This window comes from Aythya marila (assembly GCF_965140915.1).
Source record: "Aythya marila genome assembly, chromosome: 1".
NCBI classification, from domain to species: Eukaryota; Metazoa; Chordata; class Aves; order Anseriformes; family Anatidae; genus Aythya; species Aythya marila.
This window is the reverse complement of record NC_139042.1, coordinates 181,099,942-181,329,401: the sequence shown is the minus strand read 5'-3', so window position 1 is coordinate 181,329,401 and position 229,460 is coordinate 181,099,942. Positions and strand designations below refer to the sequence as shown.

At 43.1% G+C, this 229,460-nt stretch overlaps 3 protein-coding genes across 5 annotated transcripts; 2 read left to right on the top strand and 1 right to left on the bottom strand.

The window, feature by feature from the left end:
* Positions 1–22,375: 22,375 nt before the first annotated feature.
* Positions 22,376–60,576, top strand: ASZ1 (ankyrin repeat, SAM and basic leucine zipper domain containing 1; the record flags this gene model as incomplete). Its single annotated transcript, XM_082752152.1, has 13 exons — positions 22,376–22,489; positions 24,024–24,117; positions 28,926–29,048; positions 32,638–32,749; positions 43,240–43,351; positions 43,639–43,773; positions 46,225–46,337; positions 49,314–49,389; positions 49,739–49,795; positions 54,317–54,429; positions 57,945–58,050; positions 58,475–58,588; positions 60,430–60,576. The coding sequence occupies 13 exons, from the start codon at positions 22,376–22,378 to the stop codon at positions 60,574–60,576; spliced, it is 1,416 nt and encodes a 471-aa protein (XP_082608278.1).
* Positions 60,577–66,771: 6,195 nt separating this feature from the next.
* On the top strand, positions 66,772–81,099 carry WNT2 (Wnt family member 2). Its single transcript, XM_082751988.1, has 5 exons — positions 66,772–66,821; positions 67,090–67,313; positions 69,734–70,011; positions 73,047–73,311; positions 80,234–81,099. The coding sequence occupies exons 2-5, from the start codon at positions 67,094–67,096 to the stop codon at positions 80,461–80,463; spliced, it is 993 nt and encodes a 330-aa protein (XP_082608114.1). The 5' UTR covers positions 66,772–66,821; positions 67,090–67,093; the 3' UTR covers positions 80,464–81,099.
* Positions 81,100–87,340: 6,241 nt separating this feature from the next.
* ST7 (suppression of tumorigenicity 7) lies at positions 87,341–227,197 on the bottom strand. Of its 3 annotated transcripts, none has more exons than XM_082771660.1 (15): positions 226,743–227,197; positions 152,381–152,463; positions 144,251–144,410; positions 140,023–140,077; positions 139,360–139,475; positions 138,115–138,190; positions 136,654–136,808; positions 133,222–133,319; positions 122,680–122,794; positions 114,441–114,513; positions 112,735–112,837; positions 102,706–102,856; positions 96,893–96,985; positions 93,771–93,910; positions 87,341–87,664 (listed from the first exon to the last, which is right to left on the bottom strand). In XM_082771660.1, exons 1-15 carry the CDS (start codon positions 226,891–226,893, stop codon positions 87,569–87,571), a joined length of 1,665 nt encoding a protein of 554 aa, XP_082627786.1. In that variant the 5' UTR covers positions 226,894–227,197; the 3' UTR covers positions 87,341–87,568. The 3 variants fall into 3 exon arrangements, with proteins under 3 accessions (XP_082627786.1, XP_082627785.1, XP_082627787.1); XM_082771659.1 differs by lacking the exon at positions 226,743–227,197 and adding an exon at positions 189,435–189,705; XM_082771661.1 differs by lacking the exons at positions 144,251–144,410; positions 226,743–227,197 and adding an exon at positions 189,435–189,687.
* Between the last annotated feature and the right edge of the window lie 2,263 nt (positions 227,198–229,460).

Sequence of the window (229,460 nt, the reverse complement as noted above, 5' to 3'; positions counted from 1 at the left end):
CTCCTTCCCGCAGGCACCTCGGGACCCCCCTGCAGACACCCGGCACCCCCTGCCCGGCGCCCTGCAGCCAGCCCCGGCCCCAAAGCCACCCCCCGAAATCCCAAGGTGGGCGCCGGCAGCGGGCCGGGGGCAGGTGGGGAGCAGGGAGCGCTGCCGCCCGCTCCGGGACACACGTGCTGCGATGTTTTTTTTTCAGGTTTTCCTGCAGGCACAGCTACTCGAAGCTCAGGGGATGGGAAAAGCGCATCCCGCCGGGGCTCAGCCTGAAGACCCGGGTGCAGCCGGGGTTTTGCAGCGCTGTGTGCGCGCTGTGCAAACAACAGCCCGGCTCTCAGGGACAGCATGATGGAAAGCACGCTTAAAGGAGAACAAAGATGTCAAGAAGCAGGAACAAGAGCTCGTGATTTAATGCTGCAGGCCGGTTGATTTTATTTAATGCTTTAAAGTGCTATTTACACACTCGTTTTGTTTTTTTCTTTCACTTCTGTGACTTAAAAAATATCGCTGGAAAAAGGTCACGCTTTCCTAGGCACGCAGCTCTTCCCCGCCAAGCTGGTTCTTTAACAGGCAAACATGCTACCCCGTGGTCCTACAGCTTGCACCACAATTAAACCAAACTCTCGGCAAACTTTGCAGGAGTTTCCATTTCACCGCACCCCGCCGCGGTTTCACAGGGGATTCCTTTGTCTTGGCAATCCTTCCTCGGGGGCTGCGGGCAGCCAGGAGGTGTCCCCAGCCCCTGGCACAGCACCCGGGCTTCTTTTCGCCCCCACGGCCCCTTCCCGGCTGGGATTTCCCGGTGACAAAGCCGACAGGCAGCGGCACGGAGCAGGCAGGGCTCTAGGAGGCTGCCCGCACTTCGCCGTGTCTTCGGGCAGGGCGCGGAGGCAGGAGGAATAAATCCAGCCGGGTTTCGGGACGGGATCCCTTCGGCATCCTGCCACCTAGCGGAGCCGGCCCCCGGGCCCCTGGTGATGTGGGGACAGCCGGTCATCCTTCCAGTTCCTCCTGGGGTGCTGAGCTAGGAAGGAAGGCGAGGACACGCATCCCTCCTTTGTAGGGCACGGGGCGAGGCTGGGAGCCCCCTGCTCCTATCGCCTCGGAAGGTAACTCTTCAGTCGGACCCTAACAGACTGTGAAGTCCTCTCACTCGGTTAAAAAATGGAGGAATCAGAATTTAAAGGCATCCTGGACCACAGGTGGTCTGAGCAATATACAACCTGCCACGGACTCTTCCCTTTCTAGCCTTCAGATTTCTGGTGCACGTGAATAAGGCAGGGGGTTAGGCTTTTTTGTAATTTGCATCAGAAAGTGAGGCATGTTAATCATTTAAAACCTTTTGTGGATGAAGTCCAAACTGCTAAAAATGTCAGTGGCTAATGGAGTATTTTCCATAGAAGTATCTCCCCTGTTGCTATTACGACCAGAGACGACTTGAGCATTTGTAGTAAATGTGGGACTAACAGAAACACACCTTCAGTCATTGCTGATGATGCCATTTTTTTACATGAAGAATTACACCATCTTTCATATGACAAACTTTCTAGGTCCCTAAATTTGGCTATTTCTTCTTGAAACCTTGAATGGTTCCTAAAGTACCAGCTAGAGACCGATTCTGCACCATCCAGATCCCCAGGAGTGACTGCTTCCCTGCTCTGTGATCTGGCAAATAACTTGGCTAATTTTACCCCCGAACTCACAAGACCTTAAGAGGTTGCATTTTACAGGATTGTTTCTTGACATTTTTCTCTTGAACGCTTCTTCAAAATTTCTACCGATATGTTTCCTTGCCCCCCCCCCCGCCCCCCCCCCGCCACTCCCCCCTTATTTTTAACATTTTGTGGTTTTGTAAAAATGATTATTCATAACCCTCTCAGGGATGTTGAAGATACTCCTCTGATGTGAATGTGAAACTTGACATTAGCAATAGTGTGAGTAGGAATAAACTGTAATATTTCTGTTCTCTCCAGGGACTGACATACCTCCACGTTTAGTATTATCTATGAATTTCATTTACTTTATCCTCTTTCACTTCTACAGAAACACAACCTGCTATGACAACAGCTACTTCATCCTTCCATTGCATCCACAGCCACCATCTATCTGATTTTACCCTGTGGTTCTGAAGTCACGCATGTCGGAAGCAGACCAGCTGCTCAGTCCTTTCACGTTGAAAGAAACTAACTTCAAGCTGTAGCCCCGGCCTCTCCCCTGCCCTGGGATACACATTCTCATTCCCACCCAGGGCCACCAGACCTCATGTGATGCTGCTAACTCAAACATCAAGTTTTTCATTATCTTTTGATTAATGAGGAAATATTTTGTCTGCGATATTTCATTCAACTCAAAGCAGTCGAGTGTATTCACCAGATTTGTTTTTGTTGAAGCAGAGGACTAGATCCACAAACCTGACAATGGTCTTTCCCTCAGGCTTTCCTGTGCCCAGCTGGACTCCAGCATGCCCGGGTTCACTTCCTCATTCCATGTGACTAAAATAATGGCTGGAAGCCTTGGCTCGAAACCCCTTAGATGAATAGTATAAGCCATGGGTCAGGGATAGCTTCTCAATACCTCTCATGAGATGGCTCGGCCTCACCCGACATCCACCTGCTCTTGAGGACCTGTGGTCTATTTGACTTGTTGCAAGGTATGGTTTTACTTTACCCAATAGGTTTTGGTTACAAAAAAGAATAAATAAATAAATAACATTGTCTCTGAGCTGCTCATGTGTCGAGATAGAGATAACTTTATAAAGGCACAAAACAGTGAAGCAGTAACAATGAAAGAACTTTGTCAACTAGAATTGTAAGTATATATGTAACGTTCAATAAAAGCCTTCTACTTAATGGCTCACAAGGTTCTATTTTTAGTTGCTCAACTCCCCAGAGTAGTTTATTTGTGGATAAATTAGCAAGATAGTGCTTTTCATATTGCTTATCAGTTTTAGCTTATACTACTATGATTTCCAGAGACCTTCTTCATTCCCAGAAATTATAAAGAAAACTGACTCATAACCAAGATAAAAGCTACAGCAGCATTCCTTTTAAAAAGATATATATATATATTAACAGGAATTCACCAGGTAAAGAAAATACCTGTTAGTAATACATTTAGAATACAAATGGACAGAACATTTTATATTTAGATATAGAAGGTGCCAGACTGACAGTGTCTGGGTCCATTTGCATCATCAAAGCCTGTATCCCAATGTATAAACTTAATGCTGCTAGAATTACTTCAACCAATACTTTCTGTACTTGCAGATTAATATACTTAATCCAAGTGCACTGGATACTCTTGGCAAACTGAGTCATGTATGCTTTCCCACACTGCATCCTCAGTATCTGACTACGTCAGTTCAATGCATTGTCTCTCTAAGCCTTGAAAACAGTTTAATATTCGTGGTAAACTAAACAGGTCTTCTACCATGCATATATGTCTCTGATACAAGGTACAGAGCTGGGAGGTGAGGTACTGTGCAAATACCAGGCATCTTATTCTGGAAAGGCAAAATGGGCAGGAGATCACATTTTTGATAAGCTTACAAGGAAATTATGAAAGGAAAAACCCTGATGAGCACATCACAGACCCGACCGACATAAGAACAGAAGAATTACTGTTGGTGTTCCTCTAGTTTTTTTCAGGTCTGTTAGGATGCTGTACCTTTGTAGTCTATTTGTTAAAGGGGAAGAGTTTACATTATTACATGAAAAAGGAAAATTTACCCCAAGTTCTCTAAGTACAGTTAATAACTATTTCTGCATGAAAAAATAAATAAATAAATAAATAAAAGAATCAATAGTTGTCATCTTCAAGAAATCTGAAGCAGCAAAGGCTTCTTTAGAGGGTATCAAGTTACTAATAATGGTAACATAATAAGTTTTTCAGGGAATGATAACTCTGGGAATAAATACAATTTCTCTTTACAACTTTTGAGGAAAAATTACAAGTTAACTTTTCTTGTGTAGTACACACACTTCTTCATAAGATGAATTGGCATACTGACCAAAGTTTAGTGCCAGTGTTACTGAATTTACAGGTGCTGATACTGTAGATGCTTCATATTCCTTCTTCAAAGGATTTCAAGTTGCATGCAATTCTCAACCAAAATGCACTAGAGAGAACGAGCAGACAAAAATTAGACATGTTCAGAAGTTGCCATTTGGTCTATGAAGTTATTAACAACCATGAGATCTTTTTTTTTTAAAAAAAAAAAAAAATCTGGAAGGTTTCCTTAAGCATTTTGAATCTGTTAATGCAGAATAAGGGAAGTAAAAATGGATTATTTTATTCACTAGCACACGATTCTGAGACAATTCATTTCTGTTTGTACTGATGGATGAACCCCAGTACATCAAAACTAGTAAAACCTTAGATCTGCTGAAGTGTCATCTTGATCTGCCTTGCCACAAGGCAGTACCAAAGTACTCGCTGAGGTTTTGCTGACTAAACTTATGCTGAATGAAGTCCTGAAGGAACTAAAATCTGAGAAGAGAAAGTTTAGACTGTTGACTTGATTACACAGGAAAGTCACAATATTGATTTTTTAAGCATGAATTCTAAAAGATTTCTTAAAATGATGGAAGTCCTGCTGACAGTAACCCTCAGTAATACTAAGATCTATGCAGGGTTATCACAGAATCATCTAGGTTGGAAGAGACCTCCAAGATCACCAAGTCCAACCTCTGACCTAACACTAACAAGTCCTCCACTAAACCATATCACTAAGCTCTACATCTAAATGTTTTTTAAAGACCTCCAGGGATGGTGACTGGACCACTTCCCTGGGCAGCCCATTCCAATGCCTAACAACCCTTTCAGTAAATAAGTTCTTCCTAATATATGCCAGTTTGGACAGAGCTTAATCAGTAATGAGAATTATCCCAGCAGACAGAGCACCTGCATTTAAGAAAAATCAATCAATCAATCAATCAATCAATCAATCAAATGAGAAGTGGCAATTGTTGAAAAAAAGTGAAGCTAATGAAAAGGACAACTTTGAATTAAGCTGGTGCAATGATACAAAAAAAGTTACCAGATGCTGGGGACACACTTTTGCACTTCACACTTCATAAAATATATTTGGTTCTTTGGAAGCTGCGGTAGAAAATGAGCTGGAGGTTTTCTCAAGACTTCAGGGTTTGTTTGCTTTCAGTCTAGAATAAATGTGAGAGGAATTAAGAGCCTGAGAATCCAAGCCTGACAAGCTTGCAAGGTTTATGTTTCCAAAGATCTTCTTCCTCTTCATACTGTCATGTAATAATCCTAGAACAATGATATTATTGAGGTTAAAAGGGCAAAAATCCAAGACTGATACCTTCCTATGACTCAGTAAAAGGCACATGCCTGCTGTCTTAAACAGTTGAGCAACAAAGATTATTGAACTAGCGCATAACAAAAAGTGCTTAATTATTTACAAGTGTTTAAAAGAGCAAGAGCTTGAGTTCCTGACTGAGCTCTAAGACTGGCATCTTCTATACCAGAATCTTATAATATCAATAAAAATCATCAATAAAAATGATGCAGTATAGACTCTGCCATGTGAATCCACATGTGAAATGTATACTTAATCCATTGCTTTTTGAAAGTGAGTTGAGTTTGGTGTATGATATTTTTGCCTAAACTAATTCCTTATGGGTCCCAACATTTTCTGACCTTAATGGAAGAAGTTTGACATAAACAATGCCATTACTCAAGCAGAACTGTAAGACTTGATCTTTTTCTCTGGTCTTGAAAAAAAAATTTGCTTCTGCAAATTAGCACTGAAGGTCTGAGCAATCTGCCATTGCCCTTTTTCCACACATCTCTCTCAGCATTCTCAGTCCTTGCACAGGGTGGTCAGGAACCAGGACAGGCTCCCCAGGGCAGCGGTAATGGCACTGAACCTGCTGGAGTTTAAGGAGCATTTGGACAATGCTCTTAGACACATGGTCTGATTTTTGGGGTCTGACTCTCTCCCATCTCCATAGGAAAAGCTGACATTCAGGTTAGTAGGCTGAAGCCCCATGTTTAGCCAGGCTTCAGAAAACTTCTGTTTTCAAGTACAAAAGAACAAGGATCGGGCTTGCTGACTGACATTTTCACAAAGGATTTTCTGCTCGCCAGCATGAGGAGTGATGGCTTTTTTTTTTTAAACATGGCAGCTGACAGCAGAATATTGTGGATTACTGAGTTTAATTAAAAGCCTTTCACATTGGACACAATGGAAAATTTATATGAGGCGAAAACTGTTTCTCATCATGGGATCTTGCAGCCATTTGTGCTAAGCCAAACAGGTGCAGGTGTATTTTAAATAGACAGTTAAGGTTTCTGAGGCTACAGGCTAGACCTTTGAACTTGTGTCAATGAACTTATGTAAAGCTGGGATTCTTCTAGAAATAAAGTGACATTAAGAGAAAACCACCATTACCTACCTATGGAACAGACATTTCATTTTCTTTATCAAATAGTTTGTGACTTCCTTACAAGAAAACAAAAACAAAACAAAACAAAACAAAAACACACAAAACAAACAAACAAACAAAAAAAGCTTCCATTACAGGAAGGTAAGAATCGTATTAGATACAGTGATATCAATGGCAATAGAGTATCAGCCTTCAAATTCTCCACAGAACTTGCTGAAGTAAACATTCCTCCACTTAAGAATCCCTGAAATTTAAGAGTCCTTATTGTACTTTTAAATAAAAATTCCTAAACCACCAGTACTTAAGACTTGATTACCAAGCCCAGACTCCCACCACTGCAGAGCAATTCAGTACTGCACACCTCCAGATCCTGCATGCCAAAAAATACCTCCCAGAGCTCTAGGAAAATTAAAGTTTATTGTAAAATACTGGCTACCACAATTACGTTGCAAAAATAAGGGAGTAAGGGATATTAAGGGTATATAAAGCAACTCAGGCCTCTGGCTTTTCACTTAGTTGTTAAAGAAACCAAGGATATAATGGCTGATGTGTAATGGAATAATAAGGCGGTCAACCACAGATTAAGGAGTTTCACAAAGAAGTTACAAAAATAACGATGAAATTCATGCTCTGCTAAGTTCTGACCATGAACCTGGATCAAGATGTCCCGCCCTGGGAGAGACCTACCTGTGTGGTCATTCTGGGGTGAGTCTCCAGAGTTTGGTCTCCTAAAGCTGTTCCACTCAGTGATGACAACCAAGCACCCACAAATATGAGCTGCTTAATGGAACCCAAGTTCCAATCATTTATGTGAGCTGTACCTTTCAACTTGAAAATGATGCTTTTCTTCTGAAAGGGAAGGTGCTCTTGGCGGGAAGAGGAAAAATTAAAAAAAAAAAAAAAAAAAAAAAAAACTTGTCAGACATCTGTTTCTTCTCACAGTAGAATGGGAGAATGAGTAACCTTACTGTTTTCTTTGGTATGGGGCTGAAGAGAACTGGTGAGAATGGGTCTTGATAGAAAACAGGAAAAAATAAAAAATAAAAATAAATAAATTTAACAGCCCTGAACACTGAAACGACAGAGTCATGTAGTTCTAAAGATTTTATGGGAAAAAGCATTTTCAGATTACACTCTAAAATCTGCAAAGACTTTCTGAGTCATTTTTGTTTTCCTTCCCAAGCTTTTCTATAATTAGCTAGCTACAATAAGGACTATTTTGTTGGTTAATATTGGTTTAAATGGCCAAATGTTACCCAAATATGTTCATAATTACAAAAAGGGCAACACTTCCTCCCTCCTTTTTTTATGTAGAGTTTGAAAAAAACAAAAAACAGGTACACATCAAAATAATTACAACTCGCACATTGATTTTATTATTCAAGAAATTGAAAATATTTGCAGAAATAACAATTTTATCTCTAACTGCATTTATTGCAGAAATTAAAAATAGAAAATTATTGTTCTACCCTCGGATAGACTTCTCCCTTGGATAGACTTTTTCCCTTGCTGACATACAAAAACTTAATTTACACTTTTCTATGCCAGTATGAAAGGAACAATATGATCTGTTCATGTACTCTAATGGGTTATAAATTAGTAAAACCATTGAGGGGAAGGAACCAGCTGTGGCTTGAATTGTAGACAGCAAAATGAAACTGGAGTGGATAACATACTAGGTGCAAGTCTGTGTTACAAGACAGAAACTAAAAATTAAAATATTTAATGATATAGAGAAATGCAACAATTTCTCAACAAACTTGTTTCAATCTCAGCCATATTTTCTCAGAAACAATGCATCAATAGAGTACAAGTGAGATAACAATAAAAGAAAGATGTATTTGAAATACTGCATAGGAAAGGCAACAAATATCAAACACATATATTGTGCAAAAGTGTAAACATAAGTAAAAGGAAATGTTTTTTTTTTTATTCAACACATAACTAAACTGTGAAAGTCTATGGCCCAAGACTTCGCTGAGTTCCAGAAGACTCAGCACACAGATATTTACCCAGAAAGTGAAATATTTAATATATGTACACCAGCAAAATCTGAAAACACCTTTGTTTAAATAAATAAATAAATAAATAAATCTATATGGATTTGGGAGGCAACATCTTGTATATGCAGTCTATCAGAACATTATGTTACTGTAGTTTTACTTGTTCCTCTGTAGTAACCTTTACATTATCCTGGCTAGCATTGGCAACCACAGTGGATTGGTCTGTCATATGCACTGGGCTACATGAAACCAAACAAGTTTGTATTAACACAGTTAAGACAATCTTATTCTGATAGAAATACAGAACCGCATCAGGACCATCCTTTAGGCTAAAAATAAAGACCAGTGTATGAGTACCAGAAAGAAAACTAAATAAAGAACAGGCATACTTATGTATCCACTGGCCATATGATCATTTCATTCTTAAAATCAGAAATTAGAGATATTTTTCAGGTTATTTTCTCTGTCACCTTGTAGGTAGTTTTTGTTATTTTGCAGTACAATCTAAAGGCAAATAAATCTGGATTCTACTGAACTATCCAAGCGTATAGGAAAAGACATCGTCATTTGTCATACTTCTTCCAGTCTGAAGGCAAGGTACAACAAAATAAGTGAGACGAGCTTTCAGACTCTGAGAAAACCTGTAACAGAAGGCAGTAGCATTTGTATCGGAAGACACTTTTCCATCTCATCCTTTTGCCAGCCTCAGCCAGCTGATGTATTCTGCTCCCCTGACTAAAGCAGGCCAAGCATGCTTTTGACAGAGCAGGTCCACCCAGTTAGGACACAACGAGGGGGGTGGGAGGATACTGGGGGTGCATAAGAAGAGAGAAACCAGAAAGGGAAGTAGGGGTTTGTGATTTTTAGAAAGAAGAAGTTAAACAGAGATATAATTTCTTATCTCTTTCTTACTGGAAGAGATGAGATGATTAAGAAAAATCAGTAAAAAGATACAAACTAGAAAAATGAAGCTGAAGGTTGTGTTCGCTGAATCCTACATAGATCATGAGGGGACAGTAGAAACACTGAAGACTAGAAGAAAGGGAGTAACAAAAATGATTAACTTAGTTCATATTTTGTTTTTCAAAGATTATGTCAGCAAAGGCAATGAAAAGAATTTTTAAATAGATACTATGCTGAAAGATACAGCTAAAACTCTATTTGTATGGCTAAGATACTTGACTTCATGTATGTATCGAGGGGAAAAATACTATAAACAACAACGAACAACAACTAACAAACACCACAACCACAACCAGCAATAAAACAACCACCACAACCACCACCACAACCATGACAACCTGCCAACTACAAACCTGAAACCAGTACATCTTTCTGTACAAATGTCATAGGAATTCTGAGCATTGAAGAGATGAGGAGGCTTTCCTAAGAAGAGAGGCATCTCCTTACCTTTCAAGAACCTTCTTGTTTAACTACGACTGTCTGTATTCTACACACAAATGCCTGAGGAAAAGCTAATTCCCAAAACAGAGGCTAGAACATCAAGTGCCTAAGCCCAGCATAACATGTTCTCTATACCTAATGAACTTGAGATGGTAGTCTGTCGTAAATACTCTGCTTCAGTAGGCAAGAACGGCAAACAGATTCCATTGCAAAAAGGAGGCAGGCTTTTAAAACCAAACACAGGAAGTGTAACTTACCATTCTCCATACTTGATTCTCAGCAAGAGCCTCATTAACTCTAGGAGAAAAGTTGATCTAAAAAACACTGATGAAGGAATATCCACCATATAACAGAGCTCATGAGAAGGGAATAATGAAATTTTCTTTGTAGCCATATTCCCACTTAGGATATCCACTAGGAAAATAAACTACCTAACAGGTAAGGCTTAGTGCTTAAAAGTGCTTAGTGCCAAAGAAGAGCAACTGAGTGACATTTCACTGTCTGACCTGTGATTCTCAGGCAGAATTTCTATTAAAAAATATCTTTTATGTTCTTCTAGGAGGTTGACATTTTTTTCTGAATCATTCAGCCTACATGTAACTGAAGCCAGGATCCACACCCGTCAGAGGCTTGCAAAACTCAGAAGGCTTCAGATATCATTTATCTATTAAGGGCACTCAGATCTTACTTCCTGCATTTTTCTTTTTTTCTTTTTTTTTTTTTTTATTATTTTATTTTATTTTTTTTAAGTACTGAAAGCACGAAGGCAGAGAAAGGTAAACAATAGCCTATGTAACCAAAACAAATGGGATGTTTCTTAAGTTTCCACTGAAATTCAGTAACAGCTAAGGGCACGATGCTAAACCCAGCTTTCAATAGAAAATTGTTTTTAGTTTTAACGATGCTTGGAACAATTAGATTTATTACTGTCATACACCATGCCTTTGACTAAATTTATTTAGAAACAGCAATTTAGCACAGTTAACTTGACACAACATTACCAAATGGAAAATACTGCATTTTTTATACTTAATCCTCTGTTCTCATTGTACTTTTTCATTGCCATTTTGATCACTAACTGTATCACTGGAAGTGGCTTAATAATTACTTATTGCTTCTAGGAGCCTTGGTATAATATGCCTCCTTATTCCTCAGGTTTTATGGGGGGGGGAAAAAAAAAAAAAAAAGAAAAAAAAATTATACGACCACCTGCTGAAAACTTTTAATGTTATTTCAAGAGATAGTTGCTGTTTTAATACAGTCCCCCAAAAGTACTGGACTAACAATTCAGCAGAACAATCAGATGTTTATGTTGTTCAGTCATAGCACGACAACCAGTCTGTAATGAAAACCAGTTTCTTCACAGAGGTCCTCTCCAACATCAGAATAACAGGACAAACCCTAACGTTTCGTAGAAAAACCCCTCAAATCAAGATTTGTATTCAATGCCTTGTACTCAAATGTAATAGAGTTCTTCATTTGAACCTGTTGGTAATTTATTAGATGTTAAACTCTTTAGGTGATTAACATTTATGTTTCAGACACTCATGTCTAAAGATGTTCATTCTGCCATTTTGTAGAAGGTTTAAAATGTCTAACAAACCTTTTCTAAGCTTTTTATATTTATAGGAAGTTAGGCATTTCAAAGCCTACTGTAGTGTAGTAATCAAAATAGCTCTTTTGCACTTGTATAGCTATATGCATGTAAAATCAGTGTAATAAATTGAGGAATTGCATCTTTTATTAAGGAACAAACTAAGGTGTAACTGTTTATATGGTGTTGAATTATATGCATCCTCCACATTTACAAAACAGCCAGTATTGCAGCAAATCTTATATATCTAACAATTACAACCCCAAAATGTTACACAGAATACCTCACATTTGATCTTACATCACCAGTTGCCATTTAAATTGGTAGAGACAAATTCAAATTTTCAAGAATAAAGATTTAGTGTTATTTTTTCTCATTCTTTCCAGTTAAGATCTTCCTGTGACTAGGTGGGAAAACACAAATTAAAATAAACTGTGGCTTAAAAAGGAAATAGACAACAAAAAAGAAAATTAAATATCTGCTTATTTGTTCACTACTACTAACAAATACAGTGATAATCTTCAGTCATATGCCTAATATTTCAGAACCAACAGAATTGTAATTCAAGCAAAAGATGCTGTCAAGATGTTGAAAAACGGGAGAAAGTGTGTGAAATTACACACAACAAACACAGAAGACAAAATAAATGATGGAAGTGATGTGAAATAATACAATGGGAAATAATGCAAGACAAACACAAAATTGGAATGAAAAAAAAAAAGGCCGCAAATGGGAAGTATGGATACCTCACTAGGTAGTTCTGTGGAAAATATTCTGGGGATTCAGATTCAATAAGTCAACCAAGTAAGCAGGGCTAAAAATACAAATGGAGTTGTGACATATTAACAGAAGCAGAGTACATGTATATAGCCCATGCGAGGTAGTTATGCTGTTAATGTTTGGAATTAGCTTATAGCTCAGTTGGAGCACTGAATCCATTGTGGGGTAGAACTGTGTAACGAAAACAAAACAACAACAAAAATCCTGCAAAATGACCTAGAGTGGGTGTGTTTAATTTTTTTAGCCTATAAGACCTAAATCTTCAAATATGTATAAAATGACAGTTGATCCCCATACCTACCAATGAAAAGTAACTACAATAACTTGTAACAAAGAACACTGGGAAAGTCTTCCCCTTCTTAAGGTAGGGAAGTATTGTAAGTCTCCTTTTCAAGACAAGTTACACAAAATATTTGTCAAGAAAATTATAGGCATATTGTATTTTGTTTCAGTGCAAGGGTTGGGCTACTTGACTTCTTGAGGCCTATTAGGACAAGTTAGCACAGCCTTCTGAGAAGTTTTCCCAAGTCAGTTACGACATGGTTTCAAGTGTATGAGCCCAAGCTCATCCTCACACGTAGTTTTGTTACAAACATTAAGAAATGCAAATAAAAATATATGGTCCCATTCTTATCCTTAGCACAAATCCAAAATGTGCAAGTTTGGTGCATAACCAAGAAAACAGAAACAGATTTTGCACACCACATCTCAATTTACTGCTTTCATATAGTCCATTCATCATTTGAATGACATAATAACAGGAGTTTTCTCAAAAATGCCAGAACATGATTCCACAAGATGATGGGATTTTCAGGTACATATCACTTGAACTGTGTCCGTATTTTGTATGTGCTCTGCATGGAGCATAACATGGACATGGTGCATAGCTCAAGAAGCTTTTGTTCCCTCCCTGGCCTAGTTGCAGAAGGTACAAGAAAATGGGTACCAGTGTATGAGTGGGTGGGTAGTTATCCACCATCTCCTCAGATACACTAAAGCTTCTCTTTAAGTCCTCAGGTCATGAACTTTTTCATCAATAGCTTTAAGATTCAGAGACATCTAGAAAAAAGAATTTGTATAGGAACAAGGTGCCTCCGCATAAAATAGTTCACTCACTCTTGAGCAAGACAAGGCAAAAGACTCATTAGGTGGTAACATTTCAATAAACTAAATTATGTCTGTAAAAGCTAGAAATGAGAAAACTTTCTTTGATACAATAGAATTGTTTATTGCCTCTTCTCACATAAAAATGAAGAGTCTGAAATTAGGAAGTATGGATATTAGAGGCAAGCACTCCCACTAGAAACCATCTAGAAACTAGTTTCCCAGGGGTGCTGCCCTGAAGTACCATGTGCTGTGAAAGAGAAATTATTCGTTCTCACCCTGACACTGTATTCACATTGCTACCATTTGTCTCACAGGCCTGAAGAACTGTTAGAAGTGAAATATCTTGGTAGCAATCCAGGAAAGATAAGGGATTCTGACAGGTCTAGGCAGACAAGCATGCAAAAGAGGGAGTTTTAATGGAATATACTATGAATATATATGTATACTCAATACTGACTCTTATGCATTAAGTTCCCTGTGTTATTCAATGCTTTACCATTGTAAAACTGATATCTAATAGCCACGGCAAGACACAACGTGACATAAAATGTCTCTTTGCTGTTAACTCTGATATGTTTTTTTCCACACCAGTGAGTTGTGGCATTGTAACCTCAAAGCTATAATACAGAATGTGTTACCAAATGATCAGTGGATCTCAGGGGCAAGTAAAACAAAATCTTATTTTGTTAGTGCATGAAAAGGTCTGAAAAACAAGTAGATGTTGAATAGAAGTGGTATTTACATACCACAAGAAGAAGCAATGCGTGAAGGTAAACATGATAAATTAATTCTAAATTATTTGAAAGTATGAACATCTTTAACACTACCTGTTTCCAGATATAACAGAGAAGTCAAACTGTTTGTTTTTGGTTTTGTTTTTGTTTTTGTTTTTTTTCTAATTTAATTCTCCTTAAGCCTAAAAAATACATAAAAGATCATGCTGATTCTTTACAAAACTAATTTGGCAAAAAGTGCTGTCTGCTTACTCTTTAGGTAATGTAAGTATGAGATTTGAATGCCATACTAAAACACCTTTTTGAAAATGTGTTTTTCTAGCATGTACTCTTGGCATAAAACACGCAGAATATGACAAACCCTAGCTTAAAATGGTTACGTTCAAAGACTCCAAACATTATTTCTAGGTGGGTACAGAAATCCCAATGGAAAAAAATCAGTAACCACTGACCAGTGGTTTCTTACAGCACAGTAACCTCCTTATGCAACAATAAGCCCTCCTCATTGCTTTTGAGCTATCCCAGACCAGAACACTGATGTTCCTGGCGTTCAGTGCTGGCTGGGCAATCTGAAAGTGCTATCGTAGAGCTGCAGGGCAGGCCCAACTTCGGAGGTGGCTTTAGAGAAGCAGGTTTAAGCAAATAATCTGTACCAAAGAACTCATGGCATTTTCTCCTCCCGTATCTCACTTTGCTTGTGCCATTTAACCACAACAGTACTAAATACACAATGCTACAATTTCATCCCGAAATATACATATTTTCTAGAAAAATCTATCGTGGAGTGATGGAAACATCATTTTTCATTAGGTTTACCTGCAATGCAACTGGTTTTCTGCCAATAGTTACAGGACTAAAAGTATTTAAAATACAAAATAATTGTCAAATATGATGATCTCAATTCCTATTCTCTTCTATTCTAGATTGCAATACTATTTGTATATACTTTCAATACTGTACTTTTTTTCCCCTAGTTCTCTTAAAATACTCAGTGTATAAAGGCCTTCCCAATTCAATAAAAAAAAAAAAAAGCATAGTATATCATAAAAATTTCATTCTTAATGTACTGATTTGGCCTTATTTTAACCAAAGCAATGTCTGTCTTTTAAGTTATAATGCAGGGAAAAAATTCTGTAAACATGACTCTCTGTTTGTTTCCAAAATCTCTATCAAACTATCTTCTACAGCAGCCTCATCATAAGAAAAGAAATGAGACTGAAAAAAAGTGAATAAAAATAAACAAGGAAAGGAAATATATTTGAAGTTGTTTACATTTAATTTATCTTTCTTCAAAATTGTTGGTTACTGATGCAACAGAGGGCTCAAGGAAAAAAATCTCAAATCCTCTTCCAAACAGCCACTACAACTGGGCTGCACAGGAGTCTATTGGCATTATAAATACAAATGTCAATGAATTGCCATGCCATGGGAAATAGGAAGGATTTTGAATGTTGTGATATTAATGAGGTGTTCAGTAAATAGCTCCAATTGGAAGGGAATTTTGTTCCCCTCTCCAACATCAAATTCATTCCATTATATGAAAATATAAAACTTTTCTGAAGGAACAAGTAGTTGATCAAAAACATTATTAAAGTTTTTGTTGGTGGTGGTGGTGGTGGTTTTGGTTTGTTTCGTTGGTTGTTTTTTTCATTCTGTGGGAGAGGACAGTAAAGCATTTAGCTTACAAATGCAATTGCAAAATTTAGGAAAATAGTAGATTACAAAATTGGAAAAACACTACTACAGAGAGCCATTCCAACTGAGCAAAGGATTGTTCTTCTGTTAAAAATAAGGAGTGTGAAGTTATCGCAGAATAATATCCTGCTGACAGGACCAAATGGCACAGCAACAACATGAGAGAAACGGGACCTCACCACAGGAAATGCCCTCTTCTCCAACCTGTGACAGATCACTTGTCCTCTTGTGACAGGTACTATCTGTTGACTAACTTCATGGGAATAGTGTTAGGATCCTGCAAGTACAATATAAATGTTTATTTTGAAGCAATGCCAAGTGGTAACCAAAATAAAGCTTCTTAGCATATACTTTTGAGTAGAGATACTAACAAACAATGAAACAGCTTGGTGGATGGACAGTGCTCTTGTCTACTAGGCTATCTACCTGAAAGCAGCCCATTTCACAAAAGAACAATTGATACGAATTTTCCCTATTACAAAAAACAAAACAAAACAAAAAAAAAAACAAAAAAACAAAAAAAACTTTTTACTTGAAATGACAAGATCGAGCTCACTGCCCAAGGGTACTGGAGATTTTACAGTAAGTTAGACAAAAAGTTAGACAAAGGGTTAATCCTCGTGTTATTACAAGTGGCTGATGAGGATAGGGAAATCTATGATCCTGGATATTACTGCAAGCCACTTGGCCCCATTTTTCCCCATATACATTTGGTTTTCAGATACATTCCATGATAATTTGGATGATATGGTTGAAGGAATGGGTATTTCAAGGAGGAACATAGGAAAGAACTACATGTGACAGAAGTAAAGCTGTTCGTTGCAGAGCCTTGTCAGATAACTGGGATCCCAATTTAGTTTAGTGCAAGATAAGTCCTATAGAAAAGTTATGAAAGTGAATCTGGAGAAAGTAACTGTTTGGATAGCTTATACAGCTGCATTAAGAGAGAAGAAACCATGTATTTGATAACCTGAATAATTCCGATATATAGGACAGGACAGGACTCACAGTATTTTTACAACACCAAAGTGGATAGGAACTGCTGAGAATTTTAATGCTCAAATTAGAAAGGAGATGTTTTTTAATATACTGGTGCATGTTGATAACCCTGAGACTTCACGTACTGAAACTAATGGGACTAATAAAAGGTTTTTATAACACAAGAGCCATTATATCTATGGCAACAGCAACTTTGAATGAGAGAGCAATATCAATGGTTAGAGACTTGGGGAAAAAAGCTGCAAAGGTACATAAAGGATCTCATGTAACAACATGATTCAGTAAGGGCACACAAAAACAGCTTGACTTTGGCGATATCAGTATTAGGGACTTACTAGAGGGAAAGAACCTCACTCTGCAATCTCAGTACTCGTTACTTCAGAAAGCCAAACAGTCAGGGCATCCCCAGTGAATAATTGCTCCCATCTTATGGCTTCCTCTTACTGGGCCAGCTGTGACAGCACATGGAAGTGATCAGAAAACCCTCTTCAAAAGTTATGTACTTCATAAAAATGCAAATATAAGACACTTGGAAACCATTGCAATGTCTTTGGACAATTTTCCCACAGGGCATGTGGGCATTCTCATTTCCAAACACTGGAGTGTATAATAATTTTAATTCATACCATTAGGCACGGGGATAGTGATAATTACTCTTGAACAGAAGAGTGCATGTAGAAGAGATGCTAATTTTCCTGGAAGTGATGAGATTAAAAAAGAATCAGTAGCAAAGCCCAGTTAGCACATCCTCGAAATTCAGAACAGTTCCTCACAGCAGAGAAGCTGTGAGGCTGGAAGGCTGTGAATTACTGGTATCACTTTGGAGATCAGCATCACAGGCCTTTATGTAAAACACCATCCTGACTAAACAAGCTCAAGCAAACCATGTCCAAAAGGGTGGTATATGTGTGCGAGTTGTTGCTATGCTCAGAGACTACTGATAAGCAGCCCAGCACTCATAAAAATAAGAGAAAATAGGGGCTTCATATGTTTTGGTAAACTGATGATAGGCAGTCTAGTATGCAAAAATCACTATTAGATTGCATGTTTTGCTATGAAAAGGGAAAAAAAAATCAGAAAGTTTTTTTTTCAGTTCCTTTTCCAAGAAGCCATACTCCTACATTAGTCAAAGCGAAGTACGATTGTGGTGACTAACAAAAATAGTATATATGTAAATATGCTGCAATATCTGGATAAACTTCAATCTTGATAAAAGAGGTAAGATAAAGTGATACATCAGAAGAAAAGGTAAGTAGGGTAGAAAGTTTAAAACACCACTTGTTCCTATAAGCAGCCATTACTATGCACAAACATCTGAGTTTCTAAGAGACAGAAATTACTATTACAAATGGTTGCCTGAGGATCAGCAGAGAGTGAACAGGCAAAAACAGAGAAGCTACTCACCATTCAGCAACATGATAATGAAGTGGGAGTACAGCCAGTTAAGATTAAGGGGAAGAAATAGTGTAGAAAAGAGTAGAGATAGTGGAGGAATGAGGAATTTTTTTAACAGAGAGGTTGCATGCAGTAGCAACAGGAATCATTCTGACACAGACTTGCTATTCAGACCGAAGTTTCTATGTTACACAGAAAGAAGCTAAATATGTGTCCAACAGACATTAAAAATATATATGTCTTCAAGATTCTAATCCCTGTTCTAGTTTTTTTGAGCACTACTAAGGTAATAAGAGGTACTTTAATGACACTGGCATCAAGACAGTCCTGAAAAGTACTCAGGCTTACACTATACCTATGAATTCCCCACTGCTTACTACTTTATGTAGTCTCATTTTAACAATGGTTTAAGGCATCTACCTGAAAACAAACAGGTTTTACGAACAGGAAAACAGTTGGTATGCCATTTATAATCAAGCTTTTGGCAGCAGATTGAAAATTTTACCTCACATACCATCCAGAGAGATTTGGCAAAGTGGACACGATGAACACAGCTGTAAGAAAACAAATTATCTGCAGAAAAACAGCTGAAATTAAATGCTTTCCATCTATTTCCATCCATTATAAATCCATTAGAGCAATGACTTAAAAAAACATGAATAACTGCTGTAGTGCAGCAGCTCATAACAAAATTTCAGAATGAAAAAAAACAAAACAAAACAAAACAACTTGTAATGCAAAGAGTGACTTCACAGATCACAGGAGGGACACTTGAGTGCTTTTTACAGAACAAATGCCTTCCAGTTTAGAGAGTAAAAGAGAAAGTTTGTAATATTAGCCTTTCTTTATATTTGAAATACCTTAAAAAGAATAGATATTGCAGGTATTTACAAGTCTGCTGAAAAGGACAGGAACAACCTAAACTATTATGAAGTACTTTGCTTTCCATCTATTTGGTGAATGTGGCCTGTGAAGATACAATCAATTGTGTTACCTCATGGAACTTTTGGAACTTTTTGCAAATTATGTAAATTCCTGCCTTGAATTGTGGAACTAGGATAGGTGTCTCTCATAGCTGGTACTTCACAAACCCCATGCAGTTACTGGAAAATTAGTCAGTCCACTAGATCCAGAGCTAATAATCCTCTTTGGGAATGAGAATAATACAGTTAGTTACAAAGTCTTGTAATTTTTGGAGTGCACAAGGACTTCTCTCCTCCTCTGCATGAGTAAATTAGAGCACAAAAGGAATGGATTTAAGACCTTTTATCAGTTGTCCCACTGTACAGTTAGGTTTTGTCACAGTTATATCTAGCTAATCTTACTGTAAAAACTCGGTGATTCTGTATCTTAATGTTAGTACAGATGGAAATTTTACAAGAATAATAATACTGCAAGGGCATAGACTGTTAGACAAACTAGTAGCTGGGATTGAGAATATTACATAGAATGCCACATGTGTAAAATGCTGCTGCTGTTAAATCTCTAAATTATTGGCTGCTGCATTGCTAGTAGAACATTATTGCACTAGTTAAGGTTCACAGAGTCACTCTTTAAACATTTACCAGTTCTGATTCTCCTCCCAAGAACACTACTTTCCCAACATCAAAGTCCTTAGATGTTTGCTGATTTCAGACCTTTTGGTCTGAAAGACGGAATTTAACCGGTTTAAATATTTTGGTGACCATATTTGAATAAATAGATATACATACATAGGGCCCATGTGAGACAAAACATGAGGTATAGACAAAAAGATAGAAAAAAAATCTGTCAACAAATTAAATCTATTTAATAGTAGAAGTCACGAAAGAAGATAAATATTCAGCTGATCAATGAAAACAAGCTGAAGTACAGCCAGGAAAGAGGGTGGGTTCATGTGAAGGATGATAGAGTATATTAAATTCTTTTTTTTTTTTTTTTCTTTTTTTTTCAGAGAAAAGTATGTTCTTACAATGCTGGTATTTACTGAGTCCAGTGATTGCTATTCTAACTATCCACTGTAATTCTAACAGGTGTACTTAGTTATAGGCTGACATACAAGTACATGGAGGTAGACTACACCTAGATTAGATATTTATTTTACAGTTAGCTTTTAGAGCCTGTTCTCATGCCCCTTGTGATGCAGAAAATTATTCCGAGCCATTTTCCCAGCTTGAACCATTCTATAATTGCCTCCTGTGTGTAAAATGAGTACAGCATAGCAATGAGGAAAAGATGCTGGGAATTGTTCCCACCACAGTAAGTAAAAACATACTGATATTTGGTAAATACGGATGACAGCCAGAACTTACCATATTATCAACCAAAATGAAGAGTCTGCTTAGCTGAAAAATTAAGTCAGACTTCAAAGTCACAAATGAATTGGATTAAGAATAGTGTGAAGAAGAAGGAGCATCCACATCAATGTTTGTTTTACAGTCCCAAGCAGACACACAATGACAGATTACCTGCTATAAATTTCTGCATTATCAGACTGTGTACATTTGAAACAGCTGTCAGGTGCACTGGCTACACAGCTCTTCTGCATGGTGACATTTTGAAAGGGGTTATTTTTTGCAGTCCTAAAGACTACCAGGGCTGTTACTGAGGGAGACCTTTTAAGAGAGGTGGCCTTTGAACAAGGAAGCAGCATGTAGGCTGCGTTCAAAGTGTCAATTGTGATGTTTTAAATTGTGCATGAGATGGTACAAAGAAAAGGGGGAAAAACAATAGATTTCAAGCTTTGAAGCCTGAACAAGGACAAATAAACCATATGAAATACCCACACGTTAAATAATCAGCAGTACGTTAAAAGTAAGGAATCCATAGATAATATAACCAGCTAAAACCAACCCTCATCAGGACAACTGTAAAAGGCACCCTCAGTTGTCTTTAGTGTTCAGAAGCTCCAAATTCTGCTATCAGGGACAAGAATTCTACTAGCAAGCCCATGTTCTTTATCATAGCTGAGCCAAAGAGAGGAAGAATATTATGGAAGCTTCATTCATGGTCTGGAGACTATATTTGGGAAGACTGGTGGACCCATATAGATCCAAAGAAGTTAGATGACTAGGCCATAAATTTTACTGGCTACAAAAATATTTATTCCATTAAACGTTACCAATCACACCATGATTCTCTTTGAATACCTGTGATTTTATGGCACCGTGTGTGTTTTAAGCATGACCCTAACTAACCTGCAAATTCCCAAAACAGTGAAAGCCACCTTACATATTGCACTGCAGTTTACGAGAATGTAAAAGCGAAGAAATACCTACAGTACGAGTGACATTTTGGTTTAAAGGAATTTCCCCAAAATTACACTTGTACACTGTCATAGGTTCAAAGACTGTATTAAATACTCCACGCGAGCATCTGCCTCCTCACCAAGACTAGTCTTTTTCTTTTCTATTCTCTTTCATTAGGTGAAAGACCAAATTCATTTCAGACTCGGGCAAGGTCTGCACTGAGCTTGAAGTGCAGTTTTGCTTATGGATATATATATATATATATATATATACACGAAACATTGTTCCTCATCTGTTTTTCAAGCGGCTTCATGTGAACGTTGTAATGGAGGAGACATTATTATCTCTGATGATAAAGCAACATAACTGCAGATCTGAAACATGAATTATTGTACACAAGGGCAGGAGGGAGCGGGGTGCATGCTCATCACGGTGCATGTGGCCACTGCTCAGCCTTCCCCTCAGAACTGCCAAGCCATTGGTGACAGCGCCTGCACACACAGGGGCAATGGGACTGACTGCTGCTACATCACACGAGCTGGCTTTTTAGAAGTGTATAAATGATGACAGAAACAAGAGAAAGCTTTTATTATTTTTTTATTTCCTTCAGATTTAAAAACACTTCATAACCACGGACGCGGAAGGACATCACAGCCTGCCCTACCGTATCACCCAACAACCCTACAAAACCGCTGAAACACGGATCAACACGCTACACTCCCCCACCCTTATAACCGCGAGGTCAGCCCCCTCCCCTCCCCTCCCGCTGCCGCAGCTCCCCCCTTCCCCTCAGAGGCCACACGAGGGCCCCTCCGCCCCGCCTCGCCTCGCCTCGCGCGGGAAGGCGGCGCGGCCACGTGACACCCCCCCTCCCGCCTCTCTCCCGCCTTCCCCAGGCGACGCCGGCCGGGCGCGTGCCGCGCGAGGCAGCCTCGCGCCGCGGCCGCCATTTCGCGCGCGTGTGTGTGTGTGTGTGTGTGTGTGTGTGTGTGTGTGGTGAGGGGGCGCCGCCATTTCGTGACGGGGCGCCGCCATGTCGCGGGGCTCCGCCGCGTCGTGGGGCGCTCGCGTGGCGGCGGGGTGCGACGAGGACTGCGACAGCGACGACGACTGCTGGGATATCGGCGTCCCGCGGGATGAGGCGCAGGTGGGGCGAGGCCTCGCCACTGTCGGAGCCCTCGTCCAGCCGGGGCTGGGTGGCGGCTGAGGGGAGAGGGCTTGAGACCCACCCCCCGTCTCTGTTGTGGGTCTTTTTTTAGAAGCAATGGTGGAATATCCTTGGTCTAGGCATATAAAACCTGGTTTTTGAAGGATTGGCTTCTTATGTGAAATCTTTACATTTCTCATAAAGGATTTCTGCATTTATTGATGGCAGACCTATTACTCTTCCCATGTGAGAATGAATCTGAGAAAGACCTGAGGCCTAGAAAGCTGCTTTACGTTTTAAATCTCAGAATGTTTCATCCTCATATGAAGACGTAAGAGATTTATGGCATCTGATAATCGTGAGGCATTTGATAGTGCGAGGCAAAGGGAGGACCTGCATGGCTTTTTCTCGTGGCTGGAGCTAGAAAATGGAAGTAAGGTTAAAATTAGCAGTACTCTGCTAAAGGTTACAGTCAATTTTTCACTGGCCTTGATCTTTAAATCAAGGTTCCTACCCAAAGATATGCGTCATTTGGAAGTTGATGGTTGAGTATAAATAAGTCCAAATTAATTTATTGGCTGTTTCTTATCATTGACTGTCTATACATTAATTAGTTACTAAGAACTCTGCAAAAAATGTGGGAAAGACTACAATACCCTGGAGGAAATAGTATAATTCTGAGTCTTCGTGATACAACTTCCAAATTTACCACAAAATATGACTTCTGACTATACCCTCTTCTGTCAGCAAAGAAGCTAGTGAATATTCCTTGATTCATTGGTGTATGTAATCACTTATAGTTGGGATGATGCCAGCAGCAATCTGCATCTGCAGCTTTAATATAGAACAAATTTGTGATGCTTCTGTGAAAGGAACGTGAGTCAGGCAACGGCTTGAATCGTAAACCAGTCCTTTGGTCAAATCAGTTTTTAGCCAACTCATTTATGACACAGCAATTATAAGTCTTTTGCCATCACAGGAGTAGGAGGGAATAACAACATTAACCCTTCCAGCGATGAAATGCGGGGCTATGCCACACAGCTAGTCACTGGATTACGCTGCCCCACGTTGCAATTTTTGTTTCTAATTATATTCGTTTTATTTTTTTAACGCTTCACAGCATGTGAAATGTGCAAAAAAGGTAAAGAAATGTGTTGCAATATTGTTTTAGCAGCAGAATATGAAAAGGAGTCTTAACTGAAAGAACACACCACTAAGAAAATCTGCAAACACTGTAGGAGGATAGCACATCCATTGAGAAGGAAGATAGTTGCATTTTCAGAGAATGGAACCTTTCTGAGAAGGTCATCTTAAAATTTTTTTTTTTTACAGCTTTTTTTTTTACCTGCCCAAGCAGGTCCACAGAGGTGGAAGGTGGAAGAAGTAAAGTCTTAACAATGCCTTTCTCTTCCTCCACTTCTCTTTGTTGTCCTTACAGAGATCATTAGTGCTTTTATACTGAAATCAAGCTGTAGTTGCTAGCTTGAAACAGTTACCATGTTTTTAACTTTAGTTTTCTTTGTCTGTCTATCAGTTGGATCAAATGTTGGAGTTAGACAAGAAGGATGCATTCAAGAATGCTCTGGTTCATGGTGATGTGTCCTTGATAGAAGAACTCTTAAACTCAGGTAATTAAAGTTATTTATGAAGTTGAATACATTTGCTTGAACTTGGAAAGAATTCTAAAGCTTTGAAGTTTCTTGTTTCAAAGTAACATCTTGGGTCAATATAAGAATACGTGAATATGTCCAATATGGGATAAAAACTCTTGATATAAAGATGAAATTGCTTTTTTTCAGTGTCTCAGCATGATGTATTTCTGCAAGCTCCTTCTAATTGATATTTATTTTGTCAGTCAAAACTCAAGGAAACTGAGAAAGCTGTCATGTGGGAGCAATTACATAAGGTGTTTGTTTTCAGATGTATCTCTAACCTGAAAATATCTACCACAAACACTGAATTTGAGGTTGTTTAAATTGAGAGTGAGAGTTGAGTGGGTATTCTTTATTTTGTTGTTCTACTTTGGAGGTTGGGGAGAAGGAAGGACATCGGCTTTTTGTGTGTGTGTGTGTGCTCCCCCTGTGTGAAAATTCCATGTTTTTCTTGACCACAGCACTGTTAAATTTGTGGCATGTGCCATTTGTAATACCTTAATTTTCACAAGTGCCATGTTTAATAGTACAATATCTGGTACGTGCCAAGTGTCATGGCAACATCAGCTGGAGAAAGATTTTGTGATTCCAAAAGGTCTAATAGGGTTTATGTGGCATTTGTCACTAAAAAGTAGCTTGTCCTGACACTAAAAGCTTTTCTCCATGATCTGTTACTCAGTATTTCTCTGTAATGTGTTTCTGCTATTCAGTGTTCGGAGGATTGGACTTACTGAAGCATCCAGAGCAATCAGAAGCTGCATAGTTGATGTGACCTGCCTAGTGATGATTATCAGGAAGTTTTGCTTCAACAAGCAAGCAGAACAAGTAGCCATGAGCTTGTTCTCTGAGAAAATGTGTCTTGTGGCTGGAAGAAAGTATTTTTTTCAGCTAGCAATGGGTTTTTCTGAGTTTTAAATTGGTGACATTACTTGCCCTTCAAAGAGAAGACTTTCTCACCCCAGCAAGGAATAATTTTATTTTAAATCAGTATTAACTCAAAACCAATGCACAGGTTGAAACACGGTGTGTGAATACTGTGTGAAATGTATCTTCTGTCTTGCATTGAACGAATCTGTTCTCATGTTGAGTTTTTAGTAATACCTGTGCATTGGATTGCTTAGTTGTTCTGTTACAGTTAGCCATTCTAAACTGCTTATTCAGCAAAACAGTAATAGCTCAGATCAAATCTTTTTGTGTTGATGCTTGCCACGTAATGAGCTGTTCTAGCCATTTGGAAGGTGAAAATTCCTGTAGTCTGGCATCTTCTCTAAAATGCACAAGGCAGTGAGTGTCATGAGAGTGTCTATAAATTTCCTAAGATAATGATTAATTTTTAACACATCGATTATAGCCTCTGCAGAGCAGTGGAACGTAATGCCTCTCTGACGAAAGGCATTGTCCTTCAGAGGATTACTGCTTAGTCAGATGAAATCTTTGCCTCCAAAGTTGCCTTTAGTTTCTGTTCAGTAGAGCTTGCAGAAGGCGTGCTACCAGCTCTCCACCAAGCTCCAGGTTTGTGTTGGAAATGGATTTCCTAGCAACAGTTATGGACGTTCCCTCAGGTAGAACAAGAACATGCTGTCTCCTGGCTTGCGTTGCAATTGCTCCAAGAATCCGTGCTGCTGAGGCAATTTCACAGAGCTCCTTTAGGAAATGGACAAGTCTTCTCTAATCTCTACTATAAAATACTAACATACTAAGAACAGTTTCCTGAAGTGTGTGTCACAAAGTATTGCAAGCAAGTAGAAGGTGCGGAGGTGACTCTAACTGGCATTTTGGTCTGCTCTGGGAGCAAAATACTTACTACTGTATAATCTGTATGTTTTCCTCAAATGGGACTAAAAGTTAAGGCCTAGTGACAGTTCAGGCAGATCAGAGATACAAACACAGGCACTCCTTTCTTGTTCTCAGCAGTCTGTCTTTGCATGTTTGTCGGAGCTCATCTGGTCTTGTGCAGGTGGTTCAGACAACTGAAATAACAGTAAACTATGTATGGGAGGGTGGGGAATGAGTAATTTTTCAGCCATTTAGGACTTTGAACTGAGAACCATAGGTGGGCCAGCATTGGAGACAGCAGCAGTGCTATTTAACTTAGCTTTAAGGTGTTGTGGAACCACAGCAGTCACTGTTGACAGACTTAAATCAATACTTCTATTAGAAAAGAAGTCTTCCAGTATCAATCATTTTAGAAGTTGCCCCTCAAATAAATTGAGACTGAATGTGAATGGATTTTAAAAGTAGAAGCGGTTCTTAAAGTAAGAGTCTTTCAGCACCTTACATTTTTTTGTATCATCCCTGGAATTACTTATCGTGAAAAGGTATATGCAGAATTTGATTATAGTTCTTCCTTGTTAAACTTTCTGAGTTTGAGGTTGCATTTTTCTCTCTAAAAATAGCCTTCCTACCACTGCTGTTACTAGCCACAGTCAACAAAATACCTGAATGAGGTACCAGAGAAGCTGCACTAAGGTGTGCGAGTGAGTGTGTGATCACTAGCAAAGATCAAACCAGACTAGCCAGTGAGTGAAGTGGGAGGCAGGGGGGTGCACGTGTGGGCTGTGGAGCCCTCTGTTCGGACAGAGAGGGGAGCAGGGTGAGGCCATCGATGCTGTGTTGTGAGCGCTCTGTGTGTCTGTGGGGCTGGTGGTGTCTGTGGTGTCTGTGTTTGCCTGCTGGGAATACACACACAGCCTTGGTACTGGTTGGACCTGGGATCATGGAGCTGCAGCAGGCTGGCTGATCTGGCCTCATTTTTCCCTAAATCTTTTTTTTTTTTCCTGGGTTTCATTGTTGCCTTATCAGACTTTGTAAGGGCGTTTTTAATACCAAACGAGCACTTGAAAACAGCTCATGCAATGAGTTTGAGTAGTAACTAGCGGGAGATGCTCGGTCAACAGCTCCTATAACCATGCAGCCAAGCAGCCAGGTAAGTGTTGATGCTATTTTAGTTGTCCTTTCTCTATCTTCCCCTGAGGGTAACAATTTGCGTTGTGACTTCCACAGTGCAGAAATGCTTCACGGCACTCACTAGAAAGACAGCAGCAGACCACGTGTGACAGGCTGCAATGCAACTTTGACATTTCAAAGTTGCCTTGCAAAAGAAGACCATTCTACCTTTAAAACTTAGGAAAAGCACCAGCATTCTGGCCGATACTGTCCACTATATATGTAAAGAAAGCAGCAAGGAAAGCACATTATCAAGTGTTCCAGTAAATCTGAATGCATGCCTAGTAGGTCTTTTGCCATTATTATTCAAATATGTATTAAAAAGCTCTGGATGGGAGCTGTAGTCACTTGGACTGCTTTTCCTCTGAAGAGAGACAGTGACTTTGTAATGCTGAGAGTGCCAGCTTTCTCATCCTCCTTCCCTAGCGGTGTTAGTTCAGTGGGCTGTGGGATATCAAACTTTCTAGATACTTGAAGTGACTTGTCTACAAGGAAGTTCATATACAGCTGCTGAGGGACTGGCAGTCCTCACCCACAGTTACTGGGTCGCCTTGTGGAACTTGGCTGTGGGCCTCAGCGAAGCGTTTTGTAAACGGCAAACAGGAATGCTGTGGCATTAAGGATTGCAGCTAGTATGTATGCATTACTGAAAGGATTTGATCATAGCTTCTGTGGCTTGCAGGTGTTAGAATGCTTCAAAACCCGGCATTTGTTGAATGCTTCCTCTTTATTGATTACAACTCCTGATCCTGAACAGTTGAAGAATCAATTGCAGAGCGGTGACTTTCTACTCAGCTTTAATGGCTTCATGTTGCTACAGTGAGCAGATCTTTGACAAGCTGTCTAGGCAGAGAAGGTAGATACACATTCTGCATGAAAAGGTTTGTGTGTAGCTTGACTGTCACAAATTTCTTAGGACAGTGTTTTCCACAACTTCCTCTTGTAAAGAAATACATTTAGTAATCCACAATCACTGTTGGACTAACATGGAATCAACTGATGGCAACCAACTGCTATAGAGGAAATAATACGTGATGGATGAGTAAAGGGATGTTTTCTCTTACTGCAAAAATCTATAAAGATTTTTATTTGAAAGTTGTCACGTGAGTTGCTGGGTCTGGTACTCCATGTTTGGTGAATTTGGAAGGGCCGTCTGGCCAGTTTATTATTAGCCACAGGAGAGGCTGTGACTATTATACAGGCTAACAAAGCTGGTGGTGGTGACTGAATCTTGCATTATTTTATCTTAGAATTATAGAATGGTTTGGGTTGGAAGAGATCGTAAATTATATTTCTTTGGAGATAATATTTTCATAGTACTGAACACAAAACTAGTATCTGCAGCTTAGCTGCATTGGAAGGTAGCTAGTAAAAGGAGCCATGAAGCCAGAAAACCCTAGTCAGTATGGTCTTAATAGTATGACAGACACATTGCTTCCACAGCAGCCCATTTGGCTTGGTAAGAATAAAAATTTGGGGGTTTAGTTTGAGAAAAGCTGTAGCACTAAAGTGGAGAGAACAGATTATGTTCACTTCTCTGAAATTAATTTGCAGGGTTTTTTTTATTATTATTATTTAAATGCTTTTCTGTTGTGCTTACCTACTTGGATTGAGTACTGGGCTTCCTTGGGGTCAGTTCTAAAAGTTGTTTTCTTATATTCCAGAGAAGGATGTATTTAAAAAACAGCAATGGTATAAGAGGCTTTCCTTTCCCGAGGACTAAGTGGAAACTGTGTAACCTTCATGCTAATACATATTTGAATAAGATTTTATAAAATCTTTTTTATAAAAGATTCATTGATGTAATTTAAAGATTTTAGTATCTTAAATTTTGACAGGTGTAAGCATAGAATCTAGCTTTCAGTTTGGATGGACTCCCCTGATGTGTGCTGCCAGTGTGGCTGATTTTGCAGTGGTGCGTCTCCTTCTGGACAGAGGTGCCAATGCATGCTTTGAAATAGGTAAGATGTGAATAAAAATAGTGGCCAGTGCCTCTCCGTGCCAGACATTGTCCTACCTTTATTCTCTTTCTATGTAGAGAGAAAAAAATCAAATGATCACAATGGAACTGGGATATAGTCTAGATTTTTAAAGCAAAAGTAGTATTTCTGAAGTTATATATATATATATATATATATTCTTGGGTCTCATCTGGATTCAGCTGATGGATATCCTTATTCTGTCTCTCTCTTTCCTTCGCATTCTGTCTTCCATAACACCTCCTGATCCCCAGGTACATTTTTTAAAATAGTGTTTGAAAATACCTGTTTAAGAATCCTAGGGTGAAGTTGTAGAGTTAAAACTTCCTTTGTTTGATCCTGTTATGAATGCAGAAAACAGCTAGAATCCTGAATTTTGGGTGGTACCCACTGCTTTTAAATTCATGATAACGATGTTGTTTCATCCCTTCTAAATCTAACAGAAGTGCTTTTTTCCTATAAAATGTTACTCCTTTGTTCAGCTTTCCAGCTGGTTATGTGCAGTAGATTCATCTTTAAGGCCATAGATGACGCTTCTCCCACTGCAGTTGTTTGCTTTCTGCTCTCCAGTCACTCATTGTTAGCCTTCAAACGTGCCAGCTGACCTGCTCATGTGATCGCACTGTATCTCGTTTCAGACCAAAGTAATAAATAAGCACTAGGTTTTAGGTTAATGATGGGTTTTGATTTTTATATTTTAAATGACTACACCCTAACAATCAGAAGAGTAGGTCATATGTCAGGTCTGCAAGATGGTGACAAAGAGTAATTTCCTTCCTCTGGCATTAACTGAAGAAATAATGTGTTTGCAGGAGTAGCTGTCCAGTTAATGGGAAACTACTGTTGACTTCTCTAAAACTAGAGCAAAAGTTTTATATTAAGTGAAAATTACTCTTCAATGTGTTGCCAAATCTGGGTTTTTGGCAAGAGTTTAATGGAACTTATCAATACTACTAGTTCCTCTCTCAGTTTTTATAGCTCATTAATAATTCTCTCCTGCTTCAACTGTAGTGTTTTCCTTCTGCTTCGTTATGTTGGAAAACTTAGCCAAGCTCTAGAAAAGACATTGCAATACAGAAGAAACTGATGAAACGTGTTACTATGAAGTACATAAAAACGGTGCTCTTATTTTCCAGTAGACTGCCAGTATTTGTAGTAGAAGTAGTAGACTGCAGTGCAAGTGGTACAAATCAGGATTCTAAAATTTTCTTGAACTTCTTAGGAGCTGATCAGTCTGAGATAAGAGTAGATTGCCTGCACCAAGGACAGTTAAGCCTTCAAATTACTGTCCTTAGCCAGTGTCAGAGGACTTTCATGTGGCTGCTACAGTTCATGCGTGTTCCATGTTTATGGTTGTAGAGAGCTGTAGATTGGACAGAAACTTCTGTGGGCAGCATTTTCAGCCATCCAGTTAACCAACATGCATGGCATTTTTTCACCGTGTGACCAGTTGTGTTTGCCCAAAGTGGCACCTTGCTGGGATCAGGTTTCTCAGCTTGTTTCCTTGCTGGTTTGTATAGTGAAATAGTAGCTAGGGCACAGCTGAGCATTGTCCAGCCAGGAGCAGTCTTGCAAGCGATTGATTCAGGTCAAGCCAAATGTGTTCAGTACAGCTATGCCATCCCTAAGTGGCACTAAATGTCATCAGTCCTGGTTGTTCTGTATGAGCTGGCAACCACTCGAGTGATCCCATACTAGTAATGTTATAACCTTATAATCCTAACAACAGCTCTACTGTTAATCACCGTTTGTCACGTTTCAGTTATTCTTTGTAAGCTACTTGCTTAATTTTACCCTAATAGTGGAATGAACCTCGGTGGTGACGAAGAATGAGGTGCTAATGGTAGCATTTGCTGTGTGGTGGCATCAGAATGTAGCATCTTGAAGGAGTAAATACACTGTCTCTTCTGTGTGTGTTTTTTTTCAGCTAGCCTGACCACAGACTAATCTTTTACCAGTCTCTTACTATTTTTTTTCTGTGCAGAAGAGAAACCTGAGTGTTCTAAGGTGTTTCTTCTTCTCTTGCTTATGTATGACCTGTAGGTAGGCCAGCAGAAATCAACTTCCCACCCTTTATCACTGTTTTAACTAAGGAATATAAATATAACTACAGTTTCTTCTTAAATGTAATTCCCAGATTAATGATGTTTATTGCTATCTTTTGTTCAAAGTCCAGCCAGCTTTCAGTTCATGTTATTATTGATGACCAGTTTAAATGTTTAGAGCAAGAATCTGTTAGTGAATGAAATTATTTACTGGAAAGCTAATTACTTACCATTAAGGAGTTTAAGTGACTCTATGAAACTTATTTTTTCATTTAATACACCGATCTATGTGTTTTACAACTTCTGTATGAGAAGGTTGAAAGTTGCAGGTTGGTCTATAAAAACCTAGGTGAATTTAAACATAAACCTAAGGTCTTAAGTTGGAGAAGTCAAAGACAAGAAGTTGGGAGAAGCAAAGAAAGTGGAGCAGATTGGGGTGAAGTATATAAACTTCTCAAGTTTAAATGCAAAAATTATCTGATCTCTTTTGAAGAATAAAGGTACTAGTGCATACACGGTCCTAAGATTTCTATAAGAAAGGTAGAAAATATGTTGTAACGCTTCAAGGATTGGTCTGAAGTATGTACAGTTAAAATTATACTTGTTAAATTGCTGAAGGCATGTTTGAGCTTGTATGTAAGTTTGTGCAGTAAGCGAAGTGGGCAGTTGTTCAAATGATAGTCTTCTAAGCCAAAGAGCTTGCTAAGGTCCTTGAGGTGTGATGTTTTCCAAATACCTGTAGGAGAAAAATAAGAAAGATCTCCCCTGTTCTGTGGGCAAACAGCAGTGGTGTGCAGTTCTGATCCATGAGTAAAGGTGGCACGTAACACCCAGCTGCCTCTGGAGCTGGAGCAAAGAAATACACTGGTTCCTCATGATGATTTTTTTACGTATTGTGGATGTGGATTTAAGGAACATACCTCCTTTTGCCATCTTCTTCCTGCCAGTACTGCACAATAGTAGTCTAGGTTTGTAAACTGGTTTCCTTTTCCTTCATCCCTTTAATAAAGCCTTGTTACTTGAACTTTCTTTTGTATGGACCCCTGTTCTCCCTACAATTGATGTTGCTATGTGTTTTTTAAAAAATAGTTGCATGTACTTTTTTTCTGTTGCAGTTAACTTCAGTAAGATGTTACTTCATTTGGCTGTGTTTTGGGGAGAGGTAGGGAGGAACAGGGATTGAATCTCCTGGTGTGGACCAAGGTTTTAGAAACAGATACCTAAATTTAAGCTCCTGCAGGTTTTTTTTTCACTACCTAAGCAAGCATCCTCACCTTCAGTAGTGGTAAATGCTCTACTAGCATCATTCACTCCTGTCTTTGTCTTCTCGTTTTAGATGCCTTTATCTTACCTGACAAGTCTAGTGACTTTTAGTGGAAGAAAAACAAGTTTCTTACCTTTTGTTTTAAATCTTAGTTTATCAGCACCTGATAAACAAATCTAGCAAATGTAAAGGCTTTTAAAGGAACTTTTGGACTAGCATAGTATTGGTGTATGCAATTTTCTAACTGTAAGTTTCCAAATAGATAAGTACACAGTGCTGATGGCAGCGTGTGCTGCTCATGCTTCAGAGGAAAACATCTTGAAGACTGTGGAACTACTGCTGTCAAGGAATGTCGACCCTAACCTTACTTGCAGGTACAAAAAAAAGTCTGTGAACACTGTATTATGTAATATTACTGTAGAGACATTTTTAGGCTTAGTTGTTACCACTTAAGATGTCTACTTCATTAGCTTTTTGTAACTTTGCTGCTCTCTGTATGTACAGAAAGATTAGTGTGCAAGTGTTTTTTTCTTCTAGCATAGTCATTCACCTGACTAAGCATGTGATCAAATTTAAATGTGTGTGTGTGTGTTGTGTTTTTTGGTGGTTTTGTTTGTTCTTAATTTTGTTGTGCTTTATTTAAAGATAATTATTTTAATCCCTTTGGTTGACAATAGTGTAAGCACAGGAAATATACCCTATGATTTGGGAGAGGCATATTTCTTATTCTGTGTAAGGATGTGGGTTAACCCATCAGTTAATCGATTAATTCTTTATTTAAATTCAGGCTTTGCTTTTGAGCTTTTTGCGATTATCTAGCTATATTCCTTACAGAGATTCCTGTGGAAAAAGTAAACTTCTCTGTAAATAAAAGTTATTCTAATGCAAGCATGTTTTAATCTCCTTTTAAAAAAAGCAGATGACAGTTTGTTTCTCAAATTACCATGTCCTGTCTCAGCAGTCTGAAGCAACGCATTGCGAGCTGTCTGTACTTGCATAGTCTGCTGCAGTGATTTGTTTTAAATCATGAAGAAGGAAATTCTGGGCTGATCCATTACGAAGTATCCTCCCTCTGCTGGAAAAAAAAAAAAGCTTTTTGTTTAGTTCAAACTGAAACTGCTTGTTTTTCACTTGACTGAACTTACTTTTTTACACCACAGCTTTTTCACCTCTTTACCACATTACCTAAAATATGTGGACTGTGTAGTGATACAAAAAGAACAGAATTGGAGGCTTGTGGGTTCTTATTAAAATAGTTCAATTAATTTGCTGGGCCTGACCCTCACTGTAATCATAGTACTGATAGATAGGGAACAATAATAATAATTTATTTATAAAGTTGTGCTGAAGTGGCACTGATCTACAGCACTAAAATTAAGTGCCCCATTCATTCTTTATAAGCTAAAAATTGCTCATGAAAGAAAACTGCAAATTCTGAAATAATTACAACTTGTTGCCCTCGGATAGCTGGGTATTAAAATAAATGTCTTGCCTGAAAAAATAGGGGGAAATCTTTCCATTATACAGCTTTGCCCTGGATGTTTGAAAACAAGCTAAAGCTGGAAGTTTACACTTAAAAAGGCCTTTGGCTGAACTTTGAAGAAAAAAAGACTGGCTTCTGACACAAGAGTTGGGAATTTCAAGGGCAAAACCTTATTTATAAACTCAGTGTGTGTTTTGCATAGTTGATCTTACTTATTTACTATCTCTCTTTGTTCCCTAAGACCTTGTGCTAACATGCGAGTTAATTCTTGAGTAGTACCAGATCCCGTGTCCAGTTGTGGTAGTTCTTGCTTTCTCAAACGAAAAGGTAACTGACAATCCAAAATGTAGCATTTCAACCAAACAAAAGTAGAAGTTAGATGACAAGAGCTGGATTTTTTCTTTTTCAAAAATCTCCCTGCTGCCTTTTTTTCCCTTCCCAGTATTTGACTTCCATGCATACTGCTCCATTATTAGAATTGCTAATGGCAGTTTAGCTGCTGCTTTGTGGGGGCTTCTTCCAGTGTGTTCAGAAACACTGGGATGAAACCCATCAGAATTCTGTGAAGATCATGAAACTCAACAAATCCTCTGCATGGCACTCAAGTCCTGCTTCGCCTGTTCTTTTAGATCAAGCAGAGTGTTCCGTAAGAGGACATCTGAACTGTCAGTGAGTAGAGATTATCATGAGTCTTCACTATGTGATCAGTGCACTGCACGTTAAGAACTAAACTTTGCATTATTTGGTTATCTCAGTACTTAAAAAACAGTGATTTTAGGAGTCTTCCCTTGCATCCACCAGCAACTGAAATGTATGTGAATTCACAGCTGAAAATCTAACTGTGGTGTAAGACAGAGTTTGATACTTGTTCTTTGTTGATCTGGCAGTGAAGCCATATGGATTGTTCTTTGATTTCACATCATTTGGAGGTGATAAACAGGAATTCGAACATTTTTTTTGACTAATTCATGAAGTGTGCATGACGAGGCAGAAGAGTACTAAAAATAACCTGTTATTTGAAATGCAGTCTAAGAAAGAAGACAAGTTTAAGAGTGGATAGGTAAATGGTTTCTTTGCAATAGAATAGAATACTAAGGAGAAAGTATTAAGCAGAGTAACTTCTGTTATTTTTGCTGAATTAAAATCAGGAAGTAAAACTGGTTTTATAGCCACCAGTATTTATTGAGAAGGCAGTGTATGAAAGCAGAAGTGCCAACTGCAGAGTTTTGAAAGACAAACAAGGTATTGGATAGGTGAAATGAGAAAGCATTGTAAGACCTGCTCTTGTGTAGTCTTTGCAGAGCTACTGTACTCGGAGTGCTTCATCTAAGTGAATGCTAGCTTGAGAAATTAAATGTTTTTATCTTGTACGATTTACCTCCCCCTTGCTCTCAAATGTAAATGATATACTTAAGCCTTTTGTAAGGCCTGGAAATATTTAAGCAGACTCTTTGTTATTTGTTTGGTTTTGTTTTTTAAAAACTTATTTTTACCTGCAGTGCTTTCTAAAAGGTACACTGGTTTTATTAATATTAACCTGTGACTTCATTTTAGACAGAAGTAAAAGAGTATCACCAACTGACAACTAAATTACAGAACAATTCCTAGGATTGTATTTCATAGGTTGTTTAGTAGACTTGGATTTTAATGATGATACCCTCCAAATTCTTGTTTATTTAAGTACGATAAAAGAAACCTAATGGCTTTGCAGGTAAGGACAGTGTTTTGAGTTGATGTTTCATGCTAACAGATTTTTGTTGAAGGGCATACAAATAGGTGAATGACTGCAACTTCCTTTATTTTGAAATAAGCTCTTTGTTGCATGTTCTGTGGGATGTGTGTGTGGCGTTTTTTGCCTCAATCTTAAAATTTCTAGTATAGTTGAATCCTGGTCAATGACCAAGACTCTGTTTCTGTTTTAAAATGTTTATGAATTTTGTGACTGGAGAAAATCTTCAAAACAGTTGTTGTTTGCAAGTATTATAACACCAGAATCTTCTTCTGTCTTGTTATACTTGTGTTGTTGTGAAGATTAAAAATTGAGATGGAAGCGTACTGTTAAGTACAGCAATGCATGCACGTTAAAATACAGTCACCGTTCAGGTCTGGTGTTAAATTACCTACATTAACTCACTTCTGCTTACATTCGGAGTAGTTTTAAGGAGTATCAAGAAACTGTTTCACAATGGAAGTTTTAGGCTACTTTTGCTCTCAAGAAAATCGTAGAACCATTTAGTTTGGAAAAGACCTCTAAAATCATGAACTCCAACTGTAAATACAGATGATAGTGGGAGGGTAAAATTTTCACCTCAGTATTGCCCAGTTCACAAGGTAGGTCTCTCTTCAGGTTGCGTAGACAGAATAAAGCAATTGTGTAACACCTCAGTTTTAGCAAGATATTTATTGCTACTGATAAGATAGTGAGTCTGCATGGCTGCATAATAATTTTAAAGACCTTGATGTTATCGCGGTGTGATAGTTAACTACGCCAAATGACTAATAGTCCATCTCAGCAAAGGCAAATAGCTTGGGAAAAATTAATGCACTACAGTGTGGTTTATGGCCAGGGCATTTAATACTGGTTGAAAATCAGGGCATTTAGTACCGATTGAGTAAAGATCTTTGATCTTCTTCTGCAAGAAAAGGATCTTGTGATACCTCATATTAGACCTTGTTAGTTCGAGAGGGTGTCTCATTCTAGCACTATGAACTCACAAAGACATTTTATTATGTTGGTCAAACATCAGTACAAAGGGACTAAATATTAAAAAAAAAAAAAAAAAAAAAAAAAAAAACAGATGGAAAAAATTACTCTTAATAAAAGTACTGTGTTCATCTGGGCTACGGCCATGTGTGTCTTCCCTCCTTTTATTGAAGTTAGGAAAAAGTCAAAAGTGCAGTAAATGCGTGAGTTAAAAGCCATTCTTCTAACCTTAAGTGTTGAAGCTTGTTCATCACCCTTTTTCGTAGTAGAGGGGAGTCTAGACACAGAAATGGACGATTTGGATGACTGTACTATTTTCAGCTAGTATTGAATGCACAGTGGTACCACCAGGCTTGGTACTGTTAATCAGAGGCAGAGATACAAGATACTCTGGGACAGTACCAATGTTAGACACTGTTTGCAACAGGCTTTGTGAGAAGAACAATATATCCTCATGTCTCAGGATGTCCCCTGAGCAGCCTTTCTGTAGAACAGAAACAAAACCTGCACTGCGATCCATTAGCATTATACCAGCAAGGTTCTGTCTCAAGTATGTTTGGCTTCTTCTTTTGGTAGTAGTGTTCACTGTTCATGGTTATTTGCATAGAATTGGTGGTGGTGTTTTGTTTTGTTTTGTTTTTCCACATGATAATGTGGTTTACTTGTTTTTCTCTTTTAAATCAGAATATGCTGCGTCTTCAGCTAAACCACTTTGCTTGTAAAAATGGGACAGTGTGAGGAGGTAGAAGGACAGGGCAGGATGATTGAACATGTCATAGCATTTGCAGTCCCCACTGTTACCTTTTATGCTAATCACTTTTATAATCACCTCCTTTGTAGACTTCTAGCTGTGTGAAAATTACTTTGTCTATTTTTTCATCTCCTGTGTTATGTAGAACTTACGTATCTATTTTCTATCTGTTTTACCAGAATTATGCAAATGTTGAGAAACAGAAGCATAAAAGAACGGTGGTCTAAAATGAAGTCTGAAACTAAGCCTGACATATATTCTACCCCAGCCTTCTTACTAGAACTATACGCTTAATTCTCCTAACAAGCTCTCCTTCAAGATGGTAGAATGTTCTTCTGCCACCTTGCTTTTAAGAAAAGTGTTTTTTTAAAAAAAAAAAAATTAAAAAAGTATATTGCAGCTCACAAAAGTATATTGCAGCTCACAACCTGCTAAAGTAGGTTCCAATCCTGTTTGTTGTACAGAGTTTTCCACCTCGCTCCTTAAAATCCTAGTAAGCTTGCAAAGGGACAAACAGCTTCACTTCTGTTGCTATGGGCACACTGCTACTGTTTCATTTCTCAGTTATAAGCATAATGTACATCACTGGAGTTAATAAACTGGCTCCAAAAGCTTCTGAAGATGCTTCTTGGTTTCCTGAACCAATATTCAGTTTGCACATCAACTAATTAAAATACTGCTGTCTTGTAGCTTTTCTTCTCTTTGGGGTCTCAAGAAGAAAGTATTAGAGACTAAATTGATAAGGTTGTTTACTACCTGCTATGTTTTTTTTTCCCTAATGTTAGTGATATGTCGTTTTAGGAAATAAACCTTTCTGCAGTTGTGAGACTTTAAATACAACTTATCCTTCTCAAGATTACCAAGCTGCATTACTAAATTTTGTACAAATATCTCTTTGATGGAAAGAAACCTGCGTGTGGGTGGAAGACATCTCTTCCTTTCCTCCCTCATTGAGAATCTTCTAGAAAGGTGGACTTTGTTTCGCTTGAGAGTGATTCCAACCAGAAGAATGTGTATTTGTCAGACGTGGTGAATTCTGCACGACAGGTTCAACTTACATCATGTTTGATTAATAAGTTGCTTATGTGCACTTTAAGATTTGTATCTATTTTATATTGACTAACCCTTGAGTATCATGTCCAACATGGGCAAATGCCATGTGGCAAATTGTGCAACGCCAAAGGACTTCACAGGTTCTTGCAAAACAGGTGCACAGGTACTTTTATGAGCCAGGTTGCTGAATCTAGAGTGTCTGCAAGGTTCCTCAGAACGAAGAGAGGATTCTTCAGATCACTTACTTGGATTGTTATCACTATGCTTTATGTGTATGGCTTTTTTAGATTGTAGTAAGATGTACCGTGTCTTCAACAAGAAATGATGGATGTTTTGGATCTTAAACCTTGCAGTTCTATTTGCAGGGGTTTTTTTGTTTTTGTTTTTTACAGGGTTGGGATAGCAAAGTTGTTTATTTGCTTTATTCCCTAAAGCTCGTCTCCCACCCACTTTCAGACATACATGTAAATGGGCCTTGCTTTCCAAAGAAGTGGTTTTGTCAAAGACATAGCATGGTATCCCCTCATAGATTCTGCTGCATAAATGCAGTTGCATATTTAAGCAGTGCTGTAAATGTTTCTACCCTAAAACAGGCTGTAGCTTTTCAATTTAAAACATAAATGAAACTGGAATGCCTGAAGTCAGAATTGCCTATTCATGTTGGTGGACCTTTTAAACATCACATTTATTGGGTTTTACTTAGAAAGGGAGAAGTAGTTTCTCAGTGCCTCTCATGTCATCAAGTTGTTGCCTTTTGATTTCAGATGTTATCCCTGCAGTACTGTGCGGTTGTAGCCTCTACATGTTGTACTTTGGAGAAAAGAGTGTTCTGTTGGCTCTGGACTTTTGTTCAGTATTTTTTCTTTGAAAAAGCAGAAGATAATTGCGAGGTAGTAGCGGTGTGCAAGTTTCAAAAAAAAATAAAAATACTAGAAGCAGAATAAATGAAAATGGATGGGAATGTACTGTTCTTGTAGACAGAAACACTTCAAAGGTGGTAGCATGGAAAATCTGTCACAGGCTGCCTATCACCAAATGCAAATAAGTGTGGGAAGCAGTGTCTGCATTGGGCAAGTACCTTTTGATTCTGTTGCTACAAATTACTAGGTTGTAATCAACTTCTATTTATTCTTTAAAATGATGATATTGATGTTCATAGATCTCTGTCTCTATATAGACATTGTGTGTATATATAGCATTATTTAGTTAAGTTAGAGGGACTGACTATAGAGTGTTTTTCTCTGTTTTTTTGCAGTAATCTTGATAGGATCATAGAGTGATTGAGGTCAGAAGGGACATGAGGAGCTCTTTAATCAAGCATTTTCTTTAAGCTACATCAGCTATGACATCAGGCTAGGTTACTGTTTGGCTTCTAAAACTGCTGAAGAAAGAGACCAGGAAACTTTTTTATGCAACTAGTTCCACCAGTTGACCCTATTATAAGAATCCACCCAAGATCAGAATCCACCAATGCACCCTATTTATTATAAGAAAAGTATTTCCGTACATTCAGTCAGAACTTCTACTTTTGAAAAGGTTGATGGGCTAAAATAAATTAGTTAGAGACTGGTGCAATCTCTTCTTCATTTCATTTCCAGATTTTTCTCGTATTAAATGTGCATCTTGAGGAGGTGTAGTTACATTCCGTTTTCCATATTTCCAAGTAATAGATGGCTTCTTCACATTTATATGCCTGTTTTTTCAGTAGACTTTTACCTGTGCTTGTGTAAGACAAAATACTAACCTAACAGAACCTTTTGTGAATAAGAAAAAAAAAAAAGATGAGCAAAGCCATATTTCTATCAATATTCTTGAAGTAAGCAGAAAGTCAGCGTTTTAAGGCATCTGCTTTGATATACATATGCTTTTCGGGGTCCCTCTAGTGGTCAACATTGTACTTAAGAAACTGATAAAGTTTAGGAAAGTCCCTCAAATTGCATCCTCACAACATAAAGTTTTGACAGCAAATTTTTGTCGTGGAGCTGTACGTTAAAAATATATAACACTTTCAGGAAAAAAAAAAAAAAAACAAAAAACATTGCGTTTTAAGAAACAGTTAATTGTAATCAGACATCATTAGTAAAATATTTCAGTTTATAACTTCTTAATTCATAGCAACGAGAAAATCCAACTCTCTTCCAACCCTTTTAAGTTCTGTGGTTTTATTCCATCAAAGGGTAAGTGTCAGGACTCCCAAAAAATACTTTTCTAAATGGAAACATCTGAGGAATATCTTTTTTCTTTCAGAACATTCAAACCAACTCACTGTGGTTTCATTTTACAACCATAAAAACATCTGAGTAGAAGTATAAGATCAGTAGACTGTTGTCAACACAGTTTTGGGATATAAAAAAAAAAAATGGGAAAGATAGTGTCTGTAAGTCCTTACTACTTAGTCAATTGCAAGAAATAACTTTATATATATATATATATGTATATATTTTTACATAATATACCTGTGGATGTATAGGGAGAAAAAGTGTCAACACTTCAGGGAACAGAGAACAAAAATGAGGCAAAGGACAAAAATATTTTGATATGCATTTGTTCTTACCATTTAAGAACTTATTTTAAAAAATACCATTTAAAAAAAAACAACTTAGTGTGGTGTTTCTCTGTAATTTTCTGAAGACTTCACCTGAGTATACCCAGGTAACATTTTGAATGTGAATTGTGCTTGTGCACCCTGCACTCACACTGCAGCTTTGCACACTCACAGGAGTTGTGTGACCTGTGATTCTTGGCTTATATTGTTTTCACCAGAGATAATTTTGCAAATACATACATAGTTGTTATTTTTAACTGAATAGTTAAAACGAGAAGAGTATTACAATTTACAGTTTGCCTTCCACAAAACTGCAGTAAATCTTTTTGGAACTTTCAGTTTAAATTAAACCATGTATAGAATTAATCACTTAACTGTGTTTCTCTTTAAAAAAAAAAATATATATATATTTTTTTTTTTTTTTTGAAGTAAAAAGTGAAGGTGCTACTTGCCAGGAAAGCTCATGGAGCAGATCCTCCTGAGAGTCATCATGCAGCACTTGCAGGGCAAGCAGGCGATCAGGCCCAGTCAGCATGGCTTTATGAAAGGCAGGTCATGCCTGACGAACCTGATCTCCTTCTATGACAGAGTGACGCGCTGGGTGGATGAGGGAAAGGCTGTGGATGTGGTCTACCTTGACTTCAGCAAGGCTTTTGACACCGTCTCCCACAGCATTCTCCTCAAGAAACTGGCTGCTCTTGGCTTGGACTGGCGCACGCTTCGTTGGGTTAGAAACTGGCTGGATAGCCGGGCCCAAAGAGTCGTGGTGAATGGAGCCAAGTCCAGTTGGAGGCCAGTCACTAGTGGCGTCCCCCAGGGCTCGGTGCTGGGGCCGGTCCTCTTTAATATCTTCATCGATGATCTGGACGAGGGCATCGAGTGCACCCTCAGTAAGTTCGCAGATGACACCAAGTTAGGTGCGTGTGTCGATCTGCTTGAGGGTAGGAAAGCTCTGCAGGAGGATCTGGATAGGCTGCACCGATGGGCTGAGGTCAACTGCATGAAGTTCAACAAGGCCAAGTGCCGGGTCCTGCACCTGGGGTGCAGTAACCCCAAGAAGAGCTACAGGCTGGGAGAGGAATGGTTGGAGAGCTGCCAGGCAGAGAAGGACCTGGGAGTGATGGTGGACAGTCGGCTGAATATGAGCCAGCAGTGTGCTCAGGTGGCCAAGAAGGCCAACGGCATCCTGGCTTGTATCAGGAACAGTGTGACCGGCAGGGCTAGGGAGGTGATCGTCCCCCTGTACTCAGCTCTGGTGAGGCCACACCTCGAGTACTGTGTTCAGTTTTGGGCCCCTCGCTACAAGAAGGACATCGAGGTGCTTGAGCGGGTGCAGAGAAGGGCGACGAAGCTGGGGAGGGGCCTGGAGAACAAGTCCTACGAGGAGCGGCTGAGGGAGCTGGGCTTGTTCAGCCTGGAGAAGAGGAGGCTCAGGGGCGACCTTATCGCTCTTTTTAGGTACCTCAAGGGAGGCTGTAGCGAGGTGGGGGTTGGCCTGTTCTCCCACGTGCCTGGTGACAGGACGAGGGGGAATGGGTTTAAGTTGAGCCAGGGGAGTTTTAGGCTAGATGTTAGGAAGAACTTCTTCACTGAAAGGGTTGTGAGGCATTGGAACAGGCTGCCCAGGGAAGTGGTGGAGTCACCATCCTTGGAAGTCTTCAAAAGACGTTTAGATGTAGAGCTTAGGGATATGGTTTAGTGGAGGGCTGTTAGCGTTAGGTTGGAGGTTGGACTTGATGACCTTGAGGTCTCTTCCAACCTAGAAAATTCTGTGATTCCCTCCCTCCCCAGATACATGTAGATGAAAGGAATGGGCAAATTGATAATATTCTCTGCTTTTAATAAGGTGGCAACACTGATCTACACCTGTCCTTATTCCCTGATTAAACTGCTCCATGTACTGAATGAGAGGCCCACCACTGGGTCTCTGGTAGTATCAAGAGAGATGGTCTTTAAAGAGAAAAAAAAAAAAAAGTTTCACGTAGTTAAGAACCAAATCAGAATTGGTTTAGTCACCCAAGTTCCTGTGTTTCATATCTGGGAAGGGTTAAGGATATTTTTGTTTCAATGCACCGTTTTGACTTCACTTTGTTTCATTTAGAAAATAAATGCCAACTCTTAAAATGCTCTAAAAAATGCTAACTGATCGAAGTTGCTGAATCTCTGTTCTGTTAAATTGAACCTTGTGGTAAAGTGTGAATGTGGTGTCATGGGCTTTCTTCCTCTGAATTGCTCTACACATATTCAGTCTTCACTGAATTGAGGTGCCCTCCTTGATAATGCAGTGAGCTTTTAACATCTTGATGTTCTTGTCCCCATTCCTTTCAGGAGACAAATGACTCCGTTGATGTATGCAGCTAGAAAAGGCTATTCTCGTGTTGTTGGGCTTCTTGTTGCTCATGGATCACACATAAATGCCCAAGATGAAAATGGATATTCAGTAAGTGATCTACTTCCATGTATTTTAACTAAAGTTTAAAAAACAACGTACAAACAGGAGCCCATGAGCTTGTTTCTAGTGTACCTTCCTCAAAAATGCTCACTTACACTCCTTTACCACCACCTTGAGATTGTTTTGCACCGTCTTTGTCTCCGGATTCTGCCATGTAAGAAATTACACAGGTTGTATTATTGATTGAACCTCTATTCTTACTGTGTTTTTTTTTTTTGTTTTTTTTTTTTTTCTTCATATGTAAACTTGATAAAAACAAGACTGTTCTTATGCAGGCATTAATATGGGCAGCACACCATGGACACAAAAATGTCATTTTTAAGTTGCTGGAGCTTGGAGCTGACAAAAATCTACAGACTAAGAATGAGAAGACAGCAGCAGAGCTAGCAAAAATCAATAAGCATTTAGAGGTACTTCATTTCTTTTTGAGATGCAGATTCTGTGGGTTTGGGTTTATTTTGTTGTTTGTTTACTTGTTTGAGATTGCCTCAGAATTTTTCTGTAGAAGTGTTACTTTAATAACTAAACTGTAGCAGCTAGTTGCATACATTTTGTGTTCCATCTGTGCTGACTATTTTCTGTTACATCCCAACTTAGGACAGTGCTTTGAATGCTTTTAAGGGTTTGTTTTTGTGTGTTGTTGTTTTTGTTTTTTGTTTTGTTTTGTTTTTTTTTTGAAGTTTGGGGATAATTCCCTTTTTTCTGTAGAATCCTTGCCTTTGAAATACAGATTTGACAAGGGATTATTAATGTCGGTACTGTTGATATGAGAGGTAGTAAAAGAACACGTTTCCTTCTGTATGCCCAAGTGTGTGAGAGAATGTAGATATTAAACTATTTTGCAGTGTGTAGTTTGTGGTTGAATTTGGAAGGTAAAAGGCTAAAGCTAAAAGGGGGAAAAGGGGAGTAGCGGTATGTACTGGCTGCCTTCCAAATCTGTTCCCAGGAGAGAAGACAGTCTAAAACAATATAAATTGGTCATCAGATCATTGGAAGAGCAGCAACTCATTATCAGCATAAAGAGAGCTGCTGAAAACAGCATATATTTTCCTAAAATAAATCTGCTTACCGCTGTTGCTGGATGATGCATGGTGGATCAGACAAACCAGGCTTGTGTATTTTGCTTCGAGTTGTTCTTGCCAATGACATGGGTTTTTGCAGTGTCTCTTTAAGAATGTTACTCACGTTAGTGAATTGGGATTCACTGTAATTAGATTTTTTTTTCTTGTTATTATTTCTTGCAAGACTATAGGGCTAGGCAGGAGCAGAAGTGTTAACTATGCACAAAGTTGTCAGCGTAGGCTAGCAAGATCAGTGTACGAGGCTCAGTGATCTGTCAACTCAGGTTACTGAAAGGGGCTACAAATGCTTTCTGCCTTTGATAAATGACTTGTTCAGCAGTCTGTGGCCGTATAATCTTATAACATGACTTTGACAGAAGGGAAAACAGGCTCCTCCCGTTTCAGAGGTGGGTCTTGCCTCTTGACCTGTGAAGTGCTAGCTTTCGTACAGTTACTGCAGAGTCTTGCAGATGTTACAGGATATTTAATGGTCCTGAGCTCCAGATCAGGAGTCTGCTCTTTATCCTGTTGGCATCCCCATGGGTTGTCACATAGGCTGTGTCTGCAGAAACTAGCTCTGGGAGGACACATTTTTTTTCCTTGCATATTGTACAGGCTTTGGCTGGGATGGATTTTTTCTTTATAGCAGCTCATGTGGTGCTGTCCAGATTTGTGACCCGAATGGTGGTGGTGTCGCAGCGGTGGTTTGGCTGTTGCTGAGCGGTGCTTACGCAGCGTCACTTCACGCACGTGCACCTTGGCTGTTTGTCACTCTTCCCCTGCCAGTGAGTAGGCTGGTGGGAGCACAGCTGGGTGAGCTGAGCTGAACTGACCAGAGTTGTTACACACCGTGTGACATCATGCTCAGCCAGAAGAAAAAATGTGTGTGTGGGGGTTGCAAGGTTCTTAGAGACTGGCTGGGTGTCAGCCTACTACTGGGAGGTGGTGAGTGATTACCTTTGCATCACTTGCCTTTTTTTTCCTTATTTTATTTCACTAAAACTTTATCTTGACCCACAATTTTTTTCTTGCTTTTGGTCTTCCAATTCTACCCCATCACATCGTGGGGAGTGAGCAAGCAGCCACGTGGAGGCTTGTTTGCTAGTGAGAGTCAGCCTACCACGTATATATGTGTGTGTCTTTGCACAAAAAACTGGCTGGTCACCTGAATTTCAGAAGCTTGGTCTCACCATTCCTTTGGACTTTTGGGTGTTCCACTAGTTCTGCTAGATTCTCTAGTAACTTAACTCATGCAGGGGCAATTCAGTTTATGGAATTCATCACTGATGCATAATGATATTTGATGGAAGGCGTGCTTCTTAGTCAGTTGAAAGAGTCCTTGTCCATCAGGTACAGTTAACTTAGAATCATCAGTTATAAACTGCTAAATGTTGGGTCCATGTATGCGCTGGAAATGGAGATGTTAAAACAGCTTTATGCTTTAAGCTCTTCAGAGAACTTACTCCCTTGAGGGTGTAGAACTCTGGTCTACTAATAATTACATTGGTGTACTGCTGCTTCTGAAATGCAGGATGCTAGCTCTTCTAGGACTGCATTACATACATTCTTTTGCTTTGCATCAGTTCAGTGTTGAGCTTTGATTTTGATTAATTCAGAAATGCTCTTGATAAGCTCTGTGGGCTTAGTCTTAACTCCTCACTGTAGTTCTTTTAGAGAGAAGAGATGGCAGATGTTTGTTCTCTGTGTGTAGTAACTTCTGATAGATCTCTTTGTAGTCTTCTGTGTATTTCTTTACACGTTTTAAGTTAAATAACAATTATTTCATTTTGGCTCTTTCAGATTTATAGTTTACTCTCTTTGGCTGTAAATCACTCACAAGGGAAATACCATGAAACGATTAAGCAAGAGGCTATCTACAAATTTCTGACAGCTGTCCCTGACCACAGAGTTGGGTAAATAAAGTCATAGCATAACTTCAGTTTATAAACATTCCTGAGAGATTGTATTTGTTCATATCAATGTGATTAAGTTTTACTGATACGTGTTGCGTATATTTTGGAGCACTACCAAGAGGCCACAGTAAGTATATTAATATACTCTAAATTTTTCAAGACTGCATAGTTCCTTTGCATTATGAACAGTGAGCATGCTCTAGATCTTTCCTGCCTCTGACTTGATGTAAAGTAGAGGCAGAGTCCAGTGCCACTTCATTTTTTTTCAGTTTGATAGTACTGAACGTTTGATAGACTTCATTTGATAGTAAATTTCAAATACTTTCACTGAATGCTTGTTTTCAGTGTTAGTCCACCAGGACCAGCTGTGCCCCATTCTTTCTTCCATGTGTATGCAGACACTTGGGTGGCCTTGAGAAAGTCCAAGTGAAGTACATGTGACTCTGAAGCATGCAGGTGTTCTCTGGGTGAACTCAGCACCTGCTTCAGCAACCTTGAAGATGTCTGATACTGTTTTGTTCCAGAACATAAAGCTAAGAAGTCCTCAAGAAACCATCCACTTTTCCTCCTTGAGTGACGTAGTTTGCAGAAGACAATATCCAGAGCCCATAGTCTCTGTGCAGTCTGTTCTGGTTGGTCAGGTTGGTTTTCAGTGTTCCTGCTCAGCCAAGTCATGCTGAATTTGAAATGCCACAGTTCCGTACCATGGGGCTGGCTGTAGGTCACACGCTAGCAGTTCGGAGGTAGTGTCAGGGCACCTCGTTTCAGACAACCTCATCAGGTTTGGTCATTAGAGAAATGTTTACCTCAATAAGGTTTTTATATTCTGGGGCTTCAACTGCGGTCATCTCAGAGGTACTTCGTAGAGCTGCAGGGTGAAGGTTTGGCATTGTAGAGTCAGTTATCTGCACTGTCCTCTTTGTTCTTGCATGTTACCAATAAAATAAGTGAGTTAGCACCATGCAGCCATTATCCGAATTCTGTGCTGTTGAAACTTGATGGCGGCTAGAGGGCATTGAACCGGTGTCATGGTAATCTTGATAAGCTTTTAAAATAAGACACTTAAATCCTGTAGCCCACTTAAAAATAGTTTGTGGCAGCCAGATGTCTGACCATGCAGATCTAACTCTGTATTATGCAGTTTTGCACTTGTAGGATTTCACTGCGTTAGTAGGCTTTTTCTAAACTCTACCAGTTTTGTCTGTATCATTTCTGGTGATTACTGTGACTCCTGGTTTCAGAAAGCAGTCCCTCTGAGTCTAACGGATGTCTGGCTGTTAAGCTGTGTATGAGGGAATGGGTGTTTAATTTACACACACACATGCACAAAGAGTAAGTTTTTTTTGTCTGATGATTCAAGAAGTACGCTATACCTTTGTTTACTCCATCATATTTCCTCAGGCTGAGTGCTTCCTTCCTGCCGTTTGTCTGCATAATTTTCATCACAGGCGTTGCCAATTGGTTTCTAAGTTTCCATTTCCTCTCCAATCTGCTCCTCATGCATCATCTTGCGCTGGGTATCAGTTGTGCCCCACAGTGCGTGGTCAGTGAGCATAACCTGGCATCGATGCTGCTGTCATTCGTTTCCAATCATTAGGTAGTGAGGGTAGCTTCAGTCGTTGCCTTCTGCTGTCCTGAACGAGAATTGTCCTGGCTCCAGGTGCCTGTACTGTTCAAGGAGGCAAACACCTGTCAAGAATTTGCTCTCTCAAACTTCAGATTGCTCTTCTCTAAAGAGTCATCATCTTGTTGAGAGGCTTTCAAGTGAACATACAGATGCTGAATAAATGTCCTTTCCTTGTCCTACAAGCCTTGAGCTACCAAAGGACTCCCCAGACCTGTGCCAACTAGATGCTTTGAGTGCCTAAACAAAAAGCAAAGTTGATCACTGCAGGTTGTTTACCTCCTCGCCCCAGTTCGGAGGCATCAGCGGGGAGAGGGATAATAACACAATTCTGCTCAACTTCGTGGTAGGGGCAGTATCTTTAAACTCTTCCTATATTTTGTCTGCTGAAATTGACCCTGTATGCCCACAGAATTACTGAGAATTCTCAGTGTACAAACTTGAAATGTTTTCTTATGTATTCAGAAAAAAAAAAAAAAGAAAAAAAAACTTTTAACAAATTTTAACGGTAGGAACTTAATGACTTAGCCTTTGATGTGAAAAGGAGGCAAACCTTAATTTCAGGGCCAACAAGAAGACAGAGCAAACTATCTCTAAATTCAAGATGTTGGCGAAGGATTGCTATCGCAATTGTAGTGGTCCTTCTTGATTTTTGTATCATTTGCTTTTTAGTTCAATTCTGTTCATTACAATTGTTCATCTAATTGTTGAAAGCTGTTTAAACTTTTAAAATTTTTGTATCTTCTACTAATGTGGGGAATTCATGATTTATCTTCGTTTATAAATGTTAAACTGTGAACTTCCTATGAGTGACTCTGCTTCATCAGTCTAACTTCTGAACAGTAGCCTTCTGACAACAAATTTGTTACCGGACTGATTTCTGCTATCTTTAATACAGGCATTCCTGTTTTCTTGATAATGTTTTTTGGTTTAAATGGAGCTGGTTTAAAGGGGTAACAGCTGTGGGCTGAATCCAGTTTGTATGAAGATTAGCTGATAGGAACACACAGTTTATCTTAAACCGCACTTAGAAATTTTCCAGGCTTTTGTGAGCAACTTTAAAATTCATTCAGAACGTTTTGCTACTAAACAGTGACATTCATTTATGAAAGTAGTTTTCTTCAGGCTCAACTCTACTTTCTACCTAATAGACCAGAAACAAAATTATGAAGTTTTGATAGGTTAAGCTGTACTCCATGATGCTTTTGAGAGACTACTGTTATCAGTAGGTACGTGCAGGTTTAGATCTGACAGTGCTTTGTCTGGGATTTTTTTTTTGCAAAGTATTGTTGAGGATATCTTTTTGTTTTAATTTTCCAATGTTTTCACCTTGAATCTTACTATATTTACAGTTCCTATTCAGCTTTGGATGACATGGAAGTATTTTTACATGGTCTTGGTCTAGAACACCTAATAGGATTATTGAAGGTAAGATTGTGATTTATCTGCTATCTGTAAAGGAATTCTTGAAAACAGGTGCACCTTAAGCATCAGCAGAAGTTCTGTCGTTTCTAGAATATTAATTCAAATAAGTGTATTAATTTCAAGTTACGTTTGGAGTGTAAAGGTCCGCTGCAGTGGATTAGTTTTGGTTATTAGTCAGTCATAACACGTGATGTTTCTAAACTGGAGGACTCCTGTGTTTCGTTGGTAATGGTGTTGTGCAGTTGTTCTTGTATCTGAAAACTGCAGTAAAACGTAAGTGGGGAAAAAGGTTAAAGTCATTATTTTCTTTTAAAATTATTTTTGATGACAGAAAACCCTTTGCCTTATACAGGAAAGAGATGTATATTTAAGGCAACTTCTGATCATGCAAAAAGAAGAGTTAATACAGGTCAGTTCTGAAAACTTCCTCCTTTTTCTTAAATGGCTTTAGTATCTTTTCCTTATAAATATCTAACTTCCTAAGAATTCTTTAAAGGTCTGTTTTCACAATCTTGTACATCAACTTGAATTTATATATAGAGAGATGTTTTCTAAAGTATGTAATCCCATAGACCTCAAATACTGTGAGTTGAATTCTTGGATATTCTTTGCCTGAGTATGAATTGGAGGCCCCCAGTATTCTTGCTGTAATGATGTAGGAGTTGGGGTGAGCAGGAAATAGTTCAGTTCGGAATTTTAGTTGTTAGCATTGTTAGTATGTAAGCATGCTTTCCCTGAACGGAAATCAGTGCTAGTATTATCAGCAGATAATCCTAAATAACCGCTTTAAATGTGGTCCAGTTAGTGAGATGGTAGGATCTTTTGTATTGTGGCATCTCATATCCCACACAGACTTGTAAATCCTTAACCAAAAAAAAAGATTGGATTTCTTACGGTTTACTACATTTGGGAAGTTGAATATTTCACTGTTGTGTAGGAGAAACTGATAAGCAATTGTAAGGTTTCAGTTTGTAGTAGAAATAAGGTGATCGCATTTTCCTTAGGCTTATTGGAATTACTGCTCTGGGAAAAACTTCCTCCGCCTAAAGGAGGATGCCATAATGAAATCCAATCTTAGCAGTCTCCTTAAAATGCTGTAACTAGTTCAGGCTGCACTCTGTGCCTGAGCCAGGAGGCTGAAGAGGCCTTCTTAACCAAGCCGCCTGAGGCCTGCTTCACATATTAGCCACATACATCCTCAGTGTAAACTTTTTTCCCCTACTCTGCTCTGGTTTGTTGTTTTACCCTGGGATGGTACCAAAATGCGCATGGTTCCGTGGACGCATGTGTTGTAGCAGGCGGAATCGACAGCTACCTGCAGATGTTGCTGTTCTTTCAGTGCTGGTGTCATAAGGATGTTTTGCATGAAGATTTATCTTGTAACTGAGTAGACTTGGTGTTGTCAGTGTTTTGACAGAGCTCAGAAATACCTGTATTCTCAGAGGGGGTACCTGTGGGGAGTTCTGTCGATCAAGAGGTTTCTCTGAGAGTTCACGTAGACATAAATATTACAAGGCATGTCAGCATCTGCGCTTTTCTTGAAGCTTTGGGATTGTCTGCTGGGCAGCATCGCAGCGTGGGCTTCATCTGAATCTGTAAAGCCCCCCCCCCTTTATAGGAATTTCACTCTTAAGACATTTTTGTGGTTTTTCTTCTTGTGACTTGTGAGCTGGTTTGCAATCTTGTGATTGCATTAAACTGCAAACCTGAATGTGTTCAAATCAATCGCCTGTTTTGATGTTGTGGTCATTGTTATTTGTTTTTGTCATGGGGACTTTGGAGGAGGGGGAAAGGGTTATGGACTTCAGTGAATAGCTGAGCCTTATCATTACTGAAGAGATGTAATGTTTTTCATATAAACTGATAACTTCCGTTTCAGTGTTGTAACGTGTTGGGGGCTTCCTATTACAAAGAACTTTTGGGGACACACCAAAATAAATACCTGGATCAGCTGTTCTTGCACAGGAAGACCGTATCTGTAGGAGCAGAATTTCATTGCCTCTTGCCTCAGCAACAGCAGGAAGCAATACCTGGAAAACAAGTCATGCTTTGTGTATGGACATAAATTAATTAGTCTTCAATTCAGGATTTTTTTTTTAAGTGACATACATGTAATGCTCCTGGCTTCTTACCACTTCGTAAGTTACCCTAAATTCTTGATTCTAGTTTTCAAGCTCTAGTAAAAGTTTCCCCCCACTCCACTGATAGAAAAAATCTAATCTGTTTCCTCATAACTCTAGAGTTGAAAGGTTTTAGTGTGATGGCAGATCTTCCACTAACAGCCAGCTCTTTTAAAGAGCCTGGATCTTATTACTGCAAAGATTAATGATGACCTCTGATGGATGCCTCTGAACCATGCTGCTTTTTATCCAAAGAAGCGGAGAAAAAATCCTGTCACTAACATGAGACACTTTCCTCCATCAAACAATATCAGAAAGATATTTTCTCTGTAAATATCTTTATCTGTATTCTACAACAGAGCCTAAACAATGACTCTTTCAAGCTGAAATCCTTGCATTCCTCCAAGTTATAAACTGTTCCCTACTGAGACAAGTCTGTTCAACATACTGGGACATGGCTGTTTGGTTCTGTGCTTCTCATGACACTTAGATATTTGGAGAGGGGGGGCAGATGGGCATCTTTAAGTATTCATCTCAGAGGACAGTGGCACGAATAATTTTATTTCTTGATGCATTTTGGACTGAGAAGGCTCCGTTCTCACATGTCTGTTAGTTTAGAATAAGAGAAGCTGGCATGCTCTTCTGGATTTGAGAAAGCATAATAAAAATTTGACACATCAAAATATATAAGCCAAGGGTTTAACTTCATCATTAGAGAGTTATCTGGTCTGCATACTTCCATATCATAGTACCAGGACTCTCCTTACACCTTCCCCCACAAAAAAAAAAATTCTATTTGGCAGAATATTTTGAAGTTGTTTAAAAAAAAAAAAGTGACCATTTGGGCAATATGGCAAAGATGCAAGACTTAGCATAAAACCTTACGGGTGTTATCTGAGAAGTAAGCCATCTTTTTCTTGAGGTAATATTATTCACCTCTTCTTTTATTTCTGCCTAAAGATTGACAGAAAAGTCATGTTGATGCTGGCACGTGGGTTTTCATGGGTTTTCTGGTTTGCTTTTACTTGAGTGAAGTGTTGTTAGCTGATGTGCCTAAGATTGCATAGTCTGTTCAACAGACACAAGCAAGTCCTGGTGCAACACTTTTATGTTCTTAAATGTATGGTTACTTCAAAATAATATTTGGCATTAGTTGGTCTGCAGAGTGCAATTGAACTGACACCAGCTTAAAAGCTTGCTTATCCATAAAGAAGAAGAGGGGCTTTGTATACTTGGCATTCTGTGCCTTTCATCATCACACGAATGGTCAGATTCTTGGTAAACCCTCCTGTTCAGCATAGATGGGCTGGAAAGGGAAAACATGCCTGCTGTGGGGAAGCAGATTGCACTGGTATATCCGTTTTCTTAAATTCTGCGCCTAGGACTTGTAGATTCAGAAAGGACTGTGGTGACGGAGGACTTTATCGATAACGACTTTTATGACGCTCCTTACATAATAAGCCATATCTTCAAGGTGTGGTGGTGCTCAGTCAACTGATGTGCTCACAGAGCAAAGTTGTTTTATTTTCAGGGATACAAATTATATCATAGTCTTGATACACTGATCAGAAAGCAGTGTCCTGACTTGTTTGTTCCAGGAATGAGAAGGTTGCGTCAAAATCAATTCCAATTATCTTAATACCTCCTGCTTCAAGCCAGATATTTTTAATACTCAAGAATAATTGCCGCTCTGTCCTTGGAGGAGTTTATTTGATGTGTTAATCATAACTAAAAGTAAATTTGCTGCTTATAAATCAGGTTACTGCTGATAGATGTCACTTTGCTTTGTAAACATTAAGAAAACATCAGTTCGTACTAGATAGGGCTCCACAAGAAAAAGTTGAGAGCTAATAAATTTACAGCTCAGCATAAAAAGTTTATTTCTAGGAAATCCATTTTTTTCTCTCTTAAGGCTGCTAGTGATGTTTACCAAAGAGACTTGAGTACAATTTATTCAGGAACGTGTGAAAACCTAATGGAAATTGCTGAAAACCTTAGTTACTGTCTATAGATCTGTAACATCCGTTTGAAATGTCTAAAGACAACTTGTGATCTTGTAGTTCTGCGTGTTATCTGTCATTTCTGAACACCTGGCAGAGAACTTAAAGGACTGCTTTTATGGAGTCATGATGAACACTGACCATCAGAAACTCTAGGCTAGGGACAGCTCATGGTTTATGTGCGACATGAGTTTCAGACCTCAAGAACATGAGCGAGAGCCCCCTAGGTCCCAGCTTTGGAGCCTGTGGCATCCCTGCAGTCTGAAACTGTGGAGTGGCCCATTCCTGCTGAGCCTCGGTACTCAGCTGGAGAATGAGAAATGAAGTCATAGGGACTGTATAAGCCTATGTTGAGCAGCACTTAGGCTTATGATACCTGGTCTCAATTTGAGCTGAGAAACATATTCTGATCTTGTAAGTATGCTGTCTCTCAGATACATAAAAAGTTTGCTTTTGTAGAGTATTTCATGGTAGCGGAGTCCTTAACAGGATCACGTCTTAGATGATTCTGAAATACCTAAGCATAGCATCCTAACAACGTAAGAGTACTTAACAGCTAACAGTAGTTTCTTTTTTGTAATGAACAGATTTTTCAAAGTGCGATGTCAGTTTTGACTCCCACTGGGTTCTTGTCGTTTTTTTTTCCATCATTAAATAGTTTAAATTTTGTGTTATTGTCCTTTCAAAGTTACGGACTTTCGAAGTTACAAACGTTGTAGTTGACTGTTTGACTCAAATAGTACTGAGCTGTTTTATGTGTAATATATGTTAAAACTAAATTATAAATACAAAATAATTCTTTAAATTTAGATGGGCATTACAAATCCTGTAGATCAACAGAAACTCCTAGATGCTATTAAAGAGCTACAAGTGGAAGAAATAAGAATTGGAGATCTCCCTGAAGTAGTGAAGATGGAATTCAGGTAATAAATGTGTATCTAAGGAAAGTAAAGAGAAATACAAACTATTCGAGTAACTGCAGTGTTTTCTTCAGCACAGAGCAAAGATTTTCTCACCTTACCCCATGTATAAGCATTCATGAGAGTTAGTGGATTTTGAGAGATGGTAGTCTGCATTTTGTACAAGGAAAGTTAAAAGCCTAGATTACTGTTGTTAGGACTCTGGTTATGGGTTATATTGCCATTTTATGCCATTGCTTTGGTTGTCTCTGAGTGATAAATTCTTTCTCTGTACCCCAGGTAGGGTAACGTGGCCTTGCCATGCTGGGGTTTCACTAAGTGTGTTTGTATCACATGTGGCTTCTCTGACTCCAGCATTAACTCATTCTTTATTTTTTCTGATCAGCTTCAGTGAGCAGATTTTCATATGTCTTCAAGGAAGTGGAGTCTTGCCTTCTTCCCTTACCCATGCTTCAAGTGCATTTTTGACCCTTGCAGACTCTAATTGATGTGGTCTCTGTAATTCTCTGTTGTATCTGTAAACAAGACAGACTCTTCAGTACTTAAATTTGAGTTTAAAATGCAATAAAAAGATGTATAGAAAGAAAACTTCTTTATAGGGCTTTAGTACCAACTCTACAGTACCCGTTGTACTTGATTCTGGTATAGTCTTGTGCAGTCCCATTAAAGCCAGGCCTGAGCTGAGAGAAGCATCCTCCAGCAGCCTTATTAAACTTCATCAGTCCCCTAAGCACTGGTAGAACAGTTCCCATATCTGCCACTAAAAGAAGATTGAAGGCTGTAGGAAGTGTAAAGGTGTCAAGGTTTCTTAAACCTCTTATCCTCTATTTTGCTGTGTAATAGTTTTGCTAAAGGAGACCTAGACTTGAATTTAGGTTCACCCTTCTGGAGATACCTTCTTGTCGGCTAGTGTACTACTAGTTAAGAGGGTAATTCTTGCCTAGTAGCTGTACTGCTCCTCTGTTAGCTGCTTCTTTCTTCTCCACAACACAGGAGCCTTTGCAATTAAAATAAAGGCTGCTGAGCTGAGGAAGTAGGCCAGGCATCTGGGTGTCTCAGTGTCCAAGTTCAGCACTTTTATAAAAGGATTTTGATTCTTCGTAAAGGGAGCATTAGCTGCAGTGTGAAAGGACTTTGTCCAGTTCAAGCTTCATGCATTTTTTTTATGTTAAAAATTAATGCTTTTTCAAATTGGCCTGTAGTGAGCAGTGTTTGGTATATGCAGTCAAGCAGTACAGCTTAAATAAAAATAAATAAGCATAATAAGTGGAGAAATAATAAATTAAAAAAAAAAGTTACCAATAATTGCGTGCAAAGCCATCTATGGGGGGGAATTATGATACCTATAACATGAGGTACAGTCTCATACACCTGTAACATGGTCATCAAAAAGACTTATTTGTACAGTATGCATTTAGAACATACGTTGTTCTCAAAAACAGAAAATAATTGTTTGATTAAAGACAAAACAAAATATGGCAGCACTTGAGTTAAGGCAGGCACTGCGTGGTTTTATAGAAAATGTCTTGACACGTATTCTAGGCATCTGACCTTGAGACTAAAATCATAGGCTATGTTTACCTGCTGTTACATAAAGATTTTACTTGCCATTTGTTCAAAGTCATTCTGTGAGAAGGAAGATCAGTCATTAAGTCATAGAAAAACTAACATAGTAGAAAATGTTGAACTGATTGATTATAAACTCACAGAGTGTCTAGCACTGTTTAGCCACTGGTGTTTTGACAGCCATTAATTCTTTTTAAAAGCGATTATATTTTGAAAACGTTACTTCCATTTAGAAGTATTTGGAAATGGAAATAACATGTCACTGCGACAGATAGGAATTCCATGAAAATGTTTTTTAAGATCCATATTGGTATAACAAAGAAGTTTTGCGAATATCTTTCCCTCTTTTTCATGTCCATAAAATACTTAATGTAGGAATTCTGGAGGGATTCTCAAGAAAAATAACTTATTTTGTGACAGAAGGGGCTGCAACTGATCCTAGCTAGCTAAAATGATACCTTTCTAGGCGGAAAGAAGCAAATATGAAATGAAAACTAAAGGAAATAATTCCAGAACGGGTATAAAGCAGTATAATCCTGGTTGTGGATAACACCGAGTGAGAGCTGTGTTCTGCTTTTATTGTCACACTTTTCCTTCTCCCTTCCTGACAGACCATCTTGGTGGAACAAGTCCTAGGTGCAGAATGGTTCCCAAATAGTTGAGTCTGCAGACTCGCCTGTCCTCCCACATAGATGCAGCAGTAGATCAGGCCCCAGGCTCCCAGCTGTGTTTAGGAAGCAGTGTTCTGCCAGTAGGCAGCTTAATATTGCTTGTTTGGGAGGGGTGTTGTAGGGAAAACTTGAGAGCTGAATGCAAACAATCTGTGGGCTAAATGCAGCCTCTTCCCAGATGCAATGAAGTCCTGCAATAGGGAAATGCCAGCTTAATATTGTCTTTTGTTTTGGGCCTGATGTTACTCACCTGAATAGCTTACACGTAGCTGAAACTGTTCTACTGGTGACAAAGGCACTTCTCAGGAGAAGTTTCAGAAGTTTGGATGATCTTACCTAACCCCCCCCCATCCTCTTCTCTTGCCCAGTCAATGGCAGCAACTTTCTGGCTTGCACCGTGACTTGGAACTGACACTTTGGGTTCCTTCTGGCACATAAAGTAAAATGAATTGAGTCGCTCTCACATGGGAGAGCGACTCAAAATCTTGGCATTGAAATTAGCCTGTTAAATTTCTATATTCTTTCCTTCACTCTTCGGAGACTGATCAGACTGATTTTCAGTGATCTTCCTGTCTTTTGAGCACTAAGTCTGCTTCGAAGAAAAAAGTATATAACATAAGGTATTTTAGTCTTGAAGGAAAGTATTGTCAGATCCAGGTCCCAAGTCAGTAACAGATTCTTCATTCTTTCACTCTGCTGGAGACTAAATGACTCCACGAGAATACTACTATTCCCCCCCACACACACCCCCAAACCTTCTCAGAAATGTCATCTGTGGGTAATGAATATTGATAATTCAGCATAAAGTTGACTAAACTCTCTGCTCCTGGTGTGGGAAGACTGATCTGTATGCACACATGCACAGGAAGGCAGTGTTCTGGGGTTATTAGGCATAATCTCGTACAAAATTTCTTAAATTGATTAAAAACAGGATTGATGAGAGTGAGGAAATAGAAGTGGAGGTCAACAGAATTGTTTCACAAAAACTTTCGGATGACGCTTTTTCAGTTTTGTGTGTAGTTGAATATTCCAGGTAACTTCATGATTTGCTACCCTTTTGGGTCGGGGGAACAGACCATCAAAGTGTGTAACTTGCCAAACTTGCCAAGATGTTAAATGTAGTATTATGTGTTAAACAGGATAGATTTATTTTTTTTTTCAATGTAATGAAACTGCATGTCTGATTCATTTACTAGCCAATGCTGGAAATGCACAGATGATTTTAGCTTGCAAAAAGACATACCCTTCTACAAGTAATAGAATATGGTTTTGTTTTGGTAGTGGAGATGAATGCCTCAAGTTCCTTCAGAAGTTGAATAAAGAGTGTAGCAAGCTGACTGTTCCTCTGCAGACCATAAATAATCATTTCCTCAAAAATTCTCACAAGGTATTCAACTAAAGGGAAAAAAGAATTGATTTAGAGTTTGGGGAATAGCATTATTCTATGCCGTAAAATTAAAAATATGAATACTAATCAAATGTCTTTATCATTGTTAGTTTTCTAAAGCTGTCCAATGTTTTTTCTCTAAAGTAAAATTATTTTTAAAATCTTATTTCAAAGAGTTAAGCTGCCCTATTAAAGAACGTAAAGCTGTTACTCAGTGTTTCCCCTGATAGGGGAATTCAGGTGACAGGAGCTTCCCACGAAGGCTGAAAGAGTAGTAGATCAATGTCATGTGTAAATCATACATTGAAAACCTAGCATTAAAGAAGTTACATTTTTGTTCTGACACTACCTTTTATACTACATCAACTAATTAGCATTAAGTTATCATTTGCAGTAATTCTGGCAAATAACTGACTCTCAACAGATAGTACTGCAGTGGGCACCAACTGAAAGATACATTGAAGTCTGCAGAGACATGGTTTCCAACGTTGAAAGGTTGGGAGAAGAAGCTGCCAGACTGAAGGACCTTGTGGAGAAGGTGAGCGTGAGGCCGTTACATTGCACACAGAAACCTGGCTGCAGTATCTTGAACGTGACAGCCATCAGTGAAACGTTTTGTACCTTGGTCTATCTCAGCCTCTTCAGCTGTAGTTTGATCATTGCATCCACCACTCGTACACTTCTTTCCACCTCTCCATAATAGAACGTGAAATAATCTAGGATGTTACAGAACAGTGTGCGGAGTCTCCAAATGAAGGAGTGGTCAGTCTTATTCTTTCTGCCACAGTAAGGAATTGAGTGGGAAGTACTCCTGTGCATGTGGACAGCCACTGTGGCATAAACCACTCTGAATACTTCTTAATTAAGGAATCTTTTGTTTGGAATTATTGACTCCCAAGGAAGATAGTGCAGTTTTTATGGATTGAATAGGAGGCATCCCAGATAACTTCGCAGAGTGACAAAAGAAGAGGGTGGGAGAGGTCAAGGCTAGATGTTAGCACCACATCAGTCATTCTCAGACCAACACAATGATACGCTCTTGTCAAGTGGGGTCACGTTAAGTAATAGGCCAGTAAAATGAATGGCCGCTCTGGTAGAGTAAATGGAGCATCAGTGTCAGAAAGGAATCTGTTACTGAATGAAGCCATGTGGAACTCGGACCTTAAGTATAATGCTACTAATGCAATTTCCTGGAGTTCAAGTAAATTTAATGTAATATAACAGCTTTCTCCTAATAAATCACTTAGCACCAAATACATTTAAGAGGTCCTAACAAAGAACTTTTTAGCTCTTTATGTTCCTTTGTTTGCATATGCAGAAGTCAACTGCGTGTATATATCTGCCTCCTGCGTGTGCAGGCCAGTTGCGAGGGGTTGGGAGGACCTGAGTTAGGTGCTACTTGCACTTGCTGTCATCTGAATTTGAGGTTTTATAGCTGTTGAAGATGCAGCAGGGTGGCTCTATGCCCACTGCTAAACAGGCATTAAACGTTAGCCATCCGGTTATTTTGAAAAATGTAGTAATTCCTGTTCTACTAAAATAGCGTAGTGTGTTATGAACGTGACTGAGGAAGACTAATAGGAAACATTCTAATATTAAATTTTCAGCTTTCTAGAGCACTGAAACATTTATTATGAAAAGCGTCAATGTAAATGAACCAGAGAAACCCCTTAGATGCTAAGTTAGTACAAATTCCCTTAAAATCTGCAGTAGTATTTCCTAAGCTTCGTCATCACAAGATTTTGGTTGTCAGTATGCGTGAGGTATATGGCATTCAATTTTTGAAAGTATAGTAGTGAAAGAGGTAGCCTGCCAAGTGTTACATACAAAAAAGGGAGGGAAGCAGGACTTAACCAGTGTTTCACTTCATGACAAGGCTGCACTCAACTTCAGTGGGCATTAGAGCAGGCACTTGTATGGTACTTTCCACTCTCCCTTTGAGCTTTCAAAGACTCCTTGAAATTAATCAGATACGTGTTTAACTGTTGTTTTAATAAACAGTTCTTCTAGTTATTAAATAGCAGAAGTCCTGGTTAAAACATTTGATGATTGGAGTTTAAATGTTTTGGTGTTGATTTTTGTAGTGTCTACTAGTATGTTTTACTCCAGAGGAATTCAGTGTGTAAACAGTTTGTTTTCTAGTGTGTATTGCTTACAGAATCATTGCACGTGAGATAAGATAAAGGCTTGCACACAGTGATTTCTGTTGAAGTAGGGCACAGACACACAAATAATATCTCAGTCCTGAGAATCTAGGATTATGCTTTATCACAGACTTCAGAAGCTTTCACATTAACTCTTTTTCTTTGTTGTACCTTTTTCACACTAACTTTTTTTTCTTTGTTGTACTTTTCAACATGAACTGAACATCTGCTTCAGCATGAACAGAAGAATGACCCCAGTCGAGTGGTATTCCCAGAAAAAGCACCCACCTTGGAAAAAAGATTAGTAAAAATGGGAGCATTAACTGTGTTTGGGTTTGGTTTTTTCTTCTTTATAACTAAGTTAATGGCAAAGAAAGAGTGACTTTTTTTAGTGCTTTGAATACTTTTGGAAAATTTGGTCGCATTATGCTTCTATTCAGCATATGTAACTGAGCTGAATTCATATGAAAATTACTGGTTTCTCATCCATAATATTTGCATCCAGTACATACTTCAGTCTAGAATCAAAAATAAAATCTCCTTATTTAAAAGCATATTAAGCTTTTGTTTCTAGTATAGACAGTTTGTACAGAATCTCCTCAAAGTTGCTTTTTTGCCACAGGGTTTTAACTATTACTTACTGATTACTAGTTTTGTTTTCACCTGCTGTTCAGTTGCTGTCATAGCTGCTTCCTGTTGTTCACAAAGGTAAACATAAGCAAATAATACTGTATTGTTTATGTTGCATGCTTGTATTTAAAATGATCACGATGGTGTGTTTTGCCTTTTTAATATTAAGTATCATGATTTCTATGTTGAGAAAGATCTTTTGTAGTACAGATTCATATGAAAAACTTTCTGATAAGGTGTACCTGTTTTGTTGTTTTGTTTTGTAACAGCCACAGGACAGCAAATATCTTTTTACATATTGTCTGGAAAGTATTTTCCAGCTGAACTGTGCTATTCAATTTATGCCTGAGATCTGTTTCCTCAGGCATAATTACTTCTATTAACAGTTTCATCCCAAAAAGGATTATAAGGATGCTAAAAGGATTATAGGAATCCTTAGCTACGAGAATGCAGGCAACTTAGAAGGAGTATCAGCATGTTTCTTCTTGATCTGATGAGCTTTCACTACAGCAGCTTTGTGTTGAGTGATTCTCTCTTAAGGTTTTCTCCATTTAAAGAGTTGTTTGTAGTTCTGCAGCAAAATATTAGTATCTGTTTTTCGTCTGATTACCATGCTAGCTATGTTGCAAAAAAAGGAATTGGTGTAAGTCATCCAAATCACAGTTACATCTTTGTGGACTTGAATAAAGACATGTAAAAGTGCTGAAGGTTTGTAAAGGGACATTCTTCTGCTAAATCAGCTGAAGAACCAGTAGTCTCAATGGGGCGTCATACTTCAGCACTCTTTTTGGAGGTGTGTGCGGTCTTGGATGCTCCCTCCAGAGACTAGAAATGAGAAGATAAAAAAAGACTGATTGCTACTCTGGGCTGTTACTGTCACTGTCAGTTGTTTTCTGCTTTTTGTTTTAGAAATATACCTTGAGTGTTAGTATGTTTGCTTGTTATTGCAGTTGTCTTACCTCCTTTCCTCCCAGCTTTCTCATTCAATGCAAGGAACATCCTACAGAGTGATGAAGCTAGAAGCAAATGTAACTTTTTTTTTCCATTCTGTTCCCAACTTTGGATCAGAGAGGGTAAGTCATAATCCCCACCACCACCATCTACCAGCAGAAGTGTAGAAGTGCATAATCATATCAGCATCCTGACTTGAAGCAGCAAAGAAAAGGAAATACTTTAAAAATAGTTCTGTTTCTTTGTATTACCGTGTAATTAGTTCAGAACTAACAAAACACATCACAAAAGGAAAAATCCAAGAAATTGGAAAATAGAGAAATCTATAAAGTGTAGTTTTAACTGTTTGTCACACACAGTGGTGTACGAATAGCACTCCTCTGATTACCTCTAAATGCAGTTCAAAAATACTCAGATGCAGTTGTCCAGTGATGAGGTAGCTGGTAAATATTAGTAGAAGCTTGATGCATAACAACATCTTTTGGTTGTGTTTTTGTTTTTTTTCCAGTTGGGGGGGGCTGTTGTTGTTCATAGCTATTGTAAAATACCAATAAGGGAAATAAAAGTATGATACTTGCTGATAAATGGCTTCTAGTTTGAGAAGTAGAATAAAATATTCTTGGCTGAAATGAGTGAAAGGTTTGAACATTGTACTAAACTAATTTTGTATAGGTAAAGTCGTCAGAAAGGTGATACCTTAAATTCCAAATGTCTTTATTTTACTACTACACTTCCATTTTACCATTTCATTTACTACATTTTACTTAATTTACTGAATTTCTTTACTACTTCATTTACTATATTTTACTATGTATTTCATTTTGCTACTACAATTACTACTACTCCACTACTATTAGTACAGTGGGCAAACTTTTTTTTGTTTCTGTAGACCATGTTATGGATCTAATAAGAGAAACTGAATAAGCAGAGGACTGCTTTTTCCTAGTAATTTGTACAATAAAAGCAAAATACATTTCTATTTTAAATAATAGTGTCTATTTCATTGAATAGTTGCTTAAATCGACTGCCTCTAATGAAGTGGGTAGTGCTTTTCTACAATAAGCTGCTAGTTAGGCTGGCCTCCAAAATGCATTTGGGAGAAGCCCATCCTATTAAGTTGTCTTATGAATCACTTATTTCAAGTGTTTATAAAACCACAATTGCAAGCACTTGATTGTGGGCAGCATACAGGCTAAATACAGATTTTCTGCCATCAGCATCCTTAGTGTGTTGGAGCGTTCAAAAAGGCATAAACCATATGTGAGAAACAAGCATCTTAGACCTGATGTTGGACTCTAAATGTCTCATTTTATTGGTCAGTCATTAATTGTGCTGAGTAAGTAGGATATGATAAAAGCCAAATAAACAAAGGCTATTTTAACCTACCACATCATTTAAAAAAAAAAAAAACTCTTCAGATTCCAAATTCAGGCTTAAACAGTGAACTTCAAGGTCCTGTGTTCACTTTCATGTTGTTTCAGTGCCTTTTTCAAATTCCCTGCTTGAGAAGGTATCACAATATGGTTGTGATAGGGCAGGAAGCCAAGAGATTACTGCAAAATCTGGCCCCTGAGCCATGCAGTCAAAAATTCAAACCCCCCACCAGCACCTGGTGCTGGAGCCTTCAGATGAAAATCACCCTGCTGAGAGGCCTTCTTCTGTAAGTCACCACATTAAAGTCATTATCCTGGAATAGTAGTAATGCGATGATTAGCACATCTATGAGGGGATGGGAGGAAAATGCTAAAGAGCTTTGCATACATTAAGCAGGTAAGCCTCACAAGCCTGTGAGGTATTATTTTTCCTTTTACAGTAGTGCAAATCGGGGCGCAGGGGGTTGAGTGGCTTGGACCTGGGGCCAAATCCGACAGAGTTGCTTAAAGATGCAGCTAGGTTCCTACTTAGCCTTGCAATATCATTGGATACCTAACTTCTCTTGGTACTGATGAATATTCAGGCAGTGGCCTTTTCTGCATCTTGAGACTGCTGTGTCAAATGTAGGGCCTTGGATGATCCTGTAGAGATCTGAAGGAACCTGAAGGATTTCAGTTCTCACTTGTCCAGGATAAAATACAGGTTGTGAATGAGAGATTCTGTGTTCCATCTGTCTTCCTGGGATTTGGGTTTTGCCCCACTTTTCAAGTTTACTTGTGGAATACCTGTAGTAAGGCATTGCCTTTGTTTTCCTGTTTGGTTCCATCTGCAAATAGCAGACACTAATTTTAGCTGTGTGCTTTCTTAAACTGGGAAATAGTGGGCCTTTTTTTTATTACCACATTCTCTGTTGACATAGAGAAATGCTGTGTTCATGGCTTTTTGTTGGTTTTGTGTTGTTTTTTTTTTCCCCCTCTTCTTACCTTGTCCAACCCCCTTCTTGGGGACAAGACTTAAAACTTGAGCTATGTAGTTTGTTTCTCCTCTTCCTTTCTTTGAACCTCTTCTAACATTCCCCCCAAGCTGTAACTTTTGCTAATAGTTACAGGTACGTGCCTGCTTATGTTGGCTTTCTCCAGACTCAGTTCCAGTAATTGTGCAAAAGTTACAGGTGCTCTTGCCCAAATAAAGCTGTGCTGCTGGTATAGTACTACAAATGCTGCTTTGGACCTTACGCGATGGACAATTTTGAGTCTTCAGCCTTGCTAGACAAGTCTCTTGGGAATAAATCCATCTTACGCCATGTCATGAAAGGGGGACTGAGTGATCCACATCTCATCTGTGTTCACTGCCTGTTCCCTTGCAGCCTGTTCAGGTATTTGTAAGGGAGGTAATGTCTACACAGCCAAAAGCCTTGGAGGTCAAGTAGGTTTCATAGCTGCAGGTTTCTGCTTTTAAAGACAGTTGCTGCCATTTCTGTGTTCTGGAGGCACAGGGGGAAAGGTGTATTTGGAAAACTATTTCCTATTCTAGGGATAGGAATTCCCATCTACCAGAGCACTGGATTTTACAGACCAGAAATGACAAGCAGTGAGGTATGAAATCAGGTATCAGTGGCATTAAGTGAATGGTGTGTATCCTGAATAGCTTTAGTGACTTAAAATATTTCTTATCCTGATGCAGACAGTGCAGTTTCATGTCATACGGAGCCCAGGTCCCCATAACTGAGACTCAAAGGGCTCTCTGAAGGCTTTTGAGTTCCTCTAAACTGTGATACTGACTGCAGTACATCTAGGAAGATGTCTTCCATTTAAGGGTTTGGTTTTTGGTTTGGACTAAATATTCTTCCCAGATGAGCCTTCCTCTTCACCTGACTGCAGGAACACAGGTCCGACTACGTTATTTTCACTGTATTGAAAAGCCTCAGCTCAACTTCATGAGGTGTGCATGGAACGAGTCAGGCTCTCAGTGCTCCTAGCTCGTCTCTTGTCATCTGCGTAGTGCACGGCACGATCTCTTGACAAGAAATCGCATACACGTACTCACTGAAGGCAAACACGGCCCCGGGAGTGCAGTCTCTGGGGCTGCACGTGGAGCATCTTCTGGAGAGGAGGAGGAGGAGAAGGACAGTGTTCATCACTGCTGTGGGTTGCTGCAAGTGAAGGTGCTGCTGTTAATGGGGAAGGTTATTGGGGAAAAGCCCATGGGTCAGCTGCTTGCTGCACACCTGAGGAGGCTGGGGGGGAGCTGTGAGGGCTGTGGCCTCTGCTCAGAAAGGCCTCAACTGCTGGAGTTGGCTGTCCCCTCCCTGCCATGTCTTCTCTCCCCTATGAGCTGATCCAAGATCTATGTCCTGTACTCTTCTGAAACTGAAGCTGCCTTCTGCCTGAAAAGGGGATTTTTTTTTTCTTTCATGTCGATAGTATGTTACCAAACAGCTTGAGTGCCAAGCTGTTGTTTTTGGAGCTGTTGACAAAGGGTCGGTGACCAGAACCGAGGTTCCTACTGGCCAAGCAGTGCTGCTGTAGGACCAGCGGCGTGCTCCAGGCTTTATTCCCCTCTCCCGAAGTCTGCAGCCCAGAGCTTCTCTCCTGCGGGGCGTGGTTGCTTTGTCTCTGGTTTGGGTTTGGGTTGGTTTTCGGGGCGTAGTTTCCCAAGTTAGATCGAGAAGCAGGTGAACGGCACCGCCTCAGGCATCGCCACAACCCTGCTTCTTGCGTTTTCTTCCTCCAACGCTAGAGGCTGGCGGCTGTCACCTCAGCACCTCCCCGGCACCAGCCCCGGGCTGCTGCCTGCAGCGGCGGCCCCTCAGGGCGGTCCCACACCGCCGCCCTTTGCCTTATTGCCCGGCTTTTCCCCCTGGGCCGGCTCCTGCAGGCAGCGGGGCTGAGCGCTGTGCTCCGGGGGTTATTTGGGGACCTGGCCACAGGTGCCTGGGTTAGGACCGGGCCTTTCCCTGGGGGTCACGGTGTGCTGCGGGGTTGGGAGCGGCTGCGGTCCTGCTGTGGGGGGGGGGGGAAGTTGGTAAATGTGCTGATGTGCACCCACCAGCACACAGCTTCCCCCTGGAGGGGGGGTCCGTGCTGGCATCGCGATGGGCTTGGGGAGGGGATGGGGCAGTGCCGGTTCCCCCAGGTGGGGTGAGGTCCCCGGCCCTGAACTGGGGGGCCGCGGGGATCCCAGCACCGAGCCCCCGACCCCACCGCGGTGCCTGGGGCCGGCCGCTCGCCTGTAGGGTCAGCGGGAACCAACCGGCTCCTCGGGATTCCTGCCCGGGCGGAGGTGTTCCCTCCTCCTCCTCCTCTTCCCCCGAGTGTCTCTTGACATCATTTCATCCATCAGACTTACAGGAAAAAAAAAGAAAAAAAAAAAAAAAAACACCGCGCACACAGCGCGAACCCACCCAGCCCGCGGCAGCCCCTCATTGCGCCGCGCCTGCAGGGGAGGCTCGGCGGGGAGCGGGGACCCCCGGCCCCCCCCCCGGCCCCCCAAAGGGAGCCGCCTCCAGCCCTCGGGGCCCCCCGGGCGCCCCCTCCTTCCATGGGCTTTCCCCTCGGCCTGCCCCGATGCGGAGCGCCGCCGCCTTCCCACCATGAGCTGGCTCGCCGGGATGTGGGGGCCGCTCCCCCTGCTGCTGCTCTGCGCCGCGCCGCGGGTCGGCTCCTCGTGGTGGTGAGGGGCCGGGGGGGAGCGCTGCCGGGGGGCCCGGGGGACGGGACCCGCCGGGGGGCACCCGGGGCTTCACAGCGAGCATCTGGGAGCCGCTGGTGGTGCCGTTTAATCTTCACTCAGAGCTCCTGATTTGGTTCTTCAAGCGCCGCTTTGGGCTGCTGCGACCCCCGGAGCTCGGGGGGGATGTAATGGGGTGGGAGGGGGGTCCCTGTCCCTGCCCCTGTCCCTGTCCCTGCCGTGCCGCTGCCCTGCCGCTTGCCTCCCGCAGGTACATGGGGGCCGTGGGCTCGTCGCGGGTGATGTGCGACAACGTGCCGGGGCTGGTGAGCCGGCAGCGGCAGCTGTGCCGCCGGCACCCCGAGGCCATGCTCTCCATCGGCCGCGGCGTGGCCGCCTGGACGGCCGAGTGCCAGCACCAGTTCCGCCGGCACCGCTGGGACTGCAGCGCCCTGGAGCGGGGGCAGCGCCTGCTCGGCCGCGTCCTGCAGCGCAGTGAGTGCGGGGTCAGGGGACGGGGGGCGCGGGGTGGGGGTTTGGGGGGCACGGGGCGCACCCGCGGCACCCCCCGGGGGAGAAGCGAGGGGCGAGGCGAGGCGTGCCGGCATCGGAAGATGAGATGTGCCTCCCTCAGAGGGTGGCGAGGCGCTGGGGAAGGCTGCCTGGAGAAGCTGTGGGTGCCCCATCCCTGGAGGTGTCCAAGGCCGGGCTGGATGGGGCTTTGGGCAGCCTGGTCCGGTGGGAGGTGTCCCTGCACATGGCGGGGGGTTGGAGTTTGGCAGTCTTTAAGGTCACTTCCAACCCAAACTGTTCTGGGATCCTACGATAAGAAGCACTGCTTTGCTTAAAAACCACCATTAAATCATAAAGACCTGAGTTTCAGAAAGAGAATTTGGGTATTTTAGCGGTTGGCCATGCAGTTCCCGCATCTCCTTGTTTCAGCACGTACTGCACCCCAAAAAGGGCTCCAGAGAAACGGGGGCTCCAGAGCGCAGCCACCCAGCCCCAGCTGGGGACCCCAGCACCACGCCGTGGGCTGGAAGGGGCTGTTGGCATCCCAAGAGGATCCCAGCTCACCAGGACAGGGATGGCAGGTGACAACCCCTCCCATGTACCAGTCCCTCCTGGAGCATTTCCCCAGGAAGCACGGAGCAGCGTGCACCCTCCCAAAGGGCGCCTGTGTTCCTGCCACAGGGAGCCGAGCAGTGGGATCGCACCCCTGCAGCCCCGCCGAACGGTGACTGCCCATAACCAGCCTCGTGCTCCCGCAGCAATTATTTCTGAGTCACCACCGACGTCACCCGCAGTTTTCAGCTGAAGCTTTGGATGAGGTTTGTGTCTGGTGGAGCACGGCCCGGTTCCGAGGAGGCCGTGTCATAAACAAGTCAAAGCGCAGTTTGCCCAGAACTGGAATTTTCACTTGCAGGCTTATAGGAGAGAAGTCAGACACAAGGCATCTGCGCTGTACGCTGAGCTTGATTAGGCAGTGATTGCAATGGGAAGCGTTGCCTGATATTGCTCTAATTTGAAATGTTTTTGATTAACTTAATAAACTCAAATGAAACATTTTTCTTCCAACGACATCAAGTGTTTCTTTTTAATTAACGTGCTAAGAAGTTGCAAAGTTTCTGAGCATGTTTTCTCAGAAATGAAATTTTCCAAAGAGCGTGATTTGTAACAAGCCAAGATTTCTTTTGTGTGACTTTGAAGCCAGTGTAGGAAAGGCAGGGTTTGACCAGTGCTTTTGCAAATTTTTAGCTGCAGTTTGCTGAAGGTTTGCACAGCACACAGAACTCAAGGGGCCATTCGTATTTGAAACACCTAGATGCTGCTGGAATATAAAGACTCAACAATAAGCTATATGGTGTAATGCTGAAGTCATCCTGTTTTCCCTAAAATGAAATTACAGGTAACATCGTTGCCTCTTTGGGGTCCTGCTTACTGCGATGATATTATCTAAGGCTGATGACTGCTCAGAACGGGTATTGCTCGTTGCCAGTGGCCCCAGCTACTGCACAATTTGTGTGCTAAAAACCTTCCTGAGGCTGAAAATGTCCCGTTACCATAGAGAGAGTTGTGTCAATACAACAGCTCTGTATTGTACATTATTGCATCTTATAGAGATAGACTTAAAAAATAAACTTATGCAATTTTTGCATTGAAATAGGTACCCTGGAGTAGGCATACGCTAGAAATATTGACGGTCTTTGATAAAATAAATTAACTTCATTAAGAGGAAGGAAAACTGCCTGAGCAGTTGGGGTGTGGAAGTCACATCTGCGAGGCCAAATCCTGCCTGGAGTATTACACAAGCAGTGCCACTGATTTCACAGAACTTGTTTGCATGAACTAAGGCCACCAGGCTTGGCTCTAGACAGAAAAGTTAAATTTAACTTATCCTCAGGAAAAAGACCCCACAGATTTCTCACTACTGTCTTTGAAGCACGCAAGATTATTCCAAGTGCCTCAGAAGAGGAAAAGCTAGTTTCAAAAGTCGGTTGCAGGATTTTGCAACATACGTGTCGTTTCAGTGTCCCTGTTTAATGACTTCTTAAACTGCTCTCTGAAATAGCACTTCATATATTTTTGTAAATCGATGAAACAGGATAGAAACACCAGCTGTCCTGTTCATGTATCTGTGCAAAACAACTGATCCGTGAAAGTAAATTAATCAATATCAGGAACAAACTTATAATGTTTTCCAACTCCAACACTATATTGATGAGCTTTTACCAGGGAGGGGTCCAAGTTTAAGCCATGACTAATTCTGACTCCGGGGAACATGCATTTGTGCGATTTCAGCCCAGTTTTGTCTTTTGCTTAGCAAAAAGTCCAGCATAGCTGACTTTTAACTGTTAGGATAGCTGCTCAGAGCAGCTACCTCAATGATTTGTAAAGCAGCCTCTTTGTTTCAGGCAGTCGGGAATCTGCTTTTGTCCACGCCATCTCCTCCGCCGGGGTAGTTTTTGCTATCACGAGGGCATGTAGCCAAGGAGAGCTGAAATCCTGCTCCTGCGATCCCAAGAAGAAAGGCTCAGCAAAGGACAGCAAGGGCCATTTCGACTGGGGCGGCTGCAGCGATAACATTGACTACGGCATTAAATTCGCCAGGGCCTTCGTGGATGCCAAAGAGAGGAAAGGCAAAGATGCGAGAGCGCTGATGAACCTGCACAACAACAGGGCTGGAAGGAAGGTGGGTGTCCATCCCCCTGATGCCTGGAAATGCTCTCGGTGAGCTCTCACGGTGCTGGGCAGGTAACTGCTGGCTCTCGCTGGCCAGTCTCAACAGTTAGGAAAGAGTACGGGATGAGTGGAAGACCAAGATGCCGTTTCTGTCCCCCTTGAAGGTTCAGTGTGACGGGGGTTCCACATACAGAAAGAGCTATGGCTCATCAGTGCCCCCCTCCAAGTCCATTCAGTGATTCCTTCTGTAGGAAGATGAACAAAAGAACAATTCTTCGTAGGGTCATTGTGGGTGGAGGTTTTGTTTTGAGCCTAATCCTTACACCTGACCCTTATATATGGAGTTTTTACTTCTGATTAAGAAAAAATAGAAGTTCCTAAGGGAGGCTGAAGACCACACTGAAGAGCAGGCTGGATTATTAATGAGTAAATTCAAAATACCATTGGAGAAAAAAAAACATTACTATCTATTCCTCCGTATGTATGGTAAACCAACACACAGAATGGGCAGAGATGAAATAGAATTACTTCAATTTTTAAGAAAACAGTCATAACACATGTAACTCCAAAAGGCTTCAGCCTCAACCTGCTCTCAACAAAAACCCTTCTCTCAACGTTGTATGAAAATCCCATTCTTTAATTTCAACAAAAAGAATCCTCGCTTTGTTATTTATTGCAAGTGACTGGAGGGAGTAGTTGCCAGGCATATCGCCCACTGCTAGTGCAAGGGCTGAGGAAGTCATGCACCGATATTTGGCGGTGGTGATGATACGTAGTAAGAGTAGTGCACATAGCTGGAATATGCTGTTTCATTATTCAAAATGTGTTCAAAATTGCCTGCATCCATATCATCTGAAATAATACAGAAAGATATTTTTTATTGCTACACCTAGCGCTTCTAAGACGAAGAGCCTTCTTGGTTTTTGTGTCTTGTTCTTCTTAATTCAATACATTCAGTAGGAAGTAAATTGTTCATATTCTGATCTTTTTGTATTAAAAAGTTCCCTTAATATACTATTAAAATGTCTTACATTAACTAGCCTGTATTAGAAAAAAAATCTAATTGTCATGAATTGTACTGAAAACAAATGATTTTTCTTCAAGAACACCTTTGTTGCACCTGTTTGTTACCAGCAGGTACAACTAGTATATAACACAGCCAGATGAGGCTATTCAGATCAGTGATACACACGGCTGTGGTACACAACTGGGGGGGAGCCAAGCTAATATAGCTGCTGGTATGTTACTGCCCAAAAGAGGCTGCAGTCTACTGCACAAGCAAAGACTTCATGGGGGAGAATTAGCTCCATGCTGGGAAGTTCTTTCTGTGATGGTCAAATATTTTAGTAAATGTAAATATATATATATGCAAAATAGTACAACAGCACTGGTAAGCAGGTAGGCTTTTTGATTTATTAAAAATAATCAATGCATTCTCATATGCTTTAGGGCCTGCTTTACAGAAAGCACTGCTGATCTGCACCCACGGTTCAGTGGTGTAGGCTGAGTTTTGCAGGCACCTCAGTACCCCAGCCCACCCACAAGCCAAGGTTTTTTCACACCCACAAAAGGGGAGGCCCATGTTGGTAGGTTCCTCTTAAATCTAGACTGTTCAGATTTTACTAATTCAAAAATACACTGAATAAGTATTTGTAGTAATCTCATAGGAATCATGCAAAGTAATATGCTGTGTATCAGTACAGGGGCACCACCGGCAAAATAAGTGCTGCATCCTGATGTGCTTCAGGTATTCAAGGCCTCAGTCCAACAAGTTCTTTTAAACTTAGCTGTAGTTTCTCAGATAATTAAAACCAAGCATCTGCTTAAATCCCTTTCTGAGCAGAATCCCAGTCCTACTTTTTCTCTGAAGTTGTCACAAATACAACTTACCAGTTGGAAAGAAAAAGAAACGTACTTTGGCTAAGTAACACATTCTTACTTTATCACCAAGTGCTTGAATGGGAAGTGCTGTTCTGCTATGCAGCAGTGTCACTTCTGGTCACACACCTTTTCTCTCTGTTATCCTCTTCCTATGATGCTGTTCCTCTTGTACAAACTCTAAAACGTTCATATTTCATGAACCTTTAAGGCATAATATTTATAGATCAGACATCCATGTCTTCAGAATTAGGAATGAATGATTTATTGTATATGAACCCATCTCTTGTTCCCTAACATCATATAGATAGCTTAAATGTTTGAGATGAAGCTGAAATGGCTTTCATGCTATCCAGACATTGAATTAATGATGAAGGTGATCACTGCAAACTAATGAAGGTCGTACTCTAAAATGTTTGTTAAAAAGTTTTATAAACATTTTACAAATATCTTATTTCTGAATTGTATGTGGATCAAATGCCTAGCCCAGATATGGTGTTTTGTAGAGGCTCTGTAAAAACACTTCAATATGAAATGCTTATGATTTTCTAGGCAGTAATTAAAACACCATCTACATCTGCATAGGCATTTAGACACCATGCCTAAGAGCTGTTTGATGAGTCGGACTGTATCGTCAACTTTTTCACGGTAAATTTAGACCTGACTGCAATACAATTTCCATTAACAATTCAACACTGGAAATCTCACAGTGTTCTCTGGATTTTTTTTCCATACAACGTAAGTGTCCATGTCAAAGAGCAACTCCATGAAGCTGAGATAGGGACGCTCAGTATGGCGGTGCTTCAGCTTGAGCAATGGTGCAATGGGGTGCCTTCGCCTATCAAGGGGCTGAGTGATTCTGTTCATTACCCAGATTATTTCCTTCTGTCCGAGCTGTGATCTGGCATTATAGTGTGCTAGAGGTCTTTGGGGTGACTGGCGGGGGGGAGGCAAGGACACCCTTGGAGGATTGGTAGTATGGTTGAGTAAAGCAAGCAGAGCAGACCAACCATGCGAGGCTAACTTGATGCTACCAGTGGGTGTCACTACAGACCGTGGTTTCAAGACCCATTGCAAGCCTGGCATTACAGGATCAATGGAAAAGGATTGAGAAGCTTAAATGACAGTTTGTTTTACCTGTGTATATTTTACTGCGTTTCTAAACAGGCCGTGAAGCGGTTTTTGAAACAGGAGTGCAAATGTCACGGTGTGAGTGGATCATGCACTCTAAGGACCTGTTGGCTGGCCATGGCAGACTTTAGGAAAACAGGAGATTATCTGTGGAAGAAATACAATGGAGCGATTCAGGTGGTCATGAATCAAGATGGCACGGGTTTCACTGTGGCTAATAAGAGATTTAAGAAGCCAACTAAGAATGACCTGGTATACTTTGAAAGCTCTCCAGACTACTGTATCAGGGACAGGGATGTAGGTAAGCCTCTATCATTACACATGAATGGTTTTATTTCAGACATTTGTACTTTGAAGGTCAAAAAATATCATTATTAATGAGTGTATATATATAAATCCATGCATATAACCAGCAGGAAACAGGAAGGAAAATGTTCTGGAAGGATGGCTCTGCACAAGAATGATAGATCCGCAATGTCTCTAGATGTATGATAGCCAGTTCTAATACAATTCAGCAGTTTCTTCCAGATACTATGGAGCCATGGAGACTCTGCAAGGCAAAGGTTGCTTTTGGGACAAGTTTGAGCTATGCTCTGGAGGCTGCTCCATGCCATAATGCGGCCATGTGTATACTCATATTTCATAGCTCAGTGCAGAGCTGCCAGGTCCTGTGCAGAACCAAGTCCTGTGTTGTCCCCATGGTACCATCTTGGTTACACTGCTTCTCTTCTGTATTGTAAACTCCCAAGAGACAGGTGCCCTTTATCTGCACATTCCTCACAGCTCGTTGTGGACAGTCCCTAGCTGCAGACGCCCCTCTCCCCACAGGCATGAGATCTGGCAGCTCTGCTCTGGCACCAGTCAATGCACCATAGCATGGTGCAAAGAGGTCAGAGGATGTGCAGGTGGCTGCAGGAGCACAGGTCAGTGGGGCACAGCATCCTGCATCCAAAGACACAGTGCTTACTCCTCTCTGTAAGTGAGCCTTGGCTCGGTCCATGACTACTATCATGCTTTCTGTAGAGTCATGCCAGCCCCAGTGGGAAGAGGTGAAGTTTCAGGGCTGCTGTTAACACTGGATGTTTCTGCTTTCAGAGGTTTCAGTAGAGGCTTTCAGTAGAGGCACCCTTAACAAAGTTCCAGGGTTCAAGGCATTGCCAAGCAGCACTAAGCATGCTAACAGCTGTTGAGCAGCATGTAGCATTTCCTGATGTGCCAATTAAGAACTAAAAAACAACTAAAGAAAAAGCAGCAACAACAACAACAACAACAAACACATAAATTTGGAAAAGAGAGAGAGACTGAGTAATGTATGAAAGATGCTGTGGAACTAATTAATAGGTTGTATAACGTACCAGAGTGCACCCGGTATGACACATCCATAAGTATCTGGATAGCAATGCAGCTTAGCTCTTTTTGGCACCACTGTGTATTTACAATCCAAGTTTACTTGGAACAAGCATTGCAAAACAACTGTACTTAAATAAGAACAATATGTGAAATCCTGGTCATGTACGATTGACTTCAGTGAACCCAGAATTTCATCCAGTACACTTACATTGTGTAGTGTTCCTGGTTAGTTAAGTAGTCAAGGTAATTTTAAATGTTATTTATGGCGTTTGCAGGTGGTACTTATTACCTGCACAAGAGCACGTTGTTCCTTGAGTAGTGACCGACACCATAAAATCTAATACTTTAATCCAGGTGAATAAATGGGCATATTGTGGCATTGTGCAGAGACTAGGATTGATTCAAAACTTGAATTCTTTGCAGACTAGGTTTTATCCAGAACTCATTTCTTGAAGCTGCTTTTCTCACTATAAGATCTGTGATATTTTTCCCCTTAAAAGGAGAGTCAGTGCACGAGCCACTTCTGTGTCAAAAAGCCATTTAATCATCTCTGCAGTAAGCCTAGCCTAGCATGTCAGGCTTGTTATCGTGGAGGAGACTGGGCGTTTGTCACCGCGGTGTGCTCTGCTCGCTTGCCTGATGCTGTCAAGCCCGCCCGGAGATCGCAGCCTGACATATGCTTTTGCTCATCCCCAGATAACACTTCAGATGAGGCGTTTCTTTGCCGCTCAGAATCCTGAGAATGTGGTTGTTTTGAAGAGCACATTTTTGGAAAGCTGTAGTAAACCTTCAGTGGGAACAGGAACAATTCTGCGGGATTGCCTTCGCTTTCATGGAGCGAAGAAGGAATCAGATAAACACAAGCTGATCTGAGTTCAACAGAGATAATATCAGCAGCTGAGCAGCATTTTTTCTTGATTAGTTTTATTTTGCCCTGTTGAGCACTCCAGAGCATTAGCCCTGTTAGCTGATTGGAGGTTAAATGAAATGAGATTATAGAAGTTTGAGTTTGGAAATATGCGGACAGCATCTCAGTGTCAGCTAAATGTAATACCACAGTACTTTATCGTGCCCTTGAATATAGCTCTGCCTTTCATTCTCCAGGGAATTCAAGCAATTTAGTGCTTCAGAAAAACTGTGAATCTGGAGTTTGATTAGTATCAGGGCTGAACGAAGGATTCTCAGAGCACATTTTATGAAGCACTGCAGCTTGACCAGGAGACAGCTTCACAGACTGTGAAATGACAAAGCCAGTATCCTCTGTGGCTTGGGTGTGTTAATACACATAAACCAGTAAATTAAAGGTACTCGGGAGTTGTATCACCAGCGATCTATCCAAAAAACCCCGCATCTCGCCTCCTCCTGTTGGAGCTTGTAGCTTTGGCTTTTCTCTCTGGTGGCAGGCAGCCATCGGAGGGTGCTGTCACTGGATACACCCCAGTAGTCTGTCCGGGAGGGGCAGTTGGATGTACGTACATGAATCACCCCAGCAAAGTGAAAACTGCTGTTTTATTATTTTTTTCCTAGAAGGAAAAGAGGAGTCATTGCTTTGGGGAGAAAGATAATTTGTGGCAACCACTAATAGCAACTCGCTTAATAGCAAGAGTGCATAATAAGCCAACCACTTCTATCTAGCATTAAGATTGCACGACTTTTAGAAAAGGACCGAAGGAAGGTTTTCACAAGTGTTCAGAAGTCACTGGATTCTGCTCATGTGGAAGCCAAAATCATTTTTTCCCCACGTTTTTGTACTCATAGTTCAATAGAAGCAGAGGTTGAACATCCAAGAGGGCTTTTGAAAACCCTGTTGTGAACTTACAAATTTTGACATGCTTTGCATGGTGTTCCCTTATATTAACATGAATTGCCAGCTGCCAAAATCAGTAAAAGCATATCCAGCACTATACATAGAGAGATTGGTTAGAGATGATAATGCTGCAAAAAGAAATAAAGTGAAGGTTTCACTGGTGGCAGCCCAGGTGTAGGATGCACTAGTATATCCCTAATGTGCAACTTCACCTCAGAAATGCCCTAAACAAAAGCCCCCTTTGTCTGCCTGTAAACTTCTGGTAGAAACAGGTTAATTTTTTAAATGTTGCCCTTTTGCCATCCATGCAGGCTAGGTTGATTGAAAACTGTAGCAAGTTTATCACATTTTGAACATGGTGCAAAAGCGGAGAATGCTTTGGGAATAAGTGCATGAGCAGCCATAGCATGGACATCACCAGTTCACTGGTAGATCCTCTATTGTGGGCTGTTGTTTGTAGAGTCTGTTAAAGCAAAGTAATGTGTTCCAAAAAAAAATCAATCCAGCAGGTTTATTAAAAATTAGTTTGTGCAGAGCACCCATAAAACTTGGGCAGTGTTTGGGTGAAACCTCTTCCTGCAGGGAGACCCCCACCTAACTCACCCCAAGGTTTAGTGCAGGCTGAGCTCAGTTATGTGCTTGGGGTAGCTGGGATGGAGTTGCGAGAGCACCTCTCCAAGGTGGATGAGATAATGAAATCGCCTTGGCGAGCAAGGGTTGACTTTTTGCAATTGTTGTGGTAGCAGCAAGGCTTTGGCCCACTGAAGGTGGTGGTGGAGCGAAGAGATGGGCCCTGCCCATGTGCAGATGTTCTCAGGACCTGCTGATAACCCTTCTGAGATGTACCCCAAGCTGTTCTGAGTCATCCACAGGTTTCTCCCAGCGCTCGTTTGGTCCCTGTTTGGGTGCCATCAGAGCTGCCTCTGCCTAAATGTGAGCCGGGTGTGGCACATGTGGGTCGTGAACGTGTGGTACCAGTCTCCCGTGTCCCCGACAAGTGGGCACGTGGCTGTGTCTGTCTGAGAACTCCTTCACAGGAGTTCTCTTATTTTTTATCCCTTACCACCCCATCTAGGCCATTTGCTACATTTCAGAGATGAATAAGGAAGGCCAAATCTGGAGTGAAAGAAAAACATGAAATTAAATTACAGCCTGCAGAGTACTGGTGTTGGGCGAGACGTGTTAGCACTCGAAGCGTGCAACCTGTGGAGAGAAGCCCATGTCGATCTCTGTCAGAAACTTTTTGCTAGGTTGTTCCCTGTGTGAATACTTGGTCTACATCTCCCAGTATTTGCACTGGCAATGTGTTAGGCGAAGTCCCGGCCCTCAGTCAGGGCAGGCGCTCGTCCCTCAGGGGCTGAGGAGGTGCCCTCAGGAACAGGCCACACCAGCAACCAAGGATCCTCTGGGAGCTGGAGGACTGCAGCAGCCATTAGTAGCTATGGGAATTGGAGTCAGATGCATATTTACTGTTAACTGAATCTGGATAAGCTCTTCTTTAGTCAATATGTTTCTGTCTCTTCGTTGCTGCCCCACAAAACCCCAGCTCTTTCAGACAAGGCTGCTTCCCGAGGGCACTGCCTGTCCCCTCAGACTCTCCTGTACTTGCCTGGTGTGTGTAGGGCACTCGTGAATATTTCTTGATTTAAAAATTGTCTTCAGAGCCCCTTTTCTGTCAATACTTGCTTTTATTTATTTATTTGTTTTCCAAAATGCAGGTGTGGAAACTTGGTTATTGTTATTAGGGTTTTAACTTTTTTATTATTATCATTATTTAACGTGAATATTGAGTCGTGAACTTTATTGCTTGAAGCCAGTTTTTTAATCAATAGAAATCGAAGGGAAATGCTTATGTTATATAGGAATAAAGTCATCATAATGCTTTTGGAATGGAGAGAAAGTAGTTTTCAACTTTCCATATGTTTGCTCAAAAAATAACTGCAAACCAAGAAGAAAGGAAGGGTTTGATGTACAGGCCACGGAGTTGGCAGTATTCAAACCTGTGGATATCTTGGCAGGTACGATGTTGTGTGTCGGCATGGCAATTCTGAAACTTGAACTAAAAACAAAGAGGTTGCACGAAAATTTTCTGCGAGTTAGAACACAGTCCTGCCTCTTACGTGACGAGGAGGTGCGCTGCAGGTAGCGGGGCAGGAACAGCAAATCCTGCCCTTTTGCTCAGTTTCTGCTGGTGGCCTCGGCGCTGGAGCACCTCCAAGGAGTGCCGTGGTGTGCTTGGCTGCTCTGTCAGCTATTGCTCATCTTCCCTCTCATGAAAGGGAATGGGTTTTGTGTGTGCGTGTGTCGTAGCTGAGTTTGTTTTGGCAAGGGTTTTATGTTGAGGCAAGCTGAGTGTGTGTGTTGAATGCTGACAAAGAGTTGGAGGTGTCTGTCAGTCCCCAGTGGTGGAGCCCCAGCATGGGCTGCTCCATGTCCTGCTTTCCCTGGTGAGGGCAGGTGACCAGGGACTGTCCCCAGGCTCTGGCAGAGCCACAGAGATGCTGAAGGGGCTCTTTGAACTTCTCCAAAATGTTGGCTTTGCTTAGGAACCATGCCTTACTATGAGCCTTTCTCTTTCACCAGGTTCTGTGGATGATCTGGTTTTCTCCCCTAGTGGCACAGTGCTGCTGGTTGTGTGTGGTGGGTGACATCAGGTGATACTGGCTTTTGACTATCTGCTAGGGGATGAAATCATTTTCATTTTGAAGTCGGTGGCAAAACTCCCATAGAATGGGTGGGAGTTTCCCATTCAGGTTCTCTTGGCTGCTGTGTGATTTCCTCAAACATCTGGAAATCAGAACTCTGGGGCTGGGAAATAACCTGTGCTTGGCTGAGGAATGCTGCTGCTCCTTCCCGGGAAAGCTGCCGCACCTCATCGCAGCAGTTCCCGATGAATCCCCCTGACCTTATCGCAGAGGTTGGCGTGAGGTCTTCCTCCCATAGCAGTTTGAAACCTAACCTGAATCACTGTTATTACAGATTATTGTCCTCGACATAGCACATCACACAGCCTAGGCATCCCAGGACTTCGTTACTGGGCCCCATCAGTGTGGTAAACCCCCAGGACAAGCCCCTACAAATGTGGTTATTTGGTTGAAGGCATTTTGCACAGCCTGGGATGCGATAGATGTGTCTGTGGGCTGCACAAGCACAGCACCGTGCAGCTCTTCCAGCTCTTTGTGCTGCCTCATGGATCGAGGCGAGCATGGTAGCCTGCAAGCAGGGTTTGGTTTGCTTCTGCCACAGGCTTCCGATGTGACCATGGGCAAGTCACGCAGCTCTGCATCTTCCCAGGTCCTTCACTGGTTTCTACACCAACATCAGGTGTTCCCTCAAACAGATGCAGCTTCAGCCTGCCCCCGAGCTCCCCTCCTGCCCCGGTGCTGGGCTGAGCTGGGCAAACGGGACAGAGCTGAAATGGGGACGGCAGAGCTCAGCTAGGCAGAGCAGCCAGGCCTAAGGACCAGAGCGTGTCTCCGGCCACACCACACATTCAGCGTGCCCTCTTCTGCGCCATGCTGGCCAGCTAGCAAGGGAGCCAGGCATGTGGCCCTCCATTCGGGCCGCCTCCAGCCACTTTGTGCCCCCTGGGGATGGGCAGAGCTGTTCAAGTTGCTCTAGAGAGCTGCAGAGAGGTGCGGGATGTCTCCCTGCCCTCCTTCTGTCCCTAGCAGGCTGTAAATAGTTTAGTGCATTTTGTACCAGGAAAGAGCAGAAACCTTTGTACTTGCTCTGCGGGGATGTGTGGTGGCATGGATCATCAGCAACCCCCTGGGCTGGTGTGCACAGGGGCTGTTAACCACCCAAAATGCCTGCTGTGGTGTTGGGTTTGGCAGAGACTCCAACCTTCAGCAGGGGGCACTGCCCAGCGCGTCCCTTGCAGCCCTGGATGTAGTGGTTTGGGGTCTGGCAGCCCTCCCACAGCTCCTCTGCGGAGTGATGTGATGTTGCAGGATCAGATCCCTCACAAACGATGTCTCCTTTTCCTGTTGTCGTATGCTCTCTGTCCTCCCTTAAAACACACCCCCTGCTCTTTCGAGTGACCTCCGCTGCCTTCGCCTTGCAGGGTCCCCAGGGACGGCCGGCCGGGTTTGCAACCAGACGTCCCGCGGCATGGACAGCTGCGAGGTGATGTGCTGCGGCCGAGGCTACGACACCGCGCGCGTCAGCAGGATGACGAAGTGCGAGTGCAAGTTCCACTGGTGCTGCGCCGTGCGCTGCCAGGACTGCCTGGAGGTGGTGGATGTCCACACCTGCAAGGCGCCCAAGAGCGCCACCTGGACGTCCCGGACATGACGGTTGGGTACTGCTGCCCTGCCTGGTCCACGCAGGGAATGCTTCCGAGGCCTCTGCTGGATTTACGCTGGTTTTGCCTTCGCCTTTCGTTACACAGAAGCTGCTCAATGACTATTACAGACTCTGCAGTGTTCACTTCTTGTCTCCACATGACCGCGTTGTTGCACGGTTTGTGTAACAACCACTGCCGTGCTGGAAGGAGCTGCTTCTGTTGGGGCTGTCCCAACCAACACACAACTCTGAGCTCCTTGAGGGAAGTCCTTCCTGCTGCTGGACACACGGCGAGATGTCAGGATGAGCCATTTCGTACTGGATGCCACCAAACGTGGGGGCTGCGGGTTGCTACGACTTCCTGCTGAGGGCCTGGTGCTGCTCATAGCCATGCCCTGGGTGCTTGGCCTACTGGGCTGAGACCTGGGCCCTGAGCAGGGACTCCTCCTTGGAAAACTTTGTGGCCAGGATGATTTTGAGGCTTTACCAGAGGTGAATTTGCCCACCAATCTGCTGTGGGGTGGTGTGTGCGCTGTGGTGGCCCTTACAGCTCTGGGCTATGAGGTGCGCTGGGCAGAGCCTGGCCCGTAGGGGAAAGCAAAGAGCAGCAGGAAGCGTTCAACTGCAAGAGTCCCATCTGCTATTAAGGAGCCAAAGCAATTGTCTTAGGTATATATTTGTGAAAACTTGCCTTAAGGACTTATAAAAGGTTATTAATACTAACCACTGATGTTTGTTTTTTGTTTTTTCTTTTTGATCTGAAGGATCGAAGAAAAGTAATTCCAGCCCAATGACAGCTGGAGACAGGACACTAAACTACCTAAGGATAAGATTTCCTATTTTTCATGTACTGAATTTTACTGAAACGTTTGCAGAAATCTGATGGAGAAAGCAATACCTTGTCTTAATAACAATTGGGTTTCATTCTAAAGAATCTATCAACTCCTATGTTCTTTTAAATTTAATAAACCTAATATAAATGTGCTCAGAATGATACTTTCAGTTCCAATGGGGACTTCCAAATGAGCTTTTCTCGGAATGCATGCTGCACAAACTTGCAGCTGATTGTACATTGGCCTTTGATGGAGGCAGTTGTGAGCTGTGCCAGGTCTGTGTTCTGGGCTCAGATCAGCACAAAACAACAAAGTGCTGGAAATGTGCATAGGCTTATGAGGCCCTGAAGTTGTAGCCTCACAGGAGAGATGCTGGGGAGCTGTGTCAGACAGGGAACAGCCAGCTTGCTGAGGAGCAGGGGGAAGAAATGGGGCCAGTGCCACCAAGTCTAATAAGGTAGCCCTGGAAGGCTGTGGAAAAGCACCCATGAAGTGCAGGGACAGGCACAGTAATGAAAAAATAACTTCTGAAAGGGAGGTTGAATGGGTGACAGAAAATATTTCCATGTGAAAACGAAAAATGGAAAAGACTGGAGGAATCTTAGTGTGTACAAACAGTGAGTGAAAAAATAATAGACAAGAAGCACACCATGGCAATAAAGCAAGGTGAGTCGTCAGGTTAATGTGTTTTTTGTTTTGTTTTGTTTTCAAAGAATATTAAAACAGAATGTGTTTCCTTTTATTTTTTATTTTCATTCAAAGGTCTTGAGAGAGCAGTCATTTAAATCTGAAATTCATTTAGAAAAGCTTTAATCATTAAAATGGGCAAGGCATCTCCAGAAGGCACAGCTGGCATTAAAAGATTAGGAGGATCCAGAAAGCTATTTATCTGGACAAAATAATGTTCCTGTTAATGTGTACAGCACTAATGTAATGACCATGGTTAGAAATAAACAACAGTCATGCCACTGGGCATACACCCAGTGCTGGTGGGGATAGCCCTGCAGGTGTGCTAGTCACAGTGTGCACATTCCCCACGTGCATCCGCAGTGCACAAATGTATATATCTGTACACACTTAAAGTTCGGTGGTTATGCTGGAAAGTCTGGCTCTAGGCTGGATACGCAAAATTTCACATCTAATTGTCTTTAGAGGTGAGCTCTGATGAGAATTTTTATTAAAATTTCATTGTGAAATTAAATGGAGTTCACAGTCTGGGCAAGGCCACGTTCTAAGCCTTAAAGAACCTAAAAGCAGCATATTATTATTTTTTGGTGTGTGTCGGGTGTTTGGAACAATTCAGAGATCCTTTGAGTAATCTACAGATTCACCATTAGTAACACTGAAAATATTTCAGTGTTCTGAAAAAAAAAAACTCACTGCAAGAGAACTTCTTCTAGGAAGTTGAATAAAAGGTAATGAAATCAGCCTCAATCACTTCTTAAGTTCAGCAGCAGCAGACAAATACACCTGAATGCTACAGTCCCATGTAAAATGTTTTGAGGTCACTGTATTAAAGGTGCTGGAACTTTTATTTTGGCAGAACAAAATATCACAAAACCTGGAGCACTACTGGCAACAACCATCAAGCTTTACCTTACATGAAAATGTAACTAAGATGTAAGTCCTTTTACTTAAGGCTTCATTTTACCTGTGCAAGAAATGATGTAGAAATAACCAATATGCTGATAGAATGCCCTTTAAAAACTCAGTTTCTCTGGACTGGGGATTTTAGCTTACTTTCATTTTACAGGGTATCTCGACTTTGTAGGGAACAGCACTTTTTGAAAGCCTGAAACCCTGAGAGGTGGCTGGTGGTGTGTGTGTTGAGTTCTTACACCAAATTGATGTCTTTGCAATATCCATTGCAATCTAAGCAGAAAACGTACAAAAGGTACCACATAGGTATGTTTAGGAACAGTCCTTGCTGCAAGGGCACAGTGATGGCTTATGGTGCACCAGGACCACCGGGGCCTTCTCTGCAAAGCTCATTTTGAGAAAGTTGGCCCCAGGCTGTATGGGTACTCGTGGTTATTCCTCCCCAGCTGTGAGCCTGGACAGGTGCCCTTCTTTGAGACGCCTGCTTACTGGTTCCTCTGCCCTGCTGAGGTCCCTCTCAATGGCAGCGACCATCTGAAGGCCCAACCACGCCGCCCCGTTTTGCACAACCTGCAAGGCTGCGCTCCCTCCTGTTGTCCAGAGCATCCCAGGACCCCCCCTTGGGAAGCACCACGAGTGACTGGCCTCCGCCTGGGTGATGGCTGCCACTTGTCACAGCTCTGAGCTCAGTGCAGCCAATCTTCGAGCCGCCTCACACCCGCTCACCTCAGCCTGCACGGCATCGCTGTGCCTAGGAGTACGCTGTGGGTGATGGCATCAAGGTAAGGTCAAGGTAAGCAACAGCCACGTGATTTCTCTTTTCATACATCCCTGCTGACTGCTCCCAGTCACCTTCCTACCCTTAGCGTTTTCGGCGTGGCTTCCAGGAGGCCATGCTCCACTACTTTTCCCAGGTGAGGCTGGCTGGCCTCTGGCTCCCGAGGCCCTTCTGTCTTCCAGGCCTCAGCAGCCTCCCCTTGCTGCCGTGTCCTCCATGAGCAGATGCAGAGTGGCCCCACCGCGACCTCAGCCAGCTGCCTCAGCACACGTGGGTGCATCCCGACGGGTCCCAGGTGCTCCTGTCTGTCCTCTGTGTTTAAATGTTCCCCGTCCCAGTCCTGCACCGCAGTCAGCCTGCCTCCAGACAATCCCCTGCTCTCGAGGATCTGCAATTCCTGGGACTGGGCTCGCTATGAAGACCAAGAAGGTGGCTCTGGATGCTACTGGGACGCCTTTTCATTGTCCTTTGTCCCCAGATCCCCTGCCCCACGCAGGTGTGCGGCGGGTTGAAGTTCATATTCCATTTCAGTACCACGTCAATAAGCTGCAGCGCAGAAAAAGCCCCACCAAATCCATTTCAACAGAGACGAATCAGAATATTTTGCAGAGCAACCAGTGTGTAACAGCTGAATTGGACAATTATTTGCTTATATGTTTTGCTTTATTTGTATGAATAAAATAAAACAAACAATACGGGTCTTAATGCAGGCTTCTTGCATCTATAAGCATTTCTGCTGCCTCTTCCATGAAGAAAGCACTCCTGGGAGCGTTTGCCATTTCTTAGTGGAAGAAGAGATTGTGTAAATATTTCTCAGAAAAAGAAAGAACTTCTTTGACCTTCATCTAATTAAAAAAAAAAAAAAAAAAAAAAAAAAAAAAAAAAGGAAGAAACAAAGAAATCAAGCAAGGCAAATTAAATTAAGTAATCCTACTGGTTGTCCTATGGAAGAAATTTTCTCATCTATTTATTCATGAAGAAAAGTGCTTTCCCTAGGCAGACAATTCAGTGTCAGAAAAAAACGCTAGATGAGGCAAAATGTTGTAGAAATTATTATTTTTTTAATATACAGTCCAGTTCCTGTCACTTGTGGTGCATGAAATAAGACCCCAGCAATGTCTCTGCAATGCCGCTAGCCAGCCAAACACTTTGGGATCGGTCCCTCACCAGTGTTTTATTCTTCAGCAAACTTTACCAGTAAAAACTTGTTCATCTCTTTTAGGAGAAATCACACCCCAAAAATCTGACTTTATTTTACCTCTTGGACACTGGGAATGACTTTTAGGACTGGTACGTTGTCATGTTAGTACCACAGCTACAGAGATTGTTGGGCTGCTTTTGTGGTGTGTTGTGTTTTTGTGTTTTTTTTTTTTTCCCTGAAAAAATCTCCGCATGCAGTACGTGCAACCTCCTCACCTCCCAGCCCTGCAGAACCTTCTTCGCAGATTTTAATTAGGTTTTAATTAGAAATGCAGTCCCTCATTGTCCCTACTTCTGGTCCTGCAGAGCGGCTGGGGGCTGGCAGCCAGGCCGCAGGCTGGGGGCAATTCCCCCTGCCCAGCCCCAGGCCAGGCGCTCGATGGTGGCGAGGGGGAAAAGAGCTTTAGCCAGGCTGAGCGTGCAGCCAAACTGCATGGGGGTGTCCTTAAGGAAACAAACAAAAACCAAACCAGGAGCTGTGAACGTTGAGTTAAAAAGCCCCCCTCTCCGTAAGCCTTCAAACTACAGATGAGTTACTACCCGAACCAGATTTCGGAGCGCTCATCTCCGCACCGAGCCAGGGGCTTTCTATCAGGGTAATCACAGGCTGTGCTGGGCGTTTGATCTCAGCAGTGCTGAACTTCACAGGAAACATGTCAGAGGCACGAAACCCTGAGGCATCAGACTACGCCTGATGAAAAAGAAAATCCTTTGTCTGACTTGCCTGGTCTCTCAGATGCCTAGAAGAATAATTAAGGCAGAAAGATGCTTTCTAGATAAAAACCATAGCTCATTACTGCCTATAAAGGAGATGGATAGTAGAAATAATAATCGCATAAAGGTATTTTTGAGCTCCTCTAAGTTCCCCGGAGTTCAAGGGAAGGCTCTGGTTGTTCCAAGGAATTAAGCATTCTTTTTTTGTCACACAGATTGGTGCAGGTAATAATCCCCACACAGCTACTGTCACGTTAGCTCTTCCTCCAACAGCAGGCCAAGCTCGTACCTCAGCTGCTGATAGACATCTGCACACAGCTACACATACGCTGGCGTGCAAGCACATTTATATATTCAATCACAGCAATTTGTTCTTATGAAATGTATGGCATATTTAAATCAACTTTGAAAGGTGTTTAAGGTGGCTGGGAGTAAGCGACACAAAGCTACATGGGGCAACAAGAGCCAACAAGGGCAAAGCAACCAAAGGCTGGCCGAGCCTGATCTTTCTGATTTGACAGCACGGTTGTGAGTCAAATGAATAAAATTATCCTCAGTTTTACCCCTGGAGATGCCCAGGAGTGCCTGCTTTACAGGTATTCCCTTGTGGATGCTTTAGCAATTCAGGTGCAATGCTGAGAACATAAACATTGCTCCACTTCACATTTCCACTCCTTGTCCTCCACCTGTAATCATTTGCCACATCCCACACTGGGTGTAAGCCACACTATTTTCAACACGACCGTGAGCTGCTTTGCAGGACTAATGGCTTGAGATGAAAAACCTGCACGGAAGCCCCCAGGTGCCACAGGGCGCCAGCTCTGGGCTCTCTGCTCCTCTGCGTTCATCCCGGGTCTCATTCTTACAACCCATCGCTCCTGGCGCGGGGCTGGCGCTTTGCTCCTTGCACAGCAGCTGTTGCTTTAATGCAGCACCACTGCTCGCCTGCACAAAAACCTGCTCCTGCACAGAGCAGCCCACCTGCGGTCCAAAGGGCAAAAACTAAAGTAACTCACTTGTTCCTGATGATACTTTCCCCTAATAGCAACACCAGTAACGGGAGGTTTGTCTTTGCTCACTAATTTCCTCATTGATAAACGAATTTCTCTCCTGCTAATCACAGTCCCTGAAATAGCTCAGCATTTTTAAAGCCATAGCAGTGCCCCGTGCCATGTTGTACATTTCTAAGTTGGGCTGGCGAAGTTGCCTTTCTTTCCCCACTGCCTGAGATTAATGCTCCCTCATCTGGGAGGCGAGCTGAGAAGAAATCCTTGAGGCATCTCTAAGGGTGCACTTTCAGTTTCTGACAGCAGGGACTACCTCCTTCAACTTCCAGGCCAAGTTGTTCATTTTAGAGCTGGCCTCATGGCAGAGGTGTCTGCGGGACGTTCCCACCTCCAGCAGTAAGTTACACACAAATCCTTTGTCTGCAGGGATGGGAATCAGAAGCCCGATGCACCACTAAAACCACCCAGAGAGCTGACACTGTCTCAAGCAAGAGACGAAAGCTGCTCGAAGCAGGAGCTGTACATGCCGAGAAGCTTGGCCTAGGCCATCTGCAGTGGTGAGGGCTTCACCCCGGCTGAACTCTGCAACAAGAGGCAGCGATTCTGCTGCTTTCAGCTGTGGGGCTGCTCGTGTCTCTTCATTAACCGAGCGGGAAGCCAAGCCCTGGTTGTGGTGAGGCAGACACAGCACCCAGATGTGGAAGAACACAAAGTACAGTCTGAACTTTGAAGAATAAGCCAGAAGACAGCGATGCTGCAATACACAAAAAGTTTATTTTTAAGTTTGTCTTTTCTGAAGGCAAAATATAATAGAACCTAACATCAATGTATTTTGTACAACAAAACAGTTTTCATATGAGAACAGACAATCCATGAAGAGTTTTTAAGTCTTAGAACTGCTTCCCTTTTTATCATGCTTTCTTGTGGTCAACAAAAAGTTGGCACAGAAGACGTCATGGCAGTCAGTCCGCGGGTGTGCTCCCTCAGATCCTCGTCAGCTGGTGCCACAGGCTGGAGGGCAGGATGCTTTCCACTTTTTCCATCACGAAATTTAAAGGGGCAAAGAGGGTGCTGAGAAACTGCAAAAAAACAGATACATGTTCAGGGCAAAATCCAGGACATGATACGCATCAGGAGAAAGCTGTCTGACGTGACAAACTCTCGCTGCTTGCTTCTGTAAAACTCTCTGGCATCATAGAAATGAAGCAATTCTCGCATAAAGCCTTTCTGCCAAATTCTGAGCCTTACATGTGCACAGATTTCTGGATTTTGCAGTCAGGCAAGGAAGAGCCCCGTTTCTACAAAGATCAAAGTGATGAACTACAGAAGTTTCCACAAGTCTAACATCCTGGACCAAGGCACACACTGAAGCCACTAAAGGCTCAAACCAAATCCTACTGAAGTGAAATAGGCTTCATTGCACTGATTTTATTTACAACTACTTAATAATACAATTATTTATTTTATTTCATATTACACTTATTTCAAATTACACTAATTTTAACTCATCTTTGCACATCCCATGGAGGTATTCTGGAGCCCTACACGTGTGAGAGAATCCCACGATGTGCAGAGTCGGCTGCCTCAAGACTCTGAGCCCCGTGCCTTCTCACCGTTTTGGCTGATGCGACTTTGCCAGAAACAAACAGCTCTGCGTGGAACTGAGCAGCACGGAGCTGCACCAGATTTGTGTTTCAGTTACTGCTGCGCAGTCAGCACAAGGCACAAACTCTGCTTACTACCCCGGCGTGTCTATTCAGTCTCCTTCGGAGGTCAGTGTTAAAGCCGATCTGGTGCTGGATGTGTTCTCCTTTTGCCCGTAAGAAGTCTCTCTCCTGACAAAACGAGGGCATCAGACAATACATGACACACAAACACTCTTTTTAATGTTCTGAATTCAGTCCATGCATTTTAAAGGCAACAGGGAGCACTGAAACTCGTTTTTCCCTTCTTGGACACATTTGCATACAATGCACACCCTGTATCACCGTCAACTTGTGCCTCATGGAAGAATCAGGTAGGGCCATTGCTGGTATAGAGATTTTGTCACAAGCACAGGTCAGAGAAGAAGCCTTTCCTACCTGCAGCCGAACAGAGTGTTGCAGCTGTAGCGCTACATACCAGCTGTCAAGCTATTGGCATGAATCAAAGCTGGATGAACACAGCGCTGACCTCCCTCATCTCAGAGTTTGCCATTCCTGCTCCCAGTGGCTCGCCCAAGTGCAACCATTCCCCTGGTTAAGCTGGGAACTGTTCCAACACATCCCGTAAATTTTGAAGCATGCAAAAAGCTCATCAGAGGCCAACTTCTGCTCTTTGTGCAGCACTTCATCTAAGTGGTAGTCTTGCACCAGCACACGTACGTGGATAACACTCAGCTTTGTGACCAGTGCTAATTGCCTACTTGTTAAATCAATTAAGCCTCATTTGCCTGATGGTAAGTTTTATTGTAATTCACAGATTTTGTGTTCCTGAAGTAGTCGATTACATCCCGTAACAAAGATTCTGGAGCAGAGATGAGCTACGTCTTTTCCACCTGGCAAATCAGCTGGTTTACAAAGGATAACTGAATTCATGGCTACCAAAGCCTGGCTCCACTGAAGTCCGAGCAAAACCCTTGCTGACAGCAAGTGGTTCAGGATGCCACCTACTCTCTTCTTCGAGCCCACGTAAATGGGGTGCGCTGAGGCTGTCCCAGGGGCGATCTTAAAGTCTCCTCTCCTTCTAAAGTGCTGATGTTTGCCTCCTGCCTTCTCCTTGCTAACCCCTGCTCTGCCACGATATTCTCGCTCACCAGGCACAAGCAGCCCGTCTCTCACAGAGCCAGCTAAAACCCTGACCCCACAGCTCAGTTTCTCTTCTCACAGATAACAAAGAACCCATTTCCTGGCCCTGAAAGCTGCAGGACACAAAGGGCTCCTCTCAGCTGACAGCGTGGTTGGTGCAAGGCCTGGTAGCCAGCCACCAGGCTGCTGGAGCAGGGCATGGTGTGAGGCCCTTGGAAAACTGGTGCTCCTGTGCTCCTGCCCTCCAGCAGCTCTGGCAGCTGCCTATCCGGCTGGTTTGCCACCCAGGAGGGCTCAGTCTGCATCACACATTTTTGTTTTAATGTTTTTTGCTCTTCCCTTCGGTCCTACCTTTTCTTTCCCCACACAGAACAGAAAACCCAGGAATTTGAGGTGGCAGAGCTGGCGATGGGAGACCTGTAAAAGTTTGCTATCGTTGTTTTGTACTTTAAAGGACAGCAAATGGCCTGGCTATTTCAAAGCTGGCAGAAGTGGATTTCCAGGCCCACCTTCTGAATACTGTCTGATAAAACAGATGTGGAAAAGCATCTTTTTAAGCTTTTCCACGGCATAGCCAGTATCTGCATGAAGGAACTGACCCTGTGATCTGACCACACGTTCCCTACCTCAGCGGCTATAGGGGTCCAAGCAGATGAGAGATTTCCCTGTGCAAACCTGCTTGCTGAGCTGAGGTCTCATCCATCATACAAGAAATACTGAGACTGGCCAGGCCGGTGATCCCAGGCAAACAAAGGAATCAAATCAAAGACAAGTTAGTCCTGCTGAAGTTTCACTCATCTTAGCAATTCGGTGTGACGTAACTAGGCACTGCACTGCTAGACACTTGACTTGATGCATTACATACTGATTCCCTTGTTAATACTTCTCTCAGTTTTAAGACACGTTCTTATTGCTGCCATGTTATGAAGGAGCTGTATTTAGATATTGTTATATTTCTGCATGACGATGAAGACTTTCAAACGCATTTACACTGCGCAATTCCATCCAAGCCATGCAATCAGGAATTTGTTTTGCTTGTATTCATGTCCAAAATCATGTATTCAACCTCCAAAAGCCTCATTAGAAAGTCTAGCAAAAACTAAAAGCATAAGCTAGGAATGTGCTTCTCCTAACCAAGCAAAAATGCTCAGAGCTGTTGTCACTTTCAAGTTACTTATGCTCAGGCTGACAAAACACTCGAATGGGAGAACTGGATTCTTCTCATTTCTGCATGGGAAGAGCCAGGCCTACTTCCAGGTGCAACCTGACCAACTTGGCTGGATGCATTGGGAATATCTGCACTTGCTGCTCACCTGGCAGGCAGCACTCAGAGCAAGTTGTGGCTCCAAAACACGGGGTGCACTGATGGGGTTTGGTGAACTCCTGTGAGCCTTTGTCAACGTCCGAGAAGAGGAAAACAGCTTTAAAATGCCTTGGACTTCTGCATCCAGTGGTGTAACACAGGCTGCTCAAAGGCACTGCCACAGAGGCACAGCCTCACACAGGGAGGTCCTCAGCACTCAGGGGCTTTCTCTGCCTTGGGGAATCTGTCACTGCCGGATTCATACCTGTGGTCCTAGGACAGCCAGCTAGCTGACGTGGGGGTCTTTCCATGAGAAAATCAGTTTTCTCTAAGTACAGATGATCAAGACTTCTGTGCAAATTGAATTTTACCTTGAAATTGTATGGACATGCCTAGTACCACTGGATTTAGTTCCCATTGTAACCAGCATTTCTCCTTTAGCTCTGCAAACAACAGAATCCGTGAGGCCTGGTCTCACCATGCATGTGGACTCCCACCTTTAGTAATGCCTCAGAACTCAGGTGGCAACCCCTCCTGGTGGTACCACTCTTCCTCTTTCAGCCAGATGCCCATTTTCACAAAATTGTGCCAGAACACCACATCTTTGGGACCCCCACATGTCAGATTTGACCATAACTGACCAACTGGCCAGCAGTTAGTAGAATGGATGGAACAGATGGGGTTAGAAAATGTCACTTCTGTGATTTATTTCCTTTGCTCTCTCTCCTTCTTCCTTCCCTCTTGACATACAAGATTAAATGCTGTTATTAACACAGTTCGCACCTAGATTTGTTGCAGACTAATTCATGAAATGGAGTAGATATCCACATATGGGGTGGTCTCCACAGGTTTTTCACAAATCTGTATGTATGCCAAATCAGTCTGGAGTGCCAGGACAGTGAGAGCGTGTGGGTTAACGGGCTATGGGAGAAGTGCAACAAGATGCTTCCTGGAGAACAGGTCAAAGCCAATTCCCAACGCCCACTCATGCTAACTTAGTTAGTGTTTGTGAAATACAACAAATATCGACTTACAGTAACATAAGCCTGGGCTGTGATGATGATATTACATCTGTGAAACGCTTTTGGGACTGGGAGGCATGGAGAAAGAATAATCTTGTCCCATTAAACCACAGTTTCGTGCTGTTTGTAACAGAACACAAGGCAATGAGCACTGACCATGCAGGCGTAGGTAACTCAATGCATGTAGCTACAGCAACAGTCAACACATCCATCTTTGAGTTATTTATGAAACTATCTTCCCTAAAACTGAAAGGGACAAGCTATGGCTGGTCAACCTTTTCTTTTCTGTCCTGACACAGCCACATTTCAAAGAGATGGCTGCCGTGATTTTCTTCAGTCCCGTATACCTGAGCTACTTCTCCCAGAGGAGATACCAGAACGAGCCGTCTGAAGCAAAGCCTTTTTGTGAGTCACTGAGGGAACGTCACAGGCCTGGATTCTGCCCTTCCTATGTACAACACGAGCTGTGGTGTCTGTTCTATTAGTTTAACACCAACGGCAGCTGCACTTACACATCAAGGAAGCAGATCCTTCTAGAGAGACTCCGCTCCCCAAATGGCCTTGGAGCCTGGAGGCTCCACAAAACTGAGAAACAATTACTAACATCACCATTAAACTTCTGATGTTTCTGTCCGATTGCACTCAGTAACCACAGCCAGGTGAGTTAAGCTCACACAAACACGCTACCAATTTTCTCCAGCTCCAGCAGCTCACTGCCTGCAGTGGGCACACTCAGTGCAAAACCTCATCGTGCCGCATGCTTGACATCCGCCCTTTGTTGAGGATACAGGGCTGACGAGCACAGGGACAAGTCTAACAGGGACAGATTTCATCTCATTAACTGGCAGCATCAGAAAACTGAAGATGACACCGAAAGAGCCCCCAAACAAGGGTCACACATTGCAAAGACGGAATGGAAAAACAAACAAAAACGCTTAACAAAGAAGCTTCGGAACATATGCCTGAGCTGCACAATTACTGTCCACCAAATAGAAACAAGAGAAAAGAATAGCATTTCAGATAGTCTTCAGCACTTTTTACTGATAGAAGTGGTATCTTTTGCTACAGCTTAACTTATTGTCTGTCTTCTAGAACTAATGAAGCAAAATTATTGACGCTAGAGCCATTGCTGTACCAGACATCCATCACTCACAAGCCTTGTGGAAGACCTGGTTCACTTGCAAAGGGAGCTTGAGAAAGTATTTGCAGTCTGGAATTTGACAAAGCCATTCAGCCTAGTTTTCTTCACCCCTGACCCCTCAAAGTCAAAAGCAACAAAGCCACAACACCCACATCAGGTATAAATATATTTGAGAAAACATATTCTTACAGAGGATAGCCAGCATTTCCTGGAAGAGCACACAGTTTTTTGATCATCTTGGAACTGTTCTGGAATGTGTGTTTTGTTGTTGTTATTGTTGTTGTTTGTTTGTTTGTTTTCATATCCTAGAACACCAGAACAATGATGTTCTTGGCTTTGAAATGAAAAAAAAGTATGTGAACAGTTCGTGGCCTTTCCCCCTCAGCCTCCAACTCTTATTAATCCTTAGTGGGTTACAGAAGCAGAATTAGCACAGACTTCCCTGGATACAGTTAAGAGAAGTTATGAGGGAAACACTGATGATACTTGTTTCATGGGGAAAGAACAGAGAAATTTCCCCTCGTTAACAGCAGACTGCTTCTGCTCATTCTAAGAGTTTTCATTGCACTGGGAAGCATGGTGCAGTCATTAATGGCTCTACACTAAAAAGAGGAGTTCTGCAAACCATAATTAGTTTATTTTATTGGATTATGTACATGAACACAGATATTACGTTGTCCAACCGAGACCTTTTTTGGCAAAATCACAAGAGATGTAACCTAACCAAAGAGCCATGTAAACCCAAGAAGACAGTAGTGTGTTTCACTGATTAAAACCCTTAGGAGTTGTTCAATGTCCCTGCTCAGACATCTCGTGATGTTTTATTTATATTAGTGAATGTGTAGATGTTTAATGCTCAGCAATATTTCTCTCAGCTCTTCCTGTATCTGTGTCTTTAGTTACCAGAAGAGAGCAGCAGCAGGGAATACTCACAGCTTTTGCGAAGACCCCCATAAGCTCTGGGAACTGATGTGTCAAGAGGGCTAGCATGGCTGTGAAAGAACAGAGTCCAGCAGTGAAGAGGATGAAGAAGGGAAGCTCTTTCTTGGGGTAAACTGAAACTTCATGAAATGCTGTAGAAAAAAGAGGGAAGGAGAGGGCATTGAATGTAAAAACAAACAACATTCTTACGTGGTTTTAAACAGTCATAGACACCCAAAGACGCTTTTGAAGAAAGAAACATACAGAAGATCTGAAACATCTTAGGCCAATGCTATTGTTGTGTCAGCTGTCTTATTGCCAAGTAATTCTGATCTCAAGATCCTATCTACCTTACTCTGACCTACCTAGAAAAATACTTTTGCCTTCCTTGTGTCAGAGCTAGCTGTAATGCAACTATGCAACCACTAACCCCAGAAAAACTACCTACAAATAAAACGGCCATTTTTTTCTGCAGACCATTGACTAGCCATATGGCTGCATGTTTGCTAATGCTGATAAACACTGGGTGCAGAAACGTGCACCTGGGAGCAGCAGTGGGAGCAGTCTTTCAGCAGCCGCATGGTTGTGGATTGGTGTAAGCAGGTTGTAAAACTACCTTCATTGTAACAGTAAATTCTGGGGGTTACATGTGCAGAACCAAGAAATGCTATCCTAATCGTAGGACACACAAACACATATTTTCAATTCCCAATTTTCACAATTCTTTGTATCCTTGTAACAATGCAACAGCTTTTGAAAGTTTTGAAAAATGAACTTTAACAGTGAAATTTTAACCTATTTGTTAGTATATACTAAAAGGAATGCAAGAATTTCCTTGACTCTGGTTATTAAAAAATTGCTCACTGGGCTTTGGAGGAAGCAGCACAGACAATAATTACAGGGTCGGAGGAGGACAAGCAGCACTCTACTAGAAGATTATATTCCTTAAACCTTTATGGTGGCTCTGATTCAAGGTGAAAATCTGTCTGGGTTGGCAAAACGTTTGGTGAACTCTTGTCTGCCTGCTTCACTCATTCAGTCCATAGTTTGGAGTTACAACCAAGATACATGCAAACTTCGAAATATTTTTTTCTGATACAAGACCAACCTCAAAGCTTCCCGTATACCGAAATCCCCTGACTATTTATATGCACACAAGACATTACTCTTCCATTTTGCCTACTTTCTTCGCTTCAGTGATCAGGTCTCATCTCACCATATGTGCAGGCAACATAAGCTCAGGGCAATCCAGCAGCATGGCAGAGCAATATGACTGAGCTCCTCCAGGGTGGAGTGCTTTCCAATACAAACAGTAGGAATTCTTAAGATTTTAAATTTAAATATTATAAACCCAAAACATGTTTAATTTAGGGTTTTGTATTATTATTTAAAAAAAAAAAAAAAAAAAAACAAAGACATAATTTGCAATTTTTATGTCGACAATTTCTGGTGTGCAGTTGTTTGCATGTGCCTTTGACATGGCCTCAAACTTCTTTTTCTTGTGTGTTATCAAGTCATGGCTAAAGTTATGCGATCGGTATTTTTAATTGGAATAGCCTCTCAGATCTCAGTGCTCTGGTATCACTCCAGCTGACTCTCCTTTGAATCGCAAGCAATTAAAGGGTGTGGACAGGTACGACAAACCGCTTTAACCCATCTGTGTCTGTCACAGTACATTAAACCCTTCCCTACTCAAAACCAAGAGATTTTGCAGTGAAATGCATTTCCCATAACTGCAGGAACAACACATGACTATCTGAGTATGTTGTTAAGGAGTCCCTTGCTTCTAACATCTGACAGGAAAAAATCATTGTGCATCTAGAACGAGAGTGCTGAACTATTCTGCATGACTTTGTCATTCCTGCATCTCCTGACACTCCACCCTCCCCAGTTCAGTATCCCTCCGAGTAAAGCATGCAGAGCACTCGAAGAGGTGTTGTTATAATTAGGGTGATTCTAATGGGGTGGGGAGATACTGTCGGTTGCCAAGGATTTCTGTGTAATATCAGTGAGAATGCGCTGTGAAGGGGAGCCTCACAGTGAGCGTACTGTAGCCATCTTATTCTCACCTCATGTTTACCCAGGCTCATTAAAAGTGGTGATACATTTTTTAGCCCAGAGGAGAGAGGTCATGAATGAAAGACTACAAAGAGCACAAATGCCCTCAAAAGCAGCATTCCCTCAAAACCAGCATTCCCAGCAGAAGCAGGCTGAGTTTTACTTTTTTCAAAGATTTCTCTTTATTGCTTCATCCGAATAGAGACAGTGAGAGAGGGATCTCCTTCCTCGGATCAACCTGTGTTTGTCTCCTCTGCACTTGTGCGTGTCCCATGTGTGCTCACAGATCCCACTGCCTTTGGTGAGAAAACATGTGGGACTGAAGCCTAACTGTATACAAGGCTGGCTGCTTCAGCTCTTCCTCTGCATTCTTGTGCTCCCCTGCACGCACCGCAAGCAGTCCCGTTTGCTTGTTCTAAAACTCTTCCCCAGGGCTGGATCTGTCTTTATAGCTGTATCTTGCAGAGCACTGGGAACACTGCTGGCACTTAGCTAATACATACCATAAACATATATGATAAATGACTGAGATATTTTCACATCAATCTCTTTATAATAGCACACACATCATTACATGAAGAAAACCCTTTCTTGTTATTTTGGACGGCTTTTCAGAAAACGTCAAAATAACCTGTCAGAATAACAGCTGCATTAATGATCCAGCCGTCCTCAGGCAGGTTTGATCTTGCCTTGGAATTAAGTAGCTAGTGTGTCTGCACAAGACTAACACGGCTGTGCAACTGTGCTCTTGGTTTGATGTGTTGTTATCCTAGATAAAAGATCAGACATATTTTCCACTGTCTTGGCAAGAGAGAAGCAGCGAGATCTAACAGATTTATATCTCCTCAGTAATCTCACTCCCTATCTCCATGCTGTTGACAACAATAAAGATAGCTAATCATCATGAACTATGGCTAGGAACTGCCTTTTAAACAATCAAGTGAGCTCCAGAGACTTGCTGTCAACTGCTTACTCCAATCCAGCACATTCAATTTAAAGAGCATCAGTAGCAATCGGTATGGTGAGACTCACGTAAACACTTCTTTGATGCCAACAATAAGAAAAGTGCAACGTACATGGTAGTAGTTCTCTATCTGCAGTTTCTGTACAAATAGGGTAAGGGTAGAAAAGATGTCCTTTTTCCAGTGGATAGGGGATCATTCTGAAAGCTGGAAAGAAAACAACACCATGCATGAATTACCATGAGCGTGGCAGTCACCAAAGACTTTTAACTCCATTGACAATTTTGAAAAACAAACACAGAAAAAGTAAAATGTTTATATGTGGTTACAAACAGTTTATATATTGATAAATGAAATGCCAAAATATAAATCTACACTTAGCTTTTGTTACTGAAAACAGTTTACTTTTATTCTTGGGAGTGTCAAGTGAGACCATGTTGCAGCTATGTACACAAATGTTTGCACGATCATGGCCTGACATACTTTAACAATTCTATGGCCAAATTTACACATTTTGTCTTTGACTTTCATGCCCCAGAATTTTTAAATTTCAGGGAAAGAACTGTATCTGATATAACAGGTGTAGCCTGCAAAAACGACCAAACAAGCTTGTGAATTTTGGCCAATCCTTGCAATCTCTGTGCATCAGGCATACTAAAAGTTGCATGGAAAAAAGCCCACTACCAGCCGCAGTGATTTACCCATCACACTCCAGCAATACAGGTAACGTGGATGAGTCAAGCCCAGAGAACCAGTTTTCCATCACAGTCACGTTTTCATTTTGTATTTGGCAATCAAAGATTAATATCGAATTATTAAAACCAGGTTCCTCAAATACATTCTTTTTAAACGCACCAGATAACGTCAGGTTTCTGATACAAATCTTCAGGTCGTGGATAAAATAATACTTAATCCTACATGCTTTTAAATTTGAAAATAATAACACAGAGGGAGGGAGATGGATTACTAAATCTGGCCTGTGGTGATGTCATAGGCCATCTGAGTTATGCTCATGTGGTTTATGGAAACACCAGTGCACTTGACTGAATTATAGCTCTGCAATCAATGCCTCCTTTTCCATTATCCTATATATTATTCTCACTGTTAAAATGTCATCAACGTGTTATTCTCACTGTCCCTATGAACATCAGTCACTGAAGCAATATTTTCCTCACCAGATGTCCTAGAAGCACTGTGTATTTTAGATATTAGGTGCTGCCCACCCCCACGCAATAATATTCCATTATCTCTTGCTCTAAAGCAACTGAGGAATTGGTTTAAAATACACAATACCCCAACGTTTTCAGCTGTGCACACTGCATTTGAAATAATATTAGCTGTAATTTTTGTGCAATTGTGTGTTAATTTTTGATTACGTTTAAAGCAATAGTACAGGAGTCAGAAATCCTCAAAGCAGAATAACAATTAGCCAGTGTAACTTCAGCTACTGTGGTATTTCTTCTTGTATTTGAGAGTATTTGAATATTGTTTAAAAATAAAAACATTACACATTAAATTTCAAGACTTGGAATGCAGCCATTCTGTATTACAGGTGTATGACTATCTGCATCTACATAACACACTGCTTTTTGGGAGATTACTATGATAAATCATTATAAATTTTTCTCTGTTGTCAGAAACTTCTTAAACTGAGATAGAAAGAAAAGATATTCCGTGCCCCTGCTCTTTGTAAATCAAAGACTTGTGTTTCTAAGTGTTTCTGCAAAGTAAAACTACCTATCTAATAATTATTCTCTATATGAGGAAGTGCAAAAGACTGTTGAATTACCAAGACCCTTTTCAAAAGAACCTAGAAACCTCTTCATGCAATGTATCCTCTAGGAGAAGTCCTAGTATGATTTTCTTTAATGTCAGAACATGATCTGCATCAGGAGACAACGAATTTGAATCTCAACCTCAGTAGCACTATTAAGAAGAAATGCATTTGCATACAATCTTGGAATGATTCTCAGATTTTGTTGGACAGGTGGTATTCTTTCAAGGTCTTCTTAGTGTATAAAGAGTGTCTTTACGGACACAACCATACTTTTTACTTGCAAGCTGCTTTAAAAATATCGAATTAACTATATTCTGTGTAAGATTTTACAAGCACCACTGTTATGAAGTAACATGGCAATTCCATCTGTTAGGCTATAGAATATGCAGAGGCAGAGGGACAGCATTCTTTGTTCATATGAAGTGTCTGCACTAACAGACCCACAAGGAAGGTATCAAGCAATTGAGGCCACAGAGGTCAAAAAATGGCTTGCTAGTGAGTATTTGCTGAAGGGACCAGGAAATTCAAACATCTAGTCTTGGAAGCACACTTTCCGAAATCTTGCTGCTCCTCCTTTCCTCTGGAGATTTGCATCAGTCTAAAGCCGTGAATCTCTCATCCATCTGCTATCATCATGAACTTCAGGACATATTCTGTGTTTTCCACTGATCTGATACGTACGGTGCTTCCCGACAGAGCTATTGTCTTACCTCAGAGCCAGTTAGGAGGTGTTAGACAACTGTGAGAAGGATAGAGAAACTTACTTTGAGAAACAGCAAAAACTACCATCAAGATGTCTCCATTCAAACTCGTTGTCTACACTCAGTCGGTGGAAAGCATTGGGCAGTTGGAAGCATCTCACTCTAACCTAGATGTCTAAAGCAGGTTGGAGGAACCAGCATCTATTCCCTTCCATTGATGGCAAGGGAATCTAATGACAGAAAATTCAAGTTCATTCAACAAGCTTCTGCTCTAAAAATCTGTTTATACTCATTCTTGAAAAGAAACAAACAAACAAAAAGGTTCTCTGCTGGAAAATGACAAGTTGTAGTCATGCTTCTGCTCATTTCCTGCTCTGCTATCTATCTCTGGGGCACCGAAGATTGGAGGACACAAGTGGCCTTTTTTCCTCCTGGCTCTCTGCTTCAACATGACATTCATCTGCAGCCTTGGAGACAAGGCGAAACCCAGAGTTGAAGTGACCTGAATCAGGTACTGCTCGGAGGGAGAAGAAAACCAGAATTCTTGTTCTGACACTAACTAGGAGAATTTTGGGGAAGTTGTTTTTAACTCCATGAGCCTCAACTACATACTTGCGTAACAGTGCTCCTTAGGGCTTCATTAAAGCTACGGAAATACACGTGCTTACTGTTGACAAACATCACAAGAGCATCAAAGTCAGCACGTGGCAGAGGAGCATCAGAGCTTTCAGCCCCATGTTTGTTCCCTAACAGGCAGTCCCTTAATTTCCAGCAGTTTTAGACAACAGCCCAGGCTGTAAAGGTTTTCTAATATTAACCCTTCATACTCTTCACAGTGCCCCCAAAAAGCCAAGTAAAAATCCAATAAACCAAGCCTTGTGTGATCCTCACATGAAACAACCTTGAGTGTCTGTACAACAATGTATGTGGAGGGATGGATGTTCGATGCTTGTTACTTCAAAATCACTAACAGAAGCTTTTTCCTGAAATTCTGGCTTAATATTTAAACAGGTGATCAAGCCTCTTCTGTCTTACCCTAAATTGCAGTAGTGTTAAGACTCTAACTGAAATCAAAAGGGCCAGTAAAGCTAAAGATGGCAGAACAGATTGCATTGAATTTAAACAGTCTCCTTCACCATGTGACCTAATATTGAATATAGACTAAACAGTCTGTAGGCACTTCAGAGCTGAAAATACCACAAAGACAACTCTGGATAACTTTTGTCAGAGGCCACCTTGATTAGGAATGACCTTATTCTCCTCAGAAGCATTCAGAAGGTGCATCCAAGCAACTAACTCAGACACTGTACTTAGTTCTGCCCATTTGTCACAGGGTTACAGCTGAAGAGTACACGTGTCTGTGCGCTTTAGCTTCCTACACACAACCTGCTAAGCTGAGGCTCGTGGGTATTTTAAGCGCACTGACAGAATTGCACAATTTCAAGACGTGACAAACACATGAATGAAAGAAAGCGAGGGCAACTGACCCCATATGGCAGGCTGTTGGTACGAAATAGTATTTAATTAACTCTATTTTCTCTGTCATGTTTCCACTGGATTTAACTTACAATTAGGCAGAGATGCTAAGGAAGCCTTTATCAAATAAAGGATGTAACAGCAACATAAATAGCTTCCTATATCCTTAAAGAATGTTACCCATACTAAGATATGGACCAGAAGTTACAATGATCTTGAGGTCTCTTCCAACCTAGAAAATTCTGTGATTCTGTGATTATTAGACTAAATTCTGGTGAAACCATTAAATCCCATGACTATCCATGCTTAAGGAAAATCTGAAAAAAGTTCTTGAGGGCCACTGCACAGTTCATCTCTCTCTGAAGTTGCTGTGCAAAATGATTTAGAGATGTTTCTTTATAGGTTACACAACAACAGCCATTAACATCTTACAGGCTAAGGTACCAATATTTCCTAATGAATTCCATATTCAGCTTGCTGGGGGGGGTAATAAAGAGAGGAATCGATTCATGTAGCTAGATGGGAATGCCCCACATTGCCTTGAGGCACAGATGACTACATTTCCTAGTTGGCAGGATGACTGCAGTGCAACCAGCCTCCAGTGCCAAAAGCTGGTCTTGGAAACAGCCCCTTAAGGACTCCCCAGCCTGACAAAGCAAAAGAAGATCTATTTGGGATTCTCTCCAAAATGCTGCTCCATAATGATGGCATATAATGAGGCTTTGGGCTAAAGGACTTCTGCAAGCATCTGGAAAAGAAATACTACAGAAGGACAAACACTGAAAATAAACCACTGGGAAGAAAGCTATGACAGAGAAAGTAACAGAATGGAAGAAATCACAGGAAAAAAGCAAGCAGATAGGAGAGAGATCAACCCCCAAATGACTATGGTACAAATTACCAAACAAGGTGTTCTACACACCTAGAATTAAGGCCATTGTTTCCTCAGGAAACATATCCTGCAGATCAGGCAAGTTCAGGTCATTTAATACAGTGACTGAGACAGTAAGTCACTTTTAAGCTGTGTTTCAAGTGGTAAGTTCCTTTCTGTAGAAATTATCACAATGACAACCTCCACCTTCTCTAACAAGCCTAAGTGAGAAGAGCAAATGGAGGAAGGAAAAAACTGGTGGTATGATAACATATGAAAAGGCTGAAAGAAAGCAGAAGACAGCACTGCAGAAAAAAATGGATTGGATTACAGAAAGAAAAAATCATCATAAAAAAGGCCATGAAGGCTCTTTCTAAATGGTTGTTTTTAATTCCTTGGAACCTGAAAAGGAGACGTTAAAGACAGGATAAGATAATTTAGATGTGAAGGGGTAATATATGATCTTTGGAGATCATATACTCTAACCTCCTACTCAAAGCAAGGTCACCTTCCAAGTTAGATCCGACTGCTCAGGGCCACGTCCAGCTGAGCTCCGAGAACCTCCAGGGATGGTGATCTCACCACCTATCAGCAACCTGTTCCAATGCATCACCACTTTCATTCTGAAACTTTTTTTCTCATGTCTAGATTGAATTTCTCGTGCTGCAACTTGTGTTTATTGCCTCTCGTCTTTGTGTTGTGCCCTTCTGAGAGGACTCTGTCTCTATCTTCCATAATTTCTTTCTACTGGGTGTCCAAAGAGAGCAGCCAAATTCCCCTTACACCCACCAGAAGTCTTTCCCAAGCTGGATAAAACCAGCTCCCCCAGCGTCTTTTCCTACATCACATATTCCATCTCCCCAGGCATTCTAGTGGTCCTCCACTGGATCCACTCCAGCTTGTCAATGCAAAAAAATAAAAATAAAAATCATAAAATACTGTCTTGCTTTATACTACACATTTCAAGTATTTCAGTGCTAGTGAGGATATAACTGACCTCCAAAAATTCCGCATGCTATACTTCACAAAAATCTCTCATTTTCTCATGACATTCATTGAAAAATATTTGATTAGCTTCTTTGTAAGAAAAAGTATTACTTACTGCCTTCCCATGTACAGTGTAAGAGATTCAATGCTCCCTCTACCCTTTTCCAGTGTTGAAGATGAAAGAAAGCATATGCTATTGCTTCACTGTCCCCTCTCTTCAGAATATGTTCAGGGGGCAGAATTAAGCTTTTCATTTCTAGTAGATACTGCAATAAAAAAGCAGAGTACAATTATTTCAGGAGTAACAAAAAACACAGAAAGCTTCCTGCAATTCTACAATGCATACTGAAAGGTCTATTTCCCTAAAGCATTTTGTTTCATAAGTGTTTCATCAGATGTGTAACATCAGCAACTGCACTAGGAGATAATTACGAAATGATTCCCAAACACTAAGACACGCTGACAGATGGTTAATGTTTTGCTCTTCACTTGCAGCAGGAAGACCGTGGAGAATTTCAAACTGAGATGCCTCTCTTATCGGAGGGGAAGAAAAAAAAAAGCTCAAAGTAGAAGAGAGACTGTAATTACAAGAGCTTTTTAATTAGCAATGTTCATAACGAAATGAAGACGACATTAAGCAGTTGGATGCACATAGTCATAGGTTGCACACAGGTAGCTTTACTGCATTACCATCCACAGGGTGCTAGGTCTATAAACATGCAGGGCTGGCAGCCACCTAAGCGGCTACCAACAATTTACGAAGAAATAAGGTTTACAGAATGTAACAAATATCAGATTTCCACCCAAAAAAAAAAAAAAAAGTACTTGATATTTAAGATTGCTACTCAAAATACTTATTGAAAATGGCATGAAAATGAGAAACACTACTAGCCAAACCCACAAACAACTCGCCCAGTTAGTGGATCCCCTCATTCCCCTGCCCAAGAGTTAGACCACTACCAGATCAGCAGACATTGCCTCAGCATTGGCGTTACTTTGTCCCAGTCAGTGGAAGGGAAATTTTTTTTTTTTTGGAGTAGCAAAAATAGAGTTAAAGATGAGAAACAGACTGCAGATTTTAGATAGGGAGGACAACAGTTTGGTGAAATTAAAGAGGGTACAAAAGAAAGGTATGGACAATCACCAGCAAAGAGAGAGACAGTGTGCAGCCCCTCTACTTTAGATAGTCTCTGTGCCTATGCATTGGTTTCTGCTCTGGTTGGGAAGAAAGATGACTGCAGAATTAAGGACTGGCACGAACCGAGTGCAGGCACTTGCCAGAAGGTTGCTGTGACCCATCAAAGGTGACGGAGAGGTGTGGGTGATGGCACCCTTCTGGCTCCTGTCAAATACCAACCTCTGCAAATGGGAGACTTGCACGCTGGCTCAGTGATGCGTGAAAGAGGAACAAAAAGAGGGGGAAAGAAACAAATGACAATTCCAAATCATCCTTGGAGAAAGGAAGAGGAAAGGCCCAAGAGGAAGGAGAATCAACAAGCATGATGTCCTGGAGGGCATCCTAGAGCTAGTCATCCCTTCAGCCAGAGGACGCCTGAAAGGAGCTAGACAAACAGGTAAGGGATTGAAGAGGCCAAGGTCAAAGCAGAGAACTGACAACACCAGGAAACAGATAAGTAATTCAAAGGGAAAGAGAAATCACACGTGTTTCTGATGCAGGTCACTATTGAAGGAGAAAAAAATGAATTAGCACTGAGAGTAACATGGGATATTGGATTTTATCTAAAGCCATTCAGAAAAATTAGAGAGCTCTGTGGAGCAGGTGGATTAGTGCAGGAAGCTGCAGCCTAGTAGGCAGGGCAGTCTGATGGGGATTGAGTGGCAGAAAGAATGGAATAAAGACCTGACAAGGGAGCTGCCGAGCTTGCAGAGATACAGGGGATGTTCTTATTTACTGCTTACGTGAATTTGTCACCCCTTTAAAAGCTCAGGTCCTACCCATTAAACAGAATGGAATATGGCTGTGTGGGACGCAGACTGCTTGCTAACTGCTCTGTTCTTTTAGAACATAAATCTCGCTTCCTTATATTTTGCAAAAATAAGATATTTAAGTATTTAAATATTTAAATCAAAGGGAAAAAAAATGCCACTATTTGTAGGGAAAAAGAACAGGAAGGAATGTCCTATCTCTAGGAGCATTAAGACAGAAACATGCTCTTTTGATTCTTAGGTACTGCTTGTTAGCAGTGATTAAAAACAAATCAAGTGGAAATACCTGATGGTAGGATGTATCTTGAGACTTGCACATCAAGTTGTGTTGATACGTACAACTACCTTTTCAGCCTGCGTTTTTCTCAGTTTCAGAAAGACAAAACTATTTCTAAAAGTTTCTTGGGTCAAAAACGGGAGACACTCCTCCCCCACTGCTCTGTGACAGCGCCTTTCCCAAACAAGATGCCTGTAGTATGGCTTGGTGACATTCAGGACAGCCCACATGAAGTCGATGGATGGCTCGAGTCTCATTCAGGCCCTGTAATCGTTTCTGTTCTATGCACAGAGGCCAGGCCCACCTTTGGGGCATAAAAGCTATCAAGTAATTTACTCTGGAGGGATTGCTGGCAGGAATGCTGCCTGTAGGCAGCCCCAGGCAGACCTCAGCTGGAACACTGCACATCAGGCACATCCAGAAACATAAAGATCAAATTCTACAGGAACACAACAGAGCCAAGCAAGAACATGGCAAGCCTGCTGCGTGAGAACATTTCAAAGCTTCCGTTTGTTTAACCTACCTATAGAGCAGAAATGAGTACCAAAAGGTACCCAGCTGAAGGCTGAGCTCGATCATCTGAAGGAGGGATATGGCAGTCCATGACAACGAATGAATTTGATATCCTAGAATGACATCCATCCCTGTGTTGCTGTATTCTCAAGGAGAATTCAAGGGCCCTGAGAGCCCTTCCACCTTCCTGGAGGTCTGGCTGAGAGGGCTCAGGGTATGCTTGCAGTTAGCACAGCCAAGGCAGACCCCATTTTTGGGTGACTGCAGGCTACTGCCACCCAGGTACCTGACAGACAGGACTGAGTCTCAGATATCTGCTGGGTTTCTAGCAGATTGTCACTGTGATGAACACAGTCCCCACAACCATTTTGTACTGGAGAAAAAGGCAAATTCCAGTCAAATGAAATGAAATTAAATAAATCTTTCTTCCAAATCTGCTCAATCAGCTGCCAATTTATCATGGCAAAGGCAAGCCTGATGAACTTCAACGCGCAACAAAAATCTGCAGCTCTTGGCAAACCAAAGACGTTTGATTTTGGTTCCCAAGTTGCTGCTATTGCACTTAAATCAAAGATGCTACATGAGACAGGCACAGTCTTCTTTCTCTTTAACATCAAAGACTACAGGGTGGGAAATTGGCTGTTTATACCTAATTTCCAAAGGCCTCAGTCCAGAGCACAGACTTGTCTTACAGGACTAACGTAGACGTAAGATCCTAGCATACCAGCAAAATTCATAGCACTGTGAACTCCAGCTGGCTTTCTACGAGAACAACCAGCACCTGACAGATCCCTTATTCACCTGTGCCTCTCGATATATGGCCTGCCATGTGTGCACAGCCATGATCCTACATTTAAAGCAATAAAACTTCATCACCTTTTCAAAACTTTGAATACTGAGGGAAGACAGGGAGGGGCTTTCAGTCATCCTGACAGGGCTCTGAACCCAAGCACGGTTCCTGTGCAAGGGAAGCCAAGTTAACAGGCTAAATAACCACAGTGAGCAAAGAGTTGGCCATCAGGGAGGAAATGGAGGTGGCAAGCCCTGCACATCTCCACCTGCACTTGTTTTTCAATGACAAATGAAGAGGTTTAACTAGAACAGGAAACAATACACACCACCACCACCATTATGGGGTTACCTTTTTTCTTTAAAAAAAGGACCAATGTGGGGAAGACGATCTAGAAAATTCCAGCCAGAATGATCTAGCTGTGATCAAGGTATGAGTGAATGCTCAAGTTGCCCAACCATTACTGTCACCAACAGATGGCTCACCCAGCCTTTCTCCACTGCATTGTGTTGGTTTGAATTTTGTGTTGGTTTCTGTTTGTTTGCTTGCTTGTTTGTTTGTTTCCTGGACTTCCTCTTCCCTCATCCCATACTTCTTCCTGACAAAAAGCTATCTTTTAGGATTTACAAGGGGAACAGCATGTACTTCCACATAAGGCTTCTGGGCTGGCTACTTGACACTGTAATAGCAAAAACCACCAGCTACAGCCACTCTGGCCACATGTGGGAATGCACCTTTTAATGAGCACTTGGAGGATGACTGTGGAAACTTGCAAGGGTGTTACTGTTGTTATAATGCCTATAGGTGCAAACATTGTGGTAAGTGCTGTACAAGCACTTCGTTGTGTACACGTGGTGTAATATGGTGGAGTTCATAGTTCTCTTACTTGAATTGATTGAATACTCATTATCTCCTCCGTAATATTGACAGCACTCTGCCTACCACTTCTCTGCTGGGAGTGCTTGCAACATTCCAAATTAATGAGCTACTTCAGTACCCCGTTAGAAAATACATCAACCTATCTCAGGAAGGTTTTCCCTCAGTTCTGCGTCTTACCTCTGAAATTACAGCTCAGGCTGCTCACAGGCAACACTCACTGCACCTGTGACAGCATCGCCTCCAGGCCAGAACATCAGAATTTAACACTGTTTGGACAGGAACTCTTCCTCCCAGTGGGATGAGCAGCACAAGCTTAAAGCAAAGTTCCAAAATACTGGATTCTACATGCCCAGAGAAGCCAACTGTAGGTCACACTACAAGTCCTCATTGGATTGATGGTAATTAACAAGGTTGGCCTTTTTGGTGGAGATACAAAACAAATCACTGTCTCACTGAGCAGCTAAGAGCTCTCTTCAACATGTCTGGAACAGTTTCTCTGTAATATCATGGGGTGTGCGGGATGGATTCCTTTCCCATCTGGTATATAAATTTGTTTGCATTATTTGTTTCTATTAGCAACTACAACTTACGAGAAACCACGGGTGTGTTCAGAGACACAGTTCTCATTATAAAATAAATTACAGTAAAGGAGATAAGAAAGAAATGAGAAAGAATGAAAGGGAGAACAGGTAAATCTTTAAAAGTGTTCAAGTTAATAGTTGGTTATAACCTTTTAAGAAACAGTTTACTCACAAAACTGACATTTCTTAAAGTATCATCAATATTTGCACTGAATAGATTGCAGTGAAGTTCAGCAGGTACCCCCTTTGCATCAGTTCAGCCCCCGGCCTACATAGCCACCCCAGACAACTGTGTGCAGGGCACACCTCTGCCTAAATTTTAACGATTAGATATAGATGGACCACCATCTGACCCGCTGACTTTACTGAACTTAAAAATGATTGTGCCTTATGAATTGCAGAAAAGATTTGGGGGAGGGAGGGGTGCGCTTTTCAGGATGAGTTTGAGAGGAGGAAGCCTTGCAAATCGATTCAGAAAGGGTGTTCCGCAACTGAGGAACATCTCAGACACAGCTGTGGTATTTTATCAGCATTAACTCGAGATAGTTACATTGCAAAGAAGCGGGGAAGCTCCAACAATAACATATAAATAATATTGATGAAGTCTTCCGTGCATACATACATAGTTTTTCATATGCTCCATGACCTGTGTACTCCCCATGACCGAGGAGGTACTCCTCTCTTTTCCATATAAACCCCTCAGGAATACAGTGATACCCCAACTATGGCAATAAAAACTTTTTCCTGTTGTTTAACTCTTAAATTTTGGAGCAGCACGCTGCCAGTGTCAGCACATTTCCTTGGGACAAACACTCCACAGTGCCTGATGCTATACTAACACAGAGGTATGCCAGAGCATACAATCTCATTTAAGAAAGAGATGGCTTGAAAAAAAATCAGGCAAGTGGCCACAAACAAGCAATACAACTTGGTGTTATTCTTCTCTTAGTGGAACTCACAGCTCTTTGCTTTGCTCTCTTTCCTGCTGTACTGCTGACTTACATCTGCTACTGGTATGTTTTTCTTCTACTAAAAAGGAGCCTGAAAATATGCTGCCTGGTCACCTGCTTTCTCTTTACAAAGGCAATCTCTGCCAAGGTACAGAACTGCAGTTTGCTGTAGCTGAGCTGTCTCAGCAACATAAACAAGACAAACTCTGTAGACAGAGGTAATATCTTCTATCAGATATTTTTCTGGTACAGCTTAAAAAATTAAGTGGCTTTCAAGCACAGAAACCTTTTGATTACAGGTAAGATGTCTTCAGAATGAGAAACCACAATCAGTTGGACAGTGGTTCAGTTTTCACTGCAGTTAAGAAAGAAATCTCTGCTGACACACCTCAGCTGGCCTTCCACTACACAGCTGAGCTTCCAGAAACAGCACAGCCAGCTCTGCTGCCCAGCTTTCTGGATAGATTTGGCAAAATGCACGGAGCTCTGTATTGCCCTTGTTCACTAAAACCTAGTTCTGGTACCTCCACGTGTCACATCTTGTCTCCAGTGTAACTGAAAAGCAATGACAATTTATCACCTGTAGCTGAGGAAAACTGTCATCGAAACATACTAAAAGAAATGGAAGAAGAGCCCTGTGTCAAAAGAAGATTAATTGCTGGAAAGGGAGCTGCCTGAAGAAAGATTGCCAGCCTTACTAGGTCTCCGTAAGAGGCATTTTTGTGTGGACACAAAATAAATGTGGAGTCATCCAGGATCAGTGGAGTTGGGTGCACACCACAGAAACCAGCCAGTGTTTGAATGTTTACTTTTCACCATCAGTGCTCAGAGAATTCCCCTATCTTCTAGAGAAGAATTCGGATTTTGTCCATTTGCTTACACTAAGCAAATTCAATTAATAACTAGAAACTTGGTGAACAAAATTCCAAAGCCAGGTTGCTTACTAGGCTTTTTTGTTTCCCTTCTCCTTTACGCAGGATGATCAGCCCCTTTGCATTCAAAAATGCTTGTGATGGGTAAGCAATCTATTTACTTATTAGAAATCCTTTTCGATGTAAGAGTAACTGCATTTTCGTTTTCTTTTGCCTACATCTTCACATGACAAACACAAAGGGAATGCCCAGAGCACGCTGGCTCCCAAGTGGAAGACCGGTGCTTTTGCAGGGTTTCTCACCTCTTTGTAATGATGGGAATCTGGGACTTTCAAAATGTTTCTTAAAGTGTTCCTAGGTCTTCAAGCTACGCTTGAAATAAAGTGTAAGAAGGAAAATCTGACCATCTGACATGATGGCACACTGGGCTGGAATCTGGCCATACATTTCCAGCAGTACTGTAGTAGGAGTCTAATGATTGTTTTACACCAACCTGTAACGGATCAAAGGCAGACCCGTTCTCCCTTTGTTTCCAAGTCTAGCTCAGCAACATCTCCCGAACTGTGTTCCCTGCTCTCTCCTCATCTCAGAATCTCATTAATGAAAATTCGCTGCTTCCCGTTAAACGTCTCAAAAATGCATTTCCAGTAATAATCTTTTTTATGTGATGAATGTTAATGATTACACTGAAAATGGAAAATCTCCTTTTGAGAGAAACCGTAAATATATTGAACCATTTAATTTTTTTCCTCCTTTGTAATGTAGGTCCTTTCAAGGCTTCTGCTGAGAACTTTGCAAATGCTTTCAGTAATATGTCAACTTCATAATTTATTTCTTCCTCGGTCAGAACAAGAGACTCATTAGTGTTAAAATGCTAAAGAAGCTTTGAAGACGTATTAGCGTTGTGGCACTGTTCAATTTCTGGTGATTCCTTTTTAGCTGCTTGCTACAGCTTATCTCTGTTTCTAGAGACTTCAATCATAATTGAGCAGAAACTGAGGTGCAATATCCACACTCTGCATAAATTTATAATCACGGATATTTTATTGCTACCTTTATAGCATTTAGCTAATAGCAAAGAGAATATAAGTGCAAAATCAGGAGCGCTGTATATTAGTCTGTATTACAACTGGTTATGCTGTTTTAATGTCAAAATATAAACTTTAAAAAAAAACAACAACAAAGTCTGCTCCCATTAGTACCTCCTTATCCTGGTAATTCATCCCTTTCACAATGATTTTTAATCTCAGAATGACAGCCTGTGAAATTCAAACTGAAGGAATCAATTAACAATGTCAACTAGACTGAGGAACTTAAATGAGGACTGGACTTTTGTTAAAAGTACAGAAAATAACACAAAATTTGCATTTTGCACATGGGGGATGCTTGTTGGAAAGGGAATTTCAGCCTTTTATTGAACAGTCACCTATACAGGAGTTGGTGAGTGAGACAAGGGTCACAAGCAATGAATAAAAGCAACGACCTGCAAGCAAAGCAGCATCTTGAAGGTCTGGAAGTGCAGAGATTACAGGGGCAACTGCCACAACTTACACTAAATTAGATTTTGCAATGGAAATCAAGCCAAATAAAAGAAGGCTCTTGGTAGTGTTGAGCATGGGGGCAATAGCAGGATGGACATTAAAAGAGTATTCGGAAGTGGAAACCGTTGCAGCCAATAGTCTCCCCATCCCTGAGCAATGAAAGAACTGGATCCAGAAACTGCCAGACTTGCACTACAAACTTAAAAGAGGAAGATCCCCATTCAAAATCAAGTGATCTGGTAATGAGAATGGTAAATGGAGTACCACGTATTTAAAGGAGGGAAATAAGGTATGTTAATGTGGATTTATTAGTACACAATCTGTTAAAAAAGATTTTGAAGGAAAAAAAATACTCAAAAGCATGAAGGCAAGTAGGCTTCCAAGGACAGCTCATGACAAGACTAAATTGACATCTTTGCTTGGCAAGTGATCTATTTTTTTTTAAATAAGGGTATGTTTTAACTGGGTAAGTAAGAATTTGAAAAAAATTATCCAGAACAAGACTGGAATAGACAGGCAAACAGACAACCAGGTAGAAGAGAGCATCAATGGCTGTATTGGTGTAAAAATCATTGGGATGGAAGAGATAAACAGAATTCCATAGGATATCCAAGAGCAGTCTTGGAACCAAATTTGACTGTTTTCATTGTACACCTTGCCACAAAAGTAGAAGATCAGTTAATAACACAAATGGACTCACCTAAATCTAGTCTAAAAATCAGGCTTTTAATGGAAAGTAGTTGCTCCTTTCATAGTCAACGTAGAAACGTAGACAATTTCATTAAACAGTCTATCTTTCTGATAGCTAAACCATGCCATTTAGTGGATGGCATAACAGATATATCTCACAGAAAGAATACTTAATTCCTGAAATGAATGGGAACAAATTTTCTGAAATACATGCATATACAAGGAAGAAATTTTGAGTGTACTTTGACCAGACTTGGTGTTCAGTTCTAACTAATGAATAGGCTCCCTACATTAACACACGAGCCTTCTGCTCTCCAGCAAAGGCCGCTTGCTTTCACAGTGCAACACTGGTCCAAAGGAGGTTTGCACGGTGAGGTTCAGAGGCAGATCTGGGGCCAAAAAGCATCTGTCTTCTAATTTGCCTTTACAGTGAACTTACAGACTGCAGGTGAGAAAATTATAAATTAGCCTTCAGTAGCCACAGGCAAGATTCTCACTGCTGAGATACACATCTAGGGCGAGGATTAGGGAATTAAAGCATAAATCCCTTTTTTTACTGATCTTTGTAGTCCTCAGTGATTCTTCATCTCTGAGCTATGTGTTCTCCGAGCTTAATGACAGAGTGCTGCATAAGGATTACTAATGCAACTTGTCTGAAGCATAGCATGAACTCAAAATCTAAGTTTCTTTATATGGCATATCAAAACCATGTTCTTATATGTAGTCATCAAAACAAAGAGAATATGCTACTTTAAACTAGAAGATATTTTATGGCTATTGGGCAAAGAATAATCTGTCCCTATATATAGTTCTGTCCTGCAGCATAGCATTTGGTGGTATCTACTACCACAACACAGTATGCAATTGTTGGTCACACAGAAGACTCACTTTAGCTAAAATTTCAAGCTTCAAGTGTCACACTTTATGTGAAATACCTGAAGAAAAAAAAATTGCAGATTATCAGTCTCTTTGCCCTCCTATTGCTTAGTCCCTTTTCTACAAAATCATGTGATAACTGAATATAAAAAACAAACAAACAAACAACAAACAGGAGTTAGGACCTCAGCAATTTTACAACTAGAACAATATTTTCTCCATACTCACTTTTGGCACATGTGGATTAAATTCTACTGCTCTGTGAATAGCTTCTACTGCATTCATCTCTGCAGTACTCAGCCCTCGCCTTGAGGCAGCCTCTGGAGAAAATCTAGAAAAGCAAAGGAACAAACACATTAGGTCAGAAACGCTAGTAAGAAGAAGGCAGAAAAAGAATCTAGATCATGGGCCCATGTAACCAAACTGCGTCAGTTTCCTATGCTCTCCAAACTTCCATAGTAAGTGGAAACTCTAAGTGATCTATTACATGAAGGCCAATGAAAATCCCAGCAGAAGTGGAAAGCATGTTTGCATCTAGTCAAGGCAGGAAGTCAGTTCAGTCAGATCTTTCTCTGTCACTAATCTAAATTTGCTCTAGATACCTTTCTAAGGGGCATATTCAAGGCTGAAGTTGCAGGAAAAAAAATAAAAGTAAAAAAACCCAATGCCAAATAATCGTTGGAGGGTTTCTACTAAAAAGAGGTTTGGGGAGGTTTGAGGGAGGTTCCCAACCCAATGCCCCTGGGCCAGGTTGGGATGGAAGCACGATGCAGCAGCAGTAGCGGGTGGTCTACTGGCCGCAGCACCATTGAGGGTAGCATGCCCAAACTGCGGGCAATTCATCTGCCCCAGTGAATGAAAAACCAGACCATGCAATCTCTTTCTCACCTCACACCCCACGGCTAACTCCAGAGCTGTACTTGGCAGGCAGACACCACAGGGAAAGCTGTGACAACCTTAGCCCTGCCCTCCCAAGCTGGAGTCGCTGTGTAGGGAGGAAAGATGTTGCAGTAGGTACTGGCGATCTACAGGATAAAAAGAATGAAAGAAAATTACTTAGATCTTGATGTGTACATACACTTTAAAAGCAAAAACTGTCAGGATGTCAGTCAAGAGAACGGCTTTCCACTCTACTTGCTTTCCAACTTTAGGGAGGCATTTGGCCCTCAGGTGCACGGACACAACTCCTGCCTGGGATTTGTGTAAAGGCATCTGAGAGCAGAACTGGGATCTTTGGGCTCCATCTCACAAGGAGCTGAGCACCTTTTTGGAGTGGGCCAGCGCCCTCAAGTCCACAGGTATCGAGTAGATGTGCTCAGCACCTTGGAAGGTTGAGACCCAAGAGATAGCCATAACAGGAATGAGCAGATATTTGTGTGTCTAAAAATATGAAAATTATCTACCTCTCAGAATCCCTGACATGGTAACGCTATATCCACCTGCCACTATTTAAGCAGTCTTCTCACAGCATTTGTAAATGACATTGTTACCAGTGTATCCACATGCATTTATTACCTTTTTGAGGTCAGGTTTATATAAAGTTGAAGAGGTTGAGCCACACAGCACCTTTCAGTTGAATCTTCTTTATACTACCCAGGAAGCCAAGGCTCCCCCAGATAGTACACATTACAGGATCTTTTGGTTACATCTTCATTATACTATCTAGGAAGCCAAAGCTCACCCAGATAGTATACATAAATTTGAAATAAGAATTGATTTTGGGCTATTTCTCTTTTCTTCTTCTTTAATATTTGAACTGCAATGTTTGATCACTGCATTTTTTCTTCTTAGATATAAATTAATTTTGTGAATTTACTGCAGGACTGAATTCTGCTAACCCAGCAGATTGTTAGGGTGTGGGCTCAGCAGATCACCTAAGAGAAATCTTGAGTTAAATCAGGAATTTTGTTGGAGAGAGGTTGTTATGCACTTACTTGTCAGAGACAGCTCTGGCTTTGAGCAATGCAGCTGTGTAACATATTGTTGCTGATTTTGGTAAGCTTATATCTGTTGAAAAGAGAGAAAAAAGTGAACATCTGAGCCCTTAAGAGTCTGCAGAAAGAAGTGTTTGATCAATATTTCATCAAAGTATGCATAGGATGCGCAAAATTATTAAGTGAATGCAGAGTACATTCTGATCTCAGAACTTGCACTCTCATGTTACATGGATTTTAAATTTCCACTCAAGTAAAATATACAGGCTTTAAAACCTGTGTTAATGACCACAGGAACTGCCATTCAGTCATCAACTGGTTCATTAAAGAACTAATTCACAGAGTGATATTACAGAGACAGTGAAAAAAATCATTACTTTGTACATAAAGGTAACCTGGAAAATGTGATTTTTTTCCAGTTTATGAAACATTTAAGAAATAGCTGAGAGCTATCTTATCCCTTCCTCTTGTTTTCACTAAGAAGCAGTTTAATATGAATACAAGGCAGCTACACAAGTTAAGACAGATATTTAAGTAATAATGGATTTGACATGCAAGCAAACAACTCTTAGATTCACTGCAGCTAAAGATCAAGAGTACAATTAAGGTGTTTGGCCTCTTAAGGAAATCTTGAACCAAAATGTTCACCAGACAGCCTTGGGCCGTTTTATGCTGTCCCAGATATGCAAAGCAGCCATACACCTGACTTAACCCATTAGTTCCACTTCATACCTGTTCTCTACCAGCAGATTGGCACCAAGCACCCGAAGGGTAGAGATAAACGCTGCTTAACAGATTTCATCTAGAGATTTGTTCCCACTCGATAAAGAATTGACTTCCACACTAGTAATCTGCCTAGCAGACATATTACCTAGTGACTGAAATATTCCAGCATTACAGTGTAAAGATTACAGTTAAATAAAAAAAAAAAAACAAAAAACAACAAAACCAAGAACCTAAGGGCTGGATTCTGCACACAGCACACTGGCTACTACTGTAAGTAAATCCCAATGAAGGAGTAAGATATAAAAAGCACTGTGGCCCAGAAATAATACACAGCTTCCACCAGTAAATATCAAAAATAAATAGTGTAGTAAATAAAAGGCACTGGACCAGGCCCACTGCAAGAGTGGGGAGTTAATGATTAGACTACTGTTCTCAGAAACTATCTGTCCCTCAGTTTGTCATTGAGAGTGAGATGTAGTGAGTATGTTGAATACTCCCCTATAAAATATTCCAGCTCTGATTTCATTGGATTGTGTAATTGTAGCAATGAAAGTAATTAAAGTCAACAGCATGCAGAACAGTCTAGGTGATGCATATCTTAATTGCTACAATAACAGAAGCTAGCTACAAACACACACTTGAGCACACCTTCAGTGACAGGAAGAGAAAATATTTATAAGCACCTCCAGTAACCCTGCTTACACCAGGTTCTCCTTAGCATTAGGAGTTAAAAGCCATTTCCAGTAAACAGAAGTGGTGTTTTGCAGAACATACTAGGCTCTGTTCTCTAGTTAAAGGCTTGTTTTCAATCATAAATGGATTGGAAGGTAGAGTTTCTTTCTGAATGCAAAAGAAAAACAACAACAACAACAAAACAATGACCTGCAGTCATTTGTGGGGGCTTGATTTGGTCAGTAGAACACCATATTTTCCCCTGATCTGTACAGCGTTTTTCTGGGCCACCAGGTCATCTTTGTCTCACAGGAAATATTTTCCCTTCCCTCAGTTCAAATCTAGCCATGTGTGTTGAGGATTGGACAGTTACAAAATTTTGCATGAATGATGCAGAGCAAGGGGTAGATCTGCTGCTAGTCAGAAATCCCTAGAAATTTTCCCATGCAAGCTAAAAAAAAAAAAAAAAAAAGAAGCGAGAATCCTTGTCCTTCTTCAAATAATGGATGCAGCAGAGGAAAACCAGTTGTGATACTGATGAAAGCTGCCTGCTCTATTTCAACACAGGACGCAGGTATGCCAGCCAAACAGAATGACAGGAAGAACATGGCAATTCTGTCACTGATACACAATCCATGAGGTGAAGCAATGAGACTGCTCCACATAACCTGAATGGCAAATGTTCAGTGGAAGTGACATGGACCAAGCTGTGAGGAGTACAATTAATTCTAGGATAAGAGCTTAAGGTATCATGGAGTAGGAACTGAGCTTGATGTGAGGTTAAATATACTAAAACAAAACACTAGATCACAAAACAAGAAGCAGGTGCTCCTAGGCTGGAAACAGCTGAGGAAAATCTGTGCATATAGATTTCAGGATGATGCACTGTAAGGTGCTGGCATCTGCACAGGAGGGAAATGCGGTGAGGTGAGGTAAGGCTTAGGTACACCACCTGAGTCATTCCTGCAGAAGCAATGGGATTTTTCAAGGGAATGTTGTGTTCAAATCTCATCACCCATGTTCAAGATCAAGAAAAGTAAACAAAAAGACTGTGAATTGGTTGTGTACCAATCCAAATGAAACATGGCCTGAGCAATGATACAACTATTGCCTATGCACACCCGCAGAGAACACCAGGGAAGGAGAAGGGCTGTTTAGTTGAAGGACAATGTTGGCACAAGAATAAACAGTCCAACATCAAATGTAGGCTGGGGGTTAAAAGAAAGTTTTAAGACATCAAGTTTGGAGACAGATTTCCAGGTAGAATAACTGGGCAAACAAAATAGCTAATTTTGTTTAATAGCTTGCTCAGCTCACAGAAAGGGTAATCTGCAGTAAATACATCGGCAGGGAACCTGCCTTACCCAGGAGGGCTCTTCACTACTAGGCTCCTAATAAGCAAGCAGCAATTATTTGAGGGTAATACCTACAGTCCCTTGGCAGTGGAAGAAATGCACACAAATGTTGGTGTTTATGTTGCTGTGGAGATAGTGATCACCCTCAGTAGATCCATGCTGCTCCCCTCCTCTTTTTTGCTTGCCCCATATTAGACTGTAAGGATTCAGCTCTTCTATATCCTAGCCTGATCACTACAATACTTTAAAACCTTCATATAATTTAGGCTTCGTTTCCTAAACTGGACCTTCGTATTTTATAAAACAGCATAAAACAATTATGGCTGGCTATAACTTGACTTTAGCAAGCGAATCAAGTCTAAACTTGCTGTAGGAGATAAGTCCTCTGTCAGGAACCAAAGTGAAGGTTTTCATAGATGAGTGTGTCCAGCTCGCTGAGCCATCTGGCAAAGTATCTTCACATATACAGTTTCCCACCCTCCTGTGATTACTTGTGGAGTTCCCACAATGTGTGAAAATATGCAACTGCTATTCTGTTCTCAAAACTGTCAGGATATTTTTGCTTAGTAAGAACTGACATGACAGTCTAAAAAAGGCTCTCCCTTCTTTATTGCTTGTATCTTCAAACAGAATACAAAATAGCTGAAATTTAATTAACAGTCATTTTCTTTGGAGTAGCCCCAGAGAGCTATTGGGAGGGCTGGGAAAGCCAATTCTTACTGGTTATTTGCGTTGTAAGTGATTGCATTTGAGAATGAATTAATGGAAGATGCTATGCATAGGGATTTGCAACCAGAGTATCACTAATTCTGTGATTCGTGGTATCCAGAATATGCCATACATCATCTAAATAGATCATGGGATTTCTTACTCTCATAAAATAGCAACTAAACCAAGAAATGATGAATCTGCGTGCAGGCTGGTGCAACATCCCCTATCCAAGTCATCAGAAAGCCCTACATGTGAAAACATGGGCATGCTGCAATCCCTTTAGGTATTAATAAATGGGAAATCTAAGTGACTGGTCAGAAACTACTCCCTTTTTTGACCCAAAAGGACATGTCATTTCCAAGTCAGCAGTGAAGATTCCTACAGGTTTAACTTTAGATAGGTGACTAGTCTTATCAACATTAATAGGATCGAAAGTATTTGCTGAAATAAGCTGTAGATCCGGGGCCACAATTTGTACAGTAAGATCTTCTCAGTCAAACTCTTAGCTCTTCTCCATACAGCATTGAAGAGAGGCTACACTTAAGGTACCAGATGAACTCACATATTTCTAAACATGCAACCTTTAAGTATGCCAACAAACTGGAAAAAAATATGTGAAGATATAAGAAAAAAGCGATGGACTACAGGACACACATTGTGCTGTGGTTTGGTCTGATTTTCTCTCCCTCAGCCTGTGTTTTTCTCCCTCTGCAGTGTTTCAGGGATAGGCCAACACTTGCCTTGTCAGCACAGAGCTCCCCCAGTTCTCTGCACCTGCAGACTAGATTATCAACTCGTGCACAGGTGGAAGGAGGAACTGCTTACAGGAAAGACTGAAAGTGGTCTAATGCATAAATATGTGCTGGCTGGATCAGTGGTGACAGAAGAGAGATGCAGTCATCTATAAAGATACAAACATTGTGGAAGAAAAAGAATTAAGCTGATACAAATGGTTAAAGCGAGAGTAAAGGGATGGAATTCAATAACGGAAAATATGAACTGAACATCAGGGGAGAAACACTTTGTCAGAAAGATCTACTGTCCTGTGGTATCATCTCCCACAAGAACAGTCATTGCCTGAGCCCTTTTTCCACAAGACATGGTAGAAAGTATGTTGGAGGGAGCAAAACTATGAACACGATGACCTAAGGCTTACTTTGTGCTTGTAACACAAAGCAGTTTGGATTTTCTGTAGTTTTGACATTTCTTCCTCACTGGTGGAAGACCCCAAAATCACACACATGTGTCAACCCCTTTGATTTGACTGAGTTTAATCCTAAATGCATCTAAAGGGGAAGCAACCTTTTCTCCTATAGAAGATTAGAAAGAGCAAGATCAGTACCATTAGTTTAGACAATTAGTTTAGACTTTTTGTGTTGTTGCACAAGCTGGAGAAACAAACAAAACAAAGCAAAACACAGAATCATATGGCAAAAAAAAAAAAGAAAAAAAAAAAGAGAGAGAGAGACCAGATGGTATGAACAGACACAGGATTGAGGCAAATATCCACAAAAGCACCAGAGACCATAGCTGAAGACTCCATGTGATTAGTTGATCAATCTACAACTACCTACGAACTACCTACGGAAGGAATGCCTTGAAGTTAGATTAGAGGTTAGGAGGAAATTCTTCACTCTGAGGGTGGTGAGGCACTGGCCCAGGCTGCCCAGAGAAGCTGTGGGTGCCCCATCCCTGGAGGTGCTCAAGGCCAGGCTGGATGGGACCCTGGGCAACCTGATCTAGTGGGTGGCATCCCTGCCTATGGCAGGAGGGTTGGAACTAGATGATCTCTGAGGTCCCTTCCAACCCAAGCCATTCTGTGATATGATTCTAAGTTCAATGTAAGTAAAACCCACATACATGTATTTCATATGTTGTAAGGACAAGAAGTTGGACAGAGGGAGACTGAAGAACGGAGAGTAACTCTGAATGGGATACATTTTAGAAAACTGGTTTCTCTACATTAACTGTTAACAAATAAGAATATGATCAATACCCATTCACCGTGCACGTTCCAAGATAAAGATGATTGTTTCTAATTGTGTTTTTTTTTTTTAAAAAAAGGTTTACATTTTGATTTGACACTAATTTAGAGTAGGATTCTTTGAAGTAAGCAGTTACCAAATAAAAGTGTAACAGCCTAGAGCAGAATGAGACATTTTGCATTAAAAAAAAAAATCAAACAAAACCAACCAAACAAAAACCACCAAGCATTTTATTTCTATGTATCATATAGTATAAATTCTCTTCTCAAGTTAACTCTGAATTCAGGCCTGTCTACATGGTAACACGGTCCTTCTCCTTCTTTGCAAGTGGTAAGTGAAAGGAGAATCTGTACAAAGTGTTCCTCCTGCAAACCAGAAAGTTTACAGTCTCACAAGAAAGTAAGACAGTGACATTTACTACAAAAAAAAGAAAAAAAAAAGAAAAAAAAGAAAAAAAAGAAAAAAGAAGCCAAGGAGATCTTCAGGGAGGGATCACTGCATCACTACAACTAAACTAACAGGCCTCCAACCTTTTTTAATTTGATTTTCAATTACCAGAAAGGTCTGAGTTTTCACATAGTACCCAGGTTACCAGAGAATAACAATCAAAGGGACGGGCTGCCTAGGGAAGTTAATAACTCATTTGCTCTGAGCATCACAACAAGCAGACCTACTCCACTGAAAAACGATCAATTTAAAAAATAAGGAAATAGGAGCAGATAAACTTTATCTGTTATGAATACCAGAAGCTTATTCCATTAAGAACAGTCTTTTCAGCAGCCATAACTATTTCTGCTGTAAATAACATGGATCCATATCAAATCGGAGCCAAAACTCCTTTCAGAATTCAACAGTATTTAGGTCATCTGCACTCTATTGACAGGCACTGAACTCTGAAACCATAATGATGTAGCTCAGCAACAGTGCATGACTTCCCACTAATGAGGCCCTTTTTCCATGAATAATGAGTATAGACATCAGCTCTGTTGCCAGGTACATAATATAAACACTATTTAACACACAGCTTTTAGTAAAGCAGTGTGTCTGCTTGCAGAGGCTGAGGTTTTGCACAGTGCAATCCAACTTTTTAGCCCAGGGTGGGGGCAGGCTGCTCAAGGAAATAATTTGTTCATATGTTATCAAAATACAATAAATCAGGTTTGGGCTCAGTCAAAAAAAAGGCAGTGGAGTGGAACCAACAGAAACTGCAGATAGGAAAGTATAAATGAGTTCATTGTTTTATAATCCAATAAATCTTACAACACATGAAGCTGATGAGTTCTAAAATGAGCTGAGACTCCCTGAGATGAGCCTTCTGAGACTCATGAGCTGTAAGAGTCATACTGGTTAAGCCTGTGCTTGTGGAGTCCTTGTGCATACCTAGCATATACACACACCTTTCTTTATATATGGCAAAAAAATGAGTTGAAAATGCATAGGCTCAAACAGATGAAGTAAAAAGAGTTTCAATTTTGAAAAGCCACATCTGTTATACTTCTGACCTCAGTTTTGATTATATCAGACGCTTTTGAGAAAACAAAACGCACCTTCAAGTTTTAGCATCTTCAAAGTGCCACCATAGTATTGTTTAAACCTAGAGATCAGTGCTTCACCATGCAAAAGCAGCGTTGGCACAGGAGTTTAATCTGAGATTTGGGAGGGCTTGATTTAATTTCCTGTTCCGCCACAGGTCTGCTATTTCCCAGAGTTATTAGTAGATAACTACATTAAAGACAAGGATGTGCTGAAGTCCCATGGTGCCTGAAGCCACAGTGAGAAGCTCCTGTCTCCATGGGCTGTTACACTTTTCTGCTTTTTGGTGTCCAGGCAAAGAGAACAAAGCTGATCAAAACCAAGACAGAAGCCACAGAGAAAAGTGTAGATGGAAAAGATGCAAGTGGTAAAAGAGGAGTTGTAAAGTGGGTGAGGAGATGTATAATGACCATCACTGCCCTGAAAACCAGACTGGGACAGCTAGTTAGGTGAGGTAGGAAAATGGCTTTGGGAGTGAATGGTACTGGCTGAAACAGGAGCCTCTGGTAGGAACTGGAAGCAAAAGAAAGCTGAAATTGACTGTGCAAAGCAGAAGTAGAAGGGAGTTCAGTAGACAAATGGGACAGAAGATCAACTAGGGATAGGCTGGAAAGGACGTGAAGTCTATTCAAAGAATCAAAGAGAGAGTGGCCAAAGCTCTGTGGTTACGGGTTCCAGTGCCCATACTGGTAGCCACGTATGCAACAGCACCTCAAATAGCCTCCATTCACCTCTTCAAAAACTTTTGAAGTTACAAGCCTTAAAATCTCTGCTTAAGTAACACTGGAAAAGCCATAAAATCTAGTAATTAAGGACATTTTAAAGGCAACAAGATAAAGCTAGAGAAAGAGTTAAGAAATATCAAAATGTAGGCTTTTGCACTTAATTCAGCCATTTGGTTCATGCATACACCAATCCTTTCTTCAGACAAGGTTTGAATAACATGCAATAAGAGTCTACAGAACCAAAACAGTCATTCTTTAAGCATCAACAGAAAGCAAAGAAAGTGCTGAAGAGCTACGAGTAAGTGAATTCCACTACTCTGCACAGAGAATGAAGCAGGGTTTGCAGAAAAAAAACACAACACACAGTATGTAATCTCTGGATCAAGGACTGTGTAAGGGGACGTATGAAGCTTGTGCAAGTCACTTTACTTACAATATTTCTGAAATTTTAAAGTTTGACTTTCTAAAACTTGACCAAAACATTGTTTTTCTGAGTACTGTATAGAAAAAATATAAATACATACGGACTTACCATCATACTTTGCTAAGACTGCCTGGACATCTGCATATGCTTGCAGTTCCAACAAAGCTTCTAGCAGGTTTTCATGGATGTTGAACATGCTGAGCAGAGGAAACTCCTTCATCAACTAAAATCAATAACGTATGAAAGGGTTAGATTATTGACATGGAAAATGGTTTCATGTTCAAAACGCACCAAGTTAAAACCCTTCAGTTCCCCACATTCCTGACTCTTTCCCAGAGTTCACTATTACCTCAGAAATTTCTGAGCTCTAAACAGACAGTGGAGCAGGTTTCTTGACAAAATATGCTTAGCATAGGATGCATTTAATCCTTGAATCAGGTGTACAGGAACAGGAATACTCTAACAAGCCATGTAAAGAAAATAGTTCCAGGTCAGCCTTGGTCTTTATGACAATATTAAGTTGGATATGAAAACTGTCAATTAATAAACATACTTCTGAAGATACAGAGAAACTGATGAGAACCACCAAATCTTAATCTCGCAAACAGAGAACAGGATGGAAACAAGAATGGTGAAGATTCACCAGGAATTTTAGAAAATAAGAAACAGGTAATGTCTGTAGCTTCTTCCCTCTTTAAGGAAGATTATCAGATGTGCAACGTGCAGAGAAATTCTTCCTTGTACATTAAATTCTTGCCTGGCACATGTTAATGTAAGAAATAATCTGTCCTTATGGGCTAAGTCTGTCTAAATTTGGCTCTTTGGGTAGCACTGACTCTGTTGCACTTTGAGGATTACTAAAGTATCAAAAATGCAAGGACAGGAGTGTTTTGTATAATGGATTATACAAATTTCTGGTGCGAACCATGATCACTGAGACAGAAGCTGATTCACTGAATTTGTGATTCCAGTGGGATAGGGATGGGCATAAAGTTCCCAGCTGAAATGGATGGAGCTGAACCTGTGAGGAACACACACACACAAAAGAAACTGTGTAGTTTACAGGCTTTCCTTCTTCTCCAGTGTTCCGAAAAAAAATGGACCACAGGTCTTGGTGCTTATCTAGATAAAAAAAAATGACCATAAAAATAAGAAGTTTAAGTCTTTGCTCACGAAGAAAAATAACTGCAGGTGAAAATTCACACAGCTGGCTCCATCAGTTATGGATCCAGCATGGCACCTACTACTTCTCAGTCTTGTCCTTACTGACTGCTGCATATTTAACGGTCGAAGCTACTACTTGGAAGGAAAAAGCATGACAGAATCTAGCCCTACGTAAAAAGTGATTTAAAGCTCAGAATGAGCATATTGCAAACAACCCCTTCAAGGGATTAAGAAAGATTATCCCTCTTCATTGCAGATGAATAATGGCTGGCAGAAAAACCTTCCCTCCACGAGTGAAGAAAAGGGAAGAGCTGCAGCCAGTTACAGATGTGCCGTGGCCAGTAAAAGTTCCTACTCTGGTTCTGTTTCTCACTGACATCACTCACTGGTTTTTATTTTTTTTCAGCTTTAATTAGGTTCTGTCAGAGTGATAAACCTCGCCTGAGACAGCAGCAGAAGAAAGGTCACTGTCCGGCCTACCAGGCCTCCAGACTGACACGTGTTAATGAAGGTTTAATCTGGGAAGGGCTCAATGTTAGCAAGTCCAACTGAGTCAAAACGAACTCGGTTGATGCTGTGGTTACAAAAATAAAACACCTCTAACCAGCCACTCAGCTGTGCTAACGCTGACTTTGCACAAATGACAGCACGTTTGCTATAAATAAAAAAATAAGAGGAGAGGACATGAGCTCAGTTTTCTGCCATCTCAGGATGGACAACACACAGCTTTTACTGCGAATACTCTTCACAGTACAAATGTGGTTTTTGAGAAGCGTCCCAGAAAGTAACGCCACTTAGATGCAAGTGTATTACCACAGGTCATCTTTTAGGCCCCAGAGTGCGGGGAAACACTGGGGAAGAAAAAAAAAACGCCTCAGAGGTTACAACATTGGCCTGCTGGACGTTGAGGGCAGGCCAAACCCTGTGCCGTGCTGAGGAGCAGCAGAGAGCCAAGGGTCAGCTCCCATCTCCTCCCCAGCAGGCCTCATGCCCCACACCGAGGGGTGAAGACGGGCACCCCGTCCGTGAGCAGGGCAAGGAGAAGGCACCCTCGAGTTCCCCAGGCCATTACAGCACGGGGTTCTTCTCTGGCCTCCGGTTTAAGGAGACACACGGCTCCCTTTGCACCTAACTGTGAATTTTCTGTGATGTTAGAGACTAACATTGGCCAAGGTGTCCAATGATCAATTTTCATTCTCTTTTCATCTTTACTGTAACAGACACTTTTATATTAGTGCCAACCACTGCACTTAGAGACGAGACGAAAGCTCTACTGTCATCCTTCTCCATGACTTAAGACCTCAAGAGACAGCCATCAGATTCAGCACTTGACGTTTCTCACAAAAGCAACTGTACCTTCTTACCTCAATACTGCTTAGGACTACAGATTTCATTATAAAATGCTAATTATTAGACTCTCAGCCAGTATAAAGAGCTGTACTCCTCTGAGCTAAGCTTGCTTTCGTACCATATCAAAGCCAACACAACATGGCCACGCATGTATTACCGTACAACACGAGATGTTCAAGTAGATATCAAATGCATCATACCAAGTACATGCTCGCAAGGATTTTATTTTGAACTTGTCAAAATAATTTCTAGTGGCTCCATTAGCCCTTATTCTGTTCCAACTGCTCTGCACATTTGGGGAGGAACACATACACACACAGCAAGTGGAACTGCTTCTGTTGAAAGATTCATTAGCTGTACTGCAGATACACAGGAATGGCAGCTTTTGCAGGTAATTAGTAATTTTTAATTTTCACGATATTTTGGGAGTACAAGTTTGCAGAAGAAATCTGGAACTAAGTCTGACACAATCAGATATCTTATCGCTAGTCCTGGGAGGGCCGTAATTCCAGACTCACCCCAATCCATATTGCAGGGTGTAGTTTCAATGACTTTTTGATGGATACGAAAGAGTGATGATCACAAAATATGCTTTATGGTACAAGGAAATCCCCGTCTGATTTATTGGATGAGGAACAAGTTATACCTCCCAAAGAACAGTTAAATGAAGAGAACTCCCCTTCCTGAGAAAATTTCCATCATCAGTATTTTGTCATTTAGATGTAATTTTGAAACATTTTCAAGGAATGTAGTTTTAGCTGGTATATCTGTTTTCCTCCTGTGATGACATTAACCTCATGCATCAATTAGCAATGATACATCATTTGTGTAGGGAACAGCCTTGAGTTACAGTTTATGACTACGACTAGACCATGGGGCTCAAGTGAATACAGAGGTGGATAAATGAATGATCTTATACATCACCTGGTGTTGACACATTTATTCTTTATTTGCATTGTGGCTGTACAAATGGCCACGTATTTTATGGGCAATGCACACAACCATTCACTGCTGCTTATATTCATATATTCTCTACAAGCATTTTAAAATCCATGTATTCAACTGAATGCATTTGTAGATATGAGTAAGTGAGTTCAGCTTACAAAAAAGAAACAACAACAAATAAATGAGAAATTCAGTGGGAATTTACAACCTTAACTTCGAGTCTATCTCTTCCCACTGTGGCTATGTGAAATGGTAAAATCTGCCTCCTAGAAGAGAAATGACTGAAGCTGCCATCTTCCAGGTGTGACTGTCAGCCACCAGCAAAGAACCAAGAGCGCACTGTGGATCGCACTGTTACGTTCACCAGCACTTTGCATAAGCTGCTTTCTGGTACATGACTGTCATCTGTAAGCACTGTTAACTGAACAAAGTAAAAAGGCAAAATATCACGCCATTTCTGAGCAGAAATATAGAAGACCCCACTTCTTAGGACTTCGTTATCTACAGCTAGATTTTCAGATGTCTTAAACTCTGTCTGAAGTTTGCCTTGGGCTGGAGGCACTTGAAACATCATTCCACATTGACTCTCTGATGTCTAATAAAATTAACTTATGGCTAAGTTTTTCTTTAGTCTAATATGACTAATATGATCTTTTCCTTGTATTCAGCTACTTTTCCCATAAAAGCTGCAGAAATTGGATGTCTTTAATATTTCCTTTCCTTTGACAAATTTTGTTGAATCTGAATGATGGATCAAATATTCCTTGTACTGAGAGAAACAGTTGAGACTTGATTTCGTAAGCTTTATTTTCCCAGAAAACCAGGCTAAAAACGATCTAGTAAAGAGTATTGTTGTAAACTCCCTAATATTGAAGCTAGATTACTAGCTGTAAAGAAGCTATCTGTCAGCCAACTTAATACAATGGAGCTGATTTGCAAAACCTGAGAACAGATATCACAAACCCCTGGCCAGCTCACCTGGCAAGGAGAGAAGAAATGTTGTCAGCAAACACAGGCTAGCACACAGATAGGCTCCACTTTACACTGTGGGATGGGACAGGTATAGAATTTAGCTGACATTCCATTTTTATTTGGCAAATGCAAGTTTAGCTCTAGTGTTCCAAAATATTTACAGATAATGTGTCTTTAATTCAAGGTAGGATTAGCAATTAGACAGTAAAGGAATAAATATCTTACTGACTACGCAAACTCTAAGGAAATATGCTAGAACATGCAGCATTGGAGGATGAAAGCCTTTGGAGTAAGACTTGAGTTCTTTAAGGAATATAATTATGAAAATGCTGTTATTTGGACTGTGTTGTAAAAATGCACATTCCAGGAATAAAAAGGATCTTGAAGGAAGACATGGCATGAAACCAGAAGAACACAAGTTGTTCCAGATGTACACTTACTACTAAATAATTGCATCACATAAAAGCAGTAAGAGAAATTATATAATTTTTGATATATCAAAGATCAGCAACTTTATAAAGCATGAAAATAAAGCGATTACTCATAGCCCTCTTCAGGAGAAAATCCTTTATTTATATTATCATGAAGTACTTTGCAGAAACCTTGCCATAGTTTTAGACTTTTAAATGCAATTAAAAGAAGGAAATGATCTAGTAACTCAAAAATGTGCTAGGGGTTTCCAAAGAGGTGGAGGAACACAATTAAAAGACATACAATGCCTCTGAACGAGGATTGATACAAGAGGATTGACAAAAAAGGAACCCAAGTTACCAGGGTCCCTGTAAGACCACATGACTACATTCCGTTTTCTGTCTTAATGGAATCAGAGTGCTGGAAACCCTTGGGTAAATACACTGAGTACGACACAAAATCAGATGCAATTGTCTGTGCTACACAGGATTTGATAACACGCAGTATATGCTCAGCAGGCTGAATATATGTTTCAACAAATTGTAAGGCAAACAAAACCTGACAGTGTAGTGTAGCTTTAGTACAGGAAGCAAGTACGCTGCTGTACAGGACACGTGCCCAGCACAGCCATTTTGCTCCAGCTGGGTGTAAGTTGTCGTTAAATATGTTCGACAAATCTTTTGAGAAGGCCCACATGTTCTGCAAGAAAAACGCCTGTTTTCAACACATGCCTAAAAGGCAATCTTTCATTGTAGTCACCTGCCTATTACAATTTTAAGCACAATTCATATGAGAAACATTACCATCAGTTTCAGGTTACAGACACCGAATTTCTAGTTTTGAGGGTTTTGCACAGGATGACAGGCATGACAGAAAGTGAGGGCTCTGACTCGCAGGTGGAGTGAAAGGACCAACAGCACTGGGGCAGTCACGGGAGTCTCCATTTTGTGTAAGATCCCATCCAGATGAAGGATGTCCTCATCTTCCCTCCCCCCAGTTTATCCACACTGTGCACAGCTGTTACAGAAGAAAATATGTTTGAATACAGAGGCATGTGGAAGTGTTTTCACTGTTAGAAATCAGTGTTTATCACTTGCTGTTACTGCAGCATTTGTGTGTCAGAACAGGAGTTAACCAAAGATCCTTCCCTGTGGGGGAGACTGGCAAACGTCGCTGCTCACATGAGCAGCGCTCCCCTGAAATTCATGAGGTAGCTCTTGGTCTTCTTGAACTCAGAAGAATTTTTGCTTCAAATTGTAATAAATGGCACGTTGAATGGATGCTACAGATTTTCACAAAGCTAGCATTCCACTCAAGGCAAAGGAAGCCTGCTTCACTTGACCTGTGTAACGCGCGCCAAAGACTGACTCACTAATCCTTGCCTAAAGCGCAGAAGTATTTGGAAGAGACAGACAGTAGCTGTGGGTGCAAACAGCTGCAGAAGCTGCATTGTTGAGTTGCTAGGGATCAGAACATCTCTATTAGCAGTCAGGACTCTTTCCTTTCACACTGCCTGATGACACAAAGTACAGAAAATCGTTCTAGTTATATCTTACCCAAGAGCACTCAGCAATGCACACAGAAACAGAAAATTCAAGATAATGTTGAATAAAAAACAGCATTCAAAGTCCAGTAAAAGAGGTTGCCAAGGAAGTACGCTAGATCTGAAGAAGTGGCACACAAACAAAAATCACTAGTGCTGCTGGTGATACAAAGATAAATAACCCAACCTCCCCTTATCATTAAAATAGATTCAGCGTGGCTGAGTATCATTTTGATGCTTCCAAATGGCATAACCTTTTAAACCACTTGAAAAGTTCAGGGCAGCCTCAGTGTTTAAACAGCTTATCAAGCGGCACATTGATATTCAAGCAGCTCTCTAGCAGTGCAAGCTGCTTAGACACTGACAGCCCCTTGGGATCTTCTCCGGCAAAAAAAAAAAAAAAAAATAGCTATTGCAGTTGGGCACCGAGATGAACACAAACACATCCAGCTTGAAATATCCTCAGCGAGATTCTCAGAGCTAGGTCCATAACAGTAAACTTCTAGGCCCTTTAAAAATGAACTGAAGAGTAATTTCTCAGCAGACATCACTGATCCCAGAAAGAAAGTGTGCATTTCTGACCCTGCAATGAGGTGACTCCGCATCGGGACGCAGTGCTCCAGGTGGGGCCTGGCAGGGGCAGAGCAGAGGGGGGCAATCACCTCCCTTGACCTGCTGGCCATGCCTCTCTGGTCCTTCTCTGCAGGGCTGCTCTTGATGAGCAGGTAGTAACTATACTTGTTAAGACCAGAAAGCAGTTATCACAGAAGTGCAGGGCTGTGGTGTAGGAGATATAAACGCTCCAGAGAGCAAGTTTGTTTCATCTCCCTGTTCAGTTCATCCCCTAGCACGCTTTCTGCCCGCCTCCCTTCTCTTTCATAAGCACACATCGCCCTTCAGTGACAGCCTGCTCATTCCACAGCCCAAATCTTCCCCAGAGCAATCCTAAGAAGCTAGACCCAGGGAAATTCAGCAGCGCAGCCATCCGCGAAGTACAGAAAGAAGGGCCTCTGCGTACCCTCCACACCCCCTCTGCTTTCATTCGATGGAAAACACAAACCACAAGCCCAGCACACTGATTTTCATCCACTGTGAAGGTGAGGGAACGAGCAGACAGACAGCAGCTGGTACAGAAAGCTATCCTTGCTCCTCGGCACCCGGTTTGTCTTTCAGCATTATCCCCAGTGAAGATGTAACGTGACGGGATAGCGAAGGCTCCTCCCAGCCACCACCACGGCCTTTCACCTCTGCACACCCCAGGTTCTCCAACCCCCTTTGGAACACGCTGCTTTAAAATCGTCCTGACATCATCAGCACAAGAAATAAACCAACCAGCACCGCAGGCTTTTTCCTCCGGGACAGGACGAGAGATCTGGTTCCCCCGCACACCGCACCGTGCTCTGCGTAAGGAGGAATAAAAGCGGGGTAACTCTGGTGACGGGGCTGGAGTTACTCCAGCCGTACGCTAATCAAAATGAGGTCACGAGTTAACTCCGTCCATACAAATAGTGACAACTGCTGGTTTCTATAGCGAAGCGTAGTAAATAGTTATCATCACAAACACAAACAAAGGCAGAGCACCTATGTGTGCCTCAGCTACACATCGCCATGGCAATTACAGCTTACTGACTCTGAGCAATTCAGCTCAGCTAAATGAATGAGATCAAAGCAGCGAAGCCAACACCACAATGCTTCCTCAAAATTGATTACAGAAGCGACAAATTCCTAACAAATCACTGTTTTTGAGTATCTTTAAAAAAATGCCAAAGAATAGGATTTTCCTAACAGCAGCATGTATAACCAATAACCCCAAATCTTATTAAAGCCACCACCAACTCATTTTCTTTCCATTAAGGTGTTTTAAGCAGGATCTCCCTCTTTTCTGACATAAAATTGAAATAAGACAATGTAATCCATCAGTAATGTCCTCAAGATGGCCTTATATATGCAACGAATTAAAACACTCTCAAATATTTTATTTTTTCAAAGTGGCAAAGACTCACTACATCCCAATCATATTTCCCAGATGGTGTCATGAACCTCTTAACACTTCATTTCCATCATGTTCCATGTCTTGAGAAATCTGTTTTCAATCTCTCAAACACAAACAAGGCCTCCACCCTCTGTCCCCTGATGCTGGATCCAGCAGTCCCCGGCCAACTTATTCTTCATATTCTTCTTAGGGTGAATAAATCCATCTCCTCCCTCATCAATCACGCAGAAACCACCAATGACACATTCATGTTCAAACTGCTTCATAAATGCATTATTTATGTCATCCATGAAAAAATGGTGGCTATGCATTCATCAGAAATAAATGGCTCCATGTCAGTCTAAGAAAAGCGTCTGCAAAGCTGGTGTGACCCTACTCGTGCTTTTAATGGACTGGAGATGTGACCCTGAGGTACTGTTGCTTTTATATTTCACCTAGGGACCTGCTAATTCTCAGCTCTGCTCAATCACAACAAAGGTCTCTAGAGGAGTTTAAATGTGGTTCTGAGGATTTGGCTAAGTGTCTTTATGTGGAAAAATACCGAATGCATTGATCTGAGATGAAGCTCTAGAAGCTGACATTCTGTCTTTCTACCTCCTTTGTCTTGCATCCAGTCCTTTTGTTTCAGCATGGTGTTAGAATCACAGAATGATCCATTTTATGTTCCTACTGAGGAAAGTGTTTTCAGTCCTTCCAGTGCCTAACAAATGATGACTTTGGGTTTCCCTGTCATTGTCACTTGCCACGTTATACTTAACTTCAAAACCACCCGATTTTCTCTCTAGTAACAGAATAACCCATTTCTTATAACCAAAGTGTTCTGGGTCTCACTTTCCGTAAGAAACCTAGGACTGGATGGACCTGAGTCCCCAAATCCAGTACTCTGCATGCTGCTAGCCATATATATTGACATCAGCTGCAGAAGGGTTCACAAAAGGGTTCACTGTTTGACATAGCCCTATCTACAAATCACCAAACACATTCAGCAGCCCCTAGTAAGCTCCAGAAGTTGCCATAATTACGACGTGTGACATTTGAATGTGAAATTTAAGATCATATCTTTCTTTTATATTAGTGCCAGAACTGAGAATTCCAATGCTTTTCCACCTACATTTCGTACAGCATTGATTCCAGTGTGCCTGTGTAACAAAATTCATAAATAATCGTGGAGCTGACTGGACTGAAAACAACATTTTCTCCCAGCTGACTGCCTTGACCGCAAGGCTGCAAACCCAGGTCTTTCCTCCACATTCCTCTTTCTAGTTACACAACAGTTCGGTTTCGACAAGTTCTTTTTCAACACCTCTAACTGGGAGCCTGGTGATTCTGGGGGAGTGACAGCTGTGAGCTGTGTGTCCGAAAAACCTCGGCAAGAGACATGAAGTGAAAGTTGCTTCCCACTTGCCATCTGGCAGATTATTTAGGATGAGGACTAGCATCACGAACTCTGCTCAGTGGTTTCAAAAACCATCACCGAAGCAGACTTGCTGCCGTGGGTGAGGCAAGTCACCTCCTCAGAGAACTGTGTTCCTAATCTGCATGCAGGATGCCCCACCTGAAGAAACGCTGAGCACTCCTAGCTAACTCTAACGCTGAGCCTTTTACACACTTGGAACATGTACAGTGCCTCCTGGAGTCTGCTGCCCTTCCTGCCATCCCCCACATTGCCACTGTTTGAGGTTTCAAATTTATAGCCTACAAATTTGGCATACATCTTCCTCCATCTCAGGGGGGAAGTCAGTTTGTTACAGATTGTAACAAACAAGAATGGTTACTTGTTCTTGACATCTCAGTAATAGGTTTTGCATGAATAAAGAACGCTGTCCTCAGGTCTGTGTAGTGTGACAAACAATGACAGAGCCAAACTGCAGCTTTGTAAGAGAAAACAGAATACTTAAGACATATTTATTAAGTTTGCTGCATTCATTACATGTCCTAGTGGAAGAGGGAGAATTCAGGGGAAAAAAAAAAGTTACGTAACTTTATGATCAAATAATTAAAGACTGCACTCTAATGCACACATACCAGGACGGGAAATTCAGTCTGTATGGGCAACCATCCCTCTGGCATTGTGATTTCATAGTATTGCTTTTGCAATCTTATAAATGATCTGTTAACTTAGTCTTTATGTACATTACACATACAAAATGATCTTCAGCAGTACTGCCTGCTGCAGGAGTGGATGCTAACTTGTAAGCAAGTGCATATCATCTCTGTGCTGCTATTACCTACATATCAAAGCAGAACAAACAAACAAAAAATCCAAACTCACATCTCTCATCATTTTCACTGCTTCTCTGGTCCTTCCCAGCTTTCTTGCACACATTGCCAGCCTCCTCTTAATATAAACTAACACATTAGTGTCCCTTCCTGCAAAAAAGTAAAGAGACATAATTGACACAATTAATAACAACATAATTAAGATTAAAAAAATATTTTTAAAACTAAGTTCTTTTGATATTCTAACACAAAAGGAACAGTTTTCTAAACATTTTTGTTATTTGCTATCATGTAATAAGAAGTTACCAAATTCAGCTGACTTAAATGTGACATAACCACTGAAATCAGTGGAATTACTCTGGATATATGGTGGTTTAAATAAGGATCCACACGCTGGCTGTACACCTATGAAATATAAGTGGATCTGAAGGTAGAGAGCACTGTAGGATATTAGACAGACCATCAAGTAATCAGGCAGGGGAGCGGAACCCCTACGAAGCTAACACTGACACAAAAACTCTGTGGTTATACAGACAGCATTGAATTACTTACCAACTCACATATTTGGTTTAAACAACAGCATCCATGAAACTACGTGTGTCTTATCTGCCTTTTTTTGTAAGTTTTACACGTGTTAATAGGAGATGCAGCAAATCAGATCCTCGGTTTCACTCCACCAGTCTTTTTGCCTACTGATTATAAGTACACCCTGACCCTCCCTTTTGCTGAGCCTTTACTTGTTATCCTGTCACCATCTTCAAATTCCTCATGCAGCTAATTATGGATTGCAAACTAGTGTCTTTCAGATACGACAATCCAATATGCTGGAAGGTGCCCTGACAACAAAGAAGACAGACACTAACCAGCTACAGGAATTGGTCTCTTGGAGAATCCTTACTCTTTTGGTGATCCTTGGTTTCTCATCCTCTCCCTGTAATTTCAATGTGAACTTTTAACGTGCTTCTGGACCAACAGGAAATGTGCAGACAGGTAATCAGCTATAGAATTACCATATCCAGAAAATATAGGACACCTGCTACAAATTATCTTCATGTACACTACGCAGTCTATAAAGATTCGTTTGTTCCTAACATTTTGAAGTCTTTCATAATAAGAACAAGATGTGTGCTGAACGCATTCCAAGTGCCTACAAATTGTTTTAAAGCTGTGATTACAATTTTCAGATAGATCAAGCAGCAGGCTGAACGGTCTGACTTGAGAAGAGAAAATAAATAAGGGAGGGAAGGAATTTCATTAGCTATATTTTATATTATGTAATTCCTTATCTCTGTATTGTTTTCTATATATTTAATAAACAATTTATTAGTTACATCTGTTTCGATATGTTTATATAGTGTAACCAAGAGTTATAAATTTCAGGCCACGCTCCCTTCCAGACATTTCAGAAGGAATGGTCAAAACACATTTACTTGTGAAATCAAGACAACCTTTCAGGCCAAAGTTTTCAGAGGTGACTAATGATTTGGGGTGACTAACGTAAGCCACCTTAAAAAGAAGACTGTCTGCACCTTCTATAAACCAGCATCTTTTGAAAGAGGTTAAATTGGGTACCCAAAGTCTGCATCTACTCTTAAAATTCATTGTCTAACGTAAGATACTGTATGAAAGATATGTGAGTATAGAGAAATATGGGACAATATGCTGTTGTTCAAAAATTACAGTGTTTTTCACTCCTTACAGATGAAACACCCTCTTTTTGTCCCAAGGTCAACCTGAAGGACTAGAGATGGCACAACAGATATTTCAGAACCATGTTGCAACTGCAAGATGAGGAAAGGAACTGTGGTCTCCTTACAGACATATTTATCCATGGTCCTCGTTTTCCTGAAGAAATGTGAGCTGCCCACCTTTTTAGCCATGCAAGTCCAGCATATAATGTAAGGAATCCTACACGAAGCTCTTGTGTGTAAGGCACTGTTTGAGACTGGAACTTCTCTAACTTCTGTAGGTGCTCACTGAGGTTATTGGTGGAAGAGGAGAGGAGTGGGACAGTCTAGCCCCTCTACCAAGCAATGGTCAGAGCTGGCCATCACTTTTCAGCCCCTCCTGCTCTGTGGCAGCGTACTTAATTCTGTGATTCAGCTTTTTGCTTACTCTGCTGTAATGCTGGAGGTTCGGGGTGTCAAACTGGATGCTGATGGTAGTGATACGTACCATCTAGCACACACAGGTTACAAAGGCACCATACTTACGTTTGCCTGCACAAACTTTATCAGGATATCTTGGACATCTTGCTCACCAGGATAAGCATCACGACAGTCTTTAATCACTTTTATTGTGTATTTTTCATAGAACTGCTGTCATTTTCTGTGCTTAGGATGGATTGAGGGCACAAATCAAGGTTTTGTGGACAACCATAGGCCTGCTAGAACCTGAAAACTGCTTCAAGGGCTCAGCTGCTCTCCATTTGTTTTTCTCCAAAAATAAATGAATCATCATAAATGTATCATCCAAAATATCATTTGATATCCAACAAACGTTTAAAATACTGCCCCCAAGATTTATAAAAACTCAGGCTTTCAGGTATAAACTTGTGTGCACTTCTGAGACCAGAGATGACAGACAATTTCACTACGCACAGTTTTTATCAGCAATCTTTGACTTATGTGGAATAGCTAGAGGCTGTGAATTCAGGTCCTGAGAAACTTACAGATACCCCAAATATGTCCGTGCTTGTACTTATGCAATTCATTGGTATTATGTTTGTCTGAGGTAGCCATTGTAGATTAAAAATAATCTAGATCTGTTTGCTTTATTTATCTTTTTGTTCATTTACCGGCACTGAACACTCATCTATTTTCTTGGAATTAAGAAACACCCAGTAAATATCATTACAGCACCTACATCTCCGCACTCAGAACTTTAAAAAACTAGACTTTTAATTACAGCACTAAATTATTCCAGTTGTTAATTTTTATGTTTCTGTGACCTTTCTTAACAAATGCACCTAGCTTTTCAAATGCCACCCTGGTGAATGGGTCTCATTAGCTTTCACACAACAACGTGTGGTACGTGTTTATCCTTACAACTGATGGACATCGCTGGCAAAGCACTTTGGCCCCGTTTGCATCATTCTTTACTGTTTTTACTGCATGAGCTTATGTTTTCAAAACAGCTAAAGGCATTTCGGTGCAACTTCCTAAATCAGTCTCCATCATTTTCTGAGTATCAAACCTCTTTTGGCTCTGCAGCCTTCTCCTTTCTATTAAGTAAATGCTACATATTTTCTGCCACGACAGAAAAGATGCATCTGTAATCTCAGTATTGCCAACTCAGTAACAGAATCAGGCAAAAACACTGAAACAGGATATTCTGTTGGCTCTAGGAACATGGCTCTAGGACCACATTCCAGACAATGTACTGAGTGCACAGTTCTGAGAGGGGAAAAAACAAAAACAAAAACAAAACAAACCCCTAGACTTCTCCCTTTTTAGAAATAGCTATTCCCTCCAATGAAACTTACTGTGTTGGGCTTCGTACTGGGCACCGTGATGCTGCAATTGCTGGCTGCGCCTGTAACAGCCCTCTCCAGCTTTCAGAGCCTGCTTGAACAGCTTCTCTGCTTCTACAATTGTTGTAGCTTCCTCTTCAGCCAAGAGAATGTAGGCAGTGGCACATCTGTAAAAAATGTCAGAGGAAGAACTGTGAAAAAGGTACTTGAAGTAAAAACAATAAAAAGCCATGCAGACTTTAAAGGATGTACCAATTACAGAGGCAAAGGAGTTTTGTCGATATACTGTTCTCACAAACCTTTTTAAATACTCTGACAATTTAGAATTTATAATTATCTGTGCTCCTTGTCTATTAAGGAGTAAAACCACAAAGCCATTCATTTCACCTCTTTAAATCTCTCTTTACGAATAGGGTGAGCTGCTGAATTGAGATGTCTCTCTCATTGACTATAGAGGGAGCCTAGGTAACTACTTGAGACTCGATGGCCACAGCTTTAACAGCTGAAATTAGATAGGATATAGGCTGTTGACTTCTGTCTGATACAAGTAGCTCATTACTGATGAGACTCTGCTTTATACAGAAACAGAATCAGGCTGCCGCTGCCACCTCTAATCGTGTTTCACACAGTCATCACTTGAGGAATAGGAAACAACAGGTCTGGGTAAAAAAGAGACTCTGTATGTGAGGAGAATGGAATAGGTGTATAGCTCACTGCAAGCAATAGCCTCTTCTGCTATATGCTCCTTCGATTAAACTGCTGTCCAGGAACAAACAGCTGTGTTTGTTGTTTTTGTTTTTGTTTTTTTTTTCCTTCTAATGAAACAAGTGAAGGGCAATCTGTAAGGCATCAGTTTATAAAACTCTAGAATGTGGTAATCTCAGACAGCAACCTAAGGGAGTCTCTCTGCCTGATGCACTCTGGCAGCATTTGTATAGTTTGCCATGCCAGTAAAGCTTCAGAGCACTGAGTTTACTGTGGGATCCCAGAATGCTACATTTCTGATTGAGAAAATAAATAACAGACTCAAAGAAAGTAAGTCCTCAAATATTACATCGTGTTCCCTCACACTATCAAATGAATATTTCAAAAGGTGTTTATGAGGCCCCTCCTTGTTGCTTCTGTTCAGGACAACTGAGAAATCCAAAAGGGAACTCTCTTGTCCCCATCCCACAAATAAACATATCATAAACTCATCAGGAGGCAACTTAATTAACACTTTGCTATGCTAACACAGGGCCCAAAGCCCACTGCCATCAGTGGGAAGACTCCCCATTGTCACCAGTGCCCTAAGGATCTTCTGTGTGGCTAGCACAACATGCAGCTGTGCTTTTTTTTCCTCCCATTGTTGGGCTTCCTGTGACAGGCCTATAATCATGGTTAAAAATTACTGTAGCAACCCCCCTGCCTTAAGCTATCATCAAGTGGATTTTTAAATGACAGAAAATAAATGCAAGTTTTGTTGTCACTCACTCATTCAATTCCAAAGCTTCATGTGCTGCAGAAATTCGGGCTTGAGGGTTTCTCTCTCTCCAGGCTTTTTGCATTACTATTCAACAAACCAAGCAGACAAGGGGTATATCAATCATTACAGCAGTAACAAGGAGAATCTATTGCATTATAACAACAGAATTTACTGTTTTCAGCCTGACTCACTCCAGAGCATTTGAAAGAGCTCAGTGACCACTCAAAAGATATATAATCAATGCGAGCTTCTGCCCCAGATGCTCAGCCTTATTCTTTCATTTAATTCACCTTTTTTCCATGAAAAAGTCTGACTGAGGAATCATGCTATCTGCATTGTTACATGCAGAGAGGGCAAGCAGCTTTTTCATCTGGGGGAGGTAGATTCCACGGGGCACAACAGAAAACAAGGACAGATGAGTTTCTTAGTCCAGTTCCTTAATGTGCTGTTGCTTTAGTAGCATGTTAAATGGAAACAACATCCAGGCTAATTGGACCACCTTGTAATTAGCCCACAGTGTTCAGAAAGTAGGATTCATGTTTCTCCTGTGTCAAAAAAAACACACCGTGTTCTCCTTTGTAATTATGCCCTCAGAATACTGCGCCCAACTGCCAGTGTGTCTCCTTTCTTAAGAGATCCTAAGATTTGTCTCTTCAGATGCAAATTCTGATGATAAAAATCATTGTTGTGCACTTTAGCTGAACCAAAATCTGCACGTGGACATAACAGTAAAGGCTTAATGCCACTAAATCTGCTTATATCAAATTCAGCTCTAAGCGTGTTGTTCCTTTTATTTATTTAATTATCATTTTACAGCGTTTCTAACTGCGGCAGGGTATGAAACACAGGACTCAGGTTTTACACAAGCTCTCCTCTGTCAGCAGAGACTAAATGGGGCCTGGATAATGTAACTCAGAATACTACACTGCAGCTGGAGGCAAATTAAGCTCTATCTGTTTGAAGCCACTGCAAGAACCAGGAGGAAAACATAAGCCTTTACACTTGTAAGTGGTACCTTGCATGACTTCAGCAAGAAACTAGAACAAAATAGTGACACAAATTTGATAGCTTATTCCTATATAGATACTTGTACAGATCTAGCATATTACCACAGCAACAGCTTTCCAGGCATGATCAAACTTTACCTTTCTTAATCTACCTGTGAGAACTGATGGCTGACTGCATTTTTTCTGCAGCAGTTCAAAATAATCATTAACCTACTAGCAAAAATGGTTGCTCACAACATCTCTTACTAGCATCTGCAGGCCGTAAATGATCCGTGTCACATGTGAAGAATGTCTGATGGTCCTGTGCTGAAAGATTCATATCGTAGTAAGTCAAGGGTTCTCTCCCTGTTACCCACGTATACCTGCAAACATGTCAACAGAGAGACAGTTTGGTTAATGAGGTCACATTCAGCAAAACCTACAGAAAAGTAGAGTCCGAGATGTTAGAAATGAAATGCTAGCCAATCTTCTAACCAACTGCATTTCACTGTACTGTGATGGAGCAACAGCAGTTGAACATGAGATAATGAGGATGTTGGAAAGTACTTACTGGCAATCTATAACACACGTGTTCAAGCATCAAGACTATGGGAAACCTAGATATTATTCATTAGGTTGTTTACTAAAACTGATTTGAACAGAGTTACTATATTAGCACACCAGCTACACTGCACTTAGGTGTTCCGGTTTTTCTAAGGACACCAAAAAAATGACAGAAATACCAAGTGCATGAATTTAAATTCCTTTTCATTGAGAAACATTTCACTAATGACAGAAAAAAAACCTGGTATGAGCACAGGTGTCCACAGTTGTGTCTCTTTTTGCATCCCTGAGTTGGATTAATGGAAATGTACGATTAAGGCCCTTAACCAGGTACCATACCTGAAGCTGTAACATCACAGCACTTACCGATTATATTCAGCTCCTCTGAACAGATTTAAAGGATTTCGCCAGACTTTGCATTCTGTCATAAACAGAAACAGACAATAATGAATCTCTCCCAAATTAAAATGCAACTTGAGGTTTAATAGAAACATCAGTTACCTTCTAATGAGCTTTAATTAACTTTTACTTTCTATAGGTGTGAAATGAAAAAATAAAGAGCATAAGAGATGCAGGTAAGCAGATTGTTCTTCCCTTTTTAAATAATAATTTCACTATAAATTAGTGTTAATAAATGATGTAATTCCAGACAAATAACCCCAACAACGCTCCAAATGCCAGGTGAAAAAGACAATACCAATTAGTGCTGGGACTCACATTTACCATATGGCAGATCTGAGAAGTAACACTGGGTTACTGCACTGAAAAACAGCAATTAACTCCATCCCTATGGACTTGTTATTTCTACAGAAAAACCGTGCTGCCTGGTTGATACTGTAAATCACTGAGAATCTCAGCTGCAACTGCCAGTTTTAATTCTTCCTTAGCTTATCCATCGCAACATCTGCTGACCTTACTTAAATTCCTTCAGAATCCCAGGGCTGACAAAGTAGTATCAAGTTGATTGGCAGAGAAAAGTTAATTGCAAAGGTTTGGGAACACCATAAACATTTCATCTACTTCTGTCAGGGAAAAAGAAATAAAATTCTTCATGGTACAGGTAGGAAGAGATAAAAAAAAAAAATCCACAACAACATCATTTAGAACAGAAGTAAAAAAAAAAAAAATCGGTTTCTATAGCTTTTGAAAAGCTGAGGTCTTAATTATAGCTTTTCTTGCTTTAATTTAACACCAGATCTGTTCTCTTGAGTTCACCAAAGACAATTCACTCCTGTGAAAGTGAAACCAGGATCAAACCCAGTATTTGCAGCACAGACTCGTTGTTTCACCACAAATCTGTTCCTGGATGACCCTCGTTCAGTGCTGTGCAAAAGCCAATCAGCAGCATTGGACTTGCAGTATTTTACCGTCTGCTTTCCATCACCAAAAACCAACCAGCACGTTTTTCCCAGTGAGGTTCAGTAACATCATTTCTAAAGAGATCTGCATCGGTTTTCAGGCAGGGTATCCACCCTGCTTCATACAATGCTGGTAAGTTTCTGTCTGGTCCATTAAAGTAAGGGACAAACTCAAAATGATAAGTGAAGCCTTTGTCTGTGTTCATGGACCTAGCTCTCACTTCTGAGCATGAAGCTCAAGCGGCAAGGAGGGAAAGCATTTTACATAAAGGATTTGTAGGAAAATAACAATTGCAACTCCACAAAAACTAGTCAAATGGCAGAGGTGGTGGTGGGCTCTCGGCTTGGGCCCTGCACAGCATAACATGAGCATCAAACACCGACACAGGAAAGGGAAGGTGGCTGGGACAAATACAGGCAGTGACTGCACACCTTCATCTTTCAGCTAACCACTTCATCGGGTAGCCAGTATCGGAAAGTTCCACTGGTTTGCTCACAGAAGCACTCGATCAATGTTCAGCTGCTGGCCTGTGCAGCCCGAGGGCACGGCTGTTTGTCAAGCTTCAATCTGACAGCTCTCACATACTGTGACTTGCAATCCATAGTAAATATTAAACTAATATCAGCCTCCTCAGAGGTTTAATAGTTCCAGAGGTACCATTCAAAGGCTTGGCTTACTCTGTTTGCAATAAATAAGATTTGCCAACACCTATTTGATGGCAGTGATACCATTCATCGCGCTAATCTTACTCAAATTTTTGCTTTGTGTGGGCACGGCACTTCCACACTGTAGCAAGGGAAGGGGGGCTGGGGAAAACAAAGGAGAGGTGAAGAAGGCATTTTTATTACCACCTCCTCCTGTCCTGGGGGTAGTTTGGCATCTGTCCGGGTAGTTAAACACGATGAGCTCTTTGTTGCTTTTGTCTTGGGATCTGCTGATACCATGGTTTCAGTGCAATAATCTTCCAAATAATTCTTCCAGACTTTCTGAGGATGAACTTATCTACTGTGATATTCTACAACAGTCAAACATCTACGCAGGAAAACATGGTGAACCAAGTGAAAAAGCCATCTTCAACTTGTTGAATAGTGAAAGAAATATCCCAGGATGGATGCGTGACAGACTCAAAAGGTTGCCTTTTCTGTTACATTACAAACTAGTAACACACTATAACTATGTCCTTATTTTGTATAGGCAATACAGACTTCTTGAATATTACTCTTTCAGGCCCTTACTCAATGGTCACGTTTTGAGCACTGGTATCTTTCTGGAAGCATGAATAGCAGGCTTTCTGTACAGACACACTGTACAAAGACACTGTTGGAGGAATTTGTAGAAGCAAGAGCCTGTGCACTGAAAGCAAACCCACTCCCTGACTGCTTCTTTGTATCAGGAAAGTCAAGATGCTTGGGTGAACCTCATTAGTCAAAATACTGTGCCTTCTGCTTTAAAATGATGGGAGTTATTTCGGAGTTGCTGAAGTGTGACAGCACACGCTGATGAGTGCACACAGGTGTTTCCACGCCACCCTGTTCACCCAAATCTAATATCCTGCACCACGCAGTGCTGCTATTCATGGCCTCTCCTCAGATGGGAATGACAGCAGCCGAATCTGCAGTGCTATATGAAGGCTTCCCCAAGTGGGAATATCCAGCACAGAGCAAGGGTTTTTGAGGCCACTTACTTTATTTAACTTGTGAGTTCAAAGCCAATTTTTGTTTGCTTGTTTTCATGAGCACTGACAAGCAGAAGTTGCCAGGTACAGACAAAGGTACCTCAGTTGCTAAACAATGTGTTGTTTTTAACTGAATTCGTTCTTTTTTTCTTTTCCTCATTTGTCAATTCTGATATATTTTAAAAGCCTGTAGAGGAAACAAATTTAAGTGTAGCCTAATTGACTCTGGGGTCACATCCCCAGTGAAAGCCGAATTAATTTCCAATATTACGATCTCTGTGCCCAGCTTAGGCTGAAACAGTTAAACCTCATTTTACAGATGAGGAAAGCAAGCAGTGAGACCCCTGCCCTGACTCCTGAAGCAGTATCTACAGCTCGAGCCAGACGCCCGAGTCTGTCACAGCTTCCTCACCCCTCATGGTCCTCAGTCCATGGCCCCAGGCAGCAGAGGCAGCCAAGCAGGGCCGTCAGCTCGCCGGGATCCCCGGCCAGCCCTGGTGGATCAGTGCTCTAGGGGCTGATGCACCTCAGGAGGGCTGTTCCTCAGCGGTCCCGGCTCTGTAAGGGGGACCAGGAGACCTGCAGAGATGGCTGGTCTGTGGGAGAGCTGGGGCAGGACACAGCTGGCTCAGTTCAACACTGCGAGGTGTCAGAGCTCACTACTTCTGGTTTAATATTGTCTTTTTCACCGGAGCAAATATATGCGTGTTCATTATAATTAAACAGAAGTCTACAGCAAAAAATACAGCTCATAATGTTTATACCCTTCATGTAAGGCTGTCGACACACCTCGTAAACCCTATGTTCATTCAGAATTATTAGGTGCATTAGAAATGAGGCCCCAGCACGTCATGGACAGCTTTTAAGACTTGAACAGCCCAGACTCAGACTCCATCAGCCTGGTTGGCAGCACCCACTGAATTTCGTAGGAGCTGTGAAAGCTCAGGAAAATCTATCCCAAATACCTGAAATCAGGCACCCTGAACTGGAGGCCTCTGTTTCAAACCCGGCTGCGTTAGGACTTGCCCAAAGCCACCAAGCAACTCAGCAGCAGAGCCGGGAATGGAACAAGCCCTTAGGCTAGTAAGAGCCACTGTGCTTCTGCTTGCTGAAGGGAAATCCGAATGCTGCTCGCTTACTGCTCACATTATCTAAAAAATGAAGCAAAGTAGCAGGTGGGCAATCAGTTTTTCTGATCATTTCTGACAATGTGCTTCCCATATTTTTATATGTGCTTTTAATTCCTGGGAAGAACTACAAGGAAAAGCCTTTAGAAACGATATGGCAGAAAGAGCAAGCGTAAGGCATGCGGGGGGGGCTTCAGGAGGGGAGCAAGTCGCCACCTCAGCACCTCAGCCTGGGCAAGTGGTGTCGGTCAGGGCAAGGGATTAATGGGGCAGCCCTGTGCAGGAGGCACGTGGCTGGCCCTTGGCTCCTCAGGGCTGACCCCTGGCTCCTCAGGGCTGGCTCCTGGCTGCTGGGGGCCGGCCCCTGGCTCCCCACGGGCAGCGCCGAGGGCCGGGGACCCGCGGGGGGTGACACCAGCACAGCGCCCCTCACCTGAGACGCTCTGGCGGCTGGAGTCCGCCTCGCCGCCGGCGGCGTTGGCCGTGCTGGGCGCGCTGTTGTCCACCCCGCCCAGCAGAGGTCGCAGGTGGCTCACCGAGACCTGCTCGATGAAGGACGTGCCGTACTTGCGGAAGTACCACCACTCGAAGATCTGCAACACAGCCGTCACTGGCACCGCGGCCCCCGCCGCAGCCCCCCGCCGCCGCCGCCGCCGCCGCCCCCGGGGGTGCCGGGGGCTCGCAGCCCGCCCGCCTCCCCTGCTGCCACGAGGCCGCCTTCCCCCGGCAGCAACAGCGAAAAATCCCATCCCTTACACCAAATCACGTCCTTCGGAGGCTTTTAACATTGCGAGGAACGTTGTTTTGAGGTGACTCCTAACGGGAGCCCCGCTCCGTCCATCCCAGGCGAGGCTGCACGCAGGGCTGGGCTCCTGCCGCAGCTGCCTCCCTCCACGGGCAGTGGAAAAAAAGGTGAGGAAAGGCAGCTTTGCTCCTCTTCCTGGCAATGCCTCCGAAGGATCCCACCACATTTCATTTAAAGAACGTTTAAAGTACCAAACAACACCCCAAAACCCAATCTTACACCTTTTAAAGGATTATTTTTTTTTCCCCCAACAGAGCCAGCTGTGTTTCGTTTTGTATTCCTGACTTAGCATGATTCTGAATTAAATTTCAGGCTTTTGGTTCAGCTAGAAAATCAGAAATATATATATATATATATGTATATATATATTTACATAGCTCTGCTTAACAAATTCCACAGCCTGAAAGAACCCCTGGAAATTGAAATTATGCACATAAATACACGTTTGCTGTATTTTCACAGAGAAATTATATTTTTGGGGTAAGAACAGACATTTTAGGAAACCACATAAACCTGGAAATGAAGACTATTTCACATAAACAGGAAAAAGATTTTGAGTGCAGCACACGCTTCTCATGAGTATATCCTGAAGGGTTTACAAGGCTTCGGGCTGTGGGACACCCAGAGTCTGCAGCGAGGTTCACGTTGGGCTCCACGCCTTCCCTGAATCGCTCCTGAGTCACCAAAAACGGTCTCTGTATTTCTGTATTTTTTGCTTTTTTAAAGTCCTCTTGGGCTCTTTATATAATTGAACCGACTTCTCTCAGTCTCCATAGGATTGTCTGTAAAGTTTACTTCCTTTTTCTTTTTTTCTTCAAACCATTCCATAGGGGAGAAACTCCACAGGGGCACAGCAAGAAAGAATTCCTCTCCAAAGGTTACTGTGGCTTCCCCTAAGTCCAGCTTCCCCAGCACTGGGGCTTCCCCTAAGTCCAGCTGTGTTGTTAAAGTATCCAAGAGCATTCACATGGAAGAAGCTGATGCTAACTGTGCTGGATGGAGTGGGAACGTAGCTGGTGGCCATAGATCAACTTCACACAAGCATGTGTGGCAGCCCTGGAGACCACTTGGTCCCCAAAACAAGCTAATGGCTCTTCTTGGAGACATGAACAAGGAAGAATAAAGCAGTTTTATGAGGAGAAGACAGAACGGCTACTAACGTGAACAGATAAAGGTCACAGGCACTGGGGAAGATAAACAGATGCTCACAGGGAAACCAGAACATAAACACATCTGGATCTTTGTGAACTCTGCATTCCTGGCAAGTCACTGAAATCCCTCACAGCATGTAGAGCTCCTACCTGGGTTTGTCACTCTGTGTGTTCCCTTGGGATGGACCCAGGTGGGAAGACCTGCGAGGAAGTATCACTGCATGCTGTTCTGCACTGATGTACTTCCCAGGCATCCACCACCTCCTGTGCTTCTCCAAATGCTAGGGATGATGGACAGGGAGCTGGCACAGGCGAGTTTTTGGGTTTAGCTCTTCTCATGTTCTTACACAATGCTTTCTGAAGGGTTGAGAATCTAAATCTTACGATACAAGAGTGCATCATAACCTAAGCAGCCAAGATATGGCCGACCATCAGAGAAAGACTGTGCTGTAAGATACAGTCACAGCTCTGCCATGAGTGTATGTTTTTGTACTGTCTTTGGCAACTCTGAAGCTCGAACACAACTCAAGCCACAGTTGTGCCTATCCAAGGCCTCAAAGGACATGGTTTTAAGGAATCAAGGATTATAGTTTTGTACTGAGACACAGGACACTGAGTATCACTGTAACAGAGTCAGGGACTGAAGTACAGCTTGCCAGACTGGCCTCTCAAAACTCTTGGTAGTTAGATTGCCATCTAACTGGCTTTGTACTTTCTTTAAGGAAAAAAAATAAATCAAAACATGTTAATGATTCCCTGCTTATTATTTCAACTACAAACAGCTTTTACATAAAAAGAAAAAAAAAAAAAAAGAGCACTTGTGACCTCATTTGCCCTGCATAACTGTACACAAATCGGGAAACCGTCACACTGAATTTCAGTGAAACTGAGGATACAAGCAGAAAGAATGCAAGCATGCTGTCACTACTACGGTTCAGCTGAGTGACAGGAGCTTGTCAAAACATGTGGTACAGCTGTAAGTTCCTCCTTAGCCTTACAAATACATTAATTACTTTTTAAAGGGGGATTAAAGCTCCTCAATCTTCTAAGACATCTTTGAGAAATATTTGCAATGTTGAGTGAATCCAGTGCCAGGGAACACAAACCAGATCTCAGTGCATACCAGCTCCTAGAAAATGAAGCCATAAATCATCACCACAATATGCCTTTGCTTAGAGTGATTTGTTCAGGGTGTATGAGAAGGTAATATGTAATCTGGTTTTGAAGTCGAAACAATAAATTGCCTTCACAGTATTTCTGCACCTTTCTCAGACAGCGTCAGCCGTTTTGAAACCTGATTTTTTATAACCAAGTTTGATTTCTAACTGTACCAGCCAGTTTGAAGGCAATGTGAAGTCAACAAGCTTTTGATAGTTCAGCAGAAATCATCAGGCAGAATAATAGTGAACTACAAGGATTAATTACCTGTAGAAAGAGATCTGGATCAGAGAGGAAATTAGGGAGAAAAGTCATTTCTGCACCACCTCTGAAAGTAAAGCCACCTCACTTAGTGGTATTTACCTTTAGGAGAAGGTGTCTCTGCCCATGGCAGGGGGTTGGAACTGGGTGATCTTTAAGGTCCCTTCCCACACAAACCATTCTGTGACTGAATGATTCATTTCTCTCATACACATAGGGTGGAAGGGAAGCTCATCTTCACACCAGTAGCAAATTTCTCTGGGTTCTCTCTAGCTGATGCCTGTTCTTTCATATCCGATCAGGGTCACACAACTCCAGACTCTCAAAGGATCTTTAAACCTTCACAAAGGCCAAGTTAAAAACCTGTTCTGAACATTTTCAGCTTTGTGTTTTGAAGTCCAAATCTAGAAATCTTATTTTTCAGTCTGGTAGGGGTCATGCTTAATGTAAGAATATTTGATTTTGGAAAACCCTTAAGGATGACTTCTACGAGTGCGTGGCTATGAACAAAAAAAACAGCTCATAAGCAGCAAAGATATTTGGGTCAAATAAAAGCTGGTTAATCACTCATAAATCTGAAAGCATTTCAGATACTTGTTTTGGACCTTTTTTGTCTTTGCTTCTCTATGCAGGTACTTCCCCTGTGTGATGAAAACATCACAGTTCCTCTCTTTCTTATCTCTGCTCTCACATACGAGATCTCACAATCCCAGATTGTTTTATTTCTCTGTGCAACAACAAATCCATTCTGCATCCCTTGGATTATCTGATCTTCCCTCTTCGTTTTTCAGAACAGATACTCCACCAGAAATGCATCAGTCCACAAGGGACGGTTTTGATGGCTGTTCTCACTGGACCAAATACATCTATCAGCGATCTGAATTATGCTTTCCTGTTTATCATATCCCAGACAGGCATCCTCTCTTGCAGTGACTACTCTCCGTAGTCCTCTCCCAGTGTGCGTATTGAGTCTTCAGCAGAAAGAGTAAAGAATTTCATTTGCAGGCAACTTCCACAGCTCAGGGCTCTCATTCAGACTTCTAATTAGGCATCCAGGTCTCTGAGGAGTAAGATTTGGAATGCTCTTCTAATATGAGGGGCGGTAACAACCAATCTAATGGATCTAAATGAGGCTTACTCCCTTGAGGAGCAGGATGATGACAGCAGAGCATTCAATGGTTAAGCCCCTGCGATAAATAAAACAGGAGCAGAGCACGTGTTGGACTGGCTCTGTCATCCACGCTGTTTATTTGTCAGCACACTGCCCGGCCTGCGCCAACTCTCCCTGACAATGACTGGACGTGTTCAAGGGATATCACAGCCCAGGGGCTGTTCCCAGTAGAAAGTATGGGGAAGATCAGCCTGCTTTGGGAAGCAAGAGTGTTTATCCATACAGCTGTGATGATACAATGCTACTTGTTCTTGAACAGAGAAAGCCCCTTTGTCTGCGATGCTAGCAACCACCTTATGCAAAATAGCTCTTTACCTACACTTTACCTGCCTCTGAAAACACAGAAAGGGAAAAGAAAGTAATATATTGCCTGGCCTAACTGCAGGACTTCTCTCAGTGCTTGGTAGGTGCCAGTTGTTATGCCTTCAGCGGGTTACAGGCTGCCATCCTGCAGACCCCTCCTCTCTCATCAGCTACCTGGCAAATGCTTCCAGTTTCTCAGGACCTCCCTACAAGGCCTCTGCCCTCCCCGACCTGCCAGCCTCCACCGAGCAGAGCAGAAGCTTTGAACAATTACCACGTATCAGTCTTCAGCTGCCAAAGATTGTCCCTGTGCAAACGTCAGACTTCCACAGAATCTGTGGGAACACCCAGAATTCGGGCACCTCTCTGCCCCTCTGCAGCAGACTACACAAAGGTAGCAGAACAAGTAAATAAATAAACACAGAATAACAGTTAATATCGACAAGAAAAAATTCGTGTCCTCTTTGAGACTTCCTGCACTAGCACCATCAGCTGCAAAAAAGCAGAAAACTTGTTATTTTCCCCAAGCTCTGACAGGGAATAATAAGGCATTCTTGGTGGAGCTTCGAGACTGGGGCTCACTGCTGCCCGAGGTTTGTTAACCCAGACTCTATCAGCTTGCAGTCCAAATGCCACAACAACTTTCACTCTGGGGGTAACATATTCAATATGCAGCCTTGCTGAGAAACCTCGGTGGCATTTAGGAACACAGCTGCAGTTCACAGCCTTTGCCTGACATCAGTCGTGTTCCGTGTTACCCTACCTGTGGCAAACTTCAGCCTCTTGACACCAACTACAACACAGCTCCACTGGATTCTCTGAGTCAGAGCCCTGTTTTTCACTGAATCGAAAGTAACTCTTGTGGAACCAAGTTTCCAATATAATATTTTTATGTAGTTTGGGACTTAATTTAGTTCCTATTCTTAATGTCAAAAATAGGTGCTGGGGTGAATTCAAAGGATGCTATGTTGTTCATTTTAAACTACGTGCTGTAAAGTAATTGTTAAGGAGAATGGCTGAGACAGAAAAGACTTTTCTGTACTGTTCTGAGCTACCCAGAAAAGAAAAAGGGTTTGATATCCTTGCTTCAAATCGCGTCATCTACAGTGAGGCCAGAATTTTACCTAAAGAATGAAAACAAAGTAAGAGACAAAATAAGACAGGAGAGCACTGTTCTGCAAAGGAGTCACGTAGCATGCAATTCCCCAGAGCTGAACTCTGCAAAGTCATTGTTTCATGATCCAAACATGAAACAGAAAAAGCACTCACTTTCCCATTGGTCACCACACTTCTGAAATGATGGAATTTTCCTTCATTTCATAACCTGCTGTGCTGTGATTTCTCCTTCTGATTGGGAATCGCAGCCCACCAGTAGTGGAAACAAATCTGCCAGACCATATGGTGGAAAATTCCAAGAGCTATCAGTACATCTATTCTGACAGATACCCTAGTGATGTAGATTTGAGAGGAGAATGCTTGTTTTGTGAAAGGGTTTCATTTAATACCACCAGCAGGTCTAAGAACCCTTCAGAACTGCAATGCTGCATGACAGGTTAGTGGGTGGCATTGTAAGCAATTCAGCATGTTACAGGGCCATTGGTAAACAGCAATCTTGTTACGAAATAATAAATCTGAAGCATAATTGGGATAGGGACTGGCTAGCACTACCTCAGTGGAATTTGCCCAGTTGTCTTTCCTGATGATGATCCTGATGATGATGATCCTGATGATGACCATCCTCCATGGTCTACTTAAGCTGCAGTTTCTTCTTTCCATGGCCATCCCTGCTGAGTTCTTTTTCCATCATCCAGTTTACAGATCACATGTTCCTCTCAGCACATACACTTTCCCTACAGCCTAGGGTTCCTGACTGTCACCTGCCTGGCCTATGTGTCTTTTGCACGTTTAGGATGGTGGCGTATAAGCAGCAAAAACTGACAGCAGAAGTGAAGGTCCACAAAAAAGGCTTTCAACACAAAACAGGCTTTCAGTCTTCTTTCAGTCTTTGTCTACACCTCCATCACCGCACTGTTCCTTTGATTTATTCATAAAGGACTCTATCATGCACCATTTAGTGAAATTTCTCTGGCTAAGGCTCACTTGGTCTCATCTCTTCTTAGAAGACTTCTGTAGGTGCCCTTTTCCCCTTTACCATACCGCAGCCATGAATGCAACTTGCCACCTGCTTCTTGCACTTTCCATCCAAGCACCGCACTTAGCAATTGCTTGCTCACAAGTCTACTACTGAGCTCATTCCTCAGAAATTGCCTTCCTGACTACAGTACAAAATGTAACTTACATTTGCTATCATGCTATACACAAACACTTTAGTTACAAATAATCTAGCCTCTCTCTCGGGTTTTTGTTCCTGTTTGATTCTGTAACATATTTCCATAGATACATACTATTTTTTTCCTTGCCACTTCCTCCAGCTGTCTTCGATGTCCAGCAACAAATATGGGATTGTGCCTGTGGAACCCATGTATTTCCCTCACTCCTCATCTTGTTCGTGGGGCCTGGCCTTTTGACACTTCTCCTTTCTGAGCGAGATTACTGAGATTACTGAATTTAACATTCCTCCTGTGCGTTTTGTTGCACCAAGTCTTGCAGGTCTGGCTGCTGCACCACAGCATTCATGTTCTGAAAGAACTGCTCATGTCTCCAGAGCTCCGTCCTGTGCTTTGGGGCTTGATCCATGCAGTCATGCTGAATGCCCAAGGTGCAGGCATTAAGTAATTGCTTTCTGCCACAAGCAAACCCCAGAGCAAGGCAGAGCAGCAGTGCACCTGATGCTTTATACCTGAAATCATCCAAGTGATGAGAGTCTCACAGGCATTTAGGAGTGAAGGGTGGCATTTCTTTGTCTACAACAAGCAGTGTGCAAGTGAGAGCTCCTCTGAGGTCAGCAGATACACGGTGACATGAACCAGCCCCCGATGTTGACCTTCATTTGTGTCAGCAGAAAGCCACTCTCAGCTTTACTCAGCGTAAGCATAATACCCGAAGAACATCTTGCAGATTGTTGGACTTTTTCACCTCAGTTTGTTTCTGTGAAGACACTGAATAAAATCCAGAGCAAATGCTCTGTTTTCGACTCCTGCGCTGTGATGGCATTGTGATTCAGTCCCCTGCATCGATTTGCACGATGAAGCCCTCAGGGATTATACATGGGAGGAGTTTGTTGTTTTTTTTTTTAAGTGGTTTGAAAATATTCTTTAGACCTTTAAACAAATAGGCAGACATGCATTGAGAAAGATTTTTAAAGTGAAGATGTGAAATAATCTGCCTTTGGAATTGTGGTAGTAGAACTAGGCATGTTGCTGATATTCTAGTCACTGTTTCTCTAGGAAATCCTGCTGCAACTGTCTAAACTGAGCAAGCGAAGCTGAGAGAGTTGGTGCCTCTCCTCCTCTTCTTTTCACCAGTCCTGTTATTTCTGTAGTACTTGTCAATGGAAGCACTTAATGTGCAAGCACTTGTTCTGATGTATTATAGGGTTGTTTGTTAGCGGGGCACACTGTCCTTCAAGATTTTTTTCTTCAAAGAAATATAGTGCTGAAGCATTTCCTCTCTTTTTTAAACAGAAATAGAAGGGCAAAATTTACGTGCTGCAAAATGTAGGCTTAGAAAACAAAAATGACATCTCATCAAAGCTTAAAATCCCATTCTGCATGAATCAATTTGTAAAGTGATATTAATATATCTGGTACTTACCAAAATAAGTCCCGAGATTAATGAGGAGGTGCCTGTCAGGGCAACATAGAACTTGGGGGTTAACGTGTTCAAAAACATACTCACTGCAAAAGAGAAAAAAAAAGAGAGGAAACCATGAGTACAAGAGCAGGACATGTTCACCCCATGCGTCCCCTCCTCCTCCCAGCTGCTCTCCAACTTCAAGCAAGTTATTAGCTTAATTCTGATAAAAAACTTCCAAGAGCGTCCTGTTTCACCTGCCTCACATGACAAAGTAGAAGATGAGACTGCTACATGCAGAGTTTTGTTTTCACCAGAGTCAATCACAAGGCAATGTAAACCAGTCACACACATGTACGGATGGGTCTCTCCTACTGCAGCCAGCATTCTGCTGCCTCTGACTTCAGGATTCCCCGTGATCTATGAAGATATCTGGTTATCTGCCTCCGCTACTCCATCATGGTTAGAAATCTTATGTCTCGATGTGTTGCGTCCAACTTTGTCTCAACATCCTGCATCATCTTTGTCGAAACAATTTCTTAAAGCCTGTTACTTTTCATTGCCTTCCTTCTTTTCTCACTTACCAAGTAGGAGATAAAAGCCTTTCCCTAACTCGTTCCTCTGCATTACAGTTAGCGAAGCACACAGATAGTACGGCAATAGCGAATAAATGTGTAACACAGATTAGGAAAAGACCTAACAGGCTTTCTGATAGATTTTATTAAAACCACAGCAACAACACCACCACTGTCTAGATCATCTACGATATAATCTGCCCTATCCAGGGCAGAAGCAAAGCCAGACAAGCTGCAAGCACAACAAAACCATTTGTACGCACTCCTGGAAATTCAAAGGGCTTTTCTAGTCCTATCACATTGTGGAAGCTGCTGAGAGAATCAACAGGCAGTCTTGCTCAGCCCCCCCCAGAAAATCCCTACGGACTTGAGAAAATTAAATAACCTTTTAGTAGTTTTTGGATACTCCACAGAAGCTATTAGAGAGAACTGGAGCTCTTAATGCTAAATCCCAGATGTTTAAAGAGAAAACATCAACTACCCATCACCTCCATCTTGTATGAATGGAGCTGCTGTCCATTAAACTTAGAATATCGTCTGTAAAAAACCTTCCTGGTCCCATCCTGAACTGGTGCCAAAGTATTTCTCACACATACACACACACGTGTACATTCGTGCATATGGATCAAAACGCTCTAGTCATCTCCATCCGTGTCTGAAGAAGGAGCTGACAGTAGTTAGCAGGTAAATTTAACAGGCTTGTAGCAGCCTACCTACTGAACAGCCATTTAAAAACACTGATAAAAGACCTGTAGATGTAGGCGGGAGGCCCCCTGCTCATGCTGTTCCCTTTAGAAATGACACTTGCTGAAGTTAAAGAACGTAGAGCCGAGAAATGAAGGGAAGACAACGACAGCGGGATACAAATCATCAAACATTTGATTAATTTTCCATAACCAGTAAAATAGAAAATTGTTTTCCAGAAATGCATTGCTAAAAGTGATTGAAACATTGCAAATTAGCTGCTTTGTTTGGATTTTAGCTGTATAGTTAGTCACTGTTGTGTGTTTTTTTTTTTTTTTTCTCGAAAAAGCCATAAATTATTAAAATGTGTCATTTTCTGCTCCACTGGAATAGCATCAAGCATCAAGCTGATATTGTAAAGAACTAGTCTGTGGCTTTTAATTCCATCTCCCATTATTTTTCACAGATGAGTTGGGTGCCAAATTCTCAGTTACTGTGAATCAGCCCAACATCCCCCACCTTACCGTGTGCAGTGTAATCACCCTTACACTGATTTATACCAGCTCCGGCTCAACAGCTGGGATTTTCCCACATCTCATTGCTTTTTTTTTTTTTTCCTGTTTCCTTCCTTTTTTTTTTTTAATGTCTAATACAAACTGACTTTGAAATAGTAGTCCCTGCTTACTCCAGTCCCAGTACCTACTAAGAAAGAAGAGGAAGACAGACACCAAAATAGCTTTAGCTTCTACAAACCACCCATGAGTCCTGTAGAAGAAACATTCCTCATCCTGGAATGCAAATGTAAACCAGAGACATAATCAAACAGAGTCACTGGGGATATTTCAGCCTGCCAGTGAAATTGCTTCCTCTGCTGAGGTCAGGATATTCCTGGGAGAAAATACTCTGTCGTGGGGTATAGCCGTGCATGTCTCCCGTGCAGCCCAGGGCTGCTGCAGTGCCAACAATAACACCAAGAGCCAAGCAGCAGGAGAGCTTTACAGAGGTGCCTTCTCTTCTCCTCCTCTGCCGTAGCTTCACAGCTCATGGAATGCCACAACTTTTCCCATTAAATTAGAAACATTACCCTGGAGGAAATTTGAATTTCAAAGGCATTCAATTAAAAAAAAAAAAAACTTAAAATTTACCAAATTTACCATCTGAGCCTCCTGCGTTTCAGAAGATTCCATGCAAAGGCAGCCATCTGAACACGGATAGAGTCTATTTGCTTTAAATTCCCACCGCCTCTTTAATTAAAAAATGCTGCTAAGAGCACAAAATTCCTGAAGTGGTAACAGCACTCTCACCTACCATCACTGCCTGCTATCAGTACGCACCACCCTGGGAAAAGCATCCCCCCTTGGAAGAGCCCTCCCCACAAAGCAGACTGCAAGCTGCTCACCAGCAGAGCAGAAGGAGCGAGCGCCGTAAGACCTGATGTTGGCTTTGGTCTGTCACCACCTCTGTTAGGAGCAATTCGTTCTGATTTACAGGCAATCAGATCCGAACGGAGATAGGCTTTTATTTATCTGTCATCTGCACCACTGTGGCTGGTTTATTCCTCACTGGCGCGTATGCTGGTGCTCGTCCGTGCTCTTTGCTAGAGGCTGCTACAGTCGTCCGCTTTTACAGCCTCACCGTGGGGACTGGCGAGGCGAGCCGGTGCGATGCTGGATGCTCTCAGGCTGTGGGGTCCTGACTCCCAGCTGACCAGCACGGCTCTGCTGCTTCATTTGCAGTCGCACGCAATTAGCAGAGCTACTTAGCTGGCCTGCTTCTCTCTAATCCCTCTGCTGCTCTTCTTCCCACTGATTAATAAAAGAATCTTCTGTTCCGTTATGAAAACTATCAACTTCTGCCAATTATTAACCACCTCCCCAGTCCCTTTGTCTCTGTAAATATTATTAACTAAAGCAAACACTTTCTAATAAGAAACATATTTCCAAAACAATAAAACCAAGCACTGGAGGAGCTGCGGTCAGACTGTTTTCATGCTGAAGTCGATGAGAATTCAGTCTCTGTTTCAGTGGAAACTACTTCAAGGGCCAGTTCTCATGATGTTAATCCCCAAAGTAAAAATCAATCCTCTTTTGAGTTATCTTATATGCATTAAAGGCATCTAATGGATGTCCAGAGAGAGAAGCGTGCCTACATTTAACACCAATTGCCCAATGTCCCTACAGTGGCAACTCACTTGAAATCATGGTTACATCCCAATTATTTACAGAGGCTTTTGATAGTGAGTGATTTATTTTAGGTGTGTTAGTGGAGCCGATGGAATACAGCACAGCCTGTTTTTGTAAAGAAAACCAGCACGACCTATAAATGCTGTCCAAACAAGCCACGCATGTCTGCTTATGAGACATTTCTGGCCCTAAAAATAAGCCCCCTGCCTTTCCTCCCTTCTCTTTATTGCTTTCGTTTTAATCATGCTTGAGTCATCCACAGAAAGGTACTATTGACATTTCCAAAGTTGCTGGCATTACACTGGTAAATCATTCCGTCCTACTGTATAACAAGGATTCCTGTGTCACTGCTAACCCTGCATGCCCAGAGATGAATTTACGGCCAATTTACAACCAATTCAATTCACGGCGGACAAGGCAAAAAAGCGCACAAGCCCCAGTCTGCTGAGGCTAATCGAAAGAGGTGATTGAAATGTTCTGAAAAGCTAACACCATTTCATTCCTGTTGGACATGTTTATTGCCACTGCCCATGATTCTTTCTGAACACGGGGATAAAGAATAAAGGGAGACCATCCAGCTTTTTTTTTCAAGCAACAACATCCTCAAATCGTGCACAATGCCTTGCTCACGGTGGCACTGACATACGTTGCTTTACCAATCTCCTCAAACACTTTGAGGCATTCACATTTCAAGCATGTGAGGAACCACCGCAGGAGGGAAATACTGGGCTTAAACTGGTGAAATTATCACCATCATGGTGTTGTACCAGATAATTACGCTATGCAAGGTATGCAAAACAATGTGAGGTCTTGTGACCCCAGAGCCCAAGTCCCGGAGACTGGCGAGAAGTGAAGAAGGTCCTGTTGTTGAGGATCCTTGACACGGCACCTCAGCTTCTTTTCGCTACAAAACCCCTTCGAGCTGGTGTTCAGACATGGTGTAGAGGATGCAGCAGGGACTGGCTTATTGCACAGGGGCCTCACCATGGATTAACGTAGCCCCAACTCAAAGCTGTCACATGAACTCCTCTACCACAGTGGCAGCCAAAATGCTGAAATAAAGCTGTTCAATAAACTTCTTTTAATAAACTTATGAAATTCTCTCTGAGTAGGATGCACTGCGTACTCTGGCCTTTAACTGAACTATTTACATGTAACCTTTCTGAACTCTCGAATCATCCTTCAGAAGAGGCCCAGCAATACACTTGGGAAGCCCTGCTAGGGTCACTCTGAATTACACATCCTTTCCTGCAATGGCCTCCATCTCGGTATAAATACAAACCCCACCAGATTTAAGAGCAGCATGTGATACTGCCTCAGGAAAGACAAACAAACAAAGCCTCACCATTCACCAGGGTTTCCCTTGGGAAGCTACCAAGATTTTTTTTGTACTTCTTCAGGCTTCTTGAAGAAATTGCCAAAGAAGAAGTGGACATCCAACAGTTCAGGAACGCTCCAGAGTGAGTTTCATTTTTACGTGAGTTGTTGCAAACTCCGTGCAACTTCCTTCTCCAAGGCCCTCTGTGCGGCTCTGTTTTCAAAACCTGAAAACTTCTGACTCTCAGAAGCAGACCCGTGGCCGCTCCCGGCAGGAACAATCGGTGTCTGTGCTGCACACAAGGAAATCCAGATGCCCACTCACTTTGCTCAACCACCTCCGCTTGTCCCGAAGGCACGAGGCGGAACGGGAGTCACATTCAGACACTCGGAGCCGGGTCTAATGGCCAGGGAAGTCATCTCCTGCTCTGTGCAGGCTGGATCAGAGCCCAGGTGGCGTGCCAACAGGTAGCTGTTACTTCAGATAAATACCAGACTCGGGTAACTACCAAGGCCTGCACAGAGTGCTGCTGTTACCGGTACCTCTCGGTAGGCTTTCCAGGCTGAAGCACCACCACCACTCTCTCTCTTCCACGTTTCCTCACCTTACATGTAAACGTTTGCCCTTTCCACACAATGCCTTCGCCACATGAAGAAGGGGCAGTGCCTGTCAATGGTCTGTCCTGGAAGGAAGTTTTGGCAGCATGGGGGAGGCCTTCAGCCACAAACCACAGCCCAACGAGCAGAACCAGCAGAAGGCAATAATGCAGTACCAGTTCCAGGTCAAAATCATCCAACTTTATTCATAACTGGAAAAAAAATCAGAATTTTGACGGTTGCAGATGACGGCAATAATTTTCTCACCACTTTGTGACCCAGTGGCCCACTGAGCTCATTATGCCCAGCACAGAAAACCGAAACAAAGCTTAACCAAACTCAGTGCATTTTCCCCAACCACTCCTGCCTGAGATTTGCTAACAAATCCAACATGATCATTCTCCTCAACATTTTAATGCATTAAATATCTGAAAGCTGATGTGACACGATGATCAGTACTGGCCTGCTTCTCAACACCAGGTCTACATTCATGCTATAATGTCCAGAAGTGATCAGATCAGTTTTGGCTCAGTCCTAACAAGAATTTGTGCTGGTTCGTGAGCCTGTGGGACTTGCATGAGTACACTGTGTCCTTCTGAGTGCATTAACCACTCAGGCTGTTAGACATGAGGCTTGCTTGTCCCCACTGAGAATAAGATGCAGGGAAACATAACTGGTAAGAGATGGGAGCCATCACGGAGCTGAGGGCAGAAGGACAGAGGTACAGAGGGGAAGGCAAAGCAAGGCCAGAGAGAGAGGGAAAAAATGGTTGAAAAAGTTAGAGAAAAATCTGCTCTGGGAGGAGAAACCTTGAAGTACAGGTGAATGAAAAAATCCAGGACTGGAAGACAAAAAAAAAACAACACATAGACTCTAGCATGACTTCATAGTGTGTGGTATCAAAGGGAAAGGGGGAAGAGAAAAGAAAACCAACTCGGATAGACAAGGAGAATATACAGATAAATTAAAAGAAAATGAAAAATGGGATGACAATAAAAATGAGCCCGTAGAAAGGAGGACAAATCACAGAGACAGAGGCAAAAAAAGCCCACAAGAAACATCCCATGCAAGGTGAAGGTAAACAGAGGCTATTTTTATTCTAGCAGAAGACGGTGTGAGATCCAGGGGCATCTTTCACTGGGAGAAATGCTAAAGGCAACGCTAACTGCTTTGGTCGTCTGGGGAAGCAATACTGCCAGCAAGCTATTCCACGGCCTCAAACACACCCAGTGCCTTGTCTCACAAACTGAGATCCTTAACACAAGGTGATGCTTAAGGTTGCTGCCCCCACCTGTGCATTTTCTCCCTATTTCCTCTTCCCATGGATGAGGCAGGGCAATCGCTGCGCAGCCACAGCCTACAGCCCAGGGCATCGAGGTACCCCCGCACCTTTGTAACCGAGCTGCCTGCAAACTCTGGCCTTTCAGCAGCTGCTAAGCTTTCCCCCAGGAACAGACAGGCTGCACACGCAGGTACAGGATCCACTGTATCCCACCCCAAGAAAAGCACCCGTGAATTTACCAGAACCAATGTAGGACAGCCACACTCCAGCACACATTTTGCTATCCCATTTGAGTGAGATCATGAGCTCCCTGCCTAGTGGATTTGGGGAGAATAAAAGTATGGAGAAAAAAAGATCGATTTTCCTCCATGAAAGCAGCTACTGTAATGCAAATTTGCTGCCACATTTGCTGCCCCCTGCCAAAGGATGGGGAACATTTCCTCTTGCTTTCACAATGCAGCGGTGACATGAATTAATTACACGGCTCCCGTTAATTGTAGGGCATGCTGACTGAACACCAGGATTTGCTAATATATTGGCAGCAAAAGCCCTGCTTAAAAAAAAAAACAAACTACCACTGGCAACAAACCCCAGCACTTCCATTTAAAGAAAGGTAAATGAGGGAGAAACCATTTCCTGGGACCTCAGAGCCCTCGGCTGTCAGGGATTAAACTCCTGTGCCTTTCTTCATGGCCAGCACAGTGCCCCACTGCTAAAAGCAGAGTCCTGGCATTAATAATCCAGAAGTGGGAGGGAAGAACTGGGACAAATAAGAATGACACATGAAGGATGAGCAGCGACGTACTGAGTAAAGATACTTCCAGTTGGGTTTTTAGAGACGTGCATGTGTAAGGTCCGGCTGTTGCTTGGTTCTTGGCTAAATTCTCTTGCAGCACTTTCAACCTCAACTCTTCTACAATCAGTTTGCTCGCCAGGCGATTTGAAACGCTGTCAGTACACACGTCTCCCCTGCAGATTTTAACGTTTCAAGTAACATACGGGTCCTTGTCTTAATTTGTACTTAAGCGCTGTGCTTACTGCAAGAGGAGGTGCTCTCTCAGGCTTGTGATGGGGAATATCCTTCACGGTGCAATGCTACAGGGGAGCTGTGGGCAGAACCAGGCCAGATGCTGGAGGAGGCACCTTCACAGTCAGCTTGCGGCTCCGTACTCCAGCCACCAACATATCTGCACATGCACCTAACAGCAATTTCCCCAGCACAAAACCAGGGGAAATTCTGCTGTGATGCTCCCGTCAGGTGAGGCTGCGCTCCCTGATGGTCTCTTGTGATTTCGGAGCATCGCTGTGCACAGACTTCTACATTCTTTCAGACGTGTGGCCAGCACCTCACTCGTACAGCAGAGAGCAGTACACCGAGCTCTTCAGAGTACAGCCGTGGCACATTTATTAGCTGGATGGTTTTAGGACTTAAGGCAGACAGCGGTTGGGCTCCACTGAAAATCAACAGTGATGTACTTCACTGCAAAAATGTACCTAAGTACTGCGACAAAATCCCCTGATTTTTCACAGAAGCAGTCTGCACCCCAAAGTGTTCAAACAAATCCCTAATGTGCTTTAAAATTATTAGCATCAGCTCCACCGGTGTAACTGAGATGCTCGGGCCTTATCCAGCGAGGCCAGGCACTGCCTGTGAAGTCAAACCTACCTGTTACCTCGGCTGTCCCTCGTCCCGAGGCATTACACAGATTTACGTGGGTTAGCCTTTCAAAGCTGTATTAAAACAGAAGCCAATTACTAAACGTCATTATCTGGAGTCATTTAAGACAATTAATGGCTTTTGCTTCAAGTGCTGGCTCAGCACAGCTCTCTCACAGCCCAAGTTTTGCCCCCTTCTCTCGTGTAACAACGCTCAGGGAGGCACCAGCCCCACTGACTCTTTGATTTGGGGCCATTAGCTGTCTAAGAACACCCTCAGCTAAAAGTTTGCCACAGTGATTAATTCCAATGCATAGCTAACAAAGGCCAATCTACTTTAGAGAGACAAATCAGGCAAAGCGTGTTCACAACCAGCTACTGGCCTTCCACAAAAGCCAAAACATCCCATGGGTTCCTATTATCCAGAAGCCTCTCTCTGAGCAGCTGTTCCCATGCTGAGACAAAAAGAGGCACAAGAACAGGACACCCTCTGCTGCCCTGCAGCCTCCCTTCGTGCCTCCTTTTGTTCGGGAAGGATTTGCTACGAGCACCAAGCCTGCGGGTACGGGCAGTGGCACATCTGTCCTTGCGCGTTGCGTTCAACAAAGATGGGGATCGCCGTGTTCAGTGCGTTCAAAAAATTGCCTCGGCAAGGAAAAACTGCAATTTGCATCCTGACTGACATTTCGACTGTTTTTCAGATGCATTTTTTTTAAGTTCTGGAAAATTATTCCGTTCCTGACATTCCTATCCTAACCTTGATAGCTTCCCTATATAGCACATCTATTTTAAGAGTCTCTCCGATGCTGATCTCCGCATGCAAGAACTAGCAAGGTGCTTCTTGGAATAGAGGTGACGGGAAAACATCTTTGTAATTAGAGGCAGCAACCTCATGAGAATTCCCTGGAGATCCGCAGTGGCTAATATCACTATCCTGGCACGGAAAACTCAGCTCTGCTTCCTCCCTACAAAATCAATAGGGCGTTCATGCCATTTTTCTCTGCGCTGCCCATTTTAAATTTCTGTATGCAGCCGGGACGTTTTTTCCAGTAATTGATGGTCTGGGTGATGTAGCACAAAAGGAAGGGAGAAATGAATTTTCTAGCAAGTGTGATTCATTAGGCTTATGTATGGAATAATCAACCTTCCCCTTCACAGCACTCCTAAAGCCGAGTGACTCACACAGTAATTGTACCAAATGGAGAAGAAGACAAGTTAAGTAGAAAACTTTTACCTCTTTGCCTCCCTTTTGGGGATTTTCACAGAAAGCACAGCACCAGACTTGACAAGTGCAGGACAATTTCCATTGTCTAGCAATCCCTTGGGACACCCGAAACTTAATAAAATGGAAAAGGCTCAGTGGCAACGCTGTAGACAAAGCTGAAATCTGCATTCAGGTCCCAGCTGATAAGGAGACCAACTCTGGTGGAGAATTTTGCATAACAATGATGTTCAACAGAGCGAGCTACACAGAGAGAATTTCCAAATAAATGCACAGCAAATGGCACAGTGAGGGCAGGCACAACCCTAAGCAAGACCCTTAAAGCACCACCAGCCTGTGGCCAGGTGGTGCTGTGCCACTGCACGCAGCGAGTCCCTCTCAACCATTTCCTCCAGATGTCTTGGGACACCAGACAGAACCGGGCTCTCCGTGGTTTTAAAGCTTCTTTCATTTCATGAGAAGGCAAATGCTACTTAGACCACATCACTAGCATGAACAATAAAGATAAAATCCCAGGAGAGAAGGCAGCTCAATACACCCACTGTGTTTCTTACTGAATATTTGATGTTTTTAATTCCAAACATGAGCTGAGCTGCTCTGGCTAAGAACAATTGTGCAACAGCATTATGTACAATAGCGTCTTTAATGTTCCTTTCTTCTGCTTAAAATTACTGCAGCCTTTCAGAGGTGGGCCTCCTCACGCATGGCAGAGAGGGCACACACCAGGAGCGAGGCAGGACCCAGCAGGGCTGTTTGGCACCGTGCACGACGGGCACCAAATCCAAAATCCGGCTGCTCAGCAGCACCCCGCGAACATGCTAATCCCAGCCCTCTCTGGTACCCAGCAGCTGCTCCGTCAGATCCCTTTTCCTCTTGAGCCCAAGTGGAGACAGAAGTGAAAAATGCAAGGCTAAATTAGCTGAACAAGATGCACCTGATAACCGAGAAGCTTGTGTGAGATATAAAACCAGCCCAGGTCTTAGTGTAACCTCTGGTCTCAGCCCTGCTGTTGGCTCTGTCCCACACTGCATTGGCTCCAAATTGAAAATTCAAAGTCTGTGTGAAATATTCAGCAGTGTTTGGAAGCACCCACATCTCGGTCCAGCCTGGGACCTGGGAAAGTAAATGTGCATTCACCTGCCTGAGTTGTGCAGGGGAGTACCAAGCAGGTGACCGCTGCATCCCCACATTTCAGCAAATGACCCTACAGAAGTACCCAGCATGTCATGCCACATCAAGCTGCAGGCAACTGACAGCAGCTGGACTGCAGATGCCATGATAGAGAAAGCAGATTAAGAAGAAAAAAAAAAGTGTTTGTGATGAGCAGGCTACATTCTCATTTTTGCACTGTTTTTTACGTGCTGCCCTGTGAGAAAGATGCTGAACCAAAAGGAGCGCATGCCTGGAGCATGGCTGGTCCAACAGCACCTTGCACTTCCATAGCCGTGCACATCGGGGTCTCAAGCACATGCAGGGAGTGGCTGGAGTCTTTGCAAGTTCCCCCCTCAGCTCTGCCTTGAGCTATGGGAACTCCAAGTTCCTCAAACATCAGGCTAACATGGCCCAAATCAAGCTCCTGCAGTCAGAAAATGGTTTTGAAAGCTGGGTCGGGCCGGCGGTGAGTCACAGCGGTGAGACCACCTCGGGAGCTTCCCGTTCTCTGTGGGTTGGCAGGATCTGAGCACGGAGCAAGGGCCTGCTGCCTGTCCTCATTTTTGAATGCAGCAGGACACTGCATAACCTCTGAGCACTGCACTCAGCAACTAGAGAAGGCCATGCTGTAAAAATAGGCAGTAAAAATGCTTTGTTTTTTTTACATCCACTTGTTCTTCTTCTGTCCACATTAGTGCACCTCGGATCAATAACCATGGCCACGGTCATCCTCAGATTGCGGTGGTAAATTATGATAATCATTGTATTGGACTTTTTTCAGCTCCCCTTTAATTTGACCTACTCAGATCACCCTCGAAAAGCTGTATTTGAAGCTACACCTTGCCGTGTTTTTTCCTAACGCAATAGTAAATTTCTGTATCCCTTTTTGGTTTTGTTTTTGGAGTGGGGGGACCTCAGCAAAAAGATTGAACAGCTCTGGGACCTCACACCTGCTCGCTCCCCGGTTTTCCCCACACCTGTAGCTGGGAACCAGCTCCCTGCCTAGCCCTTGAAAGAGAGCAACAGGAAAGTGATCTCCGAGCATGCAGCACTTGGACCAGACTCCCATCTGAACACACACACCTGAATGAGCAACAGCATTGGCAGAAAAATCCAGAAGAAGAAAACTTTGAGAATGGCAGGATGCCAAAATCAATACAGCAATATATCCAAAGCAGGGTCTCATATAGAAAGCTCAAGGAGGGAACACAAAATTATTGTGGGAGAATACTTGACTTAATGCTTTCCAAAAGGCCACCTGGCTCAGAAACAGAGGGATTTGGGACCTGCTAAGTGTGTTTAAGCACTCGGAGTTGTGGCATTTAAATGACCAACAAAACCCTCATTGCTCATTATTCGGAGCACGAAATACTGCCAAGGACTGCCAACTTTCTGGCTGGAAGTACCCATCAGAGAGATGTACATCGGGATAGATAATACCAGAGCAACACACAATTTGCAATGAAGTTTGGGTTCTGCTTCCAGCTCCACGGCTGCCTTGCCTGTGAGTCTTTGAATGCAGTGCTTTGGGGTGCAGTTTCTGTGCCTTAGGAAGACACCCCGATAACATTTTGAACCAGCAGCTGCCTTTGCACTCATTTACAGCCATTGATTTCTTCACTTCCACAGCATAACTTCCTAAAACACTGGCAAAGTGAATTTCTCAGGCCTTCTCCACGGACTGGGGCTGGTACTACCTTTCTCCAAACCCAGATGGCATTATGGAAAACAGCTGATTACATCCAAGGAAAGGTATTTCATTTAGTGCCTTCCAGCAGAGCTGATCCCGACCCATGCTGTCCCAGCACAGCACGGCAGTCAGCACTATGGTAGTCTGTAAAGCTGACGTGCCAGCTGGCACCATGCACAGGGACCAGAAGATGAAGTAGGGCATGAGAGGGTATGCAGAGGTGATTGAAACAAAAAACTAACACAACTTTGCAGCCTTAAAAACTCCCTTGAGCAGAAAGAGTGAATGCTACAGATAACCTGCTGTGTTGGGTTTGGATCTCCCTGTATTTGCTTACCACCTCTTTATTTTTTTTTGTTACTTTTTAAAAATGGAAGTAGCTCCCACAGGAGATTACTGAGTTCCAGCCACATTAGCACTGTCAAGGAATGGGTCCCCTGAAGAGCTCTTTTTTCATGTTACCCAATTAATATTTTACTAAATGGTGAAAAGCTGCCTCCGAGCAGAAAGATCCCAGTTCAAACTTTGAAAACAGGAAACCTCATCAGCCAGGGGAGGTAGGGCAAACCACCTGAGCTTGTTAAGGAACTGCTGCCTGAAGGAAACCTCAGCTGAGGGAGTCAACGGGAAGGAGCGTGATGCCTGAATACGTGCTACAGCTCACCAGCAAAGCCAAGCACAGAGGCAATGCTGGCAGCAGAGGCGCCAATAGGTCTGCAAGCTTGAAATAGGATCAAGAGATATTACATTTTGTAGCCGTATTAAAAATGCATTCGGTTAATATTCAGCGGGGAAAGATTTGTTGACTTCTGTGGGAGTATATCAATAAAGAAATATTACATTAACCCTTTCCCAAAGGCACTCACAACTTTCTCAGCGAAGCATAACACTAAAAAAAAAAAAAACAAAAAAAAACGTTTTTCAAAACCCAGATTTTTTTTTCCCATTCACAAGGCCTTTGCCCTGAGGATGTTTAATTTCTGGATGAAATAAATTAATCCAGTCTTCTTTTATCTGTGAATTATGAACATGGCTTTGTGGGAAAAATGCATCTCTTGAGCTGGGGATCTTATGACAGATTTTTAGGCTTCTCTAGAGTGGTGGTTTTCTTCCGCTGAGGACTAAGATTCCTAAAGAAACTACTCCAGGTTTGCTGCTCATGAAGCACATTGGTAATTTGGATAATCAACTAAATGCCACAGAGCCATTATCTTTTCCCTAAAGCTGCTTGTTGTTTTGGAATTGCAGGAGTTTTCCCAAGTCAATTAAATAGTCACAGAAGTAGATCACTCAGGGATCAGTTAGTCTCAAGCCACAGCTAGAAACCCATGACAAAAAAGACTTATAAAGATCTTCAAAATATTTTTGATACTATGCTTTATGGACAGAAAATGGTCCTGTGAGGAAAAAGAAAAAAGGGAAGGCAACAGGATCCTGTCTAGAGGAATGAAGCCCTCTTGTCCCCGCCTGCCCATCCCACCGCTGTCAGTGCTGTGAGAGAAAACCAAATATATCGATACACGTCAGGAGACCCAAAACACCACAAAACGAAAACACAGCACACATCTTCCATATAGTGCCGTTTTTGGAAACACAGGTGAATTACAGAGGAAGCCAGGCTGGATGAGTGTTGATGAGGCAACACCTGACAGACTCAGCGGCACGGAAAGGCACGCAGTAATTACAGCGGGCCTGTCCCCGCTGCCGCCATGTTGCACTCTGGCCCTGCTGTGGCGCACGGTGCCCTCATGGCCGAGGGCCGCACACCATCCCCCAGCACACCTCCTTCCTCCACCACGGGGTGCCGGGCACGTACCGCTCCTACCCTGAGGTCTCACTTCACGGGGAGCCAAGGGATTTCTTCCCAAGCCTTGGCGACTGAATGAGCAGAAAAAAAGGAAGCAAAATCATGAAATGAAATGAAACAAGCCTGGGATTCTCCAATAACAGCCATAACCTCATGTTTTTCTCCCTGTGTGGACCACTGTTTCCTCCTCTGTTTTGCCCTGAGGAGAAGAATATTTTTCCCCACTGTTGTTCTCCTTTCTTTGAAAGGTTTATCTCCAGAAGCAGCTCACTCAGCTGACAGGGATAGCACAGAGGCTTTGCTAGCTGAGGGGCTATTTCAGATTCCTTGCTGAAGGCCAGCATTAGTGGGCTCTGAAGTGCTCCAAGCACCCCCAAATCACTCAGGTGCCCTCATGGACAGTGCAGAGGTGCCCTCTGGGGTGCATCAAGCACAGCATCGCTAGTAGGTCAAGGGAGGTGATTGTCCCGCTCTACTCTGCGCTGGTGCGGCCTCACCTCGAGTACTGTGTGCAGTTCTGGGCACCACAGTATAAAAAGGACGTGAAACTGTTGGAAAGTGTCCAGAGGAGGGCTACGAAGATGGTGAAAGGCCTGGAGGGGAAGACGTACGAGGAACGGCTGAGGTCACTGGGCCTGTTCAGCCTGGAGAAGAGGAGGCTGAGGGGGGACCTCATCACAGTCTACAACTTCCTCGTAAGGGGGTGTCAAGAGGCAGGAGACCTTTTCTCCATTAACACTAGTGACAGGACCCGTGGGAACGGGGTTAAGCTGAGGCAGGGGAAATTTAGGCTGGACGTCAGGAGGGGGTTCTTCACAGAGAGGGTGGTTGCACACTGGAACAGGCTCCCCAGGGAAGTGGTCACTGCACCGAGCCTGTCTGAATTTAAGAAGCTATTGGACTGTGAACTTAGGCACATGGTCTGAACTTTTGGGTAGACCTGTGCGGTGTCAAGAGTTGGACTTGATGATCCTTAAGGGTCCCTTCCAACTCAGGATATTCTATGATTCTATGATTCTATGGACACCAAGGACTGTATTCTGTGTGCCTGCATGTCTTTGGGGTGCACCTGGAGTTTGAGAGGTGTGCAAGTTCACTCCCCAGCGCACAAGCTACCAGCACACAAGCCCATTCTCACCTTCCTTCATGCTGCAGCAGCTTTAAAGCTTCCTCTTGCCTTCATTTCTGTGACGTACATCCACTTGCTCGCCTTCACGGCAGCTCCTTCCTATTCTTCGAGCTCTAAATTATTCATCCCAGCTGCCATCTGGTTCAATTTAATTTCCATTTGCAATGTCATTTGAAAAACGCAGAGCAGATATATCCTCCTATCCTATCTGCATGCATTGGAAATGGCCTCAGACAGGAGAAGAAACCAGAGTGCAAAACTTCTGTTTATGTCTTTTCTGCCAGGAACAGATGACAACACCTATTTCTGAAGAAATCAGCATAAATTGCTACTTTTCTGCATACAATCGAGTCAAACAGTGATGCGCCAAACGTGTATCTAATGCTGATGGGCAAAATCTCCACTCAAAGTCCCCACTGACAAAGAACAATTTATTTTTCTCAGTAAATCATTTTCCAAAGCTTTTTGTAGAATCAGATTTCCTTACATGTACACTTCAGCTGAAAAGTCAGGAAACGGATTGTAAGAAAGTGGCTGATGAGCAAACAGATTTGAAGGAGAAGAGAGGATGACCAGGAAATACAGTGGCTTATTTTATTTAAAGGAAGAATGAAATAATTCCTTTACCCTTGAAGGAAAATAATCTTGTTCAATAAAAGGAAATTGCTTCACTGCAACTGCTGTATTGCAAGAACAAAATCCACAACCGGTTTCTGCACTGCCTGGCAGGGTTCGCACACCGGGGTGCAATGCCCAGGTGAGGGACAACACTGCCTTCCCTGCACAAGGGCCATCAACCAGGGCTGACGGCATCCAGAAAGCAGCAAGAAGAGTGCTTCAATCCTGCCTCGTGGCCTTGGGTTACATTGTCCTGACCCCAAACCATGCAGACACAGGCACTGGAGTCCTGTCCAAGCACGGGCATTCCAGCTTTCAGCACACGTTTTAAAAGGCACGTGCCTTAGAAAGAGAAACTGGGAGAAAAGTTAAAAACAATTCAGTGCTGAAGGGCTTGAGGTCTAACTCTGCTCCCTTGCCTTTCATCCAGCACACAGCACCTTTCATCCAGGAGGTGGCTGGGATGGAGATGCTCTGCGCTGCGATGGCAGTAACAAAATTCACCGCTCCAGTTCAAATGATAGATTACACATGCTGCACCTTACCTAACAATTTCTGACCCACAATTCAAGAAGTAAAACAGTAGAGGTTCATCAGAATCCATTTTCTAATGCCAAAAAAAGGGTACCTGGCAGAATGTACATTACGAAAAGAAAAACCAAAATTCACCTCTATTTTTTTCTTCTTCCTCCAGTTCACCTTCCCCTTCCCCCACCTCTTTATTTCATGTGATACTGAACCATAGACTCAAGATGGTTTCCTTGCTAACCCTTGTTTAAAATGGTCTCCCCAGGGGGAGGATTTTCAGCCCTGGGATTTAGCTTCCCACCCGCAATTAACAGGAATGGCAGCTAAGCAGCTAAACCCTTGTGCGAGCACTTACCCACACTGTTACTTAAGCTGGTGGTTTTCATCTCGTTTTATTTGTTTGACCCAGCCCAAGAACTGTCCCAGGGCTGTGTGCTGCAGGAGCGACGTTTTCAGGGCAGTCCTGCACCCAGACGTGCACTTAGGTTCTTTTGTGTAGATGCTCACTTGTTTTTAGGCTCATGACCTGGGGTGGGAAGGGGCCTTTCTTCCCCTCTCCCCTTCTTCTGAACCATAAAAATGGGATAAATCACCGCCCCGTTTCAAGGTACAGGGACATTATCAGCCTGAAGTCACTTAACAGGCTGTTTTTTTGTCTCCTGGTGAACAGGAAAAGGTTGTGCTGAGAACGACAGATGCTGCATGAAGAAGATAACTGATATTACTGATGCTATTTTTTATCCCAGTCTGTTTGCCTGGAATCTCTTCTGGATGAATGTTTTCAGCCAGCCAATTTCTCTGTTTTGACCTTTCCTGCAGAAATAAATGAAAAAATCTTCCAATAAATTAGACTTCTGCTATCCATTTTCACATAAATACTGTTTTCCCTTTATAAGGTATAACACTGTGAAAAGAAGCAGCAAATGAAGACAGTCATCATTTTGGATTTTATAAAATGATCAGAACTACGGGAGCAAACTGAGAGATGCACCCCAAGATCTGGTTCTCCCTCCTTTGTGCTCATCTATACGTCCTGTTTTTACATTTCTAGTCTAGTCTGAAGCCTACAAGCTGGGATTCACTGCAGCTGCTGGAGTGTGTAGCACAGCAGTGGTGCCTTCTGATGTAAAATTAATGGAAGAATGACTTCTGAGTACCTAATAAAAATGACTTTATTAACAAAGTCTTATGTGCAGAAACATGCACCTTGCAAGGACATCTGGGTCTCTTGTGCCACCACCCTTCCATGAGATTACAGATTCTTCCAAATCTCACGTCATTTCTGTCTTCAGGCCATCAGAGCCACAAAAGCTCTGCTAGCACAACACAGAAGTCAGACTTGGCAGTGCTACATTAACGTCTGGACTTGACCTCAGAGGTCTTTTCCAACCTAAATGATTATATGATTCTAAAACTCAGTGGACAAAGTAAAGCCTCCATAAGCAAAAAACCTCAGAGCAAAAAGGAAACAGACTGAGTGACATGGCTTCTGCTTCAGAAGAGATCGCATGCCTCTAGGTTCATTTCTGTTGTTGTTTTGTTTTGTTTTCAACTATAACAACTGCTATAAGGAGATTATCCCTTCTAATACATTTTGCATAGCACTTCAGTGTCCTTTCCATTGTAGATCTCAGCATACACTGCTAAACATAATGTGCATCAAATTCACATTTTAGAAGGGGAAACTTAGATACAGAAATGGCTTGTAAACACTGAGTCTGATCTCATGTAAGAATCATAGGAAAAATCCACCTACGCACTTCAAAGCCAGGGGAATTTTTGCTACTGCCATTGGCAGGACCAGGATTTCACCCTAGTAATGTGATGCCTCTGCCATTTGTGTGAAGTCACAGAACCGTAGGTTATATGGCTATCGACTCGCCTAAAATCTCATCCAGGTGAAGTCATTTTGGTGTTCCTGTTTCCAGAACGCTGCCATCCCTACAGCACCAATTAAGCAGTTCCAGCAGAACACATGGTTCCTGGGTGATACCCTTTACCTTGCACATCAGCCACATCCACTCACCAGAAGAAAGCATCATCCGTGCCCTGATGCCAGGCCAAAATGATCTTACAGCTCCCAGAAAGACAGGCCTGGTACACACAAACACCTGCTTCAGAACTGAGTCCATTGTTTTTTTCATCTGCTCATTTCACTTCCTGTGTTGTCAATAGACTTCACATCACAAGAATCTTTTACCAGTAAAAAAGCAGGAATTTCCCCATTTCCTGGTGCATCTGGAGAGCTGTACAGGTCCAAACCCAGCACCCTGGAGGGATGTCTCAGGGCACACAGTGCAGCCCAGGAACCGCGCAGCCCTGGGATGAAGCTCCCAAGGAAATGTCCTTCTTCACCCGCTAGGACATCAGAAAGTCCTTGGGAGACACTCACACAGTTGCCTTCTGCCTAAGTTTACAATCAGGCTTTTGAGATCCCTTAGATATCGCCTACCTGAACAAAGAAACTCAGAAACGTGGTCCTCCCATACTTGATAATTAATGGGCAGCCAGGAGCCTTTCTCTATGTCACCGAAAGCTTGAGATGCATTTATTTATGTAGCTAGCTGTTGCTTTCTGAAGAAAATGCTGAAAAACAATACATGAAGATGACACCTTCAAAAAAAAAGCTTGAAAAGGAAATTTGTTTTACTGCGACCTGCAACTGCAGCACTCTGACCACATCTGATGGATTTACCTCCCAGTATTTTCCTCCAGTCTTCCCCTTACTGCAAGCCTTCCCATCAGTCTCCATGGGGATCTCAGTACTACACAGTTTGGAGCTGTACCTTTTATTTTCCCAGGCTGTTTTTCACCTCCAGAACTTAATTTCATGTCTTCTCGCATCTTCCTCGAGACCAGCCTAGCTGACCAAACAGCGAACACCCTCACTCAATCCTCAAACAGATGCTGGTAAAATAAAACAATGCTTCTCCGGGCTGATGACAATTTCTGGCTTTGGTAAAGCAACTTTATTCTAGAAAAATTTCCTCCTACGAAGGAACAGTCTGATTTTCCAGGTGTTTTGTTTTTTTTTTTAAACCTGGAAAATCAGAGGGGCTCTAAAATATACAAATAAAATAAACTGGAGACTCTCTGCCCTAACTGAAACATTTGCAGGTTATACCCCTTATAATTAAAAATAATGGCTTTATCTATATGGCTTTCTCTATATACCAATGAAAAGTATTTTAAGGTTGCATAAACTACAAGTACGAGCAATAACAGCAACCAAAAATACAAAATGTTCAGTATTTTGTTTCCCATGGAAGAAACGATAAAATAGCTTTTCCCAATCCTTTTAAATGCTTATTCTATGTGTAAGTGTGGTGTGCGGCAATCTGAACTTATGTAACTTAGATGAAAACATATCATTAATTAAGCAAATTATCAGCACCTTTTGATGAGAATATATTTCTCAGGACAGTGAGAAGCAAACATAGATCAAGATTTTTGAAAATACTTTAAAATTTTAGAGACTTACATTAAGACACTTTAAAAACTTGAAATTTGAGGAACAGAGGAAAATTTGAGGAACTCATCTCCATTAGGCTCCTTTGTGGAGTCAAAGAAAAGCACCCAATAAAATAAGATTTAAAATAAAATAATCACTGTGAGTTAGTTTTGAAGAAAACCTTTTTTTGTTGTTCATGGTAGAGCATTTACTGGTAGAAAAGGGAAAGTAAAAAGAAAACCCAACAGCTAACAACCATCACTCAACCCCTCTAAGAAGATTTTTTCAGCCTACATTTAACATGGATCTGAAAACCTGACACTCCAAAAGATGCAGCAAACACCTAACCCTGTAACAAGGTGCAGTGCAGAGCACCCTAAATGACTGCTTACTGTGAGGTGCCATGCCTTGTGAAGACACTCATCTCCACCCAAGACAGCAGCAAATCCCTATTAAACAACTGGAAAGACTAATTAGCTCAGTGTTGACGAACAATATTGCTTTGGTATTACTCAGCCAGCTCACTTGAAGCTCTCTCCACTGCACAATATAGACAAGGCCTATATCCAGATCATAAAAGAACTCAAAAACAAGTCACATCCATATTTATATGAAATGTTAACAACTTTCAGTCTTCGTAGGCATAATTAAAACTTGTGTCCTGTATATGCTTTTTTTCCTCTGGAAAGAAATAATGATCTATCATTTTAAGGGAATCAAAGCATGTTTTTGTGATTAGCATCTGACAGATTTCATTAAAGTCGGGTTTCTTTGGAAATGCTATCTATAATTCTGTTTAATGTAGAACTCCCTCTGTGCATTTTATATGTGTTGACAGTGAGCATGCTTTTATTTTCCCTCTCTAACTTTTCTAACAGTAAATCTGTTTCTAGTATTAAAGAGCGACGCGCTGACGCGAGCAGAAATGGCATGAATTCTGTATGTAAACTTAATGTTTGCAATACCTTATACAATATATGCACGTGAATTTAGGGATTTGGAATTTGGCACTATCTTTTGGCTCCTTTCACTAGAGCTGTCCTCATAGCCAAAAGGGTGCCGTGCTCCTCAGAAGCTGCCCCAGACCTACACCCTCGTGGCCCTTCTGCTTCCCATGGGGACACGCAGCCACCGCCACCTGCTCACACCATCCCTGGAGCAGCACATCTGGCCATGGACAGCCCGGATTTCCCACCACGATGCCAAGTGCCGAGCTAAGAGTGATGAACTGTTTTTTTTTCCCCACTGCTAGGAGAAGATTCGAGGTGGTGCCCCACTCAAATTTGCACGTCTTGTTCACCGAGCATGTTGCAGCCACTGGCTAACCACAACTCTACTAATTCCCATCTCTGAGTGCTCTTTCATTTAGCAATTCCTGCGGTTATTGTAATTACTTTTCAGGGCTCATTGGCTGGGAACGTCAAATGATGTGACAGAAAGGGAGTAACGCTCAAGCAAAACTTCTCATCTCTAAATGTCAAATACAGAAGAGTGTGCCACGAGTTTGCACCAAACGAGACTGCCATTTGTAATTCTGTAGCTCGCTGTGCATAGCAATTGTTCCTTCCATTCTCTTCCTTTTTCTCATCACTACTGGCTAATTTGTTATGCTCTGGTTCTTTACTATACTGGACAGTAAGAAAATGGCACATCGAGACAAAGCATGCCAGAATTTTAAGTAATTTCTACAGACTTAAACTCAGATCTTCAAGAGACCTTTCTTCCAAGGGTCCTGGGGTAAACCATGCTCAGCATCTGGAATCTCTTACTTGTATTTTATCAGCATTATTCAGAACTATTATCAGTAGCAATATCTATTATGATTGATTAATCACCATCCTTATTTTGATAGCAGGAATACAGCTGTCTGCTTGGGACCAAACTTGCACTTGCAGCCTTCAGGGAGCTGTCAGGGCTTTCCACGTGGCTGACCCTACTTTTACCACTGGACAGCCCCAGAAATATAACCTGATATGGAAACTGATGTTCTCCCCGACAGGAGCTCGTTCTGTTTTTCCCCACCAGTGAGGAGGCAGAGTGATGCTTGAGTCCATGTAGGGTCGAGAGAGAAGAATTTGTTTTGGATCAGGCGAAATGAATGATGGAGGAAGCTGTTTGTGCCAGCACAGTAATAGATGACTTTGAATACCTACGTGGAAGGCACAGGCTGTTGCTGTGCCCGGTGCTTCCCCTTCTCCCAGAGTTGAGAGTAATTACAGACAGCAGCAGCAGATGCTGCCAATAAACTTAAAAGGAGAAAACGGAAATGGTAGGAACAGAAATGCGGTGTCACATAGAAAAAAAAAACAACGAAACAACAGGAGGAGCACCTGAAAACACAGCACCTTTCCTTCCAGAGAAGGCAGCCGTGTGGCTGCAGTGCCCCCCTCCCTGCACAGAGGGCTGCAGCCGCTGTAAGGGTGCAAAGCTCACAGCACATCCCACAAAGCCATAGAAGGAAGGAAACCAGTAGCATTGCTTAACAGCCTGCTTGTTTTACAGTCCCGTGGATTGCCAAGCAACTAGGCGAGAGCAAGTCCCATATTTAGGGGGAGAAATGTTTGTCTTCTGTCTGTCCCTGCTTGCAAATGGCAAATGGAGGCAGCTCCTGAGGCAGACGATCCGAGGACAGCATGTTCCTCCAGCCCGGCGCCCGTGCTGCCCAGCAGCCGGTGTTAATGACTGCACCAGTTGACACGTGTGCTTCACCAGAGCCTGAGTTTGTCATCGTCACTGCGACTTCTACTCTCAAAACAAAGGAAAAAGACCAGAAATGTGCACCGAAGCCCCTGTGGTTACTCAGCTACCTGAGATTGCCACATTACTTAACGTAAGCGGATCCTTTTAGGACTGCACCAACTACAACCCCTCATGGCAAAGAGCTGCCCAGGCACGTGCATGCCAAGCTGTTCGGGATGACACAGGGTATCTGGAACACCGGCACACTACAGGAACAGAATGCCCCCAGGAGAACAGCCGGAGGCCAGGGGAACAATCCTAGGGCATGTGAAATGGCTCTGGATGCCTCGTTTAGGCAACTGACCTCAGTCCCAAATGTTCCCTTCATGTCTTGCATTCTTCAGCCACATGAGCTATCAATAGGAAGGGGTTAGCACTGCAGTTAAAAAGCACTGACATGAAAGTGTTACAATATACAGTGGGTTCGTTTGGGAGTCCATCCTAAATCATTTCTGAAGACTAAAAATGCAATATGCATTTCTTCTGAATACAAGCAGCTACTGAAGCCTCTCACCCAAGATAACTGTCTGTAAGCACAGTGCTCAAGCCCAAAATAAGGTGTGGTGAGGGCAAATGGCAGGACGGATAACACTTCAAGGCTTCACGTAGTTGCGTCCCAAACCCAAGGCATCCTACTGCTGAAGGATGATGGTGCAGCACCAAATCAAGCCTGAAGCCACACAGGTGCAAGGGGCAAAATGACCCCAGCCTGGGCCATGGAGCCCTGAAGCATCATTTCAGGGATAAATCTAGCTGCTCCATCTCAGCACTCACAGTCCTTAAGAGACATCTTATTATCTGGATGCTTTGACAGACGTTTGTTATCTCCTTTAGTGGCTTTTCAGGAAGCAACTGACGTTACACCGAATATATGCCTTTTTCCATGGCTCAGCTCCCTGACATTGATGTTTTCCAGGATTCTGCCTAATGGTAAAAGAATAAAACTTAAGGCATGATGAGAAAATATAATCTAAATGTACAAGCAGTACCTCAGCTTAGACTGATTTCACTTCAATGCCTAGCTGAAATATTGACTAATGAAAGGAATGAGAAATAATTGTTGAAATAAAAGTTGCTGAAACCAATTTTAAGACTGATTCTTTTTGTAATTCACTGTTTTACTCTATGAAACTGGATCAAATTAATGACAAAAAAAAAAAAACAAACAACAGTATTTTCCTTGAATTTGAAGTGATACTGACAATCAAAGTAGAACCCAGCACCAAAAGCATCCGCCGGCTGCTCAGAGCTAAATTTTGATTGGGATAATACTAAAGTGCCTCCGTTTGGGAAATGACTACCTTTAAAGCCACTATTTTTACTTTCAGATTTACTAAATTTCACATCCTTGACTCAGTTCCTCTCTGTATATCCCAACATTAAAAAAGTTGAGAACAGAAACCCCCAAGCCCCCCCACCTGATGATGACTCTCAGCGGGGACTCGCTGCCAAGCAGCTCCTGCAGCTCGCCCAGAGGAGATGTGATCAGCGACAGGAATTGGCCAAAACACTGCACTGTGCAGAGATGTATGTGGATGAAACGTGGGTGAAACTGCCCCTTACCTGTTAGAGATGACCTCTGCCTGTCCACCCAGAAAGCCCCACTGAGCAGAAGGCAGCACACCTCCAGCAACAAATAAAAAAGAGATGGGTTCAAGATAAAAATATGAGAGACCACTCCGGGCCAAATAACTGAAGAGCATGTCATAGATAACAATAGCTGTTTTCTCTCCTTGTCTGTTTGCTTCCCTTCTCCAGCAGGACAGGCTGGTTTTAGCAGCTTACTGATCTTTCTTACCTTTCCAGGGATTCTATCAGAAAAAAAATCTTTTATTTTCAAAACATATTCCTGCCCACTTTGCCACTGCTCAATGCCTCTCCATTAACTGAAAATGAATGGAGAGGTTTTGTCTACCAGTACCCAGGACACTGACATTCTCATGCCAAAGACCTCTCTGTAGCAGACTGAGCTTTCTAGACCCGGGCTGTCCACCAGAGACTGAAAAGTGGCCTTTGCAGATTTACTGAATTAATTCAGTGTACTTTTTTGTGCTCAGGTAACCTTATCTGGCCTGCTGTACGGGCTGCAGCAGAAAGGATGACACCAGGCTTCCTGCAGCTGAGGAGGAGGCAGAGTATATCAACTTCCAGAGTGAACGCTAGGCCTCCAGGGAGAATCTCAAACACTGACTGCCAGTCCAGTGTTGGACGTGACCACAAAGCACATGAAGCAGCAAAATGTTCAGTGGCACTTGTAAAACCACAGAATGGTTTGGGTTGGAAGGGACCTCAAAGCCCACCCAGCTCCACCCCCCTGCCATGGGCAGGGACACCTCCCACCAGCCCAGGCTGCCCAAAGCCCCATCCAGCCTGGCCTTGAGCACCTCCAGGGATGGGGCATCCACAGCTTCTCTGGGCAGCCTGTGCCAGGGCCTCACTACCATCTTTACTAAGAATTTCTTCCTCATGTCTAATCTAAATCTGCCCTCTTTCAGTTTAAAGCCATTCCCCCTTGTCCTATCACCACACCCCCTGACACAGAGTCCCTCCCCAGCTTTCCTGTAGCCTTTAGGCACTGGAAGGCCGCTGTAAGGTCTCCCAGAGCCTTCTCTCCTCCAGGCTGAACAACCCCAGCTCCCTCAGCCTGTCTTTGTAGGAGAGGTGCTCCAGCCTCTGACCATCTTTATGGCCCTTCTCTGGACTAGTATTTCCATGTCCTTCTTGTGCTGCAGGCCCCAGAGCTGAACGCAGTGCTCCAGGTGGGGTCTCCACTGTCACCTCAGAGTTGTGTTGTTTGCTGGGAAAACAGGGGAGAAAGCCTCGGCAGCTCTGCCAGTAACCTCTCAATACATATTCTGAAAATACGAGATTTTCAGAGTGTAAGGAAACCTACCTAGCAGGAAAACCTCAGCAGGGCCACGCTGCTGATGCTGAATGGGTGATAGGGCTCGGCTCAGAAACCTGAGCCTTGACCACAAGTGCCCCCGGAGCAGCTGGGAGCTGCAGGAGATGGCCTCAACCAGCAGAGACCTCCGGCGCTTCGCTCCTAGCTCCAAGACGCCAGAAGGCCTGGAGCAGGCAGCCGGCTGAAAGGGATCTTACAGCTGGGAGGGGAGGCATCGCTAAGGAGGACACAAGTGCATTTGCTGGACTTGTTCATTAAAGAAGGGAGAGAAAAAAAAAAAAGAAAAAAAAGATGCAAATTAAATGGAAATGCCTCATTCTGACAGGAGCTGCGAATAACACAGCAGCACATGGGGAGGCACAGCTGGTGCTCGGGCTCATTGCTACCACCCGGGCTGAATGGCGAGCAGGATTAGGAGCAAACCAGGCTAACACAAAGCAGCACCGGGCAGCTTCTACCCTCCCACCCTCCCTCCCCAGCCCTGCTCTTTCTTGCTAACTGCACAGCTCCCGTCCCGCTGTTAATTCGGTGTACCACGGCAGGCTGCACCGAGCCGTGCGCAAGGTTAGGGGTTGGGCTCGTGCCCATTTTGTTACGGCACAGATTGCTGCCAGTGCTGCGGCGGGAGCCATCTGGGAGGAAGAGCAAATGCTCGGCTACTTAATTGGTGCTTTCAGTAAAATAGAGCACGGCCGGGATTGACAGACCCAGAGAAAATAACAAAAGCGGCCCTCGTGAAGGGAGGGAAGGAGAAAGGAGCCTGCCTACACTCCAGCCTCTGAAAAGATCTGGAAATAAATAGGATTTGTGACAGCCCCCTGCACAGTGCTTAGCCTTTGGTGTTGCTGCTTCTCCAGCCCACTCTGAGAGACACTGCCCGATTTTCCCAACCCAAGCAGGAGCAGGGGGCCTGGCTTCATGGCACGATTCGTGGCACGTTCATGGCATGAACAAGCTCTTGTTCACCCAGCAGGCTGGTAGCACACACTACAGCAGATCGACTATGCACCTCTTTGGATATTGGAGTAACGGGAGACTGATACCTTGACTGGAATTTCTAAAATGGCCTCATTTACTAAAATTACTCCAATGGTATTTCCAGATTCTCTCTTTCAGTTTCCCAATTCACAGATGTCTCCTGATTTCTCCACGGGAATCGCAGCAGGTCTTCGTTCATGAAGGGTGGGCAGGATTGAATACCTCTTCGTATCTGCCCTCCCTACTGCTTCTCTCATCCCCCACCCCCTCAAGTATAGGTGCTCCAGCTGCCTGTTTGGCAGATCGGATTTTAGCTCTCACATTTCCTAAATCCCCCTAATTTGAGAATTTCAGGATCTTCCATGTTGCAGCCTTCCTTCTCTCCTCTGTTAGCTCATCACACCTCCCCAGTTTCCTTGTTGCTCAGGAAAGAAGTTGACCTGGCCTCCTCCTTCAGGTTCCCAACTGTTCTGCAGCTTATTTCAGTCTCCACACACAGATCAGCCAACACCTGATTTTGCAACAGTTTACATAATACATTTTGTGCTCTATTCCTGTTTTTGTAAAAATCTCAGAAGTTATTAAACCAGCTCAAGTTCAGGAATTAGATCCAGAGCAGAACACAGCTGGCAGGGTGTCTGGTATAAAGACTAACTTTTATACCACCTCGGACAATGATTAAGTGCTGAACTGTTACTGGTAATGCCTGCATAAATCTGAAAAGACTCTTCTCACCTCCTGCTCTCCAAACTGTTAATGCTCTGCCACCGTGGATCAATAAAATGTAGCTGGGCCTCCCCACAAGCCAGCATTTTAGAGAAGTGTGGCCGTATCTACCAGTAGGGCAATTAACACCACCTAATATCCATTTTCTTGGCATCTTCCCAATATACAACATGAGCTTTGCAGAAACTTCACCAAAGGGCTGGCTGCATGGACACGAGATCAAAGAAAACAAAGTTACCCCTTTGTTATGCTTGGAAACTGTAGTTCGTCTTCGGCAGATGTGAACTTCAAACCCTTTATCAAAGGTCGTTCATGCATGTTAAGAAACCTGAGAGTGTAACAAACAAGCCCATATTTCATTTGGAGTTCTAAAAGCTACAAGAAATGTTAGGGAAGATACTAAAAACAAAACCAAGAAACCGTGCCATCATTTTTACAGAAATGTTACTTTTAAGCACTTTGACCTGTCTGCACCCACATTTTTATGCAATATAGTTCACAGCCATTCTTATTTCAGCTAAGAAAGCTTGTTCTATTAACCTTAAACCTACACCTTGTTAACTCAATCTAGTCCTAATTGAGAATCCACATAGGTTTTTTTTTTGTATCAGCATAATTAACCTTGTTTAAAAAAATCACACTTTTACTTAAACCTAAGGAAGGACAGTTACAGACAAACCTTCTCAGGGCTCACCTACAATTGCTGAGAAGAGGAATCGCAGAAAAGACTGATCACATCAATCACCCTGAGCTCTTAAGAGCCCAGCACAAAGGGTTTTGACACCCATTTAGGACAAGTCTTTCATTGCTCGATACCATATTGACGTGGTGTTCCAGAGAAAAGGGGGCCAACAGCAAATGGACAATGCCGAGACGTGACTGCAGTGACTCCAACCATACGCCAACTGCTGCTGCTCGCTTATTTTGGGGCATTAGCCTCCTGCACTAGCTGGTGTGCAATCACTTCCAGAGAAGCAATCAGATACAACATCGGTCCCTGAAGGCCATGTTTGGCCTTGGGCTCAGCTACGAGGCCCTGGAAAAAAAGCAACTTTATAAAGAAAAAGGAAGCCAACTCTACTTTCGCTCACCACTAGTGCCCCATTCTCCTTGCAAAGAATGAAAGCAAATGCCACGTTGGAAAATAAATTATTTTATTATGGTCATTTTTTATTATGTTGAATTATGGTAATTTTTTGAAAGTGTTCGAAACTATTTCTTGCAACAGAATTGTCGTATCATGGTTATCTCGTTCACCAATTATTTTAAAGTTTAGTTTCTCACATTGCTAACAACAAGTTTATTTTCATTAAATATCAGTCTGAATATGTCCACCAATAACTTTTGCTATTATTTGACTGTTCATCCTCATTTTCTTCTACTAAATCATTTAATCTGACCAATTCTGTGAGCTTGGATGCTAGAACACAGAGGCACAGCCCAATAACTACTTCCCTTCGCCAGCTACTTCTAGACTGAACTGACACAAAGATGGGACTACGGGCCAGATTTTGGCCAACTTCATAAAAACAAACAAACAAACGAAGACTCAAAGCAATCAATAAGCTCTAGCAGCTGATTCGCAGAGACTAAGCCCTCATTTCTGGAAGGCAGCTTGGCAGCATGCCCCTGAGATACCTCCAGCCCTCTCCTGTCGCTCCATCTGCATTGCTGCTGGAGATGTGAGGCTGCTTCAGCTTCCAGGCACGCTTAGACTTCTGGGCTCCACACAGGTAGGAACAAGGAGAGCAGCTACCTGCTGCTGGGCTGCTGTGGGACTGGGCTTCCAGCTCCTGGAGAGAAGCTGTGAGATCACGGCTTCATGTCGGCAGTCGCAGACTGAGTGGGGAGGTGGTTTCAGGCTCTTCATTTTTTTCTGAAAAAATAATATTCTGAAATAACTGGAAATGTGCAGCTACCGTTAGGCTGCGCCTCGCCCTGCTTCCAGACACACGTTGCTTTGTTCCCCTGGGAAGTGTTTATGTTCGAGGGGACATTATTAAGGATGGCAAGTCCCAACCTGAGCCTTTTCTTCTCATCTTTTTACATAGCTGTGTGTGGCCATATACACAGTCTTTATTTTGTGGAGGAAACAACCGAATGTCACTACAGACACACAAACTGGGCCCAGCCCAGCTAAATGCCAGACACGTAGCTCGGCGAGCTTCTGGGCACTGCAAGAACCCCACATGTTTATACTTACAAGGACAACTCTAGAAAAATGTCTTGTGTAAAGACCTTTGGAAACCCGTTCTTTCTGCGTCTCTCTGCATGGACAGATCGGCAGTGCTTTGTCCTGGGTAGGCTTAATTAATTCATTAATTGAATCTTCTGGTCATTGTAGCTCTTGTATCCTTATGGGCTGGGGCGAAACCCACTAGTCCCACGACAGCACGGCAGCTGTACATCTGTACGGATGATAAGCTGTACACTGTAAAGACGGTGCTATCCGTGTCTTATTTTATGCACTTGAGGATTCCTTCATCCCGGAGCCATCTCCTTGTGCAGTCATTACATTCGTGAAGCCTCAGAACGAAGGCACTGGCAAGTCAGAGATCTTGCAGGGATACGCTCCCGTTCGTAGTGCTGCAGAAACCCTCCTGCTGCTGACAGAAAGGGACACCGCCGTATCCCCCTGTACAATCTGAATGCACGAGGCCTCTCACATTTGGGTGGTTTCCTGGGGGAACTTCCACTCTTGAATAAGACGCTTTCAGCTCAGCTCTTGCTGCTTTTTTATCTGTCTGCTCATTTCCACCGTTCGGGGCTTTTTTCCATCCATCTGCGCAGGCAGCCTGATTATCACCCTCTCCGCTCTGCACATAATAATAACAGCTTATCTGGAGTTATCGCTGTGGACCACGCAAGCAGAGAATAACCAGGCTGATAAATGCTGCCGAGCTGCAGGAACACTCTCCCCGGCTTACTTAACCCTCTCGCAGACCTCCACCTCCGCTCACTGCCTGTAAAATTTCCAGGGCTTCTTAGCTGAAGTGCTTGGTTTCGTTTCCTTCTGGACCACAAGGAACAGCATGGGATCTTCACACATGACTCGACACGTCTCTTTGCCCAATAATTCTGTATTTCTGATGTATTCTCTTCGATAATCTAAATCAAAGCTTGAATGTATTTTAGCATCCAACTGCTGATTTGGGTGACTCTTTATGACACCTGTGCAAATAGAGCAGCACAGCTTACTGCTGCTGAGACAGCCTTGGGTACCTTGCTACTGCCAGTACTGAAGGCAATTAAATATTTCTTTCTGTCATGTTTCAGTAGTACTAATTATAACACCTTTTTGTTTGTTTGTTTTTACATTCGTGACCAGCAGCTTTTTCCTCGTGCTCAGCTTGCTGAGAATCAGTGTGACTCATGGTAAGTACTGGCAAGCCAGGGATTTCTGCAGTTCGGGTTCTGCTTGGGATGCTGTCTCCTTGCAGCAGTTTTCCCTGTTCTTGCAGCAGAGATAGGTTCAGCTGCCATTTCCCGTGCTCCACGGAGCTGTAATACCTGCTCTTCTCCTTGTAATTCTCCTTCTAGTGGTGTCCTCATCATATGATCCCTTGCTACCCTTCAAAAATGCAGAGAACATGTAAAGTGAAGAATATGCGATCCCCTTTTTCTACTGCCATCTGTAACTGAGTACATTTTCCTTTTGCTGCACTTGCATAAAACCATACCCTCTTAGAAGTCCTCGATGCACCACAGGACAGGTACTTCCACGTTCAGATGAGTACAGAGGGAAATCCACACTCGCAGCAGCTTTCCAAGACTCAGTCCTAGCAACAAAATCTAAGCCAGCATTTGCTGGCATGATGACATGCATGAAATCGTATTCTCATCGTAAATGTAAAATCACTGGGCTAATGAGTGGCATGTTAAATGTAAGAGCAGAAGCAAAGGGAGATGGACAATCTTTCCACTGGCATCTTCAAAACCTTCTCAGGGCATCTTAAGCTACAGACCTTTTAAGCACAAATCACGTTCTTCCAGAGCTCATTCCTACCACTCTCTTATCCTTCTTCCCTGTTCCGTCAATCCTTTATAAAAGCTGTTTAAGGGTTATACAAACGGGAAAAGCCCCCACTGTAACTACGTAATTCCTCTGAAAAGCTCACCAGCTTTGTACAGCTTCATTCTTGGCTCCTGCTTTAGGCTGAGCCACTGTCTGGCACACCTTGAGGGTCACCTCAGCATCCTTCATTTCAGTGCACTGAGGAAAGATCTTCCCAGCCACTGGATTTCTTGAAGGAGGTCATATATATCTGAATTTAATTTTGTACCACTGCCTTCGAGTCCCACAAGAATTTCCCTTCTAATTCCCATGTACTGATCAAAACACTTGATATACCTCAAGATGTTGATTCAAGATGAATCCACAAGGAGTCTCAGGACTCCCAAAATACTTTCCACATAATGCTGGGAAGCAATGGCACATTTCTTAGTCTAGATATAACGTGGGTCCACTCACATTCCTGGTTTCTAAGCATCATAATTTCATCTCTTAGCATAAGCTTCCTCTTGGCCTGAAACAGCAAAGCCAGCCAATTTTCCACTGAGCTACACTGGTAGCAAGTGTTTTTCTCTAGTTTTACAGCTTAATTCCCTGTTACAGAGGCTCAGTGCCCTGTCCTTTGCAATAAGGAACATAAAGGCATTTCTAAGGTTCTTTCAGCTCTTGTTACAGATAGCGACCTTCAGATGAAAGGTTCTAACCGGAGGCGTTGCATTGGTGTTTCACCGAAGAAGAAAGATACCTGCTCATCCCGAAACCTGCAATACTCTGTCTCCCTGAATCTCCAGTGCTCTCTTCATAGCACTTCCTAGACCTTTTCCTGGTGCTTCAGTGATGAGTAGGCTCTTCCAGCTAAGATGACAATAAAGGGCTTAATTGTTCTCCAAGTCATTTTTTTAGCTGGGCATTGACACTAATTACCCCCCAAATACATAAAACTCCAGTGTTTCTACACCAGCTCAAATTACAGGCCATGTACTGTACTTCCCATCTGGGTCATGTGGCCCAAAGGGACTCCAATAACCTTTTCAACTGACCTTGGGCTGAAAGATTTATGCCCATTTCTGGTTCTGTGAATCAAACTGGTCAAAGCTGAAGCTTGTTTTGATCTCCCATCATTTTGCAAACAAGCAGATGGACTGAGCTGGTATCTGTCTTTGGATGTAGACTGGAAGTCAGTCCTGCTTTGAAGGAGGTGCTGGTCCCTTCAACATAAATTCTTCTGTGATTTTTGTCTTTAATTTGAAAAATCTTTTGTCACCTTTAACCATCAAGGGCCTCTCTACTAATTATAGCTTATGATTTTAGTTATGGCAAGGACTGACTGTAATTAAACAATCTGGGGAAAAAAGTGGGGGGGAGGGCGTACCCCATTCACTGCCTGAACCTTCAGATTTCTTCCCTGTTGCAGAAACTCACGTGTTAACTGCACTGGAGATTAGACTTGTGTTCAGTAACTTTCCATCAGACCCGTGCAACCTCCAAACCAACAGGACAGGAAAGGGGACTGAGGGCTTCAGGAGCCAGATGGTCTGAGACTGTCAGGTACACGAGTCAAATCCAGCCTGCAAGATGTCTCCATTCGCCCCAGCACTTTTCTTGGGAAGGAAGAAAGGGCAATGCACACCTAAACTTTCCAAACAGCTGCATGCTTGAGGACAGCTCTGCGCAGTGAATTCAAGCTGCCATTAGCTCCCTTGCAGGTCGGGATGATGAGAGGAGGCAAGCACGGTGGCCCAGGACAGCAGCACCCACATCCACCATCCCATGCAGCTGTGGAGCTGGGTCCTGGGCATCCCACCCTCTAATGAACGGAGGACATCACCTTTGGTCCAGCACTTGGCCATTCACTTCACAGAGATTGTCTCTTTTGAGCTAGTGGAAATTGCTCTTAATATCCAGCACTGCGGTCTCTCAGTTCTCAGTGTTGATGGCTGCTCTTATGCCGGGTTTCATAGGACTGCTCTCCTGATGCTGTAAAATCACTTATCTGCGACCGTTCCCTGTTAATGCGTTCTGGCTGGGAGTTTGGAAAAAGAATAAAAAAAGCCCAGGGACAAAAGCACTTTGTGAAAATACAGACTACAAGATAGTGCAAGCGGGCAGGGTTTCCATTTCCCTACACAGATCACAGAATCACAGCACGGCTGAGGTTGGCAGGGACCTCTGGAGGTCACCCAGTCCAACCCTGCTCAGGCAGGGACACCCAGAGCTGGCTACCCAGGCCCACGTCTGTGTGGCATTTGAAGATCTCCAAGGAGGAGACTCCACGACCTCTCTGGGCAGCCTGTGCCAGTGCTCAGTCACCCAGACACAGCACAGAGGTGCTGCCTGGTGCTCAGGAGGAACCTCCTGTGTGCCACTTTGTGCCCACTGCCTCTTGTCCTGGCTCCATCCTCTCTGTACCCTCCCCCGAGGTATTTATAGACACTGACGAGATCCCCCTGAGCCTTCTCCTCCCCAGGCTGACCGGCCCCAGCTTTCTGAGCCTCCCACCCCAAGAGAGGTGCTTCCACCCCCTGACCACCCTGATGGCTGTCCCATGGTCTCTTTCCAGCCCGTTCACTGCAGCCCCCAGCCTCCGTGCAGCGCTAGGTTAAGATACTACAGCAGGAATAAGCCCAGCAGTAGGAAATCACCTCAGTGTCTCACAGCACACTCGCAGCCCGCCAGCAGCGCTGGGGCGTGTAATTCCCTCCCTGCTGCGTCACTCTGCCTGCGCTACCTGAAGCACACGCGGCAGGTATGAAACCAGCAATTTTAGCACCTCTTCGCCAGCTCTGCGGGCTCCAAACGCACCCTGCCAAGCTCCTTGGCAGCACAGGGAGAGATTTTGCAGAGCCACATTGCCCCAACCTCCCCTGGGACTGCCAAGCCCCTCCAGATGTGCTGCTTCTCCCGTGTCGCTTTAATTTGTGCTGTGGTGTCTCTCCTGTAGGCCTAAAGGTGGGAGTCAGAGCAGGGAGGTGTGCTGGCCCTGGCAATGTCACCCTCTTCTCCCTGGCCTCCTTCTCTCAGGGCCCAGCTCCTCCCAGCCCAAGGCCCCGCTGCGTTGTTCGTGCTCCCCGGGCTTGGTGAGGCGCTGACACAGTGCCACGACATTTCATGTTCAAAGAGATCTCACTCTCAACTCCATTTTTCATCAAAGTTTTCCCTTCTACGGACTCTGAAACGACCTGAGCAAGCGGATCCACCTGTCAGCTCAGTGGGAAAGGTGACACGGGGCGGCCAGCTCAGCCCCTGCCACGTGCACCTCACAGCCCGGCACCTCACGGGGTGGGGACGGATGGGAACAGAGGCACCGAGGATGAATGACCTCCACCCCACAGGCCTCCCATGGGGCTTATCGAAAGGGTACGCGATCGATGGAAAAGACTGAGCGTGACCACACGGGAGCTGCCACACCAGGGCCCGGCTCCCTGCACGGACATTTTCCTTCACTCCTCCCCAGCTCGCAGCGTGCCGCGGGGTTAGCATCTGCTCGTACATCGCGTCCCGGCCCCGTCACGTCGGCGCTGCCCCATGTTTGTCTTTCCCAGCAGCCCGGAGGAGATAAGCACACGGCTGTGTCTCTGCGCGGCCCTGCGCTATCTCCCGCTGCCCTCCTCGCTGCCGTTAGAAGGAAAAAGCAAAAACAGAGCTGCTGGGGTGGGGGGGGGGGGTGTTTGGCCTTTGAAGTATTTGTGTTAATGAGTGACAGGAGGAAGGATCTAACCCAGGATCTGCTCCACGCTGAAGCCGAAGGATGAAGCGATGGTTTTTCTCGCTTGCTGTTTGGTTTTGGTTTTTAATCAGAGAAAAGAGTAAGAAAATGTGAACGCCTCAGCCCCTAAATGCCAAGGGTAACCAGCAGGATGAAGGAGCTGCAATCTGCTCATTTTGTGCTTTTTGGGCAGCTGCAGCAATGGCTTCTGTAGTTGTTTCAAGGACCCGACGAGGCTGACTTTTATTAATTTACTTCAGCATTATGCAGGTCTGCCCAGTGGACCCAGCAGGGCACTGGCAGGACAGAAATATTATTAACCCTCAGATGGCCGCACCTGCCACCCCACAGCTCAGCAGCACGAAGGCAGGAGCAGAGGGGAGGCCAAAAAGCCCTCATTTTGACTCTGTTCTGCCCAAATTAGTTCCCATTCAATTCTCTTGCCCTAAAAGCAAACCCTCTGGTTCCTGGTGCAGCAGAGGCACTGGGCGTGCAGCCTGCCCCAGCCAGAGCACCCACTGGTGCTGCTTTTAAGTCCTTTTGAGGGTGAATAAACACTGCTGGACCCTCCTGGGGGGCTGTAGGGGCTGTTACATCCCCTGTTACCTCGGTTTTCTAAATTCGCTTAGGTGGGAGCCATGGGAACAGAAGCAGCCCCTGCTGCTGTCGGTACCGACCAGGCAGCGCGCTGCGGCCGCCCCTCCGAGCTCGGCACGCCATTTATCAGGGCACTTGGTACTGCGGGAGGGGAGCCGGGAAATGAACACCGACCGCTTTCAGCTTCCCAGTGCCCGCAGGAGGCAGGTGCAGGGCTGATTTTATCTCACAGTGTGCTAACAAGCACTCTGCACGGGCACACACCCAGACACACACGCAGGCTGCTCATAAATTTGGCGGCGGCACCAGCTGCAAACGCCACACCGGGCATTTCTGCTCCTATTCTGCCGACCGAGGGCTTCAGAGGGGTTGGCAGCAACGCGTTGAGAGACGATTCTCAGAACAAAAGCAACCCCGGAGTGAATTTTGCTTCCAGTCTGCCTGACCTTGGCCGGGCTTTGTGCGGGAGGAGGTGGGGAGCTGCCACCCGGCACAGGGAGCGGTCAGCCCTCGGGGAGCAGGCTGTGACAGGCGGCAGGAGGTGATCCCGAGGTGTCCCCGGGCTCCCAGCGCTGCTCAGCAGCAGCCGAGCTGCAGAGCGGGTCCCAGCCCCACGGCGCGGGGCCGTGCCAGCTCCCTGCCCGCTGTACCGCTGGGAGCAAGCCGCTGCTTCGCATTCGGCTCAGAAATGCCTGCAGCACGCAGTGTTATGTCTGCAAAAAGCACCGTGGAAGGCAAACATTCGGCGTTTTCCAGGCGGCAGATAATCACTGGATAAGGCAGGTCGCCCCACACAGCCGCACTGAAAACATAATTTATCCAAAAACCCTGTCTTCATCCTCGAGCAGCTTAGCCAGGAGCTAATTGCTGTTCCTGTTGAAGCAAACCCTGCCTGCTTCCCATGGCATGTGCCTACATCGCTTCTACACAGCAGCCTCAGCTACAGTTCTCCCGCACAAAGACCAGGAAGAAACCAATAAACAGTGCTGCTATTTCGGATTTGTCACATTTAGAAACTGAGGAATACTCCCAATATTTAGAATCCGACTTAACTCATTTAATTCTCCAGCCACGGGAAGGATCCCAGGAGAGCCTCCCTTCTCCCAGAAGCAAAACCGAAGCGATTGAGATTGTTTTTCCCTTCAGATTAAACCATCCTTCCTCGGCTCTAGCCCATCTAACGCTGCAGCAATCTCATCCCCTCAGCATCTCATCTGAGCACTGCATTCATCTGTGCGGCTGCGACTACGGAGCATCGACAGATGTGATCTTATCAATACCATGTCCGAATAAAACTGCCTTTATCCCCACATCCTTTGGCAGCCCGAACCCAACGATGCCAGCAGGGAGGACACAGCCGCAGCAAAAAGGGAGATGCCTCCCTCCAGCACCTCTCGCCCCTTGGTAAACAGGCTGGCACCGCAGCTCTCGGCACGGGGAACGCAAGCGCCAGGATACAACAATGAGATCGCCAGCTCTGCTGAAAGAGAAAAAGGATGCGAGCGGGATGCATTTACTTACGTGAAGATTCAGTGCCAAACATGGCTGGCCCCCGATGCTGCTATTTTAAAAAGGAGAGAATAAAAAAGAGAGGAAGACGGAGGGAGTGTACGAGAGCAGGGATGAGACTGCTACACAGCAGGGGTCATGAAGCCAGACAATGCAGTCCAAGCTATCCAAGCTGCCAGGCTCTCCTCTCCTCTCTTCTCTTCTCCCCTCGTCTGCTCCACGCTGCAGACAGCTTTTCCTTGCCACCAAAGGTCCTTCTTCGGGCAGCCACAGGCAGGAGCTTCTGTTTTAAATCCAAGAGATAAGGGAAGGCCGGCGTCCCTCCCGTGATAGCGGGAGGCAGAAATAGGTAGCAGCCACCAGATACTGCAATCCCCAGCCCCTGCTCTCAGTAAGACAATAGCATAGCTCATGCATACACTGGATGACGTCAGGACACTGCAAAGACTGACTGCTGCTAACCAGAGGCTCGCAGGGGGCTCGGATGGAGCACGGCGATTCAAATGGGAATGCCTTTGTCACCAAATGCAGAAGACAAAGAAGCCGACGTATATTTCCCTCCCTGATGATAAGCCCCCCCGCCCCGTGCTTTTAATGCCAGCACGGAAATATCTGCCGTGAATTCGCCCTTCTCTACTCGGCTGCACAAGATGCGAAGTGTTTCTTTGCAAACGCATCATGCAGAATAAATTTCCAGGACAAATGTCCTAGTAAATGCCATTTATGGCATATGCAATAAAGAATAATCACGAGTTTCCACCACTAACTCTCTTCATTATTCTTCCCTCAAAGGAAAATTAAATTCCTGGGCCGATCTACACTTCAAACATATTTTTCACGTGGCGCTGGCCAACTGTCTAATTTACTTAAATCTATTGTCAAAATACACTGTGGCAACGCTCTAACCATAATAAGTCACACATTTAAATAAAAAGAAAAATCCCAAACCACATTGATCCCAGCGATAAAAAAAGCATCCTAGCAACCAAAGAAATATTTTATTTTTCATTCTTTTAAACCATCTAGATTTAGCATTTCTTAGCCTCTGTAAGTGCATTTTTGAGTGCATTGGGCATATCTTTCCTGACACTCAGTAATTTGAAAATGTTCAAATGTAGAAACAAAGACCTAAGCTGACTCCTTCCAGTCCTACTGCAGACAAAAGGCATTTCCATGCCTTGTACTGGCAAGAGCAGTGAAGCAGTAAGCTGACGTTTGGAAGCCTGCAGACATTGGGGGTCATCTGTAAGAAAGGCACTCCGGAGGGGGTAAAAATTAGAAGGTTTCTAATAAATCTCCCTGAGCAAGTATCTGCAGCTACTAACATGGCAAGCGCCGGTAAGCGCTGCTAGCGGCCAAGAAGAAAGGGAACACGCACAAATCCATTAAGCAAAGCACTTAAAGGAAAGCAACCCCCCCATTTCTGATCTTCTGCAGATTAACTGTTACCAAACACTCCCACTGCTCTGCCTGCCGGGGGGGTGTGCATTTTGTGAAATGCGCCGTGTCACTGTGGCCGCCAGGGTGGGAAATCGGGTAATGTCTGATGCTTGTAGCACCTTACACCTGAGCATCTCAACAGCTTAAATCATTGGGGGGCCTGCCAGCCATTGACTGGGGACACTGCTGCCCTAAGAGGAGACTGGAAAGCAAGGTATGAGTTGGAGTTGCAGCTGCCCACTGCCACACCAAGTCCTCTGCTCCTGGGGACAGGGGGAGCAGCCCCAAGCTCACACAACCCCAAGCTCACACAACCCTAAACTCATGCAACCCCAACCTCACACAACGTGTGTGCCCAACGATGCCAATATGGACCCTCTACAACACAGGGCTGTACTGAGCCCCATCTCCTTGTCCTCATACAGAGGGCTGGGGGCACCTCCAAGGCACACCGAGCTCCTCTGGTGGCCGCCTCCGTTGGCACAAAATGCTCCTCAGCAGCTTCACGGCTCTCCACCCAGTTTGTCAAACAGACTCTTTGTATCCAGCACACACCCTGAGAACACTTAGTCCCACCAGGCTCTTGGGAGCGTTTTGCTGTGTTTCATCCCTGGAACAGGGCCATGGGAGAGGCCATACCCTGGAGTGAGACATCTCACAACACGCTCCGCAACAGGCAGCTTCTGATCTCTCCGCTGACAGACGGGACACTGGAGCAGGCTGACTCAGACAACCCTGAGGCAGTGACAAACCAGGTGTCCTCCATCTGTTCTTCAGCACCTGAAGTAATGACCTGCCTGTTCAGTCCCAAGTAAGACTTCCACGCATGTGCATGGGTGCTCAGCACCATGAAGACCTGTCCAAACTACTTCTGGCCACAGAGCTGTAAGGGCTGTGGCACAGATCCTCAGACGAGGCCCACAGTGTGGCTATTCCCAGAAATGAAGTTGTTTTGGCTATTTACAGCCGGTAACACCTCCTTCAGCTGTACCAGCTTGACAAAAAGCTGCTGTGTGTGGAGTGAAGCAAGCCTTCTGGATCAGCTTTCAAGTGACCCAGGCGAGCTCACAAAGGAAACGTGGCCATTCTGTACCTACGCCTCCCAGCACCTTCAAACACCGACCTCTGGAACAAAGCCCCTTGTGTTATCGTGCACTGGCCTAAGAATAAGTTGTGCTCAGATGAGCGAATCCGAACTCCCCACAGCATTGTTTCCAGGGAAGGTGACAAAGCTCAGGGCCTTCCAATGACATTCTTGAAGGTGTCAGGGAGCCCAGGCCGGCGGCCAAGTCCTCATGACACTGACGCACGTACCTCGTCGAAAAGCCCAAACAATCCCCGCGGTACTGTGGAGGATTTCATAACACTCCCCGTTACGTTTGCCAGGTCAGTGCTTTAGGTTGTGGGGAAAGTGACACTTGACAGACTACTGAAAGACCTTCACTGAAATTCTGTATCGACTCTATCTAAAACTCACAGCAAAATGCCTCTGAGGAAGTATCAAAACCTGTATCCTCCCTTCTGCTTTGGTGTGGCCATAACCTCGCAGTTCGGTGAGCTGGCTAGCAAAACACGGGATTTCTGTTTCCTAACCCGAGTTTTGCTACCGGTTTATTCTACAAAGAAGGGTTAACCAATTTAATATCTGCCTATATGAAGTCTATCTATCTCGTACAGCTGTTCAGATTATGTAAATTAGCAGACAGAGAATGTCACAGGAAATCTGTAAGAATTATCATTGTCACGATCTGCTCACAATGTGCACAAGACACTGTTCAAGCATTAAATTCATTTACAACATAACTTCCATATATTCCTCCACAAGCCAGCATGAAATATTTAAAGCAGCAAATATATACGCTATTCAAAGCTCTCTGCTCTATGCTCATGTCTTCCAGAGAAAAGGATGTGGTCCTCAACCTTTACCACTCTTTGAGCAGGTATATTTTATTTCTTGATTTACTACTACAGAAAAAGAATACATATATATTAGTTTATTTTGTCAGGGTGTGAGTCTAGACATTAAAGAATAGTTTGATTTTTAATAAAGCTAAAAAGGGAAACGTTAAATTTCTATACGGATGTAAATTTCTGCTTTAGAATAATTTCTCTCAAAAATGGTGCAGGCAGGAAGGTGTGAGCTACTAACAGCAGCAGATTTGCATACACGCTTTACTCCTGATCCATTCCTATGGAAATCTTTCTTCTCTCTTGTTTACAAGAGACAATTCGTTTTGAGTTTAATTCCCTTTTCCAGAGGAGAAACTCTAGAAAAGGAAAGGGAACCCATCACACCTGTGAGGTGCTCCTGTGGCATCAGATCAGGAGGCTGCTTTCAGCAGGGGAGGGCTCGCCCATCTCCACCACAAAGAGGCAACTGATCTTACATATCCCAGTCTGCAGAGCAACCTCCATCGCCCTCAAAGACGGGTAAGGTTTTTGTTTAGTTCTTTAAACTCTGCCTTACTGTCCAAGTACGCTGCTCTGTCACGATACTGAAAGGTTTTTTAAGGAGTTTATAAAGTTTAAAGCAGTTAAGGCTCTACTGGAAACCTCTGAGTGACTATGCAGTTAATCTGCACAATTCTACAGCTACCAAAAGGAATTTATTTTGCCTCTAGAAACATCAGCTCCCTCCTAAAACCACAGGCAGGCTACCCATCACCTCTGCTGTGAAGACCTCCAGCTTCTATAGGTTTTGTTAACTCCAGCAGCAACTGACACACCACTTATTGATCCATGTGACACCAGCTGCAGTGGTTTCACATCAGTAGGCAGCTCACCTCCAACACATTTGCTCTCTCACTCCCCCTTCTTAGAACAACTGGGAGAAAACATGATGGAAAAAGCTCAAAGGTTGAGATAAGGACAGGGAGATAACTCAGCAACTATCATCATGGGCAAAACACACTCAGCATAGCGAGACTAATCTATTTTATTACCTATTACTAACAGACTAGAGCAGTGAGAAACTAAATGCAAACTAAAAACACTGTCCCCCATCCACACTCTTCTATGTCCTCCCCACAGGCAGCGCAGGGGAACAGGGAATGGGGGCTGCGGTCAGTCCCTGACACTTTGTCTCCGCTGCTCCTTCACGGTCCCTCTCTTCCCCTGCTCCCCGTGGGGTCCCTCCCACGGGATGCCGTCCTTCCCGAACTGAGCCAGTGAGGGTTGCCCACAGGCAGCAGCTCTTCAAGCACTGCTCCCACATGGCTCCGTACCACAGGGTCCATCCCCCAGGAGCAAACTGCTCCAGCACGGGTCCCCCACGGGCAGCAGCTCCCCCCAAACCCCTGCTCCTGCGTGGGCTCCTCTCCACGGGCTGCAGCTCTGGCCCGGGGCCTGCTCCTGCGGGGGCTCTCCGTGGGCCGCAGCCTCCTCCAGGCCACAGCCACCTGCTCCACCGGGGGCTCCTCCACCCATGGGAGGCTGCAGCGTGGAGATCTGCTCCATGTGGGACCCATGGGCTGCAGGGGGACAGCCTGCTCCACCAGGGGCCTCTCCATGGGCCGCAGGGGAACTGCTGCTGTGTGCCTGGAGCACCTCCTGCCCTCCTGCTGCACTGAGCTTGGGGGCTGCAGGGCTGGTTCTCTCACATTTTCTCACTCCTCTCTCCCAGCTGCTGTTGTGCAGCAGATTTTTTCCCCCCTTTCTTAAATCTGCTCTCCCAGAGGCCCACCCAGCGTCACTCACTGGCTCAGCTCTGGCCAGCAGCAGGTCCCTTTTGGAGCCATCTGGAGCTGGCTCTGCTCTGACATGGGGCAGCTGCTGGGCTCTGCTCACAGAGGCCACCCCTGCAGACCACCTGCTACCAAACCTTGCCATGTAAACCCAATACACCAACAAAACACTGCAAGGCCTTCTTTCAGGCTCTGGAGCACAACAGAGCGGAATGGCAGCACACAGCACTGAGCCGCAGCTCCATGTACACTTTCTCAGGTCGTATTTTACTCAACTTCACTGGCACTTAAATTAACTTCAATCAACATTTCTGGTGAAAAAAATTGAAACCGTGATTATACCAGTTTCAGAATCTCCAGTGCTGGTACAACTTCACCACAAGGAAATGTCTGAAATGCTTCATTTTTGGAAACACAGGATCTTTCCCACTGCCCAGGCCAGCAAGTGGGAGCTGAGGTGCCTGGTTCCCATGAGCAGGACCACAACAGGAGCCAGGCCACCCAGAAGCTGGGCACGGGGACTGGAAAATATCCCTGGATATCTGAGCCATTCCCCCTTTGCAAGTCACAGTTCCCTTATTTCATTGGCACAGAAAGGAAGGAGTCAGCTGGCAGAAAAAAAAAGTCAAGGTCTCTATCCTGATCAACATACAAAGCGGAATTTAGCCCGGACTGGTTTACTGACTGCAGGAATTGATTTTTCTTATTTTCTCTTGCACTGATTTTTTAGATGTTTCTGTACAGCCTATATTGCACTTACGTAACTCCATTTCATGAAAAAAAAAAAAAAAAGAAAAAAAAAAAGCATTAATTTTAGCCAACTAATGCCTCAAACAACTAAGTTTTCTAAGGAAAACATACACATGCACACACACACACACACACAAATGACAAGAGAGAATATGTACTTTGTTTTGTCACCAAAAATCTTTTTATGTCTGTCGGTCATAATCTGAGAGACGAAGTCTAAATGACAGATTGCATTTTTGCAAAGAGATACAATGAGCCATAATAGCCAATTAGTATATTATTGCAGTATCTTTCAACTTCAATTTCAAAAAAGAGCTTCAGCACTGCTCTGTAGGCAATTACTGCAAGCCGTTCGTTATGGGCAGAATTGATGCTCAGCAATCAGCAGAGAAGCTCCTTGTCTTCTGCATCCCGCAGGACACCCCTCTGGGACACACCTAATGGCCATGAAGCTCTGGCAGTTACGAAATGGTAGAGCACTGTGCACAGAAAGCTTTATGAAATAAAGCTTTGTTACGTACAAGAAATGACAAAAGAAAAAAAAAAAAAAAAGGATTAGCCCAGTGTAGGCACTAAATGCTAGGGGAAGGCTGAGGTTGTGGATGCCAGGCAGGTGTCTTGCTCTATTCAGTGGGGCTCAGTGTTTGCTCCTCATTAGCATCATGATCTTGAGGAAATCCCAAACCTCAGGCCTCTGTCTTTTCATGGGAACTAGGAACTTCTGTAGGTGACAAAGCCTTGAAATTGTAAGCAATACAACCTACTTCTCCCCTGGTAGCCGCTGGACTCTACTTGAATTCCTGGGGTCCATTAACAGAGAGCAACAGAGCCAGACGGTACTCCCATTCCCTACAACAAATGGTACAGAGTAAGTCTGCCATTTTCTACAACCACTTCCCTTCCTAGACTCAGCGTGGGACTGAAGTATAATGCAATATTATTTTATAAATGTCAGAGTATCGCTCACCTTCTGTACAGTCAAAAGACCAGGATGATGACTCAAATCTTTGCTTATTTCATTTTTGTTGGGTTGTTTTTATGTTTAAAACAAAATCAGCCAAACTGAAAACTGCTTATCCATAAATATGTAGACAGTTACCAACACAGTGGGACTGTCTACTCACTGTGTGCAAATGAAGTTTCAAATCCAAATTACATGCATTATTTTTTTCAATAGTAGCAAGTTCCGTGCCCCAACAGAGCATATATAATGACTTCATTAAATTCTGAGAGCAGATTTTGTCCCAAATACATTAAATTGTGATGAAATGGGGCCAGTACTGTATGTGAAAAATGTACCAGCAGAACACACTACCTTTTGATATGAGCCAGGAGAATGTGAAAATAAAAGCAAACAATGAGCACTGTGGTTAAACCAAATACATTCAAGTAACAAGCTATTTAAATGCATTTTTAAATAATAAAATAGTAGAAGAAGAGTGCATATTTCCTACACTGAAGGAAATGCCTGAAATAGTTAGTTGGATTTTTTTTGCATGCTAAAATCTGGGTCATTTCCACAGATCTATGCCAAAGGACTGCACATATGGTACACATGAAAGCCTCAAATTTAAGAGTGAAAAGAGGTGGATAACAAATTTAAAAAAGAGTATAAACAAACTATCATTTCTTATGTAACACTGAGGGATGACAGATTAGGATTAAGGCCTACTTGTACCAAACCACATACAAATGGTATCAGAGAGAACATGTGTGCCCCAGGAAAAAAAAATAAATCCAATTTATATGCCTAAAAAGTAAGATGGAGAGAAGACTGAGAACAGCAGTAAACATTGCCAACACAGCATTATGATCCACATTAATAATGCTGTCTGATCTAATGCCAAAACTTCACAGTTGAGAGTCAGATTAAATTTAAATTACTTCTCAGTCGGAATAAACACAGTAAGAACGTTAAATTTGATATTACAAATAGCAATGATTTCATCATTATGTACAGAAAAAAATTAAGGAGGATTTCTAAGCCTACAAAGGAATACCCACAAGGCAATACAGGGAAGTGTCCAAGGTATTTAGCTCAGCTTTCCAGAGGAAATAAGATTCACATGGATACACTCGGTGTGTGCATGAGTCCCTGCTTAATAACTGGAAGTGGTCAGCCACGGCAACCTAGCTTAGCGGAGGGGCCGGGGAAACCATGGCATCCTGCGTGCTCCGTGACAGCAAGTAATTAGACAGGGAGGAGGTGACTTACAAAGGTGCCTCCTGCATGAGCCGGTGCTGTGTTGAACACACTGGTATAAAAGAGCCCATGGTATAACCATGGGAAAACTTCAGAGGTTTATTTTTATTTTCCTATGTGAATAATTGTGTGCATAACATGGGATACGCTGACACTGCAGCAATAAATACAAAACAGTTGCAGAGTCAGTCAAGAAAACAAATCCACTGGAAACTAAGCTTCACTAGTTCCACTGGACAAATCTTCAGTTATTTAAGGATTTCAGGTTTCTCAAGGCTTAGGATTTTTGTTGTGTCCCAGCCTCTGGGCTCCAACCAGCTTCCATGCTGTGCCAGCCCAGCAGAGTGGAGATGTAAAGTATTTCCCTTGAAATAAAAGAAAGAAAAATTCTCAACCATCAAATCTGGTAAATGCTTGGATACCTTGATTAACACAGCTTTTCTTGAGAAAGAAACGCCACTTTAAAAGTCAATAAAACAATGCAAGCAGCAGCTTGAGCAGTGCTAGAAATCCCGTCTACGCACACTGCTACACGCTGACGGCCATCAGTGAGGCTCAGACTGCAGGCTCCGGGCAGCGAGCCTGGACACAGCAGTCCCATCTGCTACACTCTCAACAGTGGGAACAGTAAAACCCCTCCTGGAAAGGCAGCGTTCCCCAGATTTAAAAAGACTTATCTGGATAGGGGCCAACCTGAGGAACACACGTCTCAGATGAGGAAACTTCCACCACAGCACTGAAGCACAGTCCCACTGGCTTTTATGGGAAGTAGGCTCTGAAACCTGATGGACACCTTGGAAATGTTCTCCTAAACAAAGCACTAGAGAAAATGTCAGGCGTTTTAGTCACGGTCACACAAGGCTTCCTGACACGGTTAGAGGAAAATGAGGTTGGAAGGGGTGGTGGTGTTTGGCCTCCTCATGGCAGATTCAGCTGCACCAACATCCTCCGTGCCAGACGTCAGTCCCAGAGAAAAGCTGCGGGAAGTCCAGCCTCGTGTGGGAACTCAGCTTTGGAAGGTCTGTCTCCACGAGGAGCTCACAGCACCTACTGGCTCACAGGCTTCCTCTCAGAGCAAATTGCCCTGCTGCCAAAACACAGAGGTGACTATCGCTTATGCCTTCTGTGCCATGATGGATGAACACCATGGCTCAACCATGACTCTAAATGGGCTCGATCCTAAGTGGCACAGTAATTAAGCAGCAACTAAATGACCAGACATTAACCTTAGTCAAGTTTCTTGGAAACTATGACAGGAATTGGGGGTCTCCCCATGAGCAGACCACACTGCACAGGTCCCGTGGCCTGCAGCTCCCTTCCAGGCCCTCCTCCTGGTGGTACCCGCGGAGCCGCTGTCTTCCAGCAGCACAAGGAGAGGATGGAGACATGGGGGCTGCAATTCCCAACCTCCATAGCACAGCACTCATCTCGGGAAAGTGCTGTTCAGCACAATTAGAGCACTGATTTGAAGTAATTACCCTTCTTGTCGCTTCAGCAGTCGCCAACCCTAGCAGTGCCTGTTTCTCTCCACCGACTACACACAGGGTACACAGGGAGCCAGGCTTGAGCAGCTCAGACGCAGACATCTACTGATGCGTAGATGAAGCATATCCTTTGTGTCTTGGAAATTTGGGGGAAATATAGGAAAAGGAGCTGGGGTCAGGAGCCTCCTACTTCAGGGAAGGAAAGGACTCGAAGGAAAGGACAGGTTAGGACCCTGCACTCCTAACCCCACCTTGCATGGTGCCCTATGCTACGGGTGCGAGGTCCCCTGAAGCAGGTCCCAGCCCTCAGCACGACCAAGTCACCCAAAGAGCAGACGTTTAGCTGTGATAGACACCTTTTTCCCTGTTCAGCTGCATAAATATCCATTACACCGCTGATTTAAGAGTATCTCGATACTTGGAAGCGCCGTGCCAAGTATATTCTCTGGCTTCAGCATCATGAAAGATTCACGAACCTGTGTCCGGTACTAGACAGCAAGGAGTTTATCGGCTTTATCAGCCCCGGCAGGAAGTTCGTGCTGAGCACGGCATTTGCAGGTACACAATGAAGATAAAATTGCACGTCGCTTCACTGAAGAGAAAGTCTCCCTTGCAATCAGAGACGTTCCTCCTTCTAGCAAAATAAAGCACGGAGACACATCCCTTGCAGGTCGAAGATTGTGTGGCCCTTTGGCACACTGGATTTATTCACTCAAAGCTACCCAAATCAGCCATCAGCCAGCCAGAAGAGCTTCAGTTTGGAGCAGAGCACATGCATACGGCGCATCCCCACCACCAGCTGCAGGGCAAGCACATCTCCTCCGAGCGTCCCTCCTTGATTCTCCACAAAACACATCCATCTCGAGGCGACTGCAGGCTCCGCTCAGCGCTGTGTGCTGTCAGTCAGTGCTATTTACCCACTTCAGCCTCTGGCCCTGTTTACACTACAGGCAAGTAGTGTTTGACACCACTTATCCTTAGCGGAACATGGCTTGGTTGTTGGCCAAAAGGAAACCTCAGGCACAAGGAAGGGCTCGTCCCCCGCGTAGGGCTGGTAGGGCTGGCTCCCTGCACCGTGACTGCTCCACGGGACCTCTGCAGCACCTGCAGGGCAGAGGCTCACGTGTCCTCCGCTCTTAAATTTAAGTGAAACAGCATGAGAAATGTATCCTGTACGCATGGTTTCTGAGAACTCTCAAGAGGACTGGAAGAAGATATAATCTGAACTATTTTACATGGACTTGTACCTTTCTGCAGCTCATACCAACCATCACTAGGAACACTACACTGGATGAATGGGGTCAGGCATATTCCCTGATCTCAACCATCACATCTGTTTATAAAGTGGTAAAAACAGGCTTTCAGGCTTCATTACTTTTCTTGGTGCCAACCATGTGTTTGATTGAAATTGGAACCAAAAAATAACTTTCTGAACACGTTATAGATAGGGAAAAGCAAAGGGTTAAGCACTTTAATAAGAAAAGGATATGTGGTATCAAGTGTCCAGCTATGAACACAGAGCTTCCCCTGGCATGTGGTGTCAGGTCCCAGGGAAAAGACCTCAGTGGAAAGTCCAACTATGTCTTAATCATGTGCTCAGCATGCCCCTTATTCCAAATACCTTTCGCATGTCTGTGCAGAGGGAGTTAAGGCTCTACTGGAACATTGCTCTCATTGTATACAATAATTGCTTCTTGCCAGAGCAATTATTTTCGCAGAATATATTCTATGAAAAATAGCTCACTTAGTTCAACTTCTGCCCTGCATTACAGAAGCAAATGAAAGCAACACAGATGTGAATTTATATTTCATCAGCAAACTAACCCTTCACCAAACTTTCCATTGTCATTTACTAGCTTGAATTAACATCAATTTAAATGCAGTTCATCAGATAACAGCTGCTTCAAGAAATGCCAGTAACTTGCTTTAAAATAGCAGAGAAGATGAAAAAAAACAAGCAGCACTGCATAGCAGCACTGGCTGAAATGTGCCCTGTGTGTCCTTTGATAACCGCCTGTGCTGACGCACGGCAGGCTGCTCCGGACAGACACATGCTGCACACTCACTGTGGAAGCCAAAAGGGAATTGGAATATTTTAATTGCAAGAACCACAGCAACAGCTCAGCTCTGCAGCAGTGCGGTAGATTTACATGCAATAAGCTGCAGAGCCAGAAGTCTTCAGGGCAGGAGCTTTCTGAAGGGGTAATTTCCTGGTTAACAACATGCATTTTCTTTGAAATCTGCCTTTTTAATTGCTCTTGTTTTCCTTTGTTATTGTCTGCTTAGAACAGAGTGATTCACTAGTTTCTACCAGACAATGACTGTTATGTCTCCAGCAGTAAACACAAAGCAAAACCAAATCAAATAAAAAGCAGGTGATGGACAGTGTGGACAGCCCTCCTGCAAAGTCATGGTGAAATGGTAAATCTACATCTCTAGGGATGTTTAAAACAAGAGCAAGACAGTCATATTCACGGATCTTTATTCAAGCCAAAACCCAAGCCAGGTGACAGGGGTATAGCAAGGTGGCCACTTATCCACCCACCCGGCCAGAGCCAAGCTCAGGTCCCCCCCAGGTGCTCACGCAGGGTGCTCAGGGTCACATCACCATGGGTTTTGAGTGGCTCCAAGGATGGAGGCTCCATAATGTGTCTGGGCAACCTGTGTCTGACCATCCTCAGGGTCAAAAAGTGTTTTCTTATGTTTCATGTGTTTCGGATTGCGCTTGTTGCTCCTTGCCCTGTCACTGGCCCCACTGGGAATCCCACCTGTATTTGCATCTCCACCTCAAAGGCTGCAGCCCCTGAAACTCTGAAAGGTTTAAGAGTCTAGCACAAAAAGATTTTAGTACAGTAAGAAGTACTATTATAAGCATTGGAATAAATGTTTTTGCCTTTCACCATCATAAAAAAATACTTAGAAATTACAATATTAACAGGATTGCTTTACCGACCCATTAGTACAGAAGTAACTCTTTCAATTGCAGGCTAAGGAAAAAAAAAACATGCTGTGATGACATGGCTAAACATTTCCATGTCATCAAGCCCAATGAAACAGGTTGTTTTATGCAACTTGGATGCTTCTGCAGATTAAAAAAAAAAAAAAAAAGGCAATTAGAAGCTTTAATTGCATATCCTCCCAAATCAAGGACTTTTCTACAACGTATTTTGGGGAATTACACAGCACAAGGGGCAGACAGTAGTGCAGAAACAAATAATGTTTTATATTTTTAAAAGTTACAATGCTCCTTACTGGTTCTTGAAAATAATCACACAACAGATTTACTTATTTGACTTTGTTGCAAAACAACTGAAAGAGAGGTTCTGAATTTCCTTGATTTGAGGCATGAATGACCTCAGAGGAAAATATGACCTCCTCACTGAAGTCTTTGTGTTGTTTTTTTTCCTTCCAATTGACAGACGAATTATATACTGTTGGCAACAAACAAAACTTTTCCATCCTCTTAAGACGCATCAATTTTAGCTCAGGCTGTACATTGAAAACCCCATTGTTTAATTTTCTCTCACAAGCAAGTAAATCCCTCCTTGTGCTGGCAGTACTCAGCCACGGCTTTGCTGCTTCTGCAGCACCCACCTACAGTTCTCTGTTACAGGTCTCTGCCACCTTTACCAACCCAGGAGATCAGCAGGTTCCCACTCATTCCAAAAAGTGCAGGAACACCTCTTTTTAGGAGGTTCACCCTGACCTTTTGCTGCAGCAAATGGTGTGGTCATGACCTAGCTAGCTAAACATACAGCCTTTGGTCACTTTCGTACCCCTGCATACCAGGTCAAGGAGTCTGACCAGAGCTCAGACTTTGGGCAAGGTAGCCTTTAGATACCAGACATTGATGAGGTATTCCTTTAAAACAGCTCCTATAAGAACTGTCAAATGCAGAACATCACTTTTTCATTTCAAAGATGGTTGAAGTAATTTCCAAGCAAAGCTTGAAAACAAACTGAAGATTCCCTAGTGTCAGAGACACTGTTTAAATGGGAACGGAGTAGTCAATCCCAAATGACAAGACTTGATCTCAAGGCACGAGTAGTTTAGCGAAATGAAACACAGTCCCACAAAGGTGGCAGTCTTTGAACTCCCACCACAGCGGGATTTCACAAGGCACCTTTCAGTCAGGCTAACTCTCTTGCCTTTTTATTGCTGTATTTATTTTGCATTGTGTGTGCTGGCTTCAAGCCGTCCCTGTGGCTTTTACCCTTTCAAAGTCTCACCTTTGTGAGCTCCTATACTTGCAAAGAAAACGTTTCTCTTTCCGCTTCCATCCCACAACTCTCACATCCTCTTTCTACATCCTGCACAGCCGACCAGAAAACGCGGACAGCAGAGCACAGCAAGCCCCCAGCACCTCCTGTACTCCTGGTAACAGCTTCCCAAGAGCTCCAGCATGGTTTCTGCCTAAAAGCTCCACATTTTAAGCCTGTGCTGGCTGCACAGTGCCCTTCTGCGACAGTAAGTATCGACTCCCCCACATGGCGAGCACTGGCCCTTTCCACAGGCATGACACCTTGCAGGAGCTCTTGCTCCTCACTAACTTTGAGTCCAGACACAGATCATTCGAGGAACATGTTCACCCTGCCAAGGTCCAGAGATTCTCCATCAGCCCCCTGCCAGCCCCATCAGCAGAAGGAAGCTGAGGATAGCATCAGCAGTGAACCCCTCTGAGCCAGCGTGGCCTTCAGAGGAATTTTCCCACAGCGAGGATCACATTCATCACCCCACGCCGGGAACAATATTGCATTGTAATGTCTCCGGGATCCTAGCAGACGTAAGAAGAAACATTTAACCTCAGTAAGGAAGCTCTGAGAAGCATCTGAGCAATGCAGAGCACGGCTCTTTCGGCTGCAGTACTGCATGGGAGGCTTTTTACATGTCAACCACACAGCTAAACACAGCGATGTGAACTCAAGTGAGGGATGAAGCCAGAAAGCCCAGGTTGTAATAAATCCTGAAAGGCTGATGATCACGCACCCCTTCCACCAGCACCCTGCTACCCCCAGGCAGATAAAAGCAGTTGTCTGATCCTACAGACATACCTGGCCAAAAAAAAAAAAAAAAAAAAAAAAAAAAAAAAAAAAGCAAACAAAAAAAGACAGAAAAAGAAACACTGAAGATGAACTCGAAGTGCTTTTCTTACCTGTACAATCTTACAGAAGTGTCAATAGGAAGCAAACATGGTGATGTCTACATCAACACCACTGCTGGCTTCACTTCTTTTTCAAAAATTAATTGTTCCAATCCTTTGTCTTTTGTTTTTGGTTTTGTTGTTGTTGTTTGTTTTAAGTTTCTCTACCACGGTGAGGTCTATGCCCTCTTAAGAATTGGACTCATCTTATCTTTAATGGTCACTTATTATTCTTCTTAAAGTTATCTTTCTTAGCATTGTGACCAGAGCAGGATTTCACAGCCACTCTGTTTTTCTTTTGGCTAGGGAGCACTCTGAGCTTTCTCACAATCATTACAGCAGGAAAGCCGTAGCCTACACAAAGAGGAAAACATAAATTATGCTATGACAGCTTTATAAGGCTAATTCCAATAAATATCCCCCAGTAGGCTCCTATTCACTGTGTCTTTACAACAGCTAATAGGGATTTTTCTGCTGGAAGCGCATGCACTTCGATGGTATTTTATCAGGAAAATCCAGACAGGACAGGAGGACGAGGACCTCTGGAGCTGACCGGTTCGAGCCCTGCCCTGGGGCAGGACAGACCATTTAATGAACAGACGGATGCCATTCTCTTTTCCCACCTCGGATCACTTACATCTGCTCAGGGCAGAGGTCTGACGACGGGTGGCCTGTGCTGGAGGACCAGGGCTGCCACACAGTCACCAGCACGGTCGGGGGCCAGCCCAGCACAGCCTCTGAATGAGGCTTTGCTTTTTCCAGCATCGCTTCAGTGTGTTGTTTGGGTGTGCAGGAAGTCTACAAACGCCACTCAAAGCTCTTTTTACTGCCGTAGGATCTTTATATGCATATAACATTTATATGCATTTACACTCATCCTAGGTACTGCCACTGGATCTTTACTGAAAACACCAGCAGAGAAGCCCATCTTGCAGACAGAAACAAGTCACAGCTGTTTAAACCATGCTGAGGTTATGAGGGCTGAGGATTAAAATCGGAGGCTGAAGGATGGGGTCCAAAAACTAGAAGTGCCTAGTACTGAGGCATCATCACAGTACAGAAAACAACACTGGCAGATTAATTCCATCCTATGTTACCCTTGGCATGGGACTATCAAATTAGTGATTTCTATCCTCAGACTAACTCCTTTCTCATAACCTCAGTACACAAAAGAACCAAGACTCAAAGCAGCAGCACTCAAGACCTTAAAACACCTCATCTGCTCTCCCAGTTCTTGCCACCTTCATGTGCCAGCTCTCCCCTTCTGACTATTAAAATATAGCTGCACCACCTTTCAAAACGACTGGGAAAGACTTTTACGCTTTCCCATTGTGGCATGCCCAGCCAGCTAAGGACTTCTCTCTTAGCCAATCTCCCTGCGCTTTTCCTTTTCAGCTCAAGCACAGAGCACTTGACCCCACCCTTGCATTTTGTTGTGAAATTGGAGCATGCCCAACATTTTTCCTCAGCAGACAATTTATTTTTAAATCAATGGCTAAGAATGCGGCATAATATGTCTTGAAACAAATGTTCTTAGTCATCATTTCCATAATATTTCAACTCATTCGCAGGAAATATGATTCAGAAGAGAACAGCACCAGAATAAAAACCCAAACTTTTCTATTAGGTAACGTCCACTGCTCTTCATTTCAGAGCTGAGCAATAATAAAAAAACTGCAGTAATGAAACCTTGGATGAACAGGGACTCTTTGGAACAGCACTACTAAACTACTGGGGAGATGTCTCAAAGGTGCACCATGTTTCAGTGGCACACGGTTGGTCTGCTACTGAACGCTAAAATACCACGTTAGAGACATGACAGACCTTCGACAGCTCCAAATAAATTTAATATTTAATAGGAGATAGCATAGGTCTAAAACTGACTGACCTCTTCATGAACAAATTCACACTGATCCCAACCGGCCTGTTGTCCTAAGGGAGGTTTTCTAACCCATGGGAGGAGAGAAAAGGTCTCCTACACTAAAATCCACTGATGCTTCCTAAAAGCCCTTCAGGCTTGCACAAACAGTGATGTTAAACCTGACCTTCCCGATACTTCTAACACATCCATTTGCTCCCACTTCTTCTCCCACAGCACTGGTAAATAAAGGCATCTCTGCTTGGGCTCAGTGGCAAGAAGTGTAGATGCAATGTCTGAAGTGTCAGGTTCAAACGTTAAGGTTTTGTAAATGAAATTTTTATAAATCCCAAGGCCATGCTAGGTACCCTGTGAATCTGGGCAGGCAGTTTCAGTCACGGCCAACCTCCTGCTCCCCCCACTGCACTACACTGTTACCAAGGTGCTCCTGCCACGTAACGTAGAAGGAGATGAATCTGCCACTGCACCTGGAGATCTTGTAGGTAGTAAGATAGTGAGTGTATTGACTAAGTGTATCTCACTAGGTGCAACCAGGGGAAAAAAATAGGAAATATTGCTGCAAATAAATTTCCATTAAATGGTTTCATTTCTACTTTCCTGTAACTGAATTATAACTTTGCCTTTGTTCACTGCCATGTTTGTGGTGTTTGTTTTTTTTTTTAGGTGTTTGGTTTTTTTTTTACTTTTATTTTTAAATTCTTTCTACTAAAACAAGTAGGAATTGACTATATGTGAAATAATGCAGATCACACTGCTATTTTCCATATGGACTTATTCAAAAACACACACAACTTAAGTTCAAACCATCATGACCAACTATAAAAGCACACTTACATTCACCTTGCCATGATCCTTTTAGCCTATTGAAGCCAGTGAGAAATCAGCTATTGATGCTACCATGAGCTGGTTAGACCATTCAAAAAAAATACAGGATTTTTTCAAAACAGATATAGTATAGGAAAATGGCATTAAGAACAGCCAACTGAATTACCTAACAGGAATTAAACAAACTACGTGTAAGAAAAAAAAAAAAAAAAGTAGTAATCAAAACACAAGGTAGTCCATAGCCTGACCTGTGGTAGTGCTTTCTCTCAAGTCCATTGTAAGGTTAAAGAGAATTTTAAACATCTGTTTTCTAAAGTCAGCTTAACAAAGGCAACATGGGCAGGACTGGACCACGTCTGAAGTTCATGAGCTATAGAAATAATCCCATTACAATTGCCACCTGGCTGACCTCAGAGTTCTCTTCTCTGAACACAAAGGTGAGGAAGCTCCAGGCTTCTTCTGCTCCCAAGAGGAAAAAGCTCTTTGCAATGTGCCCCAGTCCCCACTGGGACAAACACCAGTCTGAGAAGAACAGCGCAAACACTGACTCCCACCCGCTTCTAAGCCCTGGGGATTTGGGTCATTTTGTGCTACAGACCTGCGAGGTACAAACTCTCCATGTGCAAGCTTCCACCTCATGTTCCTAAAGAGCCCAGTGGTCTCGAACCCAGGTACAAAAGGCAAGCTTCTCCTGGAGAACGGATACGGACATTCCCATCTCAAATTCTTAAGGGACAATCCATCCAAAGAAACAAAACAAGCTTTCTAGTCATGAATGTGTTACCCTAAAAGGCACTGAAGCAATGTGAGGCCAAGGCACCCTACCAGTTGGACCTTATCCCACCTTAAAGCCCTGGGATTATTCAAAGCCCCTCTCCCAACCATCCTGCTCTCCTCTTCTGACTTTCGGCTGTAAAAAGGCCTCTGCTCCTATAGGATTTACTTTTATAAAGGCTTTTTCTCTTGCTGCCCATTCACTTCAGATCTAGCTCATCTCAGCAGCGTGGCCAGCTCTGCCTAACCACATGGGGAGACCTTCTGAAGTCGGGGCCGTGCAGGCAGAAGCGGCTGCCGCAGTTGTGTGGTGAAGCTGCTGAGCTCAGACTGTCCCAGGGAATCTCCTCTGGCCCCGACTGCCCATGAAGCATCGCATCTGTGCTGAAATAAGTGTTGTAACCCAGAGTAAAAGTTACAACTGTGATGGTTTTCATACACCAGAATGGGATCTGTGACTTTACAGGGGGATGATCCACGTGGTTACACACACATCTGAGAGCTCCCCACCTCACACCTGCTGGTAGTAAACAGAATTAAGTTTCTGTTTCTGGTTAGTGCTGACCAGATGAAAAGCTGTTTACACACCAGTGTTAGAAAGAAGATAAATACCTGGTTAAAAGCCTGCTAAGCTAAAACACAACCCTATGCACTGAGTCAGGCAGAAGCAGGATGTTTTCAAACACACCCCCTGGTTTGATATCTTACCGCTTACTCTTCCAAGTCCCCAAAAGAAGCAGCAATCCATGCATAAAAGGTCTTTAATCTTGCCTGAAGAGAAAATTAGTAATGGAAAAATTCATTGAATCGCCACATCACGCAAATTAAACAGTCAGAACCACAACACACTGTCAAGACCTTGTCACGGGTGAAATACTCCCCTATTTGACTTCACAACGTCAAACTTCCAACATCTGCAGTTATCTGTAGTGTCCTAGCACTGCAACACACTTTGGCACTTTATAGGAAAGGTCTTCCAAAGATTTTAGGATGAGGGATCAGAGTTGACAGCCCAACAGGCACTTTGTGCTTAATGGCCAGACACCAGCAGGGGATCCTTTTCCATCTCCCAAGTGTGAGACTCATTGAACGAGAAAGAGGTGCCACAAGGCACCCAAGGAGAGCAAGCACGAAACCTCTGAGAGGGCAAAAATACAGGCCAGGGCATGAAACAGCCTGTAAAGGGATTCAGCACAGCTAAAGTGGCAGTGAACAGGTTTGTTGGTTTTCTGTTTTTCAGGCTGCCCAAAGCCCCATCCAGCCTGGCCTTGAGCACCTCCAGGGATGGGGCATCCACAGCTTCCCTGGGCAGCCTGTGCCAGGGCCTCACCACCCTCACAGTGAAGAATTTTTTCCTCATGCCTAATCTAGGTAATTAGGCTTCAGCCACCTCAAGACCTTGAGAAAAGCCTCCAAAGCAAGACAAACAACCAAACCTGACAGCATCATTAGTAAATAATGTTTTTTATTAGGTCCAGGAGCAATAAAATCAAAACTTCTGGTCAGTCAATGCCCTTCTGTTTCCATTTACGGTTAAGAATGTGAAAAACTTGACCATAATTTCTTTCCCAAACTTGCTTCAGCCTGTTCCAATTTGGGGACAGAATTCAGTCTAGTCAAACATATTTTTAAGCAATGTGGTTTATTTATAATCGGAAAAGTGATCTTAGTAGTCATTGAAATTACTAGAAGTTACTAAATTTAAAACACAACGACTGCATTTTCTTCTCTCCTCATACAGAGCAGGGACTCAGCGCTGTGTACCCGGCTGCACAGAATGCCCCCCCTCTGCCACCAGCTGCACTTGGAGCCAGGGAGAAACGAAAAAACTACCAAAAAACATGCCAATAAATAAATAAATAAATCCCAAACCAGACAAACAAACTCCAAAAATATATATAAATAAAACAACCCAACCCAAACCAGGGCTAGAAATGCCCCCAGTGAACCTATTACTGCGATTCGTGTTCTGCGTAGTTCCAGGAGCACTGCCCGCTGTCGTGCACAGAAGCCCCAAACTGCTCCAAAATATCAGGACCACGTTAAAAACTGGTTTAGAAATAACAAGAAACTGTGTGATGATTCCCAGGCCGAGCTGAGAAGCTTTCAACACACATTACGCTGCGTTTGAACAGGAGACTGTCCTTTCCCCCCCAGTTAGCACGGTGATCCATCATGTGTGCTCGGCATCTAACGCCACAGGAGCACGGCTGTGCTCTGGCAGGTGCTTCTGGCTGCAGGTCAGCTGCTAGTGATTCCCCTCCCCAAATGCCTGCCCTTGCTGCTTTCCCTACCTGGCAGGGACCCGACTGGCTAGCAGCAGAGAGTCAGTGTGCACATCAGCTCTGCCGGAGTGATGGGGGACGAAACCAGAACCCAGCAAGACAAGCATACGGGAAGCGCTGAAGCAAACTGGGCTCACCGTGTCGTACAACATCTGGCCAGCTGTTTCTGCAGCAGAAGCCAGGTGGGCACCAGGGATGAGGAGCTGCCCCAAGGACACACTGGCCTTCACGCTGAACAAAACCCCATTTGGCTGGGTTGTCACTCCCTGCCCACGAGGGCGGTCAGTGCTACGTAACAGCCCCAAGCTTTCCGAGTAAAAAGGTCAAGATTTTGCCTTCGCAAAGGCTTTACAGCAAGTGGGTGTTGATTATGATGCGTGCAGGAGATGGAGGGCAAAGTCACTGCTCCGACACTGAAGATGCTGCTTCCCGGTAATCGCTGGGCGCCTGCCTCCAGCTCATTAGGCATCATTTCCCAGCTGCCCCTACAACATGCCGAACTCATGCGTCTGATTACTGGAAATGAATTTTCATGACAATTAAACCCTATCCTTCCTGCCTCTTTATTTTCAATCAAAGAACCTTTCCCTGGGATGCAGACAGCCTTGTTGCAAGCATGAGTAGTGGAAATTAAAATAAATGCTAGCAAAGATGCAGTGCCTTTTATATTATCTGGGATGGCTCCTCGAGGATTTCAGAGAACACCAGCATGAAAAGGAAGCTGCATGTTCTGCCTCTTCCCACAGAGATGGATGTTAAAACACTTCGCATCCAAATTAGTTTTTAGATTTGTAAAAAGAAAGTGAAATGTGGATTTTGAATCCTTGCCGTCTCATTATCTGTGTTCTTCCAGGTGCTGCACAACTCGAAGGGGCCTTGATGACACAGCTGAAGCAACAGGAAGGTAAATTCAAACACAGTTGGAAGACGAGTAGGAGAGAAAGTAGTTATTGATTGAAGATCTGGAGAACAAATGGGAACGGGACACTAGAGGGGCACTGGATAACACTTGGGAAACAAACCAACACAGCAGGCATTATTTGCCTTTTCCTGTACGTGTGAAGAATTATTGTTCATGTAAAATATGCAGTAAACCTTCCTAATATTTTGTACTTGTCTATATGCTCCCAGTTCCAGATATCATAACGCAGTTGGACAAGTTCAGCTGTTAAAAGTAATTCCATAGGAGGCTACTTAGCAAACAAATTTATTTTAATTCTTCTGACCTTGTCGCTGTTGTTCAGCAGGGGAAGATGCGGTAAGCTAAGGAAAGGCTGAGGGTTTATCTACCAAGGCAGCTATTTTAAGTCACTGCCTTTCCAATTAACATGGTATTTTATTCCATATTTAATGCAAGAGAGGAAAAGGCTGAACTATTATGCTAAGAGATAATGACTCACTGGAACAGAGTACTTAGCCCTAAGCCCTGGCACTCCATGACAGTCACTGCTAGCCATACAAATTTATTTTTTTGTATTCTCTTTTTGAAATCTCTCTAAACTCTTATGTATGCTGCTGCCTCAATATACACTAATGAATACTTTTGTTCCATTTATGAATATGTGTTATAAAAACACATCACAGCTGAAACTGGTCCTACTATAACCCTTTGCAGACAAAAAAAATATTTTAGTATTCAAATTGCTTCTGCCCAGTATGCCTGACTGCAAGCCTCCTTCCCTGAGGTAGTCCTTCACGTGCAGTAATCCACACACACACAAATCAGTTTAATAGCCGTGAAGCAGATGGGGACCTGGCATTAAAAAATGATGAGACCTACTTGTCACCTTGCAACCTACTCCAAACCATGCCTGCAATGCCATTTGTCATCTCTTGCTACTTACATTTCTCTTTGGTTTATCCAGACAGATCAGGTAAAGGTGGGAACTAGCATTTGATACACAACCATACAGAAGCCCTATGTAGTTGAAAGTCCCCAGAGAAGCTCACAGATAAAACCCCAGTGAAGCTGAAGTGCTGTATTCCGGGGTCAACTGATATCGAAGAGACTGCTTTGACTGTCTGAGCAGCTGCAAACAGCTGCATACTCCCATTTTTAAATGATGTTATTGTGCATACATATAATATCAATGGTGGTCCAGAGAAAGAATATAAAGCAGCTTGAGGAAATGAATGAATGGAGCTAGACATTGGCTGATTACAAAAATAAATAAATAAATAAATAAATTGATAATAATAATAATAATGAAAAAAACACTCAAAAAACACACAATGATTTATAAAAAACAATCTACTCTCTTATCAAGACAGACTTAAGCATCACAGAAAGGCAGTGACTTCTTTCCTGACAAATCCCTAACAAAAACATCAAATGCTAAAAATGAGCAGCATAAATATTCTGCTATAAAGACGATATTGAATCAAAGGGGTCACTTTGTAAGACTTGCATCAGTGTCTGCATTTACAGACGTCTGAATGGGACAGCTGGAGAAAAAAAAAATCCAAAAAATTGCCACCACCTTTAGTATGTTTGCACACATACACAAAAACAAACAAACAAAAATGCTCAGATACAGAAGATCTATCCAATAACAACTGGGCAGAAGACGAACCTTCAAGAAATTAAGCTAGTTTTGGTGTTTGTGTGGAAGAAGCCAGCCTATGGACAGCCCCTGAGCCGTGATCCCTGCAGGACTGCTGGTGCAGGGATCCCTGCATGAAGGCCCCGCGGTGACAGCCTTCTGCTTGGGAGCGGGCCGTGGGGTTGGGAAGCCCATGCTTCTGATCTGCTGGCTGCCCGAGCTGCAGGGGGGGCCGCCAGTGGTCCTGGATTTTCTGCTTTTTGCCCTACTTAGAAGAATTTTACTGCAGTCACTGTTGTTCCTTCAGTTTACCAAGGAACCTCTTGTGAACCTCAGCTTCCCTCTGGCCTTGTAAGAGCAATGCTGACCATCTCGACCATCTCACGAGTGGATTCTGTAGGCCAAGGCTGGGTCATACCTGCCCTACCTCAGCTGGAGGATGACCTTACAACCATACTTCTTACCGAGTGACAACGCTCAGCCCCCTACCCACCCCCTGCGGATAACTGGGTGCACCACAACAAGCGTCAGGGATCTCCACGTGCTTACAGGGGGATCCATCCCCTGACACACTTCCCACACGGGTGTGTGCACATGTAACGGGGACAGACGACGACACCTCCTTAGGTCTGACCCACAAGGAGACCTCAGGCCTGTCAGACTACATTTCCCACAGGCCACCACCGCCTCGCTGTGTGACAGATCCCTCATGTGTCTTTAACAGGATGCCCTCTAGTGCAGAGCCTGGAGATGGACTTTTCCCCTCCTGCCTTATCACTGCGTAACCAAGGCAAGATCTGCTTAAGGTAGCATGGGCAAGGCAACCCCGGGGCTCAGCTGCAGGGCTGATCTAGGGACTAGGAGAGAGCTAGCAACGACGAGGAAAAAGAAAAACTCCACAAACCAATGCTCTTTAGCGAAGTCTTATCTTACTGCTCCTATCTGAACAGCAACCGCTAGGAAATGGAAGTGACTGAAATGCAAGTGCCGTGGGTCCTGGTTAGTTGTCTGCATGAGAAACATCTGCTGAATTGAAACTATAATTTTATCCACTCCGTAAACAAATCAGTTAATCCTTTCTAACAAACTTAACTCCAGCAACGACACGCCAAACAGTAATCTCAACGGTCTCTGTAAATAAATATGCCATTTATTTTGTCCACTACAAATTAAGAACAGAATCCAAGACTTACACCATTTTCATCTGCTGTCATGAAGTGCTGCAATGCCATGACCAGAGGGCCACACAGGTTATGAAGAGTCGAGGACCTGAGCCAGCAGTCAGTACCCTTCTTGCTGACCGGCTCACCCACAGCAGCCTAACGCAGCACGACCAGATTTGTGTGAACTGCCTGATGGTTTTTGGTATAGCATTGTTTTATGGTGTTCTCACAGCTCTCATTAATACCGACTTTTATTCAAAACCAGCAGGGTAACTTCCTGCAAATCAGCAGGTAAGACGCACAGTACAGAATTACACCGGCGAGTGGGTAAGAAGAGGATAATGCGCATATATTAGATCATATATCAGATATTTAATGGTTTTCTTGCAGCTAGCAAAGCACTTTCTGGTTTATTACTATGCTTATTATACCGAGTATATAAATAAATAAGTGCATGTTAGTAAGAAAAATAGTGGCTCACTAAAGCACCTAGGTTTTGAAATAACACAGGTGCTTCTCAAAACATTACCCTGCAGATACAATGCTAGCCCGTATGTTTAAAACACACACCCCAAATAAACTAACACTGCAAACTGGAACAAGGAAGATCCTTTCAATACCAGCTTATTTACACCTTAAAGACCAAAGGCAGATAAAAATCTAAGGTGGGAGGGGGAAAGGAAGAGAACAAAGCCCTCAGTTATCCAGGAGCTGAAGGGCAGGCTGGGGTACACCTGGTAAGAACACAGCTGTACTGCTTCCCTGTACACACACAGGTCCAGAGAGCAGCAGAGCCCGTCCTGCACAGGACACATCGCTGCCAGCTCCGCCAGCATACTGGATTGCTGCTCTCCTACATCATGCAAGGAGAAGTCCCGAGGGGCTGAGCCCAGAAGCTGAGCTGCCGCACCACTGAGCACCTCCCCAGGACAACGCGACCTCCTCTGCTCCTAGAGCAGCGATGTCTGGGGGAAAAGGCTTCACAAAGCGACGTTGCTCCTGGCATCGCTCTCCCTTAAGCACTTCCCTGTCACATTAGATTAGAAAAGGGAAAGAAACACAAAATTAAACAAGAGAGATTTTGGCAGACCTCTCTTTATTCACTTGCTGTTTATTATTGACTTTTGTGCCTACACAGAAGGATCACAGGCTTGTGCGTTTGGAAGAGGACCACCACACTGTGTGTGTTTGGTTTGGTTTTGTTTTTTAACAGCTAAAAAGGTCCCTCGTGCTCACCCTGAGATAAACCAAAGAGCTCCTCTGCGGCTCTCATGGTCCACTGCAAAGACCCAAAGGGGACATGACCCAGACTGAGAGGCCTGAGATCCCACTGCCTGGGCTGACCCTGAGGGTTGTGCTGCCCCGTCTATGACCAAGCTGGGTCAGCATCTAAAGCCCCTGAGCCAATGTACAATGAAGGACTGGTGGCTGATCTAATTCATACAAACAAACACCTGACCCCCAGCAGCCTCGCTATAAAGTGAGCAGAGGGTAGAGAGGTGTAGCAGGGCGTGCATTTCTGTGATACAGCAAGAGGCACTTCACCATGTCTACAGAAGACCAGATTCATAATGAAGATGCAGTAAAATGAGGAATTTTAGATCATCCTAAGAGCACATTAGTACCTCCATCACCCAAACCCTTCAGCTGAGTGATTTCCCAGTGACTTGCTTTGGTTCATATCGTGTAAGATTTGCCTCCTTGTTAGAAAGCACACAACACTTTGTAAAATGGAAAATTTACCTTGCACCTTTCAGAACTTAAAATGACACGTGGGCAGACAACCCACCAAACTCTTTGAACTTAAAAGCATCCGAGAAGCTTTGCGGTTTAGGTTTAGACAAGTAGGCTTTTTTCTAAGACACAATGCACACGAAATATCTATATTTAACGCTATCTACCCTGCACTGCTATCAGTTCTCAGTTTCGCAATACCCGTGATGTTCCACAAGCAGACAGCAAACGCGCACAGGCTTCCTTCAGGTCGCTGGGAGGTATCTGGGAGCCACTCATGCAGAACAGCCTCTCCTGAAAGGACCTACTGCTGAAAAACTCTGGGGGCAACACAGCCGTTTCCTTAAGTCAGTGGGAGCTTTGCTGAAGTGCTGGCCTCTTTGAAGCTGTCAGCAGACTTGCTCGAAATAACTGTGGGATGTTAAATTCCATTTCCACCTCACAGACACGTCTCTAAGAGCCAAAACTTTAAAATAAGGCAACATCAGCCCTGTACAGATACCGCCTGCAAGGCCCAGGATGTTCAAATATACCCCACTGCTTGGGGGGGATGACAAAAAGCTCAGAAATAAAGTTGTATTTGCTAAAAGGAGGACTGAGTAATAGAGCTGTCTAAAACCACACAGTATTTATCAAAATAAACCCGCCACAATAGCAGATACTGAATGCTTCAGCAAAGTCAGTAACGTGACAGCAAGGTAAGAAATAGAATAGAGTAGTCCCCAAACCAAAATGAATACTTGTTTCACTTCTGAATGTGAACAAAACTGTCAAACGTGGAGAAAAAAAAAATAAGAAGTGGAAGAAAACAGATATTGTGATGAGAGAAACAGAGACAAAACTCAAAGAGTGCAGCACGTTCGAGACATGGCTGAGTGCAAGATGACGGGACACACAGAAATGATCCTACTGAAAGAAGTGGCATTTGGAAAATAAAGCCAAGTTTCAGGACGGTTTTAATATACTGATGAAAATCCCTAGCCTATGCCAGAATACCTCATATATTTAAGACAGACCCACGCTACACCACCACTGAGAAAGCAGCACTATGTGAAACTCCACAATTTTAAAGATAACAATAAGTTAAGCAACAGAGGTAAATGAAAAACTGGATAAAGCACAAAACAAATAAATCATGCCAGAGCAACCAGATGTGTTTCTTTATTAAAAAATATCTAGTTTGCCAGCCAAGAAAAATGAGTAGCTCCAACCAACTGGATTTCAGGAAAGTATTTGACACAGTGACATGGGAAGTTTGTTAAAGCAGGAGATGGGGGGAACTGAGAGGGAAGAACTGGCAAAGAGGGAAAACTGCAACTTGCTGGGAAGCACTGGGGCATAGGGAGAGGCTAATAAAGCTGTCAGCTCAACCTTCCTGAATATTTTCATTACCAAAACCAGAAGGGTTCAGGAGAAAGCTGGTATGAGCTGCCAGTACAGAGCAGAAATGAATCATTATGCAGGGAGAAATGGAGCCCGTGCAAGCTGCAGTGAAGGAAACTGGATCAAAGGTAATGGTGCAAAGTGCGAGAGAGCAGCGAGAGCTGCTGCTTGCAGCTGGCCAGCTGTACGGACAGAAACATCCAGCAGACTACACGACCACAGTACTACCACCCTCTGAGACATGCTGACACAAAAAGGCACTTTTAACTCCATATATGTATGGCAAAATATTTCCAGTGGTGGGTGAGAAACGTTAACGACACTGTGTAAACAGCAGTTAATGGAGCCCTATCTTGGCATACTACGTACAATGCTGGTTACATGGTTATGAAATGGATGGAAAACTGACACAGGTCAAATGTAACTAGAACGAACACGGAAATACAGGCATTTTATGAGAGCAGACCAGCGTAGCTTGGTCTGCCTCCAACAGGGACTAGGAAGGAAAAATCCCCGTGAACACGCTGGGCAGCAATCCTCACAGCGGCAGCACAGCCTTTAAAGCCAGAGGAGGACCTGTCACAAGCACAGATGCCTACAAAACAGCCATGAATAAATTCGGGCTGGAATTAGAACAGGCTTTCTAACCAGCTCTGGAAACATTTTTCAGCACAGGGATTTACGAAAATATACCAGATTACCAAAATGTGGCCGAGGACTGGAGAAGGTGACCCAGAGAGCCACCCCCAGCTCTTTATTTCCACGCAGCACAGCTCCCACATCACCACCACAGCAGGCAGAGGAATCAGGCTGGGAAATCCTGGGTGACAGTCCTGGCTCCAGACTGCCAAAAAGCCCGGACCGTGGCACAGGCCACATCCTCACCCTCCAGATCCAGGCAAATCTTGCAATCCAGGCAGCTTCAGCCGTCCTGTAACTGATGGGTACTCCTCATGGGTTGTGTCCCACCAGCCATTGCTTTGGGGGCTGCTGTTAACACAGCTATGGGCAGCACTCGAAAATAGCAGGTTTTCCTAGAGGGAGATTCGAGTTAAGAACATGTGGGACAATATTTACTGCTGAGGAGATTTTCTGGTGCTCGTATTGCTCCTGGCCTGTCTTAACCCAAAGAGTTGCATGGATGGACATAGGGACCCAAGGCAGGAGCCTAAGGAGCGGGCAGACACGTCCCTAAAGCCAAGTGGTGTTGAGGAGACACTTCTGCCTCCTCACAGCAGCAGGGCACCACGGGCCAGCAGCACTCCTGTGACAGGTTGGGCTTACCCTCCTTTTTGAAAGCAGGTCTGGGACTCTAAGCTGGGATCTCTGTAAAACCTACCAGCCGGGCACGCTGCCATCGAGTTCACTTCAGAATTAAAAATAGCAAGAGAAATTTCACATGGAAGATTAAGCACGGCAATATATCACATAACCTTGCAGCAGACCGAGCCGTGCTGTAAACAATTTTCAGCATAAAGCACACAGACAGTGCCATCAAAACATTTATTTATGCGAGGACCAACATCTACAGTAGTCTCGGGTTGCAAACCCGTTTTCTTGAGAAATGAATGACAGCCTTACGAAATAAAACAATGACGACGATAACATTTCTTGTGCTTTAAATCTGATCTCCAAGTGCCTCGCTGCTGGGCATAAGAACCAGCATATCAACCTAACAGGCCTGACATTTAATAAGCCAAGTTTATTTCTAGAAAGTGAGCTGGAAATTAAATCTCCTGGTTGCAGCTGGCACACTGTGCACAAAAGGAATCTTACGATGACTGCATTTCGTTTCTGCCCTATAGCTTTTATCCTTCTAATTGGTACATTTAAGTGCACTTAATCACTTAAGCACTGAATTTACCACCGCGATAAATCTCCACTTTAGACTACACAATAATAAATCTTTGTCTTCCCTTAGCAGCTGGTGAGTTTTGATTTGGACTTTGAATTTAGGTCTTTTCCTCGGGCTTAACAGTAACAACTTGTTTGTTCTGCCTTCTGAAAGCGTGACGTTAACTCTTCCCTGTCACTGCACCAGCGCTGCTGACGCTCAGTGCTCCCTGCTAAAAGCGGCTGCGCTGCTCTGGTGCCGGCCTACGAACCACACCAGAGGCCATCAGTCCGTGCTGGGAGCTCACGGGGCAACTTTCACTCCTTAGTATTGACACAGCATCACTGGGCCACGTGACACCTCGCAGGCACGAGGACAAGCTCGAGTTTATAGCACAATCTTGCAATAGATGCCTCCGATGCCACAAAGAGCGAATTTAAAAACAGGTGGAGGGGGCCTCGGACAAGTAACGGAGGAGGAGCGCTCCCACAAATACCTCACAGCTAAGTTTTTTCTGAAACTCTGTGACAACTGCCTCCTGTAAAAAGAGAAAGTTGGACATGACCATCGAATGACAAGGGAGAAAACTGGTTTTGGAGGAAGAGATAGGGCCTCTACCCCCAGTTTTGCTACAGGCCCCCGGCTGTACCTTGGTGGACTATTTAGGCCCTGGTCTGTGAGACTTCACGCACATTACTGCCTTTTCAGTAAAAGCCAGGACTTGTGCTCGCAGAACCACGTCATTGAAGGTCTGCAGGACCAGTGCCTCATTTCCTCATGTGTTTTCCCCGCATAGTTCAATACAAACCTCGGCAGCATTTGACAAACCCACAGGTGTTTGGAGTGGGGCCTCACTTTGTCAAACATAAAATGCCTTCTTAAACAATGAGCCTGGCCATGAAAAGACTGAGCCTTGGCTTAGTGCAACTGCTGTACAAGATGATTTTAGAGGTCTTTTCCAACCACAGTGACTCTGAGAGTCACAATTCTCTGACTGCGATGTTCCCTTTTGCAGATTTGAGTCCGGAGCAAACTGCTGGGTCACCCAATGCAAGCTGCCACTTCAGTTGTTTTATTTGCTTTGCCACTTGCCAGCCAGACAAATAGCTGTGTTTTACATGGCACAGTCACACGTGGGGCCTGTCGGCTGACTGGGAGCACGGAAACCCCAGCCCCTTGCATACAGGAGCCCGGGCACATCCTGGAGCCACTGCAGCTGTGGGGCTTGCACAACCTGCCTGTGCACGAGCAACAACGCTTCCAGAGGGCTTTTCTTTCCTAATCTCCACACTACAGCGTTTCTAACACTCAGCTCTCAGTTTATGGCAGGCCACGAGATTTCACTCATCTCACTGAAGCACGACAATGCTCACTGCACTGACAGCCTTAACACCAGAAAACCCAAAGCTGCAAAGCTGTAGCATCACTTGCTGTAGCAGTTAGGTCACATCTCCAAGAATCTCTGTTAAAAACGTCCTTCACGTAGGAAGTCCTTGGGATTCAACCTGCAGCCACCCCTTTCTGTAACATCTGTCTCCTCTACATTTTGAGTACATGCTATTTTCTTCCCATGACATAGCTTACAGTCTCATCAACCACACCTCCACACCTTATTTCTGTTAGCGTATTACGCCCCAAATGTCTCACGGCAAGGCTTACTTCTTCAGACCTCAAATTATCGTGGCCCCAGTTCTGCCAAACACAACGCATGCGTTTTACCCCTAAATACTTTGGAATCTTGCTCAATGCCCATCATCTAGATCACAGCTCTCATTCCTCCTTAGTTATGGCCAAGTTGCCTCTGTGGCTTCTCTGTGGTTAGATAAACAGTTTGGCCTTCCTTACGCCATGGGTGTAAGGTGTTTTTTCTAGATTCTGCACAGTTCTTCTTTGACATTACTGCAATTTCCAGAATCCATTTTAAAATACAGACATACCATTCCCCCCAAAAAAAAGTTTTGCCTATGTGGAAGCAACACCATCTTCCTAATTTCTGGCAGGTGTTGCTCTAAAGGCAGGCACTGACAACCCTCAGCACTTCTTGTCTTTCACAAATGCAAATTTCCCATGGAGATTTCTGCATTTACTTCTTGCTTTGTTTATGAAATAAGTGCCAAAAAAGTACGTTTCTATTTTAATCATTCCTCTTAACTTGCAATCATAGCCTTTGCACGGCTGCTCAGAAAATTAGGACCAAAAACCTATGCGTACAATGGGGCTTATGTTCTTCCAGGCTAAATTTATATTGGCACTCGGTGGATCCTTCGGAAAATCCCACTACATATATGCTGGTTTAGGAGCACTTCTGAAAATTTTCATCAACAGATGGAGGATATTAGGCTTCAGTTAGCTCACAGTATAACTCAGTGGTCATCTATCAGTCAGTGTTTCAGTACATTCACTGGAGATTTTATCAAATAGCATTTTGGAGGCTCTCACCTACCTACTTTCCCCTGGAATACTGGCCGCCAATCTTCTACAACTTTTGTACTAAGAAGGACAATTTCTTAAAGAAGTGCTTTCAGAAAACCTTGCATTTGTTACAGACTTCATCCTGGTTCCTGAATTTGACACTGACTGCAAAAATTATGTTCAATCAAATAAAAATCAAATTCCTGAAGAAATGCCAAAATTTGTAGAAAACCAATGTTCTCCTGTATCATTTTATGCTGCATCTGTTGGGAATTGACCTAGCAGGTTTTGTTATGGCATTTCCTCCCCATTTCACCGCAAGAATCCCAAGTTTAGTTTATAAAGAATTTTGCCATAAATGGCACCGCTTTCATGCACATTGTATTCTTTTCCACAAAGAATGAAGGGGGAATTTCCAAGCATACCATGCTGAAAATATACATGAGTAAAACAGTTTAAATATGCTGTACAATGTCCTCTTGCATTTTAGCCTATATCCCGAAAATTTATTTAATTTTTTTCCAAAACACATACACAAAAAAAAGACGAAAGAAACCTCTCACATTCAAGCCTGCCTGAAGGATCAGCAACAGCTACGACTGCTTCACAGGACTGTAAGCGATACAGCTGAAGACAGAAGCTAACAGTAAACAAAACAAGATTTACTTTAATTCCACTAGGATTGCAGAAAAAAAGGATCTCTATTTAGGAAAGGCTCCATTTACACTCTGATAAACCCAGAAGTTAAAGACACGTAATTCAGGGTCAGTGAGACGAGAAGCACTGCAAAGCTCTACCTCAACCAAGAACCGTAAGCACCAACAAACTGTAGTTGTATGAAATTTGAATGATTTGTTTTTAGAAATCTGTATGCCTGCCTTGCTAGGAGTGGTCATGTATTTCAGATTTTATTTACAACAGTCCAGTTCACAAAAAAAAAAAAAAAAAATCAACACGACATTTTCAGGGAGTTGCACTGATTTTTGGTGGAATCAGACTTTTGCTCCATGTTTTGTGTTGTCATAACATACTCCTTTCTCTAGTTCACTCAATGAACACTCACAAACTCACCCGTCATAACAACAAAAGCTGCCTTTGAAAGGCCAGGCAACTACCTGCAAGCCCATGAACCGACAATAACTGTCCTGTTCCTTTCAAGAGTTAGAACAGAGTTGTTCGCTCACGTTTAATCCGGTTGTGACTCCCTGGCTTTGCTCAGGTTAATCTTTTCCAGCCTTCATGCTTAGTTTCCCAGGCTTGAATTTACGAGCAGAACCAACACCTTCTGCCATCCGCGGGGAAAGCGTGGCCACTGGGGGACTTTTAGTAACAGGGGAGTGGTTTCTACTGCTGCTAGGGTTTGAGACCAGTGGGAGCTAAATCCCTTTGCAACCTGCTGGAGAGCAGCACGCTGCACCAGCGCTGAGGGCAGATCTGCAGGATCAGGAAGACCAATGAACAGAAGATCAGAAAGATCACAGAATCTGGTTTGGGGTGGGACGGACCTTAAAGATCATCTAATTCCAACCCCCCTGCCATGGGCAGGGACACCTCCCACCAGCCCAGGCTGCCCAAAGCCCCATCCAGCCTGGCCTTGAGCACCTCCAGGGATGGGGCATCCACAGCTGCTCTGGGCAGCCTGTGCCAGGGCCTCATCACCCTCAGGGTAAAGAATTTCCTCCTTCTATCTAATCTAAACCTACTCTCCTCTTGTTTAAAGCCGTTACTCCTTGTCTTATCACTCCACTCCCTGATAAAGAGTCCCTCCCCAGAGATGAGATGTGCTTTGCTCTATCCTCTCATGCCTCCTCTGTTCATCTCCTGCAGTTTTTCTGCTTGCAGAATCACACACCACTCTCTTGTTTGGTTGAGTACTGGATAGTTTTGGTAAAATGAAGTTTCATTGAGTTTTACTGCAGAGGGCCAAGTGCTGTATTTACCTAAGCCTGTGCGATGCACACATCAGTAAACGTACTTTAGCTGGACCAGATTCCTGTAGGACCTGGCTGCCTGAGAAGCTCTCAGCTCTGTGTCTTCAAAAAGACCCTTGGATTAAGAGAAAGTGTTGTTGCCCTAATTTCACAGGGAGCAGAGAAACACTTAGAACACGTCTGCTCCGCTCTCCTGCCCATTCAAGCACAAAACCTGGCTGTAATTGAGTAATCTGGCACTGGCTAGTGTTACAAGCCTTGCTGCACATCAGCCTCTTTCTTCCCCTCTCCAGATGGCTGGCACCAGGCACAGCGCTTCAGACTCTGGGCTCCAAGAGAATCCCATTACATGGTCACAGATCCCACGTAATTAAAATCCTTGGTCATTATTTCAGTAGGATCATCAGAATTAAGGAAAAAAAAAAGGGGGGAGGAAGAGGAAGAAAAACACAGCGTGCCCCAGAAGACAACTTACTGGCGAGGAGCAGCTAGCTGTTAACTGCAGCGACGTGCTCACTCCTCTGGCTACTGTCCCCACATCCATCCAGAGTGACCTGGGAGCTAACATCACTCCTTTTCCCTCTAAGGAGGGAAAACCTACAAACCCTCCTTCGGACCCTCGTTCGGATGCTGAGCTGTGAGTGCAGGGCCCTGCTGCAGTGTAGCCAGGTCAGGACATCTCGCACTAAGCCGGCGGCACAACGTGGGCACCTACCACGCCAGGCTGGCTCGTTCCTTCTGATTATTCACACCTTCAGGAAAAAAATTTTCCTGATTTCTCTGCCCTCTGCAGCCCAAAAGCTTCCGAGGAGCCTTCCTGTCTGCCTCGTCGCGAGCCGGCTGCAGTCAATGCTCTGGTTAGTAAATCCGTCCTCCTGCCGCACTTCAGGAGGTTAAATAAAATAGTCAGAAACTTCAACTGCTGGGCCCTTCTCCCCCTTAGGACACAAATAAAGAGCCAAATTGTTATTTCAGGAAAAAAAAAATAAAACAACCAGGGCTGCACATACTTATAAGAGGTGTGTCTTAGTTGGGATTAACGTGGCATTCAGAAACTGTGCAAGTGCCAACGTGGAAGAAAAATACAGCACGTTATTTATACCAAGCAATCACGTCTACTTTAATTATTTGGGAGAAAGATGGCAACATCCTCTTCCTTAGCCACTTACTCTGCGTTTAATGTTTTAACCTGGCACATGAAGCCTTCTCTATCGCTTCCTGGCTCAGGGCACGGTGCAGCCGGAACAGCTCGCGCTCTCCTGTTCACAGAGACCTTTATGATTGATCTGTACAAGCTTCAGTAAAATGTTAAAACCATGAAACACAACAATCAGGTTTAGCATCAGTAGTTTTTCTATGGCAGACTGGATTTCCCTCTGGCTACATTGCCTCAATCTGCCCTCCGCTGCGGACACTGGAATTACACCTGTAATTGCGGGGACTCTGCAGCCCGTCAGCCTAATTAAACACACGACATGCCGGAATTGCACCACCAGCTTGGCCACAGCTATAAAACGCTCGGGGCAAGCACATCTACCCAGCTTCAAAGGAGGAATAAAGGCTCCACGCTTGTTCTTAATAAAACTCAAAGGCAGAAGTGACCACGGGACCGAAGGGTGAGACCTTCCTCGATTACTCTGACCGCTGACGCTGCCCAGCCGATTGCACAAGCTCTCGCTGAAAACTGATTTAGCGCTGCACTGGTGACTCTTCTTTCGCCATCCGAGCTGGAGACTTTCAGAAATGGGAAACCCAAAGGTTCATTTAGCAGCTGATCCACAGCTTGTTAAAAATTAATGACTTTTTATGACTTAATTGAGTTTGCCCTCTGCTTCTACCCATCAGTTCTTATTCTTTTCATGACTAAAAGGCCACAAATTCCCCAAGACAATACCTCTTTAATGCAACCTAGCCATCTCTGTCGAGTCTCTTACTCCATACTGCGTATCTCCAGCCCTTAAACCCGTTTTTTGCTGCCTTCTCCAGTTTTCCAACTTCCTTTTAAAAATTCCAACAGTTTTCTGACTTCCTTTTAAAAACACCAACGCCAGGCATGGAAAACCAAACCACACCACCACGGGCAATGTCAGAAATAACATTACCCTCGCGTGTTACTCTCCTTCCCACACCACAGGCACGATTTCATGAGGTGCAAACCATACCTGGGGGCTGCACCACTCTTCTTGGCTGCCTACATCCGCATCTGGTGGCACAGAAAACCATTTTGCTTGACTGACCTCAACAGATCCAGATGTCGCTGGGAAAATGCCCAGTCACTGTTTTTAATCACCTTACTATTTTTTTATACGTCACCCAGCACTTTTGCTAGCAGTGTTTATGCCCTTATTTTCACACCACCGCGCTAAGTTTGGTGAGTCTCGCAGCTGGTGCCAGTCGCTGCGGCACTCTGAGAAGCCTTACCCCAGTGACAGCATCCCATTGTGACTAACTGGAACGAAAACCCACAATGAATCACACGGGTTTTAATTCATTCACAAGAGCTTTAAAAAAATTAAAAAATTAAAAAAAAAAAATCCCACCCACCACCAGCAAAAACTCCCCGCTAGTGCTAGTGCTGATTTTTTAATAACCACCACTGAGGACCGGATGATGCACAAAGGCCACATTGTTCTCCCACGGTAACTAATTTTCACCACACGCTTTGGGACTCGCTGCTAATTTCTTCAGCCTTTTTAACTAAAAAAAAAAAAAAAAAAAGGAAAAAATGGACAATTTCAAGACACAACTGCCCGATCCAGGCTGGCGAACACTGCACAGGTTCCTGCTGATTCAGTGTGCCAGTGGCATATTGCCCTATCGGGTCTGAAGGGGGAAAGGCCACCCCAACAGTGACTGCCTTCCAGCACACTGATCACTCAGGAGAATAATCCAGTATCTAATTTTTATCAGGAACATCATAAAAGCTTGGATCGTGCTAAATCAATACAACACACAGCACAAATTGTGCAGGAAAACCTATTAACTCTATTCCATATATCCCCCTAAGCCAAGCATATTCCCTGTAACAACCAGCCTGGTTTTGCCCTTCAAAGCAACCAGGAGTTGTCCACGAATAAAATCTTCCTTTTGAATCCCTCAGCCATGCCTACACCACCTGCTGCTAGGAAAGCTCCCGGAGAGAACTGGCTGCCCCGTAACTTCAGCGGGTTTTTTTACCAGGAGATACGCCTGCCGTGGAAATGAAGCGAGAGCAGGCAGGCGGGAGGGCAAATTGCTTCTGATGGTTGTGGCTGAGGCTTGGGAATGAAACGCGCCGCCCGAGCACCTGAAACGCTGGGTTGTTGGCAGAAGTACGGAAACAAAGCGTGAAACCGTGGGGGGAAACCAGCAGCTTTGTGACTTGTCGTTTCCACGGGAAGCCCAGCAGAAGTAGCTGGGGGGTGAGAGGCAGAGCCAGGAGGCTCCCCTGGAAGCGGGAAGAGCCAAAAGAGGCAGAAGTTGACAAGCCAAGGAGGAGCCGGGCAAAACACTGCTCGTTGACAGAAGGCACGGCGCAAGCCCTGCGCCAAGCCACGCTCCGGATAACCGCGAGCTGCAGCCGGGCACGGTCCCGGCTCGCCCCACGCCCCTTCACCTGTGCCCAGGTCATAACGAGAAAGGGGAAGGTCCAGCGGTGCCCCCAGCCCCACCACAGCTGCGGGCACCGCCGGCAGCCCGGCTCGGGGCAGCATCCCCCGAGGCGGGGAAGGACAGGGCGATGAAGCCCCGGGCGGTGCTGCGGGCTGGGCGCCTCCGAGCACGCCCCGGGGCTGCCCTGGCCCCGCTGCGCCCTCCCCGGGGCCAAGCCGCCGGCCCCGGGCTCCCCCTGGAGCCCTCCCCGGTGCCGGTGCCGGTACCTGTGGTTAAGTTGTCGTTGATCTTCAGGGGCACCCGCAGGATGTAGACGAGGAAGAGCATGACGAAGAACCACAGCGTCCAGAGGTAGGTCCACGACCAGACGATGCAGGACTTGAGCTGCTCCAGAAAGCCCGTCCCGGCTTCAGCCATGTTTTGGAAAGGAGAAAAAAAAAAAAAAAAAAAAAAAAGGAGAAAAAAAAAAAAAAAGGAAAAGGCGCCGCCGCCGCCTCCAAAGCTGCTCTCTGCTGCCACGGCCCCGCAGCGGGTGCGGGGGGCGAGCGGCGCTCCCCGAGCCCGGCTCCTCCGCGGGGCCGCGCTGGGCTGGGCCCGGCCGCGCCGCCCTAAGATGGACTCCGCCGGGAGCCGCCCGCGCCCGCCGCCGGGGGAGGCAGCGCGGGGCCCGCGCCGAGCCGAGGGGCCGCAACGCCCCGGGCCCGGCCCCGGCCCCGGCCCCGGCCACGTGCTGCGGGGCGGCCCCCAGCGGCCCCCGGCTGCCGGGGGGAGGCGCGGGGAGACGGGGAGGGACCGGGAGCGGCTCCGGGAGCGGGACCAGGAGCGGGACGGGGACACGGCGGGGCAAGGGCACACCGGGGAGGGCGCGGGGCTCGGGCAGCGCCTGATGAAACGCGGGGAAACGGCCAGGGGTGGCCCCGGCAGCGCAAACGCCGGCAGCGCGCACCGACACGGCTGCCTGCTTGCTCTTTTTTTCTTATTTTTTCATGTTTTCACTTTTTTTTTTAATTTCTTTTTATTTTTTTTTATTTTTTCATTTTCTTCTTTTTTCATGTTTTCATTTTTTTTTTCTTCCGTCCTTTTCGTTCTCTTTTTCTTCTTTTTTTTTCTCTTTTCCTCTTTTTTTTCTTTTTTTCATGTTTTCATTTTTATTATTTCTTCTATTCTTATTTTTTTATTTTTTCTTTTTTATTGTTTTTATTTCTTTTTTATCTTTTCCTTTTTATTTTTTTTCTTTTTTTTCCCTTTATGTATTTCCTTTTTATTTTTTTCTTTATTTTTCTTTTTCTCTTTATTTCCCTTTTCCCCCTTTTTTTTCTTTCCCTTTTTTCTTTTTTTTTTTCTTCTTCTTTTTTTTTTTTTTTCTTCCTCTCTTTCTTCTTTTCTCTTTTTGTGCTTGGCTTTGCATTTTTCAGCAAGGATTTCATTTCAGCTGAGGTTCTCACCATGCAGCAGAACTTCAACCCTAAGAAGTGTTCCTTGCGAGATCAGGATCATGCAGTTGTATTTTTTTTTTTCAGTCTCTTTGCCTAGCCTAGTCTTCCTAGGATGGCATCAGAGGCAGAAAACTACAATTTTATGTGCACCCTGTCTTGTACATTCATGTGTACCATGCTCAGCACCACCCTGAACTGCAAAGCTCCCCATTCAGAAGATAGACACCACATGGCCAAGTAAACCAATGTCTTAGTAAAAAAAAAAAAAAAGAAAAGAAAAAAAAAAGTAGACAAAGCACAGTCTTCAAGTAGTAAAACTGCACTTATGTGAAATGCATTTTTCTTTTACCATGACCTACTGACATACTACATGAAACAAGATTTGTCAACGGGCTGTGACAAAAATTCAGAGGCCATTCCCTGCAACTGGTTCCCACTTCTCTGATGTCCCACGGCTTACAAACATGCATGTACCGTGCACTGTGCACTTCAGTTTGTCTTGACCTCTCCCCTTCTAAGCTTCTATCGTCTGTTTGGAGTGGGATAATGATCTGCAGCACCTTGGGAAATAGCTGGCATTTCTGAAGCAATACTGAAAGAAGACGAAATCCTGTCAAATGGCTCGAACTGATGATAGCTGCACTCTCCTGGGGTTTGCTAGCCTGCCAATGAGGAAGTCACTATAGATAAAACACGGCTTTTCCAGCAGGTTTACAATACCTAAAAAACATTACAGCAAAATAAATCTGCAGTTTATACCTTTTTATACAAATTTATACCTTATGGTACCAAAGACACCCTGACTCACAAATTTGTTCTTCCACGGGACGAGCAGCTGGGTAGGCAACACAGGCTGGGGCTTGGGCATTCAGAGGTGCTAGGATCTTCGGATTAAGGGAGGTGTTGCCATATGGCAACACTGGTGTGAGACTGGCACAAGTTTTTCCCACTAATAAATCACTTTTTTTTTTTTTTTAATTGGAATATACAGATGGCATTTTGAAAGAAACTGCAAGAAAGGACATTTATAGTTAAATTACATGCCACAGCAAACCACATTTCAATTATTTCTGCTTCCTCTTCCAGTTAGAAAGGAAAAACTTAAGTCATACTGAAAAAAAAACAACCTTATTCCATCATAAAATTATCGCTAAAATAAAATATTTCTCTCACGTTCTCTTATGTATAGGGGAAAAAAGAGCAAATTTGTCACATAATTTTTCTCCACATCTGGTAGTTTTGAGCATATCATTGCCTATATTACAAAACTATCATCGATTCCTCTCCTAGAGGAAAGACACAAAGGTTTTTAAAAACATAGAGGTTTAAGAAAAGTCGAGGAAGAAGAACCATGCGTTTGCTCCATGTGGCGCAACATTTGCTCGAGGTGGAGAGGAGTTGCCCTTAGGGTATCTTGGGTCACGGCTGGCAGGGTGTGCTCAGGCGATGCACTAATTGCCTTGCTGTTGCCACCGGTGAAGACACCGCTGAGCTCCCAAGCACGATGCCCGTGGTTTGGGCTGTGTTTAACACTAATTCTCCCTCCTC

Excerpts from the sequence above, each read along its gene's own strand:
- WNT2 (XM_082751988.1), top strand. The coding sequence starts at position 67,094 with ATGGGGGCCGTGGGCTCGTCGCGGGTGATGTGCGACAACGTGCCGGGG. Across the intron at positions 67,314-69,733 it reads CGGCCGCGTCCTGCAGCGCA|GCAGTCGGGAATCTGCTTTT; the intron begins GTGAGTGCGGGG and ends TCTTTGTTTCAG. Across the intron at positions 73,312-80,233 it reads TATCAGGGACAGGGATGTAG|GGTCCCCAGGGACGGCCGGC; the intron begins GTAAGCCTCTAT and ends TTCGCCTTGCAG.
- ST7 (XM_082771660.1), bottom strand. The coding sequence starts at position 226,893 with ATGGCTGAAGCCGGGACGGGCTTTCTGGAGCAGCTCAAGTCCTGCATC. Across the intron at positions 112,838-114,440 it reads GCCAGAGCTGTCTCTGACAA|ATTTTCTCCAGAGGCTGCCT; the intron begins GTAAGTGCATAA and ends TTGCTTTTCTAG. Across the intron at positions 102,857-112,734 it reads TTAATCCACATGTGCCAAAA|TATCTACTAGAAATGAAAAG; the intron begins GTGAGTATGGAG and ends TTTTTATTGCAG.